The sequence below is a fragment of the Vidua macroura genome, chromosome 24, assembly GCF_024509145.1.
Source record: "Vidua macroura isolate BioBank_ID:100142 chromosome 24, ASM2450914v1, whole genome shotgun sequence".
Lineage (NCBI taxonomy): Eukaryota > Metazoa > Chordata > Aves > Passeriformes > Viduidae > Vidua > Vidua macroura.
In genome coordinates, this window is record NC_071594.1 from 5,811,412 (window position 1) to 6,058,640 (window position 247,229).

Genomic DNA, 247,229 nt, shown 5'->3' on the forward strand with positions numbered 1-247,229 from the left:
GGCTGGGGGGACAGGAGGGTGAGAAAACAAATGCCACCAGCCAGGCAAGAGCAGCAACAACCTTTGGCACCAGGACAGGCTGTGCTCTGGGCTCAGCCACTTCCCCAAAAGCTCCCTGAGGTTACTGGCATATTAATTTTGTAACAAAACACGGGGAGGTGTTTCCGCTTGAGGCGAGAACTCGGCACTTCCCCCCCACCCCAGCTGTGTCACTGCCAGGGAGGAGAGGCCAAGGGAGCCCACTCTGGCACGGGACACGCCGGGCAGCCCCCGGTGATGCCCCTTCCCCGGGCCTGAGGATGGCCGTGGAGCTGAGAGCCCTGTTCCTGCTGCCACTCTGCTTCCCAGGTAGGAGAAGGGCTCGGCGTGTCCCTGGGGACTGGGACAGCCTTCCCCTCTTCCTGCTGCCCCCGGAGCTCCTCCAGCACCTGCCGGGCTCCGAGCTGGGCAGTGCTGCAGGGCTGGGAGGGAAGGGCAGCCCCGGATTCCTGGCTCCTCCAGGTTTCCAGGATGATCCGTGCTGGGAGCACAGAGCCTCTCCCAGCCGGCCTTTCCCACCACGCTGGCCCTGCTCAGCTCCTGTGAGGGCAGTCCCGGCTCAGGGCAGTGTCCAGGGCAGCTCCCGTGCCTCAGCAGCCCCGCAGAGAGCACAGAGCTCCCAGCACACGGCACCTGCAGCCAGCACAGCCTCACAGCCACATCCCTGGCATGTGGCAGGGGGGAGCTGCTTCCCTCTGCTCCTTCCCACCATCCCAAACAGAGGCCCCAGGGTGGTGTGGGCAGGGGATGTCCCCATTTGCCTGCAGGGAGGAGCAGGGACGAGGGGACAGCTGCAGACACTGTGCCACACATGGCCCGCAGGCCCAGCACCTCGAGTGCCCCGTGCTTCTCTGTGGGCTTTTAATCCACAGCCACAGCCCCAGCTCAAATCTCAGCGCTGCCCTTCCCATTTCCAAGCGGGTGAATTCAGCATGGAGAAGGGATTTTGGGTTTTGGAGCTCTTCCAGCCACCGGTGTCCACGGGGGGAGGTTGGGGGCAGAGATTCCCTGTGTTTCCTTCGCAGAAAGGGCAATTGGGCATTGGGAAGGGCAGCCCGGGGAGGTGGTGGAGTCACCATCCCTGGAGGTGTTCAAGAGCAGGCTGGATGTGGCACTGAGTGCCATGGTCTGGGTGGCAGGGGGGTGTTAGGACATGGGTTGGGCCTGCTGATCTCAGAGGTCTTTTCCAACTTTGTTGATTCTGTGATTCTGTCGTGCTGCGATTCTGTAATTCTGTGATTCTGTAATTCTGTAATTCTGTAATTCTGTGATTCTGTAATTCTGTGGTTCTGTGATTCTGTAATTCTGTGGTTCTGTAATTCTGTGGTTCTGTGATTCTGTTGTGCTGCAATTCTGTGATTCTGTGACTCTGTGGTTCTGTTGTGCTGCAATTCTGTGATTCTGTGACTCTGTGGTTCTGTGATCAGCTCCCCTCTCCCTCACCACATCTGATCCTTCCAGGTCTCCAAGGCCAAACCCCACAAGTGCAGAGACGACGGGAAGGGGGCACTCTTTACATGCTGTGTCCTTATGCAGCGTGGACTACGAAACAGCAGACAAAATACTGGTGCCTCCTGAGACATGGAGACTGTCAAGAAGTCCTGCACACATACTACGAAGACAGCGTGCAGTCCAGGGACAGGAGAATTGAAATCAAGGATAACACAGCTAGTAAGGCTGTGTCTGTCACCATGACTGACCTCAAGGCAGAGGACTCAGACACATATTTCTGTTCTGCTTACAACCGTGTCACAGGTGCATACACGCAGCTAAGGGCGATCTCACTGAATGTTTTCAGGGGTGAGTACCTGTACCCCACCCAAAGCCAAGCCTTGTCAGGAAGTAACATCATTCCTTTCCCTGCTCTACCCCCCTCTCCCCCACAGCTGAGCAGCTTCTCCTGGTCCCCCCAGCCCCCTCCCCAGCCTCGCTCGCTGCTTTTCCTCCCACACAGGGAGAGAAGGAGCCCCACAGCCCCTGCCTGGTCCTGCTGCCCCAAGGAGGGGCTCTCCTGAGGGAGGGCATGGTCTGTCCTGGGTGCCCAGCACTGACTGGGCAGTGCCCACCTCTGGTGTTTCACAGAGCTGCTCAAGTGGGAGCTGGACACCCTGACAGTGCAGTGCCCAGAGGGGTACGGCATGGTCTGGTGCCGAGGAGGGCAGACTGACTGCACAGCCCCGCTGAGGAGACAAACATCTTCAAAACAGAGTGAAATGAAATCCCTGCAAGACAGAGCATCAGTGGAGTATAACGCTCAAAGGGCTCTGGCTGTCACCATGAAGAATCTGCAGGCCCGGGACTCTGGTGTGTACTGGTGTGCACTGGGCTCTGAGCACAGCCGGAAAATGGAGGTCGTGCTCTCTGTGCTCAAGAGTGAGTACCTGCCGCGTTCTCCGTGCCCAAGGGTGGGTTCTTCCTGCACTCGGGCTCCAAAGAGTGAGTTCCTGCTGCACTCTCACTGCCCAAGAGTGAGCCCCCCGCTCCTGGCAGCCGGCTGTGGACGTGGGCAGGTCTCAGCCCAGGTGACGTCCGTCTCTCCCGCTGCCCGTCCCTGCACCACACACTGATCCCTGGCACTTTTGAGCCAAAGCTCAGGCCTGGCCCTTCATGCTCTGCCTGCTCCCAGCAGAGGCTCAGGGGAGGTTCCCGTGGGTCCCACAGATGGGGATGCTCACCCCAAAAGTGCTTCCCACGGCGCCAGACTGGTGGCTCCAGCACTGGTTCCCACTGGGTGCTGCTGGGACCCTCTCCCATGCCAGGCACTGCTCTTGCTCTGACCCCACAGCCACCAACCCTTCCAGACCCTATGGGCTGAGTGTGCCGCTCTGAGGGAACCAGAGGAGGGGGACAGGACCCCCAAATTTATGACACCTGTGCGTGGGGAATCCGGGTGCAGTCCCCTTTGCTTAGGGGAGGTGGATGTGGAGATGGATGTGGAGGTGGGTGCAGCTCCAGGTGTTGGGTGCCGCTGGGGGGTCCCACTCTGGGGTCTCAGCACACATCCTGGGTGTTTTGCAGGGACTCAGCAGCACACAGCCAAGGAGTCAGGCAACGTCTCTGTCCAGTGTCACTACAAGATCGCAGACTACAGGACTGTCAGCAAAGCCTGGTGCAAAAAGAAAGAGGGGGGAATGTGTAACGTGCTGGTCACCACCAGATCAGAGTCCCCAGCAGGAAACAGCACGGCTCGGGAAGGTGTCAGGATCCAGGATGACACCCAGCAGGGCTTTGTCACCATCACCATGGAGCAGCTGCAGGTGCAGGACTCGGGCGTGTACTGGTGCGCGCTCCAGGACGGCTCCGGTCTGCTCCGCATGGAGGAGGTCACGCTCAGCGTTTCCAAGGGTGGGTATGGAGCTGTCAGGACACGTCTGTAGATTCCAGACTCCCTGCCCGGCTCTCTCCTGTGCTGCCCAGCTCACCCCACCTCCCACCTTGCCAGTGTTTGCCTGCCCAAACCCTGCAGCTTTGGGTCTCCTCGTGGCCACCACCCTGTGGAACAGCAACAGGGATGGGAGCAGATCCACATCGGTGCTGTGCTGCTCCTCCTTAACCTGGGAGCAGCTTCAGCTGTCCTGAGAGGGGCTTCTGTCACTCAGTGTTTGATATCAGTTCTTTAGAGTGACTTTCTAGCCCCTTTAGAGTGATTCATCCTTTGGCTTTCAAAGACCTTCCGTTGGGTTGTCAAGGGAACAACTTTAGACTCGGATTTTACAGATCTGTGACTCGTGGGTTCTCTTTCAGACAAGGTTTTAATGGTAAGGGAAGGCCCTGAGGCCCCTGGTCATGGCAGAGCAGCACCAGGCTGCAGCACTAAGAACAAGCAGTGCAGATGATGAGAGGGGACATTGGGATGCTCTGGACAAACTCACGGGATCAGGGCCCTGGCCATGGGAGCAGCAGGGGCAGAGGTTGCACTGCTGAATGCAGAGCAGCCCCACAGTGACCATCCCTCTCCTCGTGTCTGTGATTGCAGCGTTGCCTCCGGGAGGTTTTCCAGACTCTGAAAGCCAAAGCGAAGAAATTCTTTTGGGCGACAGGTAAGGCCTAAGAATCTCTGAGCCTGAGCACACACAAGTTACTCGTGTTGTACACCTGGGCCAGGCAGGCCCTGGGCTTGTAGAGGAATTGGATATGACAGGACCCTCACCAAAGGTGGCCTCTCCTCCTCCAGCTCCTGCCCTAACCCTAATTCCAAAGGAAGAGGCAGATTGGTAAAATCATGTCACAGCCTTCTGCAGGAGCCTCTCTGCTTCTTTATCCTTCTGTCTTTGGGCTCTGCACTTCACATGAACAGAACCCCCAGATTCTGCCCCTCAGCCTCCACTTTGCACCCACCTGTCTGACTATTTAACAATGGGACAATCCTTGGCTGTTATTATTCCATTTACCAGTTAAATGGAAAGGATTTTTCTCCCTTTGTACATCTGCTGTCATCAATGCTACAGCAGCACCTAAGAGCAGAATCATCCCTGCTCCAGAGAGGCTGGAATTGTGCTCGGAGCTTTGAACAGTGGCTCGTTTCTAAAGCCTGGAGAATGGTTTAGGAAAAGCTCAGAAGATACAGCCAAGTAGAAAAATCAAGAACCAGGAACCAGGGGAGGTCCCAGTGCCTCTTATTCCCTTCTGGATCAGCAGGGACTCACCCGGGCTCATAGATGGGATCCTGCAGGATCTGCTGGAGATCTTGCAGGAGAGCCAGACCCTCCTTTATGTGCTTGAACTGAGCACATAAAACCTGTCCCTGTCCCTCTTTTGGACCCTGTTTGGTGATGGGCTGTTAAACCATCCCACCCTGGTAACTGCCTCCCTCTGCTCCAGCTGCAGTGGGAGCACCTTCCTCATCCTGTCCGTGGTGCTGCTCCTCCTGCTCCTCCTGGCCCTCCTCACCTCCGTAGCCCTGGGTGTCAGGTACTACAGGCTGCTGCTGAGAACAGGTACGTGGAGCTGGGATTGTCCCCTTCCCTCCCTGCACCCCAGGGGAGCTCAGTGCCCTGAGGTCAGGCTGGGAGGCCTCAAGGCAGGCTCCTTCCTGCCTGCCCTCAGAAAAAAAAAAAAAAAAAAAAAAAATCAAACCCAGGTTCCTCCAGAGCCTGCAAACGCCTTAGAGGAGGAGTAAAGAGAGCAAAGTGCTCCCCAGGCCCAGGGCAGAGGCACAACCCATAACTGGGCAATCCCACAGCCCTCCCAAACCTCCTCAGGCAGAGCTTTTCATGCATTTCTCCACATCTAAACCCTCTGATTTTGCCTCATTCCAAAGGTAACAGAGAAGCAGAGGACACCAGTGACAGACCAGAGGGCACAGCACGGGTAAGGAAAATGAAACATTTCCCACATGGTGCAAAAACCCTGACCAACAGTCTGGGAGGAGCTGTCAGACCCACCTGGCGAGGAGCTTGGAGCTCAGTTTGGTCATAAACAGGAGGGAAATTGAATTTAATGGCAGCAGAGAGAGGAATATGCCTAGCTGGAGAGAGAGGGGGGGTAATTAATGCAAGGAAACTCCAGTAGGAACAAACCCAGTGGAGCAAATTCTAGTAACCCTTGAGGAGGGACTCAAGGAGCAACAAGCAGGGTCAGAGCATGAGGCTCCACCTGTATCCAGGAGAGGTGGTGAAGAAAAGAGCTCTCTGTTCCTTCACCTCTGTCACGACCAGAGGTAAAAATTGACACAACTTCTCCTTTCCTTGTGGGAAAATCTCCTTCTCCTGGCAGCAGCTGTGGCCTGGCACTGACTCATGCTAACGAGTGTTTTCCCTTTCTTTTCCCAGGCTGGCAGCACTGGGAGGAGGGAAGGTTCTCAGGATGACAGCAAAGGGCCAGCATACATCAACCTGGATGTGCAATCCCACCCCAGCCCCGAGGATCCCCTTTACTGCAACGTGAAACTGAGCCAGGCTCCCAGGAACCCCCAGGAGATGGAATACGCCGTCATCGCCTTCAACCAGCCCCCAAGGACCAGCAGGGAGTGAAGCACAGAATCCCAAACGAGCCAGAAATGGGGGGAAGGAGCTGGAATACAGAGTGGGAATGAGGAGTAGGAGGTGTGTGGATGGACCAGCTGAGTTTTGCTGCTCTGTGTGTGGTGTTGCCTGAGCGTTTTCAGCTCTCCCTCCTGTTTTAGGCCGGGCAGGGGTTTTGCCACGCTTGTGGCAGATTGCCTCGGGTCAGGCAGAGCTGTGGGGGAATTCCCAGGATCTCTTGGAACATCTGCTTTTCCAATTCCATTAAAGTGCAGAGTCTTGGAGAGGCAGGTGTGGAGGCCTGGCCTTGTGACAAGGAGCAGTGTGGGCATGGCTGGGTGGGATATCCCAGCTGTGTCCCGGTACAAACCCTGCCCCAATCCCAAGAATTCAGCTACTGTGGCCAAGCAGAGTCATTGCAGTGCTGCAGGGATCGAACTCAAACCTTGCTGGGGCTGGGTTCATTCTTCATGGAATGGGGATGCAAGTGCTGGATTCTAAGAATAAGCAGAATCAGCTCCTGCACTTCCCTGTCTCTGCTGGAAACGCTCCAAATGACACATTTTATTTAGCAGTCACGTGGGGAGCAAGATGAAATGACTTCATGGGGCTCAGTTCCATTTCTCCAGGAGCTCTGGCTCCTGATTTCCCTGCCCCAAGCCCTGCTGGAGGTGACAGACCAAAGGGGCCTGAACCAGCCCTCATTCCCAGGCCAGTCACATCCAACAGGCCTCTCTTGCCAGGGCTGCAGCAGGGAGGCTGATGGAAATTCTTTGAGATTTTTCAGAGTTGACCTGGCAGAAAGAAAAAGAAAATGGTTCTGGAAATGGTTCATTCAGCCCAACATTCCCCTAACAATTTGCTCTTCGTGCAGTTGCACTGGGTCAAGCTGTGGAAGAGTAATAGCAAAAAACAGTGGAGCGGAAGAGAGGCATTTTTTGGGAAGATTCTTGAAGAGAATCCAGATTTGTGCTCACTGGAACGAGAAGGAACAAAAGCTGCAGTCAGTCACCTGACAAAGAATTTCTGGTCACTGTGAGGGACCATTTTCTTAACGACCAACTCGAGGAAAGGCACATTTAGGAATGGCCAGGCCTGCAGGTTTAGCACCACACCAGTTTCGAAGCCAGGGTCTATTTGTACTTTCATGGAAGACCTCCAAGGAAATAAATCACCTGAAAAACTAAAAACCAGCAGCCCACCCTCATCAGTCTGCTGATATTCTGGGGGCTCCGTGGCTGCATTCCTGGGCCCCTCCAGCACTGTGGCATTGGCTGGCTCAGAATCAGTAGCCCCAGCAGGGATCCTGTGCCCTTTGTGCCCGGGGCAGAGCACAGGTGGGTGCTGGGCTTGTTTAACACACCCACAGCATCTCCCGGAGCAGTGCCCCCGCCCTGCTGTGCCTGGTTGGATTTCAGACAAGGATGCTCCATGCACAGGCTCTTCCTTCTCCTGAAAACCCAGGGGATGGTGTCCTTGTCCCCCTTCAGCCTCAGGATGCTGCCAGAGCTACCAGGAGAGCCTCCCTTTCAGCTTCCCAGAAATGCCCCCCATGCACAGCTCCTGTAAATCATTTATTGTGATTTATCACCATCGTGCTTGGAGTGCCAGCACAAGGGGATGGCTTCTCTACTACCACAGGGATTTTGGGAAGGAATTCTTCCCTGTGAGGGTGGGCAGGCCCTGGCACAGGGTGCCCAGAGCAGCTGGGGCTGCCTCTGGATCCCTGGCAGTGCCCAAGGCCAGGCTGGATGGGGCTTGGAGCAGCTTGGGACAGTGGAAGGTGTCCCTGCCATGGCAGGGGTGGAGCTGGATGAGCTTTACTGTCCCTCCAACCCAAACCATTCCACGATTCCATGAAATCCTGCTCCAGTGGGAGCAGCCACCCAGCCTGTGGCTTCAGGCCGCCACGTGCTGCTCCCTTCCAGGCTGCCTGAGCTGTGGCTGGGACTGGGCAATGCTGATGCCTGAATTTTGAGCCCACGAGAGCAATGCCCGTCCCTGGAGAATTGCTCAATGTGCAGGATGAAAAAGATGCCAAGTTCCTGTGCTCCTTCCTTCCGGCACAGCAAGGAGGGGGAGAGGAGCTGCCCATGGGCAGAGCCAGCGTTGCTCCTCTCCAGCTCCTCTCCCGTCCCTTCTCTGCTCAGCCCCATGGAGAAGCTCCTGCACCTCACCTTGGCCTTCCTGGCAGGTAAGAACCACACTTTGGGGTCAGGTGAAGGGGGAAGGATTGGGGCAAAGCTTTGTCTCTGTCTGAAGGCTCCATCCCGGAGTTTTCCCTTTATTTAGCAAAGGACCACCCATCAAGGGGTGATCCCAGTGCTCCCAGATTTCCTCACAGGGATCCTTTTGAGTCAGAACAGGAACCACTGATGAGAGAAGTCTTGTGTGCAATGTGAAATTGCAAAATCCTGGGTTGTTTGCATTAGCAAGTGGGATTTACATCGATGCAAATGATCACAGGTGGGGCTCAGGGGGAAGGAAACAAAACCCAGTGAAGGGCACAGCTCTGAAACCCCAGACACCCGGGTTTTCCAGCTTGGAAAGGAAAGCCCATCTGAACGGAGGTACAGGGCCCAGCTGGGGCTCTCTGCAGCACTCTGGGGACCCCAGATCCTCACAGCACTGCAGGGAAAGGCAACAGACTCGGGCTGTGGGAGCACAGGAACCTGTCCCAAAAATTGGGAAGAGTTTGGGAAAAGTTCACTGTGCTTTGACCGGTGGCACCCAGGAAGAGAGGAGGAGCACCAATAGTTTATGACCTGTCAGCAAAATTGAAAAGGGAATGACACAACATTTTCCAGAGGGACATCAGGGAATCTTTCAGTGATTCTCTTTGAGAGATGTTTTGCAGTGCTGTGGGAATTCCGGGACCGAAGGGGCAGAGCTGGAGGAGGGAAGGGGAAAGAGGAGAAGCAGTTAAAGAGTTTTGGAGGGATTGGACAGGACTGGACTGGATATTCCATGAGGTAAACCCTGACTGGAACAACCAAGGGGAGCAACACATCTGGATAGAGCCCTGTAGGTGTTGGATTGCAGAGCACAGATCCACTTTAGGTATTCTTCAAGTCAAGTTGAAAGAACTTCGTATTTTTTAGTTTACAATTCACTTAGAATTGCTGAAATTATTGTAAGAAGTGTTATTAAAAGGCTCAGCCAGCACAAAGTCCTCACAAGAGCCTATTTTTAAATTTACTTCTGTTTTATCGTTACGTATGGTCTCACAGAAGCATTTGCCTGTGATTTTTTTTTTTTTGTGGAAATAGATTTCCACAAATACCACACTGCACTTCTCTCTGGAAGTATTAATAGCTCAGACTGTCCTCTCTGCCTGTCACAAAGAGGAATGGAAATTCGAAATGAGGAACCAAGACAATAAAATAAAAAAAGCCAAGCAGACAAAGACCAGTTGTCAACGTGGTTTAAATTAGTAAGATATTAAAAGATAGAAAAGATGTTAAACTGGATTTGAAAACTGAGAGTGGGGTTCAGAAGGAACCAGTGAGCAGGACACTGGTTTGGAGGTGTCACTGGGACAAATTCCAGAATCTCTGAGCCAAATCTGAGCACAGTGGGTTGCTCATGGGGAAAGTGGACGGGTGACACCCTACAGGTGACAGCCCTGAGGGTGACAGCCCTACGGATGACAGTCCCCTGCAGGTGATAGCCCTGTGGGTGACAGCCTCATAAGCGACAGCCCTTCGGGTGACAGCCTATGGGTGACACTCCTACAGGTGACAACCCCACAGGTGACACTCGACAGGTGACAACCCTACAGGTGATAGCCCTATAGGTGACATGCCTATGGGTGACAGGTGTCAGCCCTGTGGGTGTCAACTCTGCCGGTGACATCCCTATGGGTGACAGCCCAATGGGTGACAACCCAATGGGTGACAGCCCTACGGGTGACAGCCCTACGGGTGACATCACTAGGGGTGACATCCCTATGGGTGACATCCCTAGGGGTGACAGCCCTACGGGTGACAGCCCTACGGGTGACAACCCTACGGGTGACATCACTAGGGGTGACATCCCTATGGGTGACATCCCTATGGGTGACAGCCCAACGGGTGACATCCCTATGGGTGACATCCCTATGGGTGACATCCCTATGGGTGACAGCCCAACGGGTGACATCCCTATGGGTGACATCCCTAGGGGTGACATCACTAGGGGTGACATCCCTATGGGTGACATCCCTATGGGTGACAACCCAATGGGTGACATCCCTATGGGTGACATCCCTATGGGTGACAGCCCAACGGGTGACATCCCTATGGGTGACATCCCTAGGGGTGACATCACTAGGGGTGACATCCCTATGGGTGACATCCCTATGGGTGACAACCCAATGGGTGACATCCCTATGGGTGACATCCCTATGGGTGACAGCCCAACGGGTGACATCCCTATGGGTGACATCCCTATGGGTGACAGCCCAACGGGTGACATCCCTATGGGTGACATCCCTATGGGTGACATCCCTATGGGTGACATCCCTAGGGGTGACATCACTATGGGTGACAGCCCAACGGGTGACATCACCAGAGGATGAAAACGACGTTCAGCATCCCCACGATGAGGGATAGACCCGGAAGAGCCTTGGCTCAGCCCTCCCTCTGTCCCTCTGTCCCTCTGTCCCTCTGTCCCTCTGTCCCTCGCAGCGTCCTGTGCTGCCGAGAACGTCACCGTGGTGGCTGCCTGGGAGGGGGACACCATTTCTGTCAACTGCTCCTACGACCCGCGGCAGTGGTGGCGGGAGAAGAGCTGGTGCAGGCAGCTGGACCAGAGCCGGTGCCAGCGCGTGGTGAGCGCCCCGCCCGTGTGGCTCCTGTGGCTGCCCTTCCCCAGCAGCAGGAGAGGCGCCACCTCCATCAGGGACAACGCCCGCGCCGGGCTCCTGACCGTCACCATGAGGCGCCTCCGCAGGGAGGACGCGGGGCTCTACCAGTGCAGAACGGATTTCCTGGGCGAAACCAGGAGCCTGAGGAAGGTGCAGGTGGAAGTGCTGGCAGGTACGTCCTGGGGCGCCGAGTTTGGGGGGTTCCTACTGGGATTTCACAGTATTCCTGCTGGAATTTCGTGGGTTCCTAGTGGAAATTCATGTGTCCCTACTGGAATTTCATGGGTTCCTATTGGAATTTCATGGGTTCCTATTGGAATTTCATGGGTTCCTACTGGAATTTCATGTGTCCCTACTGGAATTTCATGGGTTCCTATTGGATTTTCACGGGTTCCTACTGGAATTTCATGGGTTCCTACTGGAATTTCACAGGTTCCTATTGGAATTTCATGTGTTCCTACTGGAATTTCATGGGTTCCTACTGGAATTTCATGGGTTCCTATTGGAATTTCACAGGTTCCTACTGGAATTTCACGGGTTCCTATTGGAATTTCTCATGTCCCTACTGGAATTTCACATGTCCCTGCTGGAATTTCATGGGTTCCTACTGGAATTTCATGGGTTCCTACTGGAATTTCACTGGTCCCTATTAGAATTCCACAGGTTCCTACTGGAATTTCCTATTGGAATTCCATGGGTGTCTGCAGCTGCCCAGGTCCCACTTGAGTCAACATCTACTTTTGTCTCGCTCTAAGGAGGTTCTGTGTTTCACTGCCTCTTTTTTATTCCCGATTTACAGCTGCTCACTGTTAGAGGGGATCTGACACATCACCTCCTTATTGCTCCCAGTGCCCCGTCTCACCTGGGTTACCTGCCCAGCTGAACATCACCCAGAAACGCCTGCAGACTAAACTGTTGTGTTTCCATCAGCAGCTGACCTGGTGACCCACGTGCCAGAGGAGCCCAGAGCTGTGCAGGGCATCTCCAGGTGAGCCCAAAACCCCTCGTGCTGAGATCTCTAATCTTCCTGGGACTAAGGCAGCACTACAAGAGATTTTTTTCCAAGGTTGGACCATCCCCTTCATGGTTGCGTTTCTTGTTCCCCACAGGTCCCCTCCTGATGTGGATTTCACTGTTTTCTACATCCTGGCTGGATTCCTGGTGGCCAAGTTCATGGTGGCTGTGCTGGTCTGTGCTGTTGCCCGCAGCAGGAAGAACAGGGAGAGGGGGCAGAACCCAGGCCTGGGTGAGCAGCAGGTGCTCCCGCTCCCTGCCGACCTTGGACATGATGGAATTGGCCTCTCCTGGGAGAGCTCTGCATGAGCCAAGCCAAAGGGAATCCACGGGAAAGGCAAATCAGGGCTTTGCCGTCTGCCATAAGAAAAGGATCACTACTAACCACAGGTCTGGAAGAGCCTGTCACTCTGGAGAGGGAACGTCCCCATCTTCCTCGTCACCTCTTCCCTTGACCTCATCCCCAGGCAGTTATTCCAGACTTCATTCCCAGGACCATTCCATCACGGTCTGAACTGACACCCATCAACTTCCCGTCACCTCAGGTGACAGATTCTGTCTTTCCAAGGTGAGGAGGAGCAGCTCCCAAAAGCTGCTTTGGACAGTGGGGATGCTTGGAGAAAATCCCTGTGGGAAGGAACTGCAGGACACACCAGGAAAGGGACGTGGTGTCCTTGCATCTCCGAGCCGGCCTCTCCTCTCTGAAGGGACTTTGTGAGCACAGGAACTGTCTCTCTGTTCTTCTCCCCGTGTTTTCTCTCCCATGTGGTGGTTGTTCATCCCTCCCCACTGAGCTGCACTCAGCTCTCCCAGGCTCCAAACCCTTTTTCCCTGCAAAACTAAATAAAATCCATCTGATTCTCTGGCTCGGTGTGGATTCCTGCAGGACACCAGGTCACAGTCGTGTCCCAGAGCAGAGGTGATGCTTGGAACGTCCTGGAGTGTTTAGAACATTCCAGGACCACTCAGAGCCAGCAGGACAGGCTGGAACATCCAGAGCCAGCTCTGTGCAGGAACAGCAGCTCAGAGCCCAACCTCTCATTGCCCACAGAAGCAATGACTGAAATTTGCTTATTTAAATTCCACTTTTCAGTTCTCATTTTTAGAGTATTTCTCTGTTTTGTCCAGAAATTGAAATTTATGGGGGGACACCTGGCAACCTTTGTCCTTCTGAAGCCTTTCCTTCCCACCACTGTGAGGTTCTCAGTCTTAAATGAGCAACTTTTGGGGAAGAAAATCTGTTGCTCTCTCCTGGTGTAGACAGTGACTTGCTGCATGACTGCATCCACAGAGAGAAATTTGCCATCTGAAATAAAAATATCTCCAAGGAAATAAAAATAAATTAATCAATAACTTACTGGTTACCATCAAAAACAATGAATGTCATTTGGTAGGATTGTATTAATCAAAAGCAAATGGGCTTGGGGCAGAAACGCTTCTGGGGCTGGTTCTGTCCTTCCCTGTTCCCTCTGTGCTGACGTTGGCTCTGTTCCTGTGCTGGGTGACCTGGACACTCCATGGGGGTTGTTTTTTCCTGTCTTCCCCCACCGCGATGAATCACAACTCGAGGTTCATCAGAACTTTTGGGGCTGTTTGCAAAAAAACCAAAAAAAAAAAAAAAACCACAAAAAAAAAACCACACACACACAAAAAAAAAAAAAAAAAAAAAAAAAAAGGAACTCCCTGTCCCTCAGTGCTCTCATCCTGTGAGAGCCAACATGAAACTCCAACCCCATGTTTGGTGCAAAAGGCTGTCCCAAATTCAAGGTAACTCTGATCAAAGTCTCATTAAAGCTCACGTTCCCTTTCACCACACATCCCCCTCTGCTCTTCCCCAAGTGCATGAGACAAGGAGGAAATATTTGTGGCTGTAGATTGAACCAAGGCTGATATTCAGCAGCCAAAACCACTTCAAACCACCCAGCTCGGTTTGTAGCCAGCTGCTGAGGGTGGTGATGGGGTGAGGGAAAATCACAGAATCACAGAATAATGAGGCTGGAAGAGACCTCCAAGATCATCCAGTCCAACCCATGCCCTGACACCTCAACTCGACTACAGCACCAAGTGCCACGTCCAGGCTTTTTTTAACTTCCACCACCTCCCTGGGAAGACAATTCCAGGACTTGATTATTTTTGGTGAAAATTTTCTTCCTAATATCCAACCTGTAGCTGTACCAGAAAGACCTGGGTGCACATTTCCCTGGAAAATAACTGCACTTTTCTAACAGCACAAACCCAGAGGAAAGCTGTGGTGCATTTGCTTTTCCAAATTACTCTATTTTTAAATAGCAGGGAGCTATAAAGCCAAATACAGGAAACTGCTTGTGTCTGGCAGCAGCTGATACAGCAGCACAGCCAGGCCAAGCGAGCTGCTTCCTCTGGACTTAAATATTCACCAAAAAAAAAAAAAAACAAACCTATTAATTACTGCCCAATCTGGTAAAATTCAGCAAAGTGGTAAAAAAATCTGCTTGATTTTAAACCTATGAGATTTTTTCCTGGGCTTCAGAGAGACAAGCAATGCATTTGATGTGTTCTAACAAACAATGGGGTTTTTGTAAAATATTTGTCTGCTTTATAGTATAAACTGTCATCAGCTTGAGCTCCTGGGGTGGAATTTACACTCCAACGTATTGATTTGTTTTACAAAGAAATGATTCTGTATTTCCCTGTTTGTTGTTTATTAACACACACCTGTCCTCCAGGATAAATCCAGCTTGACTTTATTACAAATTACACCCCTGTTGATCCAGCTGCAGAATCCTGTTATTGTGGTGATGCAAGCAAACATCCCTCAGGGATTATGGATAAATCCCCAAATTCAGCTGACTGAGATTTTCCTCTTAATTCCGTGAGCTACAGACCGAGGATGCTGAACAGGACACAAAAATGGGTTTAATTTTTGGATATCAAGATTGCAGGAAGACTCCAGCCTGGATACTGGCTGGCAGGGGAGGGAAGGAAGGTGGAAAGGCAGGGAATACATCCATGGGTTGGATAAACTCTGGGAGTGATGATGCAGTTGTGAAGGTGAGGGTGAGAGAGAAAAGTGAATTCTGTTGACTGCTTTGATCTGGCTACACAATACCAGGGGTTTTTTTTTACCATTATATCTGAGATGATTTTATTATTCTACTGCAAATCGTCTGAAAAAAAAAAAAAAAAAAAAAGCTAGAAAATAACATAATAGCTAAAGAAACTGATTTCTGACTTCCTAAACAGGCTTGCATGATTGTTCTCATTTCCTGTCCCAGCTTCCCACTCTCTGATCTTACTCACTGTCATTTCCTTTATTTTTTTGTTTGTTTGCATTAGGGTTTTTTTTTTTTTTTTGGTGATCATCACTGTATTGACCAATTCTGGAAAGAATTCCTGACTGCCAGCTTTGTGCTCTGAGGGTTTTGGGATGGTGAAATGTTGGTGTGGAGTTTGTAGCATGAACTATTTCTGATATTGCAGTGACCCCCCCTGCCCTCCCCACACCCCACCGCAAAATTCCCAACACAGAGCAGAAGCTTCTCAGTTTATAAATTTTATTAGCTAGAGAGTGTACACAGTACTTACAATTGCATCTATTAAAGACCAAAATACACTTGAAAAAATGCATCATATAAAAAAAATTAAAAACTTTGAACTATGTACAAACTTTGCCTGACATTACGTTAAGCTCAGGACCCTCCCACGCCCCTTCACAAAGAAAAGTTTATTTTTTTTCCCCTCTTTTAAACATGCAGGGCCTTAAAGCCATTTAGCATCACTTGAGGATCATTTTTTTTTCCAAATCCTGATCTTTACACTCCTATAAATCTGGGTTTTGATGGGTTTGATGCTTCACTGCTCTGGGTCAATCAAAGACATTTCTTCCCAAACCTCTTCTCTCATCCTCACCCACTCTTAACTCGCTCCTGAAGTGAAGTTTTTTGCTCAAGTGTAGCCAATCTACAAAGAATTCCAATTTCATTACTGGGGAGGTTTGAACTGGACACGTCTCCAGTTCTAACAGATGTGCCTGGAAAAGAAAGCAGATATTTTTGGTACCGTGGTGCTGACTGCTGGCTCCAACCTCACCAAATAAACACAACTTTCAGCAGTGATACACAGAAAACAAATTAAAAAATGATAGGAGCACTGGGGCTTTCACATCACTATTTAAAATATTAACAGTAAGACTTCCTAGAACACAAATCCATATTTCTTCACACACAACCTAAAACAGCAGATCAGAGAACCTAGATATGAAGGGATATTGGGGAAAAGTTTACAAATTCTTTAAGGAAAGTAATTACTCGTTAAAAAATAAAAGAAACAAAATCTATGTCAGAGCAATAATCTTGCTTCTCGAACTTCCAGCTCTCAAAAAGGTGTTTCAGGACAGATTTACCATCAACTGAACAGCAAAAAAATATCATGGAGAAGCTCTTACCCCAGCACACAAATATTCCACCTACAAAATGTACAGATGCTCCAAAAAAAAAAAAATATTTACAGTAACGCTGCAAATTCAACTAAAATCCCTTAAGGAGAGCTGCACGTTCCTGGATGGGAGAGCCCAGGAAATGCTGTGTGAACTTCAGGTGCCAGCTGAGGAAAACCAGTGCTGGAACTGGACAAGGATTTAAGGCAGAAGCATCCAGAGGCCCTGACGATGCATCAATGTTAAAAACGCCCTTGAAATTATTAGAAATAAATCCTAATTAAGGGTTGTGAGCAGTGTGTCAGATTATTCATCTAACTTGGGACAAAAATTGAAAGAAAAGAAGATTTCTTTGCCTGCCAGGAGCCAGGCCAGCTCCTCCTGCAGCCGCAGGTGTCCCCGAGGGTCGTTCCCAGCTGTGGGGAGGGACACGGAGCCAGGATTGACACCAAGGGGCTGAGCTGCATTTAGAGATCCAGCTGCCAATTCCAAACCCCTCTGCAGCTCCTCCTTGTCCTTCCACTGCCTGCACAGGGCATCCTTACGCCTCAACAGGCTCCCTCTTCCTCCAGGATTGCCTGCTCACAGCAAGGATCCAACATTTCTCCTCCCTCCTCTCCCTCTGATACTCTCAGGTTTAGTATTTGTCTTTCATCCAAAGGAAATAGAATTTTCCAGGCTCTGTTCCTTTGTTTCCTCCCAGTCTTCTACAACTGATTTGTCTTTAGCCATAAGCTGCCAGTAAATGGGGAAAGATGGGAGGGAGGAAATACAATTTCCAAGCTGCATTCCCTTGTCACTTGAAATCAGCATTCACTGGATTTAACCCAGTCTCATCCTTGGCAGCATTTCCTCAAAAACTCCTCTCTCTTCAGCTTCACCTGGCCAGGTTCACATAGCAACATTCCCAACCCCAAACTTCACTGCTGCGATCCAGTTTGAGCTACAGGACACAAAACCTGGCAATTCTGGGACTCCAGCAGGCAGATGATCCCCAGAGCAGCTGTGTAACTCACCAAGGTGAGAGGGGACAGGAGTGCAATGGTGAGAAATCACCTGGTAAATGCTTTTATCTACTGCTCCCATCACCAAAATTCAAATTATAACAGAGCAAGCTTAGAAACGAAATGAAAACTGTTCTGCGGAGGTGCTCAGCCCAAAGCCAGCTGTAGGTCATGGAAAAATCCTATTTTTTAATAATGTAAGTATTGCTCCTTTGCTAAGTGCCACTTTTGTTTTAAGAGCTTAATTTATAGAAAGCATGGAAGGTTCATCAGTATCTGCTGAGTCCTTCAGGTACCTCAGGCTGAGCTGCCCCAGCTGCTGCTGTCCTGAATCATCCCTCACTCTGGAATTGTAGAAATGATTTAGGCACCAGAAACTCCATCCCAGCCATGGCCAGGTGCCACCACTGTGACACTGAGGGTTCCACCTCTCTTGGAGGAACCATGGACTTCATTGGCAGGTGAGAAAGGAGATTGAAAAAAAAAAAAAATCCTTTGGAAGAGACTCACTGAAAAGTTTCAATCCTTTCTATACTCGCATCCAGTTTTCTTCCAAAGCAACAAGTACTGGCAGTGAACATCCAAACCCACCCAGAGACTGATTTACTGACCCAATCCCCCCCACATCTCCCTCTCCCACCCCACTTGCAACAGAGACACAACACATCAAGTCCTGCAGTAATTGTGACTATTTCTAGCATTGATTGGATGGCTGAACCTTTCCCAGAGAAGAGCTTCTTTACACATTTACAAGGTGGAATTGAAAAGAATCCCCTTCAGTTTCTGCCAGGGTCAGAAGTGCAACAGCAGGGCCCAGCTCAGGGAAAACCAAGTCCAAAGGGGTGAGGAGTGGATGGAATAACAAATCTCTGCACTGAAACCCATTCAGTGCTGGCTGGAGGAGCTGGAATCTGCCCCTGGACAGGGCTGAGCTGCACCAGCCACAGGGATTGAGGTGGGAAAATGAAGGGAAACCAAAGAGACGAGCGCTCAGACTCCGAATTCCCTGTGCTGGATCAGGAGAGGGCACCAAGGAAGTCTGAAAGGTTCTGTCTGTAGAGTTGAAACCTCAAGCACGTCCTCAACACGTGGTGCTTGCTCTGTGGAAAAGGACAGGCTGTGACATGGAGATTGTCCCACTCCAGGGTTCACTGGACACTCTGGGCAGGCAAGACAGGCTGGCAGGAGGGACGGGAATTCCCTTCAGGTGTTTTTTCCTGGAAGCAGGGGTTAGGAGACCCTGATCATCTGTGTCATTGCTTCTTCGTTGCTTTGAGTTGGATCCTGCAGACACAAAAGGGTGGAAATTCCACATTTTTCCATGAAGCAGAGAGAACCACACACAGCCATCAGGAGGACACACTCCTGCACTTCCCTTCATCTCCAAAACTGTCCTGGTTTTCCTGGTTTTTACAGACCAGGGACACAAAAATCCTAATACCTCCCAGGAATTTGTTGTTTCTGATATTTAGGAAGATTTAGGACTGGACGGATATTTAGGAATGATTTTAGTTCAAGATAAGAAACACTCCCTAAAGGCAAAGGACTGTTCTAAAGCACTGAGCAACCACAGAACCTGTTCATTCCACTCCATTATGTCCCTTCCTTTGAAAAATGCCTTGCACCTTTTATGCAAATCAAGATGCAGCTAAGAATCAGGTATTCCCATTTTTTAATTTTGCATCAGATGTAAAGATAAGGAATCTCTACCTTTAATTCATATCCTGGAAGAACACCCCAGTACCCAACCAGAAAGGCTGTTTTACAAACACAGAATGTTTGTGTGCATTTATCCTAAGAACTACAAAGTGAACACATTTCTATCCACATTATTATCATTTAATTCCTCAGGGCAATCATCCCTTGCTCTCCACAAGCAGTGGCAAGAGGTTTTATTCCCAATGCTTGGAATAAACCTAAAGGCAGAGAAGGCCAAGGGGCAGCAGATGAAAAATTCAGAGGCAGGGAGGGACAAGGGTCGGCAGCCAAGCCCAAAAACCCAAACAAAGCAGCACAGACACCTCTGGTGTGTGTCCTGAAGGGTTGAAGGGGATTTGCCCCAAACCCCACTCACCTGCATGTGAGGGCTGTCCTTTTCCTTGGGGGAGAAGAAGCGGCCCCCCTCTCCCCGTTTCCTGGCCATGGCGTGCCGGTGCCGGGACTCGTGCAGGTATTTCTGCAGTGAGGGAAGGAGCAGGTGAGGGAGCAGCCACTGCTTTCCCAGGGGAAATTCCCAGTCCCATCCATCCTCTGCCCCATAGATTCCCAGTCACTGCTTTCCCAAGGGAATTTCCAAGTCCCCATCAACTTTGCCCCATAGACTCCCAGTCACTGCTTTCCCACAGGAAATTCCCAGTCCCCATCCATCCTCTGCCCCACAGATTCCCAGTCACTCCTTTCCCAGGGGAAATTCCCAGTCCCCATCCATCCTCTGTCCCAAAATTCCCAGTCACTCCTTTCCCAAGGGAAATTCCCAGTCCCCATCCATCCTCCTGCCCCACAGATTCCCAGTCACTGCTTCCCCAGAGGAAATTCCCAGTCCCCATCCATCCTCTGCCCCAAAATTCCCAGTCACTCCTTTCCCAGAGGAAACTCCCAGTCCCCATCCATCCTCTGTCCCACAGATTCCCAGTCACTGCTTCCCCAGAGGAAATTCCCAGTCCCATCCATCCTCTGCCCCACAGATTCCCAGTCACTCCTTCCCCAGAGGAAATTCCCAGTCCCCATCCATCCTCCTGCCCCACAGACACTGTGCTGACAGTCAGTGCATGCTCACACACAGCTCCAGACACTCCCAAAACCACCCAAAATAAGCAGAATTATCCTCAAGGGACTTAAAAATTTTACTCTGATGTAGCTCATCAACAACAAAACCATTGTTGAGGAACACCAAGATTCTAATCCTCATTTTCCAGCCCAGGTGGGATTCTGTGCCTTTGTCACAGAGCAACCCCGTGTTAGATCCGAGTTTTACTCTCACCCTTCTCTCTTTGGGGATTTTCCCCTCTGCTTCCAGCTTGGCCCGTGCCTGCCTCCTCTTCAGGATGCGGTGGTACTGCTTGGCATTGACGTAGAGGGGCTCCTCTTCCAGCATCTCTGCTCCAGGCAAAGGGATCCTCTGGATGGCTGGGACTGAGCCAGCCCCAGGCACCATCTGTACAGACAGGGGGGTTTAGTCCTTGCAGCTCAGCACACAAACGTCATTAGAAACCCCAGCAGTGAAACAGAAAGTGGGTTTTGCTCAGGTAATGCAGCTGCTTAAATGAAAAGGAGCAATGAAGCTGTTCTCAAACTGCAAAACCAATCTAAACAAATCAATTCCTTATCAGTCCTGCTGGGTTTTCCTGATAAAAGTATCATTCCAATTCCTTGACTGTGTTGCTGCTTCTTGGACAATTAAACAAACAGGACATGGCTGTTTAACCCTTTCTTTTGGGTTATCTCTTATTTCAATTATTTCATTTCAGGGCACCTCTAAGGCAACACTGCAGAGCTGCTGACATCTAGTGGGGACCAGCAACATTCAAGAGGCTCACACCACAAAGAAACAGGAATTGGCAGGAAAAACCTCTATAAATGATGAAAACAAATCCTAAGGGACCCTCAGGAAAACCAGAAGTGACTCAATCTATTTAAATCTTTGCTCATCAGCTCACAGCTCAGTTTGCATTTCAGTTTCTACATTTCTGAGCTGCTGTGGGAAAGAGAAAGCCCAGAGCAAAGATCACAGCAGGATCCAGGCCTTTGAAGCTGAAAGTTTGTATTGTTTAAACTTTAAACTAATGGAACTTAGAGAGAGGACTGACCATGGTATCTCAATGTCAGACAAGAGTTTATCAGAGAAGCAGGGAATCACAGGATGGTTTGGGGTGGAAGGGATCTTAAGGATCACCCAATTCCAACCTTTTGCCATGGGCAGGGACACCTTCCACTATCCCAAGGTGCTCCAGCCTGGGATGGAGAAGACACAGCTTCTCTGGGGTCCCTGTGCCAGGGCCTCCCCACCCTCCAGGGAGAAATTCCTTCCCAATATCCCACCCAACCCTGCCCTCCTTCGACTTAAAGCCATCCCCACCCTTGTGAAAATCCTGCTAGGTCTGAGTACAAACACCTCAAAGCTCAGCCTCCAGAGGCAGCAGTGGGAATTTCACACCTACCATGACCATTCCCCCTGAATTGACCACGTTCCCAGCCACTGGCAGTGTCACTGTGACCGTCCCCTGGCCACTGCTGGTGGTGTTGGTGTTGGCTCCTGTTTGGACAATCTGGGCTCCAGCCAGGCTGGCTGCAGGAATGGTGATCATGCCTGTAACAGGGACTGTAACTTTAAGAAGTAGAACACAAAAGGAAAGAAAAAAAAAAAAAAAAGAAAAAAAAAGAAAACAAGAAGAAAAAAAAGAGAAAAAAAAAGAAACAAAAACACGCACACAAAAAGAAGGGAACAGCATTAGTCCCACTTCTGTGTTTTACTCATTCATCCTTCCAAAACATGCAGAGAGGCAGGAAAGGGTTGAAGTGAGGGATTAAATTCCATCAGAATTCCTGTTTTTTGCATTTGTAACCTCACTGTGAGTAACCACGTACTCTTGAGATGGAAAAGCAAATTTAAGGGGTTTTATTCTACCAGCCCTTGCTGGAGACAAGGAGATTTTCTGTTCCTGGGGAAAGAACCCTGCAGTGAATTCCTGCAGAGCACACAAACACCTCAATAAATAAAAAGCCCCTCAGAGAGGTGCCCTGGCTCCTCCCAGCCCTCCTACCTTGCTGCAGGATGGTGCCATCAGCATTCACAGGCTGGTACACGATGGTCTGGCCCTCAGCAGCCTGGGCAACCTGCTGGCCTTGCACTGCTATCTGCTGCTGGGTCTGAACAGAACAAAGAGCACAAAAACGTTACAAATTGCCTCTTTTTCCCCCCAGTGTTTACAATTCCTGAATGAACACATGGTGCTTGAGGTGTTCCAGGTGTCTATTTCTGCTGCCTCATTAGCAGCAGTAAGAAACAGGCTGGAGCACAGAGCAAATACCTGGAGATCAAACACCTGAAGCACATGTAAGATGCATTTTTCAACAGTTCAATAATGAAAAAAAAAAAAAAAACAAACCAAATTCTAGGTTTCCTGTCTCTCTATGAAGATGTGAAAGGAAGAACTGTTCTGCTCCAAAATTTAATTTTAGCCCTAACCAAAAGCATCAGCAGAAACCCCAGGTGTGACTGGACTACTGCACACAATGGCCCAAGTATGGAATTAGCAATGCTTCATGTTTTCAAAATTCAACAAAGAGACAAAAACAACCACGAACCAATAAAATACAGAAACACGATGGAGAAAAACATGCAACCTAATTTTTCTGCCCCAGAGTCATGTATGAAACACTACAAAAACATGACACTTATTCTCAAGTTCTCCTCAATATTAATAATTCTTTTTCTTTTTTTTTTTTTTTTTTTTTACTTGACCACATCTTAAGTCATTTGTCAAGTTTCTCTTGCTGTTCCTCTGCAGAAAAGCCTTTCATGCTGGTGCAGTTACCTGTGTCTGGCCAGCAGTAACTGCAGTCTGGGGCTGCTGTATAATGATCTGCTGGGTCTGGCCCTGCTGCCCCTGTACCTGCACAGCCTGCCCACCTTGAATCTGAATCTGACCTGGCTGGACCAACTGAATCTGTGGAAGAAAGAGTCAGAAAGGAACATTAACTATGCCTCTGATTTCTCCCTCCTCGGCCTCAGCATGACCAAGTCATCTCTGAGGGTGATTTACTGTTGCACAGAAAAAGGAAGCAGGGAGTCTTCTCTTTTTCCAGCTGAGAATGAGGAGTTTTAATGGATTGCTCCCCGGGACACAGCCACACAGGGCAGAGGGAGCAGCGTGCTGTGTCACCATGCTCCAGCAGTTCTGCACTGCTTCCACAATAAATCACTCAGGAGAAATCAATTATTCACATCCACTGGGAACAAATAGTCAGGTGGAAGAGGAAGACTAAGATTTAAGACATCTGTGGGGTGTTAATTATCCAGCACTCAGAAGTACTTCTGGGATATATAAAGTTGTCCTCAGCTTTGCAGAGTCTTTCCACCACTGTGGAACATTCTTAGATTAAAAAAGAAGAGCTGGAATACGGTTTGAAGTTTGTGTTTAAAAACACAGTTATGGATTTTCCTCCACCAACCAGATCGAGAAGAACCTCATACAAATTACAGTGGTTTTCAACAAAGAAAATATTAAATAAACCTCTCAAAACACCAAGACATCATTTGCCTTCCTGGACTGTGCTGGGTTCCTAAATCCCATCCTAAACCATCAGGACACTTTCATTATGCCATGCTTATAGTTCTTCCCTTCCCTTTTCAGGAACACTTCGACCACCTCCTTACATTTACCAACTGTCTTTTAAACAGGTAATTACTTCCAAAAAAATCCATCTTCTACACCTCCTTCACTATTGCCTTCTGTGCAACAGGGATCTTTAAATCCCCCTTCAGCCATCACGTATTAGAGGGGTTCAAGCACAAGTTTCTTGCAAGAAGCTTTCTTAAATAATTTTTTTTTTAATCCTCCTTCTGAGCCATAAATTGAACAGGCACCAGATTCCCAACTACATTGCAAGGGCCACGTAAAATATCCCAACAAACAAAAATCCTGCTCTGTGGGAAGGTATCCCTGCCTATGGCAGGGGAGGGGTGCAACTGGATGAGCTTTAAGATCTCATCCAACCCAAATCATTCCACGATGAAAAACCCCAAACCAACCCAGCTGTGTTTTAGCACTGACCTATAAGGTTCACACCAGGCCATAAAACGTAAAAACTCCGCTCATAAAGAACTTCCACTCATCCCCACCGTGCCAGAGCCACCGAGCACCACCTCAGCCTGGTTTTGGGGTGCTGAGCAGAGCCCTGCGTGGCAGTGGCGGCGTGCCCAGGCCGTGCAGTGCCCCCGGGGTGTCTCACCTGCTGCAGCCCCTGCGTGCCGGACACGGGCACCTGCATGATGGTCTGGCCCTGGCCCCCGGGCACGGCCTGCACCATGATGGGCTGGCCCGTGGAGGTGATGAGCTGCCCCCCGCTCACCTGCACCATCAGCGGCTGCCCCTGCACCTGCAACGAGAAGGCAACAATGAAAACCCCGCCAGAGCAGCCCCAGAGCTCACCCGTGTGCACGTGGGGGCAGGGGAAGTGGGGAACAGGCACTGAGCTGCTTCTGGGTTCCAGCATGTGCTATGGATTTAGTGAGTTATCTGCTTCTCCTGCAGTCTAGCTGTTATAAAGCATGAAAACCACATTTGCCAGCCACAAGAACTACCCTCATGCACAGCCCAAGAGCAAAGTGGGATAAAACACTTCATTATTCACCTCGCAATTACTGATTTTTTAAATGAGGTTCCTATTGAGAGAGCTCTGTTCTGACAGGGAGGTTCTGAGGTGGCTTCAGCTCTCTCCAATTTCATGCCTGCAACATTCCCATTTCCAAACTGACACGGAGCATGGGGTGTGCTGAGAGAAACTCTCCATGGTTATCGAGGGAAATTGTAACTGGAGCAACACAAAATGGAGTTCAGGGAGGAAAAGTCAAAGTGGATGAGCAGCAGCCACTTCTGGGCCCAAAAAGGCTTAGACTGGATATATAAATATAAATATAAATATAAATATAAATATAAATATAAATATAAATATAAATAAAGTGTGAGGGTGGGCAGGCCCTGGCACAGGCTGCTCAGAGAAGCTGTGGCTGCCCCTGGATCCCTGGAAGTGTCCAAGGACAGGCTGGACAGTGTTTGGAGCACCCTGGGATAGGGGAAGGTACTGGGGTTGGAACTGGGTGAGCTTTAAGGTCCCTTCCCACTCAAACCAGTCTGGGATTCTGAGGTAACTTTGGCCTGAGAATCTCTGGACTCTTGGACCTGGTATTTCTCTGGTCACTGGGAAAAAGGGCCGTGAAAAGAAAAAAAAGGGGAAAATCTCTCTTTTTGAACCCCTTCACCTGCCATGTCCCCAGATTCCCAAAACACATCTTGAAAAATACCTCCACAGCCTAAATGCAAAATCAGTCTCATGAACTCGGGCATCACAAAATCTGATTTGTTTAGGAACAAGAACATCACGATGTGGTAAAGTCACCCAGTTCCTGGGTTTCACACCCCAGGGGGTGAGGAGCCAAATCCTGCCCTGGGAATTTGAGTTTCCAGGTCCCCACTGTGTCCCTCAGCCTGTCCATGTCCCATCCAAAGCCCTCAGCCCCTGGGCTGGGTCACACAGGGAGGAGCATGCTCAGGTCAGCACAGAGAAGCACAGGCAGCAGCACAATATCCAAGAAGCAGAAAGGAAAACAAGACATTCCAGGATTTTTGTTAATGAATCACAGCAAGGCAAAATAGAAAAGAAAAAAAAAAAAAAACGGTGGGGAGAACATAACAACAACCAGAGGCCCCAGTGAGCCCAGCAATCCAAGTCAGGCAGCATCTGAGATGTGAACTCTGAACATAAAAAATGCTGTGTTGGTTCTGCAGCTGGCAGGGCCAGTCCAGCCCCTTGGAACCACCCTGCTCTGAAGAACTACAAACCAAACAAAACCACAATGCTGAGTGTAAAACTGCCACGGCTGCCCAGGGTCTGTCAACTGCTCTACAAAGGGCTCCTGGAAAGCCTGGGTGAGTTAAGGAAGTGGAGGCTGCAAGACAGGAAATACTTCACACTGAAACCCATTTCTTTCTACACTGTGTAGCACTGGGATGTGGGATGTACTGCTGTTTGGATCCACATGGCTCCTGGGTTTCCCTGTGCTGCTCACAGGGAAATAAGGAATTGGATCTCTCAGTGCCACAGAGGCCAATCTTGTCCCCAGGTGCCCTTTCAGTCCCAGCTGAGAAGGTTCCACTGTCCAAGCTCAGGCTCTGGCACCACCTCTGTCTGCCTCATGCAGTGCTCCTCAGGGAAGAGCTCAGAACCTTCATTTCCTTGGAATTCCAGGAAATCTTTGGGGTTTATCCCAACTGTTACTTCCTCATTTTGGTGTTTATAACTTTAAAGTCACACTGAACCACAATTCCCTTCCAGAGTTCCTGGCATGCAGCTTGGGAACAGCTCCAACGCCATGGCAAACCCTAGAGGCAGCAGCCAGCAGAGATTCCTGCTCCACATCCCCCTGCTCCTCCTGGAAACCCTGGGAAAACACAGCATTAGATATGTGGTGCTGGGGAGGGTCATGCAGTGCTCAGAAACACAATCAGAGAGGTCACCACTACCTGGAGGGTCTGGACTTGCTGGCCTGAGGCCGATGCCACCTGGGCCTCAGTCTGCAGCTGGACAGCTGTGACACCTCCCTGCTGCTGGGAACAGGAACAGGGAGAGCTTGAAACATGGAAATGCACAACACACTGCTGGGACAGGGGGTGGGGGCCATACACACTGCTCCAAGAACACGAGGAATGGGAATTTTAGCAAACCTAAGGATGGAATTCCCTGGAACTGCACGTGGCACTGCCAGGCTTCAATATTCCAACTCACAGGGAACAGGACGGGTTCTTTTTGGAGGATTTCACACTCAGTTTCAGGGTTTTAGTTTTGAAGTTTTAGGCTTCAATATTCCAACTCACAGGGAACAGGACGGGTTCTTTTTGGAGGATTTCATGCTCAGTTTCAGGGTTTTAGTTTTGAAGTTTCAGGCTTCAATATTCCAACTCACAGGGAACAGGACAAGTAATTTTGCAGGATTTCAAGCTCAGTTTCAGGGTTTTAGTTTTGAAGCTTCAAGCTTCAATATTCGAACTCACAGGGAACAGGATGGGTCATTTTGGAGGATTTCACACTCAGTTTCAGGGTTTTAGTTTTGAAGTTTCAGGCTTCAATATTCGAACTCACAGGGAACAGGATGGGTCATTTTGCAGGATTTCAAGCTCAGTTTCAGGGTTTTAGTTTTGAAGTTTTAGGCTTCAATATTCCAACTCACAGGGAACAGGACGGGTTCTTTTTGGAGGATTTCATGCTCAGTTTCAGGGTTTTAGTTTTGAAGTTTCAGGCTTCAATATTCCAACTCACAGGGAACAGGACAAGTAATTTTGCAGGATTTCAAGCTCAGTTTCAGGGTTTTAGTTTTGAAGCTTCAAGCTTCAATATTCGAACTCACAGGGAACAGGATGGGTCATTTTGGAGGATTTCACACTCAGTTTCAGGGTTTTAGTTTTGAAGTTTCAGGCTTCAATATTCCAACTCACAGGGAACAGGACGGGTCGTTTTGGAGGATTTCAAGCTCAGTTTCAGGGTTTTAGACTGCTCACTGCCCAGGTTTGGCACTGTGAAGGGTTCCAGATTTTGGGCACACTGGTTTGTCCCAACAAAGCCCCTCCTGCAGCACAGTCTGAGCTCATCTCTGCTGCCCCTGTGTCGGTGCCTGCCCACCAGTGACCCTGAGGGACAGTCTGGAGAGGCTGCAGGAGCAGTCAGAGCTAAAAGCCTTTTCTATCTTTAGCCTCTTTGCTAAGAGTCCCAAAATACTCCCAGTAACTGTGTTAGCATGGGGAGATGAAGGACAGCTCCCTCCCAAGTGCTGCAACAGCCTGGTAAAACAACTTATTTTAGCAAAATGTTTCAGGCTTCAAGAAGTTGTGCTGAAAATAAGAGCCAAGAGTTGGTTTTATCTCCTTTTCACCTAGAAAATGTCAATAAACCAACTACATCTTAGGCTATCTGCTGCAAACAGGTATTTTGGATAATCCTTAATATAAAATGTTTTAATCTCAAGTGCAATCTTGTTCTGGCTGAAAAAGTCAACGCCAGCTAAACCCAGTGGAAGGATTTGGTCCCTCCTGAGGCCAAAGCAAAGCAGATCTCCCTAAAAACATCATCCAGTGGCTCAGCCCTTTGCATGGCAAACCACCAAACCCCTCAAACTAGAGCAGAAGACGCAACAAAAATTCAGCAGCAGCTGAAAACACATCCCCAAATCTGGATATGGAAAGCTGAACAGCCAAAATCAATAAGCCCTCTAAACTCAGCCCTGGTATTTTGCACATTGAAACATGAACTTCTTTGTGGGATGGATGAGTTCATCCAAAGCTACATGGTTGGTTGAATTCCTGTTCTGTGTGTTTGTTTTGCTCCACCTGTTGTTCTGAAACAAAGAATCTCTACAAATGTTCATTTGATAAAACTGGAGGAAACCTCTGTGGGCTTGAATAAAACCTATTTCAACTTTGGAGGATTTTTTCTTGTGGACAATTGATTGTTTCTGTTAATATTCTGTTTCCTCTGTTTTTAGAGATGTGTTAATATATTTTTAGATGTCTTTATATTTTACTTTCCCCATGTCACTACCATTTTGCAAACTCCCTGCTGCACTGAAATTTGGTAACATGTACACCTGCATTTTCATTTCAATTTTATATAAATTTTTATATTTATAGAAAATCTTATAAATTTAATTTCATTTAAAAAATATAGTAAGTGTATTCTAAAAACCACGTTTACTCTGGCTTCCAGGCAGGTGCCATCAGTGCCCAGGAGACAGAAGTCAGGTGAACAGGTGGATCAGGATTGTGCTGCTGAAACCAATTTCTTTCCACACTGGGATGTATTGCTGTTTGGATCCACATGGCTCCTGGGTTTCCCTGTGCTGCTCACAGCTAAATAAGAAATTGGATCTCTCAGTGCCACAGAGGCCAATCTTGTCCCCAGGTGCCTTTTCAGTCCCAGCTGAGAAGGTTCCACTGTCCAAGCTCAGGCTGTGGCACCACCTCTCCTCAGGGAAGAGCTCAGAAGCCTCATTTCCTTGGAATTCCAGGAAATCTTTGGGGTTTATCCCAGCTGTGGCCCTCTGAGGGGTGCAAAGGGCTCCCCCATTCCGTACCTGCTGCTGGATCTGCCCCGCCTGCACCACGATCTGCTCCGTGGAGCTGCTGCTGTTGGCCGTGTACTGCTCCATGGTGCCTCAGCCCCTGCAAGACAAGCAAGAATCAGGGCACCAGTCCCCAGGCCTGGCCACCCCCACTGTCCCCCAGCAGCTGCCAAGCCAAGCAAAGCAGGAGCTGCCCCCAGGGCAGGGCTCTCCCAGGGCTGCTCCATCTGGGTAATAAAACAGAGGTGGCACTTCAGGCCTGTCCAAGCTGAGTGAGCAGCAAAACCACCCCAATTCTGCCCCAGCTTCATGGGCTGCACCAGTTCTGTGAGTCTGCACATCTGGGCTCCAGCCAGGTGCCCCCACAGGGGAGTGTCACTGCTGGAAAACCTCGGGAAATGCAACCTTTAGGTGTGAAATTGAACTGCACTTCAAGAATTCAGCAGAGCTGTGAAGGCTTCTCTCATTTTTCTTCCCTCTCCTCCGGCTCTCGTGGAATGGTTTGGGTGGGAAGGGACATTAAGGATCACCCAGTGCCACCCTCTGCCGTGGGCAGGGACACCTTCCACCCCCCCAGGTTGCTCCAACCTGCCCTTGGACACTTCCAGGGATCCAGGGGCAGCCACAGCTCCTAAACCAAGGCCTCCCAAACCTCCCAGGGAGGAATTTCTTCCCTAAAGAAGTATTTCTATACTCAAATACAGCTTTCATATATTTTGGGAAGCACCAGCAGCTTTCCCAGCACCTCCATCCTCTCACTGCCCCTCATTCCTTGACCCCTTCCCTGGACACCTCAACCCCACTGTGCTGACATAAAAACATCTTTTCCCTGCCACTGCTTCTCTCCTCACTGGCCCTACAACAGCAGAATTCCTGCTTTAGTGAGGTGTTTGATTTATGCCACGACTGAACAAGTTCCTGCTGCACTGCTGAATGAAAACACAGCCTGGAACTTTAATTTTCCAAGTCTAAAGCAACAAAACCTCTGGCTCCCTCATTTTTTCAAGGAATGCTGACAGGATTAAGTCACAGACTCTCTGTACCCGTTGCTGTGGTTACTGCTGCTGTTTGAGTTCCATCCTTTGCCCATTTCCTGAGACTTTTTCACAGCCAGAATAAAAGAAGATAAATACTCTTTCTGAAAATGCTGCTGTCAGGTTCTCATTTCAATTTCACACTGGGTACTTAATTTTTGCTTTAAATTAAAAATTTTAAGTAAAACATTAACAGCTCTGTAATCCCAACACTCTGCAGCAGCTGCCCAAAGTTCTGCCAGTGCTGGATCCTCACTCCAAGGGATTATCTCATCCCTTTTGTTAGACACAGAGTAGCCAAGTTAAATATTAAAGACCAGGGATCAATCAATGGCAGAGGATGACAGCTCCTCTCTCAGTGAGCTCATGGGCAGCTCCTCCTCACCGGGAATGCTCTGGGAATTGTGTTCTAGTCCCAGCAGCAGATATTTATATATATATATAAATATATATATTTATATATATAAAAATATATATAAATATATATATATATATTAAAAAAAAATATATATATATACCCTGAGTTGTATGGGACTTACTAGGATCATCAAACTCCTGGCCCTGCACAGGATAGCTCCAAAAATATACACAAATATTTAAACATATACATGCAAAATACACATAATTTATATTTATACAAATACAGCTGCGCCAGGAACGGCTTCCTCACCCAGCAACCCACACCAAGAGCAAACCAGTACCGCCAGCAGTCCGAGAGCCCCATGGCATCGCTCGGACCGCGTCCCGGAGCTCCCGAACGGGCAGAGCCCGCTGCGCTCCGCCGGACCCCGCCGCTCCAGGGACACGGCGGAGCCGCACGCCCACGCCCGGAGCGGGATTTAGCACGGGGGCGGTCGGAGCGCCACGCGCGGAGCCCAGGCTCAGCTCCTGACTGGCCGTGGAAGCCAGCGGCGAGCCGGGGCCGTTGTGCCAGAGCGGGAAGCCCCGGCCCGGGGGTCTCTCGGTGCGCTGGCCGCCCCGAGGGCCGGCCCTGCCGCCGCAGCACCGCGTGGCCGGACACATCTGCGGAGCTGCACCGCGCACACCGGGAGCGGACGGGGGGCAGCCCGGGCCCCTCATGCCAGCGCGGAGGCTCCCGGGGAGGGCGGGGCGCTGCGGGCTCGCCGGGGGAAGAGGCCGGGCCCCGCTGCGGCGCTCGGCCCCGCGCCCCCCCTCGCCCATGCCCGGCCGCGGAGTACCCCACCCCGCTGCTCGCGGCCCCGCTCGCCCCGCGGCCCCGACGCGGCCGAGCCCGGCCCGGCCCCGGTTCCCCCCTCAGCCCCTGAGTGGCCGCGGCCCCGCCAATCCCGGCGCGCGGGGGCTCCATATTGGCCGCTCGCGCTCACCGTGCCGCGCTGCCCGGTCCGCGCCCCGCGCTGATTGGCTCCGCCGCGGCGCCCCGAAGCCCAATCAGCGCCCGCACTCGCCCGCCGCGCAAAATGGCGCCCAACCGCGGACAAAGGGGGCGAGGGGCGGGGCCCCGCCCGGCCGCGGCCGCCCAACCGCGCGCCTCGCCCTGCCCGGCGCCGCTGCGCCTGCGCGGGGGGCGTGCGGCGCACGCGCGGGCCGGGCCCCGCCCAGCCATCGGCTCCGCCCCCTGCCCGGAATGTTCTGGGCCGGGACCTTGGAGAGGGTCCGCCCGCGCGGGCGGAGCGGCGCGGCCGCCATGTTGTGTGGGGCGCGGCCGCCATGTTGTGTGAGGCGATACCGCCGTGTCGTGTGGGGCGCGGCAGCCATGTCGTGTGGGGCGCGGCAGCCATGTTGTGTGAGGCGATACCGCCGTGTCGTGTGGGGCGCGGCAGCCATGTCGTGTGAGGCGATACCGCCGTGTTGTGTGCAGCCGCACCGCCGTGCTGTGTGAGGCGATACCGCCGTGTTGTGTGGGGCGCGGTAGCCATGTTGTGTGAGGCGATACCGCCGTGTTGTGTGCGGCCGCACCGCCGTGCTGTGTGAGGCGATACCGCCGTGTTGTGTGGGGCACGGCCGCCATGTTGTGTGCGGCCGCACCGCCGTGCTGTGTGAGGCGACACCGCCGTGTGGGCAGAGCACGATCCGCCAACTCCCCGCGAAGCGGATCCGCCATTTCGCCGCGAGGCGGAGCCGCTGAGGCTGAGGCGGTATCGCCCATGTCCCCCTGAGGCGGAGCCGCCGTGCCCGCTGAGGCGGCGCGGTGTGGCCGTGAGGCGGGGCCGCCCTTGCGGCTCGGCCGGAGCGATGTGGGCGGCGCTGGGCAGGCTCGGCGTGGCGCAGGCCGTGGGCCCGGCCCGGTTGATCGCTGTGCGCCCCGCGGGTGCGGCGGCCGAGTGGCCCTGAGGGGTGGGAGGGGAAGGAGGAGGAGGAGGATGAGGAGGGCGATAATGGTGATGAGGAGGAGGGCGGCAGCCTGGGGGTGCTCACTGTGCCGTGACCCGGGGCTGGGGCCTCCTCCCGGGCCCGAGCTGTAGGCGCAGCGGGACCGGGTCGGGGGCGCCGGCATCTTCAGGGGTGTCGTGGTTGTCCCGCTGTCACAGATCAGTTAGGCTCAGCCTTGCCCCCTCTAACACACTCTTTGTGCCTAGCTTGAGGTTCCTAATAATTGTTTTTCTCTCATCTTTCCAGCCGCAGGAGCCTTCTCCATACCCCACGTTACCATGGCCACCCACTTCTCCAAGGATCAGGAGGAGAGAGTGCGTAGGAAACGGGTTACATGGGATATTATTGTCTGTGCAAAAAGGCCTTCCCCTCATTACAGCACGGCGCTGGCTGCATCCTGCAGCTTTTGAGAGCAAAGTGGCTGCCAGTGCTGAATTCAATGTGCTTTTTGTCTGTAATGTCAGTGGGGCAGATGCTGTGCAGCAGCACAGAGCTCACCTGCCTGAGCACCTCGAGACTGGTGCTGCTGGAGGGGTTTCACTAATCCAGCTGTGCTCCCTGTCACATAATTACCCTTTTAAGCTTTGATTTTGTAAGATTACCTGCTGAGCTGGCACGTGATGCTCATAAATGATCTTGTTGAGAAGGTGTAGTGGGTTTGTAATTCTGTGTATGGGGTGTGTCATTCTCTGTAGTGGGTTTGCAATTCTCTGTAGTGGGTTTGTAATTCTCTGTAGTGGGTTTGTAATTCTCTATATTGGGTTTGTTATTCTCTGGGTTGGGGTTGTAATGCTGTGAATTTGGTTTGTAGTTCTGCCTGTGGGGTTTGTAATTTCCACACGTGGGGTTTGTAATTCCCTCCCTTGGGTCTGTAGCCCGTGCCAGCTCAAACACTTCCACCCTGCACAGCAAACACAAACCCTGCCCCTCTCGCTGCCCAGTCCCAGCCCAGCAGAGCCCTGTGTGCTCTCTGAGGAGGTTTTGTTGGCCCTGCCCTGCAGATCAGGTGTGTGAAGGGGGACCTGTTCTCGTGCCCAGCCACGGACGCCCTGGCTCACTGCATCAGCGAGGATTGCCGCATGGGCGCCGGCATCGCCGTGCTCTTCAAGAAGAAGTTTGGAGGCGTCCAGGAGCTCCTGGATCAAAGTGAGTGCTGCCTGGAGGAGCTCCTGATTTCCAGCAGGGAGGGTGTTGGAGCTGCTTGGGGTTGTGGAGTGTGGCTGTTCTAAAAGCACCTTGGTTTTTGTGCTTTAGAGAAGAAGACAGGGGAGGTGGCGGTTCTGCAGAGGGACGAGCGGTACATTTACTACCTGGTAAGGGCTGGGGTGGCACTGGGACACCTCCCTGGAGCTAAACTGTGCCACATAGCAGGCATTGATAGCTGTGGGGGTTTTAGTCGTGTTCATGGAATTGGGGAATCACAGAATAGTTGGGGTGGGAAGGGACCTTAAATCTCATCCTGAGCAGGAACACCTTCCCCTATCCCAGGGTGCTCCAAGCCCTGTCCAGCCTGGCCTTGGACACTTGAGGGATGAGACCACCACAACTGCTCTGGGCACCCAGTGCCAGGGCTTCACCACCCTCACAGGGAATAATTCCTTCCTAATATCCCATCTAATCCTGCCCTCTGGCAGTGTGAAGCCATTCCTGTTGTCCTGTCACTCCACACCCGTGAAAATAAATAGTCTCTGTCTTGTTGGCTCCCTCCGGGCAAGGGAAGGGAGTTTCTGGAATGTTCCTCTCAATAAGAGATGTGTCCATTGCCTGTGAGGAGCAGCCAAGCTGTTGTGTGCATCTGCATGGACAGAACTGGCTGCTGAGTTAGTGTTTTAAGCTGTGAAATGTTCTTTGCTCAGGTCTCTGCACAGAGGCAGGTCTGGGTGTGGAGTTTTGGGATATCAGGGGATGTGTGTTTTGTAACGATATTTATAACACACGGAAGTTTGCAGGGGTCATGCCCAAGGCCCAGCTGAGCTTTTCTATTTTTCTGTAGATTACAAAGCAGAAGGTTTCTCACAAGCCCACGTATGAGAGCATGCAGAAGAGTTTGGAAGCCATGAAAGCTCACTGCCTGAACAACGGAGTCACCGACATCTCCATGCCCAGGTGAGGGGCTCAGGAGCTGGATGCCAATGCTTGGGTGTTTAATTTCTAGAAGGATGTCTGAGGGATGATCCCCTGCTGTGAAATAAGAATTCAAGCATCCCCCTCTATCCATCTCCTCTTTTCAGTTGGGCAAACCTAATTTGCATTTCCCTGTGCATTTGTTTCCTTGTTCTCCCCACGTCCTGTGGGTTTATGGGGAGCTGTGGCAGGGCCACCTCAAACTGCAGCTGCTCCCAGGGCTGGTTGGGCACAGCACAAGGCCCAACAAAGCTCTCTCGGTGCTTTGTCTTCCAGGATTGGATGTGGACTCGATGGCCTGCAGTGGGAAAAGGTGTCAGCCATCCTTGAGGAAGTGTTTGAGAACACTGACATCAAGATCACAGTTTACAGCCTGTGAGCAGAACAGTCGAAGATCCCCATTTCCCCCAGTTTTGGGAGCAGAACCTGTGAACTGACAAGGGGGACCTGTGTGTGGAGCACGTTCTGCATTCGGGTGTCACCCACTCGTGTGACAGTGACAGGCGCCTCCAGCAGCAACGAGCTCCAGAGAAGTTCATTTGGGCTGTTAATTAGCAGGAGGCAGCGGCGCTGTGGAAAGCCTCGGGGAGCTCCCGGTGTGTCCCTGCAGCCACCAGGTGTCACTGGGGCTCCACGCAGTGAAACGGGGCCGCTGCCTCGTGGGTTTCTCTTTGGCTTGGTGCTGATGAGCTGCCCCAGGCAGCGCTGGCACCTCTGCTTTGCTCTGTTCGCAATGCCCTGCCTGGCACTGGGGTCACTCACCTCTCCTCACAGGTGGAATGGTTTCATTTCTCCCTTCCGACCACAAATTTGGTTTGCTGAGAACGTGCTCACTCAGGATCATGCTGTGATGTGAAATAAACAGTGCCCTGCTGTTGGATTGGTACCTGTGGCTGTTCTGGGGACAGGCTGGGATTGCTGGAGGGCAGTAAATACACCTGCTGGGTGTGGTTTATTCAGCAGCTCTATGGTTTATAGTCTGCAGAGCTCTGCTTGGTGAGGATCCAAACAGGCTGATATGCTCTAAAAACTCACAGGATGGAGTTGAAGGTGGGATTTTCACATTTCTTTCTTTGTTGCATTTGTAGTTCAGGTGTTACACAAAGGTTGGTCTTTGTCACCCAAAACAAAAGCAAATCAATACCACCCCTGCTTCCTGAGATCCATGGAAAACTCCTGATTTGGAAGAGTTTGTTCCAGAACTGAGGAACTGCCACACACTTTCCCTTCGTGTTTGGTTTTTAAACCCTCTCACAATAACAAATCTTTTGGATTTCTGTCATTCTGAATACCCAGAAAAATGCCAGGTGTGTTGAAGAAATATAAAAATGGGATATAAGAGCTGGAATTTTGTACCATGACAGGGTTCCCAGTTGGGAACTGGGACTGGGTTACTCAGTTCTGTGGGGCTTTTTGCTGCTTCAAATCCTGTTTGTAAGATCTCCCTATCCTTACTCTCCTTCTTCCTTGCCCATATTTTGTAAACCTGTTTGGGGGGGAAAATTGCTGTAGCTGGGAAAAACAACAAAGAGGAATTTGGAGCAATGAGCTGATCCAGAACAGGCACTGAGGCTGCTCATGGATTCAGTCTTTCCCCTCATTTGTGTCTGGGTTTTTGTTCTGGTTCCTTACTCATAGCATCCCCGTGAGCTTTGTTTTACATGGAAAATGATCCTGCTCTCCAACACTTGTGTGTACTCTGGAAATTTTTTTGGCATTTAGTTCTCCCTTCCCAGCTACAAAATATTCCCTGTGTGGCTGTCCCGGGATGTCCTTGAACTCAGACTTGTCAGGTTCAATTTAGGACTTCTCGCAAGTAGAGAAGAAGGAATAAACAGTGCTTTGGCTTTTGCAGTGGCTTCCCATTTTATTTCTCTCTGCTTTTCCCACGTTTATATCCCAAACAATATTGTTTGATATCGAGTTCTTGGGCTCTATCATGATTTGGAAGAGAGCTGTTGGCCCTGAATTAAATCACAGCTCTGACTATTGAGGAGAACAGAGGGAGAAAACTTCTTTTTCACCTTAAATCCCTTTCTTTTCCCCTTTGTAATGCATTTATCTAACCAGCAGCTTTGTTCTAAGGTCTCTTCCCATGAAATATTCCCAGAATATTATCCCACAGCCTGCCTGTGGATCGCTGCCATCCCATTCACCACAGCATGGGTTTGGTTGGGGCAGGGAGGGGGAGGAACAAAAAACACCCAAAAAATCCCAAACACCAGAGGCCTGTGTTGTGTGTGTGTGTGTTTGGAGTCCCACAGGGCCTTGTCTCCCAGAGGCTGGTTCTCCATCCTGCTGGAATCAAAGCTTTGGGAAGCAGGACTGTCCCAGGGGTCCAGGTCTGTCACATCTCTTCATGGATCCTTTCTGATCCTGGGGAGGGAAACAGAGACGTCCTAGAGACTCAGAGGTGACTCTTGAGTACCCCATAGAAAAGGGAATTCTGCAACCACTGGGATTTCCTTTATTGGTGTTTTGTAGACTTTGGGGTGTGAGTTAAATCCCCTTCAATCTCCATTCCTCTCCCTGTTGTCCTGAACATCATCCCTGTGGGGAACAGGGAGGTATTCTGGTGGCCCTGGAACCTTTTTATTCTTTATTCCTGGAGGAGAAGACAGAAAAGCACTAAATCCCTTGGGAATGTGCTGTGGGGGAGCCCCTGGAAGGGGAAGCCCACTGCCTGGGATTATTAGCAATATTCAGCTGACAGTAAGAGAAATTGGAACCCAAATTAAAGAGAGTTAATGAGTGACCCCCCTCACTCACCTGAGCCTCAGTGCAAGATCTCCGCCAGCTTCTCCTCATAGTACTGGAAGTTCTCCTGAATATCCTCCCAGGGCACAAAGGACTTGGCCTCCTCCCCTTCCTCCTGCTCCACAAAGTTCTTCCAGACATACTCAAAGTCTTGAGGCTTCATAATCCTCAGCTTGCAGCCGGCCTCCTTCATGCTCCTGAGGGCCGCCTGCATCTCGGGCTCCTCCCACATGAAGAGCCTGCCCACCATGATGGTGAGGCGCAGCCCCTTGTTCTTGCGCAGGGCCTCGCAGATCCTCTGGGCGCAGGTGACGCAGGGGCTGGAGGACACGTACCAGGTGACATCGTGGCGGGCGCCCGCCTGGCACGTGGGCAGGATGGTGTTGAAGAAAGCCATCTCGGCATGGGCGGCCGCGTGCTCGTCCTCCAGGTACCCCCGGCTGGTCACCGGCTCCTTGCCCTGCGTCTCCACCACGTAGCACAGGAAGGTTTTGTTCCTGCCCGAGCTGTACTCCACGTTCCTGAACTGGAATTTGAAGAAGATGGCTGGGAGGCGTTCCCTGGGAGAGGAGAGCAGAGCAGAGAGGAGGCTCAGAGGCAGATTTAGGGAAGGGTCACACTTTTGGGTCACCTCTACCCATGACCCAAATCCCGTGGACAAATCACTGCGTCGCCCCTGATTTCTGTGTTCCAAGGTTTAGGTTGTAAAATATCCAGGATCAAATCCAACTTTGCTGTGAAAATGTGGATTTCCTGCTAGGGTCCCTACTGATAAACTTGACCTACTCTTTTAATTTATTGTTCACATCTTCCCTTTTGTGACTCCAAGATCACCTCGTGGTTGGAACATCTCATGGGATGGCTCTGGAGATGGGAAGGAAAAGGGATGGAAAAGTGAGCAAAAATGCATGTGCTTCCAAGAATAGCACATTTCCTGCTTGGTATCCTGGATAATGGGTGCTTCTTTGGCTAAGGATTCTTTAATTAATGATTTTTTGAAGGGCAGACATGAGACACCCATTCCAGAGCGATGTCTGCAATGAGTGGTTTCACAATAACATCAGGTTTTTAAATACATCAAAGGCACAGGGAATTTCATCCCTGATTTAACTCTCTGAGACAGCAAAGGAGTCACAGCAGTGACGAGGTTGGCTCTGGGTTTTCATGGAACAGCTGAAGCAGCAGCAACCTGCTCCAGGATGGATTGACTCAGGCTGGATTGACTGGGAGCTGCATTTAGCCAGCCCTTCCTGATGGATTTTATTGCTTATCTCGGCGTGTGCCTGGGCTTAGCTGGGATGTTCACCTCGATTCTGCTCCCAGCAGTTTGGAATCTGCATTAGTTCCATTAATAACGCTCCAATAAGGAATAGAAACAACACTCAGAGCCCATTCCAATGCCTGGCAACCCTTGGTGTGAAGAAATTCCCCCTGATGTCCTCCCCTGGCACAATTTGAGGCCATTTCCCCTCATCCTGTTGTCTGGGAGAAGAGGCTGATCCTCACCTCGCTCCAGCCTCCTGTCAGGGGGTTGTGGAGAGTGAAAATGTTCATGGAAATAATTTTAAAACTGTTCAAAGGCATTGAATTCCCTCATATTCTCAATATAAACCCCTGCTCTGACACCAGGCTGGGGTGGCACAGCTCACCTGAGGATAGGAAAGGTCAAAATTGAAACCTCCCCTGAAAAAAGCATCATTAAACGACATTTGTAAGAGATTTCTAAATGCTCCAACCTATTTTATCAGTTTCCCCTGGGTAGCAAAGTGATAGATCATATTGATACCAAGAAAAATTGAATTTTGAGGCAGAATCTTCAATCTGGGATTGACGTTGCTGAAATCAGGTGGGCTGGAGGAAAGAGCCAGTGTGCCAGTGTGACCATGGCACTGTCACACAGGAGAGAAGGAAAACATCTAATGAGGAAATAAAAATGTGGATTATCTAAAAGACTAACAAGGAATTATTCCTACAAGAAGCCTCATTTACACCTGGGGAAATAAATGTGGCAGGAAATGCTCCCAGATTGGGATTACAGGCTGTGTTCAGCCAAAAAAAAATATGGGATAATATTCTTAAAGAGAGTAATTGGCTTGCCAGTGATTCCTGGAAGCCAGACTCCTCCTGGAGCTGTGAGCAGCAGAGTGAGAACTTGGCTGGGAGTCCTGAGGTGCCCCTAATCCGAGGGCTGAAGCTGAAATGCAACATAATTGGGTTTAAGTGCTTCCTCCCTGGCTGCACTTGTGTTTCCACATCTCTCCCATAACTGCCTCGATTGGCTGGGAATTTGTAAATCGTTGGGAAAACCCTCGTGGTGATCCCAGGTCAAGGCCTGGCCTGATCTCCTGGTGTCCTCCTTGAAATGAAACTAAAAAAATCCCTGGGGTTTCTCTACCTCTTTGGGGGTCCTTTAGGATTTCTGCTTCGCTTCCTCACTCTCCCCTTTGCAGGGTGGAAAATCCTGTCAAATCCTGCAACACCCGTGGCATTCCAAGAAAGGATTTAATTGCAGGATGGTGCTAAGGAAGTTTTCCAGCCATGGTTGTTCCAGGGCCTTGGGCTTAGCAGGGAAGTTTGGACATCCTGCTCAGTCCCTCAGCATTTCTAACTGCAGGCTGAGTCCTCCAAGGCTAGAAAACCCAATTTCCTCATTAAAATTCATTTTAGGACGTGTCTTAAGTGTTCAGAACTTGGCCCAGTGGTTTATAGCCACAGTTTTTGGTGCCTTAGCTGCATTCCTAGCAGAGGGATGTTCTTTCCTTAAAAGCCACTGCTAATCATTTATTTCTATGATTATGTGTGACAGAGACCACCCCAAGAAGGGATTTTTTTTTTTTTTCACAGCAGTCACATTTTGAGGAGAGAATGGAGATTCTTCCTCCCCTGAGCAGGAATGGAACCCAGTTTTGTGGCAGGGGTGCTGTCCTGCCTCACTCATCCTGGTCAGAACAGGCAGCCAAATTTCACCTGCAGAGCCCGTGGCACAGGCAGAAGGATTCCAGGGGATATTTTGGAGGCCTGAGCTTTAGTTTTAAGGAGCTGGAAGAAATCCAGGGGTTTATTTATTTGCAGGGACACTCCTTTGGTGACTGATAAGGGAAATACAAGGGGAGAAGGACTCATCCTGCTGCTCCTCCAGGGAGCATTTGGAGGGAGCAGACACCCAGGGCTTTTCCTACTTGCAGCTGTCAATTATGGCTGAGAGTTCAGCTTCCACCAGTGATATCTTGCTTTTCCAAAGGCCAGGCTCCCTGCTGCCCTGCTGCCTTCAAAACTGCCTCTTGTTTTGGAGCCTTTCTGCAAGTTGGGCTTTTTGGTTTCTTTATGAAAGTCAGGTTCCAGCTGTGGCTGTGGAGCTCTTGAAAATGTGAACCTTTAGGTCTCTTGAAAAATCTGTCCCTCAGGCCCATCAAGCCAATCAGCCATAGCAGGGGTGTTTTTCCTGATCCACAGGTGGAGAAACTCTCAGACAAGAGCCATTGATCACAGCAAGAAATCAATACCAAGCTCTCATCAAAGCCAACACCTCCATCCCCATCCCATCAGCACTGCAGAAACAGAGCTGTTCCTATAAAACCAATTCACTTCTGTGCCTGCCTGGTGGGAGTCCATCCTCTAAAAGTCAGCAAAACTTAGAACAAAATCCCCCAACAAATCCAAACCGTTTCAGACTCTTCAGAAACGCACTGGCAGAAGATGCTGCTTGTGTTGCCCAACCTAAAAGCTGGGACGGAGCTCACTGAGCTCCCCCAGTTTCGTATTTAGATCCCAATCTCTTACCCTGTGACAATCTCAAAGGGTGGCAGGTCCTCCCTCTTCACCTTCTTCTTCTTCCCCTCGCCCTCCTCGGCGTTGTCGGGTTCCCCGTTCTGGGCATTGCTGGGCTCCTCCTGCTTCTCTGCCATCTTCCCCAGGACACTGGGACCGAGCTGTGGCCACTGGGAGAGAGAAAGAGCAATTTCTGAGAGCTCTGGGAGCCGAGGGAGGAGGGAAAACAGAGCTGGGAGTTCCTGCCCCAGGCACAGTTGTCAGGAGCTAAATATGGAACAAAGCGGCGGCAGGGGCTGGACAGGGTTGGGTGACCCAGGGCTCTCAGGTGTCACCTCCTTCCCCTGCTCTCTCCAGCTCCTTTCAGCAGCCCCTTTTGCTCCCCTTTTAATTTCAAACCAAGTGACAACTTCTCAGTGGGCGGGATGAGCCCATAATTTTCCCTGATGGAAAATCCTGGAAGCTCGGGCGTGTATTTATCCTGTGGGGTGACGGAGGGCTGGCACGGGGCACTCCCTGCTCTCACAGCCCTCTCCCTCCTCTGCCAGGGGATTCCATGGCTGACCTTGAAGGACCAGCTCAGCCAGGCCTGGCTCAGGCAAGAGGGGAAGGGGTCGTGGCCGTTTTGCTGGAAAATCTCTGGTTTTGGTGGGTTTTGGCTTCCTGGACCACCTGGAATCCTGTGGTTCCTCCCACCCTGCTCGTGCAGGACTCTGAGGGGGAAATCTCCTGGTTGGAGCTGTAAATCCAAGCCAGAACCTTCTCCCAGATGTTTGAAAGTCCAGCTGGAATTCCCAGTGGGCAGCAGTGCTGCTTCTCCCATCCTTCTGCCTGAGTGTTCCAGACGTTCCCAGTGCACTGGGATATGTCTGGGGTTTTCCCAGGGTTTTTTCCCTCTCTTTTTTATCCCCTTCAGGATTATATGAAACTATCCCAGCATCTCACTCCCAATTTCAATCATTTGCAGTTTGTATCAATCCTGCCTGAGCTGAGTTTAATTAAAAACCTGGATGAGGTTTTCCCAGGGACCAATCCTGGCCATGCCACGGGGCAAAGGAAGTGGGAAAAGCGTGGCTGTGCAGGATTTTGGAATCAATGCACACTGGAAATCAATGTGGGCTCAGCACTTAGCTCAGAACCCACCAGCAGCAAACTTTGAGTAAATATGGAATATTCAGCTGTATTTGATGGAGTATTCAGTCAGCATTAGTGGAAAAACCTGCTCTTAGTTTGAGGAAGAGAAGAGATATTCCATAAAAATCAAATCAATGGGAATATCTGCTTCGGAGCCAAGTCAACCTTGGTGATCCTGTTAATTTCTGCTCTTTAGAGCCTTGGGAGGAGGCTGCACCATCACAAAGTGAAATAAATCCACACCATCAGGCAGGTCATTTATTATCAGAGAAAATTAATAGCAAATTATCGCAGATAATTAATTCTGGCTGCTCTTCCCAGCCCCCTTGCCACCACCCTGCCTTTGCTGGGCTGGATATCCTTTGGAGCTTTTCCCCAGTGCCACCATGGATGAGCTTTTGGGGACAGAGCACCCCTTTGATGAGGTGTTGTTTAGGTGGTGTTGTTTAGGTGACGGAGCTGGCAGTGGTGACAGCCCAACCGAGGATTTGACAAATTTCAAGACATCCTATCCATGGAACATATATCTTCCACGGCGCAGGATTTTATTTATTTTTAAGCCTAAAATACTTTCCTGCAGGGCAGGGGTGGTGTTTTGCCTCCTGTGTGGTGACAACGCTCACATTCCACCTCCCCTGTCCAATTGCTGTCACCTCTGACATTTCAGGGGCTGCTTTTAGGGTGGGAATCCTCTCCCAATGACTGACAGCTCATTTCCTCCTAATCCTGATATTTTCAAGCAGCATCTCAGCCCCTCTCCAGTCCCTCTGACCCACTCTGCTTTTATTTTTGGAAGCTCTTCATGGCTGGGGTCCCAGTTTTGCTGGAGCTTTAGCCTGGCCCCTCCGAGGGCTGAGCTCTAATCTAATCTGGGGAATGTGGCACCGAGGCTCCCCCTCTCTCACGCCTTTCCCAGCTGCTCCCCAGCTCCTTCTAGGGCAGTGCTTGGACCAGCCATGATCCTCCCCCCCACCACAGCCAAAAATATAAAAGGGCACCACGGAGCTGCTGCGTCGGAGCTGCGGTGGGTGAGGGCTCTGCTGGCTGCTTGTGACCCCAAATGTGTCCCCAGGGGCTCAGGAGGGGCCTCCCAGCAGCACTCAGGGGACCCCAAATTGTGCCCCTGCCAGCCAGAGTTTGTGTTGAGGTTCCTCTCCACCTGTCCCTCCTGATTTCTTATTTTATCCGGTTGCCTCTGAATTTGTTCATAAAATCCCAGGATCGTTGAGGTTGGAAAATCCCTGCGGGATCATCGAGTCCAGGCTGTGCCCGATCCCCACCCTGAGCACTCAGTGCCACCTCCAGGTGCCACCTCCAGGGATGGGCACTCCAAACCCCCCTGGGCAGCCCCTTCCAGCCCTTTCCATGAGGAAATTCCTGCTGGTGTCCAGCCTGAGCCACCCCAGCACAGCCCGAGGCCGTTCCCTCTTCTCCTGTCCCTGTTCCCTGGGATAAGATCCCAAATCCCCCCCGGCTGTCACCTCCTGGCAGGGAGTTGTGCAGAGCCTGAAATTCCCCCTGAGCCTCCTTTTCTCCAGGCTGAGCCCCTTCCCAGCTCCCTCAGGACTCTCCAGGCCCTTCCCAGCTCCCTCAGGACTCTCCAAACCCTTCCCAGTTCCTTCAGGACTCTCCAAACCCTTTCCCAGTTCCCTCAGGACTCTCCAAACCCTTCCCAGTTCCCTCAGGACTCTCCAAACCCTTTCCCAGTTCCCTCAGGATTCTCTAAACCCTTTTCAGTTCCCTCAGGATTTTCCAAACCCTTCCCAGCTCCCTCAGCCGGGGGATCACGGCTCAGCCACGGGGGACACTCAGGACAGGCCTAAGGGACAGCCTGTGCTGGGAGAAGCTTCCAGGCTCTGCTGGAGGTTTGGAAATTGAGGATCCTGCATCCATCCAAGTCCAGAGCAGCCTCTTCAGCGGCGTTAGAGGGCTCTGATGGCTTTTATCCCCCAGCAGGGATCTCTGTATGCCCGTGTCCCCTGCAGCTCGCTGCTGTCCCTCTCCTTGCAGCAGCAATTCCTGGAGTTCACCTGGCTGTTCCCTGTCCCCATCACCCACACCTGCCTGCCACAGCCCGTGCCAGGAAAAGGGAGCTTTTATGGCATTGTGGGCCCGGAGGAACATTTTGGGATAGATGGGAGAGTGAAATAGGAGCCTGGCCGGGTGAGTCACGGCTCAGCCGTGCTCTCCATGCCGAGGGGACAGCTGGTGGCACTAACAAACGTCTCCCTGGAGACATTGTCTGGCAGCCAGCCCCCTCCTGCTTTTTCCAGCTGTAACTACGGGACAAATAAATAAACACCGACAGCCTCCCTTCCTTGCTTCCTTCCTCCATTCCTTCCTCCATCCCTCCCTCCCTTTGGGGTTCTCACCTGACCTTCTCCTCCTGCCTCAGGACCAAAAAGGTTTCCAGGAGGGCTGGAAACCCTCCTGTCCCATGGGATTGACCTGGGCAGTGCCCAAATCCTGCTGAGAGATGCCCCAGCTGTGCTGAGCCCCGGGTGGGGGATGCTCTCACCTGGGTACCGCCTCACCCTCCCATCCAGACCCTCCCTGGCTCTCCATTCCCAGCCTGGCACATGAGGAGCCTTGGCAGGTGCTGCTGCCTCCCCAATTAATTAAAGCCCAGCTGGGAGTTAATGACAGCTCCCAGCGGGGCTGCAGCTCCTGCTGCAGTTTCCTGCGAGCAGCTCTGGTGGAAAGGGAGCTCCAAGCACAGGAATTTGTGTCCTGCAGCAGCAGGGCCCGGCAGAGCGGCTGTGTCACCTGCACGGAGGTGACAAACCCTGGCTGGCACCTCGGTGGGTGCTTTGACACAGCTCCAGGCAGCAGAAAATCAGGGAGAGCTGCAGCAGAGTGCTGGGACAGCTGTGGGTTGGGGGGTGAGAGGAGGGAGAGGGGAAAGGGGAAAGGAAAGGAAAAAGGAAAAGAAAGGAGAAGGGAAGGGAAAGGGAAAGGAAACGGAAAGGAGAAAGGAAAAGAAAGGAGAAAGGAGAAGGGAAAGGAAAGGAAAGGAAAGGAAAGGAAAGGAAAGGAAAGGAAAGGAAAGGAAAGGAAAGGAAAGGAAAGGAAAGGAAAGGAAAGGAAAGGAAAGGAGAAAGGAAAAAGGAAAAGAAAAGAGAAAGGAAAAGAAAGGAGAAAGGAGAAGGGAAGGAAAGGGAAAGGGAAAGGAAAAAGGAAAAGAAAGGAGAAAGGAAAAGAAAGGAGAAAGGGAAAGGAAAGGAAAATGAAAGGAGAAAGGAAAAAGGAAAAGAAAGGAGAAAGGAAAAAGAAAGGAAAAGGAAAAGAAAGGGGGATTTGCCCATTCCAAAGGCAAATCTGGGGATGGGGCTGGACAAACATGAGCTTGGACAGGGCTTGAACCAACCTGGGACAGTGGGAGGTGTCCCTGCCCCTGGCAGGGGTGGGGATGAGATGATCCTTGAGTTCCCTTCCATCCCAAACCATTCCAGGATTCTGTGAAACCAAGGCTGGTTTGGGGCTGTGCTGCACGGTCTGGGCAAGGAACCCTCCAGATGACTTTGAAATGTCATTAAAGTTATTTTTATGCAAGGGGGTTCTGTGTATCTGTTTAAACAGCAAATGCACCAAATGATGCTTTAAATATTAATACAGGATGGTGTCTCACTGAATTTAATTTTCCCAATTGATTTCAGGTTGCTCTGGATAGCACAGGGAGGAATATTTGCTATTTTTGCTGCCTGTGAGAAGAGGCAGGAGGCAAAGAAAAGCTCCTTCTGCACTTACAGAGGAGGAAAAACTGGAATCCCTTCCCTGATCCCTCGAGCTTCTGGAGCCTCACCCCAAACCAGTCCAGCGAGAATAACTCAGATTTATTTATTTATTCTCCAAAACAAAAAAAAAGAAACAAACAAACAAAAAAACAACAGCCTGTTTTATTCAAAGCAAATACAATTTATGTTACAGCCCCAGCTGAGCCCTCCCACCCCCCTTGGGGTACCCCCCACCCCCCATTACAGCCCCAATCACAACCCCAATTAATTACAGCCCCGATTACAGCCAGTGCCAGGAAGAAGAGCCACGTGCCCCTTCTCGTTACATTTACTTTTAGCAATTAAAAACGATGTGAGTTCTGTCTGGAGACAGCAGGGCTCAGGTTTCTAGGGAAAGGGATAGGCAAGGATGAGTCCATGCTCTCCTTGTGTCTGATTCCATCCCAATCCTCTGGAATTCCTGTTATTTTAACCTTTCCTGATTAATAATGGCACGGAAATGCTCCAGGATGAGGCACTTGTACTGCACCTGACAGATTCTGCCTGGGGTTTTTTTTTGCCAATTATTTCATTAATTACAACCTTCGAGGCACTGGGAGCGGGCTCACAAATTTTACATCCTCTCATGTATCTGTACTTGGAAAAAAAGACAAAATGAAGTGTTTTCTTCAAAGGCACTGGTGTGAGCTTTTCAGTTCTGCTGAGGAACGGCACACCGAGGTGGAAGAGAGGAATTTCCTCCTGGGAGAAGCATTTGGGTGCTGCTCAGCAGGGAGGGGAAGGAGTGGGATGCTCCCCAAACAGGAGGCAGAGCCCAATCTCCATCCACCAGCAGAGCAAGACCCATCCCTGCTGGCAGATAAAGAGCTGAAGCACAAACTAGGGCATACAGGAACACGGAGCAACAGCACAAAGAGAAAAAAAAAAAAAAAAAAAAGAGAAATTTCTTTTTCATAATCAAGTACTTTCTTAAAAAATCAAGTCATTAAAAAAATCAATTTCTTAGAAAAAAGTGTTTTCTTTTAAAAATCATGTGATTTGTTAAAAAAACAAGTAATATCTTTTAAAAAATCAAGTAATATGTGTTCTTTTTAAAATCAAGTCATTTCTTTTTAAAAAATCAAGTAATTTCTTTAAAAAAGATTCATTTATTAAAAAAAATAAAACCAAATCAAGTAAGTTCTTTAAAAAATGGGTGTGCAGAGGTGAAGGCCGTTTTGGTTTGGTCCCAGCAGAGGAGATGGGATTTGCCACGTGCGTGCCCAGGCTCTGCCCCCGGGGGATGGTGGCAGTGGCTGAATTATTCCAGCTGGTTTGACTGCTGGAATTTGACCTGGTGGCATTAAGGCCGGGGAACAGCTGGAGCCCCCAAACCTGCTGGAAAAAAAAACCTATTAATGGAAGGAATGGTGCAAACCTCTCACCACGGAGCTGGGAGGAGGAGGAGGAGGAGGCAAATCCCAAAATGAACCCCCCGAAATCGTTACACCTCGGTTCACCTGGGCACGGTCCAGCGACACAAAACGGGGCTTTTATTCGCTCTTGCCCGACTTCTGCTCGGGGTTGTCCCTCCAGATGCGGATGGTGAGGCAGGTGGCCATGGCCAGCCAGCCCAGGTAGGGCAGCAGCAGCAGCGCTGCCAGCCGGTTGATGCGGTACCAGGAGCACAGCGTGCCCAGGGCCAGCCCGTCCAGGCACAGCACATCGATCACAGCCTGCGGCACACACACACACAGAGAGAGAGAGCTGAGTCCCGGCTCGGAACGCGGCACGGCCCCGCCCCGCGCTGCCAAAATATCCCGGGGCCAGGAGCTGGGGCAGGGTGGGGCTGGCACTGGAGAGACCCCCAGGATGCTCTCCCTGGGCTCTGATCACACCTGAGTGTGTCACACCATGAAAAATTAATGTGCTCATCTCTGCTCATGATGGAATCCCGCAGGTGAACCCCCTGCCCATGGCCAACCTGACACAACCTGCTCATGCTGGTGGCCACTGGACAAACTCACCAATAGCCAGAATATCCAGGTACAGGTGGGGAAGTGGGACAGGGATGAGGGATTGGCACTGGAGAGACCCCCAGGATGCTGTCCCTGGGCTCTGATCACACCTGAGTGTGTCACACCACGAGTAATTAATGTGCTCTTCTCTGCTCATGATGGAATCCCGCAGGTGAACCCCCTGCCCATGGCCAACCTGACACAACCTGCTCATGCTGGTGGCCACTGGACAAACTCACCAATGGCCAGAATATCCAGGTATGGGTGGGGAAGTGGGACAGGGATGGGGGCTGGCACTGGAGAGACCCCCAGGATGCTGTCCTTGGGCTCTGATCAGCACACCTGAGTGTGTCACACCACGAGTAATTAATGTGCTCATCTCTGCTCATTATGGAATCCTGCAGCTGAACCCCCTACTCATGGTCAGTGTCACCTGTGCTGTCACAACCTGCTCGTGCTGATGGGCGCTGAACAAATTTTCCAATGGCAGAAATGCTGTCCCTGGGCTCTGATCACACCTGAGTGTGTCACACCACGAGTAATTAATGTGCTCATCTCTGCTCATGATGGAATCCCGCAGGTGAAACCCCTGCCCATGGCCAGTGTCACCTGTGCTGTCACAACCTGCTCGTGCTGGTGGCCACTGAACAAACTCTCCAACTCTCCTTTCACCCCCAGAGTGACAAAATCCAGGTGGAAACGCGAATCCCCAGCTGTGCCTCTGTCACCTCAGGCCTTGGCACCTGAGGCAGAGCCGGTGGCCCAGCCCGGGTGTGGCAGTGCCCCAGCCCCGCCCTGGCTGTGCCCGATAAGCCCCCGGGAGCTGCTCCCCGCAGGGATGCCACAGAGCTGTTGTCACTCAGGGTGTGACCCCACAAAGGACTTTATCTCCCAGCCCGGACCCTTAACTGGGGGGTGCAGCCCTGGCACTGATCCCGATCCCCCACCCCGGCTATCGGAGCGGGGCGAGGCTGGAGGGGGCTGATACCATTGTCCGTGGGCAGGAGCGGCTGCAGCTGGGCTAAACCCCCTTGCACAGCCCCATAATTGCCCTCAGAGCAGCCCCAAAGCCGGCAGGGAAGCCCCATTACCATGTTCAGGTTGCGGGCACCGAAGAACAAGGGTGGCCATGCCCAGTTGAGCACCAGCTGAGCCCCGTAGAGCCCCAGGGGCACGATGGCCTTGCTGCTGCAGCCACCCAGGTCGTTCCACACCAGGTAGGAGGCGTAGCTGTGAGGAGGAGGGACTCCCGTCAGTGCCCGCAGCCACCCTCGGCAGGGACAGAGTCCCTCCTGCACGAGTGTTTTCCCCACCAGAGATTTGCACCTCAGCAGGATCCACGTCAGGCACTGAGCTGCTCGCTAGGAGCAGGGAACAGCTCTGGGGAGGGTTCGGTTGGAGATCGGGGAAAGTTCTTCCCTCAGGGAATGAGCGCAGCCCCAGGGCTGCCAGAGCTCCCCAGGGATGCCCAGGGTGGCATTTTGGGATGCTCAGGGTGGCATTTTGGGATCCCAGGGATGCCCAGGGTGGCATTTTGGGATGCTCAGGGTGGCATTTTGGGATCCCAGGGATGCCCAGGGTGGCATTTTGGGATGCTCAGGGTGGCATTTTGGGATGCTCAGGGATGCCCAGGGTGGCATTTTGGGATGCTCAGGGTGGCATTTTGGGATGCCCAGGGTGGCATTTTAGGATCCCAGGGATGCCCAGGGTGGCATTTTGGGATGCCCAGGGTGGCATTTTGGGATCCCAGGGATGCCCAGGGTGGCATTTTGGGGTGTCTGTGCAGGGCCAGGAGCTGCACTGGATGATCCCCTTGCAGCTCGGGCTATTCCACGGTTCCCTGTCCCTCACTCCTCCCAAACCTCCCCTGTCCCACCAAAGTGGCTCCTGCCCCCTGCCCAGTGCCACGGCTGGTGGTGGCATCCCCCCCAGGCTGTGTCCCTGCCAGCAGCGTGCCAGGCTCACAGCTGGCAGGGCCAGGAGCCCCCAGGGGCCGGGGCAGAGCCTGGCAGGGCTGCTCTGGCTGTGCCAGGGCCAGCAGGACGGGAGGCAGCACTCACCCCATGCCCGTGTACAGCATGGTCCAGGCCACAGGGAACACTCTGCGGGATGGGCACCAGGAAGGTTTTTTCAGCTTCTCGTACCACGCTGGGATTTCCTTCCTGTTCAGGAACCAGCCAAGGAACCCTCCGACGTGGGGCAGGACGGTGAAGCCCACGGTGTAAGCCCACATCCTCCCTCAGGGGCTTGAAATCGCTTTTTTCCTGCTTAAGATAAAAGCAAAGTCACGGCATCACTTTTTAAAGGATGTTTTTTTTCCCCCTGCTTCCATCTAATTCCGTGTTTCACTTCAGCCCCTGAGGCAGATGGAAAGGGTTGAATGTGTTCAGCCCCCTCTGCCCCTCTCTGAAATGAGGATTATTCCTGTCTGGGATGTTTTCCCTCCCCGATTTTCCCCCTCTTTGACAGCTCCCTGCAATATTCTGGTGAGGTGGGAGGGCTGGGAGGGCTGTCCCCATCCCTGCTCCTGGGGCTGGCAGGCTCTGAGGTGCCTCCTGGAGCTGCTCCCCCTTCTCTGCTGCCCTGAGCATGAAAACCCAAACTCCATCCATGATTTTTCAACGTGGATTTCTATTTTAATTTCTATTTTAAAAGAGGTCTACGACAGAAAAGTCCTTCCAGCAGCTTGAAGCGCCCCAGGAACCCACAGCAGAGAGAACTCTCACCCTTTGCACGGGGGGAAGGTTCTGAATTTGTTCACGGACTTCCTTTTGTATAAAACCAAAGGAAAATGTCTTTAACAATAAAAATGTTCCCACACAATGCAGGGTAACACCAGGACACATCCCGAATTCAGTGTCTGTCCTGCATCTTCCCCTGCAGAGCTCCAAACCTGCCTCTCTTCCATCCTGCCCAAATTCCCCTTCCCTCCGGATCCATGCAGGAGTGAAACCCCCATTAGCATTCGTCAGGAAAGCCACGCAGGAGCCGCCAGCGGCGCAGCTCTGAGCTGTCAGCACGGGCACAAAATGCACCTGGGAAATTTTGGGATTCAGGAAGGCAGGAGGAGCACAGCGGGCACGGAGCAGTCCCTGAGCCAGGGAAATGTCCCGGAGCCCTGCCCAGGGAAACCAGGAATAGGGGGTGGGACTGAGCTCCGCAGGCTCTGCTTGGGATTTCAGTTCGCAATTAACACTCTGCTGCACGCTCAGCTAATTGTTATTACTGTCACCACACCGCGGCGTGGTTGGGAATGCCAAATTCCTGCCTCACCAGGGAACAAACACCCCGGACACCACCTCAACCAACAATTCCTTCACCTGACAATTCTCAAAGTACCCCCCAGAAGCAGGAAACAACTGAAAACTGAGACAAATTCAGTTCTGCTTTAAATGTGACCCAGCCCTGCCGAGCTCTGCTCCCCACACACACCGCGGGAACGGAATGTGGGAAAATATGGGATTTTCCCCAATTCCTTTGGGGCTGCAGAGGTGAAGGAGGGTTGAAAAAGCTTCTTTTGCCTCTCAGCTGCCACCCCTGGAGCTGCCTGAGCCTTACCTGGGTCAGTGCCTCGCTCCACCTGGCCGAGGGAAGGGCTGGGACATCCAGGACCCCGAGTGCCACAGCTGGCAGCCGGGTTTTACCCAAATAGCCCCAAACTGGGCGGTGCCGTGGGGCTGCATCAGATTAAACCGGGAGCTCCCTCTGGGGACAATCGCCGGGAGTTTGGGGTGCTGGAGCTTGGGGACAATCACTGGGAGTTTGGGATGGTGGAACCCAGGGGCAGTCGCTGGGAATTTGGGGTGGTGGAGCCTGGGGACAGTTGCCAGGAATTTGGGGTGCTGGAACCCGGGGACAATTGTTGGGAATTCAGGATATTGGAGCCTGGAATTTGGGGTGGTGGAGCCCCGGGACAATCGCTGGGAGTTTGGGGTGGGCCCAGGGGCAATCATCAGGAATTTCTGGTGCTGGAACCTGGGGACAATCATTAGGAATTCAGGATGGTGGAGCCCGGGGACAATCACTGAGAATTCGGGATGGTGGAGCTCAGGGACAATTGCCAGGAATTTGGGGTGCTGGAACCTGGGGACAATCGCTGGGAATTCGGGATGGTGGAGCTCAGGGACAATTGCCAGCAGTTTGGGGGTTCTGGGGCCCGGCAAGGGCACGGTGGCTTTGGGGCTGTCACCACCGGGATGGACCCAGATCCACAGGGCACATCCCAGAGCTGGTCCCTGCTGTGGGCACAGGGCAAGAGCTGCTGCCAGGAGTGTCCCTGGCACCTCACGGGGTGTCACTGTCACCTTCAGGGGGTGTCCCTGGCACCTCACGGGGTGTCACTGTCACATTCACAGGGACATTCACCCCTGTCACACTCAGAGGTATCCCAGCTGCACGTACAGGGTGTCCATGCCACACTCATGGGATGTCACTGTCACATTCTGGAGTGTCCCTGCCACACTCACAGGGTGTCCCTGCCACCCTCATGGGGTGTCACTGTCACATTCACGGGGACATTCACCCCTGTCACACTCATGGGTGTCCCTTCTGCATGTATAGGGTGTCCTTGTCACACTCATGGGGTGTCCCTGCCACCGTTACAGGCTGTCCCTCATGGGGTGTCCCTGCCACCCTCATGGGGTGTTACTGTCACATTCACAGGGACATTCACCCCTGTCACACTCATGGGTGTCCCTGCCACACTCCTGGCCTGTCCCACCCTCCTCCAGGCACTCATTAACACCCCACTAATTAACCAGGTGCTTCCCAGGGCCACCCGTGCGGCCCTTTGGCCGAAATTTCCCTGGCAGGTAAAACGAAGCTGTTCCACGGGTGTGTGAAATGGCAGAGGGAAAAGCCAGAAATCAATTTCCATTAGGGAGCTGTCTGGCAGGGCTGGCCAAATGAAACACTAATTCCCAGCAGTTCTGGGTCATTACCTGGATTTCATGGAGGCAGGAGCAGGGCTGGCTCCTCACACGCTGGGATTTTGCTGCTGCAACAGGAATCAGGAAAATCTCCTCTTTTACTGAGCTCCCAAGGAAATCATTTATTTCATGGGAGGAGAAAGAAAGGGGAGAAAAAAACGCTGTAAAAAGGCAGATTTTCAGCCAGCCTGAATGCTGCCCTGCCGTGGGTTGGTCCAGTGGAATTCCCACTTCCAGCGACAGATGCAGCGCTCGTTAATCACGCCCCAGCCACCTGCACCTTCTCCCTGAGCCTGTTGCTATTTGTGCCTGGAAATTTGTGTCATGGAACGATGCAGCTCCTAAAAGAGCCCGAATGGTTTCCATCGCAGTCAGCCCCTGCTGCCTCCACCACCTCTGGCAAAAAGCCAGACAAAATTTGACAATTTTCAGCTGGAGATTTTTCTGCCCCTGGGCACGAGCCCAATCCCACTTGGCTTGGCAGGAGTGTGCCCAGGCTGGTTTGGGATTGAACGTGCTGGAAGATGGAGAAGCTGAGGGTCAGATCCCAAGGATCTGTGAATGTGTGACGCTGGGAATGCTGCTGGTGATGGGGGAACAGAAAATGGGAGGAGGGAAAAAATAACAGGGGCAGTTCCAGGCCTAAAATTTGTGTGTTCACTGAGCTTTAGGACAAAGAACAGGACCAGGGAGTCATGGAATGGTTTGGGTGGGAAGGGACCTTAAGGATCACCCAGTGCCACCCCCTGCCATGGCAGGGACACCTCCCATGCCCCAGGTGCTCCAAGGCCTGTCCAGCCTGGCCTTGGACTTTTCCAGGGATCCAGGGGCAGCCCCAGCTGCTCTGGGCACCTGTGCCAGGGCCTGCCCACCCTCCCAGGGAACAATTCCTTCCCGATTCGTTCCCATGGAGACCTGAGGTGCACAAAAAAAAAACAGGCTGAGATTTACCCCAGGTAGCTCCCAGCAGGTTCCCATTCCCTCCTGGGCACGAGGCTGTGGGACCTGGCTGGCCTGGAGCCTCTCCCCCCTCTCTCTGTGTTTATTGGGTGAGGACGAAGCTGAAATTTGGCAGGAGATGGCGAGAGGGAGGCAGAAAGAGCAGGATCAGATTCGGGAAGTCTTTGTGGGCTGAGCCAGCCTGGAATTACCTGTGGCACGAGTCCATGCACAGCCACCGTGAGAGATGTGTGCTGTGCCCTCCTGCCGTGCTGGGGCAGGGAACAGCCCTGGGAATGCTCTGGAAAGGCTTCCTCCAGCACAGCCCTGCCTTTCCCCTGCTCTCATGGATTTTCTCCTCGATATTCCAGCTTTGGGTGATTTCTCAGCAGCCCAGGCTGAGCTGGGGCTGCTCTGCAGTGGAACCGTGTCCATCCCAGGGCTGGGGAAAGAGCAGGATTGGGTTTGGGAAGAGCCTTTGGTGGCACCATCAGTGCTGGAGCCAGAGAGGGTTCATGTGGCACAAATCCATGCACAGCCACCCCAAGGGATGTGTTCTGTGCCCTCAGTCCCCCTTCCTGCCCTGGGCACATGCTGGAGCAGGGAACAGCCCTGGGAATGCTCTGGAAATGTTTCCTCCAGCACAGCCCTGCCTTTCTCCTCTTCCCACAGATTTTCTCCTCGTTATTCCATATCCTCAATCATCCCTACTGGGTGATTTCTCAGCAACCCAGGCTGTGCTGGGGCTGCTCTGCAGTGGAACCGTGTCCATCCCAGGGCTGGGGAAAGAGCAGGATCGGGTTTGGGAAGAGCCTTTGGTGGCACCATCAGTGCTGGAGCCAGCGTGGGTTCCCGTGGCACAAATCCATGCACAGCCACCCCAAAGGACGTGTGTGATGCCCTTGGGGTTCCTCCTGCCCTGGGCACGTGCTGGAGCAGGGAACAGCCCTGAGAATGCCCTGGAAAGTTTTTTTTTTTCAGCCTTTCCCCTCTTCCCACAGATTTACGCCTCGATATTCCAGCTTTGGATGATTTCTCAGCAGCCCAGGCCGAGCTGAGGCTGCTCTGCAGTGGAACCGTGTCCATCCCGGGGCTGGGGACACTCTGGATTTGGGAGCCCGGGCTGTGCTGCATCCCTCGCTTACACAACCGAGCTGTTTGTTTTCCTCTCCTTGGCAACCCCCGCACGTCGTCCCCGGAGGCGCTGGCTCCGTGCAAGATTAATTGCTCAAATAGAAAGGCCCTGTTAACCTGAATATATTATTGAAAAGCAGCATATTTCAATCCGCCCCAGATTTGAAAATAGAGATGCCGGGTCAGCTCCTGGCATAAATCTGCAGAGCTCCTGGAAGCCGGCGGAGCTTCCCTGATTTACAGCGGCAATAAAGGCGGGATGGGGACTCGCCTGGCTGCCACCAAGGACGTGGCAGGGGACAGGCAGGACCCTGGTGGCCATCCCTGTGACCTGCCAGCCCCGACACTGCGGCACAAAATGTTTCCTTGTGCTGTACTGAAAAAAAAAAACAAAAAAAAACCCAAAAAAAACCCCACAAAACCAAAGCACCTCCATACTTTTATTTTGGGTTTGATTTGGGATTTTTTGTGGGGTTTTTGGTTGTTTTTTTTCTAATTTTTCTTGTGTTTGTTTTTGTTTTGTTTTGTTTTGTTTTGTTGGGTTTTTTGGGTTTTTGGTTTTTTTTGGTTTTTTTTTCTTTGTGGGGGGGCGGGGTGGTTTTGGGTGATGCTGACATAAAAATCCTGAATCATATGAAGGGATACAGGAATTTCCAACTGGTCAGTTGGGGTTTTTCCATGTGGGCCGAGGTGGGCTGGAGCCCCCAGCCCTTCAGACTGGATGTGGAATGAGCAGGGAGCTGGATCTCCACCTTGTGCCCTCTAGAGGGAATTTTTGGGGATGAAAGTTCAGGTTTGGTGTGTTCGTGAAACCCTGCCTAAGGGATGGGCTGGGTTGGGGTGCACAGGGAATGGAAAGGGCTGGGAGGGGGATGGAAAGGGGGGATGGAAAAGGGGAGATGGAAAGGGGAGATGGAAAAGGGGAGATGGAAAAGGGAGATGGAAAGGGGGGATAGAAAAGGGGGGATGGAAAGAGGGGTGGAAAGAGGGGATGGAAAAGGGGGATGGAAAAGGGGGGATGGAAAAGGGGAGATGGAAAGGGAGGATGGAAAGGGGAGATGGAAAGAGGGGATGGAAAGGGGAGATGGAAAAGGGGAGATGGAAAAGGGGGGATGGAAAGGGGGGATAGAAAAGGGGGGATGGAAAGAGGGGTGGAAAGAGGGGATGGAAAAGGGGGATGGAAAAGGGGAGATGGAAAGGGGTTGAAGCTGGCTGGAAGAGGCTGGAAGGGGCTTCAGGGGCAGAAGGAGGCTGGAGAGGGCTGGAAGGAACTGGAGAGGACAGATGGGAACAGAAAGGGGCTGGAGGGGACAGGAAGGGGCTGGAGGGGACGGGAAGGGGCTGGAGGGGACGGGAAGGGGCCGGCAGGAGCTGGAAGGGGCCGGCAGGAGCTGCCTCGTGTGATAACGCCGGGCCGGGACTCGCCCTTATCTGCCCGCAGGAGCCGCTCTGTGGCCGGAGGAGCGAATTCCAGCGGCCGCGGCTCTTTTTATTTTTACTGCACGACGCTGCTGTTACTCCTAACACCAATCACCGATGTCTTTACCCCACGTAGCCCTACTACAACGCATCTTTTACAGTTCTAATTCTCTAAAACATCTGGTCTTTTTGTGCAAAGCCATCTTTTAGAACTCATTAAAACTTATTTTTGACTTGTTTTTAAAACTTATTTTTAGTTCAGTCTGTCTCTCAGCAATGTCATCTCTATTCCACGGCCTTCCTCAGGCAGCAAACCTTATTTCAGTGTTGGCATCAAGATACACAAGACTGTGCAAGGTTTCTGTCAGATTTCAAGAATTCTTTACAAATCCATTTCTCCCAGGTTCTGCTGCTTGCAGAGGGGCTGATCCCATCCTTGTGTTCCCCCAGGATGGGAGGCCAAGGTCAGCTCCCTGCAGCTCTCCCGGGCCCCTGCAGGAAAATCCCAGATATTGGGGGCAGAAATAAAGCCTGGGATGGATGGACAGGAAAAAAACCCTGCAGAGGAAGGGGATCCTGCCGTGGGATCCCAGCCAGGGGTTGAGGATTCCAGGCATGTGCCAATGAGGGAAACGTGCCTGGCAGGGAAGGATTCTGTTTAAAAAGGGGGAATTATAAAAACAGGAGTGTTCTCCCAGCTCCTGCCCACTCCCTTTCACTTTGTGTCCTGGAAATTACCTAGGAAAACCTTTATCCCCACAAAACTTGGGGGTTTTGGAGTATGAAAATCCTTATTCCCACAAAACTTGGGGGTTTTGGAGTATGGAAATCTTTATTCCCACAAAACTTGGGGGATTGGGGGGTTTGAAAGAGTTTTAGTGCCACAAAACTTGGGTATTTTGGAGTTTGAAAAAGCTTCATTCTCATAAAACTTGGGTGTTTTAGGGTTTGAAAGAGCTTTATTCCCACAAAACACAGGGGTCTTGGGGCTTGAGAAACCTTTATTGCCACAAAACTCGGGGGTTTTGGGGCGTGACCCAGTTTTGGAGATTCCAGCTCCAGATCTACATTGGCACCAGCTCCTGGGTTCTGCTTTGGGGTCGATCCCAAATCTGAATGGCCAAAGGCAAACACTGCAGTGATAGTGTGGCCTTAATTAATTTTTTTTTGGTGATTTAATTAGGATTGGGATCTGGGTTTGGGGCAGGGCACAAAGTGGATTAGGGGAGCAGCTGCCTCTTTAATTAGGGCCGTTTCTCCTCCCTTTAAGTTCACCCTCTGCTCTCGCAGGGGCAGCTCCGGGCTCTGGGAATCCTCTGGAGATCCCAAAGTGGCAGAGTTGGGGGAGGTTATTTATAACCCCCGGGGCCTGGGGGGGAAATATTTCTGTGGATTCCGATCCTTAATCTGCTGCTGGCGGGTTCTGTGGAAAGCCTGAGCCCCCCGGCTCCTCCTGCAGCCATTTCTCCCGAGCCTCCCTCTCTGCTCTCCTCCCAACACATTCCCAGGGATTAATTCTGCAGGAACGGGCTCGGCTCCGGCTGCTCCCGACCATCCTGGCAGGAATCCTGTTCCAGCCATCCCGAAACCCAAGCCCGGGGACCCCTGGGGCGCTGGCACTGCCCCGGGCATGGACACGGGAGGGGACAGCTGGGCTGTCCTGCCTGGGGACAGCAGAGCCACCGCCCGGGGCAGCCCCCTCGTCCCACAGAGCCCCCAGATCCCGCCCCAGCTCTCAGGCAAGCTGCCCCCAGCTCAAACCCGTGCTGCCCTGACAGTCCCAAGGGAACCCTACAAACTGACATCAGGAACCTGGCCTGGCCACTTTTTATTCCCATGGAAAAAGGGTGATATTTTTCTCCAGGGGCCTGTGGCCCTGAGTGGCCGGACACCTCCAAAAATTCCTAATCAACATCGCAGACCCAAGCTGCCCCCACCTCAAACCCGTGCTGCCCTGACAGTCCCAAGGGAACCCTACAAACTGACATCGGGAACCTGCGCTGGCCACTTTTTATTCCCATGGAAAAAGGGTGATATTTTTCTCCAGGGGCCTGTGGCCCTGAGTGCCCAGACACCTCCAAAAATCCGAATAAACAAGGATGTGTCCCAGACCCAAGCTGCCCCCACCTCAAACCTGTGCTGCCCTGACAGTCCCAAGGGAACCCTACAAACTGACATCAGGAACCTGGGCTGGCCACTTTTCTTTCCCAGGGAAAAAGGCTGATCTTTGCCTCCAGGGGCCTGTGGCCCTGAAGTGGCTGGACACCTCCAAAAATCCAAACGATCGAAGATGTGTCACAGACCCAAGCTGCCCCCAGCTCAAACCTGTGCTGCCCTGACAGTCCTAAGGGAACCCTAAAAACTGACATCAGGAACCTGCACTGGCCACTTTTTATTCCCATGGAAAAAGGGTGATTTTTGCCTCCAGGGGCCTGTGGCCCTGAGTGGCCGGACACCTCCAAAAATTCCTAATAAACATCACAGACCCAAGCTGCCCCCACCTCAAACCCGTGCTGCCCTGACAGTCCCAAGGGAACCCTACAAACTGACATCAGGAACCTGGCCTGGCCACTTTTCTTTCCCCTATAAAAAGGCTGGACTTTGTCTCCAGGGGCCTGTGGCCCTGAGTGCCCAGACACCTCCAAAAATCCAAACGATCGAGGATGTGTCCCAGAGATGGGTCCATGGAAGATGTTCCACGTTTGCAGCACTGATGGATCCTCCAAGGCTTCCCCACGACCCTGGGCCCCACTGGAGCTTCAGCCCAGCCCTAAAACCCCCCCAGAGCAGGGGGTGCAGGAGGGGACAGGGCTGGGGTGGCTCTCAGGGGTCAGGGACAGGTCCCAGCTGTCCCACCCCAGGCTGGCTCCTGGACCTGACAAGGACACTGTCACTTCCAGGAGTGCTTTATGGCTGAGAACCCTGCTGCTCCTGCCCTGGGGTGGATTTTTCCTTTGTTATTTCCTATCCTTGTTGTTTCCTGCTTGGGGGGGTGTGGACACATCAAAGATCCTCAGTTCTGGGCAGGTGGAGCAGCTGCTCAGAAAGCAGAGCCCTGCAGCCTCCCCTCTTCATCTCAAAAACCTCCTTTCTCCATCCCAAAAACCTCCCCTTTCCATCCCAAAAACCTCCCCTTTCCATCCCAAAAACCTTCCCTTTCAATCCCAAAAACCTCCCCTTTCCATCCCAAAAACCTCCCCTTTCCATCCCAAAAACCTTCCCTTTCAATCCCAAAAACCTCCCCTTTCCATCCCAAAAACCTTCCCTTTCAATCCCAAAACCCTCCCCTTTCCATCCCAAAAACCTCCCCTTTCCATCCCAACAATCTCCCCTCTCCATCCCCCAAAGATTTCCCTTCTCTTTCCCAAAAATCTCTCCCTCTCCATCCCCACAAATTCCCCTCTCCACTCCCACAATCTTTGCTTTTCCATCCCCACATTCTCCCTTCTTCATCCCCAAAATCTCCCATCTTCCATCCCCACAATTTCCCCTCTCCACCCCACAAATCCTTCCCTCCCCAGCCCCACAATTTCCCTTCTCCATCCCACAAATTTCTCCCTCTCCATCCCCACAGTCTTCCCTCTTCCATCCCCACATCCTCCCTTGTTCATCCCCAAAATCTCCCGTCTTCCATCCCAATTTCCCCTTTTCCATCCCCAAAATCTCCCCCCTCCCTCCCTGCAGCCTCTCTGGGGAGGCTCTGCAGCTCAGGGATGGCACCAGAAGCTGCAGCAGAAGCAGATTTCTCTCCCTCAGCTCTTCAGGCTGGAAAATAAAAGCTAAAGGAGACCCGGGATCCCGAAATTAAGGAGGCAGCTGAGGCTGGAGAGCTCGTGGAGTGAGGAGCAAAGCTCCTGGAAGCTTCTGGAAGCAAACCCTGCACTCAGCCAGGTGAGTTTGCACTCAGTGTACCATTTTTATTCTGACATAGATAGATATTTTTATATATTACATCATTTAAAAACAGATTATTTGTAAAAACAAATGGGTTTTTTTTTTTTGGTTTTTTGGTTTTTTTTTTTTTTTGTTTGTTCTTTGCAGGTCAAAGCCACCCCGGCGTGTCCCACACAGTGCAAAGGTGACCCGCAGGTCCCTCCTCCCCCCTCTCCCAGGGACAACCTGTGCACTTCCCCTCTTCAAGGTTGGAAAAAACAAGGTTGGTGTCCTTGTCCCACCCTTCCAGAGCCACCACAAAGTGTCCCTCACTGCCCTGGGGGACAGCAGGGCTGGGGAGGGGACACCGGGGTCAGGGCAGGGAAGGAGCAGAGGTGACAGTGCCAGCCTGGGTCAGGTACGGAGCTTCACACAGAGCCCTGGGCCACCTGGGCTGGCCAGGGGTGGCCAGGAGTGGCTCAGGGCATGGGGAAGGGCTGGAGAGGTGCCTCTGACCCTCAGGGAGCTGGGACAGACTCCTCCACCCAGGAGGGAGAGGGTGGGATCAAAAACCGCCCTCAAAATCGGCTCAATCGGAGTTAAAAAGGGCTCAAAAGGTGTAAAAAGAGGCTCAGGAGGAGAAAAAACTCAAGAGGAGGAAATAAGACTCCTTTGGGCTCTCACCCCTTTTCCATGCACCACCCTGACCTCTGGGATTGATTCGTCCTGGATGAATCCTCCTGGATAAATTCTCCTGGAAAATCCCTCCTGGGTGAATTCCTCCTGCCAGCCCAGGAATCCTCTGTCTCTGTGCCCTGCATTCCCCTCCTGGAGCACCAGGAAATCCCCCCAGGCCCCTTTGTCCCTTCCCTGCTTTGGGCTGGCAGGGGCAGCGGGGCTGTGGCCACGCAGGGCTGGGGCACAGCCCCAGTTCAGCACAGCCACAGCCCCAGTTCAAGCTTTTTTCCACCCAGGAAGGTTGGGAGAGCTGAAAGCAGAGGGAGGAGAGGCCCTGACATCCTGAGAGGCTCCTCCCTCTGCAAATCCCCTGAGAAAAATGCATAAAAATGGAATTTTTCCTTTGTACAGCACCTATTGAAGAGTTCTCCCCTCTGTCCTGGACCTCACTAAGGCTCAATCCTTCCCCATAAATCTGAAAAATATCCTTTATGGCCTCACAGCTGCAAGGGGAAGCTTTAGCTGGGAAATGAGAATAAATGAGCAGCAAAAGCTCTCCCTGATCTGCTGAAGTTCCAGGAGTGGGTCTGAAGTAGTGAATTAAAGCTGGTGCACTGATTTTTATTATTTTTTTTTTCCAAGTCCTGCTGGACACAACCCAAGCAGAGAACCGACGATGATTTGTCAGTCAAGGGGCTGAAAAAAAGGGAAATAAGCAGCGGTGGCTCGTAGCCATCGTGGCCAAAAGGCTCCATCTGGTGGTGTTTGCACCCAAAAGGAGCCGGGGAGGAGGGGGGGAGCACGGATCGTACTGGTTAAACTGGTTCACAGCGGAGGAAGGGCTTTAAACTCGATTTAAAACTCGAGTTTAAGCTTCTCCCAAGCTGGGAGAAGAGGTGGCACGATGAGAACGGGAATTTTGTGTGGAGAAATGAACCTGCAAGGGGACAAAGCAGCCAGGGGGGCTCAGGTGAGCCGGGAAGGGCCACAAAACCCGAGTTGTGGCCACTAAACCTGAGCATGGCCAAGTTGTGCTGCCCTGCACGGGGCAAGCACAGCCGAGCAGGGGTGGGAATAATACAGCAAATATTTTAATGCTTTTCTCTTAAGCACAGCCCAGAGCATTCCCATTAGGGAAGAGGGATCCTGCAGGAAGAGCCAGGAGCAAAATGACAAGCTCAGATATGGAAACAGGCTGAAAAGTTGGTTATTCTGTTAAAAAAGAGGCAGGGACAGGAGAAATGGGAGCATTAAAAAAAATCCAGGCTGGTCCTGCTAAGCCTGGGCAGCTGCAAGGGGAGAAAAGGGAGGGATTCTTCATCTGCAGCTTGGGCAGAACAGGGAATACCCAGCTTGAATTCCCTGGTTTGCAAAAATCAGGAAGGTTTGGGATGGGAGAGAGGAGTTTGCTCCCCTCCTCACCCCAAAATCCCTCAACAGGACCAGGACAAGTCCCTGCCCAGAGGAGCCTGGTCCCTGCATGGAGCTGCAGCTCCAGTGCTCCCAGTAAGAGCCAGGGAGCCCAACTGGGGCAGGAGGGGAGCAGGGCCACTGCCTGTCCTGGCACCTGCAGCTTTTAGTGATGGGAGAGCTGCTGGTGCTTCCCAGCTGTGCCCCCAGGAGCTGCAGGGCTCCAGGCAGGAGGGTTTTCATGGAAAAGGGTCGGGATGTCCATGGAAAGGCTGGGAAAGGCTCAAGTGCTGGGAAAGGCTCAAGTGCTGGGAAAGGCTCAAGTGCTGGGCTCGGGAGCAGCGGGAGGTGGAGCTGCCCCGTTGGGTTTGTCCCTGCTGGGGTTTCCAAGAGCTGGAGCAGCCTGGGATCACCCTGGGATCACCCTGGAGCACCCAGGGCTGGGATCACCCTGGGATCACCCTGGGGCACCCAGGGCTGGGATCACCCTGGGATCACCCTGGGGCAGCCAGGGCTGGGATCACCCTGGGATCACCCTGGAGCAGCCAGGGCTGGGATCACCCTGGAGCAGCCAGGGCTGGGATCACCCTCAGCCACGGGGGTGGAGCCGTCAGCGATGGGGACGGGGCTCTGCTCCTGCCCCAGGGGCACAGGAGCCAGCACGGGCACACACGGGCATTGTCACACGCTGCCACCTGGGCACTGTGTGCCACATTGTCATTGTCACACGCTGCCACTGGGGCATTGTCACACCCCTCTGCTCCTCCAGAGGATCTGGGAGGGGGTCGGGGGGTCAGGGATGTCCTCTCCCAGAGATGTCCCATCCCAAAGATTCCCCGTCCCAGAGATGTCCCCTCCCAGAGACACTCTATCCCAAAGATTCCCCATCCCAGAGATGTCCCCATCCTAGAAATGTCCCCTCCTAGAGACACCCTGTCCCAGAGATGTCCCCTCCCAGAGATGTCCCCTCCTCAGCAGCTTTTTGAGGCATCAAACACAACAAAGCAGAGCCCCCCCTGTCCCCAGACCTCTGCTGCAGAGACCCCAGACCCTGCAGCAGGAGGCTCCCAGCCCCCAGCCATGCTCTCTCCTGGAAGTTCCTGGGGTCCCCCCTGTCCTGGGGGTGTGGAGCAGAGGAGGGGGTGCCCGGTGCCCCCCCGGCCCCGTGCCCCGTCAGGGGGTGCAGGGGGTGAAGAAGCGTCGCAGCACCAGGTACCCCAGCACTGCCACGGCTGCCACCAGCATGTACTTCATGTAAACATTGTCCAGGTTCTGCACGGCCTCCTGCCGGGGAGGGGACACGCTGGGGTCAGTGCTGGCAGCGTCCTTGACCCCCAAACCCTGAGCCCCAAGCCCTGACTCCCCTGACTCCTCTGACCCCCAACCCTTGACTCCCCTGACTCCTCTGACCCCCAACCCTTGACTCCCCCAGCTGCCCTGAACCCCTCTAACTCCAAACCCTGCCCCCTGACCCCAAACCCTGGCCCCAGACTATAACCCCCCTGGCCCCTAAACCCTGAGCCCCTGGCCCCTCTGACCCCCAAAACCCCTGACTCCCCTGACCCCCAATCCCCAACTCCCCCAGTTGCCCCGGCTCCCCTAACCACAAACTCTGACTTCCCTGACTCCTCTGACTGCCAAACCCTGACTCCCCCAGCTGCCCTGGCCCCCCTAACCTCAAACCCTGCCCCTTGCCCCTAAACCCACCCCCTACCTCCAAACTGTGCCCCCTGCCCCCAAAGCTGCCCCAAAGCTGCCCCAAAACTGCCCCCAAACCCTGCCACCGGCCCCCAAACCCTGCCCCCAAAGCTGCCCCCTGTCCCCAAACTGCCTGCAAAGCTGCCCCATGCCCCCAGAGCTGTCCCGTCCTCAAACCCGCCCTCTGCTCCCAAATCTGCCCCTAAACCTGCCCCAAACCTATTCCCTGCCCCCAAATCCTCCCCCAAACCTGCTCCTAAAGCTGCTCTCTGCCCCAAACCCTGCTGCCTGGCCCCAAACCCACCCCCTGCCTCCAAATCTGCCCCCAAACCTGCCCCTAAAGCTGCTCTCTGCCCCAAACCCTGCTGCCTGCCCCAAACCCACCCCCTGCCCCCAAAGCTGCCCCCAAACCTGCCCCAAACCTGTCCCTAAAGCTGCTCTCTGCCCCAAACCCTGCTTCCTGCTCCCAAACCCACCCCCTGCCCCAAATCCGCTCCCAAACCTACTCCAAAGCTGTCCCTAAAGCTGCTCTCTGCCCCAAACCCTGCTGCCTGCCCCCAAACCTGCCCCAAACCTGCCCCCAAACCTGCCCCTAAAGCTGCTCTCTGCCCCAAACACTGCTGCCTGCCCCAAACCCGCCCCCTGCCCCCAAAGCTGCCCCCAAAGCTGCCCCCAAACCTGCCCCAAATCTGCCCCCAAACCTGCCCCAAATCTGCCCCTAAAGCTGCTCTCTGCCCCAAACCCTGCTGCCTGCCCCCAAACCCGCCTCCTGCCCCCAAACCTGCCCCCAAACCTGCCCCCAAACCTGCCCCCGAGCTGCCCCCGAGCTGCCCCCCGCTCACCCATCCTCCCTGCTGGGCGATCCAGCGGGCGATGCGGTTCTGCAGCATGAAGTCCCCGACGTAGCGGGCGATGCGGCGCAGGAAGCCGCTGACGCCGCGCTGCCACACGTGCATGGCCATGCGGTAGCCAAAGGCCAGCAGGGCGATCACCCGGCCCCAGTTGATGCCGCTCTCGAACAGGCTGCAACAAAGCCCGGGAGATCCCTGAATCCCTGCCCGAAATCCCAGCTCAGAGCTGCCCAGGCCTGGGGAGCTCGAGCAGCAGGGTCAGCATTGAGGAAATGGACAGAGGTTAATTTAATTTCACTTACCTAAGTGTGACAGGGACAGGGAAGGGGTTAATTTAATTTACATGTGACAGGGACAGGGGTTAATTTAATTTAACTGAGTGTGACAAGGAAGGGGTTAATTTAATTTACATGTGACAGGAACAGGGACAGGGGTTAATTTACCTGCGTGTGTTGCCGCCTCAGCCAGTGCGGCTTCCCAGACAGGGGAGCAGGAAAAGGACAGAAAGGAAGGAGTTAAACACTGGAGAAAAGAAGGAATTAGACACGAGCAGAGGGCACAGGGACAGGGCTGTCACAGCCAGAGGTGTTTGGAGGAGTGACAGGAGCCCAGAGACCCGTCCTGCCCGTGCCACGGGGCAGCCTGGCCCGGGTGGACATTTCCCTGCAGACAGAACCCCTCGATCCCACCTCGATCCAAGCTTCCCTGGGAAGTCCTGGCAGGAAGTTTTCCAGGTCTGTGCCCTCACTCCTCACCTGCTGCTGTGCTTTGGGTGGCTGTCACCTGCAGGAGGCTCTGTGTGTCACCTGCAGGAGGCTCTGTGTGTCACCTGCAGCAGGCTCTGTGTGTCACCTGCAGGAGGCTCTGTGTGTCACCTGCAGCAGGCTCTGTGTGTCACCTGCAGGCTCTTTGTGTCACCTGCAGCAGGCTCTGTGTGTCACCTGCAGGCTCTGTGTGTCACCTGCAGCAGGCTCTGTGTGTCACCTGCAGGAGGCTCTGTGTGTCACCTGCAGCAGGCTCTGTGTGTCACCTGCAGGCTCTGTGTGTCACCTGCAGCAGGCTCTGTGTGTCACCTGCAGGAGGCTCTGTGTGTCACCTGCAGCAGGCTCTGTGTGTCACCTGCAGGCTCTTTGTGTCACCTGCAGCAGGCTCTGTGTGTCACCTGCAGGAGGCTCTGTGTGTCACCTGCAGGAGGCTCTGTGTGTCACCTACAGGCTCTGTGTGTCACCTGCAGGCTCTGTGTGTCACCTGCAGCAGGCTCTGTGTGTCACCTGCAGGCTCTGTGTGTCACCTGCAGCAGGCTCTGTGTGTCACCTGCAGGCTCTGTGTGTCACCTGCAGCAGGCTCTGTGTGTCACCTGCAGGAGGCTCTGTGTGTCACCTGCAGGCTCTGTGTGTCACCTGCAGGCTCTGTGTGTCACCTGCAGCAGGCTCTGTGTGTCACCTGCAGGCTCTGTGTGTCACCTGCAGCAGGCTCTGTGTGTCACCTGCAGGAGGCTCTGTGTGTCACCTGCAGGCTCTGCCAGCCCGTGGAGCAGCCCCCGTGCCGAGGTGTCCATGAGGACCAGGTTGGGTGGGGGCTCTGAGCCACCTCGTCTCGTGTGTGGCATCCTGCCCATGGCAGGGGTTGGACTGAGATGATCTTCAGGGTCCCTCCTGGCCCAACCATTCCATGATTCCATTTTTTCTGTGACCATTCCACCTCCAGATGTGGAGTTGTGGCTGGGGTTGTTCCCTGGCATGTCCCAGCCTGGAGCAGGGGACAGCGGGAGCTGGTTGTGCCCCTGAGGGGGAGCTGGGACAGGCACGGGCCAGGTGTCCCAGGGACAGACCCCAGCCAGCTGGGCAAGGACTGGGAGGCCCGGGAGGGGACGATGACAGGAGCAGTGCACAGGAGGAGGAGGAGCAGACAGGCAGAAGACACAGGAATCATCCTGGGACGCTCGCCGGGAGCTTGGCCAGGGTTGGAGAGTGAAGCTCGAACGGACAGAGTGGGTGACCACACCCGACCTCCCCTTCCCTTCCCTTCCCCTCCAGGAAAAGCCCCCAGCCCACGCCAGGAGCTCCTGAGGCTTTACCTGGAGGCAATTTTGGTGAAGTGCTCGTAGGCGTTTTCGCGGGTGGGCTGCAGGCTCTCCAGCATGGTGCGGAACTCGGCGTCGTAGCGCCGGTAGATGTCATCCCCGATGATGGCCAGGCGCTGCCCCACCTGGCTCTCGCTGCTGCAGGGCGAGCAGGGAGTCAGGCCAGGCTCCGGAGCACGGCCTGGCTCGGGGTGAGGGGCAGGAGCAGGGATTTACCTGCGCAGCTCCTGCTGGATTTGCTCGATCTCGGGGTCGGGCGGCAGCTCTGCCCCGCGCTCCTCGCGCTCCTGCTGGTAGCGGTAGAAGGCGTAGCCCCGGAACACCTCCTCGGCCTCCTCCGCCACGCGGCCTTCTGCGCAGGCAGCGGGGACAACGCTCAGGGCACGCGCTCGTCTCCCTCCGTTCTCACATTTGGCAGAGGCCATTCCCACAGAACCTTCTCCAGACCCACACATGTCCCCACACAACCCTCTCCAGACCCACACATTGGTCCTTGTCTCCACACAACCTTCTCCAAACCCACACATATCCCCACAGAACCCTCTCCAGACCACACACGTGTCTCTGCACCCTCACAAACCCTCTCCAGACCCACACAGGTGTCCCTACACCCACAGAACCATCCCCAGACCCACACTTGGCCCTGTTCCCACAGAACCTTCTCCAGACCCACACATGTCCCCACAAAATGCTCTCCAGACCCACACATTTGTCCTTGTCCCCACACTAAAGGCTCCAGACCCACACATGTGGCTCTGTCCCCACATAAACATCTCCAGACCCACAGAACCTTCTCCAGACCCACACATGTCCCCACAGAACCTTTTCCAGACCCACATGTCCCCACAGAACCTTTTCCAGACCCACACATGTCCCCACAGAACCTTCTCCAGACCTACACAAATGTCTCTGCACCCTCACAACCCTCTCCAGACCCACACATGTCCCTGTGCCCACATAAACATCTACACATGTCCCCACAAAATGCTCTCCAGACCCACACATGTGGCTCTGTCCCCACATAAACATCTCCAAACCCACAGAACCTTCTCCAGACCCACACATGTCCCTGCACCCACAGAACCTTCTCCAGACCCACACATGTCCCCACAAAATGCTCTCCAGACCCACACGTGTGGCTCTGTCCCCACATAAACATCTCCAGACCCACAGAACCTTCTCCAGACCCCCACACATGTCCCCACAGAACCTTCTCCAGACCCCCACCCACACACATGTCCCTGTCCCCACGGGACACGGCCAGGACCAGCCCCCTGCAGCAGGGAGCCCCATGGTGAGTCATCCCTCAGCACACATTCCATGGCTCCAGGGAAAGTCCCCACGGATGTCCCGGAGTTTCAGCAGCTCCAGAAGCACCTGGAGAGGGACAGTGGCTCCCACAGCCCCACAGAGTGACCCCACGGGGACCGGGAGCATCGCTCTTCCCCGTTTCTTTTCCAAGATAAAGATTTGTTGGGAACAGGAGCGGTGGGGCAGGATCAGAGCTCAGCTCCTCTCACGGAGCACCCAGACACTGCCCAGCGTCGGGAGGTCCCAGGGCAGGGGCAGGAGTGGGGGATCCTGCAGGACTGTGTTTTTGGGGGATCACCCTGTCCCCAGGGGACAGCACCTCCAGCAGCAGCTCCACAGCAGCCAAACCCTGTCCCACCATCCCAGGAATCCAGACTGGCCACGCAGCTCTCCAGAATCTGCATTTCCAACCTGAGATCTTCCTGCCCAGGGCCGGGAAGTGAAGGCACAGCTGTGCTGGCAGTGCTGCCCCACAAACCCCATCCCCAAGCCCCCAGATCACACCAAATCCTCCTCACAGGCTTTTCCAGCTGCTCCCACCTCCCTGTCCCGGGTCCTGCTGTGCTGAGGTCACACCAGCAGAGCAGAAGGGAAAGGACAGCTCCTGTCACTTTCCAGGGGTTGTTTTCTGTTTTCAGACACGGGTTTGTTTGGTGACAAACAAATCCTTCACCTTCCAGGAACTGGAGTTGGTGACGCTCCAGAGAGAATCAGAAAACGAAATCAACTGAGTCAGAGTTTCAGGGAGAGGGAAGGCAAACACTCAGCCAGACACAAGAGGAAATCTCTGCATGAAAATAAACCCTGGAGCCATTTTTAGTAACACCACCACAGGAGGATGTATGCCCCCTTCCCATGGGTGCCACACCCACTGGGATTGTCTTGGGATCTCTCCCACCCAAGGGATTTGGATCAGGGTTTGCCTGGTGGGTTCCCAGTGCCAGCAGTGCCAAGGGGAGGTTTGGAGCTGCTCCGGGATCTCTGGAAGGAAGGAACTGCTCCGTGTCTGCTCCCTCCATCCCCAGCTCACTCAGCATTGGGATCCACACCCTGGATCCACAGCACCGCCCAGATCCAGAGAGCCCCAAACCTTCAACATTCACATTTCTTCCTGAGATCCTTCATTTCTCACTGCTCCCATCTCCCAGGAGCAGCTCTGCCCAAAAATCTCCATCAGCCCCAAACACCCAAACACCCCCTCCAGGCAGTGACAGGGACTGCTGAAACCTGGCCCCAGCCCCTGGAGCCCAGCAGACAGGGATCAGCTCCCTGCACACAGGGAGATTCCAGCCTGGAAAAGGAAAACAGCCCCAGGAAGCAAGAGCAGCCTCTGGAGATTTCTGCCCCCAGGGAAGCCCAGCTCCACCTCACTGCAGCTGCAATTTGAGTGTGGGATGAGCAGCTGGGTTTGGGTTTGATCCCAATGATGCCCAAGCAAATCCCTGAGCAGGAGAGAAATCTCTGCTGCATCCAAAGGCAACCAAGCAGAGCCCCCCCCCCCCCGCCAGATGAAATCCAGGCTCAATCCCTGTGACAACGCCTCTTTCCACCCCTCAATCCCACAGTGCATATCCCTGCTCCCACTGGGGTCCACGAGGCTTCTGCCACCTCCAAATTCCAGAGGGGCAATTCTTCCTGACTCACCCTGAGTTTTGGGAAGCTGGGACTGCCAGTAAGAGTCTAAGAAAACAAGAACTGGCAGAACTGTGACTCAGCATGTTCAGAGCTCAAGGCCTGAATTCTTACTGGTTTTCACATCATTTCTTACTGGTTTTTGCTGGCCTCAACAGGAGATCAGCAAACTGCTCCTGTTTGTGGATTTTTGTACCTCCTGGACTCTGGCATGGCAAGGATGGGGTATTTTCCTTCCAGTGTAACCACAGGATCTGGCACTGAGAGAGGGAGAGGAGCCCAGGCAGCAGCAGCAGAGCAGAAATCCCATTGCCAGGGCAGAGCCCTGGGCTGGGCTGAGCTCCACCACCCCACAGAGCAGCTCCAGCCCAGGTGTTGACAGAGCTGACTCAGCTGATTTACCCTCCTCACGGGGCCAGCAGCACCAGGAGTCACCGTGCCCCACGTTTCATGTGCTGGGAAGAGCTGAGGGTTTTTCCTGTCAGCCCCATTCCCAGTTTCACCCATTGACCAGGGCAGGGCTGGGCTGGGCTCACAGGGGGACAGTGACCCTGCTCCCAGCTCGCCACCACTGCCCTGCCAGGGCACACGGGACCTGATGTCACGCCAAGGCCACGCAGACTGCCTGAGAGCTGTGTTTTCCTCTGTGATTCAAACCCCAAACACCTCCCACTCTCTCATGCTCCAGGAAGGAAATACTCGACAGCAGGCAGCTCCCAGCACTTTGTTCTCTCCGTGCCTTCAATCCTACCTTGCTGCCCACCCTGACCATCCAATGCCAAGCCCGCAATCCTTGATTATTCTGGATGGAAAAGATCCTCAAACCTCGCCCTGTTCCACCCAGGGACACCTCCCTCTAGACAGGATGCTGCAAGCCCCCCGGCATGTCCCAAAAGCACCGAGCACCTCCCAGTTCAATCCAGTTCCTTATCCCAGCCTTGCAAAAAGCCCTGGAGACAGGAAATCCCATCTTGCCAAAGGAACACAGCAGGGGAATGAATAAGCAAACAAAGGTTTGAAGCTGCTCCCTCCCCTGAGCACCCCAGAACCCTTTACCTGAGCTGAGCCTGCGCCTTTGGCTCCCCTGGCGCCCCTGCGCCCGCGGAGGGTCCCCCTCATTCCCTGAGGCCATTGCAGAGAGGTTTGGGAATGGCAGCTTCACCTGGAAGGGTGATGGAGATGGTGAGTGGCTGGAGCCTCGTGGTCCCTCACAGCCCGAGGATCAGAGCCCTCTGCTTTTATCTCTGCCAGGGCGGCTCCTCCCTCCAGACACACTCACTCTGTACCAATGAGAGCTCTGAGGGCTCCACTCCCACCTCGCTGGGTTCCCCCTCTTCGAGGATCTCATCAAGCTCTGAGGGCACTGGCTCCACTCCCACCTCGCTGGGTTCCCCCTCTTTGAGGATCTCATTGCTGATAGCATTTGCCACAGAAAGGGACCTCACGCACGCCTCGCAGACATGCTAATAGACTTCCTTCCTGGTTCTAAGAGAGCTGTGGGCTGCCCCAGCTCCTCCTCAGCCCAGACCACAGAGCTTCATAAAAAGCTGTAACAAAAATTCCAGCACCTCTGAGGCTCCCCGTCTGTGACCACACCGAGCTGCCATGACAACACCTTCATGAGATGAGCCCTGATTTCCTCCAGGACTCCAGTTTCCTCTGACTCCACTTGTTCTTTACATTTCCCCTCTCAGAAAATAAGAAAATTAAATGAGAACTAAACACAAAGCTCATCTTTCCCCTGAAGTTCACAGGTATCCTAAACCTGCAGTTCAGGGCTCATCAGAGCTCCTCGAAGGCCACAAAGTTCCTGTCAGGATTAACGGGATCAGGGCAGCCCCTCGCTGCTGTCTGACATTCCAGAGCACATTCCCAGCCCACACTTCAGCAGGCCTGAGCTGGGGGCCTTCCTGATTTGCACCAAGCCTGAACTCACGGATGAAACACAATTCCTGACACCCCGAAATTTAAATTGCATCCTGGACAAAAATAAAGGAAGTGCTGTGTAGGAATAAATAACCACCCATGGGTATGGGAGAAGTGCACAACGTGGTTCGAGCTCATGGCATCACACTGGAGATTGTTCGGAAGGAAAAAGAAATGGGAGACAGGAAGTACAGCCTGTTTTCCAAGGGATGGGGCCTGGAAGTGCAAAGCTTGGAAAACCACGAGGCCCTGCACAGCTGCACTCAGGGGCCTGAGCCTGCTGACCAGGATGGAAATGCTGGTTTTTCCTACACTCCGAGGATGGGAGGAGAGGATTTCCCCCTTCCTCCCCAAACTCAAACACTCCCATCCAAGGAGGAGCTGAGAAAGCAGTGAGGATCCTCAGCTGGGACCAGGGGCAAATCCCTGGGGAGAGCTGCTGGCCACTCGCCCAGATCAGCTGCAGAGCTGCCTCTCCTGGCTCTCAGAAACATGGAATTCCCTGTCCTGGGGTGATGCAGATCCCCTGGGATGGTGCAGATCCCTTGGATGGTGTCCATCTCCTCCTCCACTGAGGAGCCTCCTGTGCTTCATCCTCTGCCCATCCCAGGCCATGGCTGAGCCCACCTGCACTGGGAGGACTCAGAGCTGTTCCCAAGCTGGGGGCAGCTCCTTGGAGCTGTGAAAACAGGGGGATTTTCCTCTGTACCCCACAGTGCCACTGCTCAGGTGGCACAGGATGCGGGGCAGGGTGTGGGCGCACCCAGCAAAGAGCTCAGGAGCCTCTGGAGCTTTTCCAGCTCGGCCTGTGGGGCAGAGGGCTGTGTCCCACAGCGACCCAGGGCTGCCCAGGGGTGACAGGGACTTTTCCTGCCTGGAATGAGTGAGGGCTGTCAGCAGCAAGAACTTTGTAGCCCAGGAACCCAGAGGAAGATGACTCATGATTCAAGTCCATTTGAATTTCCTTTTGAACAGTGCAGGAACTTTTGTTTTCGGTTTCCTTCTGCTCCCTGGCGCTGTTTTCGCTGTCTTCACTGTGACACATGACACTGCAGCCCTGTCACTGCTTTCCCCACCCTCTGCCGGCCCCAAATGCCCATTCTCCGGAAATCTCCCTGTCTGTGCAGGGCGCAGAGTGCCTCAGACCATCCTCTCTTGGGTTCCAGAGCTGCTGCTCGTGCTCCTCCTGCTTCCCAGCTTCCCCATTCCCCCTTTGTTCCGGGAATGCCACACTGGAGAACAGGGAAGGGTGTGAAGGAAGAGATGACACCCAAACACCCAGAGACAGCCCGGGGCTGCAGGAAATGAAAACCCTCCAAGATTTGAGTCAGGGCTCAAGGGAGGGCGTCAGGGGAACTGCACGGCCTCATCCACCCCACGAGGGTCCTGTAGGAGGCTGCAAGGGGTTAAAAGCAGCTGCAATCCTGTATCCAAGCCCAGCCACGGGCTCTGGAATCACCCCCTGACATGTTATGAATGCCAGGAAATCGATAATCGATGGGGTATCCCCTGGGACGAGCCTTTGGCAGCGATCCCTCCCGGGCCAGAGATCCCGCAGGGATTCCTGACCCCATCCCCGCCCGACCAGCGGGGCCAGGGCCGCTCCTGCCCCTGCCCCTGCTCCAGGGCAGCAAAAATGGGGAGTTGGGCCAGTTTGGGGGGTGCCCAGTTCGGTGGCTGCACAGTTTGGGGAGTTGGGCCAGTTTGGGGGTGCCCAGTTCGGTGGCTGCACAGTTTGGGGGGTGCCCAGTTTGGGGGGTGCCCAGTTCGGTGGCTGCACAGTTTGGGGGGTGCCCAGTTTGGGGGTTGCCCAGTTCGGGGTCTGCCCACCCAGCACGGCCCCAGGGTGGGCACACGACCCCCAGCACCCACCCAGCCAAGGTCCCCCCCGAGCCGCGGCCGTGGCCGGGGGTCCCCGGCGGGGCCAGCGCAGCCACACGCGCCGTGCCCGTGTCCAGGTCACAGCCCGGGTGTCACCCGCTCCCCAGCGGGGACAGCTCTGCCCACCGATGTCCCCTCCCCTGAGCCCTTCGGGCCCTGCGCGACTGATGCCGCGGCGTAAAAAGCGCGGCTGGAGAAAATACGGTTAAACCAGGGGAAATTCCCTTTTTGGGGCAGGTAAATTCCCTCTTTGGGGCAGCGACCCGCCCGCAGCGGGACCTCCAGCCCTGGCCCGGGAGTTTCCCGCACCCAAAGCGTCCCCTGAGGAACCACCGCGCACTTTGTCCCTGTCACCCCTCCCGTACCCTCGGACCTCCGCACCCCGCGGCTGCCGGTCCGTCCCTGCCCATCCCGGCCGGGCCGGGAGAACAGGGAAAACCCATCCCAGGAGAGTCCGGGCAGGGGGAAACGGAGCTGCTCTCGTCACTCACCGCGTCCCGGCGGGGTGCAGCGGGTCGGGATACCCCGGGAGCTACCGCATCCCTGCCGGGATCCGCTCCATCCCTCCGGCCGCTCCCTTCCTGCTCCCGCCCGGAGCGCGGCGCGGCCAAAGGAAGCGCGCGGGGCCGGGGAGGAGGAGGGAAAAGACGAGGGGAAAAAAAAAAAAAAAATCAAGAAGAAACCCAACCCCACTGACCATAGATAGAGCCGCGCAGAGTTCAGCTCCCTCTAGAGGCACCAACCCCGGCGTGGGGCAGCGCCGAGCACCGGGGGCTTTTTGGGGGGGTTCTGGGGGCTCCTCGGGGGGCTCGGGGGGCGCTGAAGCGGATCGGGGGGTGCCGGGTGCGGGGTTGGCACCGCACAGCCCGTGCCGCCCCCCGCACCCTCCTGCCGGGCTCTCCCGGAGATCCTCGGCTCCCTCCTGGCTTCTCCAGCAGTTTTTGGACCTTTTCCTTACGGCTGCACCTTAGATTCGCCCTCTGCCAGGTTCCCCGGCTGAGAGCCCGGTTAAAAGAACGATTTGAGAGTTTCTGGTTCCTGGGAGGGAAACTTGTGTCGATCCAACAGGAAAAAAAAAAAAAAAAAAAAAAAAAAAAAAAGTCCCCGGTGGCAGAGGCAGCTCCCACCAAGTGCCTCTGGGAATTCAAAATCCGCTGAGATTTTGGGGCAATCCCAGCAGCTCGAGGAGAGCGCGAGAGAGATTCAGCCCTGGAGGGCTCAGCAATCTGCCCCAACTGCTTTTCCTCTGCTCGCTCCTTGGGCCGCTGCCAGGGCCGCTGCTGGGGCTGGAAAATGCCAGATAAGCAGCAGAGCTTTGGGGCTGGGCAGAGCCCGAGTGCTGATTATCACATCACCTGTCTGCTCCACGGCAGGAGCGCTCTGAGGGCCCCACGGGACCTCCTCTGCACCGGAGCCAGGGGTTTGGAATTCTTGGCTTACTGGCTGAGCTTTTCCAGGGAAAACCGGCCCCTGGCTGCAGAGGGTCCTGCTCCGGCTCCCTCGGAGGTTTGGGGACATGGCCTTGGACACCCTGCTGAGGGTGGGGCTGCACTGACGGTGAAAAGCAGATAGGAGGGAGAAAAAAAGGGATTCCCACAGCGGCTGTCCTTCAGGGGAAGGAAGATCATCACGGAGCGAGGAATCAGCTCGTGGGGGCTGTGCCCACCAGGCTGGCAGCGAGGGGGCTGCCTTCCTCCCAGGGGTCCTGAGCAGCTTTGTCCTGTCACTGCAGCCACCTTGGGGAAACCCTGCCCTGGCCGAGGGAAAACAGCCCTGGGAACGTGCCTGAGGGGCCGAGGGAGCAGCAGGTCCTGGTGTTCACCCTGGCAGGGTGACACAGCGGTGACAGGAGTGGCAGGAAGCAGTGCCAGGATGGGTGGGAGGGGGTTTCATCTCCCTGAGCCTGCCCCTTGCTCCCACCCCCCGTGCTGGGGGAACCTCAGGGCTGGGCCCTGGCAGAGGTGGGGATGTGGCAAGGATGGAGCCGCTGTTGGCTTGGGGGAGAGGCTTCACCTCTGTTCTCCTCCCAGCTGTGTCCCCCTCCCAGTCCTGTCCCCTCTGTGCTGTCCCCCAGCGCTGTGCCAGCCCCTGTCACTGCCCCAGGGCTGCGGCTCAGGGCAGTTTGTGTCCCTTGTGTCTGTTTGAGCCACTCGCTGCCACCAATGGCCACCCCAGCGGCCACCCCAGCTTCCAGCCAGCCCTCCCTGCTCCAGCTCCTCAGGGGTCTCTTGAGGGTCCCATGGTGGACACAGAAGCCCAGAGTGGAGGAGCTGGGAGCAGCTGAGGGGTGCAGCAGCCCAGGGGATCCCCCAAACTGGGAGCACTGGGGGGATGCCCGGGGGAAAAGCCACATGGCCACTTGGGCTCCCTGCTGTCCTTCCCCTCTCCAGCTCCTCAGGGGGCTCTTGGGGAGCCTGTGGGGGACACGGAAGCCCGGAGAGGAGGAGCTGGGGGCGGCTGAGAGCCGCAGCAGCCCCGGGCAGCGCTGGGACGGTGCCAGCAGGGAGAGCACGGAGGCGCTGCTGGGGAAGCTGGAGGAGCTGAGCATCAGAGGCTGCCTGGTGCTCAGCTGCAGCGGGGGACAGGGACGAGCAGGGGGACAGCGACACAGCCCAGCAGGCAGCGGGCAGCCCGGAGGGGATTGCCACACCTGGATATTCCAGAGGCAGAGCCCTGTGGATGTAAGAGTGGGCCGGGGGTGACACGGGGCTACGAGGCCAGCTGGCTGCAGTGTCCCCGTGCAGGGAGCGTGTCCCCACCCGGCTCTGGAGGGACAGCGACGAGCCTGCTGGGCTGCAGCTGATCCCGAGCAGTTGGGGTTGCGGGAGGCTGCTCGGTTGGATGTTATAAAATCCAGTTTTCCCCTGATTTCCTTCAAGCTTTGACCCGAGCCCAGCGTTTCCAGTAAGGCCCCAGTTGGGACAGCCTGTACCCACAGCTGGCAGCTCCACTCCCACCTCTGCCTGTGCTGCTCCCACCTCCCCAAAGGTGCCTGGGGGGCTCCTGGGGGCTGTGGAATCTCCCAGAGCCCCCAGTTCTGGCCCTTGGCAGCCTGTGGCCTCTCCAGGCAGGGGGTGGGACAGTGCCCAGCTGTGCCATGGAGGGGCAGGATGGGCACTCTGGTGCTGTGGCCTCATCCAGACCGCCCCGGCTGTGCTGTTCCCACAGGGATGGGCCCCTGCCAGCTCCGGGTGCCCATGGGGAAGGTGGTGCCAGCCCTGAGCCAACGCTTTCCATGGACTCTGATGCAGAATGGGAGAAGCAGCAGCTCCTGGAAGGTGAGGGGAGGGCTCAGAGAGAAGGGAAATCCCCCCTCACCCTTGACTCGAGGGCTGCCTGGTGGCTGGGGGGAGGAGCCCGGAGGAGTGGGTGGACATGGAAAGCACCCAGGGGGCGTGGGAGGCTGAGGCACCCTCCAAATTCAGTGTCCAGCATGCCTGGAATGGGTCCCTTGGCTTTGGAATATCTGGAGCTGGCACGGGATCCTCTCTCAGCCACTCCTAAGTTCAATTGCCACAGGAGGGAGGGGAGGTGACAGCTCAGGGGAGTCACTGGGGGTTTTTTTGGGCTTGCTTTGATCAGCAGGTGAAGGTGCAGGGCCCCCAAAAGCAGAGGTGTCCCTGGGGAAGAGGCTCTGGAACACCAGCAGACAGTGAAGGGCTTCAGGTGAGGTGGGTGAGAGGATGGGGAGAGTGGGGGATGCTGCTGAGGAGAGTCCCAGGGCCCCCAGGCCTTGGAAAAGGTGTAAGGGTGGAGAACCCCGAGCAAAACTGATCCCACCTCTGCCCTTTCAGAGGCTGTGGCCCCCCCGGGGGTGTCCTGGAGGTTCTTCCATCCCTCCATGGCCCTTCCCAGCTGAGGAGGGAATAACCTTGGGGTGCTGCTGGTCAGCAGTGGGCAGCCCTTGGCTTTTGGGACTGCTTGGCCCATCGGTGCCAGGGGACATCTGCCCCGTGCCACGGAACGTTCCAGGAGCTCTGGGTGATGAAATGGCCCGGGGGGGCAGAGGGAAAGGTTCTCTCCCAGCTCAGCTGCTGGTGTCAGCTCCATCAGAAGGGAGCTGCTGGGCACAGACACTCTGTCAGCACTGACATCATCTCTTCCCACTTCTGTTTCCACTGCAGGCTCCTGCCCCGGGCAGTGGGATGGGAAGGGAGCAGGAGTCGCTCCTGAGTGGGGCTGCAGAGGGCCCTGCAAACCCCCGGGATGTGCTGCTGCTCGGGAGGCGAGCCAGGAGAGAAACGAACTGCCAGGGGCAGGGCTAGGCAGGATTTTAGCAGAAATTCCCCCCTGTGAGGGTGGGCAGGCCCTGGCACAGGTGCCCAGAGCAGCTGGGGCTGCCCCTGGATCTCTGGCAGTGCCCAAGGCCAGGCTGGAGCAGCCTGGGATGGTGGAAGGTGTCCCTGCCCATGGCAGGGGTGGCACTGGATGAGCTTTAAGGTCCATTCCAACCCAACCCATCCGAGGATTCTGTGGTTCTGAATCTCCTCGGAGCACCAGGTGGCACTCTCCGACTTCCCAGCGAGCCGAGCTGAGCCGGGCTAACCCGGCTGGGAGACGCAGACACTGCTGGCTCCGGCTCCGAGCCAGGGGACAGCGGGGACAGCACGATGGGACAGCGAGGGACCGGCTCTGCACGGGTCAAAGGGGTCTTCCAGGGTTTTTTTTGGGTGGGTGGATTCACCTCCTGCACTTTCAACAAATCCCAGAATCGTAAAAACCCCACCCAGCAAACCCCTGTTGTTGGTCAGGTTTGTCCCAGAGTTTCCTCCCGGTTCCCTCTGGGGGTCTTGAGGGGGACAGGGCACCTTTCCCTGGTCCCACCTGTGTCCCCACGCCGGGGTGTCACCCTGTGCTGGCTCTGGGCTCTGCAGGAGCACAGAATGTGAGGCAAAGCAAAGCGCTTCTCACGCACAGCAGATTTATCAAATTGATTAAAACCCCCACCAGATCCAGGCCTGGCTCCTGTAACAGCTCCTGGAGCTGCTTAATCACGCTGGGTTTGGGAGTCCAGAGCAGCCAGCACAGCCAGCTCACATTTCCCAGGCACTGGAAGAGCTGCCAGGCTGTTTAGGACAAAATTCCTCACAAATCCACCTTTGATAATCTGCTGTACAAACACGGGAAGAGGAGGAGGCTGTGGGAGGGCTGAAAAATCCACTCAGGTAGGAAATGCAAAGCATCCTGTGCTGGGGGCGAGTCCTGAGGCTCAGCAGCCTGTAAGGGCTCCCAGATCCTTGGGAAAGGTCCTGAAAGATCCGTGGGACAAGCTCGGAAGGTCCTGTAGGTGTGTGGTGATGTGGCCGAGCAGCCCCCTCAGGGTCCGGGGGGATTCCAGCTGGGAGGACACGCTGGGAATGCCACCCCAACGTGCTTTTCCTCAGCCTGCCTGGCTCTGATGGGTCTCTCTCTCACTCCCCCCGAGGTTTCCTGAGGGTGGATGGAGCAGCAGAAGCTTTTGGCTGCTTTGGGAGAAGCTGGGCACAGCTGGGAGCAGGTGGAGCCCCTGGAAATGGCTGAGGTGAGTCTGGGAGGGGAAAACACCACTGGAGCTGCGACCTGGGACATCTCTGTGGGCACTGCCTTGTCACCACGGTGTGCCCTGGTCACAGCTGCATTTCTGCCTCCTCCACCACCTCGTCGTGGCACCACCTGGGCCAATGTGCTTAAAATGGCAGTGCCAGGTCCATAAATCCCTTTCAGAAAAGCTGGCGCCTCCTGCAGACAAACCCAGCACGTTTCAGTCCATTTTTTTATGGAATGAGCCCAGCTTGGAGTCTCTCCTGAGAGAAGGTTGGATCAGCACACCCTGCCTCAGTTTCCCCTCTCCTGGCGAGGGCTTGCACGGCAGATCCTCCCCTCCAAAGCACCTCATGGGTCACTGCCGGGCTTGTAAACGCCTCTAAATTTCAGGCTGAGGGGGGCTTTGGGCAGGATCAGCCCGCTGGCTATGGAAAGCCTCCACTCCCGCGGGGAATTCCCGAGCCTGGCTGCCCTCAGCCAGCTGCACGCTCCTCCCGCAGGCAGGGACAGCGCGGGAGAGAGGAAAAAGCGATTTCCTTCGCTCCGTGCACAGGAAGAGCCGCCTGGAGCTGGGGAAGGCGCTCGGTGCCCTCGCTCAGCTCCCGGCTTCTCCCTCCGGCACGGAGCAGACGCGTTCTGCAGCTGCATCCAGCGCTGGGAAGCTCCCCAGTAACAGCGGGAAGCGGAGCCCGGGGTCTCCGGGAGTTTCACCGAGCGCTCCTCCCCCTCCGTGCCCGCTCCGCAGCCTCCCGGCTCGGCAGTGCGCGGGCAGGGCAGGCTCGGAGCGCTCTCGGAAGCAGCGGGGGTGCTCCTCGGCGTGAACGCTCCGTCGCCGAGCCGCACAGAGGCTCCTTTCAGCCGCGGGGGTGTCTGTGGTGAACAGATCCCGACTCACAGAGAGAAGCAGGGACGCGCCCGGAGCCGCACCGCTGGGAACCGCTGGAGCGCGGCTCGGCCCGGGCAGCACAAGGGGCTGGAGGGCGGCGGGGGTGCCAGCAGCTGGGCATCCCTGGGCTGCCCCGGCTCCGCTTTGGGGCACGGGAGGGCACGGTGCCAGCCGGTGCCAGCCCTGAGGCGCGTCCTTCCCTCCGTCCCTGCCCAGGTCCCGCTGCCGGGGGAGGCGGGGAGCGGCTCCCGGCGTTGCAGCCCCCCCGGAGCTGGGATCGGTGCTGCCGCCCCGGGCCCGGCCGGCTCTTGCCTCTTCTTTTCCCTCGGCTTAATGAAAAGACCACGTTTTCCTCTTTGCTTTCCCCTTTCCCCTTCCTGGGGAAGGACCCTTGAGTCTCCCCCCATCTCGACTGCCACGGCCCTGGATTTTTTTTTTTTTTTTTTTTTTTTAAGATGAGGCGTTTAGTATGACTAAGACATTCTCACTTCTCCCTCTTGATTATTTCCTTTTCCTTATTAAACAGCTCTGTGTTGAATTATTTTTCCTCCTTTCCCAACCCTTCCTCCCTCCAGCTTTTTTATTATTTATTCCCTGTGGCTTTTAAGGGCTTTATTCATTAATTTCATGGTAAGAAGAGGCCTCTATCCCCTCCCACACTGCAAAAAGATCAATGGGATCATTTTGGCTGGGGGTGATCTCCACCCCATGGGGTTAAAGCCTTGCAGAGGTTTGTGAGAGGGGTTGGCTCCTGTCCCTGTGGGCTGGAGAAGCTGTGGCTGCTTCATCCCTGGAAGTGTCCATGGCCAGGCTGGACGGAGCTTGGAGCAGCCTGGGATAGTGGAAGGTGTTCCACCCCATGGCAGAGGTTTTTGGGGTCCCTCCCAATCCAAACCTTTATGAGACGCCCCTTCACTTTCCCTGGGGGGCAGCAGGAGCGTCCTGTCCCCACATCCATCCCCAGCCATGGCCTGCCCTGGCTGGGCAGTGCCGGGCGCTGGAAGCGGTGACCTGAGAGCATTCCCAGCCCTCACGGCATTCCCAGATCTGAGAGCATTCCCAGATCTGAGAGCATTCCCAGATCTGAGAGCAATCCCAACCCTCACAGCATTCCCAACCCTGAGAGCATTCCCAGGTCTGAGAGCAATCCCAGAGCATTCCCAGCCCTCACGGCATTCCCAGATCTGAGAGCAATCCCAGCCCTCACGGCATTCCCAGATCTGAGAGCAATCCCAGCCCTCACAGCATTCCCAGATCTGAGAGCATTCCCAGCCCTCAGACCATTCCCAACCCTCAGAGCATTCCCAGACCATTCCCAGCCCTCAGAGCATTCCCAGCCCTCATAGCATTCCCAGACCTGAGAGCAACCCCAGAGCATTCCCAGATCTGAGAGCATTCCCAGCCCTCAGAGCATTCCCAGACCATTCCCAGGCCTCAGAGCATTCCCAGCTCTCAGACCATTCCTAGGCCTCAGACCATTCCCAACCCTCAGACCATTCCCAGACCATTCCCAGCCCTCAGAACATTCCCAGGCCTCAGAGCATTCCCAGACCATTCCCAGGCCTCAGAACATTCCCAGGCCATTCCCAGCCCTCAGAGCATTCCCAGGCCTCAGAACATTCCCAGACCATTCCCAGCCCTCAGAACATTCTGAGGCCTTTCCCAGCCCTCAGAGCATTCCCAGCCCTCAGAGCAATCCCAGCCCTCAGTACATTCCCAGCCCTCACAGCATTCCCAGGCCATTCCCAGCCCTCACAGCATTCCCAGCCCGGTCACGGGCCGAGGAGCCGCTGGCAGCGCGGCCCGGGCTAATCTGGGAATTGTATGCCAGGAAGGGCACACCCAGCCGGGACAAAGGCTGCTCCCCACGCTCCAGCGCTCCCGGGCTTCCCCCCGAGCGCCCCAGAGCTGCTCCGGAGCCGTCCCGGGGCCTCGCCTGGTCCCTCCCCGCACCTGCCCGGGGCTTGGGCACCTGCTCCAGGTGTGGGGACAGCGTTTGGTGACGCCGTGAGCTGCTGGATGCTCTCCCAGCCGCCTCGTGCTCCTGCCCATCCCTGGGGAACGTCACAGAACGGGGATGTAGCACCCAAACTGCCCTGGCCAGCCTGAAACCGGGGCTGTGAGAGAGATCCACACCCAGGGTGTTTAATCTGGACCCTGGCGGTGGCAAATTCACACGGCCAGCGTTGTTTTCATCCTGCTGCGGTTTAGCCGAGCTGTCCTGGCAACAACCCCTTCCCATGATGCTTTCCCAGGTACCAAAACTCCCCGTCCTTGACACATCCTTAGAAGCCTTGAGCTCCAAATAGACTCCAGGCTGTGCAAAACCGCCCGAGATTTCCCGAAGCTGTAGAAAATGTGGGGGTTATTATTAGCGCCTGTGCCTGTGCCAGGGCAAGTGTCAAACACCACGGAGGTGTCGGGAGGAAGGGTTTGACCCGGCTGAGTCACTGCAGGGCAGCTCCTGGCGGGGTTCTGGGCACCTCTGAGGGAAGCAGCTGGTGTCGTCTGCTGAGAGGAGCCTGGCAGGGCCAACCGGGCCTTTCCACAGTGTCACCGTGCTGCTTGTCCCCGTGGGGAGCGGACACGCCTCGGCCGGGCTGAGCTGCTGTGCCCTCTGAGGTCACTTGTCACCCTGGCGCAGCTGCACGTGATGCTGCCACATCCTGCTGGAGGTATTTTAGGGCAGCTGTTTACAAACAGCGCAGTGGTGCGCGAGCAGGGGGAGCCGCTCACGGCGTGATGGAAAAGCCTCTGCCAGCCTCGCTGGCTTCCCCTGCGCCGATGGAAAGCCGGGATCCAGCGCTGGAGAGCTGTCCCAGCTGCGGAGGTGGGTGGGCTGGTGGGATGGCTCCATCCCATTTCCATCACCCTGCTCCTGGCTGCAGCCTTGCCCCGAGCCACTCGGGCTTGTCCTGCTGCTGCTGCACCTCCACAAATCCCCGCTCGTGGCCTCCTCCGTGCAGGATGCTGCACCAACACGGAGGGAAAGAAAGGCCTGGAATAACGTCCAGGCTGAGATTCACGGGGCTCATGAAGCTGCTGTAAAGTTGCATTACAAATGTGAGCCGCTCGGATATGCCGGTGATCCGAGCCAGCAGAGGAGAATATTTTAAATGAAATATTCATGGGGATCCTCAGCCTGAGAAAGCGATAGAGCTCTGCTGCCTTCTGTGGACTCACACTAATTTATTTTTTATTATGACCCATTTGTAGGATGATGGGGCCGGGAGGCTCCAGGCGGTCGCCTCCAGCTTCAGATCCCATTTTTTTTTCTTTTTTTTTCAGGTGCTCTAAAAGCACAGAACAGCTCCACGATCTGTGCCCCAAATTCCAAACCGCTAAGGATGTAGCCTGGTATTTCTGACACACCAAACCTGGGCTCTGCCACAGGCAGCAGTTCCTCCCTGCCCTGACAGCTCAGACAGGCCACGGGGTCCCCTCTGTGCTGCTGGCACTGCCCTGCCTGAGGAAGGGACCATCATCAAACCAACAAAGGGCACTCACAGCCCCGGAGCAGATGGGAGAAATATTTGCCAAACAAAGGCTCTATTTTCAAGGAAATCCTCTGACTTTCTGCCTCGAAGACAGAAATGATTCAAGCTCTGGCGCAGGCAGCCGAGGAGCCGTGGGTAGGAAATTCTCCTGTCATGGGCTGAGCAGCTCTGCCATGGCTGCAGTGAGAGCTGGGGCTGCTTTTCCAGGCAGATATCATTCCTGCTTTATATTTGGGAATGACTTGAACCCTTTTGTAGAATCCAGATGCACCTATTTCATCCCTGGAAGTGTTCCAGGGGAGGTTGGACTGGGCTTGGAGCAAGCTGGACTGGTGGAAGGTGTCCCGGCCCATGGCAGAGGATGGATGGAACTGGGAGATCACTAAGCTCTATCCAACCTGTCCTGGAATATTTCCAGGGATGGGCCATCCCCAGCTGCTTCATCCACACATCCAGCCCTGCTCAGCACAGCAAACAGCTTTGGGGTCTGCTGGTGGGATGTGAAATACACTGTAACGTCACCTATAATTCTTAAACCCTCCTCAAAATAAAGCACTTGTGTGGTTCCCTTTTTTCTTTCCCAGCTGTAAATTCTGCCCAGCTCTGGCTCTTCCCCCTCCACCCGTGCCTGTCCTGGTTTATGGCATCGCCACAAGCTCCCGGCTGATTTACATGCGGAGTCCATGCAGAGTCGCTCCCACCCCGCGCTGTCCCTCGGTCCCTTGTCCCGGCTGCAGTGACTCAGCCCGACATGACTAACTCTTCCCTCTCCGGCAAACAGGGATGGCGGCTTTGCTCAGCGCCCTGCTCCGCTGCTGGCAGCTCCGGAGAACCGCCCTGGCACAGCGTGACTCATCCCGAGGAGGCGATGTCCGGCTGCTCCAGCGCTGCTTGCCCGGGAGCGGGGCTGGAGCGGGGCTGGAGCGGGGCTGGAGCGGGGCTGGAGCGGGGCTCGGCCGGGCCAGCCCCTCCTGCGCTCCCCCCATCGCGCATCCCCGTGCGGGTGCTTGAAATCCGATGCCAGGCTGGATATTGCCCATCCTCCCGGAGCTGCTTGGGTTGTTTCCTCCCCAGAGGGGGTTTGGACACGCTGGGAGGGTTTATCCACCCTGCTGGGGTTTGCACCCAGCCTGTCCTCACCCTCCAGCACGATGCGGTGGGCTTGGGAGTCAGGATTTCCCTCACCTGGGCTTGGGAGTGAGGATTTTCCTCACCTGAGTTTGGGAGTCAGGATTCCCTGGGTTTGGAAGTGAGGATTTCCCTCAGCTGGGCTTGGGAGTGAGGATTTTCCTCACCTGAGTTTGGGAGTCAGGATTCCCTGGGTTTGGGAGTGAGGATTTTCCTCAGCTGAGTTTGGGAGTCAGGATTCCCTGGGTTTGGGAGTCAGGATTTTTCTCAGCTGAGCTTGGGAGTGAGGTTTCCTTCAGAAGGATTTGGGCACCCCCACCCCCGAGGGTGGAAATGTGTCTGATGAGGCTTTGTTACCCCACACCCAGCCCCCAGTTTGAGGTGATGGAATATGTGCACAGAAGGAATAATATGGAAGGAATTCCTGGCTGTGAGGGTGGGCAGGCCCTGGCACAGCTGCGGCTGCCCCTGGATCCCTGGCAGTGCCCAAGGCCAGGCTGGAGCAGCCTGGGATGGTGGAAGGTGTCCCTGCCCATGGCAAGGCTGGAATGGGATGGGATTTAAGATCCTCCCAACCCAACCCATCCGTGATCCCATCCCAGCAGGGTGCCCAGGGCACTCCTGGCCGTGCTGGGATGGGGGTCCAGCAGGGCACGGGGTCCCTTCCAGCTTTGCCCTGAGCATCTCCGCTGCCATCCAAGCGGGAACAGGGCTGGCACTCCCGTTCCTGACGTTGTCACCTGGAGGAGCCCAGGCAGGGTGTGTGCACCGAGGGGAGCAGCCCCTACCTGTCCCCCTGCCCCTCAGGGACATGCCCAGTGTGACAGGGGTGGTGGCCTGGCCCAGCCAGGGAGGCACAGGCCATGGGCCACTGGCTTCCCAGCCCGCCACTCAGCAGGAAGGAAGGCAAGGCTGTGGTTTGCTCAGCGAGGGCTGTAATTAGGCTGATTGGCACTAACTTGCCTCAAAATGCCGGGGAGGAGGGGAGAAACCACAGCTCAGCCATTTTATGTGGGATTTTACTGGGAGAAATGGAGCCAGGACAGGGCTGGCTCTGTCCCTTCTCTCTGTGACATTCCCATGAGCCCTCTCAGAGCAGACCACCCCCAAGATGAGCTTCACTGTTGTACCCCCTGCTTCAACTCTGCCTGGCGCAGCATCCCCAAAGCCCAGCTCAGGCTGGGACGGAGCTGAGCGTGCCCTGGGGCTGGCAGGGCACGGCGGGCTGCGTGCCCGGAGCACATTTCCTGCCAGGCTCTGATAAGATGTGCCTTCATTCACGGCTGTGTGCTGACCACAGGCCACATGAGAGGCCCGGCGTGGCCCACTTGGGAGCAGAGGAAACGCGGCGTGGCCTGGCAACCGCTCTGCTGCCGGGAGGAGAGGCTGTGCCTGGCCGTGGTGGAGCCCTCTGGGGTTCTTCAGGGGCTGGGCACGCTGTGGGATCTGATCCCGGGGCTGCTGGAGCTGCTTGGGAAATTTGCCCTTTTGTCACAGAATCCCAGGCTGGTTTGGGGTGGAAAGGACCTCAAAGCTCATCCCATTCCACCTCCTGCCATTGACACCTTCCAGGCTGCTCCAAGCCCTGATGGGACCAGTCTGGCCTGGGTTGTGCCCTCATGTGCAGGAGGAGGCCTTGGGTGAATAAAGGAGGCTTTTCCTGGGATATAAATTGTGGGGGGCTGAGCCAGTGAGGCCGGCAGTGCTGCTCCCACATGGGCACAGCTGTAATGCAAAAAAATCAGCTGATTTGGGGCACAGCTGTGGAGGATTTTGAAGGTGGCTGCACACAGGTGACACCTGAGGTGCAGGGCAGGGGTGGCCGGTGAGCCAGGAGGGCTGGGCACTGCAAAACCTCTTGGGCAGCTGACGGAAGGGATGGGAAATGAGGAACAGGGCTCTTCCCTCACCCATCCTGCCATCCTGGCCCGGGCTGAGGGTACAGCTGGCAGCCCCAGCCCCTGCTCCACCCCCCAATTAACCCGTGTTTGCTTATTAGGGGAGTTACAAGCCTGTGCAAACACTTCCATTTGCTTTCGATAAAGCCAAGGGAGGAAAAAAACCCTGCCCACGAGGTGTGGCTCCTCCCAGGGGTCTGGGGCGAGCGGGGGCTCCCGAGGGCCACCTGCCAAGCTCTGAGCATCCCTCCCTGCCACAGCCGAGTCCCGTGCCACCCGCTGGCTGTCCCCAACCCCGCTGCTCCCACACAACCGCGGCGTTTGTCCCAAACTTGGCCCGGTGTCGCTAAGAGCAACTGCTAATTGTTCTCGCTCTCTGTACTATATTTAATTCCCCACTATTATTTTTTCCCCTTTTAATCATAAAAAGCCTAAATTTCCCTCGGGGAAGGTTATTGGCTCGAGTGTGGAAATATACCTGTGCCTTGCATGGCGCTGGGCCACCGGGGCTTTGGCTGTATTTTTAAATCCAAGTACAAAGTGTCTTCCACACCAGCGCTGTTTAACCCTTCCCAGGAGGGAGAGTGGGAGGAAAGGAGTGTGTGTGGGGAGGGTTCTTCCCTTTTTCTCAGCTCCTGCTTGGAGCAGGATGGGTTTGGAGGCATGGACAGCAAGCTGGGCAAGGAGAAGTGTGGGTTTTGAGGAATTCACCCTATATCCCTCTAGCAATTCCTCCGCTTTTCCCTCTCCCAGACCCACGAGGTCGCCCCGAGCATCTCCTCCTTCCCAGCCTCCTCCTGCCCCCGCTGTGGGTTTGTGGGGGGGGTGTTGGGGTGCTCCGAGGTAACCCGGAGCCTCGCCACCTTTGAGGATGTGGGCCAAAGTCATCCAGTCTGCGAGCTATTTCAGGGGAGCGCGGCTGCTCCCGCGGGAGCCCTGGCACAGCCGCCGCCGGAGCCGGCCGGGCACAGGTGGGACAGGCAGGAGGGAGCTGCTCCCGTCTCCTCCGTTAATGAAATCACCCGAGGGGGCTCAGCCCTCCCCCCACAGACCTTGGGGTGCCTTTCAAGCGGCTGCTGCAGGGGGAGGTTTGGGTTTGCAGCTCAGATTTGGGGGTCTCACCCTCATCCCTGTGGATTTTCTGTGCCAAAGGAATGATTTTGTTCAGTGGTAGCTGCTCTGTGCTCTGGAATCCTCACTCAGAAGGAGAAATGGGATTGAAACAACCCTTTTTTTTTTTTTTGGCCTGGGGTCAGTCCTGGTTTCATCCATCCCAACCCTGATGCTGCTTCTCTCTGGGGTGGGAGGACGGGGCAGCAGCGTGAAAGGCTCCACACAGGCTTTGTGCTGCCTCTGGGTGCTCCCTGACCCCCCTGCTGCCCCCAGAGCCACCAGACGAGGGGACAAATTCCCCTCCTGGCCCGAGAACCCCCCTCCTCTGCCTGACCCTCAGCAGAGCCCTCTCACTGCCTGCTCTGCCTGGCACAAGGGACCGAGTGTCTCCCTCCCTGCTCCCCAAACAAAGGCAGCCACAGTTATTTTTCTCCTTCTTCTTCTTCCAAGTGGTTTCACCCTTGAGTTGCCAGCCTTGATTTAGGATTCCTGAGGGGACCAGAAGCCAGAGGGGGCCCTGGCAGGGTGCTGGGAAGCTGTTTGGGCACCGGCACCCACCTGCCCTCCCCAGCCACCACACCACACCTGCTCCATCCCCTCCAGCTGCCTCCCAGGGCATCCGGACAAAGTTGAGCTCCAGGGGGGATCCTGTGGAGCTTTGGGGGCGAGGATACAACCCCGGGTGATCTTTTCTGGGAATCCCACCCCGTCCCACTGCAGGGAACTGCAGGGAACGCTCCCTGCCAGGCTCCCCGTGGGAAGGGAGGGCAGGTAAGGGGAGCTTTGCCAAGGGAGCATCCCGCGGGCAGGGCGGGGGCCTGGGGCAGGGAGGGGACCCTGCAGCTCCTTCAGAGGAGCAATTTCAGCATGAGAAAGGAATGTGGCTCCCGGCCCTGCCAGGGATGGGATGGAGGCTGTGCTCAGGAATAGGGATGATTTCTGCTGGCCTGACTCACTGGCAGCCTCCTCACAGCCGCTTCCTCTCCGGGAGGCAGAAACTCCCAGCTTTTATTTATCACACGGCTTAAAGTAGGGGTGAAGGAAGGAAATGTTCTTATTTTTAACTCCTCTGTCTCCCCGGGGCCTGGGCCAGTGCTGGCATGGCGAGGTGGCCACCAGGAGCATCCCCGTGGCCAGGGCTCTCCCTCACCTGAGCACTGCAGGCTGTTGGCAGCTCCCCACGGGCTCTGAGCCCTTGCACGGAGTGTCCCTGCAGGTTGGGAGCATCGAGGGACCCTGTGCAGAGTGGGGACACCCAGGCTGGGCAGGGGGATGGCTCGGTGTGGGCACAGCCACGCTGAGGGCACCTGAGATCCACTGAGCCCCGGGGAAAATTCATTTCTCTGTCCTTGAAGCCACCTGCCCGTGCTGCTGCTGCTCGTGTGGGGACAAACCTTGGTGACCTGCTGGGGGTCCCCGTTTGTGCCCCCCACAAGGACAGAGCTGTCACCAACCCCGGGGTGCTGGGGGTCCCTCTTTGTGCCCCCCCACAAGGACAGAGCTGTCACCAACCCCGGGGTGCTGAGGGTCCCTGTTTGTGCCCCCCACAGAGCTGTCACCAACCCCGGGGTGCTGGGGGTCCCTTTTTGTGCCCCCCACAAGGACAGAGCTGTCACCAACCCCGGGGTGCTGGGGGTCCCTCTTTGTGACCCCCACAAGGACAGAGCTGTCACCAACCCCGGGGTGCTGGGGGTCCCTCTTTGTGACCCCCACAAGGACAGAGCTGTCACCAACCCCGGGGTGCTGGGGGTCCCTGTTTGTGCCCCCCACAAGGACAGAGCTGTCACCAACCCCGGGGTGCTGGGGGTCCCTGTTTGTGCCCCCCACAAGGACAGAGCTGTCACCAACCCCGGGGTGCTGGGGGTCCCTCTTTGTGACCCCCACAAGGACAGAGCTGTCACCAACCCCGGGGTGCTGGGGGTCCCTGTTTGTGCCTCCCACAAGGACAGAGCTGCCATGTCCCGGAGCTGGAGGATGGGGAGTGTTTCATCCATCCAGGGAGGATTTGGGGATGTTGTGTCACCATTCCCAGGGTTCAGAGTGGGCAGGGCGACAGCCCTGGAATATTTTGGGTTCCTCAGCTGAGCTGGGACATTCAGTGCCTGGCTGGGCACTGCCAGCACCCTGGTGGTGCCATGGGTGGGATGGTGGTTTCCAGAGGCTCCGTCCCGCTGTTCCCAGTCCTCCTGGGGGGCAGAAACCAGGCCAGGTGCCAGTTTGTTTAGTGCCACGGGGTTTTTTACACTCCCTGGGGGTTTTCTTTGCCCAGCCATGCCCGGTGAGGCCGGTGGCACTGGCGTGGCACAGCCACAGTGCCCCTCAGCTGTGGCATCACTTGTGTCTGTGCTCAGAGCGGCTGATCCGGGTGCGAAGTTTGGGACTTTGGTTCCTTGGGGCTTTCCTTCAGCTCCTGTTGTGAAACCTTCATTTGCTTCTAAAAGCAGTGAGTATTTGTTGTTTTTTTTTTTTTTTTTTCTCATGATCTTCTCTTTTCCCCCTCTGTTGCCCTGAGATAAAGGCTTCTAAATTTGTCCTGTGCTGAAAACGCAGCTAATCCTGACGGACCTGAATTCACATCTCCCCCCCAGAGGAATTGCACTAATTTTTTTTTCCCTTTGTTCTGCCAGGGGACCTGTCCGTTTCCTAGTGGAAAGAAAAAAAAAAAAAAAAAAAAAAAAAATCACTATTTAGGGCAAGGTTTATATTCCCGAAACCTGTGTTTGTTTGCGAGAAAAGAGGACAGGAGGGAAATAAATGAGAAAAGCATCATGCTGCTTTTTTTTTTTTTTTTTTTCCCTCTCCCAATATTGTTTTTACAGCAGGCAAGTTTTAATTAAAGTTAAAAACTGGGTCGCTTGTGCTGTCCAGAAGATGCTCTGAGGACGTGGTCCTTTCCCACCAGTGTTAATCTGGGAGCCCAGAGCAGCTGGCCCAGCCTGGAGGTGTTGGGAAGGCTCCTTAAAGGACTGCAAGGGCTCTGGAGGAGGGCGTGCGGGTCTCTCCTTCCTGCCCACAGCTCCTGGTGGTGGTGGAGGGCTTGGATGTGGCCTTTTGGGTGCTGGGTGAGCCCTGTGCCACTCCCAGGGTCGGGCTGTCACCGTGGCGGGGGACGCAGGGGACGGGCAGGGTCTGGCAGCACTGCGGGGACAGCGCTGGTGAGAGGCAAAGCAGGTGCGAGCTGGCCCCGCTGGGAGCGCCGAGCTGGCAGGAGCCACCTGGGCTTCAGGAAGCCGCAAGTGCTCGCCTGGGGCAGAAAAATCCACCGAGAGCCGCCTCGGCCTCACCTGGGGCTCTCCCTGCTGCGGGCGGCGCGGGACGGGGAATGCGCCGGCCGAAGGGACAGGGACGGGGACGGGGACTGGGACAGGGACAGGGACGGGGACAGGGACGGGGACAGGGACGGGGACCTGCGGCTCTCGCGGTGCCACCTGAGAGGGGCTGCACCAAGGGGGCGTCACGGGAGGGTCCGTGCGGGACGGGGCAGGAGCCGCGGCAGTGACCGCTCGCTATCGCCGGTGGCCGCGGGGGCTCCCCGCGACCCCCGAGCGCCCGGGGCCGTTCCAAGCGGGGGAGCCGCGGGCGAGACCCCCCGGGCTGGGGGCTCCGTGGTGGCTCAGAGCGGCCCGAGGGGCGGCCGGGGGTCGCGGAGCCGAGTCGGGGCAGCGGAGCCGGGGCTGCCCGCGGGCACCGGGGCGCGCAGCCCCCGCCCCCCCCCGGCGGGAGGCGGGTGCGGGGGTGGGGCCTCTCGTGGCCCCCCCCCGTCCCGGGCGGCCCCGGGTCCCCTCCCCGCACGCTGCTGCCGGCGGGACTTCCTGATCCCGCCGCATTGGCCGCAGGTAGCGCAGCTGTGCGCGACGGGGCACGGACAGACGGACAGAGCCCATGCGGACCCTTAGCTGAGCTTCATCCCCCGCCCCCTCCTCCTCCTCCTCCTCCTCCTCGTCTTCCTCCTCCCTCCCTGTCCGGCTCCCTTCCTGCCCGGCACATGTAAAACTTGTGCGTGGGGCTCCGCTCCCGTCCCGCTCCCGGTGCTGCCGGCGGCAGGAGCCGGGCTGGGATCGTCCCCCCGCGGAGCAGAGACCCCTCCGCGCCCCCGGAGCAGGGACCTCTCCCGGCTCCGCTCGCCCATGCTGGATTTCGGCCCGGGAAGGTGACTGCAGGAGGAAGCGGCGCCGCGCCGGGTCAGGGTAACCATGAATGAGATGTCGAGTTTCCTGCACATCGGGGACATCGTCTCCCTGTACGCCGAGGGCTCCGTCAATGGCTTCATCAGCACCTTGGGGTGAGCGAGGGGCTCCCGGGGCCGCCCCACGGTGATTCCGGGATGGACGGGACGGGACGGGGGAGCTGAGCCGGAGCGCGGTGGGAAAAGGAGCCGGGAAGCTCCGGGAGCTCAGCAGGGACGGGGAGAGGAGCCGGGCAGGGGGACAGGCTGTCCCCGGGCTCGCCCCCGGGCTCGCCCCCGGCTCCAGCTGCTGTCACGGGCAGGCTGTGGCCCTGCAGGGACCCTCAGCCCCCCCTTCCCCTGGCCAGAAGCTGCTTCCCCCCGTTCAGGGGCTGGGGGGATGAGATGGGTTTCAGCAGCGCGAGGGGTCGGTGGGATGAGGACGGGGACATGTCGGGGTGACAGCTCGGGCAGCCGGGGCCCCTCCTGGGCACGGAGTCGTTCTGTGCCCCCAGCCCTGCCCAGTGTGGCCGGAGGCTGCCGGCCCTGGACAGGCAGTGGCGGCTGCCGCTGTCCCCCTCAGTGTCCCCCTCAGCGGGAATCGCTGCAGGGTCACCAAGCCGGGCTGCCCGTGGCTACCAAGTGCTGCCAGGGGCTGGGGGACAGGGCAGTGCCAGCTCCGGGCTGAGGCAGCTCCCTGGACGTGGCAGGACGGGCCGGGGGATCTCTGCCCAACCTGGGGACCTGTCCCGCGTCACTCCTGTGTCCGTGCAAGCCAAGGGTGCGGCTGGAGCCGCCCCTGGGCACAGCCAGGCCAGCGATGCCCCTCTGCTCCCACCGGGAATGTTTGCCCGGCAGCACGGGGGCAGGGCGGGTGACAGGGAGGGCTCCGACACGGCCGCCCTGGGGCACGGGTGGGTTTTTCCTTACCCTGAGTCAGGATCCCAAAGCGTGCCCGCAGCCCCGGGCGAGGGGCATGCGGGGCCGTGCCAGCTCCTGCCCCGCGCTGCTGCGTGTAGGAGAGGCTGAGCTCAGGCAGGAATGCTGACTTGGATGGGATTCCTGGGGCAGGAGCTGCCCGGCTCTATAATCTGCGCTGAATGCACTTGCTCCCACATGCCTGTGCCGAAGCGGAGCCGCGCATACCTGCGCCCACACGCGTTCCCTCACCCACCACCGGGCACGCGTGGCACTGGGCTGCTGCCCACCGGGGCTCCCTCCGCCTGGCAGCCCAGAATTGGGGTGCAGAAGTGCCCAGAATCCCCGTGTGTTCAGCCACGGTGCCGGGCAGCAGGTCCTGCAGGTGCAGCCTGTCTGAGCCAGCCCTTCCTGCATCCCCACGGGTGCTTTTGGAGAGGTGTCCTTGGAGCTGTCCCAGTGCCAGAGCTGTCCCCAGGCAGGGGATGCTGAGCACTCCTCCAGCCTCTTGGAAATGGGGTCTGCAGGAGGCTCTGCAGGGACCAGCGCTCGTTGTTGTCCCCTGAACACGTCCCAGTGGCTCAATTAGAAAAGTGTGGATTTTTCAGAGCTCTGATCCCTTTGCAGCTCTGGCCCTCACATCCCCCTTTTTGCCAGGTGTTTTTCCAGACTTCCACAGAAGCAGCTGAAGAGCAGGGCTTGCCTGGGGAGCCTCTTCTTCCTGGCCCAGCACATCCTCTGCTGGGCAGCCCCACTTCCCCAGGCTTCGGCTTCCTGCAGGTTCTTTACCCCCCCTCTCCTAAAATTGTTTTCCCTGGTGCCCTGCGACATGGGAGACCCAACCGCACCTTAAATTACTCCTGTGATAAGGGACCAGGTGACTCACCCAGAGTGCTCCTCCTGCCACAGGGACCTTCCTTAGCTCATTTGCAAGGCAAACAGCTCTGCCAGCCCACGCGGGCGCCCTGCGGAAGCCTTCCTGACATCCTTCCTTGTGGAGGGGCTGGCTCTGGGCTGTGGGATCGCCTGGGGTCTGCAGCGGGATCCTCTCTTTATGGGGTGACACGGAGTGTCCCCAGGTGTGGATCACCAGTGTCACATTAAGGGTGGCTGCTGTGACATCCCTGTGCCAGCGCCCTGTGGAGCAGCCCCGGGGGTCTCCGGGGTGTGGGGCAGAGGTGAGGGGAGCCCTGCAGCCCCCACCTGAGGCTCCTCTGCTCCTCAAATCTCTCTGTCGGGGCCGCCGGGCACAAACCCTCCCTTTCACCCCCTCTCTGCAGTGGGCGTTTGCTCCTGAGCAGGAAAAACATCCCGGGCCGGGCGTGGAGCTCAGGCTGGGCTCGGAGGGGGGGGATGCCGAGCCAAGATACCCAAACCAGCCCAAATGCTCGAGTCAGCCCAAAGCAGCGCCCTGGGGAGGGAGAACCGAGCTCAGGGCTGGTCACAGTGACCCTTGTGGGGCTGGGGCACGGGATGGGCCGATTGCAGTGGCCAGAAGCGGTTTTGGGGAGGTGGGAAGTTTCCCTGGAGGATTTTGTGCTGCCCCAGCCCTGCCAGGCTCCTAGAACCCTTCAGGGGCTCAGAACGAGCACTGGCAGAGGGGAAGGGTCGGTGACAAACTCAGCTCAGGTGGTGGCTGTTTCAGGTGAAATAACACCTGTACCTGTGCTTGCAGGTGGATTTCGGGGTGGAGCAGCTCGGGCAGATGCAGCTGGTTAAAGGGTAACTCCATCTCTGCCGGGTCAGGATGAACCCGTCCCTGCCGGGGGGAGGAGGAGGAGGAGCCCGAGCCTTCCTGGCACCGGGACAGCACCAAAAAGCCGCATTTTTGTGGCTGCCCCGCTCACTTTATTCTCTCCTCCCTGGGGCAGCGCCCACCCTGCGGGTGCCAGAGGGGCTGACCCGGCTGCACGGCCGAAAACGAGCTCTCATCACCCTCCTCTTCCTCCTCCTCCTCCTTTTCCTCACCTCAGGGTTTGCTGGGCTTTGTATTGGGGTTCTCCTGGCTCTGTTGGGGTTTCCCTTCTCCCAGAGCTCCCTGGACTCCGGCATGCCCGAGCCCCCCTTGGTCTGTGCCACACCTGGGGAAAGTTTCTGCCCGGCCCAGCGGGCTCCAGCTGGGGGCTGTCCCCGGGGAGGGGTCGGGAGGGTCCGACTGCCCCGGATTTTGGACGAGCTCCTTCTCCCCTGGCCTCGGGGAAGGCTCTGCCTCGCACGAGGCCAAACGCACTGGCCCCGGGCCAGGGAATCGCTTTGCGCTCGGGATTTGGAAGCACCAGGAAGCCCCGCTTGGAAGCCCGGGGCTAAGAGCCGGCCAGATGCTCGCCCGCGCCTTGAGGGGCTCATCAGAGCTGGATCCCGCCCCTCCTGCTCCCGGCGGGGGGGAAATTTGGAAGGGCATTTGCCATTAAAAGGTGCCCTCGCACATCCCCGCCGCTCTTTGGGGAGCTTCCCTGGCCCATCCCACCGCGGGAATGCCGGTTTTTAGCGGGAGCGTGTCCCGGCCCCAGCAGCCTCCCAGGTGACTCATGTCCACTCTGTCAGAAACCCTTTTTTTTTTTTTTTTTTTTTTTAATATTTTCAGCAAATTTTTAACCGAGGAATGTTCGCCCAGAGTATCAGTTTAATAAAAAGAACACTTCACGTTCCTGCTGAGCACGTTATCCTGGGATTAAAGATGCTGAAAGTGCCTTGAGATCGTTAACTAATTAAGACTTCCAGGCTGGCAGGTCACTGTCTCCAATCCTGCCCGGTGGAGCGGGGATGCCGGGCACAGAGCACGGCTGCAGCAGGGCAGAGCAGAGGGAGAGGCTCCCCTGCTCTTTTCTTCAGTGCTGAAAATAAACCCGGCAGGTCAGGCCCTTCCTCAGAGACCTCCAGCAATAAGAGTGGAGGATTTGGGGGTTTAAAGTGCCCAGATGAATCGAGCCTTTCTGCCTCTGTGGGCACTGATGGGAGCTGGGGATGTGCTGAGGGTCAGGGCTTCGCTCCCTGAGCCCCACCCGTGGATTGGTGTCCTCAGCCCTCGGTGGTTTTTGCTCCCAGGCACATCCCAAGGGTTTGTTCTTCCCTGTCCCCCATCAAAATAACAGAACAGAACCCAAAACTGCCCCCGAGTGACGCCAGGGCTGGGCTGGGGCTTTGCAGCCACTCTGTTTTTTCCCCTTTCCCCCTTTCCCTGCCCTCCCAAGGCTCTGCAAGAGCCTGGGAATGTCCCTGGCTACTTCCCTGCTGTCACGACCCAAGGAAAAGGTGTTTGGACAGCCCCAAACCCCCTGTTTTGCAAAGCCCAGGCAGCCCTGTCTGGCCACAGCTCGTGGGTTTGGGGTTTTTCCAACCTTCCAGGTCTTTGCTAATGGTTTTGAAGCTTCTGCTGCCACCAGGCAAATTGCTTTTCTCTCTTTATGTGAGATGTGAGGCTGTTCTCCCCGGCCCCGGGGAGCCGTGAGGAGCTCAGGGGTGTCAGAGCCCGGTGCCAGCCCACGCCTCCCCACCAAGGACGCGGCAGCTCCGGGCTCCGCGGGGTCCCCATCCATCAGCACCGAGGCCAAATTCCTCTCTGCGAGCGAAAGGAATTCTCCCCTCCTCCAGAGAGCGGCTGGGCTGAGGGCAGGAGGCCGGACCTGCGGGTGGGATGGACCTGCTCGGGTTTGAGCCCTTTGCAGAGCAGCGCGTCCATCTCCAGCCATTTTCGGGTTGTTTGCTTTGCTGGGGACACCGAGAGTCCCAGCGCAGGCTCCAGGCTGTCCGTGCCCTCCTGTCCCGGGGACAGAGCTGTCCCCCATGGATTGTCCCTCCGGCAGGCCATTGTCGCATCCTCCGGCACGCTCCGCACGTGGGGGGGACACGCTTCCCTCTCGCTCTCCCGGGCAGGAGCAGAGTTTCTCCTGCTGCTCCGGCTTCCCGGGGCTGGGCAAAGCAGGCGAGCGGGTACAGCCTGTCTTGCTGGAGCTCCCAGCTCCCTCGGGAGCCTCGCACGGAGCTCCCAGCACAGGGAGCCCCTCGGGCGATGCTCGCACCTCTGATCGCCCTGCCGGGCTCTGCTTTGCTGCTCTCCCGCACTCTGAAAAGCAACGTCCCACCCAGCCCAAAATCAGCCCCCAGCACCCGAGGCCAAGCCTCGAGGATTTTGCTCAACGCTGGGAAAACAGAGGTGGGCAGGGAGGAGACACGGAGCCTTGATCTGATGGGCAGAGCCTGCAGCTCTGATCAGATAATAATTAATAACTGGGTTTGGGGGGGCCCTGCCACCTCCATGCACAGCACCTGCACCCTCCATATCCCCGTGGGAAGAGATCCCAGCCAGAGAAGGAGAACTGGTAAATGGAGCTGAACTCCTCCCGTTTTTGCTGGATTGAGGGTGCAATAAAAGAGCTCTGTGTGCAGGGGGGGAGAGCTGGGCAGGGCAGGGTCCCCTCTGGCACAGCTCACCGAGCAAAGGGCCTGGAGTGACTGCCACGAACCCTCCCTGGCCCTTCACTGCTGTGCCAGCCCTGTGTGCCCGAGGCAGCGGCATGGAAAACACCCAGGGAAGCAGTGGGAACCGAGGGAAGGGGGGTTCGGCTCCTGAAAAATATTTATGGGTGGGAAACAGGTGGGAAACGGGAGGTGCAGCGTTGGATTTGTCACTCTGGGCCAGGCGATGGTGGCACAACCACTCTGCACGCCCAGCCCCGCTGTTCCTGACCCTGCTGTCGCTTTTTGTCCCCCTCAGGCTGGTGGACGACCGGTGCGTGGTGGAGCCGGCGGCCGGAGACCTGGACAACCCCCCCAAGAAGTTCCGAGGTGAGGCTGGGGCAGCTCCATCGCTCCCTGAGCAGCATCGGGGCCAGTCCTGGCCCTGAGCATCCACAGCAGGCATGGCATGGCATGGCATGGCATGGCGTGGCACGGGGGCACAGCTCTGCCCTGCGCTGCACCCACCTGGGAGGTGCTGGCATGGTCCACCCCGTGTGCTCAGGGTGCTCCACACTCAGGGAAGGGCCCTATCCCGGCAGGATTTGAGTGCCTGGATGACACAGCCAGGGAGCAGAGAGCTGGGAAATCTCCCCAAACCCGTGACTGGGAAGTTGGTTTAGGGCAGCTGCTCCTTTCATCCCCCCTGTTGTCATTTTATGTCTTCTTTTAAATAAGAATTTTTAAATATCGGTTCCCCACTCTGCCTTGTGCCTCCACCTTTTTCTCAGCACCCATCCCCCTGACCACCCTCTTTTCCCCCCACACCCCAAAATGTCTCAAGACACCAATTCTTCCACTCTCTCAGGATCCCACCAAGCAGTGACCTGGCTCTCCACAGGCCTTATTACCATTAATTTACTCACCAATCTAATTAACAACCCATCCAGCATCTCCAGCATCCCCCAGCAGCTCCATCCCCAGATTCCAGCCGGGGCTGGATGCTCAGCAGCCACCGCGGCCGTGCACGTGGGTCGGATCTCTTTTCCAGGCGCAGGTTTTTGGGCTCAGCCCTGCTCGCTATCAGGATATCCAGCTGTTTGTTTTAATGGCCGGAAAGGTAGAGCTCTCCCTGCTCGATAGCCATCGCCTGCAGCGAGGTGGAAACAACGGGCTGGGGCTGCTCCCTGGCCCAGAGGCTGCAGGGGATTTTCGAGCGCTGTCGCCGTCCCCACATCCTGTGGCCGGACCCTGCCCTATCCTGAAGCGCACACGGGTCGTGCCGGGGCTTCCCGCTGGGAAAACAGGACCCTCCCGCCGAGGGCAGCTCCGAAAGGTTCTTTGGAAATGCCAGAACCCACCTGGGAGCTGCTCCTGCCCGGCTCTGCCGTGGAGAGACGCTCGGCACCTCGCAGTTGTTTGCTTTTCATTTCTTGCGGTCTCTCCTCCCGCCGAGGCTCTCCCAGCCCAGTTCAGGCACGTCAGGAAAAGCTTCCACCCTCCCAGGCAAGGGGACAGCGGGACCCTCAGCTGTGCCACTGCTGTCCCTCGTTCCCCAAAGGAGTCACCTGGAGATTTTGCCCCTCAAAGCCTCTCTGGGTGGAAGTTTTGCCCCCCAGGCTTCTCTGGATGGGAATTTTGCCCCCAAAGCCACTCTGGATGGGAAGTTTTGCTCCCCAGACCTTTCTGGATGGGAAGTTTTGCCCCCCAGGCCTCTCTGGATGGGAATTTTGCCCCCAAAGCCACCCTGGGTCAGAGGTTTTGCCCCCCAGACCTCTCTGGATGGGAATTTTGCCCCCAAAGCCACTCTGGATGGGAAGTTTTGCCCCCCAGACCTCTCTGGATGGAAAGTTTTGCCCCCCAGGCCTCTCTGGATGGGAACTTTTGCCCCCCAGACCTCTCTGGATGGAAAGTTTTGCCCCCAAAGCCACGCTGGGTCCTGGCAGGTCAGCCCCACATCACCCTCCGAGCTGCTCACTCTGGGCACTGCTGCTGCAGGAGCTTCCTCCACCTCCCCTCTTTTCCACCCCAATCCATTTTCAGAAATCTGGCGGTGCTTTAGCCCAGCAGCCAAAACCCTCCTGCTCCCAACACAAGCTGAGCTGGAGATTTTCTGCACGCAACCCCCGCCGTGCCTCAGTTTCCCTCCTTGCAAAGCCGGGCTCAGCTTTGCAATGGACTCGCAGCCATTTCAGAGTGGCTGCGCTGGGTTCTTTGACCTCCCCTTGGTTTCTCCTTCCCACCAGCGCCTTTCTTTCGCGGCAGTTCCCATTAATGACCCATTTAGGGAGCCCCGTGCAGGTGCTCCGGGGCGGGGGTGGGGGCTCACGGCCGCTGCCCCGGCCCCGCCGGCTGCTCCGGCTGCTTGGCACGGGATGTGCCGCGGGCAAACGGGGCTGGGAAACGAGATGTGAAACCTGGCCCTGCCCCAGCGGCCCCGGCCGGTGAGAACCGCGCTCGGCGCTGCCCCAGCGGCACTCCCAGGTAAATAAATACACGCTCGGGCCCGCCGCCAGCCAGGGAAGGGACTTTGGTTTTTGTTTTTGTTTGGTTTTGGTTTTTTTTTTTTTTTTTTAATTTTCTTTTTTGCGTCTGAACTTTCTGGGCTGCTATTTCAGGCATAATTAGGGCGATTCAGGCTGCAGAGCCCTTCCTGCCCTCGCCCCGCGCAGCTTCCAGCTCGGGGAGGGGGTTGGGAGATGCGAGGGCCTCGTTGTCTCCAGACATCTGCTCTCCTGCCTCAGCTCCCGAAGCCTGGCCGAGGATGTCTGCACTTCCCGCCCACCATCCTGGGGGAAAACAGGCGAATCGGGGCAATCTGCAGCGCGGGGAGGGTTTGGAGGAGCTGGGATGCATCTTGTGCATCCTTCAGGATCTTGAAATAGAGCTGCTGACACGGAGATTTCGGGAGCGGGCGCTCGCAGCATCCAGTGCTGGTGATCCAGGTCACGGAGGGGATGGACGTGTGTGTGCCGGTGGCACGGCCATCACAGGCTCCTTCCACAGCTTCTGCAGGCTCAGGGTGTCCCGTGGGTGACAAGGGACGTGGAGGTGGCTGATGGTGTCCCAGCCTCCCTCCTGGATCCTTCCCACCAGTATCCTCCTCCTTTGGTGCAGCTGGGCTCCATCAGAGCTCCTTCTCCCCCCTGAAGCTTTCCTTCCCGACCAGCACAGCCATTTCCGATGGGAACACTTCTAATCACGAGTCCAAGAAGTGCAGTAATTCCTGAACTCATTATTTATCCTGATTTAAAGCCGACCCAGCAGCCAGCACACGGTGACGTGACCTCCACCAGTCCCCGCCGTGCCTCCCTCGCTGATGGGGGGGACCATCGTCCCTTCCAGGAGTGTCCCTGCCCCTCGGTGACATCGGCCCTGCTGGGGACACCCTGGTGGCTGCTGCAGCCTCATCAGGCTCTGCTCTTGTTCCCAGATTGCCTCTTCAAAGTGTGTCCCATGAACCGCTACTCTGCCCAGAAGCAGTACTGGAAGGCCAAGCAAACCAAGCAGGACAAGGACAAGATCGCCGACGTGGTGCTGCTGCAGAAGCTGCAGGTGAGCAGGAGAGAGGGACCCAGAGCTGGCTGGGTGATGGCAACCAGACCTCTGGTGACGCTGGTCTGGGATGAGAAGGGATTTCCAGCTGTGTTCTCCCCCTTGTCCCCTGCCCAGCCATTGTTTGTGTCACCCTCCTGATGCTTCTAGTGCGGAGGTGCTGTGGCAGAGGAGCTCTGTGAGCGCAGCCCTGCACCCTGGGGCACCCCAGGGCACATCAGGACACCCTCAGCACCCCGGGACATCCATGCAGGAGGGAGCCCTGCTTCCAGGACGTGCTCCAAAGGGTTGGGGAAGGGAAAGGCTCCCGTTGGCTTCCCCCAGCCTTGGCCAGGGCCCACATCAAACATTGCACAACGGCCTCAGGCAGCTGGCGAGGCCCCGCCGATGATTCATAAAACCGAGGCTGGGGAAGAGATTTCACTAAATCATCTCATCGGGCCTCGAGCCCAGCCCCAACCCCGCCATCCCCAGCTCTGCCTCGGGCAGGGGGGGCCGAGCAGTGCCAGGACAGGGTGTCCTGCCCTGGAGGTGCCAGGACAGGGTCAGTGCCTGCTCCGTGCCCAGCCCTGCGCGGTCACTGGCACACAGAACCCCCATTTTCCTGCTCCCCTTAGCCGGGCTTGTAATGTCACAGCTGTCCTGGCCACGAGTGGCCCCAGAGGCTCATTTCCGAGCCTGATTGATTGCACCTTGTTTAGGGCTTGTCTTAAAGAGATTTTGCCATTTCCTGGCTCCTTTCTGCTGCTCCTGGTGTTTCCCTTCGTGGCCGGGGCTCAGCCCAGCCCTGCAGGCACCGGGCTGCAGCCTGCCCTCCTCAGGGAGGCTGGTGCACCGGCTGAGAGCATCCCCCAGCCCTCGGAGATGATTTCCTGAGGCAGGAGCAGCCAGGGCTGGAGTGGGGGAGCCCTGCCTGCCATGCCCGTGGTTGCCTTTCTGAGCTCGTGCCCCTCGCTGCTGTGTTTCAGTGGGTTTGAACTCTGTTTTCTTGGCCCAAAGCAGCTCAGACAGGCTGGGGGGGCTTTCCAGCCCCTCTGCTGGTGTCCCCCAGTCCTCCCCGATCCTCTGTGGGCATCCCTGACTGGGCTTGGGGACAGACCCAAGTGGGAACATCAGCCCCAGGAACTTGAGTGCTTGGGGCAGCCAGCTGCCACTGCTAGCCCCCCTGGCTGGTGGCTCAGATATGGAGGGAGATTCAGGATATCCCGAGGTGCTGGATCTCCCATCAGAGCCCTGCTGCTCCATGGGACTGTTGTTAAATTCCCAGAGCAGCATCACTGAGGGATTTCTTGGAGCGGGTTTGTTCTCCTGATGGCAGCAGCCACTGCTGCAGGGCAGTGAGGGTGACTCCAGGTGGCACCCAGAGCTCCGTGGGGATGGAGGTGACTCCAGGTGGCACCCAGAGCTCCGTGGGGATGGAGGTGACTCCAGGTGGCACCCAGAGCCCCGTGGGGATGGAGGGTGACTCCAGGTGGCACCCAGAGCCCCGTGGGGATGGAGGTGACTCCAGGTGGCACCCAGAGCTCCATGGGTGCCCATGGAGTCATGGACAGGTGCCAGGCACATTCAGAGCCCTCACCTCCCTGGGCACTCAGGACCTGCAGTCCCATCCTTCCTCCTGGTGCCAAGCCGTGATTCCAGATGTTTCCCAATCCCTCTGCCCTCAGGTGGAAGGGGTGAGAGAAGGATGGGAAAGGGCAGAGGCTCTCCCAGCTCCATCCCTCGCTGTTTCACATCTTCCCATCTCGGTTTTGGGGGAGCCCTGGGCTGGAGCTGCCCGGGCCGTGCCCAGCCTGGCGCCGGGGCTGTCGGCGCTGCCTCGCCATTCCCAGATTTGCTGTGGGAGCAAGTTCCTGCCTCGCTCCACATGTGTCAGCATCCCGTCACTGCTCCGACTGCCAGAGCCAGCGCATGGAAAATCTCTGTGGTTTTGGAGAGGGGCTGCTGAGCCTTCGCTTCTGGGGACACATCCTGCAGCAGGTCCAGGCCTGCTCCATCTCTGGGCACGGCACCGCTGGCACGCCACCCTTGGCTGCTTGGCTTTGGTGCTGCCGAGAGCCCCCAGTGCCCACATCCCCTATTTTGGGTGTTTTAACCCCATCCCCAGCCTGAGCCCAGCACCCTTGTTCTGTATTACCCCAAAACCTGCTGTCCTGGGGGAATTTTGGTGCCATTTTGTCCCTGTCCTAGTTTTTAAAGTCCTCAATTTAAAGCCCTCATGGCCTTCCTAGGGCTGGTCAAGGCCACACCTTGGCCCTGGCCTGAGCTCTTGGGTGCTCCCTGCTGTGGCCCTGGGGCACAGAGGGGTGCTGACCCCGATCCCAGCCCGTCCCATCCTTCCCAAATCCAATGCTGTGAGTGACCCTGCTCCTGGGGATTTGCTCCTGGGGAGGGAGGAGGGCGCTGCTCCACCCTCAGCTCTTCTCCTTTTGGAGCAGCACGCGGCCCAGATGGAGCAGAAGCAGAACGAGACGGAGAACAAGAAGGTGCACGGGGACGTGGTGAAGTACGGGAGCGTCATCCAGGTGCGGGGGCAGCACGGACCCAGCACGGACCCAGCAGGGATCCAGCACATCTGGGAAGGGGCTGGTGGTGCCTTGGGGGCTGCACTTCTCACCTCTCCCACCCTTGGCTCCTCCAGCTGCTGCACATGAAGAGCAACAAGTACCTGACGGTGAACAAGCGGCTGCCGGCGCTGCTGGAGAAAAACGCCATGCGGGTGACCCTGGATGCCACCGGCAACGAGGGCTCCTGGCTCTTCATCCAGCCCTTCTGGAAGCTCAGGAGCAACGGGGATAACGTGAGCGTGGGGCCCGGCAGTCCCTGCAGGGGTGTGCAAAGAGCTCCGTGCCTGGGCTCGGCTCCACACCGGGTCTCATCCTCGCTCCCCTTTTCCCATTTTGCTCCCCAGGTAGTCGTGGGAGACAAAGTCATCCTGAACCCCGTGAACGCCGGGCAGCCGCTGCACGCCAGCAACTACGAGCTGGCTGACAATGCTGGCTGCAAGGAGGTACAGGAGGGGCTGGGGTTTTTTTTCCTTCTTTTCCCTTTTTTTCCTTTTGTTCTGGGGGTCGTGACCGCGCTCTCTTGCTCTGTAGGTGAACTCGGTCAATTGTAACACCAGCTGGAAAATCAACCTGTTCATGCAGTTCTGTGACCACATGGAGGAAGTGCTGAAGGGGGTAAGGAAGGAGCTTTGGCTGCATGGACCCGGCAGGCTCTGGGGGACAGCACTCTGTGAGCAGCCACCTGGCTCTGTGACAAGGGCAGAAAAGAGCTCCTGCCTGGAGGGCTGTAATTCCTGCTTGAATTCATCACCTGGAGAACAGCACAGTGAGGCGGAGTGGGATATTTTAGGATCTGCTGGCAGCAGGGAGCCGAGGGCACAAATTACCCACCTCAGGGTGTTAAACTGACTTTTGGGGACAGCCCCACGCAGTGCCAGCAGTGGCTTCTTGTGTGGGGACAATTCCAGCTGCTCAGCCCTGCCTGGGAAAGGAACTTTCCCTGCTGAGCTATTGTTCGGGGCTGAGGTCCTCCAGGAAGCAGCTGGATGGATGTGGATTGTTAGGATCTTACAGCCCTTCATCCCCAGGCACTGTGCTTATCCCAGCTTCCCACATCCTCCTTCCTGGGGTGTTAATGCCTCAAACATGTCCGGGAGCAGAGCCTCTGCCTGCTCCAGGGCTGGAAAGTGGTGGATTCACATCCACTCACCCCCTGGGGGTGGAAGCAGAGGGTCTGCATGGATAAAGGGAGTGATGGCGATGCAGGGTGCCTGTGCCCTGTCCCCTGGGCTCAGAGGAGCATTTGAGCTGCCTGAGGCAGGTTTTAGCAGAGCTGCAGGAGGTTGGATGGGAAGAGGTGACAGTGTCCTGTGGTCCCCAGGGTCCCTCAGTCCTGCCGTGCAGTTGGGAGCTGAGCTCAGGAGGAATCCCGTCCCCTTTGCAGCATTGCAGGAGAGTCGTGGAGAAATTTCCCCACTGACTGAGTGGTTAAACATGGGAACAGGCTCTCCAGTTCAGTCACCTTCCCTGGGAGTGTTCCAAAATGAGTAGACACACACTTCAGGACACAGTTTAATGGGCATGGTGGTGAAAGATTGCACTTAATGACCTTGGAGGTCTTTTCCAACCTGAAAGACTCCAGGATTCTTTGACCCTGACCCTGGCCCCTGTGTCCCGGTGCAGGGGGATGTGGTGAGGCTGTTCCACGCTGAGCAGGAGAAGTTCCTCACCTGTGACGAGTACAAGGGCAAGCTGCACGTCTTCCTCCGCACCACCCTGCGCCAGTCAGCCACCTCGGCCACCAGCTCCAACGCCCTGTGGGAGGTGGAGGTGAGCAGGGAGGGTCTGGAGGGGCTGTTTGGAGACGTCCCAGTCCCTCCTGTGCTGTGGCTGAGCTCTCCCCTGCCTCTCCCAGGTGGTTCACCACGACCCGTGCCGAGGGGGAGCCGGGCACTGGAACGGCTTGTACCGCTTCAAGCACCTCGCCACGGGCAACTACCTGGCAGCAGAGGTAAGGGGGTGGCAGAGGGGTGCAGGAACGTGCCCTGGGGCTGTGGCAGCCCTTGCAAAGGCAGTGCCCACCTCAGGCAGGGAGTGATGCCCAGCGTTTCCTCTGGTCCTCTCTGGTTTGCTCTGCGAGCCCCTGGGACTCCTCCTTGCTGGCAGGAGATGTTGACACCTGACCACCAGCATCACTTAACCTGGTTTAGGACCAAACTTTCCCCCCTGAAATCCCCCAGTGGAGGGGTTCACTCACTCAGATGGCTGCGTTTGGCTCCTTTTCTGGCCCAGGGGGACCGGAGGGGGTGGCTGGGGCGTTTCTGTGCTCACCCCATGCCAAGGGACCGACTGGCACAGCCCGGTGCGTTCAAAGTGGGACGTGACTCATCCTGCTGTCCTCGCCTGGCAGAGGATGGGGGCAAAATCTGGATCTGGAGGCACCATCTGCCAGGCTTTTCTGCTCCCTTTTAAGGCCAGCTCAAGGCCTCCTGGTAGAGGCACGAAGGAGTTGCTGCACTTGGATACTGGGATGTGTCTGGCACTGCCAGCACCGAGGGCTGTGCGCTGCTGCCAGGGCAGCAGGGACATCCTGGGGATGCTCCCCAGCTCCCAGGACCTTTCCATCACTGCGGGATGGAAAATGACAAATGCTGGGGCTCTGAAATGGGTGCTTTAAACCCAAAGACTCTCTGCTAACACTTGAAGACAAAAGAAGATCTCAGACTCAGCCCATCCTGGGCTGGTGCTGCTCACTGGGAGCTCAGCCTGGAGCCTCCAGGGAGCTCTTGCTGCCACACAAGAGCCCAGATCTGCTCCCCTGGGCTCCCCCATCCTCCTCCCAGGGCTGGGACACCATGCACTGGGCGCAGGTCACATCCTCCAGCCCCACCCGGGCAGGTTTCCCTCTCTGTGTTCAGGGAAGGCAGGAACAGGGATCACACACCATCCCCAGGGGTTTGGAGGGACCGAGCAGGAGGACTGACAGCTGCTTTTCATCTCCCTCTTTAACTTTTCAGGAAAACCCAAGTTATAAAGGAGACGTGGCTGAGCCCAAAGCAGCGCCCACGGTGAGCAGAACCGCTGCTGCCGCTGCCCCAACCACGCCAGCTCTCAGCAAGGGCCTAAAAGCAGAGAAATGCCCCAAAACAGAGCCCTGTGAGGGGACTACAGCCGAGTTTGTCCCATGGTGCCAGCCCAGCATCCCCTGCCCTGCACTTAGAGCAGTGTCCCGCCTGTGAGAGGGCCCTGCCAAAACCTCTCAGAGGGGTCCCAGTGCATGTTGGCTCCCCAGGCCACAGGGAAATGCTTGGTAGATGAGAGAGCTGGAGGTTCAGGGGGGTTTTTCTGCGCTGTTGGTGAGGTTTGGATCGGGGGGGACCTCGTAGCTCAGCTGCATCCACGCCGCTTGTGCTCCGCTCGTGCGAGGCTCAGCCCCAGCAACGCTTGTGCTGCGTCCCCCCCGATGCCGTGGGGGCAGGGGACCCCCGAGCCGGGCTCAGAGACCCCCTCCCCACCGTGCAGGGGGGCAGCAGCCGTGCCAGCCGCAGGAACACCGGGGAGAAGATCAAGTACCGGCTGGTGGCCGTGCCCCACGGCAACGACATCGCCTCCCTCTTCGAGCTGGACCCCACCACGCTGCAGAAGACGGATTCCTTCGTCCCACGGTACGGCAGCGGGGTCGGGATGAGGGGAGGGGGCTGAGTGCTGGGGGAAGGGCAGTGCTGGTGTGTCCCCGTGGGGGTCACTTTGCCAGGACACTCTGTGGGGGTCACTCAGCCGGACATTGTGCTGTTGGCAGGAACTCCTACGTGAGGCTGCGCCACCTCTGCACCAACACCTGGATCCAGAGCACCAACGTGCCCATCGACATCGATGAGGAGAGGCCCATCCGCCTCATGGTACGGCCCCGCTCCCTTCTCTCTCCCTGGGGCTGTTCCCTGTTCCCCGAGAGCTCTTAGGCTGCTCCTTCCCTCACAGCACCTAGAGACTGAAACACCCTGGATGATCCAAAGGGGTGGCTGGACACCAGCCTGGAGCCCCCTGCAGTCAGCCAGAGCCCAGCCCAGCCCCTCTGATGGGGACAAACTGGGTCACTGGTGTCAGCAGGGGTGGTGGCAGATGGTGGGGACACGCCTGGCACGGCCCTGTCTGTGTGATGCTGCTTCTCCGTTGCTTCCCAGCTGGGCACGTGCCCCACCAAAGAGGACAAAGAAGCTTTTGCCATCGTCTCCGTGCCCGTGTCTGAGATCCGGGACCTGGACTTTGCCAACGACGCCAGCTCCATGCTGGCCAGCGTGGTGGAGAAGATGAATGAGGGTTTCCTCAGCCAGAACGACCGGAGGTAAAAGGCCCCTGGGAGATGGGGCCGTGCTGGGCTCCTCCAAGGGCTCCCCAGCAGGACGGGGCCCCTGCCTGGTGCTGGTGCCAGCGCTGCCCTCGCCTCCCTGCCCACAGCCCCCGTCCACGCCTGCTTCTCCCAGAAGCCTGGCGAGGAAACCAGATAACGGCACAGCCCTGCTCTGGCCCCTCCTAGGAAAATATCCTAGAAAAATATCCCAGAAAAATATCCTAGAAAAATATCCGAGGGGCTGGGAGATGGCCCCACGATAGGGGCAGCCGCCTTAGTCACTGTATTATTTTTAGGTGGGTGGGTTCTTGGTGCTTCCTGAGCAAACACAGATCCCTGTGGGACAGAGTGAGCGACTTCCGCCCCGCCAGCCTGGCCCATGGGGGTGACCACAGGGGCAGTAGCGTTAAATGCAGAATCCCTGGTGTAAGCCACAAGCAAAGCCCCTCAGACATTCACCCTGGCGCGTATGGGAGCCATAGGGGCTGCAGATCCAGCCATTGACCTCCATCAGGGAGTGCAGGATGGGCCAGCAGCTCCCCTGGCAGGTTTCTGAGGCTCTTTGGTCCCCAAAACCCACCAGCATCACTGCAGGGTCCTGAGTCTGGGCAGGTGAGCAGCCCCCAGCCCGCTCACCCCGTGTCCCTTGGCAGGTTCGTGATCCAGCTGCTGGAGGACTTGGTGTTTTTTGTCAGTGATGTCCCCAACAACGGCCAGAACGTGCTGGACATCGTGGTGACCAAGCCCAACCGGGAGCGGCAGAAGCTGATGCGGGAGCAGAACATCCTGAAGCAGGTGGGTGGCCCTGGGGCCCTGCATCCCAGCAAGGCTGGGACGTGTCCTCTGGACATGTCCTGTCCTGCTCAGGGCCACTCTGGGGGCCAGAGGGATGGAAAACACCATGGGGGAGGGTCTGGCCTCCAGCTCATGCCATGGTGTCCAGCCACGCACAGGGGGCTGGTGTGGAGCAGGACACAGCCCTGATCTCTGCTTTTGGGCAGATCTTTGGGATCCTGAAGGCCCCTTTCAAGGACAAGGGCGGGGAAGGGCCCCTGGTGAGGCTGGAAGAGCTGTCGGACCAGAAGAACGCTCCTTACCAATACATGTTCCGCCTGTGCTACCGCGTGCTCCGGCACTCCCAGGAGGATTACCGCAAGAACCAGGTGCCGAGGGGTGACTCCCCGCCCCCGTGGAGCCTCGGGGGGCAAGGGGGGGACATGGCTCACGGCCCCTCTGTGCCCGCTGCAGGAGCACATCGCCAAGCAGTTCGGGATGATGCAGTCCCAGATTGGCTACGACATCCTGGCCGAGGACACCATCACGGCCCTGCTGCACAACAACCGCAAGCTGCTGGAGAAGCACATCACCAAGACCGAGGTGGAGACCTTCGTCAGCCTGGTGCGCAAGAACCGCGAGCCACGGTGCGTGGGGGGGCCCTGCGGGGTGAGAGGGGAAGGGGGGAGCCATGGGGACCCCCCCTCTGATGGCAGAGCTGCCTCTCCCCGGCAGGTTTTTGGATTATCTCTCGGATCTCTGCGTGTCCAACCACATCGCCATCCCCGTCACCCAGGAGCTGATCTGCAAGTGCGTGCTGGACTCGAAGAACAGCGACATCCTCATCAAAACCGAGTGAGTGGCTGAGGGAGAGGTTTTCCACATCAGGGGCTTGTCGTGGCACCCACCAAAGCCTCTCACGCTGCAGCTGGACAGAGGAGAGAAAATTTATCGAAGGGTTCATTGGTTGGGATAAGAAGCAGGAGAAATCCCTCATCAAATACAACCACAGGCGAAACAGGCTCTAGTTAGGGATATGAATTAAGTTTATTCTTAACTAAATCAGAGCAGGACAATGAGAAGGTAAATAAAACCCTCACACCTTCTCCCCACCCTACAAGAAACCCACTACAGGATGGGCCTGGTCCCACTGAAGCTCCATCACCTCTTGAGGTGCAGCCCCTCCATCCATGGGAGCATCTCCAGATTTCCCCTTTCCTGTCCCAGGCTGAGGCCGGTGAAGGAGATGTCCCAGACCCACGAGTACCTGAGCATCGAGTACTTGGAGGAGGAGGTCTGGCTCACCTGGACGGACAAGAACAACGACCACCACGAGAAAAGCATCCGGCAGCTGGCGCAGGAGGCCCGGGCTGGCAACGCCCATGACGAGAACGTCCTCAGCTACTACAGGTGATGCTCCTGTGGCACCTCCTCTCCAGGTGAGGCTGTGAGGGTTGCACGGCCTCACTCCCTCTCCCCCTCACCCCTGGGCAGGTACCAGCTGAAGCTCTTTGCCCGCATGTGCCTGGACCGCCAGTACCTGGCCATCAAGGAGATCTCCCAGCAGCTGGGGGTGGACCTGATCTTCCTGTGCATGGCAGATGAGATGCTGCCCTTCGACCTGCGCGCCTCCTTCTGCCACCTCATGCTGCACGTGCACGTGGACAGGGACCCCCAGGAGCTGGTGATGCCCGTGAAGTTTGCACGGCTCTGGACAGAGATCCCCACGGCCATCACCATCAAAGAGTGAGACACGCCAGGGCTCGGGATGGCTCTGAGGGACAGGGCAGGACAGGGGGTGGCAGATGTCGTGGCAGGGAGTTTGTGGAGTGACCTGGGCGGGTCTGAGCCCTCAGAAGGAAGTGGGCTCCGTCTGTCACGCCATCACTGCTGGTCACGGTGGCTCAGGCGCCGCCCGGACAGCGCTCCTGCCAGCTGGGTGCGAGGACACCCGCTGTCCCCAGCTCACCCCGACGTGTCCCCTTGCAGCTACGACTCCAACCTCAACGTCTCGCGTGATGACAAGAAGAACAAGTTTGCCAGCACCATGGAGTTTGTGGAGGACTATCTCAACAACGTGGTGAGCGAGGCCGTGCCCTTCGCCAACGAGGAGAAGAACAAGCTCACCTTCGAGGTGCGGGCAGTGCCGGTGTCGCCGGCACCTTGCAGGGTGTGACACGGTCTGGCTGCTGCTGCTCCTGCAATGTCCCTGTCCCCCACCACGGATTCTCCTGCTCAGCCCTGAGCAGGGCGAGGTCTGGAGCTGCCTTGTCCTTCCCCAGGTCGTCAGCCTTGCCCACAACCTCATCTACTTCGGCTTCTACAGCTTCAGCGAGCTGCTGCGCCTGACACGGACCCTGCTGGGCATCATCGACTGCGTCCAGAACCCTCAGCTGATGATGCAGGCCGTCTACAATGACGAGGTGACAGGTGAGTCCCTGTTCATGGCCAGGGAGGTGTTTTCATAGTCTGCCCAGTGTTTTCCATGGTCTGTCCAGTGCTTTCCAGTTTTTCTGATGAGAAAACCAGACACTGGCTTGCTGATGTGGCTGGGTGTGCAGTAGAATGTGGGGTAGTGAGCCCTTGCCTGTGTCAAAACAAATATTCAGTGCCTTCTGCTCATTCTCTGATTTAGTCCAGGGCATTTGCCAGTCCAAGTGGGTCCTTCCTTGGTCCTCTGCCACCTCCCTCTCCACCCACGCTAACTGTGGCTGCCTCCGCAGGGAAGAACGTGCGGAGGTCGATCCAGGGCGTGGGGCAGATGATGTCCACCATGGTGCTGAGCAGGAAACAGTCCATCTTCAGCCCCCCCAGCCTCAGCACCGGCTCTGCCCCGGAGCAAGTGGACAGAGGGAGGAGCATTGAGAACGAGAACATTGTGGTGATGGAGACCAAGCTGAAGATCCTGGAGATCTTGCAGGTTGGAGCCAAAGGAGCGGTGGGACCTGTGGGATGGGGGTGTGGAATGTGATTTTCTCAAGCAGGGGCACAGCTGGCATGAAGAGGGCACTCGGTCACTTCTGGTTTCTCCTTCCTTGCTGCCTCCAGTTCATCCTGAACGTGCGGCTGGACTACAGGATCTCCTACCTGCTCTCCGTCTTCAAGAAGGAGTTTGTGGAGGTTTACCCCATGCAGGACAGCGCGGCCGATGGGACAGCTCCAGCCTTTGACTCCACAAGTAACTCTCCCACTTTGCTCCTGGTGCACCCCCAGCTCAGCAACCCCCAGGGGCTGGGAGGACACAGGTGGCAGAGGTGACATCTCCAGCAGAAGTGACATCTCCAGCAGCTGCTGCTGGCAGGGGGCAGGGGGAGATGGAGTTTGTGTTTTGGTGGGGACGGGATCAGGGAGCTGGGTTGGTTCCTGTGGGCTCCTGCCAAGACACAGGGCTGGCATTGTCCACCCTTGTCACTCCCTTCCTCTCCCTGCAGCCGCAGCCATGAACCTGGACCGGATCGGGGAACACGCCGAGGCCATGTTTGGTGTGGGGTGAGTCCCCGCCCCCCAAGCTCCCCTGGCCATAGGGCCCTTCCCCTTCTGCCCACCCCGCCCAGGCTGGAGCTGCAGGTGATGAGCAGGATGAGCCTCTAAAGGCTCTAAAGCTGTCCCCGTCAGCCCCTGAGCTCCGTGTTAATGCCCAGCGCTTCCATCCCGCTCCAGGAAGTCGAGCAGCATGTTGGAGGTGGATGACGAGGGAGGGAGGATGTTCCTGCGGGTGCTGATCCACCTGACCATGCACGACTACCCCCCGCTCATCTCCGGCTCCCTGCAGCTCCTCTTCAAGCACTTCAGCCAGAGGCAGGAGGTCCTGCACACCTTCAAACAGGTGACGCTGAGGGGACCCGGAGCATCCCACGCCTGGCTGTGGGTGGGGGACGTGGCATGGATCCTGGCCCTTTCCTTGGGAGGGAGATCTGGGAGTGGGATTTGTGCCCCAAACTGGAAACCCCTGGGAATGTCGCTGCAGGTCCAGCTCCTGATCTCAGCCCAGGATGTGGAGAACTACAAGGTGATCAAGTCAGAGCTGGACAAACTCCGCACGATGGTGGAGAAATCGGAGCTCTGGGTGGACAAGAAGGGCAGCACCAAAGGGGACAGCACAGGGGAGGGGAACAAGAAGGAGAAGAAGGAGGTGAGAGCCCTGAGCAAGATCCTGGGATCCAGGGTGGGGAAGGAGTGGGAGGCAGGGGGGCAGCTCACCTTAATCCAACACCTGATGCCTCTCGATGGGGAGGCTCCAGAGGGTCCTGGGGGTGTGGCTGGAGGGGCACGGTGTGACCCCAGTGCTGTCGTGTCCCCTGCAGCACGGTGCTGACGAGGAGGTCATTGCTCCAGGAGAGAAGAGCAGCGAGAACTACCAGATAGTGAAGGGGGTGAGTGAGACCAAACCCCGCTGCACCAGCAGGAAGGAAAGGGGCGAGATCCTGGGGGGGATTTCCAGGTTCTGCTGTGCTTCAGTAGAAACAAATCCAAGCCTGGTTTGCTCCTGCCAGCTGAGCACAGGGAAAAGCTGTCACATCCCTGCACTGGGGGGACTGGAGGGACTGGGTGGGTGACAGCTGTGAGGGCTGTGCACGGAGGATCCCTGAGGGGGGGATGAGATTTGTGAGCAAAGCAGGGAACACCCGGGATTACGGAGGGAACGCCTGGAGTGCAAAGCAGCCCCGGTGCTGGTGACCATCCTGAGTGGCCCCAGGCTCAGCCCCTGCCCGCCGTGGTCCCTCTGTCCCCAGATCCTGGAGAGGCTCAACAAGATGTGCGGGGTGGGGGAGCAGGTGCGCAAGAAGCAGCAGCGCCTGCTGAAGAACATGGACGCCCACAAAGTGATGCTGGACCTGCTGCAGATCCCCTATGAGAAGGTGGGTGGACAGAAACCAACTGGTCCTCAGTGCCCAGGGCAAAGGGGGCACGCAGGGACCCCCCTGAGTGGCCTCCTGCCACTCCCGTCCCTCTCAGCTCCGTGTGTTTCTCCTCTGTCTCCTCCTCAGGGGGATGCCAAGATGATGGAGATCCTCAAGTTCACCCACCAGTTCCTGCAGAAGTTTTGTGCTGGCAACCAGGAGAACCAGGCCCTGCTGCACAAACACCTCAACCTGTTCCTGACCCCGGGGGTAAGGAGAGGACACGGAGGGGCAGCAGCACAGGGAGGGAATTCGGCACCACTCCTGGGGCTGAGAGCACGGGATGGAAAAGCCAGGGGGAGACAGCAGGCACGGCAGGAGCTGGGGACAGCTCCTGCAGCCCCCTGACCTCACTCTGCCCCTTGTCCCCAGCTGCTGGAGGCGGAGACGATGCAGCACATCTTCCTCAACAACTACCAGCTGTGCTCGGAGATCAACGAGACGGTGCCGCAGCACTTCATCCACTGCGTGGCCACCCACGGCCGCCACGTCCAGTACCTCGACTTCCTGCACACCATCATCAAGGCCGAGGGCAAGTACGTCAAGAAGTGCCAGGACATGATCATGACTGAGGTGAGGACCTCTCCTGCGGGGCAGGAGTGGGGAGGAAGCAGGACAAGGCTCTTGCAACCTGCAGCGTTGGCTTCTTCCTTGAGAAGAGCCTTCCAGCCATGCTGGCTCCTCCCTGGAACCAGCCAGCCCCAGTGCTGGTGGCCGTCTTGAGTGGCCATCAACCATCTCCAGGGGCTCAATGCAAGGTCCACGAGTCAGTTTGGGAGTCCCACAGTTTTTGATTGCACTGCAAATGCCTGGTTTTCTCTGTAAACACAAATCCCTGTCCCCCTTTCCGGCCACTGCTGCTCATCCCCCACTGCAGAGGGGACACCACTGGCCTTGGAGGCTTCTGACCTTCCTTTTTCAGAGTGGTGACCACTGAGCACTGAGCACTGACCCTTCCCTGCAGCTCACCAACGCCGGGGACGACGTGGTGGTTTTCTACAACGACAAGGCTTCGCTGGCCACCCTGCTGGAGATGATGACGGCGGCCAGGGATGGGGTGGAGGAGAACAGCCCCCTGATGTACCACATCTCCCTGGTGGACCTGCTGGCGGCCTGCGCCGAGGGCAAGAACGTCTACACCGAGATCAAGTGCACGTCCCTGCTGCCCCTGGAGGACGTGGTGCGGGTGGTGACACACGAGGACTGCATCACGGAGGTGCGGGGTGGCAGCCAGGAGGACACTGGGGCTCTGCACTGATTGTCCCCTGATTGTCCCCTGACTGTCCCTGCCCCTTTCCCCCTCCCTGACAGGTGAAGATGGCCTACGTGAACTTTGTCAACCACTGCTACGTGGACACGGAGGTGGAGATGAAGGAGATCTACACCAGCAACCACATCTGGACCCTCTTTGAGAACTTCACCCTGGACATGGCCCAGGTGCGTGGGGAGGGTTGGGTGGGAGGGACACAGCAGTGGTGGCTTGGATGGGGACGGGGTGGTGTCACCAAGGCTCCCTTGAAGCCTCCCTCAGGGCATGGATACACATGTGGGACCTCATATAGGCACATCCCACGGCTCAGTGCGGTCCCAGCAGCCTCTGGGCAGACACGAGCTGGCCCTGGTGCCATCAGCGTTCCTCCCTGTCCTCACAGATGTGCAAGAAGCGGGAGAAGCGCCTGCCGGACGCCACGCTGGAGAAGTACGTGCTGACAGTGGTGCTGGACACCATCAACGCGTTCTTCAGCTCGCCCTTCTCGGAGAACAGCACCTCGCTGCAGGTGGCAAGGGTGGCCAGGGCGGCAGGGGGAGGACAGCGCCTCAGCCAGGCCCCCAAAACACGGTTTGGATGCGTGTGCTGACACTCCTGTCTCCTCCAGACCCACCAGACCATCGTGGTGCAGCTTCTCCAGTCCACCATGAGGCTGCTGGAGTGCCCGTGGCTGCAGCAGCAGCACAAGAGCTCGGTGGAGTCCTGCATCCGCACGCTGGCCATGGTCGGTAAGGAGCTGCTGCTGTGCCCAGGGGACAGGGGACAGGGCCACCCTGGGCTGTCTCTGCCCAGCAGCGAGCAGGACACCCTGTCCCTCCTGTGGGGGTGGCAGGACACCACGGTGAGGGGCTGCCAGCTGGGGATGGGGACACTCAGCTCTGGGATGTGCTTCTCTTTGAGCTTCATCTCAGCACGCCCAAGGTAATGTGGGGATAACCAGAGCCTGGGCTTGGCTGGGAGCTCCCTGGTGTGTTCCTGGCCGGACACAAAGCCAGCACTGACAGTGGTTTTCCCTGGCCAGGACTTTGCCCTCGGTGTGCAGCTGCCTGACTCAGGCTGAGGGCTGTTAGCACTGAGTCACCCTGGAAAGGATTGCTGGTGGCTGGGCTCTGGGTGGGGATTTCCCTTTGGAATTCCAGGCAGGGTGTTTGCAGCCTCCCCACGCTGGGCTTTCCCAACCAAAAACTGGGGCTGGCGCCAGTTTCCACCCTGCGTGGGGCTGTGGGTGTTGGGATGTGTGGGAACACTCCAGCCCGTACTGGCCTGGAGGCGTTTACTGGTGTATTTACCCCAAATCTCTGCTGAACACTGGTGAAGGGGTGCCCAGACAGGGTGGCAGGACCCAGCTGGGTGGCGGCTGTGCCCACCCCATCCACCCCCGTGTCCCGCAGCCAAGAGCCGCTCCATCGCGCTGCCCATGGACCTGGACGCCCACGTGAGCTCCCTGCTCAACAGCAGCTCCACCAGCACGGTGCAGAGGAACACCTCGAGCTACAAGGCGGCCACACGCACCTTCCCCCGCGTGTCCACCACCCCCAACCAGTGGGACTACAAGAACATCATCGAGAAGCTGCAGGTACAGGGCAGGGCGTGGCGGGGCTCAGGTGGCAGGAGGGCGCTGGTGTTGCAGGGTCCCTCTCTCGTGTGTCCCCCCCCGGCTCTGAAGGGGGGTGCTGTGGCTTGCAGGACATCATCAGCGCCCTGGAGGATCGCCTGAAGCCGCTGGTGGAGGCCGAGCTGTCCGTGCTGGTGGATGTCCTGCACCGGCCGGAGCTGCTCTTCATGGAGGGCACGGAGGCGTTCCAGCGATGCGAGAGCGGGGGGTTCCTGTCCAAGTGAGGCTGGTTTGGGACTGCCCTGGGGGTGCTGGGAAGGGTTTGGGACCCTCATCCTGGGTGGGCTGTGCATCCCTGCGTGCCTGCAGCCTGGAGGGGCGCTGGGGGTGGTTCCCTCAGGGATCCCCGGGTCCCTCCCAGCTCTGTGACAATGGCTTTGCTGTGCCAGGCTGGTGCAGCACACCAAGGACCTCATGGAGACAGAGGAGAAGCTCTGCATCAAGGTGCTGAGGACGCTGCAGCAGATGCTGGTGAAGAGGAACAAGTATGGAGAGAGGGTGAGCGCCGTGATCTGTGTCCATGCAGCCCCACTCCCAGGCTGGCAGAGCCCACCCTGGGCACCCAGGGGTGCTCAGCTGGTTCTGCCCTGGCCCCCACCTTGGCACGGGGACACTGGTGACATTTGTTTGCCTTGGCAGGGCAACCTGCTGCGGAAAATGCTCATGAACAATTACCTGCAGAACAAGAGGTCCAGCTCCAAGGGGGAGATGGGGGACGCTGCTGGGGGAGGTGAGTGCCCCTCTCCTGCCCCTTCCCCTCAAATTCCCAGCTCCCAAACAGCGATGGGACCAGGTCTGTGGCTGGTTGCCATGGCTCCACCTCCACGGGAGCAGAGGATGTGGGGAGGTGAAGGGATGGCACTGAGGTGCCCCGGCAGTGGTGGAGCTGTGCTGGCTCTGTGCTGGCAGCACATCACATCCCTCCTTGTCCTCTCACGCAGGCCAGGACCAGGACTGGTCGGCCATCGCCGCTGTCCAGTGCCGGCTGGACCGCGAAGGGGCCACCAAGTTGGTGGCTGACCTCATCATGAACACCAAGAACGAGAAGATCTTCCAGGAGAGCATCCTGCTGGCCATCCGCCTGCTGGATGGAGGCAACACTGAGATCCAGGTGCTGAGGGGCAGCAGAGGTTGATGTGGGCAGTGTGAGGGTCCAGTGCTCAGCCTCGAGCAGTGGGTTTGGCCAAAACACCTCTTGTTTGTGCTGAAATGTGATGATTTTGAGTTTCCCAGCTCCACGGCTGGATGAAGGGCTGGAGGCTGTGGGAAGAGCAGGTGGTTCCAGGTTGTTTCTGGAGTTCTGCTGATGCCCTCTGCCGGGAATTCCTAAAATGGCTCAGGGCTGCAGCGCTTGTGGGGGACGTCCAGGGTTATCCCAAACCCTTTGTCACAGGGAAGCTGAAAAATGGTGTGTGCAAATCCCAGTGGGGCTCCAGCAAAAAGCAGGTCATCCTGGGCAATGTCTGGAGCGCTGAGGCTGCTGCCCAGAGGGACAGGCAGGGACACTTTGGACGCCGTGGTGGGGACCTGAACGAGTGTCCTTTCACCAGAAATCCTTTTACAACCTCATGACGAGCGACAAGAAGTCCGAGAAGTTCTTCAAGGTTCTGCACGACCGGATGAAGAAGGCGCAGCAGGAGACCAAGTCCACGGTGTCGGTGAACATGAGTGACATCGGGAACAAGCCCCGCGAGGACAAGGACGAGCCAGACCCTGGCACCAAAGGTACGGGGCTGTGTCCCCTTGTCCCCTCTGCAGGGCCAGCACTGGCTCGGTGACAGCCTGAGCCGATGAGGGGACAATTCCCTCCAGGACGAGGAGACACCTTCCTGATGCCCGGCACCCCCACGCGGTACCCGATGGCCGTGGGGTTCAGGAAGGGCCACGACCCCGGGGAGCAGGGCCAGAACAACGAGATGGGGGTGACGGTGCTGATCATGGAGCCCATCCTGCGCTTTCTGCAGCTGCTCTGCGAGAACCACAACCGCGACCTGCAGGTTGGTGCTGGGTTAGGGGAAGGTTGGGATCTGCCCCAGTTTTTGGCCCCAAAATGCTGTGGCACCCAGCAGCTCTGTGCCTCAGTTTCTCCATGTGCGGTGCACCATCCAACTTGGGGTTGTGGGAGGAGTTCATGGCAGGACTGGCTGTGGGACTGAGGTCTGTAGGTTACAGGGGCAGTCCCAGCCCAAATGTCCCTCAAACTGCAGCTGGAGGGTGTGGGGAGAGAGGGATCAGGACCCCACTGCTGGGCTCTGCTCCACAGAACTTCCTGCGGTGCCAGAACAACAAAACCAACTACAACCTGGTGTGTGAGACGCTGCAGTTCCTGGACATCATGTGTGGCAGCACCACGGGCGGGCTGGGGCTGCTCGGCCTCTACATCAACGAGTACAACGTGGCCCTCATCACCCAGACCCTGGAGACCCTGACCGAGTACTGCCAGGGGCCCTGCCACGAGAACCAGGTCCGGGGCTCATTCCCCAAACCTCCTCACACACCAGGGGAGCTTTTGGCGGGGATGTGGGGGAAGCAGGGACAGGTTTTGGGTTCAGAGTGTGAGCAGGAGCAGCACGTGGGCAGCAGAGGTCACAGCGTTCCTGCACAGGTCACCAGCTGCTGCTTGGCTGCAAAATGGGGTGATGCAGATGGGGGGGTAAATAACTCAGTGGTGTGAACAGGGCTCTTTGCAGGGAGAGGGGAGGTTTGGGGGCCCAGGGCCACAGGCAGGGCTGTGTTCCAGACCAGGGCTGTGCTGGAGGGAGGACTGGCAGGATCTGTGGGATAACACACTGCCCGACTCCCCCAGAGCTGCATCGTGACCCACGAGTCCAACGGGATCGACATCATCACGGCCCTGATCCTAAACGACATCAGCCCCCTCTGCAAGTACCGGATGGACCTGGTCCTGCAGCTGAAGGTGCACGGAGGCCTGGGCTGGGGTGGTGGGGACGTGTCCCTGTGTCACTGCGCGTGTCACTGTGTGTGTCACTGCGTGTGTCACTGCGTGTGTCACTCTGTGTGTCACTGCGTGTGTCACTGCGTGTCACTGTGTGTGTCACTGCGTGTGTCACTGCGTGTGTCACTCTGTGTGTCACTCTGTGTGTCACTCTGTGTGTCACTGCGTGTCACTCTGTGTGTCACTGCGTGTGTCACTGCAAGGACTCGCTGGCAGGGTCACGGGGTGTGCTGTGGGGTGAGGTTGGCACTGGAGGGGACCCTGCCTGTGTCAGACCCTCGGGTGTGGGAGCAGATGGGCTCGGTGGGGCAGGGCTGGGGCATCTCCACCACACTCAGATGCCCCTGGCACAAGGGAGTTGGCGGGGGCACAGGATAATTCTGCCCACCCCAAAGCCCTGGGCAGTGGCAGGGCACAGCTCCCCTCACCAAGGGCTTCTCCTCACCAGGACAATGCCTCCAAGCTCCTCCTGGCCCTCATGGAGAGCAGGCACGACAGCGAAAACGCCGAGCGGATCCTCATCAGCCTCCGTCCCCAGGAACTGGTGAGGGAACTGGGAATGTCCCACTGAGCTCCCAGCCCACAGCTGGACGTCCTCTGCCCTGGGTCGTGCTGCAGTTCCTGCCTGCCCTGCCCCACTGCTGCTCCTGCTGCCCAAATCCTGGCTGGAGGAGGAAGCAGGGAGTGGGGAGGAGCTCAGTGCCCCTGTGCTGCCTTGCAGGTGGATGTGATTAAGAAGGCCTACCTGCAGGAGGAGGAGTGTGAGAACGCCGAGGTTTCCCCCCGGGAAGTTGGACACAACATTTATATCCTGGCGCTGCAGGTAGGGAGCTGTAAAAGCATCCTGCCAGGCTGTGCTCACGGGCTGCACTTTTTCCTCCATAATTATGCACATTTCCTTCAGCCAGATCGGCCTCCCTGGGGAGCCAAATGTGCCTTTGGCCGTGGGGAGCAGCCATGGCTCGCTGGCCATCCTGCACCCCCTGTGCCCCACGTCCCCTCCCGTGTCTGCTGGTGGCTGCCTGCCATCCTGTGCTCACTGTCACCATCCCTGTCCCCCTCCCAGCTCTCCCGACACAACAAGTCTCTGCAGCAGCTCCTGAAGCCGGTGAAGCGAATCCAGGAGGAGGAGGAGGAGGGAATCTCATCCATGGTATGGAGAGGCACAGCCCCCGCAAGCTGCAGGGCTGTAAAAAAGCCTTTGCAGAGCCCACCTGGGCTTTGTTGTTGAGGATTTGATGGATTTTGGTGTTCCCCAGGGGATTAAAGAGGGAGAGACACCTTTTAGCCAGAAAAGCCCAAAGGTGTGTGTGCCCTGCTGTGGGGTGACACAGCCTGGTGGCCCCGGGGGGGTCCTGCCCTTACCCACCTCCCCCCTTCCCTTCAGAAGGGAAGGGCCGAGTCCTTTGCTGCTGTTCCTTGCCCAGGTACCTCAGATCCCGACAAGATTCAGCAGGAATGTGATTTCCCCGGGGGTTTTGTGAGCACTGGTTTGTAATTTGTGGATTAGCAGCACTTGGATGTAATTATTGCAGGGAATCGATTGTCTGTCACCGCAGGGAGCACTCGCACCCCTCATGGAAGCTTTAATTCATTTGCTTTTCCCTGAAAACCTCATCAGCTGCAGGAGGTGTTGAGGCACGTTGTGGGAACAGTCAGATCCAGCTTCTGGCTGGATCCTCATCCTCTCCCTTTCCCTCTCCCCATCCAGCTCAGCCTTAACAACAAGCAGCTGTCGCAGATGCTGAAGTCAACGGCCCCAGTGCAGGAGGAAGAGGAGGATCCGCTGGCTTATTACGAGAAGCACACGTCCCAGATCGAGGCAAGACCTCCTGGCCGTTGGCTTTCCAGCCTGCCCCTGCTCCATGAATCCCACCTGGCTCCAGATGCCTCACATCCGATTATTTTGCACCAGGAGCTGTCCCCTCTTCCCACCCCCGTGCTGCTCCAGGAACTGAGGGATGAGCAGCCCCCTGGACCCTCCCCTTCTCTCCCAGCAGCAGTGGGATGCAGCTGATCCAGCAGCCTCATCCTTGGCATGGATTCCCCCATTCCCACACTCCCACTTACCCCAGCCAGGGCTGCCTCTGCTCGGGGCAGTTTGGAAGCTTTTAAATGAGTGGCTGACAATATTTGTACCCTGTGGAGCAGGAAGGAGGAGGGGAAGGCACAGCTGGATGTGGGAAGGAGGAAAAAAACACAGCAGGGCAGGATCTGAGGGCTCTGCTTCCCGCAGATCGTGCGGCTGGACCGGAGCATGGAGCAGATCATCTTCCCTGTGCCTGGGATCTGCGAGTTCCTCACCAAGGAGACCAAGTACAGGCTCTTCACCACCACGGAGCAGGACGAGCAGGGCAGCAAAGTCAGCGACTTCTTCGACCAGTCCTCCTTCCTGCACAACGAGATGGAGTGGCAGAAGAAGCTGCGCAGTAAGAGCAAGGCAGAGCCTCCCCCAGGCTGCCCCGGTGGGAATGTGGGGGGCATTCCTGCTGGGAAAGGGCTGCAGGAATTCCCACCTGGGAATGGCTTTGCTGAGCTGCCCGAGCTCTGCAGAGCACCACACACCTGGCAGAGTGCAGGGAGTGAGGGTTAAAATCCCAGCCATGGGGCTCCTCTCTGCTCTCAGAGCAGTTTCTCCACAGGCTGAGGGGCACCTTGCTCACGTTCCCTGGGATTCCAGCTGAGGTGTTTTCCCTGGAAAGCCCATTCAGTTGCCTTCCCCTAAACCAGAGTTGTAGCTGCACATGGGAAATACAACCTGTTTCTCTGCCCCCTGCAGACCTGCTCAGGGGCTTCCAGGGTGGAAATCCTGGCTGTAAATCCCAGGAACCAGAATATGGCTACTGGGATGCAGCTGAGGAGTAGTGAAGGAGCTGTGAGGGAGGACAGAACCAACCTGATTCCAGGGTCTCAGAGTAGGTTTCCAGAGGGCTGGGAAACCAAGGAATGTGAGCAGAGCCACTTGGAAGGTGCACTCCTAACAGATGAGCAGGGATGTTTTCAAAACACTTCATGAATGGTTTGAAGAAGGTGGGAGGCTGGGTCAGTCTGGGGGCAGCAGCTGCAGAGCCCACAGGGGTCTGGGATGGCAGGGAGGGCACAGGGGCTCCAGGAGGGCACAGGGGCTCCAGGAGGACCCGGTTGGCACGAGGCTGGCTGAGGTTTGTGTGTTGCCTCCTCTCCCCCCAGGCATGCCGCTGATGTACTGGTTCTCCCGCAGAATGACGCTCTGGGGAAGCATTTCCTTCAACCTGGCCGTCTTCATCAACATCATCATTGCTTTCTTCTACCCCTACGTGGAAGCCACTTCCATGGGTAAGTGCCCCAGCATCTGCTGCTCCTCGGGGTGGAAGGAGCAGGTCCTTGGGCTGGATGAAGGCAGATCCTTGGGCTCCTACAACCCCAGGTCCTTTCTGCTGGATAAAGGATTTCAGGATTTCAGTTTCCAGCCCTCCCACCCCTTCCTTCTCAGGGAAACCTCTTTTCTCCTGGGCTGCCCTTCTCCTGTTTGTACAATGCGGGGAGCAGTGATGGATGTAGCCTCCATCACCTACAGTGGTTCTGAGCTCTCGGATAAAAGATGTTAGAAAATGTATCAGTAAAAACCATCTGAACCCACACAAATCCTGCAGTGCAGCATCAGCATTTCTGATAAAGAGCTCATTAGTGTGGCTGGACAGCCTGGCAGCAGCAGTGCCCCTGCCTTTAGCATCCATGTGTTCCTCTTGCCAGGAGTGCTGGATTCCCCGTTGATCTCCCTGCTCTTCTGGATCCTGATCTGCTTCTCCATCATGGCCCTGTTCACCAAGCGCTACGGGGTGAGGCCGCTGCTGGTGGCCCTGATCCTGCGCTCCATCTACTACCTGGGCATCGGGCTCACCCTCAACATCCTGGGGGCTCTCAATGTGAGTTCTCCACCTGCTGGGGGATCAGGAAGCTGTCCCGCGTTCCCAGGGCACGGCAAACCCCACTCCCTCCCGTTTCTGGCTGTCCCCAGCTGACCAACAAGATCGTGTTCGTGGTGAGCTTCGTGGGCAACCGAGGCACCTTCATCCGTGGCTACAAGGCCATGATCATGGATGTGGAATTCCTCTACCACGTCGGCTACATCGTGACCAGCGTCCTGGGGCTCTTCGTGCACGAGCTCTTCTACAGCATCTTGGTATGATAAATTCAGGTGCTTGGGGGCACAGGCAGCCTGGCTGCTGCTTTAGGAGCTGGAAGGTTCCTGTGACACCTCCCAGGGGCTGATTGATAGCGGAGAGAACAATTCCCTGTGCTCTAATCTTTGCATGGGCTGAGCTTTCTGCCTCCTGACAGTATCTATTGCTGTCTCACTCCTGGTCCTGGGCTGTATCTCTCCTTCTAATATGCTGTGTGCTTTATCTGGGTCAGCTGGGAGGCAACGTGAGCTGGCGAGGGCAGAGCCAGGGTACATGTGGCCTATTCTTGGCTCTCCTGCTGTGTATAAGTCATCCATTCTTCTCTGCTTCCCTTCAGTAAGATGGGAAACTTAAAGGCTTTGTGAGAAAAGTTAGTCAAGGTCTGCTGAGCGATCCAAGATCTCAGGATAAAAGGGGATATAGATAGACCAGGCATTATCAAGAGAGGCACCCCGCAGCATTTCTTTGCTCCTGGGTCCTTTCAGCTGTTTGACTTGATCTACCGTGAGGAGACCTTGTTTAATGTCATCAAAAGCGTGACGCGGAACGGGCGCTCCATCCTGCTGACAGCCCTGCTGGCCCTCATCCTCGTCTACCTCTTCTCCATCGTGGGCTTCCTGTTCCTGAAGGATGACTTCATCCTCGAGGTGGACCGGCTGCCGGACAGCAAAGCCAAAGGTTGGGCAGCGCTCGGGGTGGTGGGACACTGTGGGGTGCTCCACACACATCTCAGGGTGTGCTGTGTGGGTTTTGCGCTGGGAGCGCTGGTTTTGGGGTCGCAGAGAGGACAGCTTTGCACTCGTGCTGCACAGAGCAGGCTTTGGGGTTAGTGGTGGCAGAGAAGGGGGCACAGAGCTACCAATGAAGGGTCAGCTCTGCGGGGTCTCAACGCTGAGAAAAAGCTTCTGGGCCTAGAAAAAGTAGGAGAATATGAGGCAAGTTTTTCCCAGGAAGGTTGGCATCTTCCTGGGAGCCCATGGCAGTGGTTTCCTGGGGAGAGGTGCTGCTCTCACAGCGCTGGGGTCTCTTCCTTGCAGATGATCCCTTGGGGATGCAGAGGAACGTGGAGACCTTCATGGAGTCGTGCAGCAGTGACAAAGTCAGCTGCTCTGCTGCACCCACTGCCTTGGAAGGTAAGAGAGCCCCGTGGAAATGGCAGCTGTGCGTGGCAGCGTGGATTTGCCAGCCAGCTGAGGAAAATCCCAGCTTTTCCAAGGCAGAAACACAATCCTCTTCCTGGGACATATTGGGCAAGAGGCCTGTGAATTTTGCACTGACCCTGGCATAAAAAATGTTGGGGTGGATTCATTTAATCAGAAAGGAAGTGGGAGCTGCAGGAGCATTTGGCTGCTGGAGGAGCTGCTGGGATGTTGCTGGCTGGGACATCACAACAGGCAGCTGCTCCTGTGTCACTGCCACTGCAGCTGGAACCATGCCACTGCCAGGGGCTGGTGCTCTGCCCGTGCTCTGAGTCCTTGCCCTGCTCTCGTCCCCAGAAGCCGACCCGGAGCAGTGGGAACGTGCCTGTGACACGCTGCTCATGTGCATCGTCACCGTCCTCAACCACGGCCTGCGCAACGGCGGCGGCGTGGGGGACATCCTGAGGAAACCCTCCAAGGATGTGAGTGGGGACAGCACCTGGGACTTCCTTCTTCTGCCAAACCCTGCTGCAGTCACTGCTGGCCCCTCTTCCTGGGAGCTGCAACACATCCAGCTCCATCCCTCACGTTCTCCTCCTCCCCTGGTGCCTCAGGCACAGCTGTGTCACAGGGCTGGCTGGAGCAGGGCTGTGCAAGACGCCCAATTCTCCCTCTCATCCATTACAGGAGTCCCTGTTCCCTGCTCGAGTTGTCTACGACCTCCTCTTCTTCTTCATCGTCATCATCATCGTCCTCAACCTCATCTTTGGGGTCATTATTGACACCTTTGCTGACCTGAGGAGCGAGAAACAGAAGAAGGAAGAGATCCTGAAGACCACCTGTTTTATTTGTGGTGAGCACTGGGAATACAGGAATTGCCCCAAAGCTCCTCCTCTCCTCCCAGGCTGGGGGAAGGAAAATAATTTCAGATGGATTCTGGTTTTTATTTATCATTGCAAGACTTGAGTCTGTGCCTTGAGGGGTCACTGCACTGGGAGGGGTTTAAACTAGGACACAGCTGGAGGGAAATTCTAGGAGTTGTTTCTCACCCTGATAATGAGGGAAATTCTAGGAGTTGTTCCTCACCCTGCTAATGAACCCCACATTGAGGGGTTCTTGTCACTGTGCATCTCACTGCTGAGACCTTCCCTTGGCCAGTGGGGGGGAAAAAAGCAGCATATCACTGGGGAAATGTAATAGACAAAATGCTCTGGAATCCTTTCAGACAGCAGTAGGCATAAAAAAAAAAAGAAAATAAAAGAAAGCCCCCAGTAAATCTCTCTGCTTTTTCCTCTAAAGATCCTCTGGGTTTATTTTACTGGGCAGAGGCAGAGCCAGCAGGACATGGGAAGAAATGGTTCCCTGTGAGGGTGGTGGGGCCCTGGCACAAGGTGCCCAGAGAAGCTGTGGCTGCCTCATCCCTGGAAGTGTTGAAGGCCAGGTTGGACAGGGCTTGGAGCAACCTGGGATACCTTAAGGGGGTGGAAGATCCCTTCCAACCCAAACCATTCCATGATTCTCTGATTCTGTGCTTTTAAACAGAAGTCTCCTGAACCCCCAGCTGGTTTGGATGTTTCTGTGCTAATTATTGAAAGCCGCTAATTATTGAATGTCGCCTTTAGGAGGGGATGCACTGGGCTGAATTTCCTTCCAGATGTTTGCTGCTCACTCACCTCCTCCCCTCCCCATCTCTTCCCTGTCCTCCTCCACCCTTCCCTGCCTTTCCCAGGGCTGGAAAGGGACAAGTTTGACAACAAGACCGTGTCCTTTGAGGAGCACATCAAATACGAGCACAACATGTGGAACTACCTGTACTTCATCGTGCTGGTGCGGGTGAAGAACAAGACTGACTACACCGGCCCCGAGAGCTACGTGGCACAGATGATCAAGGTACAGGTGCCCCTGGGGCAGCTCCTTGGCTATCCCAACCTGCCTGCCCCAGGAACAAGGGGCTGGCCAAGGGAAAACAGCTCTGGGAAGTCCTTTTGGAAAATATTGGCTAATGGTGCAGTGCCTGAGATCGTTCTTTGCTGTTTTTTTCCACATGGTCTGTTTGAGGGTTTGCCCCGTGAGTTGAAGGGTTGAGCCAAGCAGGGAGTGGGGCTTCAATGGGGTTTCTAGGCAAGGGAGGGAAAGGAAAGCAAGGAAAGAAAAACTCCTGCACTTGAGCTCATGAACCAGCCTAGAAATGGACCATGCATAGGAAAATTGCAGATTTTTGCAAAGAGCGTTTCTTTAATCTCTAAGCACAGGGAGGCTGCCTGTTAAACCCTGTCTTCCTTCCCTCCTCCTCTCTGACCTCTCACCCCAATTCCCCTTGTCTGTGGTCACGTTCCCAGAACAAGAACCTGGACTGGTTCCCCCGGATGCGAGCCATGTCTCTGGTCAGCAATGAAGGGGAAGGGGAGCAGAACGAGATCCGCAATCTGCAGGACAAACTCAACACCACCATGAAGCTCGTGTCCCACCTCACCTCCCAGCTGAATGAGCTGAAGGAACAGGTATGGGAAATGGGAAACCCCCTGTGGGAACCCTCTGTCCTTCCCAAAATAGCCACTGAGGGCAGGGAGCGGGAGGCAGGTCCTGCCCAAGGCAGCACAGTGACAAGCGCAGGGCTCCTGCCGCTCTTTTTTGGGGGAATTGGGGACACCTGGGACACGTGGGTTTGGGAAGTGCCTCACCAGCTCAGAGTTTGCTGGCAGAGGCTCAAAGCAGCACAGTCAGACGCTTGGGAAGCACATCCAAGAGCAGGAGGGCCTGGAATTGCCTCAGCGTGTCCTTGTTGGAATTGCAGATGACGGAGCAGCGGAAGCGCAGGCAGAGGATGGGGTTTGTGGATGTCCAGAACACCATGAACCACTGAGACACAGCTCCAGCCACCGAGGGACTGCACCTGTGTCAGCTGAGGAGGCTGCTCCTCCCTGGGCTCCAGGCATGGATTGTCACTGCCTGGGGACAATGGACCACATGGAAAGGGCTTCCCAGGCAGCATCTCCCTTAGAGTGCTTGTAAGCAATGCCAGGAGCAGGGACAGGCCGGAGCCCACCCCACACCTGGGCCCAGGTGTTTTTCTAACACCCTCGTAGGAAGATAAACCATACAGGACTTTCATTCCTCATTGCAATAACTCTTTTTATTTTGCAACTGTGGAGGGTTGTATCTTTATCTCCATGTGCTCCAGCCCCTCGGCTGTGGGGTAAGTAGCTGTAGGGCCGCACTATTTAACTTATTCCGAGTGCCACTTGTCCCTGTGGATATTTGCCAAGCAGCCCTCGTTATCTGCTGTGCCTGCTCCACGCTGACCCCTCTCCATTTACAGAATTCTCTTCATCCTGTGGTGCAGTAAAGAGCAGCTGAACTCAAGGAGGTGGATTTAATTTAATTAACTTGCCAGATGAGGAGCTGAGCTTGTCCTAGTGGGAGCTAAAAGTCTTTTGCCTTCTGTGGACCAAGGGTCTTTGGGCAGCAGTAGTAGGAGCCTGCAGGTTTACAGGAGTTCACTGTGAAGGGGTGTCCTGTGTTTTAGTTTCATCTCTGGTGTCATGTTTTACCTTTTTTTTTTTGTTGTTTTGTTTTGGTTTTTTAGTTGTTACCGTTGTTACTTAAGAACTGAAGTGTAAATTGCCTTAACTAAATTAAATACAGAATCATGTTATAATAAAAACTTCAACGTGGTAAAGAAAGTCCCCTCCCTGTGCCCTCTGGTGTGTGATGGGGCTGTCAAACAGAACCCAAAGCAGGGCTGGCACCCAAGGTGCTCCCCAGCCCTCTGCTCCAAGCTCCAGGTGTTGCACATCCCCTGCCAAGCGCTGCCATGAAGAGCCACCACGAGCACCAGCCTTGGTTCCTGGAGCTCTGGACCAGAGCCTGCTGCAGTTTCAAATTCTTTCACTGCCTGCCAGGAAATCACTGCTGAAACCCATAAAAAGGAGCAGCTGTTGGTGCTGTGGAGCCCTGGCACAGCTCTGCTCCAGACACTCATCCTTCCCAAGCCAGCCCCAGCTCCAAGCCCAAGAACAGACACTGATGAAAGCAGTAAAGCTCTAAAAAGGAATAAAAAAGCCCATAACAGGGAAGTTGCAGAACACTTGAAATGTGTTTATGGCTCCATCTAGCAGCATGTCATTTAATCCTGCCTTCACCCTCAGCTCTGCACTAACCCACACATCCCTCTTCTCAGGCTGGGGGGAATCTGCACAGAGCTGGCTCCTCCAGCAGCAGCAGCTCTGCAGCAGCTGATTAAAATCTCAATTAAACTCGTGCAGTGCTCCACTGTCACCATGGCAAAGTCACCCTCCGTCCTCTCGTCTTCTCCAAAGGAAAATAAATGTGGTGATTAAAGTTCTCCCTCCCTGCACTGCCCTGGTCCCTGGGCTAACACACAAACACAAGCACAGAGAGGTTTTCACATCCTCTCTGTTCTCTTCACAAGAACATTTAAAGCTGCACCTCCTCCCCCTGGGCAGCTCCTGCTTGTTCCATTTTTTGAGGTACAAAGGGCCAGGTTTGACACCACAAAGATCCCTTCCCTCCATTGCTCCAGCATGGATGTGTTAAGCTCTGCCCCAGATTCTCAGCAGAAAAAAAGGAGGCACTAAATATGAAGAACGTACAGGGTAGGGCTGAACAAAAATCCTGTTGCTAAGAGGAATAAGTGGTTTTATTCATCATGGCAACACACAGAGCTTCAGGGATATGTACAATGAGAAGCTGAGAGCTGGGCCCTCACATCAAGTCCTCCTCGGGTTTCTTGGCAGAGAACTTTTCCCGCAGTCTTTTCCACGTCCCTTTTTTCCTGTCTTCCATCTGTTTCAGAATGTCTGCAAAAGGAGAAGGGAGACAGAGATGGGGCCAGAGGAAGATAAGCAGGAAAGCAGAGGAATGAAACCCTCTTAAAGCAGCTCTGCCTTCCATCTAATTTCCTTTCCTGACTTTTCTTCTTAATGAATTTTCATTCCAGGCCCGAGGCGAGGTTGGTTTCCCTTCCAATCAATGCAGGGAGTCTCTTATCACTAACAGCTGATACTCAGTTTCCACGCACTGCAATCAAAGTTAGGAACTGGAGCAGAACAAAACTGCTCTGGCTCCCAGCTCTGCCCTTCATAAGGGATGTGGTGACAGCATTGCTGCGTGGGGCACCCACTCCTTCCCAAGGTCTGCCACAGAAGGAGCACAAAGGGAATTGGAAGATGGTGAAAAGAGAAGCTGAGCTCAGTGTTGGGCTGACGTAGCAAACGTGTTCCTTCCACACACATCTGACCCCACAGAGCCTTTGCAAACCCTCTATGGTTCCTGACAGTGCAAAATCCAATTGATTCTTCACCCCAAAATACTGACTTACTCCTCAACTGAGTTATTGCTGAACACACTTCTCATCCAACACCTCCACAGAATTGCAGGCAGCCCCTTGGCACCCTCCAGTGCCAGGGGCTGAGGAGGGATGCAAGGTAGCACCCCAAAACCCAGAATGTCCCTTTCCCCTGCCCTGCCCTCTCAGAGCAAGCCCAGCAGCAGTACCTGTGGCCAGGACCGTCCTGCAATTCTCCACTGTCACCCCGGTGAAGGTGGTGTCTTTCAGGCGTGGGTACTTCCCAGGAGAGCAGGAAAAGGAGGGACAGAGACAGAGAAGTCACTTGTAGTGCATGAAAAAGGTGCAAGTGTCACCAGCTGGCGCAGTCTCAGCTGGGATTCTGTTCATCCACACCAAGAACCAGGCCGGCCCTGTTCACCCAGCAGCTGCCCTGGGTGACCACAGGCACGGCTGCATCCACCCCTCAGCTGTCCCTCAGGCATTCCAGGAATGCTGCCATTCCCAGGAATCCTGCAGCAGGTGGTGGCTCCCCTCCAAAGAGAGGGGCAGTGGCCGGTGCCACAGCTCTCACCTTGTTTTTGTAGAAGTTGGTGTGGATCCTGACTAAGCTCTCGTACATTTGGTCACAGGCCTCGGGGTCAGAGATCTGCAGGGGACACAAGTGTCACACAAGTCTGGTTTTACACCTCCACAGCAAAAACCCTCCTCGTTCCAAGGGACAGCGGCCATGAAGGAGCAGCTCAGAATTCCCAGTGCACTGCTGGATACTGTCCATCTGCTGTCCTGCTCCAGGCTTTTCCCCTCCATCTCCCACCAGCTCAGCCTGCAGGAATAACAACAGCTGGGATTTCCAGAATGGATCTGAAACTCTGCATCAGCAAGGTCTGGCAGTGAATACACGGCCCCAGAGAACGGCACTGGCTGGTGCTGTGAAATCTGTGGCCCTTCCTGCTGCGAGGCCACTTCTGTCACCTGCCTCATGGCAGGGAATCACCCAGGACAAGGTGCCAGGACTCCCTGTCGGGGGCTAAAAATAGCCTGTAATTGATTAGGGAAATCAGCACAAATGACAAGGAACAGCTTGAAGGGTAACTGGATTTCTATTTCAGCTGGAAGATCCGGCTCAAGCCAATGTCTCTGCTTAGCACAGCCCCTTCTCAGCTGCTTTTCCAGTCTAAAATGTTTTCCCCGTTGTTTGGGGTTCTTTTTTTTTGGTTTGTTTTTTTTTTTGGTACAATGAGCCCAGCTCACCCCAGACCTCAATGTTGGTCCACGAATGGTTGAAACAGGTCAAGAGTAAAAATACCACCAAGAGAAAGTGTCAGGACAAAGTAGGGAGAGTAAGGAAAAGGTCTCTGCAGGAGAGAGGACACAGGGACAGCCACATCCCCCTGCAGGTGATCCCCACCTGTGCCCTGCAGCCCAAACAGGCCCTGCCAAGGCTCCAGCAGATCCAGCCATTACAAGGGTGGCACAAACAGCATCCCTCCCCTGGAAATCCAGCAAATCTCATTCCATCAGATGGCTAAAGAAGCCCTGTGGCTCTAGTTCCCCTCTTAGAAGCTCCTCCTGCCAGCACATTCAGCCTCTCTACACACAAATTGCTACCACTGCTGCAGGCATCAATTCAGATTTCCAGGATCAGTGGCAGCTTTGGGATCTTGGAGCCAACTGGTGCAACACATTAAGCTGTCCTGAGCATATGGAAAAGCAATAAAACCCTTCCCAAAATGCCTGCTGCAGACTATTCTGGTCACCAGTACAGGATTAGGAGCCTCTAATGGCCCCTTGAGGTCGAAACCGCATCTCTGGAACAATGTTTTTATGCTAAGAAAGGGCACATTTGCATTCTGCAGCAACACCTCCGCGCCTGGGATGGTCTGCAGCCAAGTCAGGCATCAGATTCCCTAATTTATTTCAGCAGCAAAGCCTAAACTCCAACAGAATTACAGCTGGAGGCGGAATTCAATTGTAAAACCGCTGCATTCCATCAGTGTCAGGCCGTGCTGCAGCATCCCATCATCCCACCCTCGAGGTAAGGAGATCACAGGAATTAACTGGATTCCAGCACGGCTGACAAATTCCCAAAGCCCTGTACCCCACTCCCATAACCACAGGAACGGGGTTCTCCAAAGAACACGGCGTAAAGGGTGCAAGAACTGGGTATAGACCAGTTATCCTGAGGATAAAACAGCTGTTCTGGGTACCAACCAGGCGTGCTGAGTATAAACCATCTGTCCAGGGCACCAACCGGGTGTCCTGAGTACAAACTGTCCTGGTCACAAATTGTCCTGGGCATAAACCATTTATCCTGGGTGCAAACCAGGTGTCCTGGTCACAAACCTGGTGTCAAAGGTACAAACCAGGTGGTCCTGGGTACCAACCTGATGTCCTGGCTACCAATCATTTGTCCCAGGTACATCCCAGGTATGCCGGGCACAGTTTGCCCCGTGGAAGCACAAGCCCGTGGCCGGTATTCCCGGGATGTGCGCTCCAAAGGCTGCCGTGCGCTCACACTCCTGCCCTGCCCGGGAGGAGCCGGGAGCAGCAGGACTCCATCACCCCTGGGGCTTCCGTTCCTTCCCACCTCAGGATGTCCTAACACTCCAAGAGGGAGTTTTAGGGAGGCCCGAGCGCAGCCTCCTGCCGGCATGCAGCCCAGCGAGCCCCGGGGCAGAGCCGCGTGTGAGCGCCGAGCCCTCAGAGCCCCCTCAGAGCCCCCTCAGAGCCCCCTCAGAGCCACCGCCGGGCCGCTCCCCGCGCCCTCCCCAGGCCGGCGCCGCGCGGGTGCCGCCCTCCCGCCCCTCACCGGCGTGTTCTCGCCCTCGCGGAAGGCCTGCGCCACCCGCTGCCGCAGGAACGAGCCCAGGTCCCGCTGCTGCTTGGTCTCCTCCACCGGCCATTCCTCACAGAGCCGCAGGAAGCGCCGGTACCGGCTGGCGGCCATGGCGCCGGGTCACGTGCGCCGCTCACGTGGCGCCGCCGCCGGGTCACGTGCGGGCGCGGCAGGGCGGGAATGCCTGAGGGGGGAGAAATGCCCTGAGGGGCGGCGGGTCCCAAAGGGCGCCCGGTGCCCGCTGAGCGCCGCGCCTCCAGCGATGGGGGCTCCAACACCGCCCTTCCGTGAGGAAATTCCAACCTGAACCTCCCCTGGCTCCGCTTGAGGGCGTTTTCCCTTGTCATGTCCCTTGGGAGCAGAGCACGACCCCCTCCGGCTGTCCCCTATTGTCAGGGAGTTGTGCAGAGCCAGAAGGTCCCTCCTGATCCCCCTTTTCTCCAGGCTGAGCCGTTTTCCCGTCTCCCTCAGCCTCTCCTGGTGTTCCAGACCCTTCCTGGCTCCCTCAGCCTTTCCTGGTGTTCCAGACCCTTCCCAGCTCCCTCAGCCTCCCCTGGTGCCTCCAGACCCTTCCCAGCTCCCTCAGCCACTCCTTACAGGATTTACGATGGTTTGAGTGGAAGGGACCTTAAATCCCATCTCATCCATGGGAAGGACACCTCCCGCTATCCCAGGCTTGGAGCAACCTGGGTCCAACCTGCCCTAGGACACTGCCAGGGATGGGGCAGCCACACTGTGCAGGTGTATGAGGGGTGAAAAGGGAGGGCGCATGGAGATTTTTCTAATTATTCAGCCAACAAGTTGTTTTCTGTGCAGCAATGAAGAGTGAGGGGCTGCCCAACGTTGGTGTCACACTCAGACTCTTCTCATCCATCCCTTGTCCCACCCGTGTCCTGCTGCGCACCCTGGGAATGCTCAGGTGGCTCTGTACAAACTCATCCACAAAGCCACAAAGTCTTATCACAGACTTCTGGTGGGAGCCAGGACAATCTGTGGCTCGACCCTTACTAAAATTGGGTGTTTGTGGCTTTTTTTTTTTTTTTTTTTTTTTACAGTTTGCGGTCAAGCAATAACCCAACACTGTGAACAAGAGTCTTCCCAGGTGGACTCCAGGCCAAGCAAAACACACAAATGGGCCAGATGTCTAAAATTTTCCAGCTATAAACTGCAGCAGCTTTCTGCTGTAAATCCAAGTGAAGCATCTCCCTTGGGGTCTGGTGTTTAAACCCATGGCAATAACGGCTCTCTTAAAAAATGATAGGCTTAAACAAAGGATAAAGTACCTCAAGGATGCTGCGGGAAGGAAACAGAGATGGACAACGGTGGGAGTTATTTCCACAATTTTATTTATATCCCCTCTCCCCAGTAGTGGAGTTCTGTAGCTCTATTCCTTGTGCAAGGACTTCTCCTTCAGATTTCCCACACCATGCAGGAAGGAATTGTGTTTGTTCCATCATAATAATAAAATCTGTCCACAAAAGCTGTAAACATTATTTTTTAGAGTCTTTTGTTACTGTCTCCTTCAAACACACACACACACACACACGCACACAGACACACACACAGACAGTATTTGTATCAAAGAATTTCTGGGTGACCTTTGACGTCCAGTCCCTGACTCAATCTCACACTGGTTTTTTTTCTTTTTTTCTTGCTTTTTTTTTAAGCAAAAATCCCTTGATGTGAATGTTTTTTGTGGCTGATACCTGACAGAGTCATCACATTCCCACACTTCCAGCCCCAGTGGAGCCTTTTTCCTGGAAAATCCGTGGAAAATTCCCTGTTATAACCCTACAGGGATGTTAAAGCTTGGTGAGGTGCAGCTCTTGCTCTGAACACATGCACAGAGAATCCCGACCAGGGGCACTGGGAATGTTGGAGGGTGTTTTTTCCCTCCCACCTGAGCAGGAGCAGGAAGGGAAGCTCCAAAGGGAAGCTCCATCTGTTCATTCCTGCCTCAAACCCCCTCCTCCCGCTCGGCTGCGGGGCGAGCATCTCCCGCTTTATCATTAAGACTCTTCCCAAATAATGCTTTCTTTGGCTCACAAATAAATCAAGGACAGCAGTAAAACCAGAAAGGAAAATAAATCTTCTGCTGGATGGCAGAGAGAGCAGATTCTTCCAGCTCTCTGCTTTCCACCTTCAGTTCAGTGACGGCGCACGGAGAGTTTTCAGCACTTCCCGATTTTTCCGTGCCACATCCAGCGGCCGGAGGGTCCCACACAGCCAACCCTGGGCAGGATTTTCAGGGCTATCAGTCCTTAGGAAATCCAGGCCGTTTCACAGAAATTCTCACTTCCCTTCCAACAGGCTCTGAAGGATTTTGATTAGGTTCTCCAAGCCAAAAATGTAGCCGTGGTCCGGCCCATCGTGCGGGGTGGGGTTGGGGTTGCTCTTGGAGCCTTTGAAGGTGGTGTGGGCAAAGTCTATCATCCTCACATCCACCCTGGAGGGGTTCGTGCCGTGAGTTTTTGGGAAGGGGAGGTGCTGATCTGCGCTCTCCTTGTGCTCCTGCCCGTCGTAAATTATGAGGAGGGAGCTGGAGTAGAACCTGTAGGAGCTTTGCTTCCTGATCACCGCCAGCAGGGCCTTGAGCCGCAGGATGATGGGCTCCAGCAGGTCGGTCCTCAGCTGGTTCCCGTTGCACAGGAACTGCCGCAGGGTCTGCCGGAATCCCTCCGGAGAGAGCTTCCTCCCGTAGTATTTGTCTTTGCACAAGAAATGGCCGGTGTCTGCCTGGTAAACCTGGAAGGGAACAGAGGAATCATCCATAAAATCATCCTGAGTTCTGAGGGATTCACGAATGATGCCTTAGATTTTAGCATTTTAGCATTTATATTTTAGCATATATTAGAGCATATATTATATATATATAGCATATATATAGCATATATTGTATTAGATTTTAGCATTTATATTTTTCAAATCCTGTGCTGCATTAGTGCATAACTCTAAACTTCATATAACTGCTTTGGTAGCTAACACTTGACACTGACACACTTTGGTCAGACAAAACAATTCCTCTGGGCCTGGAACCCAAGGACACCCTGCAGCCTCAGGCCCTGAAAAATGTAAAGAAAAGTGAGTTGGGGAGGAGCGAACTGGGGGTCAATGACTTCATTACCTGAAGCTGTAATTGGAGAATTACCCCCTGATATGCAAATAGACCAAACTTATATCTGTCTGAAAAACTTGTGACCATCTTCAATCTTGGGTGTAGCCTCTGGGAGGCTTTTGACTGCCCGAGGTGTATCTATTAATTTTAATAAATGCCCACTTTATTCTCTTAACTCTGTCTAGCCTCTGTTCTAGGTAGCCACTCCAAGGATCAATATGACCACTGAAGTTCAACTCTGCCCATATGAAGATGCCAGAGATCAGAAAAGGACATGGGTTTTGACTTTATATATTTTGCTTCATATTCTATTCTCATTACTGTCAAATTCTCCTTCAGGCAGGGTTTTGAAACCTGCTTGAGAAATAGTGAGTGAGGGAAACGTGTGGTTTGGGTTTCCAGGAGGAAGGATGGGCATTTCCAGCTGGAGAAATTTAGTTCAAAATGAACCCCTGGTTCTCACAGCTCAGTGAAAGCACAAGTGGGACAATGTGGTGCTTTTGGGGTTTTTTTCATACAGCAGCATGAATCTTTGTGTAAAGATCTGAGCAGGAATCTTTGTGTAAAAGCAGCTTCTCAGATGGGGTGAGGGGTTCCAGCTGCTCACACAGGTGGCAGTGGCACAGAGAAAGGGTCACCCTAAATGTGCCAAATTTGACACCCTCTCTGAGAGGACACAGAGCCGAGTGGCTGTGAGAATCCTTAAAATCAGAGGTTTTTTCTTAATATCTTGTTAGATATACTGTTCTGCAGCTTAGGGAGTTATTCTATCCAAGAGTTAATACACAGACAATTGTTCTATTTGTCCCTACTTTCTACATCTCATATAACTTTTCTGCTGACAAATCTTAAGGTTACTGCTTAGCTCTAACTGCAGTTCTGCTGTTTCTGAGGCCTGCCTTTTGCAGCTTTCCCAAAACCTTCTGGTTTTAAGGATTCCCACAAGTGGCCACTTTTTACAGCCCGTGTTTGAGGGGAAAAGAGAATAAAACCGCTTCAATTCACACCAGCCAAGAACCCCTGGAGATTCCAGCTTGGTTTCAAGGGAAGAACCAAGGGGGGACACCAACAAAAAAAAAAAAAAAAAGTACTTAAATTTCGAGGGGATGGAGGCTTTACCTGCATCCCACAGATGCGCACGCCCAGCGACGCCGAGGTGCTCTGCTCACACTTCTTGATGTGCCGGGCTTTCTTCTCCTCCGAGGCGTCATCCCCGTGCTGCCGAGTGCCCATCTTCAGGTCCAGGATGCAGGGGTAGCTGTACTTGGACACCACGTTCTCCAGCAGGAGAAACTCTGAGCGTGAGTTAAGGGAAACCCAATACTTTTAAATTCTAATTGCAAGAGGCCTTAAATCAAAGCAACCGCTGACACTCTCCATAACAGCTCACAACTGTAATGAGACTTTCTCAGCCAATTTCTCTGACGTGTCATTGCTATGGGCCTCTTGCTGCCAATTCCAGTTAATTTACTGTACTACAGCCCTACCAATTAAAGCCCCAACAGCTCCATTCTCCAGTGACACCGTAGCCCTGGGCTGTCACTCTGACACCTTCCCTAGGTGCTGAGCTCGCTCCGGTGGGTGGGGGAAGTTGTTAAACTCTATTACTCACATGACTGGTGGGTAATGAAGTGTAATAGGAAAATAAAAGGCGAGGCAGCTGCTAATTCCTGTATAGTTGTGTTTTTAAATGTATGCCAAGGGGATCTTTGACTTCTGCTGAGAACTCTTTATGGAAAATGGTTTGGTTTTTTTTCTTTCTTTTTTTTTTTTTAGAAGATAACAGAGACTATTCCATATTTTCCCAGAGTCTGTGCAGAGGAGGGGATGTATCCCGCTGCAATAAACCCTACACTGATTCCCAGCTGTTATCTGTAGCCAGGACTGAGCTGGAGGGGAGAGAGGAGAAAGGATACGATGAAGTTTGTTCTCATTGTGCTTGGAGGACATGCGGTTCAGGTGCTGCCGGTGACAGTGCAGCCCCCAGGGGTTGTAGCTCTTCCTTTCTGGCTGCTTCCCATTTGCATCTTCCAAAAGGGAATCTGTGTGGTACTGAAGGTCTGTCCTCAAAAGCATCTTCCCAGGGCAGCTAGACAAAGCACACAAAGGGACATGTCAGGTTTATAAGCTCCAGAGGAGAATATTCTCTTCCCTATTTTTTTTTTCCTGTAGAGCCTCAAACTTGATAAGGTGGATTTTCAGGGACTCTCAAAGGAACCATATTGATCATGTCCAACCTGCAGAGATCCTTTGTTACTCCATAACAGTAATTTTCAGAAAGCCAGCTATTGCTGCCTGCCAATACTTTTTTTTCATTATAATTTAAAGTGTGCTGGCTCCCTTAAAAAGCCATTCACAGCCTCAGCTGCCAGGGATCTCTATTTATCCACCTAATGGGCACAGCACAGGCAAATGCTCCAACAATGGGAATGATTCCCAATTTGGAAGGGCTGGCTCCAAGGAGGGGAGGGAGGGAAAGATTGATGAGAAGATCTGTTCTCCTTGGGGGGTCATTCCTTGGTCTTGCTCATCCCAATTCCACCACTCCCATCACTCCAAAGGCAGCAGGAATATTCCACCTCCAGTCCCAGGTGGCCCAGGGCTGCTCTGAACCAGTTTGGGATGAAGGATGTCCTGCAGAAAAGCTCTGTGAGGCAGAGGTGCTGGGAGCACTGGGTGCCTTCCTGGGAGAGCTCTCCCCTGGGATGGGGTGGGATGGGGTGGGATGGGATGGCTGCCAGCAAAGGGACATTCCGTGCTCAGTGAGTGTTCTCCCTCTCCCAGAGCATGCTGTGCTCCAAGGAATGGGGTTCAGAGCAGAATTTGAGGCAGATATTTGCGCAACAACATCGGAGATCCACCTCACTCTGTCCCCGCACCAGGGAAGAGCAGAACCACACACACAGGGCTTGGCTCTGCTGTTCTTCACCTTGGCTGGGTCCTGCTTTTGTCCTAAACCCACAGCTGGACCACCAAACCCACCCCAAACCCACCCCAAACCCAGCCCAAACCCAGCCCAACCCCACCCCAAACCCATCCCAAACCCATCCCAAACCCAGCCCAAACCCAGCCCAACCCCACCCAAGTGGCAGATGCCAGCCAGGAGGATTGCAGGGAGTGACAGACCCTCACCTGTCTTTGAAGCTCTTGCTGACCTGGCTGTGGCTCCACTTGCATTTGTGCCACAGGGTGACCGCGGGGTCACCGCCGGCGCTGTCCAGGCGGCCACAGCTGTCCGGCTGGCCCAGGCCAGGGCTCGCAATCAGGGTCAGGTTGCCCAGGCTGTCCTTCTTGAGGTGCACAGACACAATGCCTGGACAGAGGGGAAAACAAACGAGACAGAGATGAGCCCATGGGGTATCACCGAGGGCTGGCCACCACCTGGCCACCACCTGATGTTTTGGTGGCTTCTTACTGATCCCACTCTGATTTCAAGCTCAGTAAAGCATCATTAGGCTGAGACCCTGGAAAACACACTCAGGATTTTCAAGTGTTCCCCCTCTCAAAGCTCAGTTTGAAACCTGCCTCCTCTGAACCCCACATTCCTTTGTCCCCCACGCCTCCAAGCTCTGCTGTGCCTCAGAAAAGCCCAGGAGCTCCCAGCTTATTTATCACAAGGGATTTAAGTGCTTTTTAAAGACAGCACAAGGCTGGAAACACTTTTCATTGGCAGGAAGCAAAGAGAGGGTTGGGGACAAGGCATTTTCCAAGGACACCCAGCGTGCCAACTGCTTCTTTTAGTTGGAGAGCCCCAGGAGCAGGGCAGGGATGTGGCCATGGGCTGGCAGTGCTGCCCACACATTGTCATGGTTGTGCCCTTCCCCCAGCACCAAGAACCAGCTCCCAGATATCCCATGGGGGGCTGGAGTGTCACACATCCGTGTTTGTGCCCGACAGCGACCAGGACTGTGACCGGAGGTTATTTTTTTCCACCCGGAGTGCTTAAAACACCATTCTGCATTTGAACATTGCAATTTTCCCTGACTCTGACAGCAATCACAGGGCTCAAATGCCAGCCAGTCCAGCACGGATTTAGCCCAACATGAGCCCATCCCTGGCACGGGGCCGGCTGTCTGCGCGTCTCAAGTGACGGCGCAGGAATGGCCATGGATCTCACTCTGACCTTTCTGGGAAAGGCTGATAACGCCAGCCCGCTCCTGCAGCTCCGCCACGGCTCCCTGAGCCTCCTTGGAGCACAGCCTTAAGCTGCACCACGGGAAGTTTAGGTTAAATATATTAAAAAAAAAAAAAAATTCTTCGCTGGAAGAGTGATTGGGCACTGCAGTCTGCCCAGGGAGGTGTGTGTCGCTGTAGGCCTCCAGTCAGGGAATAATTAGCACTGACTTTATGACTGCAGAAGATTGATTAATTGCTTTATGATATCATCTTATACTATATTTATTAAGAAACTCAGTAACCCTTACAGCCAGACTGATCCAGCTTCGACCTCATTGGTTAATCCATCTAAACACCATCCAGTGTCCAATTAAGAAATCACCCTTTGCTAAACAGCTGCAACAAGTGGAGATAAGAATTATTTCTCATTCTTTTCTCTGATCTTCCCCAGGAAAATGCCTGGGAAAGTCTGTGCCTGCTCTCTGTGGCCAGAGAGCTGCTGCCACAGTGGTGGAGTCACCGTGGCTGGATGTGTTTAGAAAATCCTGCACGTGGCACTCAGTGCCGTGGTTTAGTTGACGAGGAGGTGTTAGGTTAGGTCATGGGTTGGACTTGGTGATCTCAAAGCTCTTTTCCAGCCTGGTTCATTCTGTGATTTGGGGCTCAGGGGGCTGCCAGCTCCCAGAGAGGACAGGGACCAAGGACAGGGACCGAGGACAGGGACTGAGGACAGGGCAGTGGGAGCAGCAGAAGCAGCACTGGAAAGAGCCCAGCTGGGGGCATGGGGAGCTGGGCTGGATCCAGCTGTGCCCAGGGCATCCTCACCGGGTCTGCTGGGCATGTGGGGAGATGATCTCAGCAGCTTAACAAACAGCTCTGCTCTCCCAAGCAAAGGTGCCAACGCCAATAAAGGTGCAAAGCCCCTTCTCTCCATTTCAAGTGGGATTCCAGCGAGCAAACACCGACCAGAGGCTTTGCCTCCTGTGCCTGCTGGGTTCTGCTGCCTCAGGGGCTTCCCCACCTGAACTGTCCCTGCAGCCACCCCGTTGGACTGGGGTGCCCATCCCTCCCCGGGTCCTGCACCCCAAAACCTTGGGTTTGGATGCTTTTCCCTCACCACAGCCATTCTGTACAATCAGCATTATTGTGAACAGGCTGGGTTAAACAGGCTGACTTTACACAGAAACGGGGGGAAAATCTACCCAGGCTGCTCTGCCAAGGGAGCTGAGGGGCTGCAAACCTTCATTAGGGGAAAAAGGAATATTTTTAGCCCTCCCAGCCCTCTGTGGTGAGCTCAGGGAGTTCCATCTTGCTCAGGCTCCAGCATTACCTTTTCCCTGAGTCCTATTCTTAAAAAATCCATATTTCTGAGAGCAAACAAATCTCCTCTCAGCCTGGATGACTGCTTCAGATTTTCAGGGGATGTAGGCATGAAAAAAAAAAAAAAAAAAACAGAGTCTTTTGCCTAAATCAAAGCCTTTTTCATTTTAGAAAGTCATGGGGAAGCGACCAGAGCCCTCGATTGCAAACACCATAACCTTAAAAACTGTCCCAGTTCCTGCCTGCAGTCAGCAGGGCTGTGCTCATTTGCATAGTGCTGACAGGCTGGCCCCAAAAAACTTATATATAGCGTGAAAGTAAGAGTTGTTAAATATCAACCATTAATATGAAAATTAATGGGGAGATTTTCAAAGGCAAGAACCGAGCGTTAAATTGGAAGGGAATGTGATCCTCTCCCTCCTCCCAGCTGGAAATTCAGCTCTCAAAAAACCTACAGCTCAGCATGGAAAGTGCTTTTTGTTTGCTGGAGGGATTCCACAGGGGTTTGCAGGTGTCCTGCTGCGACCTGTGTGTGGCAGACAACCCCCAGAGCTCCTCCTTTGCTGCAGCGGGCAAACATCTCTCCAAAGCCTTTGGGTGCCTGTCTGTGCTGGCTTTTGGTGTCACTGACAGCCCAGTGCCCCTCCTGCCGCCACCAGCCACGAGCTAGAGGGTATTTCTGGGTGCTGTCACCACGCTGGAGGCATCCCAGAGGCTCTCAGGAGGTTTCATTCTGTAACTCTGGCCTCGTGGGTTTATTTTTGTGTTTACAAGCACATTCATCTACTGCCCGGGGCGCTGGGAACCTGAGCAGAACTGGGCTGGAAAACAAGCCCAGCATCCCGCTGTGAGCTCAACTGGGACCAGGCAGGGCCTTCAAAGGGGATAAAAGTCGGTCCCAAGGTCACCAAAGTGCCTGACATGGGCGAGGTGAGCAGCAAAAGCCGCGGGCTCGGGGTGAGGCTTGAGTGATATTTGATCCCCATTGTGGAGAATGCCATCGTTACACAGAATGTCACCATTGCACAGAATGTCACCATTATGTAACAGTCCCAGGGCCGTTCCCACAGCCCAGAAATAGAGATGAGGTACATGGATATGTGTGGATAGGGGATGGAGCCCTCATCATCCTCACAGGAAAGCATTCCAGCTCTTTAATTGCCTGGCAGCAGGGCTGGGACAGCCAGGAGAGGAATAAACCTCTGAGCCCAATGCCAGATTGGAGAATTGCTTTTTAATTACCCCTCATCAGAAAATTCTCTGGGATTTGAAATAGGAGAAGAAAAGACACAAAGGTTTGAATAACCAGGGCACCCCTGGACTGGTTAAACTGGGACTGTTGAACAGCTTTATCAGTGAGGGCCCAGTGCTGCAGCACCAAACCCCAGCTCCTGCCAGAGGAAACTGCTCAGAGGAAACTTTTCTCCCTTAAGCATCTTTTTAATATTGTCCCATAAATCTGCAGAGGCCCCTGACTTTCTGAGAAAGGGAGAGATTGGGCTGGCAGCACATTGGAGCCGTGGCTGACTGAGCTCTTTGCTGTAACGCCGAAGGACCAAGAGATATTTTAAGTTTTTACGTGACAACCGAGCTTCTCGCTTCCCCCAAAAGCCAGGGTCAGGAGCTTTATGAGCAGCACAAGTCTGGCAGTAAAAGCAGAAAATACTGAAGGAGTAAGAAAGAGAAGGGAGGGGAGAATGTCTTTTAAAAATGCTGGTGCTGCTCTCCCAGTGCTGCTTTCCAGGGGCTGAGAGATTCACCTGGGAAAGGGGGTCAGGGATAGGGCAGCAAGCAGAGGGACAGGCAGGAAAATCCTCTGTGCCTGGAAAGGCCTCACCTGCAGCAGCTGGGGATGCTTTTTGGGGAGCTGAGAGCTCTGTAGCTCCCCTTACCTTTGTACTGAGGCGTGAACTGCCTCATGGCCAGGGGCAGGGACTCGTAGAAGCTCAGCTCCTGCGACACCAGGGGCTTGCAGATGGTGTGCTCGTCGTAGGTCAGCATGCTGGTGTGGCCGCCCACCTGGTGCACGAAGGGCTGCAGGAGCACGGCAGCCCTGGGCTCGGCACTCTGACCCACCATGGTGCCAGGCACAGCCCGGGGGGCTCCAGCCCCCTCAGCAGCAGCACACGGAGCTGGGAAACGCAGGCTGGCACGGGCGGGGCTGGGCCAGTTTTCGCCCACTCTGGTGTTTCCCCCACGCTGGGTTTTCCTCCACGCTGGCCTTTCACTAATGGAATCTGCAAAAGAGAGGGAATGAAGGAGTTAGAGGAGAAGGGTCACCCAGCAGGGTGGGATGAGATCTGTCAGTGCCCAGGGGCTGGCAGGGAGCCCCAGCCTGACACAGAGAGTCCAGGAAAGCCCCAGTTTTGATCTGCTGGGGACAAGAGACAGCGATCGGAAGAGCTGTGAATTACAGCAGTGGCCTCGTCAAGGCAGCAGGATTAACACACTGCATCGATGCTGTGAAACACCCCCAGTTTGTCCCACAGGCCACGTTAGGGTGGTCCCAGTCCTTCCCTTGGACATTCCCTGCACAGCAACGTTGCTGCAAAGCCCCTGCAAGTCCCCAGGCACTCCCTTGCCTTACAACACTGCTGGAGGGGTGAGCAACAATTCCTGCCCCTTCCAAAGAAACCTCAGTCTGGGACATTCCCTGCCACTGAACACCGGAGCAGCAGCAGCAGCATTTCCTTCCCAGGGTGACACACACAGCCAGGGAGATGTGGATGTGTCACAGCAGCACCCACAGGGCTCACACCCAGCTTTCCACCCTGCACCCAGCAATGGATCCACGCCTGATTCCAGAAATTCCTCCTCGATTCTGACAGCAGCAAGTCTCAGCTCTAAAGCAGCAGTGTAGGAAAATCACGGAGCACATCGTGGTGCAGCCCCAGCAGCAGCACCCACCAGCTCCTTCCCCCATTCCTCACAGGAAACCCACAGATGGCTCATGGACATCAGGAATTGAATCCCACAGGCCCCAAGGATGACAAAAAGGAGCTGATGTTGGTGCTGGAGCAGCCTGGCTTCACACCAGAGATGGACACTCCACATCACAGACTCACAGGGATGGGGAAAAAATTATTAAAATCATATTAAAAATTATTAAAATTTGAGGATGGGTGCATGGCAGCACAGGCCCTTTCTCCTGATTGCTCCAGCTTCAGCACAACCTGTGAAGGGAGCTTTGCACCCCGTTGTTGCCAGCAGAACCCCAGTGCAGGGGGCAATGATGCCTTTGCAAGACCCAGTTCTGCCAGGAAAGCCTCCAGGTGAGCAGCTGCACCCCTGGCAGCCCCACGGGATGGATGTGACCCCTCCTTGTGCAGGAGCCAGGGAACAGCAGAGGGGTGGTGGCACCTCCTGGGGGCACCTGGAGCTTCCCACGGTGGGCGAGGGCTCTGCGGGAAGGGCCAGCACTGACCTGGGGCTGGATCATTCCCCATTCTGCAGGAAGGATCCAGAGCTCAGGAGCTGGATCCTTCTGGGTCCCTTCCAACTGGGGATATTCTGTGATGCTCAAATCATCCCTGCCCCTCCTGCTGGGATTGACCCCCAAGGGAAAAGCACCTGGCGCAGGTGCCGGCTCGGTTTCCCACCTGGAGCAGTGGGATGGAGTGGGCTGAAGACAGGGAAGAGCCACTCCCACCTCCGAACGCTCCTTTATCTCCCCCAGGGTGGGGTTTTTCCCCTCCCATTATTCCTCCTCGGAGAGGAATTCCTGCTCTACAATTACCTTTCCCGGAGGAACAAAGCCAGGCCCCCGAGCCGAGCGCTTTCCAGCCGGGAAGAAAGCGGCTCCTCGGAGCTTTCCTGGGCGTTAATAAAAGCATTTTGTTAAGTTGTGGCAATTTTTAAAGAGGATTTTCTGCCTCAGGAGCCGCAGGTTTGTTGTGGTTTGTTTTGTGTGGCTTTGCCCCCCCTCTTCCTCCCATCCTTAAAAAGAAGGAGAAAAGCCAAAAGCAAGCGGATTTGTCATAAAACCTCTTTGGAGCAGGGAACAACACGACTTAAATCCTTTCTTGCTTCTGAGACGGTCCAAGGCTCAGACTCAGCTGCCACAACCCCCTGACAGCTCTGGCAACCTTAGCATTGCAAAGGGAGTCGGGCAAAAAAACATCCACAGTTTGATAAAGCTCCCGAATGTTTTCTCCCAAGCAAAACTCAGAGCAGGATTTGCAGTAGGAGAAGGAGGTTCTTTTCTGGGAGTTTCTGCTGGGAAGCAGCTCATCCATTCGGAGCAGATAAATGTTCCTGTGAACACTGAGCTCCCCTGAAACAAGACACTGGAAATAAATCACTTCCACTGGCTCAAGGTATCGCAAATGCCAGGAGATATTTATGTCACTAAAAATACATGGAATTACAGATAAATCAAGACCCTCCAAGAAAAACCAGAATCTGTCAGCGTTTTTCCCCCAGCTAAAGGAAAAGCAGCTCAGGTGCTGCAGGTGGAGGTGAGCCAGGAAATATCGGGGAAGGAGGATATGGAGAACATTCCTCTGCATAGAAGAGAAATATTCCATTCTCCAGGAAAAGGATGGGGCTTTGGAGAAACCATGGAAGGTATCCCTGCTCCTGGCAGGGCTGGAGCTGGATGAGCTCTGCCCCAGTGCTGGGGACAGCGCCGCTCCCCTGGCACTGTCACCTCCCACCCTGCTCCCAGGCAGGGCCAAATCTCAAAGCAGTCTCAGTGAAACGGGTTGTTCATCCCAACTCCAAACCGAGCCAAAAGGAACTGGGCAGGTTCCATTCTCTAATCTTTGAGTGGCACCTACCCCATCCCATCCCATCCCATCCCATCCCATCCCATCCCATCCCATCCCACCCCATCCCATCCCATCCCATCCCATCCCATCCCATCCCAAACAGGACTCGTGTGGCCCCAAGGGGAATGCACAGCCAGGCCGAGCTGCGTCCTTGTGGCAGAAACACCCAGGAATATTAAAATGCAAAATCCCTTTAAAAACAAGAGCTCTGTGCACAGCCCTGTGCTCTCAGTGTCCCCTCGTGGCCACCTCCCTGCTCCAGGAGCATCCCCGAGCTCCAAAGTCGGGTTCCAGGCACTGCGCTGCAGATTCTTTGCTTCATTAAAAAGGCAAGATAAGCACGTGGCTGAGATCTGTGTGTGCACAGCTGGGGCTCACCTGGAGCCCCAACCAGCCCTGCTTGGAGCCCCAGAGCTGGGACCTGGTGCCACCACGGACCCAGTGCCATCAGGGACCCAAGTGCCACCACAGGCACGGTGCCACCACAGACCCAGTGCCATCAGGGACCCAGTGCCACCACAGACCCAGTGCCATCAGGGACCCAGTGCCACCACAGACACGGTGCCACCACAGTCTGCAGAAAAGGGCACAGCTTCCCTCACCCCCTGCCCACTTTCTGCCCTCCACAGCACCTCCCTCCCCTCCTGCCAGCCCAACGCTTTCCAGCCATTCCACGAGCACCACGGAGAACCGAGAGCCACCAGCTCCATGGTCACTGCAGAGATTCCCACCGGCCCCAGGTGCCCCCGTCCCTGCTGCTCCCATCCCTTCCTGACAACATCTCACCCACCTCCAAAGCCGTGCCCATCCTGCCCCATCCCTCCTGCCCTGGGATGAGCCCGGAGCTCACCTGGGGGTGCAGGTGTGCGCCGGGGGCTGCGGCCGAGCCTCGGGGCGCTGCCTGGGCCGGGCTTCTCGCTGCTTCTCGCTGCGGCTCCAGAGGGAGGAATGAGGGAACATTTGGGCATGGCCCGACTGCGTCGGCGCTGGCAGGAGCCCGGAATGTCCAGCTGACATTCCAGCAGGGCTGTGCTAGGGAGGAACAGCCTGGCTGGGACAGGGAAGCGGCCGCGTGCGAGGGCTCGGAACAGAACGAGAGGAGCCGGCCGTGCGCTCCGGCTGTCTTGGGAAATCGGCTCTCCAGGAAAACAGCCGGGGATTTGTCCATCTGTTTTCCACGGAACTCCCCCCTCAGCTCGGGTTTGTCACCTCCCTGCAGAATGGGCTGACACTGGGAGAGGGATGGGGCTTCCCAGAGCACGCAAAGCACCGGGAAGAACAGCCCAGGGAGATGGGGAAGGAGAGGCACAGGGAGGTGACAGGGGCTCCAAATCCCCCTTCGTGGGAAAGGAAGGGTGTGGGCAAAGGGGGGAAGGCCGAGGTTTGTCCAAAGCTGGGCAGGACATGAGTGGATCCAGAGCTCCAGCCCTGCCAACGGGAAGAGAGACACGTCAGAGCTGGGAGCGTGATGGGAATGGAAAAGTCCCAGGGAGCTTCCTGCCAGGGCCACGCTGTCCCCTGCAGCCATTCCTCAAGGACAGCGTGTCCCCCCAGGCCTTACTGTCCTGTGCAGCGAGTGCCAAGGGCTCCTGCCAGCCCCTGCACCCCAAAAAAAACGGGATCCGTGTGTTTTTCAGGGAATCACAAAGAACACCCAGCCAGGGCAGCACCCAGGACAAGGAGGGGACAATGTCCACTCTCACCCCCAGGCCACAGCAGGAACTTGAGGACTTCAGCACAGCCATGCCCAGGCCTGGGGCCCCCAGGGATGCCATGGGGGAAATGCTGGGGGGAAAAAACCTCACAGCTGGGCTAAGGATTGGTGTCTGTGGAAATTCCCACTAAGTGGAGGGGAGGACCCAGGCTCAGGAGGAGCAGAACGATGGAACTGATGGTGAGGGCAGAGGCTGAGATGAAAGACAAGGATGAAAGAAAGACCCAAATTCCCAAGGCCTGGCTTCCCAGCTCCCCTGGATCTTTCCAGGAGAACTGGCCCCGTGCCCTGACTCCGTGCCCATCAATAAGGTGCAGCATCAGCTGTCGTGTCAGAACAGGAAAAACATCCCGTGGGAAGGGCTCTAAATGGAAGCAGGAAAGGAAAAGATGAAGAGCTGGGTTCATTTCAGAGCCCTCGCTGGGCCACATTAAACCACTGACAGGGAGGGGATGCAGCAGCTCCCGTGGGTGAGTTATTTATAGAAATGTGGTTCATTACAGAAATTTACTTTGCTAGAAAGTGGGAAAGGGCCCTCAGCAGCTCTGGTTGGCAGTGGGGGCTGGGAGGGGAGCAGGGCAGGGGGGCAGAACCTGCTTTTCCCAGGAAAACTGGAGAATTCCCAGTCCAGTCTGGCGTGGAATGGGGCTGCTCCAGCCTGGAGAGAGGAGATGGAACGGGGGACACGCTGGGGGTGACACTCAGAGCCACCATTTCCCAACCTGGAACAGATTCCAGCTGCAACTCAGCAACCTGGCCTGGGTAAAAGCATCCCACCAGGAATGTGGGGCCTGAGGAGAATCAGCCTTGCACCAATTCCTTCCCTTTTGTTCCCAAATCTCAGCAACAACTGCAGCCAGAGAGGAGCCACCCCCTTCCTGTGCCACTGGAAATCCCCTTTGTCACCCAGAGCCACAGGATGAGCTGAATTCATCCAAACTGAGTCACCCCTTTCCCCTGAAGTCACAGTGGTGGGGAACCACTCCTGCCACACCCCAGAGAAGCTGGAACTCGACTTGATCCAAGCAAAAGCACTTGGGACAGTCGGTGATGTCTCAGCACAAATAAAAATAGTAAATTATTGGTAATAAATTTATTTTTGATACTGATTTTTTTACAGAGCTAAATGGAACATAGAAACAGCACCAAGCCATTGAAGTTTGTTCTACAAAACCAGGTTTAATACAAAAGGATGACAGCAATGCCTGACTCTGAGCTTCTGGACGGTTAAAAAAGCTCACCCAAACCCCACCAAGAGTTTAAAAAGGTTTAAGAACAGAGGCACCGGTGTTTGAGAGAATTTCTCTGGCAGCAGTGATGATCTTGATACATGTGGGAAGAATCAAGTTTGCCTTTATTCCCACTTTATTGCAGTGCAAGGGGCTGGTCCTGGCCTAGAAGAGCTCTTGAGTCTCCTGCCCAAACACCCACACCCAAAAATTTGGTAAGAGCCACCTCCATGCAGGATATTCCCCATTTAATGGGAAAGATCTCCTGGTTTTGCCCCTGGAGAGCTCTGCTCCAGCCACGTGGGGAGAGGTGCAGGCTCTGCCAGGTGAGCAGGCACAAGGAACACACCTGGAGTGGCATCACCTGCCCAGGGCTGTGCCCTGAGCCAGCCCAGAGCCTGGGACAGGAGCAATCCGAGCATCCAGCCCCAGGATGTCCTCAAGGAGAGCAACATCCAGGGGCTACAGGGCTCAAATCACTGCTGGCCTCACCCTGTGACTCCTCCTGCCCGAGGCCAGCAAAGGATTTGGGTCCTGCAGCCCCAGCAGCTGCTGCAGAGCCCTGGGAAGAGCAGAGCAGCAGCTCCTCTGCCGAGCCTGAACTGCCACGCACTGGTGCCACTTCCTGGGAAAGAAACATTCCTTCACTGGACAGAAAGAGAAGCTGAAGTAACCAAGTGATTACAGACATGAGATAGGATGCAGCAGGGCTGGGACAGAGCCAGGCTGCCCCTGGGGCCCCTGGGGGCTGCAGGAACAGCGACAGTCCCAGAGCTGGCACCTCCCTGCTCTGACACGAACACAGACACTGCAGCTGCCCAGCTCAAACATCAACACTGAGCCCTCAGAGCCCTCCCAAAGCTGCTCTGTAACAGCCACGGAGCAGTCCTGGGCTGCAGCCACAGGAAAGCACCTTTAGAAGCTTCCTATATCCTTTATTTTCCACCCTAATTCCCCCCCCCACGCCCCCCAAAAAATAATAAAGCACACAGACTGCAGACTTAAAAGTGTAACAGGATCACAGACTCTCCTCCACCACCCCCAGCCCAGCCCAAACCACCAAGGCACGTCAGGCTCCCCCCTCTCTCCAGGCCCACCTTCACCCAATTCCCCCTCTCCCCAGTTTTGGATGGATGAAGCCAACATAAAACATTTTCCTTGCTGGGAAGCAGCAAATGCTTCCTCACTGTCTCTGCACTGATAAAAACAAACGCAAACAAAGACACGCCTGCAACTGCCACCCTAATGTTTCCATGGGAAATGTTATCTTTCAGTACATTCCCTGATGGACTCTGCCACCAGTTGGCCTTTGCAGAACTGAGGTCAAATTTTGCACCCCCAGGCTCTGGCAGAGCCCCCCAGCCCTCGAGAGGGGCGTGCAGTTGTTCTTTGTAGGTTGTTGTTTGCTTGCCACAGGAGCCAGGTCTCTGTGGAAGGCTCACTTTGGTGCAATCCCAGCTTCCCACCAGCTCAAGCCCATCTTCTTTCCAAGCCAGCATTGCCCTGAACGTGTGTGTGTGTGTGTTGGGAGAGTTTCAGAAGTGAGAGCAAACAGAGCCGTGCAAGCCCAACCCTGGGCCAGGCCCTGCTCCCCCCAGCAGCAGCGAGGGCCCTGAGGCCTGCACAGGGTCCGTGTCCCACCCGGCTCCACGGCTGCTCCTCCTGCTGCCCTCAGTGCTCCGAGTCCGACAGGTACGAGGGCTGAGTCCATCTCCACACCAGCATGTCCTCCCCTGCCACCCTGTGGGATTCTGTCTGGATCCGGGACTCGTTGGAGGCCAGGAAATCCACGGCTCTCTCCCACACCCGCTTCATCTTTTTTCTGCAAGGAACAGCAAGAAAATAAAGGAGAATCCCAAGCTGGTTGTGCTTCTGTGCCTACAGCAACTGTGCCTGTGGATCTGGCTGCCTGCTGTTCCCTGTGCAGGCAGAAAAGGGCATCAAACAAACCCTGGGTTAGAGATTTCAGACCAGGGCATGGCCACACAAATCCTGCCTGGGGGGAAGATGAGAGGCTCTGTCAGTGCCCTGAATTTCTGCCTCAATTTGTGCTGCAAAGGGACTCGATGAGCAAATCACCCTCCCCCATCCTGCACACAGAGATCTCAGCCAGGGGAACACCCTGGTGTTCACCCCAGCTTTGGATCCAGCTGTCCTGAGCATCTCACACCCAGGGATGGCTCAAACAGCTGCAGTCATCCCTTGTAGGAAAAGGAATCCTGTTTCTGGTACAGAGGGAGGATGTTTAACACTTCACAGGAGGACAAAGCAGCTTCATTTAACCAAAACACAAGAAATAACCCTACAGAAATGGAGCAAAGCATAAAGATCCAGCCCTGCAGCCTTTCAGTCCCACCACCCACAAAGCAATGACCTCAACCACAATTCCTGCCTGAGAAAGCCCCAAACCCAACCTGAGAAAGCCCCACACCCAACCTGAGAAAGCCCCAAACCAAATAATCTCACTCCAGCTCCCTTCCCAGCTGGTCCCTTTCCAGGCACACAATCACTGCACAGGAGCCCCAATACCCTGTTCAGCTCATGGGAACTGTTCTGGTCTGGAGAGCCAGGTAGGATGGCTGGGAAAGGGGACAGCACCAGACACCCAGCAGATGAAGCAGAGGACACCTGATGCTCCAGGTCCAAGCAAACCAAACCCAGGTACTGCTGGACAGGACAAGGACAACACGCCTGTGGCACTGCACCAAGTACCAGCCCTGGGGCTGGCACACTGATCTGCACCAGCCTGAGCCGTGCCCAAGCCTTTCCCCACCCAAAGGCTCCAGCCTCGTCCTGCAGAGCAGCTCCAGGGATGCATTTGGGAGCTGTGCTGAATCCCATCCTGCTGCTTCCAGCCCTCCTGAGTGCCCAGAGCAGCTCACCTGCTCTGAGGAGGGATCAGGCTGTCCCGGACGTGGAAGATGCCAACGTAGGGGTAACGCTCCAAATTCCGCTCCCATTCCTTGTAGTGGTCCTGGACAACAGCTGGAGGACAGGAGGACACAGCAGTGAGGGCTCAACCCTGCAGGAGCAGAGCAGGGCTCCCTGTGCTCCCACAGCTCCTACCTATGATCTTCTTCACCATCTCATACATGGCTTGTTCCTCCTCCTCCATCTTCCGCCAGCGATACCGGAGGTAGAGCAGGATGCCCCAAAGGGTTATCAGACCTGGGAGAATAAAAACAAAGGGGATTCAGGAATGACAGCTGTGTGCCTGCTGGATGCAAGTTTTAGCTCTCACACTGTGACCCAGGCCTGCTTGGAACTGAATCCCAGTGATTCTTTTTGTTCCCCAGAGCAGCTGCACCCCAAAAACCCCTTGGTGCTGCCCCCCCCCCGCAGCACAGGAGCACCTGTGGATGTGGGATGAGGTGGTGGGAAAGCCTCAGCACGGAGCTGCCCTCACGAAAGAAACCTCAGCACAACCACAGGGCCCCAGGTCTGCAAATCCCAGAGGAGACTTTGCCAAAGGCCTTCCCCACAAGGATCACTCTGGAAGACTGACAGGTTTCACTGCTCCATGGAGAGCTGCTGGATAGGGAAATAAAGCCTGGGGCTCCAGTGGCAGCCCAAAATGAAGGAGATGTGTATGGAAGGTTTAGCAGTTACAATGCCCCCAGTAGGACTTCAGTGTCTTGCAATAAACAGAACTGTCCCTTGTCACCCCCTCCCTGTCAGGTTGGATTAGACACTCCTGCAGTCACACAGCTCTCGTTATCACCTCGCTGGGTAAAACCCCTGTCTCAGCTGAGGCGTGACAGACTATTCCAATAAAACCTCCAACCCTGAAATGCTACAAGCCATTATTAAAGAGGCTGGACGACTTGGGAGCTTAGAGCAAGAAAAAAAGAAAAACTGACTCCTTAAGGTAAGTTAGCACACTTATTCTGCAGCCCATAATAATGGGCACTTGAGGAAAACCCAGAGAGCTCATCAGCTGCCTGATTTAAAGCAACTTTTAAGCACTCACAGCACAAGAGGAGGGCTGTGGGTCTCCTGTGCTGCCAGAACAAAGGTTAATTAGACATTAACTCATCAGCAGATTTATTTCACCTCTGTTAGGTGTTTCCTACAGCTGAGGAATGTGTGATCACAAGGCTTCATCCCTGCAGCTGAGCCCCAAGAGCCACTTACTCCAGAAGAACAGGAAGAGGTTCGTGATGGCCGTGACCACGGCCCGGCGGAAGCGGCAGCCCAGCCCCATCTGGGGGTGGGCAGATTCCAGGCAGAACACTTCCTCCACGCTGGAAACAGGCTCCGACAGGTCCCTGCCTTTCAACCTGATGGGAAGAGGAAGAAAATCTCACTGAAGAGAGCAGGCTGCAACTGCAGCCTTAAATCAAGACTGCGGATATAGCTGCTCGCAGGAAATGCCCCCACACCCAGGCACAGCCTCCTGCCAGAACATTTGGGCACTGGCTGCTTAGCCAGGGATGGATGTGGCTCCAGGAAGGCAGCAAGGGCTGCAGCTCCCACTGGCATGCTGAGTATCCTCTGACAGCCCCTCTCAGAACTCGGAATTGGATTCCCACCTCCCAGCACGGAGATGGAAACGTTCCCTGAGTCAGAGCCACTGCTCAGCCCCAGCACTGGGAGCTGGGGGACCCAGGCTGGGAGCAGGAGCAGCTCAAAGAGTGACAGAGCACCAGCACAGAGCCCTGCAGAGCCCTCAGCTCCCCTCCCTGCAGCGCTGCTGCTCCCAAGCCCAGGCTCACTCCACACCGAGCCATTCCCAGAGCACAGAGGCACCGAGGGGTCCAAGGGACAGCCAGCAGATCCAGGGGAACTGGAACAAAGGGGATTGTATATTTTTAAGCTCCTAATTATGAACAGCCTGTTAGACAAAGAGGTTTGCTCAATTTACAGGTGCTCAGCTCACAAACTGCAGAGAGCTCGGCCGGTTCTGAGTTCTGCAGGAGCTGCACACACACGGTTGTTTCCCACCCCCTTGTCTTATTTACAACCCAAATTCCATGAAAATATTTAAAACATGCAGCAGAATCACCCAGTGCAAAGCTCATTTTCAGTCCTGCCTCTCAGACTAGCAACTAAAAAATAATCTCATGTAGCTAAAAATGCCAGGGGCAGGGTTTTGGGGATGCTGCCACGCCGGCTCCGGGGAAGCGGAGCTGTTTGGGGACCAGCCAGCAGAGCTGCTAATTAACAAAATAAAAAGTGGGAGGATATTGTATCCCACAGCTTCTGACTGGAAATGTGCTGGAGTATAAAAATACAAAATTTGAAAACTCTGCATCCCAGCCCACCTACAAATCCAGCCCTGCCCCGTCCTGGGAATTTGCACAGCCCAGGAATCAAAGCAGCAGATGCCGTCTGATCCATGGATCACAGCAGCAGCTGCAGGAATATTTAAGAGCAAATGGAGCAGTGGGAATTCCAACAAGCTTGCCCACCAACCCCAGCACCACAACTGCTGCAATTCACTTAATCAGAGACACATTTAGCAACGTGAAAATGCAAACAACTGTTAAGGCTTTAGAGTTAGAGCAGACTGGAGGCAGCCCACGCTTCCCAGAGGAAGGTGATGATGGCTGCTGACTCTGGGAAAAGTGACCACGTGGGCAAGTTAAGGAAGAGCTGTAGGCACAGGAGCATGGGCAGGACACCAGGACCACGCCACAGGAGGCACAACACAACCACTGATGGCCACAAGCAGCCCTGACCTCCCACTTCCATCTCACCTGCAACACATCCCTGGACACTGTCCCACAGTACAAGCCTGGGCTGTACTTTTCCTTTGGAAGTTTGGCCAGCAAGCTCAGCCACAGCCAATCCCAGCCCAACGAGCTCTGGGAGCTGAAGGGCACCACGGACCCTGTCAAATTCCACCCCAGCCAACACCCAGATCCCCAGCTTTGACACAGTGGGCTCCTGCCCACCCAATTCCCAAATCCCTGCTGCTGTGCAGTATCAGCAGATCCCTAACTTTGACACAGGGGGTTTCTGCTCACCGAATTCCCAAATCCTTGTTGCTGTTCAGTATCCAGTTCAGGGCAGCTTCAAACTTCTGTGAGGAGCAGCCAGTTACATTCTGTGCAAAGGAAGCCATAAGATTAGCCCTCCATTCATTTAAAATACTGACCAACATGATTTCATTACAGCAGTGGGGCAATTCTTTCCATAAGGGCTGTCCCCAGGTTAATTCTTATCAGGATTCTGCAAACTGGAGGGAGGAGAACTAAGCCTGAAGGTCTGCCTGGCCTAAAGTCTTCTGACTGGGGAGATGATGCATGAAGCACTCTGTGAAATAACACCATCCCAGACTGTTAGGGCTAACCACTAAATACAACATAATCTTACTGACAGGTTACCAGGAAAGAAATGGAATGCTGGATCAGAGCAGTCTGTCTACTGACACTCTGCAGTAGAGAAAAATCCTTCTTCTGCCCAGCCCTCAATCCAGGGAAATTTCTGGTTGCACAAGACTGATGGCTCCAGTGAAACAACAAACCATTAAGATTTACAGGGGGTGAATCAGAGACAGAGGAGAAAATGATTTTCAAAAGAACTGCTGAGAACAGGACTGGCCAAAGGGGAAGTGAGAGATATGGGAGAGAATCAAAGCAGGATGAGGAAGCAAAATGGATGGTGAATTGTTTTAGTGTCTATAATTTATTGCTTTATAAGAGACTAAGCACTGGGTTGTAACAAAGCTGCTCAGAGCCCACTCACCATCACGTGATCCTTCACCTCACTAACCCAAATGCATTTGCTTTTTAGGTTCTCAGGGTTTCCACATTCAAAATTACCTGGTAAGAAAAGTCAAACAGAAAAACCATGTTTGTAAAAAAAGCCCTTGAACAGCTCAGAACCAGGCTCTGAACGCACACCAAGAAATGCTCTCCTTTCCAATCAGCCCCAGCCCTGAGCAAAATGATTCCAGGGTGAGATTTATACTGCAGGCAGATCAGATGACTATTAATAAAATGCTCAGCCACTGCACAGAGGTTGGATAAGGGCAATCAAACCTCTCACTTCAGAGCTGCTGCTGGATAAGGGCAATCAGAGCTGACACTTCAGAGCTGCTGAACACACAGTGAGAGTGAAAGTATTGCTCCTGCCTCTTGCAGAGCACAGAACCACAGCTGCCACCAGGTATCAGGTGTGGAGCTAATGATTAGTGTTCAAAATGCCTCCAAGGAGCTGAAATCACAGCTCTGCCTCCAACCCAGGCAGAGAAGTGCTGGCAAGGCACTAAATCCTCCAAATCTTGCCTCACCAAGTTGACTAAACAAATGTGCTAAGTAAATCTGGTGGAAAGCCGAAGTCAGATTTGAAAAGATTTAGGAATTCTGTGCAGCTTCAGTATCCAAAGGCTTCAGCCTTGAGGTCTGAAATGCAGAAAATGGAACTGAAACTCTTTTACTGATTACCACTGCTGTGGATCTTGCTGAACAAGTCTCTGCTCATACAGTGGATTTCTAGCAGCCTACTCCATCCCAAAATACAGTAATGGGCTGGATTTACTCCTGGAGTAGGGACTGTGCTGGGTCAGCTCCTCATCTCAGAGAGCCTGTCCCACTCTGTGGTGAGGAAAAGAAGAGGCACTCACACATCTGCTGTCACATTTCAGCAGAAATGACAATTTCTTAGGACACTTCATGTGTAAGAACACATCAGTTTACACTCCTGCCTCTATCCTGATGACAATTTCAAGCTGTTGGTAGAAAAGAATAACAAACCCAACCAATCCTACCTGAAACTCCCAACACTTCAAGTACAAACAAGGCCCACCCACCCAGGCAGGGTGACAGGAGTGCATTAGGCAAGCACCACTCAGAAGAAAAATAAACCCACCTTCCCCTGTTTTCCTATTCCCTGCCTGCCTCAGAAGTCCTCAGAGGGAACTGCCTGTTCCATAAACCCCTCCAGAGTGGGACAGAAGGGAGCAGGAGCTGGGAGAGGCAGCTCCTGCAGGCTCAGCAGGGGTGGGGATGTGCTGGCACTCACCTGCCTGCACGGACAGGTAATTGTAGAGCTCGTGCAGCACAGCCATGGTCACATCCTTGTGCTTGGCCTGGCAGAACTGCAGGGCACAGACAGGGACAGGGACACACATCAGCAGTGGCATGGGGACAGTGGGAGTGCAGCTCCAGACACCAGACAGAACCACAGCACTGGAGTCTGGCTCAGTCCTGCACCACCAGCTCCAGCCAAATCTCCTGCACAGGGGAACATTCCAGGCACAAGTGACCCTGAGCATCTTCTGGAAGTCCCTGCCCAGAGGAACTGGGTGAGTTTTGAGGTCCCTTCCAGCCCAAACCAGTCTGGGGTTCTGTGAAGTGCCACCAACCCCCAGCCCAGCCTGCAGCACCAGCCTCGGACCCACCACAGATGGATGCATCACCTGCACAACTTCCCACACACCAGAACTCAGAATCCAACAGGAAACCTTCTCCCTCCTAATCATGGAATGTTTGGGTTGGAAGGGACCTTTAAAGTTCACCCAGTTCCACCCCTGACACCTTCCCCTATCCCAGGTTGCTCCAAGCCCTGCCCAACCTGGCCTTGGGCACTCCTGGGGATGGGGCAGCCACAGCTTCTCTGGGAATTCCATTTATTCCCAGTTTCCCATCCAAACCAGCACATGGAATCCTGGAATGGTGTGGGTTGGAAAGGATCAGCCAATCCCTTGGGCAGGGACACCTGCCACTGTCCCAGGTTGCCATTTTATCCATTTAGTGGATATTATCCACTACCCAACCTGGCCTTGGGCACTAGCAGGGATGGGGCAGCCCCAGCTTTTCCAAAAATCCATCCTGACAGAGGGAGCAGGGCTGTGCAGCCACTCCACAGTGGAGCTCAGGGAATTAGCTGGATTAAATCTTGCACTGTTAAAGCTGAAAACAGCTTTATTGCAAGCCAATACCACTGCTGGTACAACTGTTAAAAAATAAATTGATTCACATAATTGGGAATTTAAATTTTTATCTTTCAGAGTCTCATACACACTCCTAACTTAATCTGGCCCATTAATTCCAACTCATCAAGTCCCAATTTTTCTGTAAAATGATAGAACTAATCATTTTACAGTGATACTGTTATGGGTGGAATAGACTACCTGGAATAATCACTCTTCTGTGAGAGCTCACAAGATTGAGGAAAAATAAATAAATGCTTACATCATCCGTTCTTTTGTCACAATCCACAGGCAAGAGATTAACTAGGAGAGAGAAGAGGGTGAGTTAGCTGGCTGCAAACAAGAGCTTTGATCAAGAAAATAATTATCTTTTTAAAAGCAGGCTCAACTTAAAGCCTGGTTCTGCTGCTGTTCATCTCCCCCTGCACAGATGCACAGAGCCCCTCCAGGAGCTGCTTTGGGAGCAGCCCTGAGGAAGAACACACCAATGATGGAGCTGATGGATGTGTTCAGCTGGGGAGTGAAAAGTGGGGCCGGATGTTTTAACAGCTCCTGTTTGAGGAGAAGCTTCATGCTGATGTTTACCCTCCAGTGCTGGCTCTTGCCGCCCACCAGGGTCACCTGAAATATCCCAGCACAGCCAGGGAGGGAAATGAACCCCCCTGGAGGGCTGACTGCAGCTCTGGGCTCTGCAGGGCTTCAACAGCACCTGTGGCACAGCTCAAACCTGGGCGACATTCCTGCCTCCAGAGCTCCTGTCACAGCTGAAACAGGACAATCCAGTGACAATGGGCAGCTTTATCCTGGCTTGGGGAATGCAGCAGCTTTCCTAGCCCACACCAAGGGCACAGTGTGCCCAGGCTCAGGACCAGCACCTTCCCAAAACAGCCCCCAAACCCTTCTTTGTTCAGCTCAAAGCCTGAAGTATCCCCATTTCCAACTGTTCCAGCTGGGGAACTCTGCCTTAAAAGCCAGTTGCTGGGGAAACTCCTTTTCATTTCTCACGGAAGAGAGAGACACTCTGCCACACCTGAAGTGCTGAATTGATCTGCTGCACTTCCCTCTTGGACAGAACAAAGGCTGGGAAGGGCAGTGCTGGCAGAGGGAACATCAAAAACACACCCCAGGTACTACACAGACCTCGTGTCATGCCATAAAATCCATCCTTGGCCCAGCAGGAATGGCACTCCACATAAACCCCGTGGTTCTGAGGGACTGAAGGCCAAACTCGTTTGGAAAAAGCAAACTGGCTTCCCATGACTAACAAGGTTCCCCAAAGGAAGGGGGAGATGGGAAAAGGGACAGAAACAGAGATGTCAGCTTATGGCAATGAGAATGACAAATGTGATGGGAATGGAAGCAATAAAGAGAAAGCAGGAAGGCAGGTGAGGAATAACGTTGAAATGAAAATTAAACCAGTGCACGTACAGCTCTCCTCTCTCCCGTCCAACCAGCCTGACCCAGCCATCTTCACCACGAGGATGCCCAGAAAAATCAGGAGCAGCACCAAGCTGGCGAGGCAGAGGAACTGGGACAGGTAATACTCCAGGCCTTTCCCCTTTCCCTCGGGCTGCTGCCTCGGCGCTGAGCGCAGCAGGGCGGCGCGCGGGGTCACTCCGTGCCCCCCATCGCTGGCTGCCCGCCACGGGAAGCGCCGGATCAGCCCCCCAGCCCTGCTGCCTGCATCCCGCTCTGCCTCCTTCCCTACGCTGGAAGCCAGGTCCTCCTTCCCTCTCCTGAACAGGCTGCTGAACCTCCCGGGGGCCGCCGAGGAGCCCCACTGGCTGCTGGGGGTCACCTCGCTCTCCCGTCTCCACCAGCTGTCGGAGGAGAGCCCCCTCCTCTCCCCGGCCGTGTCCAAGGCAGCCCGGGAGCTCTGCGCCCCAGTTCCCCCTCCCGATGTCCACCAATGGCTCCTGGACTTCTCCTCGCTGGGAAGGGGTTTGGAGGAGCCCCAGTAGGGTGTGGAGCTCAGCCCCCCAACCTCATCCAAGCCCGAGCCAGCCCGGCTGCCGAGCCCCCCGCTGCTCTCTGCTGAGGGGCTCCACTGGGATGTGGAGTTTGACCCTCGGAACCTGTCCAGGGTGGGTCTCAGGCCACTGCTGAGCCCCCCGCTCCTCTCCGAGGCGTCCCACCGCAGCGAGGAGCCCCGAAACCCATCCAGGGTCGCCCCCAGCCCCTGGCTGAGCCCCCGGCCGTGCTCTGCGGCATCCCTGGATGTCTCCCAATGGGACGCAGAGCTCAGCGCCCCGGCCCTGTCCGCCCCAAGGCCCCCGCTCCTCTCGATGGACGTGTACCACTGCGAGGGGGAGCTGAGCCCCCCGTGCCCGGCCAGGGATGCCCCCAGCCCACCGCCACCTCTCTCCACAGTCGTCCCCCACTGCTCCGAAGGGCTCAGCCTCCCGAGGCCGTCCCGGGAGGGGCCGCCCTCAACCCTGATGCCTCCGGCCCGGCCCGGCGGGGACCCCCGGGGGTCCCCCCAGGCCTGCCCGCCGCTCTCTCCCGACGCCCCCCAGCGGGACGCGGGCGGCCGCCCCACTTTCTCCTCCTCTTCCTCCTCCTCGTCCTCCTCCTCCTCACTCTCACGGGCGGCCCCGCCGGTGAAGCCGGAGCGCTGCCGCGAGGGCGAGGCCTGCGGCGGCCTTGCGGAGGAGCGGCCCGGGCTGGGCGGCGCGGCGCGGCCGCTGCGCCGGTCCGCCGCCACTTCGGCCCGCAGGCAGCCCAGCTTCTTGATGTAGACCTTGCGGGTGGTGGCGGTGATGGGCCCCGGGCGGTAGCCGAGCGCCAGCAGCTCCTTGCGGAGCTCCGCGTCCGTCAGCTCCGCCATGGCCGCGCCAGGCCCCGCCGGAAGCGCCCCGCGGGCGGGAAGCGACGCCGCCATCTTGGGAGGGGCCCCTGGCGCCGCCATGTTGGGAAGGGCACGGGGCGTGTGGGGAAAGGGCGCGGGGGCGGGCGCCATCTTGAGAAGGTCAAGGGCGCGCGGGCTCCGTGTCCTGAGGGAGCAGCAGATCCCGCTCCGGGCTGCTCCCTCAGGACCGGGGAAAAGCGGAAGAAATGGGGAAAGCAAAAGACGAAAGCTGCCTCATCTGCGGGACGAGCCGGTCGGTGTCGATGATGGGTTGTCCCCCCTCGCTGTGTGGGGCTGCTCCTGTGTGGGAGTGAGCTCCCGCCTCACTCACCCCGATGTTCTGACACTTTTAGGGCCATTCTCCTAAAAAACGTCCCTTTCCCAGCCAGCTGCCACCCCCACACGCATTTCCATCATCGCTGTCCAGTTGCTGAGCTCTGCCAGAACCTCAGGCAGGACCAGGATCCAGATCCATGAAATATTTCCCGAGAAGGAGTATCCCTCCACACCCCACACCTAAAACAGCAAACCCAAGCATTGACTTGTAAATTTATTTTGGCACAGCTGTGATGCACAGTAATTGCTTTTTCCTGCTGCCGCCGCTAAAGAAAGCGATGAAAGCGGCTGAAATATGGTGGCGTCATTTCGGAATTTAATTAAAGGTAATGGAGCAGCGGTGCTGAAGGTGCTGAGGGCTGGCTGCGTGCCGCGGGTTTGGTGATGGATGTGTGACACTGGGGTGGGGGACACGCTCTGGTCCCTCGGGAATGGCACCTGTGGGGAGAAGGAGGCTCCAGTGGAGCACGAAGCGGAAAGAGCTGAGCTCTGCCTTCCCGACATAAATCACAGAATCCCAGAGTCAGTGAGGCTGGGAAATCCTTAAAACACCATTGAGTCCAAGCTGTGACCGATCCCCACCTGAGTGCCGTGTCCAGACTTCCTCAGACACCCCAGGGATGGGGACTCCAAACCTCCCTGAGCAATGCTAACAACCCTTTCCATGGAGAAATTCCTCCTGATATCCAACCTCACCTTCCCCTGGCACAGCATGACCATCCTGTCCTGTCCCTATTCCTTCTTTCAGGAACCCTCTTCCTTAGCAGATCCCCAAAGCTCACATCACTCTTCCCAATTTATCCAAAAAAGCAGCAACGAGATGCTGAGATTTGTTCATCAGGTTGGCAACAGCAAATACATCCTCAGCAGAGGCCAGGGAGCCCATTAAAAGAGCAAACTCAGCTGTGCTGGGAAGTGTGAACGCGCTAAGCTGAGCTTCCTCAGTGCTCCTCTGCCAGCTCATGATGTGGAGAGGGGTCTAATGTAAATAAAAAATTCCAATTTGCTCCTATCACTCGGATCCTGTGAGCTCACAGCTCTCACTTTGCAGAAGCTCTGCCTGGGCTTGCAGCTGCACGCTGGCTGAGCTGGAGCAAACCTGGGAATTACATGAACTCACCTTTTTCTGGAGAAAACAGCAACAAAAGCCCAAACCTATCCTTTCAACTTGTGGTTCTGCCAATCATGAGCATAACCCCAGGCCCAGCAGCCTCGTTGCACAATCTTTGGTGGGGAGGACATGGGATTGGTGTTGGACAGCTGGAGGATGGGGGAAAAGCTGTGATTCCTCCTCAGAAGGAGATTGGCAGCGCCAAAGCTCAGCAGGATCAGGTGCCTATTCTTTGTGGAGAGAAATCCACCACCCCTTTCCCTTCCTCCCCATGGGAGAATCCCTGCCTTCCCTGGAAGTCATTTGGCCTCCTCAGGGAAGGCAGCAGGAACAGACGTGTCAGACCCTATATCCCCATGGCAATCTTTGTCCCCATCCCCTGCCCACAGTGCCAATGCTGAATTTGACAGTGGGTTTTCTATTTTTGCAGCCCCTCATCATCATCGTGGCTCTGGGTGCACCAAGCGGTGCCGAGGCTGCAGATGGGCTCGGCAAAAAGCGTTTCTTGGCTGGAAACAGCCGGAGCTGGCTGTGGGAAGCTGGGACAGCACGGAGGGACAGCCTCCACCTTCCCTGCGAGCCCAGAAGCTGCCTCAGAGCTGCTGGCAGCGGCTCCGATGCCAGAGGAGCAGACGCGCCGCGCCGGCTGCTCCGGTTCTGGCAGCCTGGGGACAGGGCTGGCGTGAGCAGAGCCCTGGGAACGGATCCGTGCCGGAGCAGGGAATGGCTGCACCCCAAACCCCGCAGCTGAACCCTTCCACCGCTGAGTGATGGGCTGCTGAAACCCCGTGTCCCCACCCACCTCCTTATCCGTGGCTTTTGGGTGACAGCCCTGCACACGGCACCCAGAGAAGTGTCAGGGCTTTCTTGTGAGCTGACTGTGCCTGTTTGTCACCCTGTCACTCACAGCCACAGCACAGGTGTGACCCAAGAGCCCTCATCTGCCTGCCCATCCTGGGCCTGCTCAGTTCCTTAGGAAGTCAGAGGTGACTCCGTTTCCTTCCCTCCTCTTTCCCCCAGCTATTGGGCTGCTCATCCCACCATGAAATTCTTGTTTGGTTTCTGGAGCAGCAGATTCTTCCTGCCTGCCTGCAGGTGTGACCTGGGTGCTGCTGGCTGCCAAAGCACCTTCCAGGGCAGGGGAAAACGGAGATCTGTCCCAAAACCTGGAGACCACTTCCTTCTTACCCAGAGCCAGAGCCCTGACAGCCTGGAGGGGGCTGGTTGGGGTCCCTCCATCTTTGTCAAGTGGAAACATTTCTGCTTTCTCCTGCTCAGGCCCCTGAGGGTGGAAGGAATTTACTCCCAAAAGTTGAAGGTGTATTTGGTCCCTGTTTGGACACCACAGTTGGTGCTGCAGGACAGGACAGGGATTCCTGTGGTCTCTGTCACAAGCAGCCATTACATCCTGAGCTCATTTATAACTGGGACAACTGGGACAAGCAGAATCCACGGCTGGGGTCAAAGCTGGCCCTTGCTGATGCAACTTGTCTGGGTCCCAGGGTAAGAGCAGAGTCCTACTGATGGATCTCCCTCTGGAATTTTCCACAGCGTCAGCCCCACCATCACCCCAGTGGGAAATGGTCCAGGAAGCAAATCCAAGAGGCTCATGTTCACTTTCTTTCTTTCCATCACTGGAAAACTTTCCTTCCTGGGTGGCACAGGGGAGGTGTTCGCTGGGAAAAGGACAAATTGGGGAGACAGCTCTGACCTGCACTGGAGCTTATGGGGGAGGTTTGGGGGCAGTTTACCCCTTGATGAGGAATTCTCCTTTGTTTTCATGTGGCAAAATCAAACCCAGAGTAAAGGCTTGGGTGTCTCTGAAGTAACAAGGCAAGCGAAGCGAACAAGCCTCTGACCTTGCTGCACACTGGTGTAAATGTGGCACAGCTCCCCCTGCGAGTCCCATGGATATCTCTTCCATGGATATCACCCCTCTGCAGATGGAGCTCCTGCAGCCCAGACTGCTCTCACTCCCAGCCTAATGGAATGTTATTTCCCATTTCCCTCCCACTCAGAGTCATTACAGAGCTTCCACAGCTCACACTGCCTCAGCAATACTGGGAGCTTCCTGGAGCTGATCAGTCCCTGGACAAGGAGTGTGCCTTTGGATCAAACATTAGAGCTGTAATCCACTGCACGCTGCCTGTTCCATTATCCATTGGGAGCTTTCTCCTCTCCCCAGGGCTGCTTACGGCACAGTGCTCCAAGGGGTGTTGTTCCAGCACAAACAGAGCTCTTGGAATGAGCTCAGTGAGAACAGAAGTCCTGTTAGGTTGGGAGGATAAAATTGGATTGGAATTGGATATATTCACGTACATACCATTGATCTCATCCATCCATACTTTACATATGTTGGATTTCCTGCTGCCAGCAGAGAGGAGTAGCTCTCAGATAAGCCAAAGGCATGGAAATGGAGAGCAGGATGTTCAAGTGGAATTAGGATTTCACCTCGGGGTGTGTTTGAGAGGCAGGAAAAAGGGCAGAGTGCAGTTCCCTCACACTGTGCCTGGCACAGCTGCTCCTCACTGTGCTGGTGGATTTATAGCACCAGGCTGACAGGAGGGGTTGAGTACAGAGAGGGGCTGCCTGTCAGGGCTCCTGCATTCTCCAGCAGTGTGGGAGTGTGCCAGAGCACCCTCCTGGAGCAGGGAAATGGGTTAGGGACACCAGGTCCCCCACCTTGTGTCACCAGTTCGGCCAGGAGATCTGGTAAAGGTTTGTCTCAGTTTTCCTCATTGCTAAAAGGGAGGGATAAGACTTAATACTCCTCAAAGATTGATTCCTCGGGCTTTGCCACACACTATCACAGAATCCTTGAGGTTGGAAAATCCCTCTGGGATCATCGAGTCCAACCTGTGCCCAATCCCCACCCTGACACCTCCAGGGATGGGCACTCCAAACCCCCCTGGGCAGCCCCTTCCAGCCCTTTCCATGAGGAAATTCCTGCTGGTGTCCAGCCTGAGCCACCCCAGCACAGCCCGAGGCCGTTCCCTCTCCTCCTGTCCCTGTTCCCTGGGATAAGATCCCAAATCCCCCCCGGCTGTCCCCTCCTGGCAGGGAGTTGTGCAGAGCCTGAAATTCCCCCTGAGCTTCCTTTTCTCCAGGCTGAGCCCCTTCCCAGCTTCCTCAGGACTCTCCAAACCCTTCCCAGCTCCCTCAGCTCCTCACAGGACTCTCAGAGCAGTGCTCAGGAAAACAGGGATGTTTGCCAAAACCTGGAGCCTTTCCTCTCTCTTCTTTCCCACACTGGGCACTCCCCATCTGTTTGAGAGGCTTGCAGGACAGAAGACACAAATCCTCCTTTTAATTACACTGCACATTTATTACCTCACCTCAGATTTTGTTAATCTCTCTCACAAATTTCGTTTACATAAGTGGAGTCTTTCAGCTTGAGCAGCTCCAGCGCTTTCTCTTCTTATCCTGCAGATATCAGTCAGCTAAATAGAAAAGAGAGAAAAGCACAAGTGTCCTTAAATCTGGCATTCAGTCTTTCCAGAGCTTTATGTGTTGTTTCCTCCTCCTCAGCTCCGCAGCTGAAAGCTCAGAGGCAAACTGGGATGAGCACAGGCAGAGCAGAGCAATCCCACGGGGAGGAGCGGGACCCCCTTTCCTGGGCTAAACATCCCAGAAAAGGCAAAGGCACAGGGACAGCCCCATCCCACCATCCCTCAACCTGCAGGCAGGAAGAGCTGCACAACAGCCCGCCCCTGGATATTTGCTGCTGCAATTCCCACACACGATTTCCCAAAGGAAAAGGAGGATTTGCAGCAAATTGCAGTGTAATTAAGTGTCAGTGTTAAGCCCCCGTGCAGGCAGCGAGGTGTTCCAAGCTGGCTGCACATGCTGAGCTGCCTCACAGGTACAGTTGCTGTTATAGGCTCTGCTGGAAATTGTTCCCTGGAGACTGAGGACTCTTCGGGAGGAGGAGGAGCAGGGAAGTGGCAAACAGGGCTGTTGGGAAGGGTTGTGCTGCTGCTTCCAGTCAATATCAGCTCTGGGGCATAGGCAGCACCTTACGAGGGAATAACCTTCCCAGAAGGGTGCAGACAGGAGCAGTTGGGATCTGAGGGCTCCACAAAGTGAGCAAACATGACACAAAAACCCTTCTGGGGAATATAAATATCTCTGTGCTGATGAGCTGGTGAGAAGAAGGAAAGGCAGAATTCCCAAGGCAGAAATCAACCCTCTGACAGTACCATCTGGGGTGTCCTGTAACAGCTCTGCCAGCAGTTTCTCCAGGACATCTTGGTATTTTTCCAGCTGCCTCGGGGTGAGCCAAGCTCTGGCAGGAAGGGCCTGCTGTGGAGGAAACCAGAGAAGTCAGAACAAAAAGGTGAGGGGAGCAGAGGGAGAAGGTTGGGGTGCTTTGACCCCACTTGGATCGAGTTAATGGAGGGTTTAGGGTATGGATGGAAGATGAGCCTCATATGGGGAAAAGCAACATTTTGAAGGCAACACAAAATGTTGAGTTGTTCAGAGTGCTGTTGCATAACCCGTGGGCTGGCTCAGAAATCCAGATAAAGGCACCTCCTGGCAGCGGGGACTGCAAAGAAAATAATTTCTGAACCTTCTAATCCTCCACTGTGTGGCACATCGACCCTTCCAGCCTGAGCCTGCAGAGCTCCTGCCCTAGCAACAGCCGAGGACAAGCTGTGGTTCTGCTCCAGCCTGCTGGACTCGGAGCCAGCTGTGCCTGAAGCAAAGAGCTCTGTTCTGGTGCTGGCCAACCGTGGGGATGTGCTGGGTATTTCACACTTTGAACTGGGCATTTTGCTGTTTAAATCCCATTAGCAAGTGCTGGTGCATCACGAGTGAGGGAGGAGTTGCACATTAAGCTGTGCCTTGGCCAAATTCCAGCCTGGTTGGTCCTGCTGCCTCTCCCACGGGGTCTGTCCATGTTTGGGGGGGACCTGCACCCTCCTTTTGCTGGCAGAGCACAGCCAAGCTCCCTGCAGGAGTGGCTGCCCACACAGGAAAAAGTTCCCTGTGCTCAAGTGGCGAAGCACAATTTTCAGACTTGGCTTGCCAGGTAAGTCTGCCTTTGAGGGCTTAGCCTGGCACTTCAATCCCTAAAATTGCCCATTTTCTGCTCTGTGTACAGACTTTGAGCCCAAGTTTTTAAATAAGGCCTCACCAGTGCAGAGAACTGCGGGGTCAGAGGTGACACCAAGCAGGAGGTGAAGCAGAACTGGGAGTTCTTGCCTTGCACCTGGCTGGGCTTCACTGCCTGCCAAAGAGACCTCGAGCTGTTCCCATCTTCCTCAGGGAGAAACTGTTGGGTCTCAGGGGTGACCTGGCTGCTGAACGACCAAGATAATTTGGGATGGAGCTAAAACTTCTCTCTGATGTAAGCAGGCAGGCTGGCACAGGACATCGCTTGGACTCCTTGTCCCCTGCATGTCCTCGTGGGCTTCTCAGAGTCAAATGGCTCCACATACCTGGAGGGTCTTGGCTGCACTGACATCCACACCGGACTGCTCAGAGAAACCTTCCTCCTCCAGCTGCTGCAGCGAGCTCAGAGATTTCTTCTGCCCTGCCTTGTTCCTCTCCTTTTCCTGCAGCTTCAGGGCAGAGAGCAGAGGGGGCAGTTGGTGATGCTGGGATCAACAGCAAACCCACCCTGTGCTGTCCCAACAGCCAGGCATCCACGGTGCTGGGCACAGAACCAGCAGGATGGTGGAATCCTCCTGGGAAGGGCCCATCAGCTGTGGCCTGAGTGGCCTTTGGGGACTGAAATTCAGCAGTGCTGGGGGCGAGGTCAGGTCAGGGAAGGTCTGCAGTAAACAGGAGCCACGTGTGGTGGGGGAACTCTGTCAGCAGGACATGGGAGCTGACAGCACTGGGACCTGCCTCAGCTGTCCCACAGAACTTGGCCTGGCTCTGTGCTGGAGCACTGCGAGGAAACTGAACCGAGCCCTGCATGTGCAGAGAGGTCACGTTTTCCCAGCCTTTCTGCAGGTCTGTAATGTCAGCCCATCCCCATTTATTTAGCTGCCTTCAGGACCCTCTGGAAAAAGCCAAAGGTGCTTTGGAATATGACAGACACAGCAGGACGTGCCAAACGTGGCACAGGCCGTGCTCAGTGTGCAGCGTGTGAGCACAGGAGGGGCAGGGACAGCCTTTGGGGGACAGATTTCCCCTTTGTTCATCCAGAAACCCCCAATCCCTGGCAGACACGGGGCTACAAGGGCTGTGGAGTACAAACACAGCCCATGTGGGTCCCCATCCTCCTCAAGGACATTGAGGAATGCCTGTGCTCCCCACAAAAAGCAATTGTTATCCAGGGGTAGGTGTTGGAAATGGGATTTCTCCCGGTATCCAGGGGCTCGGCAGTGCGGGGGAAGCTCACTGGGGCTGTGTTTCAGAAGCTGCCGGCTCTGAGCCTGCCTGACACCTTTCAACGGTATTTGTTTCACTTCAAAAGGAAAAACGTTCTCTCGGCACGTCCCAGAGGTGACAACCAGCCGGGGGATGGTTAATTATTTGTTACAACAAAAGAGCCATCACTGAGCTGATGGGAGGCTGCAGCTGCTCTGGAAGAATTCCAGCACCAGAAAAGGGAAAGGACCCGCAGGGACTGCAGGTGACACCCCCACAGGAGTGGCAGACCCTTGGCAGGGGGGTCCAGGCTCTTCCTTTCTACCTCACACCTTAAAAATTCCCTCTGCCTTCCCCCAAAGGCGTGGATTTTGGGAGAAGGATATCAGAGTGTCTCCTGTTGATGGTGTGCACTGCATTTTGGGGGATGAGGGCAGGATAAACCTTTCCTGGTTTATTCATTCCAGAGGGGTTACCTGCATTTTCTGGAAGTCACTCTGGGTGAAAAAGGGCATGAAGCCTTGGGTCTGCTCAGCCAGCACGGACAGCAGGGACACCAGCAGCAAACTGGCCACCACCTTCCTCGAAACCATCCTGAGAGCCTGGACAACACGGGAAAGGAGACACCAGGGCAGGAGTGGAGAGGGAGGTTTGACAAGAAACACCTTTGGCTCTGCACCAGCTGCCACCCAGCTCAGCCCCAGCCCACCTGAGGGATATTTACTCTTACAGTTGCTCCTGAGCTGAGAATAGAAGTGCCTTGACTGACAATTCTCTTCTCAAAGCTGTTTGTGTAAACAGGTTTGTTCTTGAGCAACATCTCCAGGGATTTCCAGCCCAGCCCTTCAGGACTGCTCCAGCCTCAGCCCTGCAGCTGTGTTGGTTTAAGACCTGAACACATCCAGAGCAAACCCATCAATCCCAGCACCAGCACGGCAGACAGAGATGCTGCAAAGAGAAAAACCTTCACACAGCTGTTTTTTACATTTTTGTTTCGATTTTCCTCGCCACTGGAAACCTTCCTGAGTGGACTGGATCTTTTAAGAAGCCTCATTGAGTCCAAGAGAAATGGAAAAGGCGTTTTCCAGCCCGGCTCTGTCTGAGCTTGGAATAAAAGGCTTTAAAAACCACCTCTGAAGTGATCTAACTGTGACTTCACGTCAGGAAAGGCCTTATGTAAACACTGAATGTTCTCTTTAAATATTAAAATATTCTCTCTGGACAGACTTAATGAAGTCTGGTCCTACAGCTTAACTTCTCCACCTGATTGGAGCCTGATCCTTAATTAGTTTCAGCAACCTCTTGGTTTGGACATTATTGAGAAGACATTGTTAAGTTAGATTTGACTCCTGAATTAGATTTCCCATAAATATCAGCTGGTATTGAACCAAGGGCCAGTGGAAGTTAATAAATGTTCCCTTTCCATAGCACCTGTCAGTCACATCCTCTCCTCTCCTTTCCCTGGGCACTGCACTGGTGCCATCTCCCCCTGCCCACCCAGACTGGGCCACCAGAGCCACCTCCTGCCCTGGGACATCCCAGGGTGTCCCAGCCCTTTTTCCTGCAGGGTTCCAAGCAGGAATTCTCAGGCTCTGCCCTTGCAATGCAACCTCAGCAGCATCAATCTTTGGTGCTTTTTCATTTGTTCTATCCCTGCAGTAAATATATAAATAAATAAAATACTGCTGAATACAAAGAAAATACACCCAGTCACTTCCTTCATCTCTTCTTGGCTAATCCCTCTGGGAATTGATTTTCTCCCTCTTCTCCCAGAAAAACACCCACACAGACCTCTCCACTCAAAAATGTCCCTGCTGAAAGCCCTCCCTTGCTTGGCAAGCAGGACCTGTACTCCAGCCCCGAGATCTCCAGCTCAGCACCTCTCCAGGCAGAGAGCACTTGCTGGATTTGCTTCCCAGCTCCAAAGGGAAAAGAAAAAAACAGGAGGATCCCGAGCTCAGCATCAGCACGCAGGCACACAAGGACAGCTCTGCTCACCCCCCAAAATCCAGTGTCAGTGCCAGTGTGGGGGCAGGAGGCACAGCAACAGGACAGGACACTCACCTACTGAGCTGTTCCCAAAAAATCCAACCTGTTCCTGGCTCTAGGACCTGTCTGAGGGTCATTTTCTGCCTGCTCAGAGCAGCTCCCCGAGCTCAGAGGGCACCGGGGCTCCCCACAGCCCTGTGGCAGTGCCTGGTGTGTGCCAGGTGCCCGCAGGAGGCAGGAGCTGCTGGAATTGGTGCTCCCGAGATGGGGATGAGGGAAAAGCACCTTCCCCCTCGTTTCAGCATCGATTTTGTTCCCTCCTCCTCTGAGCTGGCTCTGCTGTGGCCAAGAGGTGCCAAGACCTACCTGGGAGTGCAGCCACGGGACACTGGAGGTCAGAGCTCTTCTCCCTCCTGACACACCTGGGTGCTCCTGCTGCTTCTCCTCCCTTTATAAACCCATCCAGGCACTGCAGTCACTCACCTGTGACCCTGCCCAGCCTGGCCTGCATGGAAACGGCTTTCCCAGGCAGGGAATGTTGTTATCTGCACTGGAGTTTTCTGAGTTTCTCGTTTCCAGGCAGATCCCCTCTGCTCCCTCCCCAGGTTCTTCAGCTGTTCCTGGTCGTCCCACTGATCAGCTGCTGCCTCAGTTTCTCCATCTGTAATTTAGAGAAATTCCTCTCTCCTGGCTTGTGTTTCTAGTCACTGAGCCTGCAGGACGAGCTTTTTAGGATGTGAATGTCCCAGCACTACAATGGCACCTGTGTCAATAATATTTCTACTGTGATTGCAAATCACAATAATATCAAAATTGCCACTTTGAGTCTTCAAGTGGCCCCTTCTCCCATCCTCACTGAGCCTGGCACACTGATCCCCCTCGGGAACACAAATCCTGCACTGTCATCCCTCTCCAGACAAACGAGGTGCTGAGAGAGGGAGGGAATTGTGCAAGAACTCATCCGAGCTCTCCCGGGACCATCAGCCAGGAGCTGATGCCAGAGGGTTTGGGATCAGGCCAGGCACATCCCGGTGCTGCTCCTGAGGGAGTCTGGGAGCAGCCAGGGGAGGAGCAGGAGGGAAAAACGAGCTGGGAAGCCATGAAATCCTCCTGCATCCACGGCTCCATGGGCTGGCAGAGCGGGGAGCAGCGGCATTCCTGCCTGCCTGGGGAGGGATATCGGCAACAGCGATTGCCCAGCCCGGGAATGGCGTTTGTCACCTGGGAATGGCGTTTGTCACCTGGGAATGGTGTTTGTCACCTGGGAATGGCGTTTGTCACCTGGCCCCACCGCAGCCAGTCAATAGGACACGGGCACACCAGGTGTCAGCAGGGACCTGCTGCTGTCACAGCTGTCAATAACGCTCGATTTGGGACAGAGCCCTCCTGAAAAACCTCGTGTCCAGCACTCAGGTTCTTCCTGGATCCCTGGGCATCCTCCCCAGCTTATCACCCCCTGGGCAGTGGAAAGCTCCCAGAGGCTCCAGAGCAGCTTTGCTCCCTGGAAACCTCCCTGGGAATGTGGCTGGGGGTGGTGGGAAGGATGTCACCCACACAGTGTGGGGTTTTCCCCTCCCTTCCCTAAACAATTTGCACCAACCCCATCCGATTCCCATTTTAAGTGACTTTTCCAGTCCTTTTCTTCGCATGGTTATGATGGATGCAGCTGACGAGTCAGCAGATGGTGCTGGGAAGTGACAAATTAGTTACCAAGAAAGGTCACTTTTCCAAAGCACTAAACTTCCCCGTGTCTTGTCCCAGTGTCCCTCCAAGACGTGTCTGGCTGGCAGCTTTCCATCCATCTGGGATGGAGCCTTGTGCCTGGGGAAGGACAACCTTCCAAATCAAACAGAGGGATGAAAATTAATCATATCTGTATTAGCTGCATACAGCCTGCCAGCTTCACCTCTTAATTATGCAAGAGTGCTCTGACAGGAAGGAATCGTGGAGCTGAAAATAAAGGATCTGACTCCAGGTCTGGAAGTGCCAGGGCAGGTGGGAGCAACAGGCACCTCCTGGCTCTGGCTTGGCCCAGTCCATAAATGCAGCTTTTGGCACATCCTGGCTGCAAAACAAGGATAAATGAAAATAAAAAATCCCAGCTGGAGGTCTCCCTGCCAGCTCTGTAATTCCAAAATTCCATCCTGCTGCATCCCTGGCATGGTTTGCAACCTGCAGCCTCCAAAACTCCCCTTTGGGCTGCGGTGCCAAGTGGCAGCAGAGGTTAGGGGCTCAACAGAAACACGATGTGCAGGATGGGTTTGAGTGCAGTTCTGCTTGTTCTGAAAGTTAAACATTTGGCATAACTGGGAGTCATTTTCCCAGGAAACTGGCAGTGGAGTGCAGTCCATTGGGCCTGGCAGCAGTGGCAGTGCCAAGGAACAAGGGGCAGAACGAGCTGCCCGTGCCAGCAGCACACCCAGCCCTCTCTGGAAACCAGCCCTGAGGTGACCTGCGCACCCCAAAACTGGGGAAATTCTGCCTGTTGCCTCAGTTTTCCATGAAAGAATAAAAGAGAGGGGAAATGCTTTTCTGGACAGAGCCTGGGTGGATTTGGCTTCTCTACAAGGGCTGGAGGGGACAGGCACTGACCAAAACATCCTATCCCCTAACAATCCTCTTTCACTGGGATTAAAAAAAAAACAAAACATTTTCAAAAATCCCTTTTTCCAATAAAATAAATGTCTGGGCTTATAAAAACTTTCTCTCCTCTCAAATAAGGAAAGAAATAAACAGGAGGAAAATGTTTCCTTGCCTCGTTTCTCTACATTTTTGGTCACTCCTTTGCCACCCTCTCCCCGATCTGGAAGGAGTGAAGAGAGAAAGGAGAGGAGGTGAGAAAACACGATGGGATGCAGCTCAGCTGTTCCCATTTTGGTTTTCAAATCCAAGCCACCCGGTTTTCACTTGGGGGATCAGGAATATTTTTAGGAATGGTACAAAATGCAGCCTCACACCCAGGGAGAGGATGTGAGTGGTTTGTCCCATGGGGCTGGGTGGTGTCCCTGGGCACCCCGCTGTCCTTTTGGGGTGCTGTCACCCCGGGCAGGTGATGGGAGAGCCCAGCCAAGCCCTGAGCTGAGCTCAGAGGCAGGGAAATCACTCAGATTTCAGCCAAAGAGATCCCTGCCCTGCTCACAGGGGATATTTATTCGCTTTGGTGAGGAGGAATTCAGCTTTTCCACACTCCAGGCACCCTCTGACCTTTCATTGCCTCACTCCCTCCTTCCCCTGCCCTGTTCCCATATCCAGCACCATGGATCAGGTTGAGCCCTGCAAGCACCACCACCACCAAGGCACCACAAAAAGCCCCAAATGGTTTTTGTGGGGGCTGCTCAGACCATCCCAGCAGCAGGAGGAGGAGGGGCGATGTTCCTGCTCCCCCACGGGGTGCAAAGCCCGGCCCGGTGCAGGTGAAGGGCTCAGCTAAGGCCGGGCTCGCTGCAGGCAGGTGGGAAAGGGGAGGAGGGAGCAAGATCCAAACACCGGGATCTGCCCGTGCTCACCATGGACAGCGGCCACTCCTGGGCCCATCCAGGGGGAAGGAGGGGCAGGGAAAACAGCTGGGGGGAGAAAATGAGGGAGAGAAAGAAGAGGAGGGGAAGAAGGGAAGGGAAAACAATTGGGGGGGGGAAAGAAAAGGAGGGGGGGGAAAAGAGGGAAAGAAGGGGAAGGAAAACAAGGAGGGGAAGAAAAGGAGGGAGAGAGAGAAGAGGAGGGAAAGAAGAGCAGGGAAAACAGTTGGAGGGATAGAAAAGGAGGGGGGAAAACAGAGGGAAGGAAGAGCAGGGAAAACAATTAGGGGAGGATAAAAGGAGGGAAAGAAATAAAGAAGAGGGGGGAAAGAAGAGCAGGGAAAACAAGCAGAAGGAAGAAGAGGAGGAAAAGAAAGAAAAGAGAAGGGAAAGAAGGGCAGGGAAAACAATTGTGGGGGAAGAGGAAGAGGGGAAAAAAAGAAGAGAGGGAAGAAGGGCAGGGAAAACAATTGTGGGGGAGAATAAAAGGAGGGAAAGAAATAAGAAGGGGACAGAAGGGGTCCAGCATCGTTGTGCTCAGCAGTGCCAGCTGCCAGCAGATTTCCCAAGACTGGATGATGCCAGATTCCCAGGATTTATTGGTGCTCTCACTGGAGTCTCCCTGTTCATCCCAGCACCTCTCAGCAATCAGTGGCCATTTATCTGCCACAGAGGAGAAAGGTTCTGGCTCTCAAGGCACCAATTCATCCTGGGAGGAACAAGGAGGCAGAGCTGGATGGCTTCAGGGTGAAAAAGAGACTCACATGTGGCAGGTCAATGAGCTCCCAGGTGAGGAATCCCGGGAGAGACTGGGGAGAGGAACAGCAGCACATCCATCCCAGCTGGGATATGGGAAAAGCAGAATGGAAAATTGTGACAGCAGCAGAAAGATCTGCAGAGCCTCGGGGCCTGTGCAGCCAGGCCTGATCCCAGCACAGGGCTCACTTTTGATAAAATGCCCGTTTAATCCGTGGATATTTTGCTTAGGCGCGGAATAGCAACCTCAGCGAAAGCCTCTCAACCACAAAGGCTTTAGAGGGCTAAACAGTAAAGATTGGGAATTAAGGAGAATAAATATTAATTAAAGGATGGGAAAATGCATCATTTCTCCAGACAACCCTGCCCGTGCTCCCCTGCACGGGGCTGTTGGGTTTTGGCTCTCTGGAGCGGGAGCTGGGAGGGATCGTGCTGGGATGGAGCTGCAGCACGAGCCACACAGAGCCTGGAGAGAGCCCACATCCCATGGGAGAGGGAAAAGGGAGCAGGGACTGCCCAAAGAAAGGGTCAATATGGGTTTAACATGCAGCAAACCTGCGCTGGTGTCAGTGGCTGCGGGTCAAGCCCAGAGTGGTGCAGCCAGAGCCAGCACTGTTACATAAAGGGATGGATGGGGAGCAGCCCGGCCTGGATGGAGGAAATGAATCCAATTACAGGATGAAGGGCACAGGGAGAGGATGGACACATTTGGTCTGGAGCAAATCCCTAAAAAGCTTTATAGGAGGGATGGCAAAAAGAATGAATTGTAGTGCGGGACACGCGACCACCACCGAGAGGAGCTGGGGCCTTGGAATGGGGCAGGAGGCAGGAATGGGGCTCTGCACCTGGCTGAGGGAGAAACACTGCCAGGATGAGGTTCTTCTGGGAGCTGGGACACCAGTTTGGCTGCTCCTGGGGATGCTGGAGCGAGGAGCCGGCCCAGCCAGGCAGCAGGGAACAGCCCTGCTGGAAAGAGAAAACAAGCAGGCAACCCCCAAATTTCCTCCGTGCTGATTCCCATAAGATTATAACCCAGCTGCCCGTGTCACAGCAGGCTCCAGACTTCCACTGAGAAAACTAAGGGCTTGTATTAGAAAGAGGGAAAAAAAAATAAATAAATTGACCCAGTTATGACAAAACGAAGCAGCACGTTCACGGCATCGCTGTGGAAGCCCATGAGCAGCCACAACACGGCCCTCGGGAGTAACAGGATTCCACTTCAAATGAGATTTACAAATTAAAAATAAAAGAGCTGGATTATTTCTGTGTGCCTGAACCCCCTTTCCTGGCTGCTCAGCCAGCCTCAAGTGGACACTGCAGGGTGGGGAGGGGTGCCAGGCACGTGCATCCCTTGGGAATTTGGGAAAAGCCTTTCCTTTGCCTCTCTGACTTTGCGGTCAAGCACCTGCCCCATGTCAGGCAAAGGAGGAGAGCTGGACACAGATCCCTGGTAACTCCCCTGGTAATTCCTGTCCAGCCCCTCAGAGAGCCCAGAAACCAGACCAAAATCCAGACTGGTCCCAGTTTGCCAGGCGGGAAGATCAGAGCAGCGTTTTTGCCGTCACCCCTGGCAAAGCACGACTCGCTCTGGGCACAGCCTCAGGAGCGCTGCCAGAGCTGCCAGAGCTGCCAGAGCTGCCAGGATCTGCCAGGATCTGCCAGGATCTGCCAGGGCTGCTGGGATCTGCCAGAGCTGCCAGAGCTGCCAGGATCTGCCAGGATCTGCCAGGATCTGCCAGGGCTGCTGGGATCTGCCAGGGCTGCCAGGATCTGCCAGGATCTGCCAGGGCTGCCAGGATCTGTTGGGATCTGCCAGGATCTGCCAGGATCTGCTAGGATCTGCCAGGGCTGCCGGGATCTGTTGGGATCTGCCAGGATCTGCCAGAGCTGCCGGGATCTGCCAGGATCTGCCAGGATCTGCCAGGGCTGCTGGGATCTGCCAGAGCTGCCAGAGCTGCCAGGATCTGCCAGGATCTGCCAGGGCTGCCGGGATCTGCCAGGGCTGCCAGGATCTGCCAGGATCTGCCAGGATCTGCCAGGGCTGCTGGGATCTGCCAGAGCTGCCAGAGCTGCCAGGATCTGCCAGGATCTGCCAGGATCTGCCAGGATCTGCCAGGGCTGCCGGGATCTGCCAGGATCTGCCAGGGCTGCTGGGATCTGCCAGAGCTGCCAGGATCTGCCAAGGCTGCCGGGATCTGCCAGGGCTGCCGGGATCTGCTGGAGCTGTTGGATCTGCCAGAGCTGTTGGATCTGCCAGAGCTGTTGGATCTGCCGGCTGTGCCAGCTGCTCCTCGCTGCGGGGCCGGGGGAATGTCTTGCACACCTGCCCACTCCGCCACAGCCCCGGGTTGTCACCGAGGGAGAAGTGTTGACAGCAGCACACGGAGCGGAGCAGGTTCGCAGCTGAGCCAGGATTGCTCAGCTCCTTGGCAGGGAAATGACAGGCCCCAAAAAGTGCCTGTCTCTCCAAGGAAATCCTACAGCGTTTGGAGAGACATCACCTGGATCAGCAGCAGGAAGAAAAGGCTGGGAGCTGACAGAGCCTGCAAATACCAGGAGAAGAGGTTGGCGTGGAGGAGCTCTCCCCACATCCCAGCTGCCTTGTGGCTTGGGGGAAGAGTCTGAGCAGGATGGAGATGGAGGACCTGCATGGAAAATGGGAGCTGGGGTCCCTTCTGCTCAAATTTTGTGCTTGAAAGACAAAAGACAGCCTGCTGTGCACTCTTATTTTTTGGGACAAAAGCAAGGTCACCTCCCCATCCACACCCAGCCCCTGTCCCCAGTGGGTGCCCAGGGCACGGCCACAGAGCCACAGAGCCACCAGCCATGGCCAGGTAATCCCTGCTGGGGGGAGGGCAGGCCCAGCGAGCCCAATTGTAAATACATCAGTGTCCTCCTTCTCCCTGCCACACGTTTAAATCTATTTGATCCACTCTAATGGATTGATCTACAAGTTTGTGCACACACATCCTGCTTTGGACGGGCGGCTGGCAGCGCCTCGCCCATCACGGCCTGTCAGCTCCACTCAGCCTCACCTCCAGCGCAGAGCGAATCCAATTACAGGATAAAGGGTTTTCTTCCCCTCCATATGGTCTCTATAACGCTGTGGCTTTATCTTGCCTTAACCCCTTTCCTGGCGAGGGAGCTCACAAGCCCGGCCTAAGCGGCTCAGCGCCGCGGCCCTGGGTGGCTGCTATGTGATACGGGAAACGGGGTCTTCCCAGGGCACCCAGAGGCGCTTCCTCCCTCTTTCCCTGCCCACTGGGGAGGAATGAGCCCCCACGGGAGGGAGATTCAGGGCAGCACAGGTTACAAAACCAGCCAGAAGCACAGGAGTGAGCTCAGCCGTGCAGTCAGAGCTGTGCTCACAGCCGGGCTTCACGGGGCTGTGCGTCAGCCCAGCACCAGGAGCTCAGCACAGATGTTCCCTTCATGACTGATTTGTTGTGCTTTTGCATTTCTCTCCACCTTGCTCTGCCAGGTGTTCCCTTGGTGCCTCTGGGCAAGTGGCTGCTGTGGCTCCTGTGCCCAGCAGGGCTGGGGATGGGCACCACAAAGGGCTCCAGGAGCCCAGCTGCCCCGTGTGAGCTCTGCCTGCCGCTGATCCCTGTGAACCAGGCGTGTCGGCTCTGTGCAAGCCGGTTATTTGATTGTAATTATCATCCCTTGCTTTACACAGGACATGAAAGCCCAGAGCAGCTCAGGGCCCCGTCACGCCGCGCGCCAACAAACAACGAGCGAGAGACAATCCCAGCTCAAAGCAGGAAAACCTGCAAGGGGCAAGAAAAGCCTTTTCTTGAGCACAAACACAGAGCAGCAAAGCTCTCCTCCCGCATTAGGCAGGGAATTTGCTGTAGAGTCAGCACAGAAAACAACTGGGAGCTCTCCTGGAGACAGAGCAGCTCATAAACTTTCCCTGCTAAGAGGCAGCAAATTAAAGCCATCTCTGTGACAGGGCTGCAGCAGGAGCTGAGGTTGCATTCAGGACACGTCCTGGAGGGACCAGCCACCCTCAGCGGTGTCATTTCCCTGCTCTGGGTTTACTCGAGGCCTCGGCCATTGCTCCGGCTGTGCTGACCTGCCCAGAGCTCTAAATCCACCGACCCCAGGGGACACAGCTGGGAGGGCACAGCCCTCTTACACAGCACAGGTGGCTCAGGTTTACCTGCTCCCAAAAAAGGGGAAGGGCCTGGTCCAGGCCTTGTTGATGGTCGGCTGAAACCCTCTCAGTCCAGTTGTCCCTTTGAAAGGTGTCTGGGGACCACTCGTGAAGCCAAATCTCCTCCACGCTCAGCTGCCAGGGTGAGTGGAGAGGATCTGCTGAGCCAGGAAAGGTCCCTCTCCCAAAAAGTGCAGCTGAGTGTTCCCCCAGCACCCAGACTCGGTGTCCCTCGTCCTCCCACAGCTTCCTTTGCACCACTCTTGACTTTAGAAGAGGACAGGACACCCCAAAGGGGTGCCAGGAAGGGACAGGAGGTGACAATTAACTTTCCCATGGGGTACCCATGTCCACATGCAAAACCTTGGAGAAGCACCAGAGCTTTGGGATGCTGCTGGCACAGGCAGCAAGGCATAAATGTTTTTGAAGTGAAATATTGGAGCTGAAGACTTGCTTTCTCTTTCGAAGGTGGGCCACCACAGTGAAATACTGGAGCTGGAGAGAGTTGCTTTCTCCCATGGGAGCTGGGAGGTGCACACTGGAATTGAGATGGATGCACAGCTGTTTTTGTGGATTAGAATTTCTGGGATCTCCTTTGATATTCAACTCATTCTGCAACAATGTGCCCAATTTTTGTACATCTGGAGCCTGACTATGGCCAGGAGAGGCAGGAGATTCCTCCAGGGAAAGCTCTGTGAGAAGCACGGCCTTGGGACTCCTCCACTTTCCCCTCATCTCCTCAAGGAAGACCTGGAGCAGGAATTTGCTGCCTGGTGGTTCCACAGTGCAACGATTCCAAGAGGCACATCCATGCCGTGGGGAGCCCTCTTCCCGGGGCACCTGAGGCTGGCCTGACCCACTTCCCTGCACCACGTCCTACTTCTGCTCCCGCGGATCAGGGATTAGGACACCGTCCATCCCAACACCCCCTTAGCCTTCCGCTCCCGGCCTCCAGCTCGGAGAGGCTCCAGGCGTGCAGGAGACCTCATTCATCCCATGGGACAGCGGTGACTTTTTCCATGGGCGGTGCCTTGAGGAGGAGGCCCAGCTTACCTCGTTATCCGATCAGCTCCCTTAACGCCCCACATCCCCAGGATTAATGGAAGAGCTTCCCTAAGGCGCCTTAGGCAGGTCCCCTGGAAAAGGAGCACCCATGACCCAGAAGGAAGAAATGGAGAAGAAGAATTTGGGTGAGATGGAGCACTGGTGCTGGCCCTGCTGGGAATGGTTTCCCAGGCTCGTGTGTGCTGGGATCCGGGGAAAAGCTCCCACACTCCGTGCTGGGAGCCTGGGAAAAGCTCTCCTCCATCCCTCTGGCTCTCCCAGGTTGCGCTGATCTCTCCACACTCTCTGCAGGGATCTCAGGACATCTTTGCTGTCCTTTGCCCCGTGGCACAACCAGAGGTGGGATCAGGGTCACACAGCCAAGAGCCCTGCCCTAAAATGCTACATTTACCAAAAAATTACCAACTGCATTACCTTGGGGATGGGAAGTGGCTTCCCCTCCTACCTTTGCCTGGCTCCAGACCCTTGGCTGTGTCAGCAGGGCCTGGATTTGGGATGCAGACCCCAGCAGCCCCCACACTGAACCAGGCACCCAAAGAAGAGCCCAGCCAACAGCTCAGACCCACAAAGCTCGGTCCACTCTTCCCCCAGTGACCTCCCCAAGGTCAGTGGGGCAGAGCTGGCCACTCCCCAGTACCCAACTGGTCTCACAGGGTCCTTCAGCCGCCCAGGGACACCCCAAACCTTTGACACCCCAGAACAGCCCATTTTCACATCGGCCACTCCCAAACTCCCCACTGCTCCTCCCACCTTTGCCCCTCTTCCCAAGCGCTCCCCACCCCATCCCTTCCTGCCCCCAACACCTTAAACAACATTAAACACTTAATGGCAATTAATACGCTCTAATGCAGGTTTTGGGGCCAACTGGCTGCTTAGAGGGTGCTTAAACCATCAACCCCTCTCAATCCCGTTGGCCTTGTCATACAAAGTTAGCCGAGCCCCTCGTCAGCCTCCCCCCTCCCTCGAGGAGGCCGGAGGGTATAAAACCACCCCAGGCGCGGCACCGCCAGCCCCCGGCGCGGCACAGGGCAGGCCACCACCTCCATCCCCTCAACTCCTGCTGCTCCTTGTAATTCATTCACGTTTTAGGTCGGAGGGGAATCCTCTCACTGCGCACTTTCCGCGTTGGGAGGGGGTGGGGCTTCCCTTTTTTAATTAATCAGGGTCGGAACGCAGTTCATTGCAGAAAACCCCTCCGGCAGAGCAGCTCCCGTAGCGAGGGCAGGATGAACGGGACGGAGGGGATCAATTTTTACGTGCCTATGTCCAACAAGACGGGGGTGGTGCGGAGCCCCTTCGAGTACCCGCAGTACTACCTGGCCGAGCCCTGGAAATACCGCCTCGTGTGCTGCTACATCTTCTTCCTCATCTCCACCGGCTTCCCCATCAACTTCCTCACCCTCCTGGTCACCTTCAAGCACAAGAAGCTCCGGCAGCCCCTCAACTACATCCTGGTCAACCTGGCGGTGGCTGACCTGTGCATGGCCTGCTTTGGTTTCACCGTCACCTTCTACACCGCCTGGAACGGCTACTTCGTGTTCGGCCCCATCGGCTGCGCCGTGGAGGGATTCTTCGCCACGCTGGGAGGTAAGGGATGGGAATGGGGGCTTGGGGCTTCCTTCTCCAGGGCTTTGGGAGTCTGGTTCCATCTCTTCACGGCCCTGTTGGGATGTGCAGCATCGTTCCCCCGCGTGTGGCGCTCACCCTGCGCTTAAAATGGGGGAGGAAAAGAGATTTCTGCGTGTTTGACCTTGTTAGCAAGAAGCCGCCGTGGCATGGTGGCAAGGAAGGGAAGTTTGGGAAGGGATCCTTGTTTGCAGGATCCAGCCTGGGCTCACCTGGCCCTGCTGGTCACTGGGGGTGTGACGCCAGGGTGGTTACCAGAGACCTGCCAGGGATGACCACAGCGTGCTCCCGAACCAACGCCAAGCAGCTCGGACCAAGGACAGCCTTGCACTTGATCACCATAGAGGTCTTTTCCCAACCTTCGCGATTCCATGATTATTCCTTTGCCCAAAGGCTTTCCTTTTTGGAGAAATTGAGGGTTTAGAAGGGGAAGAGAAATCCCTCAGGAAGGGAACCCCACGGAAGAGCTAGAGGCGTGGAGAGATGAGAGGGCTCAGAGCTTATCCAGGGGCAAAAGGAGGGTGAGGAGGATCCAGGGTGGTTCTCAGGTTCCACACAGATGGCTCAGCTCTGTCCCAGCTGCACCAGATTTGGGCGCCCTTGGGATTTTCCTTGAGGCATTTCTCAGGGACACACACAAGTGCTGCCAACACTTTGCCCCGTGGAAAACCAGGGAGAATTCACTCGGCAGCCGGAGCCCACACAGCCAGCCCTGCCCACGCCACACCTCGTGATGGATCTGACAGCCACCAGTCCTTGTTGGGGAGACCCAGAGCCACCACAGGGACTTTGCTTTCCTTCCCCTAAACAATGCCATATCCCACAGTGAAGCTGCTCGGAAAATACACATTTAAAACATACAGCTGTTCTGCCAAAGGCACAGCTGAATGTCCTGATCCAAGCCAAGGAGCAAGGAAAGGCTTGGGTTTGGGGTCAGAAGATCCCGAAGTCTGCTCCATCCCTGCTCAGTGAGCCTTGGGCAGCGTTATTTTGCCTTTCCAAGGTTTGTAGCTCTCAGAGGATGAGGAGGAGGCTCCTGTTCCCAGGGAAGGAAGTTGTCTGGGAAGCAGCGGCTGTTCGAGCAGCAGGTCCCCAGCGAATCCCAGCACAGGGTGTCGTTATCAGCAGCTTATCACAGCTGGGGGCATTAGCAGGCTTACAGCACCGACTAAACGCTCCCAAATCCCCTGAAGTTTAATTATCCCTCATAAATACATGTGCACATTTCCCACCCACACAGTCCCCCCTCCCCACACCTCCCCCCACCCCGATCCAGTGCCAGCAGAAGGCTCCTGAAATGCACATTTCAAGGAATCAACAGGTTTGGAGGCATCTGGCAGCATTGCCAGGAATTGCGCTTCCCCCACGCCCAGGTGGGATTCACTCCCTTGATTCTTAATTTATTAAAACCCCTTCGACCCCAACATCCCCTCAGCTCCCAGAGCTTCTGCACGTTACGGGTGGAGGATTCCCCGTTTTCTGGCAGGATGCTGCTTATCCCACGCTGATCCCCAGCTCCCTCTGCTCTCCTCTGGAAGCTCCTCAGGGGCACTGACCCCTCCGTGGGCTCTCCCTCTCCTCCCCGCAGGCCAGGTCGCCCTGTGGTCCCTGGTTGTCCTGGCCATCGAGCGCTACATTGTCATCTGCAAGCCCATGGGCAACTTCCGCTTCTCCGCCAGCCACGCCATGATGGGCATCGCTTTCACCTGGGTCATGGCCATTTCCTGCGCCGCCCCGCCGCTCTTCGGCTGGTCCAGGTGGGTCCAAGGATCCTCAGCAGCTCCCGGATCCCTCCAGCCGTGCAGGGAGAGCAGGTGGCTCCCACAGGGAAGCGCTGGGCCTTGGAGGAGGGAAATGGATGTCCTGTTCCTGTGGGAGGAAGGGAGGGTCACAGCAAGCTGTGACCCAAACCACGTGTACCACCCTTCCAGCATCCCCATCCTCAGGGAATTCCATCCCTGTTGCCCCCAAGGAGGGTCCCAGAGCAGATTCCGACCTCTCTCCCTGCCAGGTACATCCCGGAGGGGATGCAGTGCTCCTGCGGGCCCGACTACTACACCCACAACCCCGACTTCCACAACGAGTCCTACGTGCTCTACATGTTCATCATCCACTTCATCATCCCCGTCGTCATCATCTTCTTCTCCTACGGGCGCCTCGTTTGCAAAGTCCGGGAGGTAACGGCCGGGGGGGGACTCACGGGGACAGGGGGGTGGCTCGGGCAGGACGGGGGACGTGGGTTAGGGGTGGAGAGCTGCCCCTCACCACCCTCTGTGTGCACAGGCAGCTGCCCAGCAGCAGGAATCGGCCACGACCCAGAAGGCGGAGAAGGAGGTGACGCGGATGGTGATCCTCATGGTGCTGGGCTTCATGCTGGCCTGGACGCCCTACGCCGTGGTGGCGTTCTGGATCTTCACCAACAAGGGCGCCGACTTCACGGCCACGCTGATGGCAGTGCCTGCCTTCTTCTCCAAGAGCTCCTCCCTCTACAACCCCATCATCTATGTGCTCATGAACAAACAGGTGAGACGCCCCCGGGGCTGGGCAGCACGTCTGGGGGCTCCACGGGCACGCTGCTCCTTCCCAGGAGGGATCTCAGTGCATCCAGGGACTCCTGGTCCTGTAGCACGTCCCTGCTGGCCCCCCGGTGCCACCATTGTCATTTCTCTCCCCTCCCCAGTTCCGTAACTGCATGATCACCACAATCTGCTGCGGCAAGAACCCCTTTGGGGATGAAGACACCTCCTCCACCGTATCCCAGAGCAAGACCGAGGTCTCCTCCGTCTCTTCCAGCCAAGTATCACCCGCATAGAGCACGGACAGTTTGAACTGGGGTGACCTGCCGAGCTCGGGGACCCAGACAGACGCCCCACAGCCATTCCCTCGTGCCCTGGCCCCCTCCCCCTGCAGGGGAATTTAGCTGTGCCCATCCTGCCATAGCTGTGCAGACCCCACCCCACACATCCACGGGGACCCACACGTGGCACTCTGAGCTCTGCCACTCCGAGCCCGGGGAGCCCAGGGCCGTGCCCCAGCTCCCAGGAGCTCGTCACCTCTGGGGGACTGTCCCTACCTGTCCCCATCGAGTTCAAACAGCAGCGCTTGGTGGGGACCCCAAACCTTTTCCTGCCTGAATCCCACTCCCCGCCAGCCTCGCCCTTCCCTGGGCTCCCGGGAGCGTCACAGGAGCATCCAGGCCTCATTTGCAAAAATCTAAATATTCTGGCAAAGCCCCAGGAGCAGGACCCCGTGGCTGGGGTGGCCCCACCTGCCCCTCACCAGGGCCTGAGCCTGGGGCTCTCCGGAGCCACGCTCCCGCCGGGATTCCCAGCAGGAATCGATTCCTGCAGTCCCTATAAATCAATATAACAAACGCAGCCACGAGCGGGCTCCGCTTCCAGCCCAGCTCCCTCTATCCCCAAGACAACACTGTAGATACATTTTTTTGTCTTGGAACCTGTAAATATTTGCTCATGTCCTTTGAAATCTCTATCTCTCTCAGCCCTTTCCTTTCTCCTCCTCTTCCCCACTCCGAAGCAGAGAAATTCCCCTTCCACCTCTGCTCTGGCTGGACAGGCACAGCCAACCTTGGAGGGTGGGGCCGGGACCCGAGCGCTTTCCTGTACATATTTTATAAATAAATAATCTCATGTCAGCACAAGGACGTCTGCAGTCAAGGAGTAGGGATTTAAAAAAAATAAGAAATAAACAGAAGCAGCACAGAGAAAAACCCAGTTGCTCAGTCCTTGTCCTTTCTCTTGGGCCATGGGGACAAGATGCTGGTGGCCAGCTGGGGGAACACGATGCTGCTCTTGGAGACACAAGCCTGCAGCGGTCCCAAAAGCCATGGGAAGGGGGATCTGTGGGTGACACCATCCCCACAAGGTGACAGCCCCGTTAGCTGGTGCACCAAAGGTGTTTAGAGGCAGAAAGAGACACACAGGGCACAGCCCTCGCTGCCAAACCAGGGACTTTTGTACTTTAATATTTAAGATTTCCCCATGTAGCCTTAAATAAAGCTTCAGCTGAGAGCTTCTCGCAGAGTTCAAGTTCCCCTTCCTGTGGGGCCATTACAGGCAGCGTCGTGACAGAATTGGCAGAATCAGGGAAAAATTGTTCCCTGTGTCAGTGAATTCATTCAGGAGCGGCTGGAGAGCGATCCCGGTGCCATCGCTGCCAGAATCTCTCCCTCCTCCCCTCCCTGCTCAGCTCACACCTCCCCTCTCCAGTGTTTGTCCTCCTTTTTGGGTCCAAAGCCACCAAAACCAGCGGGCAGTCCCAGGCTCATCCCTGGCATGGGAAGGCAGGGATAGGAAGCACTTTTTGCCCCAAAACACCAGGCCCTGGGAGGGGAAGGATGCAGCCCCAGCCCTGGCTCTCCAGGTACTCTCCTGTCTCTGCAGCCACCCAAACTCAGGGCTCCTGGCCAGGATTGCCCTGGGGCAGCTCCCACAGCACTCCTGCTGTGCTGGGTGATTCATGGCCACTCTGCCCATCCCAGGAGCCTTTTTTCCTTCCCTACAAAGCCCCGAGCCGAGCCCGTATCCAAGCTCAGAACTGATTTCTTCAAACCGTGGGGGGCAGGGGAGGAGCAGCCACCAGAGAACCAAAACCCCAAACCTCACCCAACCCAACAGACCCAACCCTTCCACGGCAGAAAGCATCTCATTCAAAGGTTCCTCTTGAAAAATCACCCAGGAGTTCTTTCCTTCCACTTTTCCATAAATACGTGGATTCATCCAGGCACTGCTTTTGCAACCAGCAGGGACCATCCTGGCATCACCCACTCAGAGCAGGCACCACCAGCTGCTCCAGCGCCGCTGGCCTGGCACTGCTGCCACCTAAATTCAGATGCAAACTGAGGAAAGCAGCCAGACTCATCCAGGGAACGGAGACAGCTGGAATCTCGGCACCAAAGGGCATTTCAGTGTCTGACTCCCATCCTTCTGCAGCTGGAACTGTTCCTCCTCGTCCCAGCACTGCTGTCAGCTGGCTTAGGAAAACTGCAGTAATTGGCTCAATTCATTTTAAATCAGTTCTCGTTTGTGCAAGCAGCACTCAGGGAAAAGCAGCTTGGAGTTAATAACGTCCTCATTTGGAGCATCCACAGGCATGAGGGGGAAACCTCAGTGAGGTGGTCTTGGTCTTTGCCCCACAGCCCTGGGCACAGACAGAACCCCAAAAAAGGGACAAAGCAGGGTCCTGGCCCAGTGCTGTTCCCCACAACCCTCATCCTGCCCAGGGCTGATCTCTCCAGGCTGGAATGGCACTGCCTGGGTTTCTCCCAGGACATTTTTATCCCGTCAGTGTAGAAGGAGCATTTCCATGCCAGAGGGTCTGGCTCTGCTCATTTGTCTCTGCCAAAGGAAAAACATCTCCTTGTCCAGCCACTCTGGGAACAAGAAGATTAAAACCCTCAAACACTCCCCCCTTCCCTCTGTGCCATCACACACAGCGCTGGGGGGGCCAAATCCCTCTCTGGGGTGCCCAGACCCTGATACCAGGGGGAAAAGCTGCTCCTTAAGGGAAAATCTGCTGGAATTAGAGCTTGGGAGATGCCAGGATTGACCTGACAGTGCCAGGGGGACCCTGCACAGCCCCAGCAGCCCAGGGAGGCCCAGGCAGTGTTTGCCTCCCACCCAGGAGGGTTCAGGAGTCCCCACATTTGTGTCACTTCCCAGCACGGCCACGTTTGTGTTTGTGTCACATCCCCAGCCCAAATCCATCACGGCTGCCTGTGTCACGTTAGCAGCAATAAAAGGATTCAAACAGCAATTCCTTACTTTTATGAACAAATGGCCCTGGCTGGATGATTCAGGCAGCATTCAATTCCCAGCCAGAAAGTGTCAGCAAAATCCCAGCCTCTCACATGTAGGTGGATAACTGCAAATGAAAGGAGGGAATTATTAGCACTTAATACTTGGTGGGTTTGCACTCCCCGGTGCTCCTCTCCCGGAGATGCCAAACGCTCTGGTGCTGCAGGGAGGGCCCTGCCAAGGGGGGCTGCAGGGATTGGGGTGATGGCTTTGGACACTGGGATCGACCTCACCCCGCTGCCAGGGTGAGCCCCACTAGAACCCCTTGTCTCCTCCAGCCTGTCTTTTCCACTGCCCTTTTCTCCTCTGATCCATCCTCTGCAGAACCCCTTTTATCCTCCAGACTTTCCCTTCCAGAGCCACTTTTCTCCTCCATCCCATCCCATCCCATCCCATCCCATCCCATCCCATCCCATCCCACTTTTCTCTTCCAGCCTGTCCTTTCCAGAACCCCTTTTTTCCTCCATCCCATCCTCTCCAGAACCCCTTTTCTCCTCCAGACTTTCCCTTCCAGAGCCCCTTTTCTCCTCCAGCCTGTCCTTACCAGAACCCCTTTTCCCCTCTAGCCCATCCCATTTTGAGCCCCCTTTTCTCCTCCAGCTCTTCCCATCCCAAGCCCCTTTTTCCTGCAGCCCATCCCCTCCAGAGCCCTTTTCTCCTCTCCACACCCCTCTCCCATTCCCCTCCCCACCCAGGGAGCCTCAGGGACCCCAAGCCCGTGGTGGCACAATCCCCCCGGCTCCAGAGGGATCCAGGGAGGCTTCCCCAGCCCCCTGGGGCTGCTCCTGGCCGTGCAGAATCATGCTCCACACTCTCCATTTCTCCTTCACCCAGCCTGCCCGTATTTTTCTTGTTCATCAGACTGACAAATGGGCAGAAAACAGACTCCTGGTGATTTCCTGCACAGGCTGCCCACTCCTCCTCTCCCCTCGGCGATGACTGAGAGCTGAAAATGCAGGAATAGCATATAAATTTCCTCCCTGCTTTAATAAATACCTCTATTACCTTGTGCTTTCCCCCGGCTCGCTGTGCAGCTCCTGCTGCCCGCCAGGCAGACGTGATAAACCAAAATGCCCATTTCTGTGGGGAATCAGCAGCAGGGCTCAGGCAGGCTGGCAGCAGCATGGGAGGGGTGAACCTCCCACCTCGGGGGTCTGGCTGCAGCTCCATGGGGAGATAAATTAATCCATTTATTACCAAAAGGGAGCTGGGGTTTGTCTGGCCCCTCTGTGGACGCCCTGTCCTGGTCCCAGGGGGAGGAGGGGTCCCACCATTCCCAGGGCTGGTGCCAGACACCCCTGTGCCCCTCGGGGTGAGCCTGGGGTTTCCTGAAGGGTGGGAATAAAGAGAAACCCTGCTAAAATCTCAGCCAGAGGGTGCAGGGGGAGCAGAAGGGTTTGGTGGTGGATGGAAAGCTGTCCCAGCTGGGGTCTGTGCTGTGGAAAAAGCCCCGTGGTGGATTCCTCTTCCCTGGGCCTCCTTCTGACCCAAATCCTTGCCTGGGGGGCTCTCAGGACTCCCAGCACGGGATGTGTCGCCGTCCCTTGGCCAGGAGACCCCTGAGCAGTGCAGGAGCAGCCCGAGCATCCCGGGGGGATGCAGACACCTCGCTCCATCCCCAGCCCACCCCGTCTGAAGGACAAGGGGCAGAAGCCACCGGCCTTTTACACCCCCAGCGCTGCCAGGAGCCCCACGGGCACCGCTGTCCCCTGTGCCACCCCCAGCACTGCCTGATCCAGCCCTGCCAAGCGGGCAGCGCCCCTGTCCCCATCCCCCGGGCGCAGCGCTGCAGCCTCGGCTCCTCCTCCCCCGGAGCTGGTGCTTTGCAAAGCCGGGGGGAAAAAAAAAACACCTTCAAAAGGAGCATCAGGAGGTGGCAGCCACCCAATTTCCCCCTTAGCCAGCGATTGCTGTGTCTCATCCGCTTCCTGGAGTCTATTTAACTTCTACATTTAACAAGCTCCTAAACAAGTAGCAGCAGCAAGTGGCAGCGCCCGGCTCCCTCCTGCGAGTGCCATTTGGGGGCCCAGCCCGGGAATGGGAAATTCCTCCCAAGTCTCTTTGATTTATGGCTCTCGTTAATTCTCCAGGAGGGCCCCGAGCTGCCCCGAGCGCACCGAACCTCCGAGGGATAAATAATTTACCAGCTGGTTAAATATTCTTTAAGGGCTGGAGAGCATCAGTGGGAGCGGGGATTTGGGAGGGGGAGTGACACAAAACTACAAACTGAGCCCAAAAAGCGGGAGGGGATGGCCTGGAGCAGGGGAGGGAAGGACAGGGATGTCCCAGGAAGGGAAGGAAGGACCAGGAGATGCCAGCCCTGCTGCAGAGGGATCAGCAGAGCCAGGGGTTTGGGGGGAATATCCCCTCCAGATGTGCCCTGCCAGCTGTGCCGTGCAGATGTGCAGGGCTGCCCCGCCCCTCCGAAGGAAAGGATGACCCCGGGAGCAGGGAGGGAAGGGAGGAAGGTGCCAGCAGGGAGGTGGCCCGGCCTGGCAGGGCTCGAGCACAGCCTGGTGTCAGAGGATGCTGATGCTGCCCCAAACCGGCACTGCCTGCTGCCCTCGGGGGCCGAGCTGCGGGGACGCAAGGTTTTGGCAGCAGAACCTCGATGAAATTGGTGCCAAGGGGATGTTTCCACCTCCATCCCTCCTCCTCCCCAGGGATCAGGGCGGCGTTCCCAGCGAGGAATCCCCGGGCTGGTGCTGGAGGGAGACCACGGAGCAAGAGCAGAAGTTGGAGAGGGGAGTCCAGGTGCTCCTGCTGCGAGCTCCCAGCACTTTTCAGCCTCGGCTCGGGGTATTTTGGGCTCCCCAGGGCAGCCTCGAGCCTCCCCCCGGCCCCGCAGCCCCGCGGATCCGGCGGAGGTAGAGGGCAGCAGAGCCTGCTCCTTGCGGCAGCCGGGATGTGACAAGTCCTGGCTGCTGGAGCCGCGTGAGGAACAAATTGGAATAAAGCTGCTCCACGCAAAGGAGCAGCGAGGCTGCCGTAACCTGCAGCGTCAGGCAGGAGGGACAAGCTGCACATCCCAGTGGGAATGTGGGATGGAGCCAGGATGGGTCCTGCAGGCTCTGGGACACCCCTCCCCAGTGGGTCTGGGGACAGCGGGGCCGCAGGTCGGGTTCCCAGGTGTCCCATGCCATGGCCTCGTGTCCTGCTGGTGGCTCCATCCTGGGACAGCCTCCAGACGCTGGAATTTGCTCCGACACAGACACAGGATTTCCATGGGATGATACCAACGCTGGCAATGTCACCCCTCGTCATTTCCAAGAAGTCTGGAGGGCTGTGAGGATGAATCAACATAAAAAAAAAAAAAAAAACATGTTTATAACCTCCACATCCCATTCCCAACAGCGCTGGGGCTTTAGCTGGGATCTCAGGAAGGAGGAGCTCAGGCCAGGTGCCCCCACCCTTTCTCCTCTCGTTTGTTCATCCTCACTCCTTGTCCCAGTGCCCCACACGCCACAGGGAGGGATGCTGGGGGTGAAACAGGGAGAGGAGCTGGAGCTGGGATGGATCCCTGCTGTCCAGCCTCCAAAAGGAGGCAGGGAGCATCAAATAACCTGAAATGCACGGGAAGAGGAGCTGGGACTGCAGCCAGGAGGGACCCCAGACCCAGGGACAGAGCCCCCTCCTCGCTGGGGGCTGAGCTGAGGAGGGGCTGGCACAGGAGGGATGGCACAGGAGGGGCTGGCACATGGATTTAGGGCTTGATTGGAGCCTGTTACACTCCTGAGGGTTTAGTTGGATCTATACCCAAGTGTGAGAGAGGAGAGAGACCCTTGGGGCCAAGCTGGGACCAAAATCCTGAGCTTTACTGAGTCCTGCTTGTTTAAAGGAACAAAAAAAAAAAAAAAAAAAAAAAAAAAAAAAAAAAAAAGGAGTTTTTTTCCTAATCTCCACCCCAAGAACCTGCAGGGAAGTGAGGGAGGGGTCTCATTCTGCCCCTGCCCTGAGCTCTGGGGAGTCCTGAGGCTCCTGAATCCTGGAGGTCCCGAGCAGGGGCAGCTCCCAGCACTGGGCAGGGAGGGCTGGATAGATCCACGGGCACGGGGAGGCACCAAGGGCCAGAGCAGGACTGTGATGCTCTTTTTATTTTTCTTTTTTTTTTTTTTTTTTTTCTTTTGAGGGCAGCAGCCACCGCCTCCTTTTCCACCTTTTTTTTCCTGTTTTTCCTCCTTTTCCTGGTTCTCCTCCTCCTCTCCCTCCAGGGCTGCTGCCTCCCGCCTGCGGTGCAGATGGCCCAGCATATGGGCAGCCTCCCCTCGTGCTCGCACCTTGTAAGCAGATTCTGTCAGGTTTAAAGAGGAAAAGCTTAATTAAGCAGTTGTGTGTGTACAATTATGTCCTTAATTATCTCCGCGTTTCACTCCTTTGTTGCTCCCTGTTCGCGAGAAGTTTGGGAACAACCGCAGGCGTCCAGCAGGAGCTTTTTCCTTCCCTGTTTTCTCTTTTCTCTCTCCTCCTGCCTCATTTTAGGGATTTTTCTGGCTGAAGGGAGCTGCAGGACGAGCCCCCCCGGCCACTGGGGTTCACGGAGCCCAGCTCGGTTCCCGAAGCAGAGCAGGTTGCCAGCGGCGCTGCCCACACAAAGTGCGAGTTTAGCTGCTCCAAAGCTGCTCCAGCCCAATTTATCACCTCCCACATTTGTGCTCCAGCAGCCCCAATGCCCCAGCCCTGCCCCAGCACCCTCGGGAATAAACAGACCCCGTGAGAGCATCATCAGGGTGATGCTTCATTTCTCCCATGCCCCAGCAATGCCAGCCAAAGGGCCCATGCCTAATTAATTCCTCTAATTGCTCCATTCCCCCCACCACTTCCCAGCTTGGGCAGCAAGCCTGACACATCTCCAGGGACATCCCGGGGTGCCCTGGTCCCCTCCTCGCTCTCAGCCAGGGTCTGGAGCCGCCTGCAGACATCAGGGACAAGAGGTGGCACAAACAAACAGCTAATTTGTGGTGGTGCTTTTATTTTATGCTCAGAGCACTAAACAACCATAAACATCCCGAGCTGGATGCTGGAGCTGGGGGTGGGTTTATTGTTCCTAAGTCCTTGAAGTTTTGCCATGAACCTTTTATTAAAAGTAACCCCAAACTCTCGTTTCTCTAATTGAGAGTATTTCAAAACCCACATGCCTGCATTTGTACCCAGCTATGTTTATATCACCACCAGTTAATTTTTATTTACCTTCTAGTGAAACTCATCTTCCTCCTTAATTCCCAGGCCTGTGTTTGCTTTCAAATCAAAATTGGACCCAACAATCAGCCGTATATTTAAGGTGCCATTAAATCCTCAGCTCTGCTCTCACAGCTTCCAAACCCAAGCTCAGCAGTGACTTCCCCCTCCTTTTCCAGGCATCCCAGCAGGGAAAATGAATCTTCATCCAGCTGAGAGGTGTCAAGTGCCGGGAATGAGCCCGGGGAGAGCGGCGGGAGTGATGGGGGCTGCAAAGGGAGGGGGTCGGGGGAGGCTGGAGGGAAGGAGGAGAGGAACAATCTGTCCCCTGGGGTCAGGGATGGAGAGATTTGGGCTGGCTGGGAAGGGAAGCTCTGTGGAGGGTTCAGCAGTGGAGGGGGCAGACAGGGGAGCTTCAGGAGCAGGCAAAGCTCAACCTCATCGCATCCCTCCCCCCTCCGGCCCCCCGCTCGCTCCCGTTCCCAGGAAAGGCTCTGTGTCCCTGTCCGACCTGCAAACAGGGCTGGGGCGCTCACCAACCCCTTCCCCCCAGCCTGGGGGAGCGGGAGGGGCTGGGGGCTGCCTGGTGTTCCCTAGTCCCGAGTTTCCACAAAAACCAGCCCGTCCGGAGGGGCAGCAGGGAGCTCCCTCCTCTCCGGCGCTGGGTCCGTCTGTCTGGCCGGCCCTGAGCTGGCCCCGGGGCAGAGCACAACGTCCCCAAGTGGGGCTGGGGCAGCTCCTCCCCCCAGTTCCCCGCCCCGCTCCCCAATTCCCCTCTCTGCTCCCCAATTCCCCTCTCTGCTCCCCAATTCCCCTATCCGCTCCCCAAGTCCCTTCTCCGCTCCCCAATTCCTTGTTCTGCTCCCCAATTCCTGCCCCACTCCCCAATTTCCCTCTCCACTCCCCAATTTCCCTCTCCACTCCCCAATTCCCCTCTCCACTCCCCAGTTCCCCTCTCCACTCCCCAAATCCCTGTTTTGCTCCCCAGTTCCCCTCTGCACTCCCGTTTCCCCTCTCCACTCCCCAATTCCCCTCTCTACTCCCCAATTTCCCCTCTCCACTCCCCAATTCCCTGTTTTGCTCCCCAGTTTCCCTCTCCATTCCCCAGTTCCCCTCTCCACTCCCCAGTTTCCCCTCTCCACTCCCCAATTCCTGCCCCACTCCCCAATTCCCCTCTCCACTCCCCAGTTTCCCTCTCCACTCCCCAGTTCCCCTCTCCACTCCCCAGTTCCCCTCTCCACTCCCCAGTTTCCCTCTCCAGTCCCCAATTCCCTGTTTTGTTCCCCAGTTCCCCTCTCCACTCCCCAGTTTCCCTGCTCCACTCCCCAGTTTCCCTCTCCACTCCCCAGTTTCCCTCTCCACTCCCCAATTCCCTGTTTTGTTCCCCAGTTCCCCTCTCCACTCCCCAGTTTCCCCGCTCCACTCCCCGGTTCCTGCCCCGCTGGGCGCACCCTCCGTGCGGGAAGCCCCGAGCCGGGAGCCCCGGGGAGCCGAGCCCCGGTGTCGGCGCGGGGCAGCCGAGGACAGGAGCGGCTCCAGGCGGTAATTAACACCCGGGAGGAGGGCTCTGGTGCCGGGGGAGGGCTCTGGTGCCGGAGAAGCTTTTCATCCCTCTGCCACAGCCCAGGGCTGCGGGAAGGCACCAGAGCCCGGAGGCTTTGGAGATGTCTCAGCCCAGCCTGGCGCTGGTTTTGGGGCGCAGCGGGGAGAGGATTTGGCAGCATCAGCATCGGGATCAACGCAGCCAAGTCGCCGCGGCTCCTGCGCAGCCCCAACATCCCCATCAAGGCAGTTTGGGATGTGGGACGTGGCTGGAGCACGGGGCAGGGAAATCCCCTGCACCCCAAACGCACATCCCCGAGGGTGCTGAGGAGGCAGGTTCAGGGAGCCCGGGGCTCTGCTGGCCCCGCTGTCTCTCGGTTATTCCCACTCCCCGCGATGTCCAGCAGGAATTTTACACCCCGCAGGAATTTTACACCCCGCAGGAATTACACCAGGCAGCCCAAAGCAAACACAATATTTTAAAGCCCTTCCCAGCCTAACCATCCCCAGCGCTATTAATAACACTTGTAAGGAGTTGTTCTTGAATAGATATGATTTTTATCTTGACAGCGTCTCCCTAAATCATTTTTATCCCCACGAAGTTTGCGAGGAGCAGATTTTCTGAGGGCCATTTATCTTGGCAAATATCCCCACCCCTGTTTATTGCTCACTCCCTCTTTAGTTACGGTTTGGGCTGTTCCCCACCCTCACCTCAGCTCCCAAATCCTTCCGTCCCCTCCCTCCACGTGTGTTTTACTGGTGGCAGCAAAATGAACTCAAATCCTCAAATCTCCGTGGCTGGGAAGCTCTTGGGAGGTGGGCAGGGGGTGTGAGCTCGCTGCCAAAAATCCCCCTGTCCTCCTTCCCCCCCCCGCGTGTTCAGCCACAATTCCAGCCGGTCGAAAGGCACAGAACTCCCCTGAATTATCAGAATTATCAGCTTTTCCCGACACAAAAGCGGCCGCAGCCCCCTCGTTGTGGCAGATGGACAAAGGCACGGGAACAGCTCGAGGCAGTGGGGCCATTCCGGCTGTCACATCCATCACTTGCTTGGGAATAAAGACCTTTTTAAAAAGGAGAACTGCGGGGAAAGGAGCAGATTCTCTGATCCAGCTTGGGAAACACCGATTCTGCTGGCAGATGGCCCGGGCTGCTCCTCCTGGGGGGGATGAAGCCGTCCTGGGGCTGCTGAGCTCACCCCAAAGGTGCTGAGCACACCCCAAAGGTGCTGAGCTCACCCCAAAGGTGTTGAACTCACTCTGGGAATGTTGAAGTCACCCCAAAGGTGCTGAGCTCACCCTGAAAATGCACAGAGACCCCTGAGGTGGGTGGAGGTGCCTGTTGGAGCAGGGGTTGGGCTGCAGGAGCTGCAGGGACAGCACCAGGACACTCCTGGGTTTAAATCCCTGAGGGCAGAGCACCCCCGGGCCTGGAGGGTCCCACCCAGCCCCTTCCCCTGACAGGGGATGAAATTCATTCTGTCTTCCTCCCTGACAGGGGTGTTTGGTGGAAGTCAGCAGAGCCCTGAGCATCCCCATGGCCAGGCAGGGGTTTCCTGGCATTCCTGGGGCTGGAGAGCTCGGGGTGATGCAGCCACGGGGTTCAGACCCCATCTCACCCCATCCCTCCTGCCAAAAACCCTCTCCTGGGAATGCCCCAGGAGCCAGAGCCTTGGCTGCAAGTGCCACACGGGAAGAACTGCGTGGCTGTCACCCTGCCGGGGACATCGGGGCTGCTGGAGCCCCCATGGCTTTACAGGACAGGGCTTGGGATCGCCCACAAGGAGCCAGCCACCCTGGGGTCCCTGCAGAGCCATGCCAGGAGCTGGCAGGAGCCTCTGGGCACGGCCACGTCCTTTAGGAAGGGCCAGGAGCCCCTCAGGAGGTGGAATTCAGGGATCTGGGTTCAGCTCCCATCCTTTAGAAGGGCCAGGAGCCCCTCAGGAGGTGGAATTCAGGGATCTGAGCTCAGCTCCCATCCTTTAGGAAGGGCCAGGAGCCCCTCAGGAGGTGTAATTCAGGGATCTGGGTTCAGCTCCCATCCTTTAGAAGGGCCAGGAGCCCCTCAGGAGGTGGAATTCAGGGATCTGAGCTCAGCTCCCGTGGAGGAGCAGGGGGACGAGCCGGGCTCTGCCTGCCAGCCCCGGAGCAGCCAGCGCTCAGGGAGTGGGAATTTGGGAATGGCTCTTGCTGGAGGAAGTTTCTCCTCCCCAGGTGTGGGCAGGAGGCCCCTCCGGGCTGTCAGCAGCTGTCAGCGGTGCTGGCAGTGGGTAATTAAAGCTTTTATTCCGTGCCTGGAGGCGCAAAGGCACCGAGCAGGAACCCAGCCAGGCCAGGGCCGGCTCTGCGCAGAGGGGAGGGAGAGATGCCAAAGCTGCCTGCAGGAAAGTTTGGGCTCCATCCTCCTCTCCCAGCTCTTTAAATCCACCCTAATCCAAACCTGTGTCTGCAGGGTTCAGCTGGGCAGGGCCAAACCCTCCTGTCCCAGCAGCTCCATTCCCAGCACTGCTCCTCACCCTCAGCTCTGCCCTGGCCCAGGATCCCGGGTCAGAGATCCCACGGACCCAAGTGATGAAGGAATTTCTCTCCCTCGCCCCAAACACCACCCTGTGCATGGGATGTGAGCCAGGGGTTCCTCCACCGGCTCTGCTCTGACAGCTGGGGACGCTCACCATGGGCTGGAGGGGCTGTGCCTGGCCATGGGGGGACAAAAAACACCCCAAAAGTGCTGGCAGAGGCGCTGGCTGCAGCCCTGTCCCACACACATGGAGAGGGGACAGGTCCTGCCCCTGCCCCAGCCCCCAGGCACTGCTGTCCCCTGCCCAGGGCTGGGGACACTCCAGCAGCAGGACAGAGCTCACCCCCCGAGTTTTGGGGAGCACAGGGACAGGACAGAGCAGGAGGAGCAGGGCAGAGCTCACCCCCCGTGTTTTGGGGAGCACGGGGGCAGGACAGAGCAGGAGGAGCAGGGCAGAGCTCACCCCCCGTGTTTTGGGGAGCAGGAGCAGCACACAGGGGCTGTGACAACAGCTCCAAGGTGGAGAGAATTTCCCAGCTCTCAGGTACAAGGGAGAACCAGAATCATTTGTCATCTTTAAAGATACGCAGAGTTGGCGAGAGAATGAATTCTTCTTCATAACCCAGTTCCCAGGGTATTTTTACTGTGCATCATAAATTATAATACCTTTTTATTTTTGCTTTATGGCCTGTCCCCCGCCAATTCTGGTGATCTACATCCTCATCCCCCCCAGTGCTTTAGTAACAATCCCTGCCTGTCTCTCTCCTCCTCCCATCAGCTCCCCAGCCTCTCTCCTCCCACCAGCGTCTCTTTTTCCCCTCGTCCACCCACGGAGCCGGGGCTGGGGAGCTCTGGGAGTCACCAGGAGTGGACAGAGTGGACATTGACACCTCTGAGCTGCTGCAGAGCCTCGGGCAGGTGCAGCCACGGCCACAGCTCTGACCCACAGCCCTGGCAGCTGCAGGGAGGTCACCTCCAGCTCCTGGAGCAGCCCAGCAGCTCTCTGAGAGCTCCCTGGGGGGGTGAGACAGCCCTGAGCACCTCCTGCCCCTCACACCTGGGGACAGCCCAGCTCCAGGCTGAGCTTAGCCTGGCCCAGCCCTGGCTGGGGAGGGTTTGGGGTCCTGGTTGGTTTCTCCACCAGCACAGCTCAGATGTGGGCCAGGCTGGGGATTTCAGCTCCATTTTACACCTGAAATTCAAACGGGAGCAGCCCAGGGCAGGTGAGGTGACACCGAAGGATGCAGCCGTGCCTGAGGCAGCTCCAGACATCCCAAACCCTGGGGATGACCCTCTGAGGCATCCCCCCTGCCCAGGGCAGCCCTTCCCACCACCCCACGTGCTTTTCATCCCCGCAGCGATGCCAGGAGCCCTGGGAGCTCCCAGTGCCCAGCTCAGCATTCCCGTGCCCGTGGATCCCCCCTTCCCAGGAGGACCAGCCCAGCTGGAAGGTGCTCAGGGCAGTTTCTGCTGCTCCTTTCTTTGCCAAACCTCCTCCCTTTAAGGAAAAATCTGTTTACAAAGCTCACCGGGTGGAAAACCCCCCCTGAGAGAGAGGGGGTTAGTACCAAAGCACTTGGATTTGTGTACGAGTCACTCTCATATTTAATATAAAATACCAACAAAAACCTAAAAGTATGATCCAGCTCATCTAGTACCAAAACCTTTATTTGAAAGCAACTAGGACACAATATTTCTAGGGAACTTTGCTACCTGGAAATACCAGCTTCCATTTGTGTCCTAAGCATTATTTAACCTCTCAGAGAAGAGTTAAAATCAGCTTTACATCTTTTTCCTGAAATCTAACTTCAAGAAATAACCACCTCTTCCTTAAAAGCCTTTTGTCCTTCAGCTTCTGTGATCAGCCATTATATAATTGTTTCTCACTGACTTTTCATTCTGTGGGAAGTATAAGGGCCTAGTCCACTTCTGGGATTCTAGGAATTACTACAAGAAAATTAACAAACCTAAAAATCAGCAATGCAAATCCAAGTGCTTTGGCCAGGACTTCTTCCACGTCCTCCCACCCCACCCAGCCCTAAAGCAGGAGCCGGGGAGGAGAGGTGAGTGTTTATCCCTGCGGAATGTGGCGATTTGCCGCGATGAGGCTGGCTAAGAACATCACACTGGCCGCGCTGAGCCGCAGAGCCTCGGGGCTTCGCGCGGGGCTCAGGATCCCGTCAGGGTTTTTTTTGGCATGTCGGGATTTACAGGAAAACAGGCGCCTCCTGGGAAGAGCCGGCACGGCTGACGGTGCAGAGTGTTCCCCGAGCTGTGCTGTGATTCGGGTGGGATTTTTAGGGCTAACAAAATATCCTTACAGCGCACACGAGGCGCATTTCCATTTCCCATTTTCCAGCAAATCTGCAGCCTGCGCTCAGCGCCTGGATGTGGGATGGGGCTCCTGCACAGACCCACGGGGATAAATCAACTTTCTGTGCCCCCAAACCCGGCCCGGGGGGTGGGCAGGGAGCAGCAGGAGCCGCTGGATGGGGCCACACTCGGAGCTGCGCTTGGCTGGGCCTTCCCCACCGCGTCTGGGGCTTCTGGGGAAAAGGGAAGAAGGGGAGCAGGGAGCAGGGAACAGGGGAGAAGGAGAGCAGGGGAGCAGGGAGCAGGGAACAGGGGAGAAGGAGAGCAGGGGAGCAGGGAGCAGGTTAACAGGCAGGAAATGATTGCTAACAGCGCAGCCAGGGGCTTGTTCCGGCCCGTAAAGAGTGATTGCTCGCAGGCAGTTAAAAGGCAGGGCCGCGTGTTATTGCCGGGATGCTCGGCAGGGACGGGAGGCTCCTTAACGAGCAGGAGCATTCCCGGGAGCATTCCCGAACATTCCCGGGGGCATTCCCAGGAACAATCCCGGGGGCATTCCCAGGAACAATCCCAGGAACATTCCCAGGAGCATTCCCAGGAACATTCCCGGGACATTCCCATGAACAATCCCAGGGGCATTCCCAGAAACATTGCCGGGAGCATTCCCAGCAGCGTTCCTAGGAACAATCTCAGGAACATTCCCGGGGGCATTCCCGGGACATTCCCGGGCTCATTCCCGGTCCGTGTGGGATGCAGGGAGCGTGTGGAGGCAGCAGCACGGGGTGGGGGGGGATGGGGCTGGGAATGGACCCTTCTGCTGAGGTGCCCGTGGCGGGGAGGGGACACGGGGATGGGCTGGGGACAAAAGGCCACCCAAAACCTGGGAAAAGGAGGATGGAAGAGGCTTGCTGGTGTCTGCCCGCGGGGCTTTTGGAGCAAAGGGGTCACCCCAGCCTCGTTCAGCCCTGGCGCATCGATGTCCAGTGGTGCCTCTGAGCCAGGTCTGGGGGTCCCAAACTGAGATGGGGCACAGGGAGGGGGCAGAAAACAGCTCCGTGCAGCCCCCAGGGCATTTCCAAGCAGGTGGAGGCAGAGCAAGGCCCGTGGTGCCCGAGAACGTGGGGACACATCGGCCCCGGGGCAGCCAGGAGCCCTGCGAGGAGAGCGGGCTGGGAACAGGGCAGCAGTGACAAATGAGTTTAATTCCTGGGCAGACACCGACGGGAGGGGGTGATTAATGAGCCCAGCGCCTCATCGTGGCCTCAGGAGCTCAGGGAGATATTTTGGCAGAGGGTGGAGGTGGCAGGCTGGGAACTGAGAGCAGGCAGGAGGTGACAGCCACTCACAAAGTCCCTGTCCCGCCTGCCCGCAGTGTCCCTCTGACCCTCTCCGGGTCTGGGTCCTTCCCAGCCTGGAATAAAATCCTTCCATCATTTCTCCTGTCCTCTTCTCTCCCTCTTATCCCATCAAACACAGAGGCTGGCACGCCTGGCGCTCCAGGGGGCTCCTTCCCCGAGCTGCAGTGCCAGCACCGGCCTCTGGCCCTTCCCTCTCTGCCTCTGCCTGCAGGAGCAGTGTGCCACTGGTTAAACTGGGAGCTGGGCTCCTCTCCTGCTGCAGCCACTGGGAGGATCTGCGTTCCCAGAGGCAGAGATGCCACAGGGGCAGCAGCAGCCCGGCTGGGACCTCGGTCCAGCCCCTCCCTGCCCTGTGTGGAGCTGCTGGTGCCCCCTGCTCTCTCCCCCGAGTGTTTCTGACTCCCAGCCCTGGGCTGGGTCCAGCTGGCTCCTCCAGCTGAGCGTGGAGCCAGCCCTGGGCTGCCAGGCGTGTGCCAGGAGCAGCCCCTGGTGCATTGGGCACAGCAGCTGCTGGTGCTGATTAAAAACGGAGAAACCCAGCAATTATCAGGCTGTGACAGCCCCTGCTGCTGCTGGGGACAGGGCAGGGGAGGGGCTGGCCAGCCCGGGGGGAGGTTGGATCCCCAATTCCCCCTTGGATCCCACAGGGATAGGGCAGAAAACGCGGAGTGCTCACCCCACAGCAGCCGTGTGCCCGCAGGGGGCACATTCCAAAGGGAACGGGCTCCAGAAGGGGATGGCCAAACCCACAGGGACCCAGCTGGGCCCACGGGGGCTGTGCCTGGCTGGATGTGCCGCAGGGACACGCAGAGGACACGAGTGTCACCCCGAGTGTGCCTGGCTCTCAGCTCCTCCACCCCTGCGCTCGTGTCTCTGCCAGCTGGGACACAGCTGGACACGGGTGTCACTTCCAGCAGAGCCCAGGGACACACCTGGAGTCCCCAGGGAAGCACCTGGAGTCCCCCGGGAAGCACAGGGACACACCTGGAGTTCCTAGGGAAGCACAGGGACACACCTGGAGTCCCCCAGGTAAGGACACAGTCACACCTGGAGTCCCCAGGGAAGCACAGGGACACACCTGGAGTCCCCAGGGAAGGACATGGGCACACCTGGAGTCCCCAGGGAAGCACAGGGACACACCTGGAGTCCCCAGGGAAGCACAGGGACACCTCGTGTCCCCACAGAGCCCCGAGCAGCCTCCCCACCCAGCCCAGCCTCCCCTCACTCATATCCACGGCTGAATTATTTATTACAAGCAGAGTTTATAGAGTGCTAAGAGGATACCCTTGGCTAATCGATTTATTTTTAACTAGTTTATCTGTTTATTACTGCCAGAATTTGGATTTCAGCTGACTCTGTGCTGCTTGGATACCTGTGCTGGGTCCTTGGGGACCACGAGAGAGGCACAAATCTGCTGCTTCCTGGCCAGGACTGGGCTGGCTTATTCCCTCCCTTCCACACCCTTGTGAAAAACACCGATCGCTTGGTTTTTAAAATTTTTAAAGTTTATTAGTAATAAAATAGTTATAAAAAATAGCAATAAAATTTGAGTCATAAAAATTTGGACAATGAGGGTTAGGACACTACGAGACAATAAAAAGCAAAGAATTTCAGATGTCCGGATGGTTTTGGGCACTGAGCTGCCAAAACCACGCCTTGTGAACAAAGGAATAACCCTTAAAAGCAGCAGCCTGTTGCATATTCATACATCTCATACATTATGCATAAATCCCTTGCAAATTAAGAATTTTTCTGGTTTTTGTCAACTTCTTCCCCTTAATCCTGGTGGTTCCATAAAGACGGAGAGAAGGTGGAAGAATGTTTGTCTTTTCTGATAAGGAGGCCGTAACTCTTTAGATTTCCTGTGGCTGTTATCTCTGTGCAAAGAGTTTCTTGTTTACCTTATCCCTTTTCTTGAGCTAGTAAAAAATATCTTACCTCTCATAGTTTCTATTTTAACATTATGTTGTAACCTAAAACTGTATTTAACACACTACTTAAAAAGGATTAACAGAGTACTACAAAATAACCCTCCATAACACATACGGTATTCAATTTCATATCTGCCAAGAGCCAATCATAAAATACGCATTTTTCACACCCTGCATAAAATCCAGGCACTGAGCTGGAACGCACCGTGAACTCCCCAAAACCGATTTTTTCCTCGGTGGGCAGCAGCCCGGCCGGGCTGGGGGAGCGGGGAAATCTCCTGGGAAAGGCGGGGAGGGAGGAGGGGGATGTTGGGGACAGGCAGAAAAACCGCACACCTTTATTCACCTGTCCGCTCCGGCCCTCGGGGGCACAGCCAGGTGAATGCGGGAGATTAATGACCTCGGCAAAACCTAATTACACCCCAGGCCTGCGCCGTTAATGACTGCGTATTCTCCCTGTCAATGCGCCTTAATTGAAAATGAGTAGGCGACTCGCTTGGCAGCGGAGCTGGCTGCAAAGGCTCGTCGCTGTATTAATTGTAGTAATTAGCAGTCACTTTAGGCTGGAGTCAGCTATAAATAGGGGGGTCCGTTAGTTTAGCGGAGAGCGTGATTTAAAATGCAAATAAAAGCAGCGTAAATCACTATTCTCCCCCAGCCCACCCCAGACCTGCGGAAGTTTGATTTCCAAAGGGAAGCGATCCCGCTGTTTGCCAGCTCGGGATGGGCTCAGCACTCCCTGGCACAGAGGTTTGTCCCCAGCAGTGCTTTGCAGTGCCCCAAATCATCCCCATCCCACACTCAGGGCTTGGAATGTGCTGGATAAACCCCAAAATCCACGCGGTGCAGAGCAGGCCACAGAGCCAGGCGCTGCATCTCTGTCCTGGAGCAGTGGGAATGCTGCAGGGACATTTTTTTTGGGGGGGAAAAAAGCCACTCAAGGATGGTGAAGATGCAGGAGAAGGGAATGAAGGTCCAGCCGGGGCAGGCACCGTGCCAGGGTGGGGTCCCAGGGCCCCGGGCACGCTCTGGAGCTCTCAGCCCTTCCTGACACGCTCCATTTATTTGATTAGCACCAAAGGAAGGACAAGTGAGAGAGGGAGGGGGAATGATCTCTTACTAATGCAGAATCGCTAAATTACAGCCTGTACAAGCAGGGACTAAGTAACGGGCTAAAATAAAATCCTGGCTCTGAAAGATTCCCCAAAGCAGAGCCATTAAAAATTTAAAAAACAAACACAAGAAATGCCTTTTAACTGCTGGGCACTCCTTGATTTAACAGGGACCATCCAACCCCCCGCCTGCTGCTGGGCCGTGGACTTGTGGGGACCTCCTGAGCGAGAAACAACGATTTTAGGGAAGGAAAAAGCTGATAAAAGAGAGTGGGGGAGGAACCAGCAGGTCCTTGATGGGGTTTGTGAGGAGTTCCTGGTAATTATGGCTGCAGCTTGGAGCACGTTCCCCGGGTGGCACGGGGGGACACGCCGGCTCTGCACTGGGAGTCACCCTGGACACGTCCCATGGCCACAGGAGAGGCCACCAGGTCTGTGGATAGGACAGTCTGGTCAGAGGGAGAGAAAACCAGATAAACTGTCGGAGTCCAGGACACCCCTCTGGCTGCCCTGGCTGTCTCCAGACCCTGGCAGGGGGCTCGCAGACCCTGGCACGAAGTCAAAAACACCTGTGGCTTCCATTTTAGCCCGTGGAAAAAGCTGCCAGCTCTGTGTGAGGAATTACAGCCACAAGGGTTTGAGTAGTGTGGTAGTTGAATTAACACAGGGTGGAAAAGTGGAATTTTGGTTTTTTTTTAGAATGGGGTTCAAGAAGACAAGATGGAGGGATTTGGGCATGTCCTGACCGCCTTCTCCTTCTCCTTGCCCTCCATGTCCTGCTGTGCTGGTGACACTTTTCTGTTGGTTTCAGGCACAGACACACTGTCCAACATCAATGACAGACATTGGCACGTTATTGTAACCACGGCACACGGAGTTTTGGGTATAAAATGTGAACACTGCCCTGAGGGCAGACAGAATGCCATGGCCGAGCTGCTGGACAGAGCTCAGCAGGGCAGAGAGAGAATGTTCTAGAGAAGGGAAAATAAACAACCTTGAGAAGCCGACCCTGCGCATTTCAGGCTCCTTCTTTGGCTGGTCAGGCTGGGAGAACGAGGACTTTTACACTCTTGGGGTCACCTCCACACCCAGACCCCGAGAATAAGCTTTCCCATGAATTGGCCTGGGAAATTTTAGGGAGGCAGAGAGGAAGAATGGTAAACAAATGGTAAACGAGCTGCAGGTGGTGTTTTCAGCAAGTTGTTTTCCTCATGAGAAGTTTACCAAAGGGCGTCTTCTTAATTAGCCAACCATGTGAAATGTGATTAAATGACCAATCAGGTCCACCTGTATCAGACCAGGGTATAAAAAAAGGGGTTTCAATAAATGTGGGGATTTTAGCCTCTCAGCCTTCTGGCCCAGAGTCTGTGTCATCCCTGACCCAAGGGTGACAGATGTCACCTTGTCACACGGAGCAGCAGCACGAGGGGGCTGCTCAGGGAGGGGACAGTGGCCTTCTCCATGTGCCCAAACCCTGGGGACCCCACGGGCTCCTTCCCCTCACCCTGGGGCTCCAGGCTCTCCTTGCACCACTTCAAACCACAGGTGACCCCTCCGTGTGCCCAGGGCTGTGCCACCCACCTTGGCTTCGAAGAGCCAAGCCCTGGAGCTGCCCGAGTGGCCTTGGAGGCCAGAGTTTATCAGGATTTTCACTAAGTCCAGAGAAAAAAGCCACTCTGTGCTTTGCTGACAGACCCAGAGCAGGGATTTACCTCCTGGTGCTTCCCTCTGCTTCCAGGAGCATCACAGGCAAGGCCAGACCAAAGCTGAACATTCCTACACCCAATCCCAGCTGGAATTACCCTGTGGTGGAGGGGTGGGATGGCCCCCATCAATAACGAGGGGATTCTGCACAAAAAAATTCCCCCCCAGACTTGGAAGAGGAACTTCAAGGCCCATCAGAGGCAGGAATGCTCAAAGCAGGCGATGGCTCTGCTGCTGCAGGGGCCCTTCTCTGCAGGAATTAAAGGAGAACCCGGGATTCACAGGACTCAAAAGCCCCTCAGGTTCCAGACCTTCAAGGGATGTGGCTCCCCCCAGCCCTCCTGGAGCTGTGCCCTCCCCGAGGGAGCCGTGGCTCCGTGAGCTTCACGAGCTGTGCTTTGAGAGCTGCCTCTCAGCACCTTGCTTATCATGAGAGGGACAGGGGAATTAAAATAAATAAATAAATAAATAACATGAAAATAAATACAGAAGCAACTTTGGCATGGAAGGCAGAGCAGGCCTGATCTTTTGCTTGACTTGCTCTGGAAATTGCTTCTCCCCTGCCCGTTTATGCACATTAATTGAACGCCTGGCCCGGCTGCACGTCTGTTTAAGCCCTCAATCAATCCCCTCCTGGACCACTGTGAGCTCAACAGGGTGCTAATTTAATAAAGGACATCTTCAGTTGGCTTTTAAACGCCACGGACAGGATTTAATTCTTCCCTAATTTTTAAGAAGGGGCGGTGGGAGAAAGGAGCAGTGGGAGAAGGGACCCCTGCTCTTCCCTCCAGCAGCAGAATTCCAGACGAGGCTGTGCTGAACTCCCCGGCTGTTCCTCATCCTTCCTGAGACGTGGCACGTGTGCCAGACACACCAGCCCTGCTGCGACCCTGCCGCTGCCACGGCTCCCACGGGCTGGCAGCAATTTCTAGGGAGGGATTTTTAGGATCAGCAGCTTCCCAGGAGCAGCTGGAGAGCTCCCAGGAGCCCTCACCCAAACAACAGGAGGGCCCTCGCCAGCACGGCTGGGACTGGGGGGAGAACCCCCATCCATCCCCAAATTCCTGCCGCTGCAAGGATCAGTCCTCCAGCACCCCCAGGAATCCCAGGGCACGGCCAAGAATGGCAAATCCATCCCGGAGGAGCTGCCCTCCAGGCTCAGGGGGGCTCTCGTGCCTCAGTTGCTCTGTCCCTTGCAGGGGTTTGTCCAACAGATCCCCGCTGGATGTTTCTGGAAAACCAGAGGCAGAAAAGCTCCTTTGGATTCCCGGAGCGTGTGCAGCGGTGCTTGGCCAGGCAGGAATGAGCATCCTGCTGCTGTTCCAGCCCAGAGCCGGTCCCCGCTGCCCTCGGACGCGTGTCACCTCCTGCTCCAGCCCTGCCCAGCTCAGCGGTGACAGCGCTGGCACGGCCACGCTCCCCTCCCCAGCCTCCAGCTCCAGCCTGGCCGCGTTTAATTTGCTTTAATCGCTCTCCTCACAGCCATCCTCTCTAAAGTCTTTATGGTGCCCCGGGCTGCAGCTCCCTCCCTTTGCTGCCTCTCCTTTTCCTCCCTGTGATGCTTTGCCCAGAGCCCTCGGAATTCCAGAGCTGTAAGCAGGGAGGTGATCACGTCCCTGTGCTGTGCTCGGGACACCCCATCAGGATTTTGTCCCAGGGCTGCCTTTCCCTGCTAACTCACCCCACTCTGCCCTCGCTGGTTCTGCCCAGCACCACCCCGATCGTTTCCTCACGACTTTTAAAATCACGTCCTCATTGATCTGATTAACGTTCTCCCACCTCCACACACCTCAGCTCCTGCCAGAGCCGGGTCTGTGCCCAGGGCAGAGAATTCCTGTCCCCACAGCGTCCCCAAAGCTGTCCCTGGAGAGAGGCTCTGGCTGGACACTCTCCCTGAGCAGCAAAGATGTAGGAGAGGAACTGAAGGAACCCAAACCTACAAATAAAAGCGATGAATTAAACAAGACTCTTTTTGTTTAAAAGGGTCAAAGGAATCCTCGGTCACTTAGAAATACCAGCTACTCCCACAGACACAAGGGAGGGGGGAAACCAATAAGTGTTTGTCATCACTTGTTGTTTATTGAGTGGCATTTTGAAGGCCCAAACCTCACCCTGCTGTGAGCCTGGAAGCTCCAACCCAGGCAGAAAAGCACCAACCTCCCCTGAAAACAGGCTGGTGACGACTGTCCCAGTTTTAAAGCTGGGCAGGAGCTTTGCCAGGGAGAGGTTAACTTGGCATCTTTGGCAGAGCCAGGGTGCCAGCCTGTCGGGGTCTGGGTCTCTGTGAAGTCTTGATGACCCCAAGATTGTAAAAGTCCTTTTTCTCCCAGCCCGAGCCGCCAATGAAGAGTTCTGGAATGCGTCCAACTGCTTTTTCAAGGTTGTTTATTTCTTCTTATCCAAACATTCTTTCTCTGACCTGCCGAGCTCTGCCCAGCAAGTCCACCACAGCATTCTGCCCTGAGCCTTGGGCAGCTCCCACCTTATATACTCAAAACTACGTGTGTATGTTTACAGTTTATTACCAATATCTAACATTTATGTGGACAGTGTGTCCCTACCTTAAACCAACAGAAAAGTGTCACCCTCACAGCAAGACATGGAGGGCAAGAAGAAGGAGAAGAAGGTCAGGACATGCCCAAATTCCTCCATCTTGTACTCCCTTGAACCCCATTCTAAAAACCCCAAAATTCTACTTTTCCACCCTGTGTTAGTTCAACCACCACACTACTCAAACCCTTGTGGCTTCCAATTCCTCATACAAAATTGGCAGCTTTCCACGGGTTAAAATGGAAGCCACAGGCGTTTTTGACTTCATGCCAGGGTCTGGAGACAGCCAGGGCAGCCAGAGGGGTGTCCTGGACCCCGACACCAGCCCAGCCTCCTGCGTGCCCAGCCAGGCTGGGAGAACCAGCCCCACGAGCCCCAGGGACAGCAGGGACCCTCCTGCATTTGGTACCCAATGAAACCCGGCCGTGCTTCCCAAATTCCGGGCGCTGCTCCGAAACCTTTCCAGCTCCCTCATTCTCCTTCAGTTGCCCACCCCGACCTCACCGCTCAGTGGGGCTGGGAAGGCCACGGCCACCCCCTGTCCACTCCCCAAAATCCCGTGGTTTGTCCTGTCAGGAGTGAGGAGCAAGCACAGAGAGTGAGGGATTGGAGATGTTTCCTGCCCCACTGCAATTGCTGCCAACCACGGGCAGATTCTTCATTTCCAGGCTGGTGATAGGTGGGAAAGGACCCAATTCAAGCTCCTGACACCCAAGACTCTCCCCCACCCTGCTGGGGGACAGCAACTTCATAGGATCCCAGAAGCACAGAATGGTTTGGCTGGGAAGGGATCCTGAAGATCAACTCGTTCCACCTCCCCGCTGTGGGCAAGGAAAATTCCACAACTCCAGGGAACCTCCCACGACTCCAACAATTCCATCTGAGTTCCTCAGTGGAGAATGAAGCCATCAGAGCTGGAGCTGAGCTCCCAGCCTGGCATTCCTGGCACAAGAAACTCCTGCAGGTGACGCTGAGACCTCGAGGATGGAGCTCCCCCGGAGCTGGGGACTCCTGGCACCATCACCAGCTCATTAACACACGAGCAGGTCTGGATAACAAAGGGAAGCCCCTGATTATCACCTCATGGGGCTGTTCAGTCCCTGTCGCTCTCTGAGTAGCACAAATTTACTTACAGGTGTCAGATTTTAATTCCTGCTCTCCGTAATTGGCCCCACTGTTAATACCAGCTCCAAGCCTCTGCTTCTCTGAGCCTCCTGTTCCTCTCCTGCAGCAGCTGCCACCTCCTTCCCCTTCTCCTTCCCTTCCCTCCTGTCCCAAACTCCCCAGAGCTGAAGATCTGTGCAAGTTGACACCCCCAGGACTGAACTGCCACTAAAAAACAGCAAAGGCACCACCAGACCTCCACCCCAAATCCTCCTGGAGCCTTGGGATGCACTGAGGGATGAGCTCCAGGCCTCTGGGGCTGTTCCTTCATTTCTAAAAGAATAAATACCCTGGACAAGTGGGTGTTCTCAAGAGCAAGGGGCACATCAGACTAAAGCAGGAATTAAGGCTGGAAAATCCTTGCCTGGGCTTTGTGAATGCCCCCAAGCCCCGAGCTTGCCCAGCTGGGAGCCCCCAGGATGTTGTGGCTCCAGAGGCTCCCAGGATCCAGGTCCAGCACCTCCTCCCCTGCCAGGGCACCAGCCCGGCCTGGCAGATGCTCCGAGCACAAACCCGCAGGCACCTGGAGCCTCTGCAGTCCCAGGCTCCCAAAAAGACCTTCAGAGTGAGCAGCACTGTCAACAAATGTATTTAAATTAAAAAAAAAAAAAAATAGCCCCCAAACCCAAACCTGATGTGCTTCTAAATTGGAAAATAAATTAATCGCACAGGAGACAGAGGAGAGAATTATTAAAATCTACGTAGCCTTCCATGTTTTCCTCCCAAAATGAGGAGGTTGGATGCTCAACTGGGGTAAATCTCCTCCAAGTGACACTCGTGTTAATGATCCTGCCCTGATTTACACCGTGGAGGGAGGGGGGAATTGGCTCCCTCTCTGCCCAGACCTCTCTGCACATCTGTCCTGCGAGAACCAATAAATAAAACTCAAACAAAAAATATTCATCCACCATTTATTCTGCTTAATTATTTAAACTTCAGATTCGGGAAATAATAAAGGAGTAATAAAGAAGAGATTTACCATCCAGCACAATTGCTGGGAGCACTCTGGGTAATTTCTTCCTTCACATTTTAATCTCTCCCTCTCTTTCACTTCCTTTTTGCCTCGCCAGAATGAATCAATTTATTAAAGTTGTTGCCAAACTGCTTTGCTCTGATGTGCTGCTGGTGATGAAGAGGAATGGGCTGCTCTGTGCCCCCAGGTGTCCCCTCTGAAGAAGGGGACACGTGGCCACCCTGGGAGCACCTGGCCAGCATCGGAGCAGGAAGGATTGATCAGAGGCAGGCGTGGCCTTGGAGGGTGATGGACTGGGAGAAGGATCCAGCCAAGAGCTCCCAGCTCCCAAAGATGGGCTGCACAATTTAAAAATCCCTGCAGAAACCTGGCTGAGCTTCCACAGCCTCAAAAAGTTGGGATGGGCAAAGGCAACTTCCTTTAAAGAGGCTTTTCTTGGTCCCTGCTGGAGCGGTCGCAGGAGAAGAATCAAAAAATCCCCAGCTGCCAAAAACCAGCTGGGGGTGGTTCCTGGATTTTTGGAGCTCTGAGTCCTGGTGGGCTTGGACAGATCCATCAGGACCTCACCAGCCAGACCAAAATCCACCAGGAAAAACCACACTGAGGATCAACGGACCTGCTGGCAGTGCAGGAAAGGAAAACACTGCCCAGGAGCTGATGAAGGTGGGTCCTGAACACCACCACCCCCTGCAGCCCCTGGGGTGCTCCAGCCCAGGGGATGCCAGCAGCTCTCCCTGTGTCATTCCCTGCCTTGCAAAGGGGAAAGGAGCCCTGGAATTCCTTCCAGCAGCTCTCCCTGTGTCATTCCCTGCCTTGGAAAGGGGAAAGGAGCCCCGGAATTCCTTCCAGCAGCTCTCCCTGTGTCATTCCCTGCCTTGGAAAGGGGAAAGGAGCCCTGGAATTCCTGCTCAGCCCCTTCCAGCAGCTCTCCCTGTGTCATTCCCTGCCTTGCAAAGGGGAAAGGAGCCCTGGAATTCCTGCTCAGCCCCTTCCAGCAGCTCTAACTCCGCGGCTGCAGGTCCTGGGCCAGGTTGGAGCACTGCTGTCAGTGCTGGGAGGAGGAAGAAGAGGAAGCAGAGGCAAAGAGCTCCTTCTGAGGTGTAAATCCCAGCCAGGATCTCTTTTTTGCAGTGCTGAAGGAATCAGCTCGAGCTCCACATCCCGATTTTGGAACCAGCCCCAAGGAGCACAAGACAAACACAGCGCTCAAAAGAGCAGCAAGGCAGTCCCTGGGGACAGGCACCAGCTGTAAAAGTGAACAAAACCTGTTTGAGAAGATTAGAAACTGCAGATAAGAGCACAGACCCCAGTTCCCACAGAGCTCCATCCCCAAATCTGCAGCACTGAAGGCTGAACAAACAAAGCCACAGCCTGGCCAAGGGGTCAGGGACCCCCATTCCCACCCCTTCCCCCCAAGCTCCCTGCAAAGTGGCCTTTCCTCTTCCCAGAGCCACAGAAATAAATTAAAATTTAAAAATATGGGGGAAGTTATTCACCATGGAGATTCAGGGAGACAGCAATTAATTAATAAAAATAAGTATTGCTAATACTGGGTTTTCACACAGCCCTTTAAATTGCAAATCCCTCTCAAAGCATGCACTATTAATTAAATCATTTGCATCCACTGTGACCCTCAGATACAATTATTTATTCTGATAAATAATTTTTTATTTATCCTGACAAATCTTCTTTTTTCTTTTTTTTTTTTAATGCTGATAAATAATTGGCGGGGAAACGCAGGGCTGACAACAAGGCTGAGCCTGCCTCCTGCACAGCCCTGTCTGCCTCAATCAGCCTCAGCCCCTGGGCCCCCCCCAGCTGATTTCCAGCCTCTGTGAACACAAATAACAATTCTCCATCCCACATCCTTGCAGGAAAACGCTGCGTTTTTGGAGGAGCCGAGGCCCGGGGCGGTTTGAGGGCTGTGGCAGCGTCAGGCTCAGGCCAGATGGATGCTTGGGCTCCGTCCTTCCACTGCCACCAGGGACCCCAGATCTGCAGCTGTCATCCCAAACCCTGCAGGATTTTCAGGGGTAGAGGAGAGTTATAAACGGGACCACACTCCCGGTACTAAAAGTGATTTCAGCATTTTTTATAACAAAAAGAGAGGCCTAAAGCAAAGGGCCCGCGGGCTGCGCAGGCGCTGGCTCTGCTGAGCAGCGTTGTTCCAGGTGGAGCAGCACGGGTTCAGTGGGTCAGAAGCCCCTTTTTATCCTGTTTTGTGTCCTTTTGGAATGGTTTCTGTTTGGATCCTTCATTTGCATGAAGGTTTTAGGCGCTTGATTGGCCCATTTCAGTTCTGTCCAGGCTGGCTCCTTTGCTGGGGGGGTGGTGTGCTTTACCTTAGGTGTATTTCTCATAACTACATTTTTAACTCCTTTTACCATAACCAAACAGCACGTGCTTAACAATTACCAACTATTTTACAACCGTTTCTAACCTGTTTTTAACAGGAGAGCTCTGTCCTGGCTGGCTGCTGGACAGATGGACAGGACAGGCTGGGGACAGGGGTCTGACACCCCTCGGGCTCCGGGGCAGACCCAGGGCAAGGACGAGGTTCTGAACTGCCCAAAAAAACCCAGGGCAGAGCCTGAGTTGGAGGAAAATGAAGCAGGAATTCCCTACAGGAACCAGTGCCAGCATCCCAGGGAAATTAATGCACAAACACCAGAGGTTTATGCCCAAAAAGGAGACAGGAGTTCTGTAACTTTATTCAGATAAAGGGAGAAGCCATGGGGCTTTTCCCCTGGGGTCTCTCAGATTTTTAGGGGAAGCAGCCTCCTTTTTATCCTCATTTTCTTCTCTCTTTCTCCATGGGCTACTTGAGAGCTACAGACTTCCCAAAACCCTAATACCTAAGACACCCCCCCTTTTTTTTCCTCTTTCCTTGCATCCATCCGTGGAATTCCTGTGGAATTTATGGTTCTTCCCATTGTTTCTTTCATCTCTCGGTATCCAGTTTTATTTATCAGCAGACCCACAGGTTGTTTGTAAAGACAAATCCCTTCGGAGAGGGGAAATGATCCCCGGAGAGGGGAATTCATCCCCGCGGGGGGAGCAGCCCCACTGGTGTGATCAACTTTTCCCTCTGGGAGCAGAGGAATTGCATCCCCCTAAAGAAACCCCTAAAGAAACCCCCTAAAGCTCCTGGCCCCGCTGCCCATTTGCAGTTTTTTAGCCTTTCCTGAGTTAAAATTTTGACTTTGCCACTGCCGAGCACGTTTGAAAGGATTTAAAGCGTGAGGCAACCCCCAGTGCCAGCCCGTTAGAGGCACATGGGATGTGTTGAACCTGTGCTCGTTTTCCCTGCGTTTTCCCCCAAAAATCCACCTCGGCAGCCTCCCCCCACCCCCAAACCCATCCCTGGGTGGCCGCAGTGAAACCCTCTCGCTGCCAGAGCTGCTCTTTGGTGTGTAAATTAGAATTATTTCCATGCAGATGGAAGGGAGGGGGAGGCAGATCTGGATCCCAGCCCGGCTGAAAAATGACAGCGAGCTGCTCCAGCTGTTCCTCAGCCATTCCACTTGTCTGCTGTAAAGTGGTCTTTTCAAGCGGCAGCGATCGCTCCCGGGGGATTCCGGCACCTCCCGGCTCAGCCGGGAGCGGCGATTCCTGCCCGGGAGGGGATGGAGAGCAGGGCTGGGAGGAAGGATTCCCTTCTCCAGGGCACGGGAAAGCTGCAACAAACAGGCAGAAGGGCAGAGGGGACAGCGGGGACAGCACTCAGCACCTGCTCTGGCTCCCGTGACTCTGCTGCAGCCACCTGGGTTTGCAAAAAGTCCATTTGCAGGGACTGCAGAGCCAGCAGCAGCCATCACCTGCTCTGGAAATTAAAATCCAGCTCCGGTGGACGCTGCTTTCCCTCAGCTCCTCACCTGCCACTAAACTTGCTGCAATCAGCTGGGTTTTTGGCGCTCTGCACCCCGGGGTAAAGGAATAAACAAAAAGCCAAACAAAACCCAAAAGGAGAAAAGAAAAACCACAACAGCCCCGCACCAAAGCGATTGATCCTGTCAGAAGCAGGGAAAAGGCACCCAACAGAATCACAGAGCGAGAAGTTGCAAACCAGCAAGAGGTGACAAGTAATTACAGAACAGGGAAATGCAGAGGGAACTCATTTGGATGAGCAGCAACTGATTAACAGGCCCAACATTTATTTTCTTTATTTATGGCCTGGCATCACAGGAAATTGATACAGAGCAGCCCATATACAACATGGCTGGTGACATGTTCAGCAAATGAAGAGGCTGGGAGGAAATCAAACTGAATTATCCCCACCGTTACTCAGCCCCCCCTCGCCTCTCCCATCCCTCACAGGGAGGAGCAGGGGTGACACAGCACCGTGTGGCATCTCGGTGTCCCCCCGGCACGGCAGCAGGAGGGGACAGCCAGGCCACCTCCTCGTGGCCATCACCCCCTGGCTGGTGGCCTGGTGGCCGTGCAGCTCCGTTGTCGCCACATCAGCCCGGGTGATGCTGCGAGAGCTCCCTCCTCCAAACCATCACCCCCCGCGTAATTAGGAGGTTAATTGGGGTGGGATTGAGCCCTCGACCCTCCCACCTGAACCCCCGGGCATCTCACAGAGGCCCTTAAATCTGCAGCGATCCCAATCCCTCTGCTCCCACCTCCCTGAGGAGAATTAAACATCCAAATTAACGAAGTGCAGCCCCTGCTCAGGGCACCGCGGGCTGGAGCACCCACAGCCGAGCCCTGGGGTGCCAGGAGAGCCGCCCCATTGCCAGGATAAAGGCAGGACCATGAAAGGCTCCCAGTGGCTCAGGGAGCCGGGTAAAGGCTGTGCCCACCGGCAAAGGCTGTGCCCGCGGGCGGCTCTGCCAGGGATGAAAGGCGGCGGCGGCTTTGATGGAAAACTCAGCGACTGCAAACAAAAGGGACCGCGAGGAGGCTGCACCTTGCACCTCGGGCACCCCCAGGACACGGGGAGGGGAGAGGGCAGAGCCCGCAGATGCAGTGGAACGGGCCCTGGTGTTGTGGGATTTGCGCTGGAAAATGCAAAATTTTTGCACCGGCTTTTTATAGGAACTTGTAACAGCAGTAAAAGTTCATCCCGAGCAGAATGAACAGGAGAAGCTTTCCAGGTGCTCAGAGCAGAGCATCTCCTCCTGGTTTGCCTTCACAAGTGCCAGCTCTCGTCAGGATCTTGTGTTTCGTGTTGGAGCCTGAGCGGGGTTAGGACAAAAAGGAGCTGAAAGGAGAAAAGCTTTAAAATGGCTAAGAGCAGAACACTCGAGTCCATTCAAAACAGGTTTAAAAATTTATAATTCCCTTCCATGCACTGCGCTGTGAACTCCTTTCTGCTGCAGTTTCCTGGTGTCACCCAGGCTGGGCACCTCTGCACCTGCCCCAGTTCTGCTCAGGGGTGACAGGAGCCACTCCTTGTGCCCTCCGAATCCCCTCTGTGCCACCTCCACGCCGCTGCTCATTCCAGGCGGTCAGCACCATGGAGGGGTCTGGGATGTTCCAGCCCCCGTGGCTGGGGGTCAGCAGGTGCCACCAAGGAGCCAAAAAATGCCATTATCAGCCCCCGGTGTGAGCAGGGGCAGTAAAACCCCCCCTCTGCTCCCCCTGAGCTCAGCAGAGCCCCTTTAAGAGGGACACTGGGTTATGAAACACGGGCGATTTAAATGCAAATGAGTGAAAAAACACAACTTCCTTTATTAAAATGGAAATTGCACTTCAAGCCTCCCCTCCCCACATCCCCGGGGTGTCCCGGTGCTGGCAGCAGCCACATCCTGAGCCACCACCTCGGTGGTTTGGGGGGACAGGGTACAGCCAGGGCCGTGGGACAGGGTGCCATGGCCAGGCTGTGCCTGGGAAGTCATTTCCAGCCCTCTGCCTCCTGCACATTTCACGTGGTGAGAGGCGTCACTCAGCTGCAGCCTCCTGACATCAGCTGTCCCCAAAAAGCGCCATGCTGAAGGGAATCATTATTTTCCCATTCCCTGAGATCTCCTCACAAAATTTGTTCCTATAGGAATAGAAAAAGGTAAATAAAAAAAAATAAAGGCAGCCATGACTTTGTGTTCCTCCCCAGGACGGTGGGGAATTGGGATTTTTGGGACACTTGGGGCCCAAGGTGGAGGAGCAGGGATGATTGCTCCCTTGCAGCGTTCCCCAGAACCCCCATCCCGTGTGACTCTGCACAACCTGCCCTGGGATCTGCCACTTTCCCAGCTCCTCCAGGAAGTCCTGGCTCTTGCCTTCAGCCACCAGCTGGCCCAAGTTGCTGGAAGATTATTAAGGATAGCAGGGACTGGAAAAGTCCCAAGTGGTTATCCTCTCCAGTAAGCCCATTGCCCCAGGAGAGCATTTAATTGCCTTTTGAAAGATCCCACAGCCTCTGCAGGAGCCTTCCTGACCACCCAACCGTCCTGGCATTTATTCGTCCACGGGGCCTGACTTGAACTTTGTTTTCCTTTCACTTCCTATTACTGTTCCCCTAATCCTCTCCTCCAGCCCTTTCCCGTCCTTCATCCCACATCTCCCGCTCTGTCCTTCCCCGCTGAGGCTCTCAAGCGTCCCTGTTCTGATCCTCACCACGGGAAATGTCACTGCGAGACACGGCGGGGCTGAGACGGACCTGAAACCAAACCCTGCCTGGAAACAGAGCTGAGTGCCAGCCAGGGAGAGCCTGGCATGGCCAGGGAGAGCCTGGCATGGTCAGGGAGAGCCCAGAACAGCCAGGGAGAGCCCAGAACAGCCAGGGAAGCCTGGCATGGTCAGGGAGAGCCCAGAACAGGCAGGGAGAGCCCAGAACAGGCAGGGAGAGCCCAGAACAGGCAGGGAGAGCCTGGCATGGTCAGGAAGAGCCCAGAACAGGCAGGGAGAGCCCAGCAGGGCACACACAAACCCCTCCCTGACCTCCACCAGGGCAGGGACAGACCCCTCAGCCTGGGCTGGGGGCAGTCACCTTCTGGCCCTCACCTCTTCCACTCCCCAGGATTTGTAGGAAGGGGAATGGGGAGAGGAGGCAGGTGCTGGTCCCCCACCACGGACAGGAATCTGTGCTGGGATGCTGAACAAACTGTGGGAAAAACCACAACTTTCTCATTTTCAGCACTTTAGAGAAACACCCATTCGCTTGAGGCACCTAAAAATTAATGTGTGACAAACCCAAATGACCCCACCAGGCCCCCACACCTCTGAGCAGCTCTGGAGGAAGTTTTGCCGAGCAGATCCTCCAGGAGCTGCCCAGGAGGTCACAGTCTCCATCCTCCAGCCTGGTCCAGCACCATTTAATCACCATTTGGAGTTTAGCATCCAGCATAACTGCCTCATCGGCAGGCATTGTGCCAGCGTCCTGAAGCATCACTTCATCCATCATTGTCTCCCAAGCTGTCTCTCCTGCCTCCCAGACATCATTCCTGCCCCTCCCAAAAAGCCACCAAGCCCCTGAGCAGGCTCTGAGCCAGCCCAAAGTTGCAGCTCCTGAGGAATGAGCAGGACTTGCTGTTCCCTAATCGGGTCCTGTCTGCTGCTTGCAGAGCTGATGTATTTATTTTCATTACATTTAATCCAGGGATATTCTCCTCCTCCCACCTTCCCTCCAGTCCGGCTGCTGAAGCAGCAGGGCTCGGGAAAGGAGCCACCTTCCAGTTGATTTCTCATCCAGCAGAGCCAGGTCCGTGTTCCTGTCCCATTTAATTAGCACAGAGAGAGAACTGGGCTGTGCAGCCGCAGAGCTGCCGCCTCCACGCAGGAACTGGGACGGGCAGAGGCTCCCCCAGCCCATTCCCCCCCCCTCTCCTGGCACCCAAACCCCCCCCGTGCCACCCGTGCCCAGGTAGAGCAGAGATGCTCCAAACTGGATTTGCTGTGAGTGATGAATTGTGCAGCTCTCCCCACCTGTCACCGCCGCTCCCAGGTGGCAGCAGCTGAGTCACGAGTGAAATATGTCTCCATCGTCCCCACTTCCCTGCACCTGGTGGGAAAAAAATCGCTAAATCACCTCCCTCCTGCCGCGCCAATCACCCGGCCAGGCTGCAGGGACGCCGAGGGGAGAGGTTTGGAGCAGTTTTTCTAGGATAAAAACAATAAAAAACTGGGATAACAACAATTAAGAGCCAGAGAAACTCTGAGATCTACTCGACTCCCAGTGCCAGGCTTGGGCTCAGCCCACAGTAGCTGCATTTTGGGGCTTGCTGGAGCTGGCAGAGATGCAGGGAGGGAGCAGTGGGAGCATCTCAGGGTGTGCTGCTCCAGCAGGGCAGGATTTAGGGACCCAATATCATTTCCAGAGCTGCTGGAGCAGCCCTGGGCCGGTGCCCTGAGCAGGGCCTGCAGCACTTTCACTGCTCAGTGCTGAGATGTGGAAAGGAGGGAAAGTTTAAGGGCCAGACAGAGCAAAACTCTTGTGTAATCAGTGCTGAATTATGCGGCAGGAGTTGCAGGGGAAATATCCTTGAAGGCTGAATTTCCCATCGTGAGGAACCACTCACTAATTATCCCTCAAACGAGGATGAGCTGTAACGGGAAGGGTTTATCACTCGCACTTTGCAATGATGTCATTGAGCAGCAATAAATAAACCCCAGAGTAAAAGGAAGGCGGCAGATTCCCCCCAGGAGCAGGGAAGGGAGTGGGACAGCATTTCTCACGAGAGGAGGGTTGGGAGGGGATCAGACAGATCCAGAGGGTGCCCTGGGACAGCTTTTCCCCAGCTTGAGCTGTGAAGAGATGTCAGGGACCCATCCTGATGCTCCCCAGACCCAGCAGAGCTGGCAAAGCCTCACACCGGGGGTTCTTTTCATCCTGGGAGTGTTTGGGAGGATGCCTGGATCAATTGCAGGAAGCCTCTCCTGCTCAGCCCGGTTTTGGGTCAGGCCATGGATTGGGGAAGAACAAAAGCCTGAATTTCTCACCCTGAGCTCCACACACACCTCGGAGCTGTTTCTGCATTGACTTCCAGAGCCTTTGAATCCACATTTCCCATGCTGAGAGCAGGCTGGAGCTGAGCAATAACAAGGATGCCATAAACTCCATCTCTCCCAGCAGTGAAATCCAGTTCAATACATTCTTAATATTCAATTACTATTTATGGAACACGCAGCAAAGGATTATCCCATTAAACCGAAATTAAGTGCTTAGTTCATTAATTAATACAACTTATTTCAAGTGCTGCCAGCATTCATCCCTGGAAACATATTGTTTAAAACCCAAACTCACAAATGAAGGGAAAGGAAGTTATTTGCTTGTTGCTTTTATGTGTTCTCAGAGATGAGTTATGGAGCCTGTGAAGGATCCATCCAGAACACAGGAGGGGAATCACCCAGGGAGCAGCAGAGGAGAAATCCTGGTTGGAAATGGTTTGTGTCCCCCTGGGTGAGGAGGAACTGGCTAAGGAGATCCATCCTCTACTTCCTCCATTTCAGCTGGAACAGAACAGGGAAAACTCTTCTCCCAGCTTGGAGAATGTACTCCACCAGGCAAACCCAACATCCGTGGGGACTCCAGGATGTCACCAGCCCATGGATGTGGCATTTCCAGCAGGCTCAGCCCTGTCTGCAGCTGGAGCTGCCTGAGCTCAGAGCTTCAGCAGCTCTGTGATTGCTGCCACAGGACACTGGCTGGTTATTCCACCCCTAAATTCCTTGGAGAGCCACATCCTGGTCCCACTTGACCTCCAGGAATTATGCAGCTGGTTTGTGTGCCCCTGGGTGAGAAGGCACTGGCTAAGGAGATCCATCCTCTATTTCCTCCATTTCAGCTGGAACAGAACAGGGAAAACTCTCCTTCTCCCAGCTCCACCAGGCAAACCCAACATCTGGCTCCGTGGGGACTCCAGGATGTCACCACCCCATGGATGTGGCAGCTCCCGCTGTTCTGCAGGATCAGACCTGTGCTCAGGCTCTCTGTAGCTGCTGCCACAGGACACTGGCTGCTTGTTCCACCCCTAAATTCCTGGAGAGCCACATCCTGGTCCCACTCAACCTCCAGGAATTACCCAATTGGCCCATCAAACCTGCAGCACCGGCAGCAAGCGCCGGGAAAGAGCGTGCAATCTAAATTAAGTCAAGAGTCTCTTTCCAAAACAAATTCCTTCTTGAAGAAGCAAGCCCAGACTTCATTACAACAACCCAATTATCCACGAGGCTGAGCTCTGGAGACAAGAGCTCCCCACGAGTGCTTCTCCGTGCTCCGCTCCCGTCACAACATCCCCTCCATGCAAACGGGAGGATCGGGAACAGCTGGAGCTTCCCCAAAACTGGAAATGGGAGGGTGGGGAATGGCAGGAGCTTCCCCAAAACTGGAAATGGGAGGGTGGGGAATGGCAGGAGCTTCCCCAAAACTGGAAATGGGAGGATCAGGAACAGCTGGAGCTTCCCCAAAACTGGAAATGGGAGGGTGGGGAATGGCAGGAGCTTCCCCAGCGCTGCCCAGAAAACAAATCACAGCAAGAGAGGCAGAACTGGAGCGTCTCTGTGGCAGAGCCTGCCCCGGGCTGGGTTTCTGTGAGCTCCCTCCAGGGCCACTCTTTAGGGTGGAAAAGTGGAATTTGATCCCCAAAGTGCCCCATCTCTCAGGAAGGGGAACTAAACACGAGGTACAAGAGCTGTGAATTCATTTTTAAGCCCAGGGGTCTCTCTCTGTTGAAGGAACTCTGCAGGATTAATATTTTTGGAGTCATCTTTCACTCCAGATGATGTCTTTGGAAATCAAATGACCCTTCTGGCTCTGCAGGAGCTGGGGCACCCCAGGCACCTTTCTACATTCCTCGACCGTCCTGCAGGATCCTCCCTGCCAACCCCAAAATCCCAAAATCTCCACTTCCACGAGATGGAAACTCTGAGCAGTGACTTCCAACCACCCCAGGTCCCACTCTGAGCCCCTCCTGCTCCAAGCCCAGCTCCAACCTCCAGCCTCCATCTCTCTTTGGAAGCACCAAGGAATATTTCTCCCCTCCTTTCCTTCCTGGCTTCCAGCTGCCATTAGCTCTGTTTCCATCCCAGCAGCAGCTTTCCGTGGGCTCCTGGGGAGGTCACAAAATTCCAGATCCACCAAATCGCCTCAGGAAAAAAAAACAACCAAACAAAACAAAACCCTGCAGAAAATCTTCCCGACTGTTATTTTCTAGATTGAAGAAAGAAAAAAAAAATAAAAAGAAGAATTTAGAGGTAATTTCCTTGTCAAAAGTTCCTGTCTGTAAATACAATCAAGATAAGAGTGACATGGCAAATAGCTCCTTTTCTCTCCTGAATGAATTATTCAATCCGCCACTGATCCCCTCTAACTGCTCCAGGATTGCCTTCTGCTTCCCTGATTTATTTTACTTTATTTAGTTCTGTAGAGAAGCGCTGCCAATAATCGAAAGGAATTCAGGCAATTTCAGGATTCAACAAATCCCTCCCGCAGCCCCGACAGCTCAGCCCGACCCCGCTCCCCCCGACTCTTCTCTGATCCAGGATTTCTTCTTCCTCAGGAGCAATCCCTGGAGTAATCCAGATTACCCTTCCCTTGGAATGGAGCTGAATTTTGGGGTATTAGCTTGCAGAGACCCTACAGGGATAGGAGTGTCCCATAAATCTCCCTTCCCGTTCCCAAAGGATGGAGGAAATCCCATCCAGCACCCGGGAATGGCGATAACCCTGCCGAGCTGCCAGCTCTGCCGTGGGAGATCAGAGCTGTCCCCGCGGGCGGATTCTCCTCGGTCTTGTCCCTTAATTGCTCCTCCTTGGAGAGACCACAGCCCTCATTAGGGAGTGGGAATTCACCTCTCCTCACACCTGCGGGGAATTTTTTTTTAGGACAGCCCCAAAATCCCTGCAAGACATCAATAAAGAGCGGCGCTGCAGCCGGCGTGGAAAGCAAGGAAATGATATTACAGCTGGAAAAACCCCGCTCTGCAGCCACACCAAAGCTAATAAAAATATGATTCGAGAACAGAACAGTTTCGGAGCCGCCAAATAATATCCAGAGGATGATTCAATTACGGGGATTAGCGCCAGTCTGGCTGCAGAGCCCAAAGTTCCTCCGCAAGGTTTGGGAGCGAGGGGCAGGTGACGACTTCATAAACCCCCAGCCCGCAGTGTGGGGGCTCCAAAGAACGCGAGAGGAGGAGCAGCAAAGCAGAAACAAGACAAATAAACCCCTCATTCGACTCACGAAACAAATCGTGGGGATTTTTGTTCTCTCTCCCCGGAGCAGGTTTCAGCCAGGGCAGCGTTTCTTTAGGTTATCGATTAGCAATTAGAGAGGTGTTTTAGCTGCTTCTCTGCTGTGTCCCTTACTCCCTCCAGAATTTCAATTCCACAAGAGCTTTTTTTCCACCCAGCAGTGGGGGCCAGGAAAGCAGCACTGCCTGACCCCCTGCCCTCAGGCTCGCCAAAAAGCCTCGGGGAGAAGTGGGGAAGGAGGCACTCGGAAAAAGAAAAATACTGGAAAAGAGAAGAAAGAATCTCGGTTCAATCCCGCAGGAAGTTTCTCCCTGTGGCTTTTGGGAAGGGAAGGATGCTCTCCAGCAGCTCTCTCCCTGTGGAGAGGGGTTGGGATCACAGGGTGCCGTTGGACACAGAGCCAGGGTATGGGGAGCTGCTGGTGCCTCTGTTACTGTCACCCACAGGGGGTGGCCCCACAAAACGCCACCACAAGGTCCAACAGCTGTCACAGCCTGAGGGGAGGCTCTGTGGGAAGAAGGCAAAGCTGGATGGGGCTTGGAACGCCCTGGAGGATGTCCCTGCTCGTGGCAGGATGGGTTTAAGGTCCTTTCCAACCCAAACCAGTTGAGGATTCAGTGATTCCAGCACTGGCCACAAGCCCCAGCACATTCCAGCCCAGAATCGATGGAGGAAAATCGCTGGAGTCTCTGAGGAAATAGAGGCCAGACCCTTTCTTCAACAGCAATTTTCAAACCTTTTTATTTGGTTCCTTGTAAAAAGGGGGAAATAAAAGGAGAAGAAATAACAAACTGATTTCAGATAATTTGCTGGGGCTCCGGGTGCATTGTAAATGTGTGCTCCAGCCAACCGGCAATCTGATGAATTTCACAGCCCGCTTTTGTGTCGCTGCTTGCCGAGCAACATCCTCCACTGAAATTGTGCCTGCCTTCATGCTCTCCTTAGCACATGGCATAATTGGCCCCTGCAATTTGTTGCCTGGAAAGCTTACCAGGAAAGAAAGGAAAAGGAGAGGAGGACAACTTTGTTGGCGGGGGAGCAAGGGAGAAGGGGAGAGACAAAGCTGACAGCGTTTGAAATGCGATTTATTCCAGGGCAAGGGATGCCATGGCAGGAAGGCACAGGGGCTTCCCAGACCCTGGTGGGGATGGAGCTCCCACAGGGATGCGATCCCAGCAGCCCGGGGCCCTGCAGCAGCGTGGGCTGGACATCCCTGCTCCCGAGGGGGCTGAAATGACAGGAGGAGAAACGGCCACAGCAAAGGAGGAAGCAGAGGGGAAGGGAAGGAGGAAATCCCGGCGGAAAGGCTGGAGCAGGGGTGGGGAGGGGGCGGCGGGCGGGGGCGGCACAGCGGCAGCAGCCAGTGTTTATTAATTTTCCGCTTGGCTGCGCTCGGTGCCACAGCTCCGAGATCATGGAGCCGCTCCACACTCTATTAAATAATTCAATCTGCGAAGAATCCAAGTGTGTAAGCGAACACTCTTATGCGTCTTAAAATTTAATTGTGGAGCTAAACAAGATGAAGTGCAAGGAAGACATAAAAGATATGAAAATAGATGCTGCAGCTTTTGTTTCTCAGGCTGCTCCAGCCCTGCCCAGGAGCCTCTCCCCATTTTTCACACGCTGCCGCTAAAGAGCCCGAGCCTCCTTCATCTGCCTCCCCTCCCCTTTGCTATTTACAGCTGTGTTTGCAAGCAGCAGGCCCGCAAATCACTTAATATCCATTAGAGCAGCTCCATTCACCCTGCTGGCTCCTGCTCTGGCAGCCGTTCCCTTATAAATCCTCGTGTTCCAGGGTTTAGGGAATCAGCTGGGAGCACTTGCTCCGGCCGCCCCTCTGCCCGCTGGAGCCCACGGCCTCCCCCTTCCCAGGCTGGAGAGCCCTTCCTGCTCCTGCAGATCCTCTCCTCCCTTTTTGGAGGGAGCAATGCCTCTCCACGCTGAGATCCCATAAACCAGCCCTGCTGGAGGGTGAATCTCAGCTACCTGCAGGCCAGGTGAGAGCCAGGCCCTTCCTGCACAGGCTGGGTGGAGGGATGAGAGCATCCCATGCCCTGTGCCACTGCCCAGAAAACCTGGGAAGCCTCAGACAAGGGATGAGGGTCTGAGATTTATTTGGAAAGAGGAGTGAATTTGTCTCTTGGGACTGGGGGGGGTGAAGGGGAACCCATCACTCGCAGAGGATCAAAACCTGAGGCCCCAAACCCCAGCAGAAACCCTCGTGAGCTCATCCCCAAGCCAGCCTCACATCCAAGCTGCCAACAAACTGAGAGCAGCCCTGGAGGTTCAAAGCCCAGCTGTGAGCATTAGAGGTTTGCTCAGAACATCTGCAAGTGCACAAAACACCTGCTCCTGCCCCAAAAACCACACACCGGGCCCGGGGCTGGTCCCACAGCCCCAACAGCTGGTCCAGCACTGCTCCCACCTGCTGCCAGGGCAGATCCCGTGGGGCTGGATCCCAGGGAATGGCTCAGTTCTCAGCCACTGAGCTGCAAACACCCCAGGAGGGGGGTTTGGGGTGGGAGCACAGGGCTGAGTGTCTCTTCTGTGGCACAGCCCTGCTCAGAGCTGCAGCAGAGCCGTGCAAACCATCCCTGCAAAAACCACTCACACAGAGCTGCTGCATTTCCCTCTCCGTGCTGGAAGATCAATCACAGCCCTGGCTCGTGGCAGGAGCAGCCAGCTCAGCCCCTCCTGCACCGAAATTTCAGCTTTGTTATTACACCCAGGCTTGCAGGTGTATTCATGTAATTTCTTCTTGCAAAGGGCAGCAAGTGAGACCGCGGGCTGCTTTGTCTTCATTTGCTCTGCTGCTGAGCTTTTTGGGTTCTTCCAGGGGCTGGTGGGATGGGAACTGCCACAAAACCTGGCAAAGCTCAACAACTTGAACCTCATCAGCTCCCCAAAAGACAGGGGGGGATTGTTCGGTGGGGGGATGAGGAGCTGAGACAGCAAATCAATATCAATAATCAAGAAAATACACCAGCTGTGCTGAAGAACCCAGCAGGCCGAGGCACACTGGGACAGGGCACCAACAGCACCGGTTCCACACAGATGTCCCCACTCCAAAAAAAATGGAGGGGGTCTCACCCAGCCCCCCACACTCCTCCCTGCCACCCCCCCGTGTCAGATCTGCTCCAACACTGACAGTGATTGACGGAGGGCAGAGCAACAGGTGAATTAAACAGGCACGGCCGCCGCCAGGAGTGGTGCTAAATGTCAGAAAAGATCAACCCTGGCGCTCGCAGCGTGGCTCCGCTCCCGCCCAGAGAGGTGATGGAGTGGAAAAGCAGCCTGAGAGAGGGGAGGGAGGCTCTGGAGGGTGCTGAGCGCGGCTCCGAGCCTCGCCAGGAGCCGCAGGGTGGGAGCCTTCAGTTTGGATCCATCAGCTTCAAGGTCTGAGCCAACCCATGGAGCAGGGGTCATGTCCTCCCCCTGGACAGGAGGGACCTGCACAGGCACTTCTCAGCTCTCTTTTGCAGGTGCTGTGTGTCCTCCCTTCCCTGCCGTGTGAGCATCAGGCTGGAAGCAGTTTGGGACAGCAATGCAGGTGTGAGACCTAACCCTAATCCTAACCCTAATCCTAACCCTAATCTTAACCCTAATCCTAACCCTAATCCTAACTCTAATCCTAACTCTAATCCTAACCCACTGGCTGCTCCAGATGCAGTCCAAGACAGCCCAGTCCAACCAGCCCCCCAGGACCTGCCTGCCTTGCACTGGGCCAGGAGCCAGGTAAAAACTTCCACAAGGGAAGTGCCTCTTCCCATCTCCCTCGCCTTCCCCACATGGCACGTTCCTCCAGGACAACCCGAGAGAAAATAGTATCTGTATTCCAAGGACACCAGCCCTAAAATAATGTTATTTTGCAGTAGTGCCACTTTAAATCTCGAGCAGTTGGAAAACCAATTTGCACTTAGAAACATCCAATTTGTTTGCAGGTGTTTTCCTCTTAAGTGGCACCGGCTAATCGGGGCTGGCAGGGGAGCCCCAGACAGGGAGTGCCACGTTCTGGGGCACCAACTGAGCCAGGGCCAGTGGGGGACATTCCAGGGGGCTGGAGCACTGGGAAATTAATTTGTCACATTAAACGAGCGAGGACAGAGAGGGGCTGAGCTGAGCATCCTCCAGCATGTGGTGGGGAGGAGGGGAGACCCTGGTCCCATGGACATGGTGAGGGCGGAGGACATGGGGGACAGAGAGGGATGTGGGGACAGAGAAGGACACAGGGAATGGAGAGGGATGAGTGGCAAGTTTGGCTTTTTGCCCACCTGAGAGCCAGGAGGTGAGAAAGAGGGGAAAGGGGCCGAGGGTCCTGTCCTGCTGCAGGAAAGCTGCTGCCAGCTGCTGCCGTGGCATGGAGCTGCCAAGGCTTGGTCTGCCCACAAGATTTCCTCTTCCCAGCAAGAAGGGAGAGTGACTAACCCCAAACCCAAGCCATACATCAACTTAATTGATGTCCCCGACACCCGGCGCCCCCGTCCCTCACCTTGCAGCCGGTGCCTGGAGGTGTGAGCCTATTGATCCCCCGGATGCCCGTGTGATTGGAGTCTACAATCCAGTGCCTGCCAAGCCCAGCCGAGCCCAAACCTCTCAAATCATGTTGACACGTTTAGGAGGTGCCGGGCGCTTCATCCTCCCCGGTCCAATATGTAATTATGTCCTTGTCACCGTGATGTAGGGGCTTGGCAGGGCAATAAAACCCCGGGGGCCCCGCGGCCGAGCGCGGCCGCTCCGCGCCGCCGGCCAGAGCGGCTGCTGCCAATTCCGTGCTGTAGTTAGAGTGCAGGAAATAGAGCTCAATAAAGCGGCGTGTGCATCACGGCTGAAAGTTTGTCTGGGAAAACAGGTGGGGGAGATGTCAGGGGCTGCTGCCACTGCAGGCCCTCGCAGGGCTGGAGCGTTATTCACTTCCTCGCCTTCCTGCTGCCGGCCAGGGAAGGGAGGGAGCAGGTGAGGGCTGGAAACGCAGGATCTAACCCTGCTCCTTTCATTTCTCTGCTTCAGACAGCACCAGCCTGATCCCACCAGACAGCCAAACCCTCCCCCTGCTTGTGGCATCCTGGAAGCTGCTGGCAAACCCGTTCTTCCCAGCCTTTCTCTCTCCCCTGAGGGCTCCAGGGCAGCCCAGGCACGGGTGGGCACAGCACGGTGCCCTCTCCTGCTGTCACAGCCTGTCCAAGCTGGAAGGACATCAGTGGCTTTTAGCATGGCACAGCCACGTCCTCACCAGCCTCACACCGGGCTGCAGCAGCAGCCGTGGCAAATTCCCTCTCTCATTCCCAAATCCCTTCTAAGGCTGCTCAGGAAGCTCCCACCAGTCCTGCTGGGAGCGGGGTGCTGGGAGGCAGCAGAGCTGCTCCCCTGGCTGATGTTCCCCCAAAGAGCACAAACAGTTCCCAGCAGCTCGATTCCTCCCCTCAGGGCTTGGCAAGCATAATTTTTCTTCACTAATATATCTTTTGCTTGATGAGCTGTCGATGGCAGGAGGATTTAATCTCCCATACCCTCGCTCTCTCCCAAATCCACTAAGGTGAAGGCACTTCATTACAGAACCACTCAGCTGTCCGTTCCTATCGATCACACCCTGGCATGGGTGACCTTGGATCGATGAGCTGCCGATTATTTAGTGCCTGTTTGCCCACACCAAATGCCAGCAGGGCCAGTACCAGCACCTGCACCCAGCTCTAGAAAGGAGCCTGGCACCGCTCAGGAGCTCACAGGCAGGAGCAGGGACACACAACCAACTCAGACACCAGGATTTGCCGTCTGGGGACAATTTGTCCCTTCTTCAAGTGGATTCAGGCTTTGGGTTTGATGTTTCCCATGTCCTGCTTCCAGAGTGCATCCTGGGCAGCATCGCTCTGCTGCAGGGCAGTCCCACTCCCCGAGCAATCCCCCATCACAGCTTTGCCTTCAGGAACCCAAGATTCCCATCAGGAAAAGGGCAGCATGAGCCAGGGCAGACAGTGATGAGAGAGGCCAGCCCAGGGGGTGACAGAGTCCCTCACATCACTCCCAGACCCAAACTTCCCCCTGCAACTCTGGTGATTCATCCGCCTCCACCACGTCCCCTCCAACCAGTCTCTGCCTTACTTTTTAATCAAATCCTTTGCTTCCCTTCCCTTCAGGAGCCAGAGCCATTTTTCTATTACATCCTGATTGATCAGGCCCTCGCCAGCCGCTGTCAGCACCGTCCTGGTGCTTCATTTCCCATCCCCACCCAGCTGGCCGCGGGCCGAGCCCCTCGCACGGCACACAAACATAAATACACACAATTAAGGAGAGAAGGCAGGGGGAAATTTGATCCTGCTTTTGATTTGCTGCCCCCAGCTCCACAGCCTGCATCAAAGGGAGGAAGAAGCCGGAGTTAACCCTGGAACACGGGGGCAGAGGAGGAGGAGGACACGGAGGTGAGTCTGCAATGCTGCTCAGTGCCGGGAGAAAGAGACTCCATCCTTGTGCTGTGCAGAAAAGAGCAGGAGGAGAGTCTCCAGGGCTGCTCGTTCCTCGTGCTAATGAGTTGTTTTCCACTGTAAGGAACCAGGAGAACAAGCCCAGACCCTGCTAAACAGAGACTGTGGCTACGCCAGGTCAGAGATCAGCCGCCCCCCGAAGAGAGCGCTGACAAGATGGTAAAAACACGGAATTAAACCTCTTTTCCCTCCTCCCTGCTCATTGCTTGGCAAATTGAACGACTCCAGCGTGTGCACAGGTGGCTGCAAAAGGCTCGGTGGTGCCTTGTGTGGCCCGGGCACCCCTGGGATCGCTGTGGGCTGGGAAGTGGCTTTGGGGAGGGCGAGTTGTGCCTGTGCTCCGCGGGACACAGCCAGGACAGGAGCCTGTCTGCCTGAGCACTGCAAAACCCCCACACAGGTGAAGAGAGAGGCTGGACAAGTCCATCCTCAGTGTCACCGAGCCTCATTCCCTCTCCCAGCACAAGGCAGGGACAGCTGGCTCAGCCCATGCCGCCCTTTCCCGGCTGCTGGCGGATCCCTGCTGGCGCGGAGCTGCCTTATCTGTGCTGGCACAGCAGCGCAGGCTGCCCTGCCATCAGCCACCGGCGGATTACAGGGGTTTATCAGTTCATTAGGGGACAAAAGGCGCTCCGCAGAAGGGTTCTGAGACAGTGCAAGCAGCTGATAAGAACCCGCCCGGCTCCTCAGACACCTCAGCCGCGTCTGGCACATCACGGGCAGCGGGACCCTGGTGCAGAACGGGCGCTCTGGGCACGGGAGGCACTGGGGGAAATCCAACTGCGCTGCCCGGAGGAGCGGGGATGTGGGAGCGGCTCCCTGGAAGCACCTCCAGCTCCCCCTCCAGCGCTGGCAGCGACACCCGGCTCCCAAACCCGGGCTGGGGTCTGCTCCCCCGGCCGCCCTGCCGGAGCCCTGGGTGCCACTCCGAGGTACGAACCCCTCAGGGTCCCCAGGGGGGTGGCAGTGGCAAAAAAAGAGCAAAAACCGCAGGGTGGATGAAGCACCAAGGCAACATCTGTGGGAGCACCAGTGGAAAATCCCCAGGAGGTTTTTTCATTTTCCTTCCAAAATTTCACCCAACGCCATCACTTCTTCTTCTCCTCCTTTCCTTTTTATTTTTTTTTTTTCTCCTCCTATTCCTTTTAATTAACAGTGTAATGGAACTCAATTCATTCGCAATCTATTCTGGCAAGAAACAACCCTCCCCGGACTCCAAATGACCTGACTAATAGGGTTAGAGGCTGTAAAAAAGTGCAAGGCAAAATTTTTAGCTTCCTCATCCTAATTATCTCCTCTGAGCACCGCGACAGCGCTGTGACACAGCGGCACCGAGGCTGCGAGGGGGACACTGCTCTGCCTGGGCACGCTCCCTGCATTTCAAAGCTTCAATAAAAAACCGATTTTTCCCTCAGCCTCCCATAACACACAGCCCAAGGCGGCCAGTGCGAGCTGGGGAGGGATGAGGAGCAAGGGGCCGGCAAACTGGGCAAGCTGGTGTTTGCCACCGTGAGGGTGAGAGGGCAACGTGGATAAATAGGCTGGGAGTTAATGCTATTTAGAGACAGACACACACAGCAGGTAAATAATGATAATGATCTTCTAACGAGCTCGCATCTGCACAGCACCTTGCCTCCAACTGAATCCCGAAATGCTTTACAGGAAATAAAATGATCCCAGCACGGTCCTGCAGCCCTTTCCTGGTTTGTTGCCAGCACTGAAGGGGGTGTGGGGAACGCTGGCACCTCCCGGTGCTCAGCCGTGCCCAGCTCCGGGCCAGAACACCCTCGGGACAATCCCACATCACACAGGACCTGTTTGGAAAAGCCCTTCCTGCGTGGCATCCTCGGGTGTTTCCCAGCCGGTTACCTCCCAGCTCTGGGAACATCATTTAGGAGCTCTTAAAACTGATTCTTTGGGGATGTGACCTAAAAATGAAAGTTTCCTCACAAGCTCGGAGCACAAGGTTTCAACAAACCTGGTTTGGGGCAACGTCCAAATCCTGATCCACCTGCAGGTTAATCACCACAATAACCTGGAGTTGTTACGAGCTCTCTGCGGGCTGGAATGGGTGTGATTCCCCAAGCTGTGGGGAAATCTCCAAACCCTTTGGAGTAAAAGGTGAGTATTCAGGGCTCAGTTCCAGTCCAGCCCTGCTCTAATTTCCAACTCTATTTGTTCTATTGAGTGGTGATCAAGTTAAAAATGCAAGGACTATGGATTTCTTTCCAGCTTAAACATCTGAAAACAAATGTGCTAATGAGCAATCTGACCACTATAAAAATGATTACTGACAGCACTTCAAGGACCCGACTTCACTGCTTTCAAAAGCACCAAGAGCAGCAGAATGCACCCGGCAGTCCCGGGGCCATCCATCCAGCCTGGGCCAGCGGGAATTTCCAGATGAATGCTTTGGGGAGAATAAAACAGCCAGGGAGGAAGAAAAGAGCCAGGAATCAAATAATCTCTCGCCGAAGCTGCTCCAAGCCTCCTATAAGTGATTCGTGCTTAAGAGGCCGGAGGATGAGATTTCCAGATGCTGTCAATCTCTTCCACCAGTGCAGCTCAGGCTCCAGGTGGGAAGGGACCCTCCTGGTGTAGGTGCAGCTTCACCTGGGGCCTTTCCTGGTGGAGAGTTCCAGGTCCAGCCTCACCGAGGGCTTTTTTCCTGCGGGATATTTCCTCCTACGCCCACCGAAGGGAGAGAGGGAAGGAGGAAAAAAAAGAGAAATTACCGGGCTTCAGCTTCGAGGTATTGGACAGAACCGTGCCCTTCCTCAGGGCCTGGTGACTGATGGTGCAGTTGGAGCTGCCCATCTGTTAGGATATAATCCTCACTGAAGGAACAAAGAGGGGCATTAAAAACCAAACCCTGCTCCATTTAAACACAGATTAGAGATTTATGGGCGTTTCACCGGCCCCTTGTTCCTCTGGTGATTGCCCATTCCGGGCGCTCTGTTTTCACAAACAACCGCCCATTCTCTCCGCGCCATCGCTTTAGAGGCAGGAAAAGAGGCAGGTGCCAAAGACAAAGTTATTTAAAGTGTCGTTCTAGCATCCCCTGGAACGGACAGGAGGGACGGAGCCAGCCTGAGGGCCATGCCAGCACAGATGGGATCCTCTCCCGTGCCCTGGCACGGCCACTCCTGCGCTGGCACAAGCGGGGCTGGCTCCGGGCACGGGGAAGCGCTGCCATGGGGGCTCCCATTGTTATAGGTAAAAAGGATCGAGCCAAATTAATAATTTATAAAATAGATTTTTATTTCGCGACCGAGATTCGGTCTTAGATAGCCACAATCAAAAGGGCAGTGCCGAGCCCGGGATCGGCGCTGGGTGAACACCGATCCGACCTCTACCGCATCGGGTCCCCTCCGTTCACGAATGCTGTCTCTGTCCAGTCAGTTTTTATACAGTTTTTTTTTCCACCTGGGGCAGAGGTTCTCCTGTTCTTCTCTTTGCTTCACGTATTCATGGGTCTCCGTTTCTCTGTGCTGGGCTGGACAAAGCTGTTTCTGGGAAGCGATGAATGCTGATGTTGAGTTAGGGGAACCCGGCACTGAGATGCGTGTTCCTGACGATGCTCCTGACGACTCTGACTATCCCGATCGCAGATATCTCCCGTGTATTCATCGCTGGGTGTCTCCTGGACGGCCCAGGAAAGGGCCCATCTCCGCACAGAGCCACGCTTTTTCGTTTGTAAATGAGGTCTTTCTGCTTGCTGCCAGCTGTGGTTTCGCAACCTTTCCCCGGCTGCGGCTTGTGGTTTAAAACTTTAAGATTTTTTCGTACAAGCACCATTTATTACATATATATTTATATTTTACATAAGCACGAATTGTTCCATAACATATATTACACCATCCCGTCCCATCCCATCCCATCCCATCCCATCCCATCCCATCCCATCCCATCCCATCCCATCCCATGCCGGCAGCTGGGCCAGGACAGGCAGCTGGAGGCAGAGCCACGGCTCAGGGTCACGTCCCGGCTTTCTCACCGATCTGCTGTCCCTCAGCTTCGCTCTCCTCCTGCGTTTACCCCCCTTGTCCCTCCAGATTGGAGCGCCTTTCACACCTGCTGAGAGCCCACGGCCTCCCCAGCTCCAGTCTGAGGGGCTCTCCTCCCCGCAGTGGAATTGCTAATACAAATAAAAAGGAGAATAAAGGGCAAGAACGTTCCCTTGGGTGGTTTCCTCCCCATCCCCAGAGCCACCAGCCTCAGGCAGAGCTCAGGGCCTTGCTGCAGGTGTGCCCTGTGCAGGCGGCCAGGAGCAGACAGAATTCCCAATCCCAGGGAAGCAGCCCAGCCTGATTCCGAGGGCACGCCAGGATACAGAGAACACACTCCCGCTTTCAGGTGAACTGGAAGCTAACCACAAACTGCTAAAAGCATGTCAGGGGATGAAGGAGGCTCTGCTGCTGACTAACTGGTGCTCAGGAGCAGCCCAGCTTTGGGTGGTTTTGCCAGAGCCACCGTGGGCGTCCTTGCCCCGGCAGTTCCAAGCCCGGTTTGCTTTAATCCCTGGTGCTTTAAGCCTGGCTGGGAGCTGAGAGCCCAGGGCTGATCCCGCAGCCACCTGGCAGGTCCCTGCCATGCAGAGTGTGAAAAACGCCAATCACTTGTTTTTAGAATTTTTTTAAAGTTTAATAATAATAAAATGGTTATAAAAGTAGTAACACAATTAGAGTAATAAAAAGTTAGAGTTAGGACACTTACAAGACAATAAAAACCAAAGAATTACGGACGTCTGGATGCTCTCGGGCACTTAAGCCCCGACAAGCCTTGTGAACAAAGGAATAACCTTTAAAACAATACACTGTTGCATATTCATAAATACTTCATGGTTATGCATACATTTTATTTAAAACAAGAAACTCTGTCTGCTATATGTCAACTGCTTCTTTTAATCCCCACGGTGTCTTCAATTCTGAGCAAGGCTTGAAGAAATTAGCTTCTTCTGATAAGAAAACCATACATTTCTCTTCTCTGAAAGATTTAGGTGTTCTGTGACTGTTATCTCGAAGCGAGTATCTCATTCCTTTAAAAAAAACCCACATACATAGCTTCTATTTTAACTACTAAAGCTTTATTTTTACTACAAAACTACATTTACCATACTATTAAAATGTTAATACAGCACTTCTGATCAATATAACATAATGCATATAGAATTCCATTTAATATTTGCGAAAAGCCAATCATAAAATGCGCATTTTTCACAAGAGCAAGTCGCTCCAGCTGCTCTGCCAAAGGCTCCCGAGGAGCCAGCGCCTCTCCTGGCACCCACAGCCGGCTCAGCAGGGCCAGTGGGACACAAACTGCAGCCACCAGCCCTGGCTGGCACGGGCACAGAGCCCACACTGCCAGCGCTGGGCTGGGCTGGCTTTGGAGTCACTTTCTTGTCCCCAGAGGCTGAGAGCTCAATCCCAGAGTAAAGCCTGGGTAAATCCCTGGGTAAAGCCTGGGTAAAGCCTGGGTAAAGCCTGCCCTCACGGCCAGCACGCTGGGTGAGGGAAATTTAAGAGCTAGAGAGGTTAAAATCCTTTCCCAGGGTCTCTGCATTGGCTGGGACATTGTCCTGCTGTTCTGCCCAGGGCTGATCCGAGCTCTCCTCTCCTTAGACACCTCTGCCAGGTCTGGAGCGTCCCGCAAAAGGCTGGGTGGGTTTGTCAGGGCACTGCCCAGCACCTCCCAGCCCTGCACGGGTCCAAACTCCAGCCCTCCGCGGAGGAAGCACCGGCTGTGGCACGGAGCATCCCCCGCACAGCACAGCACAGCCCTCCAAGGCTCTGCTCCAGCCTCGGGGAGGAGGGGAAACAACTGCTTCCGTCTCATAAAACACGGGTTCCTTCGCTAGGAAAGTCAAATGGAGGAGGCTTTGCAGGAGGATGAACACCAGGGAGAGCTGCCCACATTGGCCAGATGTGAACCAGGAGACGCAGAAGCACCTCCCAGGCAGATGCAGCTCATCCTCTGAGATGAAGCTCTGCAGAACATCGTTCTGCTCATGCCAGCAGCTCCTTTTCATTTAAATCACACAGTCTCCGTCCCAGAGGGGTGCCCAGGCTGTGTCCAGACACCTGAGAAACAAAATCCAGGCGACCCAGAGCGGCCAGGACAGCTCCTCTCTTCCTCCTGACGCTCCTGAGCACCAGCGACTTCCCCAGCCCGGAGCGGCCGTGTCCCCTTCCCCCCGGCCGGCTCGGCAGCTCCCATCGATCGGGGATGAATCAGGCGGCTCGGATCGCCGCTTTTCACAAGTACTGCTCGCAGATCACGCAAACACATCCTCGCAGAGCACTTCAGAGAGCCTTCGCAAGCAATTAACGCCGCCGGGCTCCCGCCGGGGAGCGGGGGACGTTAAAGGGAACAAGCTCTGCAGCCACACAAACTCCCGTTCGTTTGTTGACACCGGCAGATCGCTGTTTTCTCCTTGCTCGTGAGACCGCTCCCACTTCCCAGGGAAGTCTCCTGCAGGAGGAGCTGGGTTTGCTCCATCCACAGAGTCCTTCTCAAGGGGTTCTTTCCACACTCCAGTTTTGCCAAACGGGGGCTGATCTTTGATTCCCAGCCCTGCCCGTCACCTCCAGGCCATCCTCACGGCCTCTGTCCGTCCCAGGAGAGCAGGCAGGACAGTCCCCATCCCTGGCACTCAGAAAATCCAGCTGTGCTCCTGGACCTCAGCGAGACACCGGCTCCCATTGACCCCACGGGGATCAAACACCCTCAACTTCCCTCTTGGCTTTAGGATTTCATAAAGAACCGGGCAATTTGTCCAAGCAATTGATGGGAAGAGTTGAACCTTCAGTTGAACCAGTGCCCCAAAGCCTCAGGCCATTCTTTCTTCCCCTAAATCCGCTGGTTTGTGCCCTTCCTCCACTCCTGGAGAGGTGACCAGCAGGGAGCTGCTGCCCAGCAGGCACGGGGTGATCCTGCCAGTGCAAACACCAATAATTACAGCATATTTACACCCCACAGCTTGCACTGAGCTGAATGAACTCATTTAAGTCAGCAGCAGCAGGTCAAGCCAACAGTAACTTGTCTCCATCAGCCCTACGGCAGGGCCAGGGGAGCTGCGGGAGGGAGAAACCCTTTTATCCTAATTAAAGCACAACCTGGCAGAGCTCAGCTCCCACCTTTCCAACACCTTCCACCAAAGTGCTTAATCACAGGCAAATGAGTTTTCTGTAATTACAGCAGGAAGGGATTTATCTCGGGACGCAGAGGTGGAGTAGCAGGACCTGCAGAGAAAGGCGGTGTCAGCAAAGAGGCTGCCGGGCGTGCAAGGGGGATCTCCCAGGCCCTAAATCCCTCCCTGATCCATTCCAGAGCCAGCAAACATCAGTTTCTGTGTGCTCAGGCTCCAGGGATCGGCTCTCTGGCACTAAACAACTTCTCCAGGAGGGAGCAGGAGCATCCCTAGGAAGGGAAGGGAAGGATCCGTGGCAGGTGGGCGCTCACCTGCTCCATGCTCAGGGAGTTTTGTTCCTGGCTGAGAAATCAAAACCCAAATCTGTTTTTTCCTCTCAAGACAAATGAAGATGTTTTCCCAAGCTGGAATGGGGTTTGACCACTGGACTGATTTTTTTCCCTGCAGCACTGCTCTGTCACAGCCTGAGAGAGCCAGAGGAGCGATGAGGGCACTGAAAAGGGGCTCCTGCAGCAGCTCCCCCTCCTCTACACCCATCCCCTGCTCCTGCAAACAGCCGGAAAGAGAAATTCCTCGGCTTCACCAGGGTCTCCTCTCAGCAACTGAGTTTAAGTCAATATTTATTCACTGTATGTGGCAACTTCAGTCAGGGGCTCGGGCGAACAAACACTGCTCACAGTGCCTGGGAAAGGCAGGGTTTGGCTTAGCACCATCTCCGGCGGCTTCCTGGGGAAACTCTGGAGCTGGAGCTGCCCTTGGAGAGCTCTGGAGCACGTGCCACTGTCACCAGCAGCCTGGGGAGCCGCCTGGAGTCACCGAGATCAGCACAAGGCGTGTTTTTCTGCTCAGGACTGGCAATTTAAGCGAGCACAAGGGGCTGCAGCCCCGGCCCGTCTAATCGATGCTTCACACATGCAAAATAGGCACCACGGCCTCTCTCTGAAAGCTCAGCAGGATTTTTCCATCTCCGCGGCCTCTCCAAGGAAAACGCAGGGAATTCATTCACGACAGGCCATCACCGAGCCCATTTCCCAGTGCCTGGCTGCACGTCCCTCAAAATCAAGAGGAAAAACATTTCCCTCAAGCTCTGGGTTTGGAATTAAGTGCATGCAAAGCACTCAGAGCAAAGCAAGGAAGGAGCTGAACGCTCCCAGTGCTGCCTGTCCAAGGCTGCCTTGGGCAGTCCAGCTGCTCCCAAAGTCCTGCCTGGCAATTGTCTGGGAGCTGCAGATCATACCTCACTTCCAGAGCACATTTCCACAGCAGCACCCTGTCCGTTCCCAGCTCCTTCCCTTTCTTTGGCCAGAGGTTCTTCCCTTCCCCCGGCATTTCCCACCTCTCCTGGCAGGTTTGCCTGAAGGGCTGAGCAGGGTCTTGGCTGCACCCCCGGGGATCCCTGTGTGTGGCAATCCATGGGCTCGATGGGAAGCGGCTCCAGCCTTTGGATTAAACTGGCAGGAACATTAATTTTAAAAAAAACAAAACAAAAACAAAAAAAAAAAAAAAAAAAAAAAAACCAAACAAAAACAAACCCAAAAAAAACCAAAAAAAAACCTAAAAAAAAAAAGAAGACCAAAACTACAACAATAACAACAACAAAAATCAGAAGCTTCTGTTACACCCAGAAGCAGCAGGTTCATGCACTTTTGGAAGCACTTCTGAAAAGCAAATTGGATCAATGCAGAGATGGAAAGCATGGGCAGCACACAGGCAGCAGTCCCTTGTTTTATTCCACACAGACTCACATTAAAAAAAAAAAAAAAAAAAAAAGAAGAGAAGAAAAGAAAAAATCGCCTAAAAAAAAAATTACAGTCAGAAAAGCAGAGCAGGAACAACGATTTCTTGATTTCCCATATTTTATTTTCCCCACCAGCGACTTCCAGATCAAACCCACTCACTTTCCAAGCTCCAGCGAGGGCTCTTTGCCCCCCCAGCTCAAGCTCAGCTCTTTGACTTCACAGCCCGACCCCAGCACGAGCCTCCCACCCCAGAGCTGCGATGGCTCCGTGCCCGGACTGGGCAGGGGAGCTCCTGCTCCCTCCTCGGGGGCTGCAGCGAAAAACAGAAACCAAAACCCAACCAAGTTCATTTTTCGGGCCTGGGACAATGCCCCAGGTTGCCCGTTCTGGAGCCTGCCCTGGGGACTCCGGCAGCGACCCCGCACTCGATGCTTTCCCCACCCCATTCACCCCTCGGCGCTCAGAGCTGGCACCAGTGCGGGACTCGGCGCGTTAATTAAAGGTTAATGAACGTGCTCAGAGCACAGACATCAGTGCCCTCTACTGGGACCAGTCAGAAGGTCTCTGGGGGAACACTGGGCGCCCTGCGTGGGTGGATGTGCCCTGGGCGGGGGAAGCCCCGCTGAGTGCGGGAGAGGTGCGGTACCCGCTCGGGTGAGTGCTCCTCACACAGGCTCTTCCATCTCCATCCCCATCCCTGTCCCCGTCCCCGTCCCTGTCCCAAACCCCATCCCCATCCTGTCCTCATCCCTGTCCCCATCCCTATCCCTCATCCTCATCCTCACCCTCGTCCTCGTCCCCATCCCCATCCCCAGTCCCATCCCCATCCCCAGTCCCATCCCCATTCCCATTCCCATCCCCATCCCCAGTCCCATTCCCATTCCCATTCCCATCCCCGTCCCCATCCCCAGTCCCATCCCCATCCCCATCCCCATTCCCATCCCCATTCCCATTCCCATTCCCATTCCCATTCCCATTCCCAGTCCCAGTCCCGTCCCCATTCCTGCCCCTGTCCCCGTCCCCATGCCCGGCTCTGCCACCCCGCAGGGCTCCCCCAGCCCCAGCCCGCGGTGTCGCAGGCCCCGGGGTGGCAATGATGTCCCTCGGGAGCACAGGGATGAGCTGTCCCTCGGGAGCACAGGGTGGAAATGTCCCTCAGGAGCACAGGGTGGAAATGTCCCTCAGGAGCACAGGGATGAGCTGTCCCTCGTCCCCAACCGGGCTCCAGCCGCTCCATCCCCCGGCCGGGCACCTCCAGCACTCGGAGCTGAATCGGCTCTGACAGAGCTCGGGAAAAGCAAATCCCTGGGGAAAGGGAAGGAAGGGGGAAGGTGGGCTTTACAATTTATAAAACCACTCTCAGTTTGACTGCATTAGCTTTGCCTTAGGCTCCAAAACACGACGAAACAGCGAGGGGGGGAAAGAGGGATTGGGGGGAGAGTGGGGATGGCAACGAAGGAGAAAGCTGTAATTGCAATTGCTGGAATTCACTTTTAATGCTGGCTGCTGAATACAGTAAACACACTCTCAAGTCCAGGGAATAAGCATTGATTTTTTTTTTTTTTGCAAGTGTTCCAGTGAAAAGCTTCAAATCAATCCTGTTCTGTCAGACACTTTTTTGCCTCTTGGCCTCCAATTACTCACTCTCCACATCCACCCTTCCCAGATCTCACCTTCACCAGGCACACCTGATGCTGAAGGAGCACTGTTTGATCCAGAATTCCACCTTGCACAGCCAGTGGGGCCAGGGAAGAATTCACAACCCCAGCACAGGAAGGACTTTGCCTGCAAAGCTCTCTTGGGAACAAGGGACAGCCAGAACGAAGAGGAGAGGAGAGGGGGTGCATGGAGGTGTGGGGATATTTCTTTCTTGTCACAGCTCTGTAACATCATGGGTGATGTTCTGAGGGCTCAGGCTGAACCTCTGGGCTGGACGGGGAAGCCACAGGAACATTTTGGTTGTTATACTTCAGCACCTGCTGCAGAAACACCAAGGAGTCAGCCAATCCCAGTGGGAGCCTCCTCTCCCACCCACCTCCCAGACCCCCTCCAGTTCTCCAGCAGCCACAGGATCAGGTACCTTCCCAAAGTTTCATTTTCCAGCTATGGCTGAGCCAAGGCAAAAAGCTGGATTTTCATCCCCAGCATTTGCAGGTTGCTGGAGACGTTTGGTCCCTGCCAGGTTTCCCAGAGGCAGGAGCTAAGGGGGATGGGCTCTGTGTGAGATCCCAGAGAGTCCCACCAGCTGCTCAGTCCCCGCTGGAAAGCTTCAAAGCAAGGCAAAAAAAGTCACTGAGGCAGGGAACAACTCTTTTGTAGCCTCTGCAGGGGGACAGTGCCAGACTGCAGCCTGAGCTTTGATTGTTCCCCAGTGACTGATGAGGGAAGGGAAGTTGTTGTCAGGGTTTTGATGCTTCCCAGGACTCTACGCCCTCAATGGCAGCATTTCATTCATCTGCTCCATGAGCAGAGGGAGGAATATTGGCCAAAAAGTCTGGACTGTGGGACAGATACAGCAGGTCCCATTGTCACACAGAGAGGGATCACAGTCTCCTCTAAACTCAAGGTTTACTCAATGATCTTGGAGGTCCTTTTCAACCTAATTGGTTTTGTGACGATGAGGCAAAGCTGATTCTTTGTCAAGTTTTAATTCCAGGCGAGGCTTAAACAACTTCTCTGCTCCTGTGGCAGAGGGAAGCTCCAGCTGCCCATGCTCATGACAGAATCCCACCCTGTGGAAGCACAGTGGGACAGGGCTGTGCCAGGGAAATGCCACCCACGAGGGGGACAGAGCTGTCCTGGTCAAACACATCCTGCCAGCAAGCCAGAGCTGACATTTCCTAGGACAAAACTTTCTCCAAAGCAGACACAGATGGAAGTAGACACACATCCCACGGCTCCTGCCACACGTGTTCTCCCTTTTCCTCCCTGTTTTCCCCACATGGATCAAGACCTCCTGGCACAGAGGATTTGCTCTCATTCCCAACACCCAGCACAAGGAAGAGTTACCACTGCAGTGACATGACCTTCAGCTGCTCACAGCGCAGACATTTCCTTCTGACAGCTCCCACATTCAACCTCAAATTATATGTACTGTATATGACTGTTAAGAATAATCACAGTATTTGCAGTGGTGTGTTAGGCACCAAATTATGTATAGGCAAAGCGATTAGAGAGCAGAACAAAGTGGTTGTTCATGCAGCTAATGGCCAAAGTACCACTATTTTCCATCAAGACAATTTGCAGCCAGCGTAGCATCTTCTCACTCCCCAGCCAGAAGCAGCTTTGCATGAAATCTTCAAAAACAACTCTTGTTATCACAAGTCTCAACAGCAGAGCTCGGAGGGGGTTGTAACAGCCTTGATAGTCTTTAATTCTTCTCACCCCACCGCCTTTCCCTCCTGTCCCCAGTGCCTTCCTCTGGGAGATGTGGCTGAGCATTGCTGCAGCCAAGTTGTGTATCCAGCACTTAATGGCATTAAAACTTTTGCTGACTCCCATCTTTAGATAAAAACCTGCTCTTTAGGTTTGTTTACTAAAAATCAAAATCAATAACCATCTCAGCTCGCTGTCCTACAAGCTTTCAGTCTCAGCCAAGCATCCAGAGCCCTGGGGATGCCAGAATATGCTCAAACCATACACAAAATCTGTGCCTTCCACTGTCACCAAAGTCTTTCCATGGCCCTGGTCCAGCCCCCCCGCTGAAGTCCTCCCTCCTTTTTACCATGGGTATTGTCCAAAAAGCCAAGTGCCTGCTTTATAAAGCCTGTCCAAGTCTAGAAGGAACTCTCCTGTGCCAGGCCTTTGAAAATAAGAGATCCAACACAATAATTACTCCAGTCAGACCAAAAGGGAGATTGTTTTAATGGCAAATTGTCCCATGGGGTAGGAAGGAAACACCAGAGAAGAGGAATCTCAGGCTGGGGCTGATGAGAACCTCGGACCAAGAGTGGAGAAGGTGCAGGAGCTGCAGGCAAGGAAGCGAGGAGGCTTTGGGAGCAGGAGAACAGGAATGCTGGTGCCCTTGATTGCTCTGGCTCCAAGGTTGATGGAGCTGCCAGGAGGTACAGCATGTTCTCTCCTATTGATCTATCAATGTCTGCTCTCCAGAGGAGGGATTACTCACTTCTGATAACACAGCAAGGTTGCCTCTGATGAAAATCAATGGCTCTGACTACCCAGCCTTCATTTAATTACATCACGCTGCAAATCCGGCGGGAGCAGAGCGGGGACATTCTCCACCACCACCACCACCTCTGCTCCCTGCTCCTCTCCCCAGTTGTGCACGGGTATCTTCCCGGGATTATCAAGAGAAATGGCCTTGATAAGCAGAGATTTGCTGTCTGTTCTGCAGCCAAGGAAAGGACACAGGGACTCCTCCATCACCTTGGCCCACAGCTGGCAAAGCTGGCCAGGAGGAGAAGGACGCCAGAGATGTGCAAGCACATTCCTGGCAATTAGCTTTGTGGGAAGGAGGATTGGATTAAGACTGAGTGTGAGATCAGGCAGCTTTTTACAAGCTAAATAAGCAACAAGCAGTTTGAGAGAGATTTCTTCCCCTGTTTACAAGGCCAACCAAGGCCAGGTTAATTAATCTCTCTTTCCAGCTGCCCTTCTCACTAGGGCTTGTTCTTCACTTTGAACAAAACACCCAAGACAGCTGCTCAGATCTCTCACATTGCAGGGTGATGAAAACAAAGGCACAGATGAAAATTGCTTTAGAGCTTAGCCTCTCACAGAAAACAAGCGTGCCCGTGCTGTAATTAGGACTAGGCATGCAAAAAAAAAGAACCAGATCTTTGACCGGTGCTTAACCAGGGATAGTAAATAAAAATAACAACAATCCCTTCCCACACACACAGAGCACACACAGAGGCACTAAAGCAGACAGGCCTATTTTCCTGGAGCTCACAAAAGAGGCTGGTTCAGTCTCTTGATCCTGCACAAAGGCAGATCCCAGGCACAGGCTGTGGCTCTGGGCATGCTAAACCCAGCAGCGACACCCCATCAAAACAAGGCATTCAAACACACTCTGCTGGCCCTGGGGAGAGTTTATACCCGGCACAGACACGCAGCCAGCAGTGCTTCATGAATCGCTCAGAGCCGTTCAGCCAAGGCTGCAGTACAGAACATCATCTGAAGCTGTGGCACAGCCCCTGCCATGCTCCCAGCCAGCAGCTGGACATGCCAGCACTGTCATTTGGAGCTGCCCTGCCTCCTCCTTCTCCTCCTCCTCCTCCCCCATACAGGGTTTAAGGCATTTAGTGGCAGAGATAAATTCTCCCGTGTTTATTTAAATGAAAAGGTCCCCGACCGATGTTTTCTTTCCCTCACCATTAACAGCACAATTAGAGCTGTGAGGCCTCAGCCAGCCCTCCCCACACAAACACCCTCCATCCTCAGCTCATCCCAGCTCCTTTCCCAGCACTCATGCAGCAAACAGAAGGCAAAAGCACAGCAGGCACCAGCAGCAGACACTTCCACAGCCCTGCAGCCAGCCACGAGCTAAACCCAGGAGCTGCAGTGCTTTAACACAGCTGGCAAACATCTGTGCGTGGGTCTCCAGTCTGGGGAGGGCTGAAACTCCCCCAGTTTATTGGGGTTTGGGTAATGGGGTTGATGGGCAGCAGGATCTATCTGGCTCAGTCAGTGTTTCAGCAGCAGGCTTTGCCCTGTCCCAGGAAAACATTTCTGATCTCACCAACCCCACAGACAGCAGCCACAAAAGGCCAAAGCAACAGGTCAGAAAGGGCAAGAGCTCTCCTGGCTCAGCTGCCTGGCGGTGGGAGAGCCTGCAGGTCCAGCAGGGCTGGCTGAGCATCCCTCAGCCCGGCAGCCAGGCTTGGAGCAGGAGGCGGGTGCCAAAGCCTTGAGTCACCAGGCTCAGAGCCCTGCCAGAGCCTGGCACGTCCCTGAGAGCTGGGGACGCAGGGAAGGAGCAGTCTCCATGTGTGCTCGCTGCTCCTCAGCATCCAGACGTCATCTCCAGCCCACTTGCTAAAGGCTGACGCGTTCCGGGGAGGAATAAGACACCCTTAGGAACAGCTCTTCCTCCTCAGCAAGGGTGTCCTGAAGGAATTGCCAAAAAGATGCTTTTCTCTGGGTTTTTGTGAGGGCTCTGCTGGCAAAAGGACAGGCTGCAGCTCCAGGGAGAGGGGCTCTGGAGCCAGGCATTCATCCTACAAACACAGGGACCAAAGGCTGCCCGGTCAGGAGTCGTCAGCAGATTTCAGTTGGAAGGATTGTGGCAGGGATTCTCTGGAGAGAGCTCTCTAAGAAAAAAGAAACCACCCTTAATTTCTAGATTATCTTACTTCTTAACCCTTTGCTATCAATTGCTTTGAGATATGGCCATGGATATCAGCAGACAACTTGCACTCCTTATCCCTGGCTGTGGAACAGCTCTGAAACAGGGAAACTGCTCCTGGCCCAGTGACCTCAGAGATCAAATCCCCTTTCTCTGCTGTCAACAGAAAGACTGGGCTAAGTTACCCACAGCACATTCCCAAGATTCTTTCCTCAAATGTGGCTTAAATTGGCTAATGCATTAGGAGATTGCCGGGGTGGAAAGGGCAGGCGAGATGGACGGAATGCAATCACCAGGGCCTCATTTCTCCTGGAAGCTCTATTAATGGACAAGCAGCCTTTTGGCACCCAGATAAACCCCAGGCAGAGGGTAGCAGTGAGGAAGACAGAAGGAAAATGCCTGCAGGGATTGATGCTTTCCTGTTCCACTGGCACCTTGTCCCAGCATCAGCATTCACACAGCCCCCTGCAAGGGGGCAGTTCCCTGTCACACACTGCAACAGCTGACCGCTAATGAATCCCAATGCCAGCACTGCCCGACCTTTCCCACTCCTCCCACCTTAATTTATTTAATTTATTGCTGTATTATTGCCAGACCCATGTGTTAACTTCTCACCAAGCAACTGCAAAGGGGAAAGATCTGGAAGTTATCCCAGGGCTGTGTAAGACAGGAAATCATTTCCCACATCAGGTCCTGAGGCTCGCTTTGATCATGTAAACACACACAAATCAATTGGCTGCAGGATGGATGCCAGAGGTGGGAGACAGGTATTCCAGGGAGCCACAGCCACGGCTGCTGGAGCCTCTGCTCTGGGAAGAACATCCCTTATCCTGGCTGACTTTGATGGAGGGACGCCAGCTGGCATCAGGGAAGATTTATCCCTTGTCACACAGCTCCTCTGCGGAGCTCAAGAGCAGCGCTGGGAACACTCAGGCCCAGGAGCAAAGTCTCGTTAAGTGGATTCAGCAGACCTGGGCCAGTTCTGAGCTTCAGGAGCCTCTGGCCTGGCATGGCGTGGCCCAGAACGTGGCACAGCTCAGTCTGACTGGATTAAGTTCAGAGCTGCGATGCCGTTTCCTTCCTCTGAGCTCTTCCAGCCGAGCTTGTTAAGCCTCATCACAAAGTGTAAACCTCAACCCCGAGCCCCAGCACTGCCCCGAGCTCGCCACCCAAGCGTTGGGAGATCTCTGCATGACTCCAGCAAACCATTTAATCCCTGAACCTCGTTTCCTCTAAGGGATCATTCCTCCTCTGTTCCCCGGGACAAAGACCAACCCCAGATTTAGTGGCTGGCACGGAGGGTCCCCAGCCACGCAGATGGGGCCCAGCCGTTGATGCCTTAGGATTTTAGCTTTTATATTTTTCATATATTTGTAATCCTGTAATTCTTTAGTGTGTCACTCCAAACTCCACACACAGAGTGAGCTGCTGCTTTCCCGTTTTTACAAAACAATTCCTCTCCAGGCCTGGGAGTCAACAACGCTTCACTGTCTCAGGCCCCGAGAGATGGAAAGAAAAATGAGTTGTGGGGAGGAGCAAACTTGGGGTCAATGACTTCATTACCTGAGGCTGTAATTGGACAATTAACCCCCAATATGCAAATGACCCAAACTTATAAAAGTGTGAAAACCCGTGACTCCTGGTCCATTTTTTTAGGTGTAGCCCCTGGGGGGCTTTGTCTGCCCGAAATGTACCTGAATAATAATGATAATGGTAATGGTAATGATAATGATAATGATAATGATAATGATAAAATATATAGTGTAATATAATAATAAATTAATGATAATATAATAAATAAATAATAATATAATTAAAAGTAATAAAAATAAAAAGAAAAAGAAAATAATAAAAATATAACATAATATAATATAATATAATATAATATAATATAATATAATATGCAATATAATGATAAATTTATAATATAATAAATAGAATAATATAGAATAATATAATAAAATAGAGAATAATATATAATATATTATTATCTCTATTTTATTATATAATATATAATATATAATATATAATATATAATATATAATATATAATATATAATATATAATATATAATATATAATATATAATATATAATAAAATAGATAATAATATAATAAAAAGTAATAAAAATAAAATAATAAAAACATAATAAACAGAACCACTTTTTATTTTCTTAGTGTTATCTGGTCTCTGTTTTTAGGTACCCCCGAAAAGGCACCCCCGTGCTGGAGACCCGGACGCTGCCGCTGCTGCCCAGAGGAGCCGCAGCGGGCGAGGATGAACCCCCCGAGCTGCCGAGAGCACACGTGCTGCCGCGGCACGCGGAGCTGACCCGCAGCTTATCTCCTGACACCTCGGCAGCTTTGTATCAGGGAAAAAGGAGCGCCGGGAGCCCGTCCCGAGCAGGGCTCCGGGAGCAGGGAGCTCCGATAAACACCGGCCCCGCGTTGTCAGGGGCTCTTTATCTCCGCAGGGCTCCGTGCGGGCAGGGCAGGAGCCCGCAGATATCTCACCACGCTCTGTCCTGGGGAGATGTTTGCCTCCAGCTTTGCAGCAGGAGGAGGTTTCTGTTCCCGGCACAAAAGGCAGGTGAGCAGCAAGAGCCTGAGTGGGGTCAGCAGCCGCTCCCCCAGCACCCCCTGGCGCAGCGGGGCGGGGGAACAGAAGGGTTTGGGGGGGTGGCGTTACATCCTCGGCTTTCAGGGACGTGCGGGAACAAGGGGAGATTCTTCTGACCCTGGGGGCGCCAAGGAGAGAATCCCTGAGGGGGTGGTGGAGGGGCAGCAAGGCTGGCACTGCGGTCTGGCTGGGGCCGGGCTGTGGCAGCTCCCTCCCCGCTCCCAAACCAGCTCCAGTGCCGGTTCCTTTCTCCAGCAGGTGAAACGCAGATGTCAGCTCCTGGTGACCCCGAAAGTGAAGTTTAGGGGAGCCCTGACCCTGTCAGGAGCCGCAGCCCTGGCCCTGAGGCTGCCCCCAGAGCTCTGCAGGTGGCTCAGGCAGGGCTGGTACAGGGTTTGGGGATGTGGGGAGGGAGAATCCTCCTCAGCCAACGGAGCTGTGGGGGGAAACAGCCTGGGAGAGTTGTGGGAATGGCTCTGCTCCTCCACCAGGAGCCTCTGGCAAAAAGGCTGGCAGCTCACAGCCTCTCCTGCCTGCTCCACGAGCTGCAGCATGGCAGGGGAGAGAGGAGAGGAGGGCTTGGGACAGCCCAGCCTCAGCTGGCCCACACTTCAGAGCTCTGAGGTGCCCCCAGGACAAAGCTCACACCCCAAGGGAGAGGAAGGGGAGAAGTGCAAGGCCATGGCCAAGAGCCCTCCGTGGCCCAGGGCAAACACCTGGGTCTGACACAGTGGCCATGGGGGCTGCGGAGGTGAACTGGGGAGGGAAAGGATTCAACCCAAGGTAGCCAAAGGACTCAGATTCAACCCAAGGTAGCCAAAGGACTCAGATTCAACCCAGGCAGGCAGCAAATTTCACATCCAGTGCTCAGTGGGGGTGAGCTCCAGTCACCAGCTCGAGCCCAGGGTGCCTGGCTTTCCTCTTTTAGCTCAAACTCAGCTCAAAGTTCTCCTTTCTTCCCCTGGCACGGAACAATCCATGGAAATGAGCTCCAAGACGGGCACATTGTTGGAATATGCTTAGAGATGCAGGTTAAGGAAATCAAGGCATCCTGGAGCCCTAGGCAAGCTCCCTGCAGAGAAAACACCAACGTGGTGTAAAACAGATTTTTCCTTTT

The 247,229-nt window shown here is 55.3% G+C and overlaps 12 protein-coding genes and 1 long non-coding RNA gene across 30 annotated transcripts; 6 read left to right on the plus strand and 7 right to left on the minus strand.

Moving 5' to 3' along the window:
- Positions 1 to 222: 222 nt before the first annotated feature.
- LOC128818826 (polymeric immunoglobulin receptor-like) lies at positions 223 to 6,286 on the plus strand. Its single transcript, XM_053998477.1, has 8 exons — positions 223 to 348; positions 1,501 to 1,839; positions 2,122 to 2,412; positions 3,058 to 3,384; positions 4,016 to 4,079; positions 4,861 to 4,976; positions 5,300 to 5,349; positions 5,811 to 6,286. Exons 1-8 carry the CDS (start codon positions 300 to 302, stop codon positions 6,009 to 6,011), a joined length of 1,437 nt encoding a protein of 478 aa, XP_053854452.1. The 5' UTR covers positions 223 to 299; the 3' UTR covers positions 6,012 to 6,286.
- Positions 6,287 to 8,018: 1,732 nt separating this feature from the next.
- On the plus strand, positions 8,019 to 12,713 carry TREM2 (triggering receptor expressed on myeloid cells 2). Of its 2 annotated transcripts, none has more exons than XM_053998492.1 (4): positions 8,019 to 8,196; positions 10,670 to 11,020; positions 11,779 to 11,836; positions 11,958 to 12,713. In XM_053998492.1, the coding sequence occupies exons 1-4, from the start codon at positions 8,019 to 8,021 to the stop codon at positions 12,169 to 12,171; spliced, it is 801 nt and encodes a 266-aa protein (XP_053854467.1). In that variant the 3' UTR covers positions 12,172 to 12,713. The 2 variants fall into 2 exon arrangements, with proteins under 2 accessions (XP_053854467.1, XP_053854468.1); XM_053998493.1 differs by having other exon boundaries at positions 8,037 to 8,196; positions 11,782 to 11,836.
- A 2,665-nt stretch (positions 12,714 to 15,378) lies between these two features.
- On the minus strand, positions 15,379 to 31,594 carry NFYA (nuclear transcription factor Y subunit alpha). Of its 13 annotated transcripts, none has more exons than XM_053998482.1 (10): positions 31,491 to 31,594; positions 29,123 to 29,210; positions 26,520 to 26,603; positions 24,232 to 24,378; positions 22,815 to 22,946; positions 22,041 to 22,146; positions 21,438 to 21,604; positions 20,261 to 20,434; positions 19,355 to 19,456; positions 15,379 to 18,564 (listed from the first exon to the last, which is right to left on the minus strand). In XM_053998482.1, the coding sequence occupies exons 2-10, from the start codon at positions 29,195 to 29,197 to the stop codon at positions 18,511 to 18,513; spliced, it is 1,041 nt and encodes a 346-aa protein (XP_053854457.1). In that variant the 5' UTR covers positions 29,198 to 29,210; positions 31,491 to 31,594; the 3' UTR covers positions 15,379 to 18,510. The 13 variants fall into 13 exon arrangements, with proteins under 13 accessions (XP_053854457.1, XP_053854458.1, XP_053854460.1 ...); XM_053998483.1 differs by having other exon boundaries at positions 26,523 to 26,606; XM_053998485.1 differs by having other exon boundaries at positions 21,438 to 21,586; positions 26,520 to 26,606.
- A 443-nt stretch (positions 31,595 to 32,037) lies between these two features.
- On the plus strand, positions 32,038 to 35,500 carry OARD1 (O-acyl-ADP-ribose deacylase 1). Of its 4 annotated transcripts, none has more exons than XM_053998496.1 (6): positions 32,038 to 32,116; positions 32,743 to 32,810; positions 33,498 to 33,642; positions 33,751 to 33,809; positions 34,490 to 34,602; positions 34,897 to 35,500. In XM_053998496.1, the coding sequence occupies exons 2-6, from the start codon at positions 32,775 to 32,777 to the stop codon at positions 34,997 to 34,999; spliced, it is 456 nt and encodes a 151-aa protein (XP_053854471.1). In that variant the 5' UTR covers positions 32,038 to 32,116; positions 32,743 to 32,774; the 3' UTR covers positions 35,000 to 35,500. The 4 variants fall into 4 exon arrangements, with proteins under 4 accessions (XP_053854471.1, XP_053854472.1, XP_053854470.1 ...); XM_053998497.1 differs by lacking the exon at positions 32,038 to 32,116 and adding an exon at positions 32,144 to 32,162; XM_053998495.1 differs by lacking the exon at positions 32,038 to 32,116 and adding an exon at positions 32,180 to 32,261.
- A 940-nt stretch (positions 35,501 to 36,440) lies between these two features.
- Positions 36,441 to 51,654, minus strand: APOBEC2 (apolipoprotein B mRNA editing enzyme catalytic subunit 2). The gene is made up of 6 exons (XM_053998498.1): positions 51,569 to 51,654; positions 50,071 to 50,274; positions 49,102 to 49,240; positions 41,158 to 41,315; positions 37,390 to 37,937; positions 36,441 to 36,996 (listed from the first exon to the last, which is right to left on the minus strand). The coding sequence occupies exons 2-5, from the start codon at positions 50,241 to 50,243 to the stop codon at positions 37,397 to 37,399; spliced, it is 1,011 nt and encodes a 336-aa protein (XP_053854473.1). The 5' UTR covers positions 50,244 to 50,274; positions 51,569 to 51,654; the 3' UTR covers positions 36,441 to 36,996; positions 37,390 to 37,396.
- Positions 51,655 to 60,335: 8,681 nt separating this feature from the next.
- On the minus strand, positions 60,336 to 74,351 carry BAK1 (BCL2 antagonist/killer 1). Its single transcript, XM_053998359.1, has 6 exons — positions 74,265 to 74,351; positions 71,023 to 71,128; positions 67,240 to 67,375; positions 67,018 to 67,161; positions 64,932 to 65,112; positions 60,336 to 63,675 (listed from the first exon to the last, which is right to left on the minus strand). Exons 2-6 carry the CDS (start codon positions 71,096 to 71,098, stop codon positions 63,565 to 63,567), a joined length of 648 nt encoding a protein of 215 aa, XP_053854334.1. The 5' UTR covers positions 71,099 to 71,128; positions 74,265 to 74,351; the 3' UTR covers positions 60,336 to 63,564.
- A 17,648-nt stretch (positions 74,352 to 91,999) lies between these two features.
- Positions 92,000 to 128,207, plus strand: ITPR3 (inositol 1,4,5-trisphosphate receptor type 3). The gene is made up of 58 exons (XM_053997958.1): positions 92,000 to 92,100; positions 97,616 to 97,686; positions 100,730 to 100,851; positions 103,290 to 103,376; positions 103,493 to 103,651; positions 103,763 to 103,861; positions 103,950 to 104,033; positions 105,042 to 105,188; positions 105,274 to 105,369; positions 106,376 to 106,426; positions 106,881 to 107,023; positions 107,158 to 107,257; positions 107,540 to 107,700; positions 108,360 to 108,501; positions 108,708 to 108,869; positions 108,955 to 109,127; positions 109,216 to 109,335; positions 109,708 to 109,890; positions 109,975 to 110,226; positions 110,470 to 110,614; positions 110,763 to 110,910; positions 111,204 to 111,400; positions 111,529 to 111,658; positions 111,912 to 111,969; positions 112,141 to 112,306; positions 112,448 to 112,612; positions 112,785 to 112,853; positions 113,214 to 113,339; positions 113,469 to 113,591; positions 113,754 to 113,954; positions 114,346 to 114,597; positions 114,693 to 114,818; positions 115,034 to 115,159; positions 115,259 to 115,379; positions 116,043 to 116,227; positions 116,338 to 116,486; positions 116,656 to 116,764; positions 116,906 to 116,996; positions 117,208 to 117,377; positions 117,817 to 117,991; positions 118,079 to 118,263; positions 118,530 to 118,730; positions 119,073 to 119,183; positions 119,671 to 119,766; positions 119,944 to 120,045; positions 120,289 to 120,375; positions 120,934 to 121,044; positions 121,459 to 121,651; positions 122,412 to 122,537; positions 122,955 to 123,127; positions 123,220 to 123,384; positions 123,871 to 124,063; positions 124,423 to 124,518; positions 124,882 to 125,006; positions 125,212 to 125,377; positions 126,254 to 126,414; positions 126,864 to 127,025; positions 127,319 to 128,207. The coding sequence occupies exons 1-58, from the start codon at positions 92,012 to 92,014 to the stop codon at positions 127,385 to 127,387; spliced, it is 7,995 nt and encodes a 2,664-aa protein (XP_053853933.1). The 5' UTR covers positions 92,000 to 92,011; the 3' UTR covers positions 127,388 to 128,207.
- A 959-nt stretch (positions 128,208 to 129,166) lies between these two features.
- LOC128818541 (ubiquinol-cytochrome-c reductase complex assembly factor 2) lies at positions 129,167 to 132,842 on the minus strand. The gene is made up of 4 exons (XM_053997961.1): positions 132,645 to 132,842; positions 130,407 to 130,481; positions 130,042 to 130,111; positions 129,167 to 129,344 (listed from the first exon to the last, which is right to left on the minus strand). The coding sequence occupies exons 1-4, from the start codon at positions 132,780 to 132,782 to the stop codon at positions 129,250 to 129,252; spliced, it is 378 nt and encodes a 125-aa protein (XP_053853936.1). The 5' UTR covers positions 132,783 to 132,842; the 3' UTR covers positions 129,167 to 129,249.
- Positions 132,843 to 132,953: 111 nt separating this feature from the next.
- On the plus strand, positions 132,954 to 134,159 carry LOC128818542 (uncharacterized). Its single transcript, XR_008440505.1, has 2 exons — positions 132,954 to 133,590; positions 133,727 to 134,159. It is a non-coding gene; the product is annotated as an uncharacterized LOC128818542 (long non-coding RNA).
- Positions 133,995 to 146,940, minus strand: IP6K3 (inositol hexakisphosphate kinase 3). Its single transcript, XM_053997960.1, has 6 exons — positions 146,842 to 146,940; positions 143,115 to 143,459; positions 138,919 to 139,099; positions 137,703 to 137,875; positions 136,906 to 137,081; positions 133,995 to 135,416 (listed from the first exon to the last, which is right to left on the minus strand). The coding sequence occupies exons 2-6, from the start codon at positions 143,299 to 143,301 to the stop codon at positions 134,964 to 134,966; spliced, it is 1,170 nt and encodes a 389-aa protein (XP_053853935.1). The 5' UTR covers positions 143,302 to 143,459; positions 146,842 to 146,940; the 3' UTR covers positions 133,995 to 134,963.
- A 1,843-nt stretch (positions 146,941 to 148,783) lies between these two features.
- On the minus strand, positions 148,784 to 160,660 carry LEMD2 (LEM domain nuclear envelope protein 2). The gene is made up of 9 exons (XM_053998326.1): positions 159,241 to 160,660; positions 158,075 to 158,115; positions 156,903 to 156,978; positions 155,625 to 155,701; positions 154,904 to 154,983; positions 153,069 to 153,214; positions 152,001 to 152,102; positions 151,817 to 151,919; positions 148,784 to 150,756 (listed from the first exon to the last, which is right to left on the minus strand). The coding sequence occupies exons 1-9, from the start codon at positions 160,637 to 160,639 to the stop codon at positions 150,606 to 150,608; spliced, it is 2,175 nt and encodes a 724-aa protein (XP_053854301.1). The 5' UTR covers positions 160,640 to 160,660; the 3' UTR covers positions 148,784 to 150,605.
- A 4,602-nt stretch (positions 160,661 to 165,262) lies between these two features.
- Positions 165,263 to 170,090, minus strand: LOC128818697 (promotilin-like). 2 transcript variants are annotated; one of them, XM_053998253.1, is made up of 4 exons: positions 168,905 to 170,090; positions 167,549 to 167,671; positions 166,307 to 166,409; positions 165,263 to 165,547 (listed from the first exon to the last, which is right to left on the minus strand). In XM_053998253.1, the coding sequence occupies exons 1-4, from the start codon at positions 169,019 to 169,021 to the stop codon at positions 165,540 to 165,542; spliced, it is 351 nt and encodes a 116-aa protein (XP_053854228.1). In that variant the 5' UTR covers positions 169,022 to 170,090; the 3' UTR covers positions 165,263 to 165,539. The 2 variants fall into 2 exon arrangements, with proteins under 2 accessions (XP_053854228.1, XP_053854227.1); XM_053998252.1 differs by having other exon boundaries at positions 165,263 to 166,409.
- Positions 170,091 to 181,099: 11,009 nt separating this feature from the next.
- On the plus strand, positions 181,100 to 184,993 carry LOC128818601 (green-sensitive opsin). The gene is made up of 5 exons (XM_053998072.1): positions 181,100 to 181,499; positions 183,127 to 183,295; positions 183,550 to 183,715; positions 183,822 to 184,061; positions 184,219 to 184,993. Exons 1-5 carry the CDS (start codon positions 181,139 to 181,141, stop codon positions 184,348 to 184,350), a joined length of 1,068 nt encoding a protein of 355 aa, XP_053854047.1. The 5' UTR covers positions 181,100 to 181,138; the 3' UTR covers positions 184,351 to 184,993.
- Positions 184,994 to 247,229: the final 62,236 nt, after the last annotated feature.

Bases quoted from the DNA above. Each gene is read 5' to 3' on its own strand.
- TREM2 (XM_053998492.1), top strand. From the start codon at position 8,019: ATGTGCAGGATGAAAAAGATGCCAAGTTCCTGTGCTCCTTCCTTCCGG. The intron at 11,021-11,778 runs GTACGTCCTGGG...TGTTTCCATCAG, and splicing joins GCAGGTGGAAGTGCTGGCAG to CAGCTGACCTGGTGACCCAC. The intron at 11,837-11,957 runs GTGAGCCCAAAA...TGTTCCCCACAG, and splicing joins GCTGTGCAGGGCATCTCCAG to GTCCCCTCCTGATGTGGATT.
- LOC128818601 (XM_053998072.1), top strand. From the start codon at position 181,139: ATGAACGGGACGGAGGGGATCAATTTTTACGTGCCTATGTCCAACAAG. The intron at 181,500-183,126 runs GTAAGGGATGGG...TCCTCCCCGCAG, and splicing joins ATTCTTCGCCACGCTGGGAG to GCCAGGTCGCCCTGTGGTCC. The intron at 183,296-183,549 runs GTGGGTCCAAGG...TCTCCCTGCCAG, and splicing joins CCGCTCTTCGGCTGGTCCAG to GTACATCCCGGAGGGGATGC.
- APOBEC2 (XM_053998498.1), bottom strand. From the start codon at position 50,243: ATGTGGGCTTACACCGTGGGCTTCACCGTCCTGCCCCACGTCGGAGGG. The intron at 49,241-50,070 runs GTGAGTGCTGCC...TCCTCCTCACAG, and splicing joins ATGCTGTACACGGGCATGGG to CTACGCCTCCTACCTGGTGT. The intron at 41,316-49,101 runs GTAATGGGGCTT...TCTCTCTCCCAG, and splicing joins GTGCCCGCAACCTGAACATG to TGGCCACAGCTCGGTCCCAG.
- ITPR3 (XM_053997958.1), top strand. From the start codon at position 92,012: ATGAATGAGATGTCGAGTTTCCTGCACATCGGGGACATCGTCTCCCTG. The intron at 110,615-110,762 runs GTGCGGGCAGTG...GTCCTTCCCCAG, and splicing joins AGAACAAGCTCACCTTCGAG to GTCGTCAGCCTTGCCCACAA. The intron at 123,128-123,219 runs GTGAGTTCTCCA...GGCTGTCCCCAG, and splicing joins ACATCCTGGGGGCTCTCAAT to CTGACCAACAAGATCGTGTT.
- LOC128818697 (XM_053998252.1), bottom strand. From the start codon at position 169,021: ATGGTTTCGAGGAAGGTGGTGGCCAGTTTGCTGCTGGTGTCCCTGCTG. The intron at 167,672-168,904 runs GTAACCCCTCTG...TCTGCCCTGAAG, and splicing joins GTGACTTCCAGAAAATGCAG to CTGCAGGAAAAGGAGAGGAA. The intron at 166,410-167,548 runs GTATGTGGAGCC...TTTCCTCCACAG, and splicing joins GTGCAGCCAAGACCCTCCAG to CAGGCCCTTCCTGCCAGAGC.
- IP6K3 (XM_053997960.1), bottom strand. From the start codon at position 143,301: ATGGTGGGTCAGAGTGCCGAGCCCAGGGCTGCCGTGCTCCTGCAGCCC. The intron at 137,876-138,918 runs GTGAGGGTCTGT...TGCTTTGTCTAG, and splicing joins AGCAAGAGCTTCAAAGACAG to CTGCCCTGGGAAGATGCTTT. The intron at 135,417-136,905 runs GTAAAGCCTCCA...GTTCCCTTCCAG, and splicing joins TGCGCATCTGTGGGATGCAG to GTTTACCAGGCAGACACCGG.
- LOC128818826 (XM_053998477.1), top strand. From the start codon at position 300: ATGGCCGTGGAGCTGAGAGCCCTGTTCCTGCTGCCACTCTGCTTCCCA. The intron at 3,385-4,015 runs GTGGGTATGGAG...CTGTGATTGCAG, and splicing joins CACGCTCAGCGTTTCCAAGG to CGTTGCCTCCGGGAGGTTTT. The intron at 4,080-4,860 runs GTAAGGCCTAAG...CCTCTGCTCCAG, and splicing joins GAAATTCTTTTGGGCGACAG to CTGCAGTGGGAGCACCTTCC.
- OARD1 (XM_053998494.1), top strand. From the start codon at position 32,359: ATGTGGGCGGCGCTGGGCAGGCTCGGCGTGGCGCAGGCCGTGGGCCCG. The intron at 33,643-33,750 runs GTGAGTGCTGCC...TTTGTGCTTTAG, and splicing joins CCAGGAGCTCCTGGATCAAA to AGAAGAAGACAGGGGAGGTG. The intron at 33,810-34,489 runs GTAAGGGCTGGG...ATTTTTCTGTAG, and splicing joins AGCGGTACATTTACTACCTG to ATTACAAAGCAGAAGGTTTC.
- BAK1 (XM_053998359.1), bottom strand. From the start codon at position 71,098: ATGGCCTCAGGGAATGAGGGGGACCCTCCGCGGGCGCAGGGGCGCCAG. The intron at 67,376-71,022 runs GTAAAGGGTTCT...CTGCCTGCGCAG, and splicing joins AAGGCGCAGGCTCAGCTCAG to AAGGCCGCGTGGCGGAGGAG. The intron at 65,113-67,017 runs GTAAAGCCTCAG...GCTTTGTTGCAG, and splicing joins TTCACCAAAATTGCCTCCAG to CCTGTTCGAGAGCGGCATCA.
- LEMD2 (XM_053998326.1), bottom strand. From the start codon at position 160,639: ATGGCGGAGCTGACGGACGCGGAGCTCCGCAAGGAGCTGCTGGCGCTC. The intron at 154,984-155,624 runs GTGAGTGGGCTC...TCCTTTGCACAG, and splicing joins AGGTGAAGGATCACGTGATG to AATGTAACTGGCTGCTCCTC. The intron at 150,757-151,816 runs GTGAGCTGCTCT...TGTTCCTTGCAG, and splicing joins CTGATCCCTCCTCAGAGCAG to AAAAAAGATGAAGCGGGTGT.
- NFYA (XM_053998478.1), bottom strand. From the start codon at position 29,197: ATGGAGCAGTACACGGCCAACAGCAGCAGCTCCACGGAGCAGATCGTG. The intron at 21,605-22,040 runs GTAGGAGGGCTG...TACTTCTTAAAG, and splicing joins TGGCACCATCCTGCAGCAAG to TTACAGTCCCTGTTACAGGC. The intron at 19,457-20,260 runs GTGAGAGTAAAA...CCCTCACTGCAG, and splicing joins AAATCCCCAAAGAGAGAAGG to AAATACCTGCACGAGTCCCG.
- LOC128818541 (XM_053997961.1), bottom strand. From the start codon at position 132,782: ATGGCCGCCAGCCGGTACCGGCGCTTCCTGCGGCTCTGTGAGGAATGG. The intron at 130,482-132,644 runs GTGAGGGGCGGG...TGTCCCCTGCAG, and splicing joins GCGAGGGCGAGAACACGCCG to ATCTCTGACCCCGAGGCCTG. The intron at 130,112-130,406 runs GTGAGAGCTGTG...TCTCCTGGGAAG, and splicing joins CCAACTTCTACAAAAACAAG to TACCCACGCCTGAAAGACAC.